This window comes from Pelobates fuscus, chromosome 6, assembly GCF_036172605.1.
Source record: "Pelobates fuscus isolate aPelFus1 chromosome 6, aPelFus1.pri, whole genome shotgun sequence".
In the NCBI taxonomy this organism is placed as follows: domain Eukaryota; kingdom Metazoa; phylum Chordata; class Amphibia; order Anura; family Pelobatidae; genus Pelobates; species Pelobates fuscus.
This window is the reverse complement of record NC_086322.1, coordinates 87,311,406-87,588,407: the sequence shown is the minus strand read 5'-3', so window position 1 is coordinate 87,588,407 and position 277,002 is coordinate 87,311,406. Positions and strand designations below refer to the sequence as shown.

The window sequence follows — 277,002 nt, the reverse complement described above, 5'->3', positions numbered from 1 at the left end:
TTTCACACATTTTTTTTTTCTTTTTTGTTTTTTTGTATATACATCAATTTTTGCAAGGACTGGATCCATCAGGACTTTAAACAAATAGATTGCTATGCATAGCCTAAGATGTGTGGATAGATTTGTCAAACAAATGAATTTTTTCAAGGACTGACTTTTATGCAGTATCTGTATGATTAGTGATTTATTATTCAGTGTATTTGATGAATTTTCATGTATTGAATGAGATCATCAGACCTTTATGTGTAGATATATGAATTTTGATTCCAAGAATATATTCTATTAAACTATATATTTTTTTGCATATTGGATAGAATCTTATTCATCAATTTGCTTTACATATAACAATAACTTTGAGTGCGGTATTTTATTTATTTATTTATTTTGATTGATTTACCTACCACTTAGTCAGTATTCATCTGCTATTAGTGGCAACGGGTACAAACTTAGCAATTGTGGCTAGAGAAAGTATCTAACCGTACAAGTTCTAAGTTCATTAGCTTGTCACAAAGCCGTTCCCCTTTGTGCAATTGAGCGCTATCTAGATACATTTTGTTAACTTTACAAATATTTGAATAACATACTATCCAGTTCTTAGCCATTCCGTTATTTATTTGACTTTATATTATGCTTTCATTTCCACTCACCCCACTAAGGTGACTAGAATCTCAGAGAATCAAGAGTGTGTCATTTTTCTATGATATCATTATGTCCACTTCTATCTGAGGACTTAGACACCACGGGATCTAGGTAATTCTCTAGGTATTTATTGGTATTTATCCATACATATAGCTCAAATACGTCTCAGACATGGACCATACCGGATTGCATTAAAGTCCAGAGTTTGAGAACAGTAGATGTACCACTAGAGACCTCAGGGTAGGAGGTTAGCGACTTGGCTTGATTTATTTTCTATCCATTTATGACCATTTACTTTGGGACTTGTTTTACCCAAACCGCTTCATTTACTCATCATTTATTATTTCTTATGTAACTTTTTTTCCAGCAGATACTCTTGAATCTGGATCTCCTATCCAGTAGTTTGAGGATCTTTTTGTAGTTCTTATTTATTAGGGTATTTGGTTTATTTATTTGCAAATATGATCATCTGAAGTACATGGCTTTAAAGGAATATTGAAGGATGCTAGAGTGTCCAGCCCCCTTTTTTTCCCCAGCAGTATAACCATGTTCCTATGGTTAAACCCCAAAGGTGGTCTTCTGGCATGCAACATAGTTGCCTGGTGCTTCCATTGTCTCTGCCCCTGCAGTGTAATGAATGTTTTGCCGGACAGCCAGTAATAAGCTAATGTGTTAGCACAATGTACAGACAGTTTTCAGCACTAGAAAACTAGTCTTTGTTGTTTTCCTTGTGACAGTTTCCATTCAATGATGCTCAACAGGTTGAAGTTTATTAAACTTATTTTTAATAAATCAGATACCCCTTCCACCACTGGGTGACATGTACATAAGAAGAGAAAGGGCGTGTAAATGATAAAAGTTACATCATAGATTACTTACCTCCCCCAGAAGGGGCCATGTCAGTCCAACGAGCCAGTTTTCCCCAGGGATGCATATGGGAAGTGCACTACTGAAATGCTCTTGCATTTAAAAATGTTACTATTGCAACCAAGCTGCTCTCGTCTTACTTCACATTTTGGGAAATTGGATTTGGGACAACAGACTCCAAAGCAGAAGATGACCTCAGAATCATGACAGTTTGCAGGTATGAAATTATGAAGAAATTCCATTTAAAAAAAAAATGCATAGACTTAAAAATAAAAAAAAGACCTAAAAATATTCCCTATCTGAATACTATCTTTTGCTGCAGATCTTCAAGGACTACAGAGACCAGGAAGTGTCTATGTTCCCCCTATGGTCTGCAAAGACCATGACGTGTACAGCAGTGGTTTAAGGGATATGAAGTTTAGCAGTCACAGGTAATTTCATTCATGGATGTAACTACTTAAAGGAACACTATAGTCACCTAAATTACTTTAGCTAAATAAACCAGTTTTAGTGTATAGATCATTCCCCTGCAATTTCACTGCTCAATTCACTGTCATTTAGGAGTTAAATCACTTTGTTTCTGTTTATGCGGCCCTAGCCACACCTCCCCTGGCTATGATTGACCTGCATGAAAAAAAAAAAACTGGTTTCACTTTCAAACAGATGTAATTTACCTTAAATAATTGTATCTCAATCTCTAAATTGAACTTTAATCACATACAGGAGGCTCTTGCAGGGTCTAGCAAGCTATTAACATAGCAGGGGATAAGAAAATCTTAATTAAACAGAACTTGCAATAAAGAAAGCCGCTCTCTTTACAGGAAGTGTTTATGGAAGGCTGTGCAAGTCACATGCAGGGAGGTGTGACTAGGGTTCATAAACAAAGGGATTTAACTCCTAAATGCAGAGGATTGAGCAGTGAGGCTGCAGGGGCATGTTCTATACACCAAAACTGCTTCATTACGCTAAAGTTGTTCAGGTGACTATAGTGTCCCTTTAAGCAAATGTATCGAGCTGTGGTAGTTGGGTTTACTTGCAAGACCTAGTACAAGTCATGGGGAAGCTCCTATATATCATATTATATCTGCAAAGATCACAAATTGGTTCACCTTTATTAGGAAGGAGATACACAGGTCACCTGCCCATCTGTATTTATGGTGACTAGATGGTTCCTTTAAATGTTTATTTGATCAAACTAACTTGACATGCTCTTACCATGGGTCAAGCTACAATAGACAGTGAAGGCTAGGTTGTTTGTCTCCCTATAATTGCTTACACAGATTAAATCTCTAACAAACTGCCATGTTGTTAAAGGGACACTCCCTCCTAGGAACACAGTCCACTCATTTTTGTGGCACGTTTAGATGGTTGCATCTTAGCAATGAATGATCTATAATGGAACCTTTCTTACATTAACTAGGATTTAACAGTACTTATTACAGAAGGTTTGTAGTCCTTTGTTCAGCAGTAGTAACAGTAGGTTTTGTGTCATAGGGGTCCAAGTGTGTCCCACCTATATTACGCTAAATAAAGACTATTCAGTGAAAGTATTATGATCATAGAGATAAAAGCTAGTATGTGATGCAATTGTTCACACATGTTTAGACTTACATTAAAGGAACTGTCCTTTGTAATGTCAAATTTTTCATGTCTCTGTGGTTCAAGTACAATTATTTTCTTGTAAAACACTAATGATTGGCATTACTGAACAATGGGATTACAGACAGATCAGATTGATTGAAAGGAAACTTAAACAAAATATTATACATGTTATTTACTTAATGAAACACACCCGCTCCCATAACAACTTCTACTCATTGAAGTTGTTATACAGGCAGGTGTGTCCAGAGGGCACTCTTAATTTCATTAAAGAAAACTGTTTAACGCCAAAGTTAGGACTACAACACCCAACACAGCCCCCCCCCCCACCCCCCCACCCTTCCTTCCTTCGTCCGTCTTTGCCATATGAGATAGGTTGAACAAGGCAGTCAGTATTAGGCTCAGCATGTCAACATGACTGCCCATTGAGAAAAAATGTATATTATTGTGGTATTTGATCTAGTATTGTATCAGAATTTAATAGAAAGTAAGACGCCATGATTCACACACGTAGGGGTTTAATATAGTTAATTGTGCCGTCCTTACATTTGCTGGGCCTAGGAGAGGTAAATTTGCAGGGCCCTCTCACCTGTCAGCCTGCTGCAAACATACATAGATGAATGCACATGCAATGACACATAAAAACTTGCACAGAAACTTACACACACACACACATACACAGCAAAATACTAGTACATACACAGATGATCATACACAGAGAAACCCACACACCACCACTCACAGACACACACAGAGAAACACACACACACACAAATGGATTCTCACATGCACTAACTCTTACTTAGACATAACAAATATGCACTCACATACATATTTCCTCTCCTTACCTTTTTGCAGGATAAATATAAAGAAGCTTTGTTTTGTCTCTGGTGTCTAGAGTTTGGCAACAGGCAGCAAAGCCTTTCCTGCTAATTTCCTTCCGGCATGCAGCTAAAAATTAGATGTGCAGCGGCCCCAGGATATAACATCATGTTCTTGCATTTGCTGCATGACTCAATGTTACTACGCAGCATTCAGACTCACTTACAGTATATTATTTTATTTATTATATTTCTGTCAGCAGAAACATTGTAGCATTGAGGACTCTAAAACGTATTGTATGCTAGATGTCCCCAAAAAGTATGTCCCAAGATATGATGGAGAATCACTAGTAGGAATAAGTAGGAGAATAGTGTACCTGACACTGGGAGAGAACAGCGTATGCCTGTACTACATAATAGCCAGAAGGTATATGAAGATAAGAGGCACGAGTAAAAAGACCAAAAGGTCAAAAAACAAAAAAGAATGTATTGTATACTAAATAGTATCATAAAAATAATAACAATAACCCAAAAGTGCAAAATCAAAAAGTGCTAGATCAAAGAAATCGCTAAAAACAGAAAAAGATACAATGTTGATTTAACTTGAATAGACTCTAATGTCTTGAATGATATAGGAGTAATAAGCGACAGCACACGTCTGTGCTGCTTGGGAAAGACGTTTAGCTAGTAATAGCCTTAATAGTGGGAGAGTGATGGAATGTAAAAGAATGGTCTAAGTGTCACGATTCGGGGAACCCAACACGCTAACACACACACACAGAAAAGGTGCAGTACCGGACCTTAGAGTGGCCGGGCTAACCACACAAAGAATAGTCAGGAGACAAGCCGAGTAAGGGGAACCAAAAGACAGAATAACGAGAAACAAGCCAAGGTCAAAGGGTAGGAGAAAGTCACAAGTTAATCAGAATCAGAATTAACAATCACACGTGGGAGATATCTAAACCTCCCACTGTGATTGAGGCACTGTGCCTTTAACGCCGGGTCAGGTGACTGACCCTGGCGTGTCATAGATTGGGCGGTCTCCCAGCGTGCAGCGTCATGCATGCTGCCGCTGGGGGACGTGGAAGACGCGGGCGGCATCCGAGGCTGGAGGGATGCCGCTCGCCGAGCCCACGTGGAGGAGGGGACCGCGGACGGCTGGAGGGTGAGTACTGCGAGCGGAGTGCAGCCTCCCTTCGCAGCCGCCCGCGGGATCCCGACATTACCCCCCCTTGAAGACCGCCCGGAGGGCGGGAAGCAGAAGGCTTCAAAGGAAACCGGGCATGAAAGGAGCGGACCAAAGAGGGAGCGTGCAGATCAGAGCTCGAAACCCAAGACCGCTCCTCAGGACCGTACCCCTTCCAATCCACCAGATATTGCAGCCAATAACCCCTAACACGAGAGTCGAGAAGGGCAGCCACCTCGTACACGTCACTAGAGACAGCACGAAGGGAAATGGGCTGCCCGAGGGGACGAGAGAACCGGTTACACAGCAAGGGCTTCAAAAGCGAGACGTGAAACGTGTTCGGAATACGCACGGAAGGAGGCAGGTTAAGGGAGTAGGAAACGGGGTTAACCCTACGTAACACCTTGTAGGGACCAAGAAATCTGGAAGCAAATTTCATCAAGGGAACCTTGAGACGGAGGTTCCTGGAGGACAACCATACCCTATCACCCAGAACATAAGAAGGGGCCGCAACCCTACGGCGATCAGCAAACTTCTTCTGAGCAGCTGCTGAACGAGACAGCGCAACATGGACCTGATCCCACATCTTCCGCAAAGAGGCGAGGTGCTGGTCCAAGGCGACAGAGAACGCACCGGGAAGGACAGAAGGCCGAAACCCAAAAGCAACCTCAAAAGGACTTAAGCCAGTAGACGAATGAGACACCGTATTCCTGGCAAATTCAGCCCACGGAAGGAGGCGGGACCAGTCGTCTTGGTGCGCATTAGTGAAGCAGCGCAAATATAATTCCACAGACTGATTAGCACGTTCGGACGCACAATTAGATTGCGGGTGATAGGAGGAAGTGAACGACAAGGAGACCCCTATCTCAGCACAAAAGACCCTCCAAAACCGAGAGATGAATTGAGGGCCCCTGTCAGATACGATATCCTGAGGTACCCCATTCAAGCGGAACACTTCTTTGGGAAACACCTGAGCTAGCTGAACCGCAGAAGGCAGTTTCTTAAGCGGAATAAAGTGCACCATTTTAGAGAACCTATCCGTCACAGTCAATATCACTGTCTGACCATCAGAAAGAGGAAGGCCTACAATGAAATCCATGGATAAGTGGGTCCACGGTTTCTTGGGTATAGATAGGGGCATCAGTAGACCCTGGGGTCTCACATTAGGGGACTTACACTGTGTACAGACCCGACAAACCTGTACAAAATCCACTACGTCTCGCTTAAGTGAAGGCCACCAGAACTGTTGAAGGAGGCCCTTATAGGTTTTGGTAACCCCCGGATGGCCAGCAGTTTTGGCGGTGTGAAATAAAGTTAACAACTTTTTTCTGTCATTTGCTTTAATGTATAGTTTACCAACCGGTGTCTCAGGGGGTGCTTGGGTTTGGTATGTCTTAATGCTATCTAGGAAAGGAGACGAAACAACCAAACGGGTAGCAGCTATTATCTGAGACGCAGGTACAATAGGTACAGGAGTCGGGTTAACAGATTCTAACGGTTCATGCTGTCGAGAGATAGCGTCAGCTTTGGCATTACGGCAACCAGGGCAACCAGGTCTATAGGTAATAACGTATTGGAAGCGTGAAAGAAATAGAGACCATCTAGCCTGCCGGGCAGATAACCTTCTAGCATCAGCTATATAGGAGAGGTTCTTATGATCTGTTAAAACCATAATTTTGTGTCTAGAACCCTCTAATAAGTACCTCCATTCCTTAAAAGCTAACACAATAGCTAATAGTTCCCTGTTTCCAACATCGAAATTCTTTTCTGGATCAGACAACCTCTTAGAAAAGTAACAACAGGGATGGAGCGGTTTGTCATACGACAACCTCTGTGACAGTACTGCTTCCACACCCGACTCAGAAGCGTCTACTTCCATAACAAAGGGAAGGAAAGAGAAGGATTAGGGTGGTGCAGCACTGGAGCAGAGGCAAATGCCTTCTTGAGAGTTTCGAAGGCCTTAAGGGCTTCAGGAGTCCAAACCCTAGGGTGTAGACCTTTTTTTGTCAGCTTTGTTATAGGAGAGATAAGTGGTGAAAAGTTTTTTATACATTTCCTATAATAGTTGGCAAATCCTATAAAACGCTGGATAGCCTTCAGTCCTTGGGGAAGTGGCCAGGACAGTATGGCTTCCAATTTAGCAGGATCCATACTGAAACTCTGTTCAGTAATTATATATCCAAGGAATTGCACAGAGGTCTGATCGAATAAACATTTTTCTAACTTACAACAGAGTCCGTTCTGTAATAACTTTTTGAGCACCATCCTAACATGGTTATGGTGTGACTTCAAATCAGAAGAATACACAAGTATGTCGTCAAGGTACACCACGGCACAGACAATCCCTAAGGACATCATTTATGAGGTCCTGAAACACAGCAGCATTACACAGTCCAAAAGGCATGACCAGATATTCGTAATGCCCACTGCGCGTATTGAACGTTGTCTTCCACTCGTCATTCTCCTTTATACGGACAAGGTTATAAGCCCCCCTGAGGTCTAACTTGGTGAAGTACTTAGAACCTTTAACACGATCAAACAACTCAGTGATGAGGGGGTAGGGTAGGCGTTTTTAATCGTTATTTTGTTCAGACCCCTGTAGTCTATACATGGCCTCAAATCGCCCTCCTTCTTTGCCACAAAGAAGAAACCAGCACCAGCAGGGGAGGAGGACCTTCTAATAAAACCTTTACTTAGGGATTCCCGCATGTACTCCTCCATGATCTGGTTTTCTTTCTCAGAAAGAGGGTAGACCTTGCCCCTAGGAGGCATAGTACCCGGTAACAGGTTTATGGCACAGTCATATTCACGATGTGGAGGTAGCTTATCTGCCTCCCTTTTTTCAAAAACCAATGCAAGGTCTGCATATACAGAAGGGACAGAAACCGAAAGTGGTTTAGCCGTGGGCATAGGCGTGCGCAGCCTATTGCATTAGGGTGTGCACCCTAAAGCACAAACACACGCCGCATGTATATGTGTATATATATATATATATACACACACACACACTGCTGTGTGTGTGTGTGTGTGCTGTGTGCAAGGGTGCTGCTGTGTGTGTGTGTATGTGTGAGGGTGCTGTTAGTGTGATGTGTGTGTGAGGGTGCTGGTAGTGTGCTATGTGGGTGAGGGTGTTTGTGAGGGTGCTGTTTGGGTGTGAGGGTGTGTGTGTTTGTTAGGGTCCTGTTAGTGTGCTGTGTGTGTGTGAGGGTGCTGTTTGTGTGATGTGTGTGTGATGGTGCTGTTTGTGTGATGTGTGTGGGTGTCGTGTATTTGTGAGGGTGCTGTTAGTGTGCTGTGTGTGAGGGTGTTGTGTGTTTGTGAGAGTGTGGTTAGTGTACTGTGTGTGAGCGTGCTGTGTGTGGGTGCTGTATATGTACTGTATGTGTGTGGGTGCTGTGTGTGTGCCGTTTGTGTGAGGGTGCTGTATTTCTGTAGGTGCTGTTTGTGTGTGGGTGCTGTATATGTGTGTATTCTGTATGTTTGGAGGGATTGTGGAGGTGGGGGCAGATTAGTAAATATCCCCCCTCCCTTCGTACCTTATGTAGGGAGGGGGGATCCTTGCTGCCATGTGCCATCCCTGGTGGTCCAGTGGAGAGTTAACTCTAGCCTGTGGGGCTAGAGTTAACTCTCGCGAGATCTGAGCGTTGCCACGGCAACGCTAAGATTTCGCGAGAGGAACCTGGCGGAGCTGCTGTCTGGAGTTCCCCGGGTCCTCTCCTGCCTCCCTCCATGCTGCTGTGGGCCGGTGAGGTAGATCTTTGATCTCCCCGCCGGCCCATGGAGGCTTAGAGCAGAGCTGGCACTCAGATATCGCCGGTTCTGTGTGAGCCGACAGGGGAGAATAAAGTCCTGGGGAATAAAGTGTGGGAACTCTCCCAAGATTCTCCCCCCCCCAAAAAAATAATATACACTCCAATGTGTGTGTGTGTGTATATATATATACACACACACACACACACACACACACACACACACTGACACGCATACTCAGACACACACACATTCAGACACACACACACTCATACATTCACAAACAAACATACACACACACACACATTCACATACACTGACACACACTCATACATTCACAGACACCCATACATACATTCACAGACACCCATACATACATTCACAGACACCCATACATACATTCACAGACACACAGACACACACACTGATACATATACACACACATTCACAGACACACAAATTATTATTTTTTAATTAAAAAATGTCCACCCAGCCTCCCTACCTGGAGTGCTGGCGTGGACTTGTCCCTGGGGTCCAGTGGGTAGAGCAGGTAACACCCGTGTATCCAGCCGTCTTTGACTACGCCTCTCTCTAATACGGTTATCAATAAGAATCATATAGTCTATAACATCATCTAGAAGAACAGGTAATTCCCTGGATGCTATTTCATCCAGTATATAAGCGGCCAAACCCTCCTGAAAGGCTGTTACGAGGGCGTCATTATTCCAAACCACTTCAGCTCCTAGAGTGCGGAATTCGATAGTGTAATCCGCTACAGATCTGTTACCCTGTCGGACCCTAAGCAGAGCTTTGCCAGCAGAAGCAACCCTACCGGGTTGATCGAAAGGTGCATTTGAAAGCTGTCAGAAAATCTGCAAAGGACATAGGTGACGTATTCTCCCACATGGGGTTGGCCCATGCTAAAGCTCTCCCGGACAAGTGGTTTCTGTCAGTGGGATAGGAACGTGGATTCATCACCAAATGGATGTCAATTTGGTTGAGGAAACCACGACACAATGCTGGGTCAACGCTGTAGCGCTGTGGCGGCGTCATATGAACTACATGAGCAGGAACGGGTACTGGAGTGGGAATGGGTTCGGGCACAGCAGCAACAGCCTCCTGAACGGCAGGCTGCAAGTGTGCAGTACGAGCCAGTATGGTTTGCAAAGCTTGAGCAAACTGATCCATACGGTGGTCCAAGCCATCCATTCTCGCCTCCTGATTAACTAGGAGCTGTGGTATGTCAGCAGGTTCCATTATGGCCCTGTTGTAATGTCACGATTCGGGGAACCCAACACGCTAACACACACACACACAGAAAAGGTGCAGTACCGGACCTTAGAGTGGCCGGGCTAACCACACAAAGAATAGTCAGGAGACAAGCCGAGTAAGGGGAACCAAAAGACAGAATAACGAGAAACAAGCCAAGGTCAACGGGTAGGAGAAAGTCACAAAGTCAGATTAACAAGCCAGAGAGTACGTAACCAGAAACACAAGTTCAGTAGCAATACTAGCAAGCAAAGACCACAACAGGGCAGGGAGGAACAGGAAATGTAAGTATTTAAACCATAAGGTTAATTCTGATTGGATAATTTCCAATCAGAATTAACAATCACACGTGGGAGATATCTAAACCTCCCACTGTGATTGAGGCACTGTGCCTTTAACGCCAGGTCAGGTGACTGACCCCGGCGTGTCATATATTGGGCGGTCTCCCAGGGTGCAGCGTCATGCATGCTGCCGCTGGGGGACGTGGAAGACGCGGTCGGCATCCGAGGCTGGAGGGATGCCGCTCGCCGAGCCCACGTGGAGGAGGGGACCGCGGATGGCTGGAGGGTGAGTACTGCGAGCGGAGTGCAGCGAGTATACTGAACGAATGGCTCAAAGAACTGTCTGCAATTGTCAGTTGTTTGCTCGGCTAGGTGGGCGAAACGCGCGTGTCAGGGTATTCACACATGCCGTCTTTTTATTAGATGATGACAGCAACTCTAATCGTCTTTTTTTCTGCACAGTTTACTCTCTAGCCGGGTTAGACTTAGGTGCCCTTGAAGGCACGGGGGATGTATTGGCAGCGACAGTGCAGTCAGCAATCCATAATATTCTCTACATTTTCGTTTCTCTATTCTCTACATCATCATTTTGACAGCAGAGACCAGTTACTATTTTAGTACTCTTGTAGGTACAGAGGCTAGTTACTAGCGTGTTGCTTATTCCTATCAGCACCATACTCTCTGTTTTACTATGCTCTTACTATTTGATACCAGTTAACTAGTTAGGTCCTGTCTTATCTGTGTAACTCCTCTCTTTTTGGTGCTTTCTATTATAATTACAGCACACCATTAGACCATTCATTATCAGTGGTACAGATTAAGATCTGCTATTCTATCATTGCAGCGTTTTTTACAGTATTTGGCATGGTTATCACATACTGAAATTTCCAACAGTATAGAGCATGGTTCGTCAACCTGGTCCCTACCGCCCACTAGTGGGCGTTTCAGGATTCCAGGTGGGCGGTAGGGATTTCCAGGTTGATCGGGCGGGCGGGTGCGAGCCGGCGGTACCCGTGCGACTGGGTACCGCTGTGACCATTTGCGGCTCCGGCCCGCCCGGTAAACCGCCGGGGCCGCCTTCCAAAGTGTCCATCGGGTGGCCCATGCTGTCAGGGCCACCCGATGGATGCGGATTGTAAGGGGGCCCGGTCAGCGCTGGGCGCTTTAACAGCGCGACCGGGCCCCCTGTGATGACATCAGAGCTGGGAGGAAGGGATTCCCCGGTCACTCCTCCCAGCTAAAACTGAGAGCCGCGCGGGAGGAACACCAGGGAGTCAGAGTGGGAACTCTGACTCCCATCCACCTGAGCCACCACTGGACCCCAGGGAAAGTCACCCTCCTGCACCTTAAAGGTAGGAAACAGGAGGGTGACTTAAATATAATGTGTGTGTCTGTCTGTATGTGTCTTTGTATGTATGTCGTGTGTGTGTGTGTATGTGTCTGTCTGTGTATATATGTGTGTGTGTGTCTGTCTGTATGTATGTGTGTCTTGTCTTTGTATGTATGTGTCATTGTATTTGTGTCTTGTGTGTGTGTCTATGTATGTCTGCATGTGTGTGTGCATGTCTGTGTGTGTCTGTTTGTATGTGTGCCTGTCTGTTTGTATGTATGTGTCTTGTGTGTATGTGTGCCTGTCTGTGTCTTTGTGTGTGTATGTATGTGTGCCTGTCTGTGTCTGTATGTATGTCTTGTGTGTGTCTTGTATGTCTGTGTGTGTGTCGTATGTGTGTCTTGTGTGTGTGTGTCTGTGTCTGTATGTATATATATGTGTGTGTGTGTGTCTGTATGTATGTATGTATGTCTTGTCTTTGTATGTATGTGTCATTGTATGTGTGTCTGCATGTCTGTGTGTCTATGTATGTCGCATGTGTGTGTGCATGTCTGTGTGTATGTGTGCCTGTCTGTTATAGTGGACTATAGTAAGTGGGCTACCTAGCTCAGCCTTCCTACTGGGCATTGCTATAAGGACGGTTAAAAAATAGAAAAAAGGGGAAAAAAAGGTGGGGAGGGGAATTGAGGAGGGAGAGGAGATGAGCTGACGCACAAATGAGAAATCATATTATGCGCAAACAGAGAAGTCGTCTGAATATCACTGAAAGAGACCTTCGTTTGTTCCTTACGAAAATCGAACCAGATATCAAATATTTAGTGTCGCAGCATCAACCTCAAGGATCTCATTAATCACTAGTAAAGGTAATTTCAATTTACTTTATTGTTTTCTCATTAAACGTTATAAAGTTAAAAACCTTATAAACCTGCATTAAGTAGAAATAAAAAGATAAATGTACGTACATTTATTTTTAAAAAACACCCTCCTTTCTTAAAAATATTCCACATTTGCGCGAAAACTGGTGGGCGGTAAGGACATTTTTTCAACCAAAAAGATGCATTAGTGGGCGGTAGGTAGAAAAAGGTTGACTACCACTGGTATAGAGCATTCTTATGCTTGCAGGCTTTACTGGTATATTTGTACCTGCGATCTAAATTCCGAAAAATCACAGACAGCTCTTTGAGCCAATCGTCTAGTATACTAGTCAATATAGCCTCTGTCATACTCTTTGTTACTGTTTCGCATTAGTATTACAGCACGCCACTAGATCCTCTATCACTAGTGGCACTGATTAAGAGCCGCTACTATTATCATTTCAGCACTCTTTATCATATCTGGCTTTGACTTTTAACAGTATACAGCATTTGTACACTTGCAGGCTCCATTATCATACATGTAGAACTGTGTTATTATCATTAGGCATTACACACATCATGCTTATCTAACAATTATATGTTAGGACCTGCGGTCTCCTGTTTGACAATCGCAGACAGTTCTTTGAGCCATTCGTTCAGTATACTCTCTGCACTTAGACCATTCTTTTACATTCCATCACTCTCCCACTATTAAGGCTATTACTAGCTAAATGTCTTTCCCAAGCAGCACAGACGTGTGCTGTAGCTTATCATTTATCATTCAAGACATTAGAGTCTATTCAAGTTAAATCAACATTGTATCTTTTTTTGTTTTTAGCGATTTCTTTGATCTAGCAGTTTTTGATTTTGCACTTTTGGGTTATTGTTATTATTTTTATGATACTATTTAGTATACAATACATTTTTTTTTTGTTTTTTGACCTTTTGGTCTTTTTACTCGTGCCTCTTATCTTCATATACCTTCTGGCTATTATGTAGTACAGGCATACGCTGTTCTCTCCCAGTGTCAGGTACACTAATCTCCTACTTATTGCTTATTTCCACTAGGGGTTACCCCCCTGTACTTAGTGTATCTTATTTGGCTGTATCCAATTTGGCTTTAAAATCACTAGTAGGATGTTTGAATATGAAAAATAATAGGAATTTATTCAAGAAGTAAAATTAGCTGTAAGATGTAGCTCAAAATAGTTAATTTAGGAAAATAAATTCAGTAGCCCACTTGATTTAGTTTAGCAACACAAAACACCATGAAGGTTCTGGGTTTAAAAAAATAAATCAAAAAGTTTATAGTTGTATCTAAAGTTATATGTGACACCAATGTGAAGGGTTTAGTTATGAGCGGGTCAGCGTGATGGTCTTCTTTGGAACCAGAGGAACTCTGCCTCCCTCCCTTGAAATACCTGTCTACCTCATTAACTTTGACAATATTAATATTATTACAGGCCTACAGCAAAACAATTACAATTTTATTATACTCATTGTTATTAACAATGATTTGCAAATCCACTGTAAACCAATGCCCTATCACAAAGTTCAACTATGTAGATGGAATCTAGACAGGCAATAATAAGAACAGAGCTAAGGCTTTGCACAGAGAGAGTTTTTAGTGTAATTTTATATAATAAAATATTAGCATTATTTTAGAAAAAAAAATTAAGTGAGGCCTGGTAATCCAAACTGCTATTGATGGTGATGTGTATTGTGCTGGACTGCATACACAGTTGGTTGATTTGAGACTAGGTAAGGCAAAATGCAATTAATCTCCGCTACATCAAAAGATTCCAAACAAGAGACTTAGACACTGGCTGGTTCCCAAACAAATACAAACAGGTGCAAACTAATTGACTCTATTCAATTCTCTTGTGACGGCAGCTATAGAATACTCAGTCAGCAGGGATTATGCTATATACACACAAGCAAACATGAAACCTTTACAAGTTCAGACAGGCATTTATAACTGCATTTAAAATAAATCTATCATGTATATGATATGTAGTGCATTCAGATTTAGAACAGAGTCATGTAGTGTAGGTTTATAACAAATTAAAGTCAGATTTAATTTTTAAACTTTGCGTCATTGGGATTTTGTTTGCTCTAGTCTTGTGACAATACAATTTGAGGTCCTCTAAAGGGAACTAACTTCTCTGGAAATCACATACTTTAATTAAATATTGAAAATTACCTATCATTTTTTTTTTTTCCATGTAATGCTCCGCAGGGCTGATGCAAGACAATATGCTGCCTAGGTCCCATGATTAAATTCTGTCCCCCACCTTAACCCCACCCTAACATGAAGCATTCCCCTCACAGTTTACAAGATTAGATTAAGAATTCCCAATACCTATGTTCATATACAAATACTGCAAAACTTGTACAGAATAATGCCAATTTCTTTGGTAGAGAAGTAAGGAAACATTTGATTTTTACTGAGTTGCTACAAATACTTGCTACAAATACTTGCTAAAAAAACTACACATTTTGTTCGTTAACACTGATTTTCCTCGTTCAGTAGCTAAAACTACTGAAGGAGGAGGTGCTGGGGTAAAAGGAGCGGGTCTTGGTGTTGGTGGTGCGGTTTTCACCTGGCATGAGAACCTGGCTCAAGTTCCACGACGCCAGAAGTGGTGGTACGATAGGGACACCCGAGATACAGCCCTAGAAATAGGACAGAAGGTTCTGGCTCTGAAGCAGTCTAATAAAGACAAACTTCAGTCCTCCTGGCAGGGACCTTTCCAGGTAGTGGAGTGCATAAGCGACACTACCTACATCGTAGGCAAATGTTCAGATGAAAGGATCAGGAGATCCTTCCATGTGAACATGCTCAAGCCCTACTTTGAGCGGATAGAGGACATCGCAGCAGTATGTGCCCCTTCATTTGAGGATAGTGAGGGTCTTCCCGTACCGGACTTTCTCACCCCTTCCTATGATAGAACAAGTCAGGCTAGGCGAAAAATTAAATCACATAGAGAAGGCCAAGGCCTCTCAGCTGCTCCAGAGATACAGGGAAACGTTTTCCGCCTTGCCAGGGTACACCTCCACTGCGGTGCATTGTGTTGAGACCCAGGAAAAAAAACCCTACGGCAACAACCGTACCGTATTCCTGAGGCTCTCACCGTGACATCCAGCCAGATGAGGTTGCCCCAGAAGTGCCCAACATTTGATTTGAACCTGGGTGCTTTATGGTTCTAAGCCTGTGTTCCTGCCTCTGAGCCACTGCAGTTCTTGTTTTAGCCTGAAGCTTATTCTTGCCATGTCTCCAGCACTGGGGTTGGACTTAACCTGTGATTGCACCTGTCAATCATGGTCCACCTGTAGATTATCTCTAATTAGCCAGGTATAAGACACTGCATCTCCCTGAGGGCAGTGTCAGTTCATAGACTTTGGTTCTGCTGTTTGGTTCCTGTTTTTGTATCCTGATCCAGTGTTCTTCAGACTGATTCTGGCTTTCGACCTTGACTTGTTTCTTCGATTTTTCTGACCTCTGGCTTCCCCTGACTTCAGCTTTCCACGATTACTATTCTGCTTGTGCCCTCCTGTTCTGCGACTTGGAGTATACACAGACTTACAGGCCAGGTGAATTCTTACCTGACTACCTTGGTCTGTGTTTATTTGCAAGGGCGAGCATATATCTCTGCATACCGGACTCCACATCAGGTAAGACCCTGACAACGACTCGCTTCTGTATCGACTACCGGAAGCTTAATGACAGGACAGTAACCGACGCCTACCCCATGCCCAGGATAGACTAGTTACTCAGGGATGTATTTACCACAAGGCAAACAAGGCATTTGCCTAGGGCGGCACTTTCAGGGGGGGCGCCAAAAAATGCCACCCCAAGCTCCCAGACAAATGCCTTGTTTGCCTCGTGTTCTGGGGCTGTCCACCTTACTGTGAGTGAGTGTAGCTGTCAGTGTGTGTCTGTGAGTGAGAATGGGTGTGCCTGTGAGTGTGTGTGTCAGTGTGTGTATGTCATTTTGTGTGTATCTGAGAGTGTATGCCTGTCAGTGAGTGGGTGTGTCAGTGTGTGTCTGTCAGTGAAAGTGTGTGTTGGTTAAAAAGTGTGTGCCAATGACTGTATTTGTCAGTGAGTGTATATCAGTGCATGTATCAATGAGGGCATGTGTCTGTCAGTCAAAAAAATGGCCTTGGAGGGGCAAATTTAGATTTTGGGGGTGCCCAAATTTAGTCGTGCCTAGGGCAGCACAAATCCAAAATACACCACTGTAGTTACTAGATCGTATTGCTGGGGGAAATTACTTGTCTACCCTAGATTGGTGCAAAGGTGTGACAAACTCCCCTTCCCATGTGAAATTGCCACGAGCTCCTAGAGGAGCTTGCTTGCCAGCCTCCTGCCCACAGACTATGGGCCCTGCAGGGAAACCTGTAAAAGACTAGTTAACTGGCTTGGTTAAGGAGCTTGTTAAGCCTAATTGACCATTTGTAACACGTTCCACTGTAGTGTTCTAATTGTTCATCTGGGTGGTCGCAATTCGTATGAACGACCACAAGGTGGCGGCCATCTTGTTCGCATGAACGCAGGCAGCGGTGTTTGGTTGTCGAATTCATGGAACTAAAATCGAACACACAGAAACTCCCGAACACTGCTGGACTTTCATCATCGCTTGTGTTTGGGTCTATACGACGTAGAAGGGCACTGTTCGGTGGAAACGTTCCCACAAACAAGGTGAACAAGCTCCAGGGTGGAACTATGGATTCCGATCGGTAGTTTGTTCATTTTTAACCTACCGTACTTGACCGACCGTTGGCACTGATTTCATGGAACTGTTTTGGGTATAAGACCATATGAACGGTTAGTCAAAATTATGACTTCTAGGGAAATTCCGAACCCCTGAACCGACCTGGGTGATTTTTGGATATGTTGGTTGGATGTAACGTGTGGGGGATTTGTGTGTTTTAATGGTATTTTTAGGGTTTTGTAATATTGTATGTTTTTCTGTGCCTGGAGATAATAGAGATAGTTCCGCTCCTGACTCAATTCTCTCAGGCACAGAGGAGGAGTTTATAACTTGTCCCCTCTCAGGTCCAGGAGAGGGATTATCCTGTTTGTGTGGGAGTGTCAGGGGCATGTTTGACAGTGTCTGAAATTGTATAAATGCAGGCCATCTGGCCAGATTAAAACATTCCAGCTTGTACTCCCAGAACTATGTGTCGTCTGGTTACTGGGAGGGGAAAGGGCTAATCACTAGTCACTGTTCCAGTGTGGAGGATTCAACGGGGAAAGTCTTTGTAAGGACTAGAACTCCCATGACAGAGTGTCTAGTCCTTGGGGGTGGATAGAGCGAGTTCCCCATTCGGCTCCAGGAGGGAGTGGTTCCAGTATCCCAGTCAAGCCATGGCGACTGTGGGCAGAAGTGTTGTGGTTTGTCCCCTGTTCCAGCTAGGAAGCGGTCCTTGGCGTAGGTACCCAGTCAGGGGTACAGGGAGCTCCGTTACAAAAGGCTATTGCAAATCCCTCTGGAGCCGACAGCCATTCCTAAGTCTGCATTCATTACCCCATTTGGGCTATACCAGTTTAAGGTTATGCCCTTTGGGATGAAGAATGCCCAGGCTACATTTCAGAGGATGGCCGATAGGCTCCTAGAGAGACTTCAGGACTTTACATGTGCATACTTGGATGATATTTCCATCTACAGCCGCACATGGGAGGACCATCTGGAACTCCTATCTAGGGTACTGAAGCAAGTTCAGGAAGCAGGGCTCACTCAGAAGCCTGACAAGTGCCATGTCGGTATGGCCGAGGTACAGTATCTCAGCCATAGGGTGGTTTCAGGCAAACAGCGACCCAAACCTGCCAAGGTGGAGGCTATTGCCAACTGGCCACAACCACGTACTAAGACCCAGGTATTAGCGTTCCTAGGAACCGCAGGCTACTACCGCAAGTTTGTTCTAGAGTACAGTGCCCTGACCAAACCCCTCACAGATCTAACCAAGAAGTCGATAAACATGGAGGAACTGCCACACTACCTTAGGAGGCTTGGTGCAGCACAAATGCCATCCAAGCAGGCAAAAAACATAAACAGATGGTATGTTCCGAATTCTGAAGCCCCCGACTTCCCCAGCGACCGCCATGGCTGACCTAATCGTTCGCTTCCAATCCACTCAAGACAGGGCCCTGTTCCTCACGGCGATAAGGAGGAAAACACAGCTCCAGTTCGAAGTCTCACTCCTCTACGTCTTCCCCGACCTGACAAAGAACACCTTGTCATGGCGCAAGTTGCTGCAACTGAAGCAAACTTCACGGACTGAGCCTTATCGCGAGGTCTGTAACCACAGATACATGCTTAACCAACCTGGATCCCTAAAAAATCCCAATATTTACCCCTAGACTACCCAAGGCAGTAGAAACAGGAATGCCCAATTCAGGGGCCGTCTACAGCCCATATTACATGGCGATGCTAGCGTTACTTTTATTTTTCAGTTTTACATTATGACCTTCTGGGTTGCAACTCAGAACTCCAAAAATGGACACTCTCCAGTCAGTAACCTACCCAGGTTCCCTTGCAGCCACAACACACTGGCGATAGGTAACTGCCCCACGTAGTCCGCTAGACATGTCTTATTCAATGGCTTCAACTCAATAAAAAGAAACAAAAACCCGCTCTCCACCAGTTTAACTATGTGAGATTGTACTGATTAAGATATTATTGTTTCATGCTCTTGAATATGTTAACCGTGTTTTCATACTCCCTGGTGCGGGGAGCAATGAATAAAGAATTCAAAACAAAACTGTTTAGCAATTCTTCAGACATTTACTGAAAAGAAAACATTCTAGCCTTGAGGCTAAAAAGTGTTGCCATATTTAATCTGAAAGCTAAAATGCTTTGCTTGTGAATGCCACTCTGACTCTGCATTGCAGTTTATCCCCAGTACTTTTTTATAAGCTTGTCAAAGCAGCAGTCCATGTGCATTGTTTCTGCTCACGTCATTTAATTTTTTCAGGTAAAAATTTCCCCAAATTCAATCTTGAATTGAGTCTAATGTTATGTTTGAAACCTTAATTGAAATGCCTCCTTTTGATAATGTAGATAGAAAATGCTTTCGTCACCTCCCAGAACATTGAAACCAGCCATCAAAGTGGCTAATTTAAATGGGAGTGATCACTTCTCTGGAATATAAAGCACTAAAAAATACGTTGAAAATCATCTATAACTTTTATTAACCTTTTTCCAGGAGATATGCAATTTTCTTTTAAATATACATTGAAGATTTTTTCTTTTTTTTTTTTTTAAAGTGACATAAAAATCCTGTTCAGGTAAGGTAAAGCCATAGCAAATATTGTTAGTAAAAAGGAGAAATATTTTTCATCCCATGTGTTCTCTATTAAGGGTTAATAAGTATATAGGGGTGTATATAAAAAAAAATACCCCTCTCTGTCTCATTAGAGAGATCTTTGCCAGAAGCTCAAGGAAGCAAGGTAAAAGGTACCCACCTGTGGGGAGGTCGGCCTTGACGTTGGCAGACGGGCATTCCCTCCAATGGCCATTGGAGTAACTAAATTACCTCCATTTGTTTAAATATACATAAGGATTCAGGAGAGAGCGCAGGGAACTTTTTCTTTGGTTTTTACTGTATGTATTGGGGCTGATGTGTACTGTGGTCGTTGCTGCCACCCAGGAGTGATGGGAGTGAGTGCAGGAATTATCTTTTTGTATTCACTTTTTGTATCACACAGCTAGGTTTTCACTTACACATCTGGATTACCCTTTACACTTAAAACCAGCTTGAGATCTGAGCGGGGACTTACCGAAGGGTATTGTAATTGAGCTGTGTCCCGTTCTCACCTCTCTTGCTACCTATTTGTCTCTCTTTAAAGGTAAAGGGTAATCCAGACGTGGCCCCCTTGCTCACTGTGCCTAGAGGAATATTGGCTATACCTCACTGATGATACCTTACAAGTTTGAAATGATTGTCTGGGGTTGCCATATCTCTCGTGCAGAGGGAACTTGCTGGCATTTCGGATCTGGACTGCCTGTATGCGTGGGACCAGTCTGATATGTTTCAGAGATGTTCTCTCTGTAATGGCACAAGTTGAGCTAAAACCAGCTTGAAATCTGAGCGGGACCCACCGAAGGGCAGGCTAATTGAGCTGTTGCCTGTTCTCACCTCTCTTGCTACCTATTTGTATGCCAGAAAGCAGGAACACTATAGTAACATATTTGGTTACTAAGGGACCATGGATTGCCTGATCTGAGCAATTTACTGTAATCTGTCTCCTATACGCCAATGTCTCCGCATTTATGTTGAGTGGAGGTGGGATTTCTCCATTAAATAATTATAGCCTTCTTGCTATCAAAAAAGAAGATCTATAAGTAGTGGTCACTGTTGAACTAGTTAGTAAAACTCTCCGCACAATTATAAAAATGCTAACAATGCTTGCAAAAGGACAATTAGATGGGCTAAACTAGAAAATTAAAACTGATAGCCAACTAGGCAACAAAGTGCAATGTCAGCAGTTGCTAAGGCCAGTAAGCTATTGCAATGCGTAAAAAGCAGTATTAATTCACAGGATGAAAATAGAAGTTTGCCTCTTTATAAATACATGGTAAAATCCCACCTTGAATAGGAAATATTATTTTGGGCAGCTGTTTTAAGGTGTAAATGGCACTTCTCTGGACCTACCCCATCGAATAAAACATTAAGTCACCTATAACTTGTGTTACCCTTCTTTTCATGGAATGCTCTATTTTGATTTCAACGTATGTTAAAGACTTAGAAAATGTTATCATAATCCAGTTCAGACAAGGCAAACATTATTGAGGAAGAAACATTGTTCCATTTCTCCTCTTCGCTGTATACCGTACTTTCTCTATTCTCACCTTACAAATTTATATTTGTTAAATATTTTGAGAATAAAAAAAATGAAATATTAATTAACAGGTGATGTGACAGTTCCATATTAAAGAATTATATAATGGAACCAGAAAACGCAAAAAATTAATAAGGGGTATGGAAGGTTTTAGTTATAAAGAAAGGCAAAACAATCTTGAACTTGTTTACTTTACATAAAATGGCATCTGAAGGGATATGATATTATACACACACATATATACAGGGCCAGTACAAAATAGCTTTCTTGTAATTTGTTCATTAATAGGACTGTCCAATGGATGTCACCCATTTAGATTTAAGAGAAGAGGATTTTATGTACAGCAGAGAAAACACGTGGTCTATGAATGAATGGATACATGTTTCTCTACTGACAAGTTCCATGGTAACATATCTTGGGAAGACTTACTGTAAACACACTGACATTGCACAAGGTTTTTGGTTATAAACTTGAGAGCTCATTCAGCTAATATTAGCACTATTGTACAATGATCTGTTAACACTGTTAAATGTCTTGGGCACTGAACATGCTGTTTATTTACCCTGCGGTGTAATTTACAGCTGACATTTGTTTCTCATACATAAGAGCTCTCCTAGGGGATAAAGGGCAGAAACCTTAATGAGAAACTGCTTATTGTTTACCGCAATTATTCACAATATTTTACAGGATAGGTATAAAGATTTGGGCTGCACCCAAAAACCCATCCGCTGTATGGCAGCTCAATTAAAAACATGTGCACCGCACGGAACAAAATGAAATGGGTTTATGTTGTGCAGCCAAGAATGCCATAGATGTAATGTGTTTAATGAAAGAGAGAGTTGATATATGAGCTATTCACAGCTGAATGATTTTTGCTAAAAATTATTAAATGTGATTCTTATTTTAAACATGGTTAAATAGCTATCACATAAACCTAGGACAAAAATCAAGGTTTTATAAATAAAAATTGCATACTTCTAAAAAAATATATATTTTTTATGTCCCGACAATCTATTTACCATACACTTCAGAAATTGAGAGGGCAGATCTAAACAAAATAAACTATTCCAAAAACGCAATCACAGTGTAACAATGATTTCTGTATGCAGACACAACAATTGTGTTGCTAAATCCAGAAATCTGTAAAATATTTCATGTTGAAACCTACCAGCAAGCCAAACTCTATGCACAAAGTCCTACCTCGTACTCTTCTCACTGGCTTCTCAAATGCAACACTATAGCTGTCATGGTTCTGGTCAGGTCAGACAAGACACTTATACCGGGGTTAAATTTAGGTTCTTTATTGGAATTCTTTGTATTATTTCCATTTCCCTTTTAAGTCTTACTTCACTTATTATTTCAAGTCAAAAACATGTCAGACAAAGCGGAAAGCAGAACCTATAAATGGGATTACAGGAGGTAAGTATAATGGAAGATAACAGAAATGGTGGTTTAAAGCCCCAGACAGGTTATTTTATAAATGAGATTATAGACAGAAGGTAGATGGAGAACCTATAAGGGGAATTATAGGTTAGAGGGAAGATGGAGAACCTATAAGCGGAATTATAGGTTCGGAAGGAAGGAGAACCTATAAACAGAATTATAGGTAAAAGGAAAGGACAGAAATAAGAGTTAAGCAATTTGCCCCAAGCAAGTTATCAGGTAATCGGTAAATCAAGAGAGGGAAAACCTATGAGAGAAATTATAGGTTACTGGCAAACATAATATAATAAAGACAGAAATAAACAACATATGAAGGTTTAACAAATTCAGGTAGTTAGACTTTTAGTGAATCAGTATATTTTGGTTGGAGGCTGTAATGCAATAATCAGATAGTTGCAGTAGGATTAATCAGGATAGATGCAAATAATAAGGAAAATATTGTATTCAGGTTGCTGGTGTTGAATCCGGTAGTTGTAAGGTAGGTTTGCAACAAAGTAGAAAGGTAATAGAGTCCAATATTAAATAAAACAGGTTGGTATTGATGACTAGGTTTAGTTACCATGCTTCTTGTGAAAGAGCAGACTGGAAACAATGCAGGTTGGTTAGATAATTCAGGAAGGTTCAAAGTTCTCAGTATGAGCCAGGACCAGAAGTTATGTCAGGTTCAGAACAACAACTTCTATCATTGCGAAGGCAACTTGTGCAGCAGGGTGTGGCCTCTTAAAGCAGATTTTGGATGATCATGCTATGCAGGTGAGAAAAAAACCTTTGATAGACTAGTGGCTAGGGAGGCCCCTAGTGGTGAAAAACTGGTATATATGGAAATAAAAACAGAAGTAAAGAAACAATATTTGGGTTGTAAGGTTAGAATCCTGACAATCTCTTTTGAGCCTTTCGGGCTAATGTATAGTTACAGGCGAGAGGAGGGGGAAGGGGGCAATGAAAAGTTTGCCTGCATTATGCAATGGACTCACTAGAGACACAGTGGAGAAATTTCAACAGTGGAATGCTGGGCAACAAGGCAAGGCAAGCGGTGGTTACTATAATACACTTAGCCAGTGTACACAGGTGGTAAGCATACCACATCAGGAGGACACCAGTAGATGGATACAAGTGGGATGCAGCTTGGACAAAGAGATGGGCTTTCAGAAAATCTTCATTCCAGATAGACTGCCAATAACTCTGGTCATTTCCAGTCACAGAAGCACATGCATAGATTGCTGTTAAAGCACCCATATACAAGGGCTGGCTACACTCAGTGAAGTATACGCAAAGTGAGGGCTTGTAATGATTTGTTCACACTGTGCTTTACAGAAACCAAAACTGGGATGGTGGAGCAGGACCTAGAATTTAGGACAGGTTTGATGTTAAGGCTTAGAAAGCTAGGGGTTAAAATATATTCTGTAAAATTCATCAAATGTATATAGAATGTAAATTATTTGACAATATGCACTCATATTGGGATGAGTTAATTTTAGTGAATACCTGTGGTGTAATTCTTAGGTGTTCCTCAGAGGTGATTTTACCTCTCATGTTCTTGTAAGTAAATTCACAACAAAGTGGCTTCAGTAATTTTCTTCTGAGCTGTGCACCAAGAAGGCAGTAGGTGAAAACCAGAACGGATTTTGTTTTCTCAATCAGAGAGTTAAAATTCCTGAGAGCTGGGCAGTGGAAGCTTTGACATTGTGTGGGAAACTCATCCAGAATTGGGCAGCCTGTCCATGGCATCTGGAGTTATCATTTATCCCTGTTAGGCCCGAAGGGAAATTCATTATCAGTAGGATCTCGTCAACCCTTGGGGAGTTAGTTCAAGTTAGTACCTTTAAATTGGGTAATAGTAACATCCCCAGGACATACTTGGAGACTAGAGTAATCTGAATGTACCCTTACTGGTTAAACACTTTGTTATCTATAACAGTAAAGGTGGAGGGTATATTAAACAAAGGAAAACTACAACAACAAATGGAAAGTCATAATTTTAAAAGATTTAAAAATAATATCAGGAAGTATTGCTTTACTGAGAGGGTAGTGGATGCATGCAATAGCCTTCCAGCTTAAGTGGTAGAAGTTAACACAGTGAGGGAGTTTAAGCATGCATGGGATAGGCATAAGGCTACCGTATATATAAGAAACTAATGAAAGTATTTAGAAAATTGGGCAGACAAGATGGGCCGAATGGCTCTTATCTGTCGTCACATTCTATGTTTCTATGTGCTTGGCCAGAACAGGGGACTTGGAACTAAAAGCAATAAATAGCCAAAGAAATTGAGCACTTCCACGGTTCAAGGTTACCACAGCAACACTATGTATGCCAGAGCTTGTAAGATAAATGTACACTGCCTGCACCCAGAAAAAGTGCAGAGCAGAAACACTGAAACACCAGGGAAAGTTATCCAAAGGCTGGGATTACCAATAATGTGTGTGCGTGTGTGTAACAGATGATATGTGTAATAGTGTGTGAATCTGTAAGTATTTGTAACAGTTTGTGTATATCTGAGTATTTATATGTGTTATCTTGTGTTTATGTGTTACAGTGTGTGTATGTGAGTATGCAAAACAGTTTGTAAGTGTTTGAATGTGTTTTTTTAATTTTTAATTCTTTATTTATGAATGACATGCAATAAACAATGACAGGAATGGTAAAGCGTTTTACTTTCACATAAAGTATTCAATCGACATAATGGTAAGGCAATTGACCGATGATATAACACATGGAGTACCAATAGGGTGCATCGCATCAACCATTACATATGAAGTTTGACAATTTGTGGTGGTAATTATCCCCCAAGACATAGGGGAGAGAAAGAGAACAGAGAGAGTTTAAGAAAGTATAGAGTGAGAAGGGTAAGGTGGGGGATGTACGGTTTCAAGGTCCATCTTTTATGTGAGACACATGTATGGGGTGGGGGTGAGATGTCATTAGGAAGCGAGTGTCAGCAGACACCAGGATCCTCCAGGATCACATTTGTCATCATTCATTTCCAAAAGGACTGTTTTCCATTGGTTCCCAGACCTTCTGCAATGCCTTTGTGCCCCCTCTCACCCTAGCCGTCAGGTCATCCATCAGGTGTATCTCTCTGACCCTGTTTATAACCCCAGTAATGATGGGGATACCCTGTTTTAGCCAGGCAAAAGCTACAGCCCTTCGTGCAGCCAGGATTATTTTGTGAATACGTTTTTGTTTGTTCCTGGTCCACTCTTCAGTAGACCTATTTAACAGATATACCCAAGGGTCTTGGTCTGGGGCTCTTGAGAAAACTTGGATTAACAATTCCTTAATTAAATTCCAGAACCGTATCAATGGGCACTCCCATCACATATGTATGTACCCACGATATGGGTTTGTCAGTCCACTTTTCCATATCCCTGATCCGTAGTTTTATCATGGGCACATAATTATGGTTGTATAGTTTCTCTGGGTCTGCTGTTAGTTGGATCCCCAGGTTCTTAAGTGAGTGTTGTTCTATGCATATGTTATATGTATCCCATATTAGTGCCACGTCCGCTGCAGACATTCCGATCGGGAGAGCGCTAGATTTAGACATGTTTGCCTTGCATCCCGAGATTATCCCATATTGATGGAGGACATCATGTAAAGCTACCATTGAGTCCACTGGGCTCGAGAGTGTTAAAAGCACATCATCCACGTATGCCGACATTAGGAAGTCTCTAGCTCCCACTTCGACCCCTTGTATGCTTCGGTGTCGCCTTAGCACCTGAAGGAGGGGTTCTAGCGAAAGCACGAATAGAAGAGGGTATAGTGGACATCCCTGTCTAGTGCTGTTATAAAGCCAGAAAGGGCAGAAGGTGGCTCCCCCAAGATTTGTACTTGTGCTTGTACGTTACTATACATAGCTTTTATCAGGGTGATATATGGCTCTGGGAAGCCTAAGTGGGACAGCAAGGTGAACAGGTACGGCCACTTGACCCTATCAAAGACCTTTTCAGTGTCAATAGAAACGGCCAATGTAGATCGGCATCTATCAGGGCCGTTAAGAATGGTCTAACTATCTGCTTGAATCTTTGCAAGGATCTTCATATCGTGGTTTATGAGCAAAACAGGTCTATAGTTTTCGGGGAGTAATGGTCTTTGTCTGGCTTTGGTAGTAGTACTATGGTAGCTAAAGACATATGGTCCAGTGTGCCCCTTCTCTGAATCTTTTAACAGCGTCACTAAATTAGGTAAGATTTCCTCTCGGAAAATCTTATAATAACTCCCATCAAACCCATACGGTTCAGGAGCCTTATTCCCTTTCAATCCAGAAATGGCCTGATCAATTTCCTCGGGTGTAATTTCGGAAGCTAGTTTAGCTATCGCCTCTTGTGGCAGTTTGTGCAATCCTATTTGAATCAAAAATCTGTGCGTTAAGTGCTCTTCCTGGTGTTTGAGTGTGTTTATGTTTAAGAGTGTGTGTCCCACTAAGTATGTGAAATAGTTTGTAAGTATCGGTAAGCGTTGTGTGTACATTTGTAATAGTACATGCAGCAATGTGTCTGTGTGTGTGTGTATGCGTATGTATGAACTGAAGAGACCCACAATTTGCATTTTGAGTAATTTTATACAATGTTGATATTATCTTTATTGTTCTGATTACATTTTATGTAAAATTGTTCATGAGTTGCAGGGCATATGATATCATGGAAAATATGTGCACTCTGTATTTCTGTTGCAGTTTGTGAAATTCTATCACAAGCCCCTGATCCCAATGTACAAAGACTTGCTTGACAGACAAATTCTTTTATTGTGAAGTAATTGTAATTCGCAAGCAGTTTGGAATGTTTGTTGTAATACTTCCATAAATCACATATGCCACCTAGTGGAAGAATAATATTCTTGTTTTATGAAAAACAATAGTTTGTATGAAGAGAAAATGTAAAGTTTTACTCTAAGCATCATAACCACTACAGCCCACTGGCCCCATTTCCCAGCGCAAGAGTTTGCCCTCTTACCTGGTCAGTCACTGAATGTCCCCGCTTGCTGTTTGTGACTTGCACGTGGACTTGCAGAGTGACCGCTCTCAGCCAATTAATGCAACTTTGTCTATTGAAATATGCGCAGAATTGACATTAACCATTCAGGAATTAATTGAAAACATAGAAAACACTAATTCTCCAACACAGACACCCAAATATGTGTTGTGCCAGGAAAAAGAAGTACAACCCTGTAGAAATGTACTAATAAATCAAAAAGTTATTTACAACATTATTTATTAATAAAGCTAAAAATCATAGCCTACTTACTAATAGGTACACTAGGTAGGTAGGTACTATAGCCTAAAGCCAAATATAGGGCAACTATCAGGGATAGGGCAAGAATAGAAACTACAATGGGGGTATATAACCTACACTAAATGAGGTTAGCAGAATATCCAGAGAACCGTATAATATGTATCAGACAGACATAAAACTCTCCATCCATATTTAGTACACCAGTAAGGGATCCAGAATCTCTCTACCTACTCCCCCATTCTAAAGACTTAATGCTACCTAAAATCTATCCCTGTTACCTCGGCATAGCATAAAGCTAATGCCTACCAAAACCACTGATCCTATAGTAGAGCTAAATAGACAAAAAAGTGCTAACACACATAACCCAAGTGCATGGTGAAAAGAATAGAATAAAATAAAAAACGCCCGACGCGCGTTTCGGCGTATCAAGACGCCGTCGTCAGGGGCAAAAGCTAACAAACTAGCCATGTCTCCAACTCCCTTAAATACCCAATATGCAATTAGCCATTTGGTATCAGCCGGTTCCCATAAAGAATCCTCACATACCGTCGGTCCAGCCGAAAAAAGCCCGACCCACTGGCATACGGCAGCTCCCAGTTCAACCCACATTACCTCCGTGTATCCTACGTATCACGTACGTCACCACAAGGGGCGGCATCAGCCGCTACTACCACACACCCCTCTCCGCCGACACGAGTGAGTCATCACGACGTCACCAAATGGGCGGAGTTACCGCACCATGTGAATACAGTACACGAAATAAGGGATTTAAAACGGAGCATACATGCCGCTGCAAATCATCACTCATCAGACCCACCGAAACAATGGGTGTATGGGTGTCCAGATATTAACCTTTATTCACTGATACTTAGTGCCAGCTTATATTGATACCGGAGAAACTGACGGAAGCCAAGCACAGAGAGATGGACACAGGTTTCTTCAGGAAGGAAGAGATTCTTTATTGGATCACCGATCGGGACTTAGAGGGACTAATGTCACCAAAATACAGCAAGTTCTGAGCCCCGGACAATAGTGCAGGCTCCTTATATAGGCACATAACTCCTCCCATATTAAGCTCCACCCGCACATTCTCTTGACCAATCAATACAAATAAGAATTAACTTCCTGCTTGACCGCATGGCCTGTCCAGCACAATGGAGGAGGGGAATACTACATCCTGTATTCTTGCACATGCTCCGTACACTACTGATCGTATCTTGCCTCGTGCAACCAACTGATCGATACGTCAGCATATGCACGTACACATGCCACGTGGTAATCTCGGCCTACTAAATTTATTTTTACCGAGATTCCACCACATTCCCCCCTTTGATGCCTCTTGATATTTCACAATTACTTGAGGCATCACTTAACCTTAGTTTGCATACACCGCAAGTTACCTTGAACCAGACCAGACTTATCTTATGATGTGAATCTTCAACACTCATCTTCCTGCATTGATTCTCCCTGATCTAGAGCCTTATATTTATAAATTGCCATTATCTGTGCAGCAGCCTTCCTCTCGGCTATATTTTCTATCAGGCTTTGCACAGACCTAACTACTAAGGGTATAAGACACGGCAGGAGTAGACACAACATTAAAATCAGTAGGACTCCACCTACCACTGCCTTAAGCCCTCCAAACCACTCATACCAGCTACCAAACCAACTACTTGGATTATACCCTTTCCATACCTGAGTAGGCACATGCCCTAGTTTAACCATATGGCTAGTAAGCTCAGCTATTGCTTGCCCTTCGTCATCTATTTGAAGACAGCAATTGCTCAGGTTAAACTTCACACATACACCTCCCTCTACTGCCAAAAGGTAATCCAAGGCTAATCTATTTTGGTAGACTGCTGTCCTCATCCTGGTATTATGCTTCGCTAGAAGATTGAGCGCTTGTGATGTCTCGTTAGTAATAATCTCAACCACTGCCTGTAATCTTATAATACGGTTGAGCATATAAATAGGGGTTCTATAACCAAAGGTACCATCTTCTGCCCACGTGGCTGGCCCATAATAATCTATAATACGCTGGGGAGGCCATTCATTATCTTCCCAGGCGCCTATTTCTATGGGTCCCCTTTTCTTCCTATGATTCACATCATACACTTTAACACCTAAAGTCTCACCTGTTTCAATAGGTAACAAGAAGAAGGATGGCTTGAGCATACCCAACACACATGCCCCTTCCCAGTCCTGTGGCAACTCCGAATAGGCTTTCTTACCACAGATCCAGTACAAATTTGCTGGGGCTCTCCAGGTAGATGTGATAGATAGGTCAAACCACACATCCTTTAAATTGGCGTATCTAGCAAACGGGTTAGATGGTTCTGAGACATTTGAAGCCGACCACCAAGTTGTATTCTTTGTATCATCATCATAAGCTTTTTGCCCTAGACAAGTTAATTCTCCTACAGAAGTATTATACATCATTCCTTTCCTCGCTATGCAAACATAACCTATGATGGAGGTCTTTAATCTCCACTCAGATTTACCTCTAACACTCATATGATAATCGGCTTGTGTAGATATTAATTGGTCAATTGCCTCAGAACCGGACATTACCTCCTTTGCTTCCCAAGGCCATTGGTCTCCCATGTTAGTACCTCCACACACATAGCAGTTGGTAACATTAAGACTACCGGCAATACTTTCGGCTGAATCAATGAACAGGTTTTTAGCATTATGGGGGATCTTATTATCTATGCTCATCTCTTCATAAAAAGAATGGTATACTTGATGAGTTTGGGAGGATACCGTATCAGTCTCTATCCCTATAAACAATACTGTCCCAGGATCTAAACCCGTCCCATATATTTGAAACCCAAATAAATTACCATACTTGTCTAAGAACTTGTCGGGGTTATTTATAAGTATATGGACTGGATTGCATTCCATAGACTTACAATATGGGCTGGTAGGCAACTTAGTCACTATCATGTCCTTGTCTACTGTCTGTCCCCAAGTTGCCCACCCCACACAAGACCAATATGGGCAAAAGTTATAATCTCTATTTGGGCATCTAGGACTCACATATTTATTTTTACTACTGGGACAAATATATTTATCCTCTCCCATCTAAGATCCCCACATACATTCCACGGCTTTCTACCACTTGATATCGCCTTACACGCATCAAATAGCAGAACACCCGAAGAATGTACGGATTCTAACACCGTCTTATTAATTAGGGTCCCCTGAGGATCTCCATTCCTGAGAGTCAACCAAATTGTACGAGGTTGATACTCCGGACTGAAGCACCTAGGTTCTCCTACTCCTAAATGGCACACACTATATTCTATATTTAGGTATCTACATCTTGATACATCTCCTTTACACTCGTATTGTGAATGCCAAATTAGGGTTTGGGAAATATGGTTACCTGTTCTTGTAGTCTTAATGCATACCTCACAGCTAGGAGTGTCGGTACCTCTACCTTCCTGAATATAAAAATACACATAAATAAACATTATCATAAACACATCTTTCGTCGTCATCCTCAGTCTTCGTCCGTGCGAAGGCACCTCAGCTTCCAGGATGTAAGGGCTGCAGGGAATGGAGTTCGTCTTCACAGGAGTCCCTTCGAGACTTTTCCTGGCTTATATACTATACGTCGGTGAGCGGACAGGCTTTATTATGGCCTTCTCACTCACTTACCAAATCTCCGAAACAATAAAATTTGTAATCCACAAGGTTCCTCGTGACTCCGACTGAGTCGTGCGCTTTAACCGGATCTTGCAGGGATTCTCTGGATCTGCTGTAACTTGCCAAGAATCGACTGCTGCTGGTTTAACCCTGGAGTGATGCATCCACGGAGTCACTTCGGCTACTTTTATCGCTGTAGGGGTAGACAAAAGAACAACATAAGGACCTCTCCACTTGGGCCCTAACGGTACATTATTCCACTCTTTAATCCACACTTGGTCTCCTGGGTGGTAACTATGAACTGGGGGATAAATATTCACAGGTAATCTATCTTGTACCCATTTCTGTACCTCCTCCATAGTCTTACCCAACTCTACAACCTGCTGCCGGGTAATTCCTTCTCCCAACTGACTCAAATCCCCCCTTAAGTTACCAAGTACGGGAGGTGGTCGCCCATACATGATTTCAAAAGGAGAGAGGCCCATCCTTCTGGTAGGTGTACTGCGGATTCGCAATAGAGCTATGGGTAAGAGAACGTTCCACTTAAGTTGGGTTTCCTGACACATTTTAGCCAACTGATTCTTAATAGTTCTATTCATTCTCTCTACCTTACCAGAACTCTGAGGTCTATATGCCGTATGAAGCCTCCACTTTATACCAAGCATATGAGTCAGTTGTTGTAGGCACTGGTGAACAAAAGCTGGACCATTGTCCGATCCTATAGAGCAGGGAGTCCATATCGGGGTATTATTTCTCGTAGCAGGAATCTCACAACTTCTCCTGCTTTCTCTGTACGAGTAGGACATGCTTCTACCCAGCCTGAATAGGTGCACACAATTACCAGCAGGTAACGATGTCCACCCGATTTAGGCATCACTGTATAGTCAATTTGTAAATCGGACATGGGGAGTCCCCCCATAAACTGGACTCCTGGTGGCTTTACTGGTCCTTGCCTTGCACAATGCCTTGGACAATCTTGGTATGTAGAAATGTTTTCTGAGAGATTCTTCTGTGCTGTCTCTCCCAGAATGTGTCCCGTTGTGATAGTTTTGGACAATTTCTACCGCTAGTGATGCTGGAATGACTATTCTTCCATCTTCTAACTGATACCATTTGTTCTCCAAATACTTTCCAGGTTCAGTCTTTAACCACTCCTCTTCTTGAGCTGTATAAACTGGAGTCCATTGAGACAGTGGAGTTGGTATAAGAGCAGCTATATGCCCCACATACTCCTGTCTTCCTGATTCAGCGGCACGCTTAGCTGTACTGTCTGCCATCCGATTTCCTTTAGTTACATCACCATCTCCTCTCAGATGCGCTCGACAATGAATAATTCCGACTTCTTTCGGCTCCCACACTGCTTCCAATAGTTGTAGGATTTCAGCTGCATACTTGATTTCTTTGCCTTCTGAATTCAATAGTCCTCTTTCTTTATACAAAGCTCCGTGGGCATGAGTGGTTAAAAACGCATATTTGGAGTCCGTGTAGATGTTCACTCTTAAACCTTCAGCCAATTGTAACGCTCGTGTCAGTGCTATCAATTCTGCCTTTTGTGCTGATGTTCCTTTCGCCAGTGGCCGAGCTTCTATCACCTTGTCTATTGTTGTTACTGCATATCCTGCATAGCGGATCCCTTCTTTCACATAACTACTGCCGTCGGTGTAATATTGAACATCGGGGTTCTGGATGGGAAAATCACGAAGATCTGGTCTACTTGAAAATACTTCATCCATTACTTCCAAACAATCATGTTGACTTTCAGTAGGTTGTGGCAAAAGGGTAGCTGGATTTAAGGTGTTTACAGTCTCTAAATGCACTCTTGGGTTTTCACACAACATTGCTTGATACTTGGTCATACGGCTGTTACTAAACCAATGATTTCCTTTGTAATCCAACAACGTCTGTACTGCATGTGGGACTTGTACATAAAGTTCTTGACCCAGAGTGAGTTTATCGGCTTCAGCTACTAGCAGGGCGGCTGCAGCTACGGCTCTTAGACAAGGTGGAAGTCCGCTGGCCACTGCATCCAGTTGCTTAGACATGTAGGCGACAGGTCTTTGCCATGATCCCAAGTACTGTGTCAATACTCCCACAGCCATTCTTCTTTGCTCATGTACATACAGGTAGAATGGTCGTGTGTGATCAGGTAGACCTAATGCTGGGGCACTCATCAAAGCCTTCTTCACATCTTCAAATGCCGTTTGCTGTTCTTGAGTCCATAAGAAGGGGTCGTGCTCTGTACCTTTGATAGCTGCATACAGAGGTTTTGCCAGTATCGCGTAGCTGGGAATCCATATCCTACAGAAGCCTGCTGCCCCCAAGAATTCTCGCACTTGTCTTCTATTCTTGGGTATCGGTATTTGGCACACAGCTTCTTTTCTCTCTGGCCCCATAATTCTTTGACCTTCAGAGATATGGAATCCCAGATATTTGACAGTTGGCAAACACAACTGAGCCTTCTTTCCAGACACCTTGTATCCTGCCTTCCAGAGAATGTGTAGTAGATCGTGCGTTGCTTGCTGACATATTTCCTTTGTAACTGCTGCTATCAACAAGTCATCTACATATTGTAACAATACACACTCTCCTGGAATGGACTCGAAATCCAATAAATCTTGACTTAGAGCTGAACCAAATAGGGTAGGTGAATTTTTAAACCCTTGGGGCAGTCTTGTCCAGGTCATTTGGCGTTTTGAGCCCGTTACAGCGTTTTCCCATTGGAAAGCGAAGATACATTGACTTTCTGCGGCAATTCGGAGGCAAAAGAAGGCATCTTTGAGGTCTAAGACTGTAAAGTAAGTAGCCCCGCCCGGAATTAAAGCAAGCAGGTTATATGGATTGGGTACAACTGGATGTATACTAACAACCGCATCATTGACTGCTCTCAAGTCCTGCACAGGTCGATACTCATCTGTACCGGGCTTTTGAACAGGCAGCAATGGGGTGTTCCAGGGGGAAGTACAGAATTTTAGGATACCATACCGTATGAACTTATCCAGATAAGATTGGATGTTCTTCTTAGCCTTCTGCGGGATGTGATATTGTCTTAGGCTCACTGGATAAACCCCAAGTTTTAGTTCGATTTTAATAGGTGGAATATTGCGGGCCAGTCCTGGTGGGTTGTTCTCTGCCCAAACTCCTGGTATGTTAAATAAGGACTCATCACTCCTAGGGTTTTGGCTAGTCACCGCTGTATAAAGTCGCCACTCTTCTTCCTTTGGTACGGATAATGTCATAATACCTGAAGGTCCATTAAACTTTAAGGATGTTGTTCCATTTGGTAGGAACGTAATCTGCGCTTGTAATTTAGATAGCATATCACGTCCCAGCAATTGGACTGGACATTCAGGCATATAAAGGAATTGATGTTTTACTACGTGGCCTCCCAATGTACAGAGTCGACTTTTAAGAACCGGTTTTTCAGCACTTCTTCCAGTTGCTCCTATTACAGTAATAGTTCTTCCAGATGGAGGAGCAACTAGATCAGTCACCACTGAATGTTCAGCACCAGTGTCGATCATGAACGCACTCCTTTTTCCCCCTATTGATACATCGACCATAGGCTCCGCTCGACCAAGGGGGATGGAGCCCGGTCGGTATCAATAGTCCTCCATGACCGTGTCAGCCAATCCTACAAAGTCCCTACCTTCTCTATCGCGGGACATTTGCGCTGCTGGAAAATACCTATCTTCCCTAACACTTCCTCTGTTCCCATTGCTCCCTCTATTACCATTACTCCCTCCGGGGCCTCCTCTACCTCTCGCTCTACCTCTAAAGTTTCCATAACCTGTCCTAGGTCTGTCTCTCTCATACTGTTCTCTTCGCGGACACTCATTTCTCCAATGCCCTTCTTCCCTACAGTATGCGCACTGATTTCTACTTAGAGGTTCCTCATTCCACTTACTATCGCCTCTATCTGGGCCCCGTCTATCTACGCCTGCGATCGCTACCGCTAACATATCTGCCTTTCTACGCATCTTACGCTCTTCCTCTTTCTTAGTCTCTGTTTCCCTGTTCATGTATACTTTATTCGCTACCTCCATTAGTTGGGTAATAGACATACCTGCAAACCCTTCTAACTTTTGTAGCTTGCGCTTAATATCTCCGTAAGCTTGGCTGACAAAGGCGGAGTTCACCATTCGGGAATTATCTGCGTCTTCCGGATTAAAGGGGGTATACAAGCGGTATGCCTCCAATAATCGGTCATAAAAGACACTGGGCGCTTCATCACTTTTCTGAATCACCTCAACTGTCTTCGACATATTAATGGCTTTCTTTCCTCCGGCTTTCATGCCAGCAATTATAGCGTCTCTATAGGCTCTGAGTTGAACCATATCAGCACCATTTACATTCCAGTCGGGATCGGTGTTAGGATAATGTGTTGCGGCCCATGCTGCTGGATTGGCTTGATTCAAAGCACGGGCTCTATCCTCTAGCGCTTTAATGGCCGCTTGGTTAATCCTTGTCCTTTCCTCATTATTGAACAAAGTCATTAATAACTGCTGGCAATCAGCCCATGTCGGGTTATGTGTCTGAACTATCGAGGTGAACAGATCGGTCATAGCTTGTGGTTTCTCAGTGTACGAGGAATTGTGGGTCTTCCAATTTAAGAGATCGGTAGTCGTGAACGGGACATATACGAAGACTGGGTCAGCATGTGCCATTTGACCTGCGGCATCGATATAGGCTGACCCGGGATTCAGCCGAAGAGGCATCTGATAATGTTTTAATTGTTGGGTACCGGTCAGTTGTCGGGTTAGTATGGGGCTACGTAGAGGGGCGTCAGTTAGAGGTTCCGGTCAGGGGGTAATAAAGCATGAGGATGTGGGAGCTTGGTTTTGGGAAAAGTTAGTAAATAGAACACTTCGAGCCGAGCTAGAAGAAGCTTGACCGGAAGTCTGAAGTGGCGCCAAATCAGGATATTCAGATCTAATGGGGGTTGGTTCTGGTTCCGGAAGGGGAGATTTAGTACGAGAGGGGTGGATTCTGTACTGGAGGAGGAAGCGGAAGTGGATGGGGGCAATGGGGGAAGGGGTGCAGGACTTCCTGCATTCGCGTCACTTCCTCTTAAAGGAAAGTAAGGGGGCGGCAAAGGGATCTCGGACTCAGGGGGTGTGTCCAAAATGGGCCTAACACCAGTCCTAGTGGACAAACAAGTCCTAGCCACCATGAGGCGACATTGCTCCTCGTGGCATGTCTGAATCCATTTTGGCGAGTCATTTACGGCCTGTCTCCAACAATCAATATAAGGAAACTGCCCGTAAAGTTCAGGCCTACCCGATACAGCCACGTGTAAGCGCTGTACCAGAGTTGGATCCAAACTGCCACGTGGCGGCCATGCCGCAACCAAAGTAGGCCACTCCCTAGTACACAAAGTGACCAAACGTACAGGAGACATTTTAACCCCAAAATCACATGTTTTGAATCCCTTTTTAAAATTCTTCACCATACAACCTAAGGGATCCGGAATCGTTGACTGCGACGCGCCCATACTTATCAATGGAACGTCGTTGACAACGAATACTATGCACGCGTACTATTCAACAGTCACACCCGTTTCCTCTGGCAACGGCACCACGTGGTACAGTTACCAAGTGAAACGTACACAATAACACAATAAACACTCAGGGAATTCCCAAACACAAACAGCTGTTACACCAGTCACTAGATAATCAATATTATGCCCTTTGGCGAAACTATACAGTCACCCACGCTATAATTCTCTATATATGAATTACCCGTCTATAACACACCCCAGTAACATCGTCTTTTACAAATAGCGGTTACAGTACGGTTAGCATAGGTCAAAGCACAATTTAAGGTCACAATACAATTATTTAGTGGTTATGGTGTTAAACATGCAATGGACGACAGTGATTAGTACTTATATACAGTGTCAGTAAATATACAGGGTTATGGTACCGTGCATTATAATACAGCAACACACTAATAACACTCTCGCTAGACGGCTGAGCTCGCACTATCTAACAAGATATACACTTTACTAAACAATCTTTATCACATTTACAATTCCCAACTAAACTATTGGCCAGTACCTTGAATGGACTACCTAAAACTATCTACATCCGTTTTGGTTAGCCACACTGCCCAAGCACCACATATAGCGAGCTAGAGGACCGAATTTACACAGACGCCTCTTAGTCGATTACTATCAAAAATCTAGTGGGTTCCAAATTTACACGCCTTCCCACTTAGCCAAGATAGGTTGAGAGCTAGCGAACCGAATTTACACAGACGCCGCTTAGTCTCCCGGTCCCTCCGACCTAGCGAACAAAATATACACCCTAGAACGCTAGTCTAGACAAGACACCGGTGTCCGGCTAGGGCTATTTACACCAGAACCCCGCCTGACTAACAAAATCAAACGGTCTGACTAAAGAGCGTTCGATCGAGCGGTGTGCCTTCGCTCCTTCCCTCCGACAGAGGGGGCAGATTCCATACACAAATAACCCCTTATGGGCCTTCAGCACAATCGGTATACCCCTAGTGGGTCTGCCGTCTGAAACAGCAGTTGTCTTACCTCCTCGTTCCTGAACCTGAGTTCACACTCATCGACGGGGACACCCCAGCACTTCTTACGTAGAGGCCGATGATCTCCTGGACAACAGACCAGTGGCGCCGAGACGAAGGGAGGTCCATGCAGAAGTTCAGGGGTGCAGCCGTAGAGAACGTGGGCAAAGATAGACCGTCTCACGCCTCTGCCTCTCAGCTACCGTTGAACGATGAGCTTCCCGGCCAATGCACCAAATGATACCGGAGAAACTGACGGAAGCCAAGCACAGAGAGATGGACACAGGTTTCTTCAGGAAGGAAGAGATTCTTTATTGGATCACCGATCGGGACTCAGAGGGACTAATGTCACCAAAATACAGCAAGTTCTGAGCCCCGGACAATAGTGCAGGCTCCTTATATAGGCACATAACTCCTCCCATATTAAGCTCCACCCGCACATTCTCTTGACCAATCAATACAAATAAGAATTAACTTCCTGCTTGACCGCATGGCCTGTCCAGCACAATGGAGGAGGGGAATACTACATCCTGTATTCTTGCACATGCTCCGTACACTACTGATCGTATCTTGCCGGTGCAACCAACTGATCGATACGTCAGCATATGCACGTACACATGCCACGTGGTAATCTCGGCCTACTAAATTTATTTTTACCGAGATTCCACCACAATATCACATAATACTTATTCACAACTCACAAATGTGGGATCCATCAATAAGTAATAAAATAACCTCTTGCACAATGTATAAATATGGGTATATTAAGGTCCATGACACTAATATTCACCCATCCCTTAGGGTAACTAGAGGCAGTGCCAAAGGATAGACGCAAGGGTGCTGCTGGTTAACCCTTACCTAGCCATAACACTCACTACTTATGAGTTGGAAAAAGTTTAATGAAATCACAAAGTATATAGTGAGGATAAAGCATAAAAAGCAGTAATGAGTCCCATACTGTAACTGTCAGGTGACTGACAATAACCCATATGGCATCGCTGGAGTTATATATGAAGACATCAACGTGACTTAGTACTCCAAAAATAATAAGCACTAAACAAAAAATAGTGAATAAATAATAGCTTAAAAATAATAATTAAATAATGAAAATTGACTTTAATTTACATTTAAAAAAGCCCACATAGTTACCAAATAACGATCACCAGTTAAATAAAGGGGTATAAGAAAACCCCTCATTCAATCCTTGTGGCGACAAGGTTTGAAGTTTAAAGATTTAATATGCCTCCCTCTGGCAGAGTTTAGTATCCCAACCACCTTTCCGTGGGGGCTGAGGGATATGTTCTATCCCCATAAAGCGTATACCCACTGAGGAATGGTTATGGCAATGATGTAAATGTCTCGATATAGGGGTTTCCAAGCGTTTCCTCACTGAATTTACATGTTCCCTGATCCTAAATTTGAATGGGCGAAAAGTCTTACCCACATACATAAGACCACATGAGCAGGTAAGTAGATAAAGGACCCCAACCGTGCGGCAATTAAAGAAAGAACGAGGACTAAATGTTTCTGAATTGGAACTATTTGTGCAAACCTTAGAGTTCCTATTAATATAGGGGCATGCGCTACAATGGCCACATTGATACGTGCCAATAGGTAAATAGTTCTTAAAGGGCCATAGTGCTGACAATGTGGAGAGGTGACTAGGGACAAGTAAGTCTCTTAGGTTCCTCCCCCTACGTGCTGTAATGGAGGGGTATGTTGTCACTACATCCTTAAGATGCTTGTCCGAGGATATAATGGACCAGTATTTCTTGAAAATCCCCATCATCTTCTCCCAGCCAGCATCAAAGGTCCCTATACACCTTATTGTATGACCCGCCTGTTTGACAGTGTTATCATCAATGAGTACTTGCCGTTCAGTTGAGAGGGCCCTAACATAGGCTCTCTTCAACACCCTGTTAGGATACCCCTTTTCCCTGAATGAACATCTCAGAGTCCTTGCCTTAAACTTAAAATCATCCAGGGACAAGCAATTTCGACGTAACCTAAGGTACTGCCCGATAGGGATTCCTGCTTTTAATGGAGTGGGGTGATGGCTAGACCAATCCAGGAGGCTATTCGTTGCTGTCTCCTTCCTGAAGAGGGTGGTATGCACTCTGTGCTCTTGCCCTAATTCCAATGATACGTCCAAAAAACATAGATTAGAACCTCCCATTTCACTAGTGAACAGCAAGTTAAGGGTATTTGAATTAAGGGCTTCTACGAAGTCCCTAAAACTTTCAGAGGTACCAAGCCAGACGACAAAAATGTTGTCTATGTACCTCTTCCAGTACAGGACTTGGTCCATATACTGTTTCAGTTTGGGGTCCTCCCTGATGGTTCTCTCCCACCAGCCTAGATGTAGATTTGCATATGATGGTGCACACGGCGTCTCCATGGCTGTTCCCCTAACCTACTGGTATAATCTACCATTAAAGAGGAATATATTATGTGTCAGAACAAACTTCAACAAATCTGATATAAATTCAATGTACATCTCAGGTAGTTTAGGGTTAAGGGAGAGAAACATTCTGCAATGCTCAATTCCAAGATCATGAGGGATTGAGCTATACAATGCCTCTACATCCAGGCTACATTGTTTGGCATGGTTGGGAATCTCAGCCTGGGTTACAAACCCAAGTAGCTGTTTCGTGTCTCTAAGATATGAGGATAGTTTTTGTACCATTGGGGACAGAATCCTGTCAAGAAATACACTTATATTCTGAGTGAGATTACCGCAACCCTATACTATTGGTCTACCAGTTGGATCAGACATAGACTTATGTATCTTTGGTAGACAGTAAAAGGTTGACAGGATAGGTTCTTTGGGGTTCATGAACTCGAATTCATTCTTTGAGATGAGCTCTGTGTCAACAGCCCCAGTCAATAGAGTACATAACTCAACCAAGAATAGTGGAGTTGGATCCTTTTGAATGATACGATATGTATTTTCATCCAATAACAGTTGTTATGCCATCCTAATGTAATGATCCCTGTCCATGACGACCACATTGCCCCCCTTATCAGATGGTTTAATAATCAGGTCCGTATTGGTCTGGAGCTGACTAATGGCCATCCTCTCTTGTTTAGGGAGGTTACCCCCACTCCGTAGTTGTAAGTCATCCATTGTCAAGGAATCAATTTCCCTACATACCATATCTAGGAATACTTCCAAGTTCCTATAATCTTTGAACGGTGGAGTGAATCTACCCTTGGGTCTCAGATTGGTTTGGGGAACAGTGTTCCTAATGGAACCATCACCAGATTCAAGTAATTCAATGAGTGTTTGAAGACACTCTAAATCCTTAGGTGATAGTCCCAAACTCTGAGCTTTAGTCTCATTACGTAACTCATGGTACTTATGCAAAGCTAACTTCCGCACAAATAAATGGACATCCTTCGTCCACAAAAATTTACTGAAGGTGGACGTAGGGACATAAGATAATCCTTTAGATAATACACCCATTTGTGCATCAGTGAGGGTAGTCTTAGACAGGTTAATGATTTGTAAGGATGGTTTAGGCTCTATCTTCGGTGTCTCTGGCCTCGGCCCCTGTTCCTGTATCTGTGGACTCATACTCTGACGTGCTCGCATAATCAGAGTCCACCCTATTCCTCCGTTTAAAGGGGTGATAGACCCTTTCCCCTCTCAAAATCTGAGATATCCCGAAGGTATTTCTGATGCTTCCTTACTTTGACCTGGTGCGAAAATTTATCAAGATTGGTATTTAACTTTACTTCTAATGTCCCAAATTGAGGGTCAGTTTTTAACTGTTGAACTTCCTCTATGTGCTTGTCTAATTCCTGTTGTACGGTCTCATAGACTCGTACTTACAAATTATGTTCATAAACGTGTTTGAACAATTTGTAGCTGCCTCTTCCCACTCTTTATAAAATTCTTCCAGTGCCATTTGTCTAGCCGGGGGTACTTGGACCCGTAGCCCCCTTGGTATGATGTTTTTAGAGAGATATTTCTGTAATGTAGATATCCCCTAACTCATTCTAATTTGTTGTCTAAATAGTTTATTCAGTTTATTGAAGTGACTATGAATGTTAGGAGGTGATGTATTCTGCATAGTGAGATCATTACTAAAAACTGACTCCACATCAACATTTTTAGCTTTATTAATAAATAATGTTGTAAATAACTTTTTGATTTATTAGTACATTTCTACAGGGTTGTACTTCTTTTTCCTGGCACAACACCTATTTGGGTGTCTGTGTTGGAGAATTAGTGTTTTCTATGTTTTCAATTACTATTAGGGTTACCACCTGTATATTAGTACAAGCCGGTGACTTTCTTTTCCCTTGACTAGGGTTTTCTTGGGGGGACAACTGCTTTTCTTAGCCCAAGTCTGGGGCTGGAGGGCAGTGCCCAACCGGACCTGAAGTCAACCTTTAGACATTCAGGAATTCATGTTCCTGGTTGGCAAATAATGACCCAATCTACCAGAGAAAGAATTAAACCTCTGAAAGCAAAGGGGTTAAAATCTGTTAGCCTAAGCTTTTAACTTTAACGCCAACAAGAAATTTTACTATTTAGGAGTCTTTATTGCTAGATATATCTTTATACTTCTAATTTTACACCAAGACAGAAGTATTCATATTTCAATAATCCTTCTTTATTGACACCTGCAGCAACAAAGAAACAGTTAACATATACGTCAATAAAACAACTACGGTAATCACTTCCTCTTTCTTTGCTGCTGCCTCTCTGGTTTGGAGTGCTCTCCTTTATACTTGCTTGTGTTGTGATTATTCAGTATTTTATTTCTTGTTTACCTAATTTGTACCTTCAGAGCTGTAGCTGAGCTGTCCCTAGGGTTTGCTGCTCTTTGCTTGAAGCCAAGTCCAGACATCAGAAAAGAGCAGAGCAGATCATGACACCCTCCACTGTGTCTTTCTGAGGCTTCTCCTACTTGCCCTGCTGCCTTTTTGGCCTGAAATCGCATTAACACGATAAACCACGGTCATTTCTTTCTCTCTCTTTTTTTTTTTTATTCTTTATTTTTGATGTGCATGTTTATATCCATAAGAATGGTATAGACATAGTGAAGTTAGCACAATTAGTAGATAATTCCGTTAGTAGATGTGTACATGTGAAAACTGCACATTTTCTATAAATTAGAACAATAGAGATATACAAGAGTGAGTTGCTAAGTAATTAGCTTATGTAATGAATAGCGGCCATTTCGTTCACGCGTGTGTGCTTCTACACATGTTTTTGTACATGTATAGTGCACATGTACTAAAGTATGTCCATTCTGGAATGAAATCTTTCGGATATCAGAGATAATTCTGTCACCCAATCTTCTTACCATTATTGAACGGCAACCAGTTAAACGCTTACGTTCTACTACATTGTTCTTTTGTCATAAATTCTGCAATGCTAGAAGACTATGAATCGCAAAGAGATGGAAGGAAAGGATGCCAACAACTGATACATTGATGAGAAAAGTAAACTTTATTCAAGATATGGAAGAAATGTCGGCTAAACTTAGAGGGAATCGAGCCTCACACAATGATGTGGGATTATTAAAAATCTTTATTGTACTTGTATTGAATTATTGTACTAACTCCATTTTAACCTGACTTCTTCAAATCCTCCATTTTGTCCTCCTAACCTGACTTCTTCAAATCCTCCATTTTGTCCTCATGACTTAACTTGTTCATTTTAAAACTACCTTACGTGACTGAATTTCCCAACCCAATTAGTATAGTAGACAAAGACTGTATTTCCTGCAAAGACACAGGAGTTGCTGGCTACTCCTTAGAACTTGTAAGATAGTATAGTTTGAAGGCCACAGAACACAGTAGTAATGAAATGTTCTATTCATAAGAGACCTTGCACCTGGACATGAAGCCTGATATCATTGACCGTGTAAAATGACGCTTAGGACCCCCTTATCCCCACCCGTGTCCAGAATAATCCCACCTCTGGTGGGTGGACACGGGACTAACCTCTTAATTTTTTGAACCAATAGGTAAGACACTAACACCGACACTTAACAATTAATCCAATTGATGATGTTTATTTGCTGATATTCTAATAATCAATGATGACGCAAAATGCCTCTTAAAAGGGCCTGCGCGCCCGCTTTTACTTCACTTGCCAATAAACTTTCTCGAAGTTATTTTAACCTGAACCTTGTGTGTCAGACTTAATTACTTCAGCGTATATACGCAATTTAATTTTATTGATTTGGACAGGAACAGATAGACATTTGAACATTTTGGTTTACTTTCAAAAAGTACCATAACAACTTGGCGCCCAACGTGGGGCATCGGGCTATGGCCTCTGGCCGGTGAGCCGTCCTAAGGAAGACGCTGGTGGACGGGGGAATCCTGGGGGTAGGAAAGGAGATTGATCACCTCCAGGTACACGGTAGAGACTTCTGCAGAGCCACCGGTATGTTCCGGCCCCTTTGATTGACCCGTCCACGTGTCTGTGACTGCTTCCCGGGAGGACATCAAAGACAGGTAATATCTTGCCCGGTGTCTCGTTACTCACTTGTTTACCTGCATTTTAGTCTATCTGTTGCCTGGGTGTGTTTGAATTGTTTGCCTGTTTCCCCATTTTGAGACAAAGGGGGGTGGACCTGCAGGGGATTTGCCTGGGGTTCTCTGTTTTGCTTGTTTTCCCCTTTTTGGGATAAAGGGGGGTGGACCTGCAGGGGATTTGCCTGGGGTTCTCTGTTTTGCTTGTTTTCCCCTTTTTGGGATAAAGGGGGGTGGACCTGAGGGGATTTGCCTGGGTCTTCAGTCTGTCTATCTGTTTGTATTTTACCCCTTTTGGGATAAAGGGGGGTTGACCTGTGGATGCGTTCCTGGGGGTCTTCTGTTGCCTGTTTTACTCCTTTTAGGAACCACGGTGCTGTGGTTGTAGGGAAAAAGGGGGGTTGACCTGTGGATGTGTTCCTGGGGGTCTTCTTTGCCTGTTTACTTCTTTTAGGAGCCTCGTGGCTGTGGCTGTATGGAAAAAGAAGTTTGTGGAACTGTGGGATCTGTGTAGAATCATAGTTTCCTGTGATCCAATTTTGTGTCACTTTGATAGCCTAGCTAGCTTCACTGTGCGCTTTCGGACCATCCAGCTCTAGTTGAGTTGGGGACGTCCTGACCCGGACCATCCAGCTCTAGTTGAGTTGGGGACGTCCTGACCCGGACCATCCAGCTCTAGTTGAGTTGGGGACGTCCTGACCCGGACCCTTCGGCTCTAGTTGAGTTGAAGGTCCACTGATTATTTAATTGTGGTAGGAGACTTAGCCTTGTGGCAGGGGACTCAGTTTCCTGGGGGGATTCAGGCAGGCATTGCTTGTTTTCCGCATCACGTGGTAGTGAGACTTATAAAGTGGGTTTTATAGGGGCACTACGGGAGTGAGGGTGGCGCGGCCACTTTAAGTGGACTGCTGTAACGAGGGAGGCTAGAAAGGATTTCGGACCGGTTTTAGCTGTTATCCTTGGCCGCTGGTAGTGAGACTTGAGGAAGTCATTCTCCGAGCGGGGACACTACGAGGTTGAGAAAGGTGACTTTGGAGTAAGCACATGATTAAAGGAAAGGAATTACTGTTGATTTCATTTGAACTGTGATGCATGCACTGTATTTCAACTGTACTGTTGTCTTGTTTGTTTAATGTGGAGTCATTTAAACTCCTGTGTCTGTCCCTAAGGATTTTTCCTTACTCTTTACCTTTTCTATACTTCCTATATTATTATTCTATCCTCTCCTATTTCTATTGTGAGAGAAGTGATTGGTCACACACTTCTCACCTCCAATTAGTGACTAGTCTACGTTTTGGGAAGACGCACTGGGGGGGGACCCACCCCTCTCGAGTGTCAGTCCACCATTGTAGACACTGTTTAAAACCTTTTCCCCCTATATCTGGGACGCCTGTATAGGAGGGGAATGGAACAGGGTTAGAAAAGCCCAATAAGGGCTGGCTAGCGCGTGTGATATAGTTGAAGATAGAGATTGCTAAAGTGTGTAAAATTGCTGTGCCTTCATGTGGTAGATTACTGACAGAGAAGAAAGCAAGCTTACTGGTACAGAGTAGCAATGCTATTCAGCAGGAAGGTAGGGTTGAGGAAGAACTAGATCACAAAGGGTTAAGAATGTATGTATATTATAATAATTGTTTTTGTATTTTGTGTTAGCCGTTACCCTGGTAGAGGGTGGGGGTTTTGTATTGAGTTCCACTGAGAGTATTACAATATTGGGATTGACCTGACTGGATCAGGGATTATTTCAATTATTACTATAAGTATGGGTACCCTAGGTGTACTGTCTAAATGTTGTGGGTTTTTTTTGTGTCTCTTTGCTTGCAATAATTGTAACGTAACTGTCCTTCCAGCGCTGACATGGTTAAAAAACTTCATGCTGGCTCTCTCCTCACCCCTCCCTCCTTGCCTTCTGTGAGACGCGAGGGGGGAGAGGGAGGGGTGACATTCCTGGTTTTTCAGTTCTGCGTTCAGTAAAATTATTCAGAAACTAATGATAAGATTTAGCAATGGAACAAAGTATTTTCTCCAAGACTGTTGTATAAGATAAGGAGTCAGGGATGTAGCTCAGTGTTTATTACGAAGGTTAGGAAAGTGAATCTGATGCAGGAATAGAGAATTATTTGGACGAGTTAAAAATGTAAAGGCAAGTGTGATTTGTTGCATTACTATGCAATGTGGATAGAGGGAATATGCAAAGTTGTTAAGCTAGATTGTGAAGAGGAAAAGTGATTAATGGCTGTAGGTATATTGTTTGCATTCCGTGAGTTTATTTATTTATTTTATTTATTTATTTATTTATTTTGTTTTTTTTTTTGCACCATGTTATTTCAAAGCTTCACGGGCTGTTACATGTATAATGCTTTCATTTGTCAGCTGAAATGCCCTAAAAGAAAATGGCCCCTAGAACAAAAGAAGGTTGTCCTTAGTACCCACGCCTCCTCCTGCCCTCACTCTGCCCTTAGTGAGGTCATATCCGCCCGTGTATTGTGTCATGCTCATCCTATCTTAAAGACATGCTGTCTTCCTTAATTCCCATATATTATGAACAAAAAGGTTACGGTTACTAGGATTATCCTGCTATTAGTTTCCCTGTGTCAGGAAGGTGTCTGTGACAAGTATTGGTTAATATGTAGATAGAATATATATGTCTATCGTTTCACGTATAAGTAACAAGTGTGTTTTAGCTTTGTGTACAAAGATTGATAACATGCTGAAAGAAGGGTTATCTTAAAGAACATTTACTAAAAGAAAGTTCTAATAAACCAAGATTTCTTGAACAAATGAATAAGCCAAGTTTAAAGACTGACTAACATAATTTTTGTTGTAAGCCCAGATATTTTATTATTGCATATGCGTAGGAATTGAGACTTTGGGCATTATAGTGTATTAATTCTAGATCTGTTACTAGCAGCAAGTGCCTATCCCACGCATGCTTAAAACACTTCTACTGAGTTAACCTCTACCACTCCAGTTGGAAGGCTATTCCATGCATCCACTACCCTCTCAGTAATGTAATACTTCCTGATATTATTTTTAAACCTTGGTCCCTCTATTTTTGAGACTATGTCCTCTTGTTATGGTAGTTTTCCTTCTTTTAAATATAGTCTCCACTTTTACTGTGTTGTTTTCCCTTTATGTATTTAAAATGCTTTTATCATATTTCCCCTGTCTCGTCCTTTCACCTAGCTATACCGGTTAAGATTCTTTAACCTTTCCTGGTGAATTTTATCCTGCAATCCATGAACCAGTTTAATAGCCCTTCTTTGAACTCTCTCTAAGGTATCCATATCCTTCTGAAGATATGGTCTCCAGTACTGTATCCAGTACTCCAAGTGAGGTCCCACCAGTGTTCTGTACAATGGCATGAGCATTTCCCTCTTCCTACTGCTAATACCTCTCCCAATGCAACCAAGCATTCTGCTAGCATTCCCTGCTGCTCTATTACATTGTACATTGTCATTAACAGCCAGAAACTGGAGTACAAGAAATGTGAATTAATGTATAGCCATTTATAAGCTTAACAAACTCTCCATTATCTTTTCCATTTATTTTCCGGAAGGCAATGTTATTTGTCTATTTTGTATGTTTTAAAAATACATTATCAGTAAAGAGTAGAATAAATTTTATCCCATTTACGAGACATAAAATTGTGATAATGTATATTTGTGATATAAATAGGAATTACATTTTGAGATGTTAGATATAAATTATTAAATTAAGAACGAGAGTCAGGGATAGCGTCTGTCTCCGCGGGCACAAGACCCCGTGTGGAGAAGTGGTGGGCAAGCCATCATGGGCCACCCATGGGAGTGAAACGTTCGAGGCTTGTGGAGACAAGATGAGCATGTTAGCCTTTTATTATTTTTCTCTAGGGAAAGCATAGGGCCAGTTAATAGTTGTTGTACATGGGCTATTTGCAGCCTCCATTGCATTTCTACCTAGTCTTGATTTCTGATGTATCCTCCATTGCTACATCACCTGTCTGCTCCCTTACCTGCCCACCCCCGCTTATTCCTCCCACCGATCCCTCCCCTTCATCTGCAGTCCCCCCACTTTCCCCTACTGCCCCTCCCTCTACTCCACTTTCTCCTCCTACTCCTTCCTCTACTCCACCTTCTCCTCTCTCCTCCCACTTCTCCTCTTCTCCTCCTCCTACTCCTCCCTCTACTCCACCTTCTCCTCTCTCCTCCTACTTCTCCTCTACTCCTCCTCCTACTCCTCCCTCTACTCCACCTTCTCCTCCTCCTACTCCTTCTTCCTGCTCTTACTCCTCCTTCTTCTTCCTACTCCTCCCTCTACTCCACTTTCTCCTCCTACTCCTCCCTCTACTCCACCTTCTCCTCTCTCCTCCTACTTCCCCTCTACTCCTCCTTCTTCTTCCTACTCCTCCCTCTACTCCACTTTCTCCTCCTACTCCTCCCTCTACTCCACCTTCTCCTCTCTCCTCCTACTTCCCCTCTACTCCTCCTCCTACTCCTCCCTCTACTCCACTTTCTCCTTCCACTCCACCTTCTCCTCTCTCCTCCTACTTCTCCTCTACTCCTCCTTCTCCTCCTCCTACTCCACCTTCTTCCCTCTCACTCTATCCGCTACTCATTCTTCCATCTCCCCACCACCATATCTATATCCTTTATATGCTTCCTCCCTTCTTATTCCTTACCAATTTCCTCCGCTCATAGACAACTCTGCCTCTACCTGACAACATTATATTTTGAAGAAAAGTTGCTCTGGCCACTCTTCCGCCACTTCCCAGGGGGGAATACCACACTGAAAGAACTGTTTTGGGCACTCTCAAGGAAATAGTGCGGCCCTGACCCAGATTCCCATGGAAGTAAGGGAGGTGGCTGAGAACAAAACATGAACATTCAATTTACAAATCTCTACAGAGGGGGGTCAGCAAGAGAACTGTGAATAGAAAGACAAATACCCCCCAATCTCACACAGAAATAGGTGAGGAAACCTCTTCTACTGCTCCTCATGGTTGCTTTGAACAGATGAAAGAAGAAACAAGACACCTTTCAACAGAGCATGCAGTAGCTTTACCAGATCCTGACTCCACTCTGTTTGCGGATAAAGAGGAAAGGTACCATACTGGATTTGCTGTTGCTACAGAAGATCAGGTACGTCAAGCATCTTCACTTTCCTCATTCACATCTGCTCAAGACGCTGAATTGACAGCCTTCTCAGTGGCATACAAAATGCCTGAAGGAAGACATGCCAATATCTACACTGACTCAAGATATGCCCTGGGTGCAGCACATTATTTTGGATCAATCTGGTAGATAAGAAGCACCACTCAGCTGCCCAAAAGCTGCCAACCAAGCCACAAGTGCACCAAGGGAAGTGGACAGAAGGGTGTCCGCTAAAGAAACTTCTATACTCACCATGTAGATCCTACCTACAGATCTCAAGCTTCTGAAAGAATGACAAGCAGCTACTGACCCTGAAGAAATACAAAGCTGGAAAAACAGAAAGGGGCAACCCTTGAAGACGGGCTGTACTCCAACGCTCTCAAGCTCTGTTTACCCAAAAACATGTACTGGGCAGTGAGCCCATGGAACTTTATACCTATCCAAGACCCTCATGAACTCTTTGATCTCTAAAATACTCCTAAGCACCTAGCTAACTCTCAATATCCCTTTCAAGAATCCAGGTGACAAAGAGCTACTGGGTCAAATATGCACTAGTTATAATAGACATTTTGTCAGGATGGCCAGAAGCCTAGCCGGTCATCAATGTGACAACCAAGACCATATACCCAATAGTGCATTGTGAAAGTTGCAGAGATCACTCAGTGGATTCATTGTTCCAGATTCAAGACTCTCTCTCTCTCTGCAACATGAGAAGTGACATTTGTTGATTTTGACACACTTTTGACTCTAAAGAAAAAATGACTTGTTAAATAAAAAGATACCAGCAAGTAGGTGTTTGATGGCCATAATAATGCCTGACCACCTGCCATCGATGGAAAGCCGAGGACCCCAAAAGGAGACCTCGTGAAGCTAAAGAGATCCAAACGCCAAGCTCCCTCAGGATTATTTGCCCATCGTGAGTTTGTGGTGATATTAATATTGACTAAATGATCCGAGTCCACCTACGCTGATGTAGCGTGGGACAGGTTTAATACTACAATGCATAAGCAAATGCGCCCTAGCCAAGGTTATTATGTCCATACACATAATACATGACAAGGTACTCTTGACACACCACATTCATGCTTCAGAACATAAAGAGGAGCACCCCTCTAAAGGGAAAGTTTGATTGATATATATATATTGATGCCATAGGTGTGCCAAGGGGGGTACCAGATGATTTTGCAGTAAAAGGAAAGTTTGAGTCCATTTTCCCAACCGTCACTGCTAATAATAATAATATTTTGATTTGCATTTATTATATCTATTGCAACCAACAACGTTTACCTGTCACCATGACTACTTGTGCCTATATTCCAGATAACACAAGTCCATATGGTAATGTAAGCTTGTCTATTTATGATGTCCCTCTGAAGAACTAAGAAGACTTTGAGAACCGTTACTCCAGTCATTTCTGTGCCTTGGGTTAACACGTCTTCCTGATACTAACTTAATAAAGTTTTTATCTCTTAGAATTTAACATTTCATAGGGGGGACTGATGTGGGATTATTAAAAATCTTTATTGTACTTGTATTGAATTATTGTACTAACTCCATTTTAACCTGACTTCTTCAAATCCTCCATTTTGTCCTCCTAACCTGACTTCTTCAAATCCTCCATTTTGTCCTCATGACTTAACTTGTTCATTTTAAAACTACCTTACGTGACTGAATTTCCCAACCCAATTAGTATAGTAGACAAAGACTGTATTTCCTGCAAAGACACAGGAGTTGCTGGCTACTCCTTAGAACTTGTAAGATAGTATAGTTTGAAGGCCACAGAACACAGTAGTAATGAAATGTTCTATTCATAAGAGACCTTGCACCTGGACATGAAGCCTGATATCATTGACCGTGTAAAATGACGCTTAGGACCCCCTTATCCCCACCCGTGTCCAGAATAATCCCACCTCTGGTGGGTGGACACGGGACTAACCTCTTAATTTTTTGAACCAATAGGTAAGACACTAACACCGACACTTAACAATTAATCCAATTGATGATGTTTATTTGCTGATATTCTAATAATCAATGATGACGCAAAATGCCTCTTAAAAGGGCCTGCGCGCCCGCTTTTACTTCACTTGCCAATAAACTTTCTCGAAGTTATTTTAACCTGAACCTTGTGTGTCAGACTTAATTACTTCAGCGTATATACGCAATTTAATTTTATTGATTTGGACAGGAACAGATAGACATTTGAACATTTTGGTTTACTTTCAAAAAGTACCATAACACACAATAGAACCTGGCGTAGATGAATACAATATAAAATTAGAAACATGATGTAAACATAATGTTCCTTATATTTACCTTATCTCAACCTGCCCTCCTCCCTCCTTTTATTTTTTTCTCTCGCATTCTAGCTTTCGAAATACTATTTGATAATGTCTATTCATTTAACATCTTTACTTTATAAAATCTTGTACAACCTTCTATTATCGACACCCTGTTCCAAATTATTATGCAAATTCTATTTAAGTGTCACAAAGATTAAATATTTAGTTTTTCAGTTTAACTCATGGATGGCATTGTGGCTCTTTTGATCACTGAAAACAATCTCCGACACCTGTGATAATTAGATTGCCAGGTGAGCTCAATTTAAGGAAAAACTACTAAAGGAGGGTGTTCCACATTATTAAGCAGAGCACCATTTTCATGCAATATGGGGAAGAAAAAGGATCTCTCTGCTGCCGAAAAGAGTGAAATAGTTCAATGCCTTGGACGAGGTATTAAAACATTAGATATTTCACGAAAACGTAAGCGTGATCATCGCACTATTAAGAGATTTGTGGCTGATTCAGAGCACAGACGGGTTTGGGAGATAAAGGCACATTGAGGAAGACTTCTGCTAGATCCATGCATCGGATCAAAAGAGCAGCTGCTAAAATACCATTAAATAGCAGCAAACAGATATTTGAAGCTGCTGGTGCCTCTGGAGTCCCACAGATATCAAGGTGTAGAGTCCTCTAGAGTCTTTCAACTGTGCATAAAGCTTCTATTTGGCCACCACTAACCAATGCTCACAAGCAGAAATGGCTGCATTGGGCAGAAAAATACATGAAGACTAATTTTCAACCCGCCTGTTCACTGATGAGTGCCGTGCAACCCTGGATGGTCCAGATGGATGGAGTAATGGATGGTTGGTGGACGGCCACCCTGTTCCAACAAGGCTTCGACGTCAGCAAGGCAGTGGTGGAGTCATGTTTTGGGACGGAATCATGGGAAGAGAGCTGGTTGGCCCCCTTAGGGTCCCCGAAGGTGTAAAGATGACCTCTGCAAAGTATGTGGAGTTTCTGACTGACCACTTTCTTCCCTGGTACAGAAGGAAGAACTATGCTTTCCGTAATAAAATCATCCTCATGCATGACAATGCACCATCTCATGCTGCAAAGAATACCTCTGCATCATTGGCTGCTATGGGGATAAAAGGAGAGAAAGTCATGGTGTGGCTTCCATCCTCCCCTGACCTCAATCCTATTGAGAAACTTTGGAGCATCCTCAAGCAAAAGATCTATGATGGTGGGAGGCAGTTTACATCAAAACAGCAGCTCTGGAAGGCTATTCTGACATCTTGCAAACAAATTCAAGCAGAAACTGTCCAAAAACTCACAAGTTCAATGGATGCAAGACTTGTGAAGCTGCTATCAAATAAGGAGTCCTATGTTAAAATGTAACGTGACCTGTTAAAATGTTTAAAAAGTTTAAATGTTGTTATAAGTTTGATTGAAATAGCTTCTGATTTCAGTAAATATGCTGCAAACACAACAAATGTCAATTTTCAGTTCTTTACAACCTATAAAGTGTTTTGAAACTTACTGTGCGTAATAATTTGGAACAGTGCCTTGTAAGTTTTTTATGTTTAAAAAAAAAATATACTGTTATCATTAGGAGGTTTGTTCAATAAAATTTGTATTGTACTCTTAATAGTTGATAACATGAAAATTATGCTGACTGTTATTTACATCAATTATTTAGGTAAATTAGAAAAATATCATTTGCATAATAATTTGGAACAGTGTGTAGATGATTACAAATGACCTGCTATTGTTAATACACATGCAATGCAATGCAATATTTCTAATGTCATATAAATGTCTGCAATATTGTAAATGAATATTTGATGCTATATCACATCTCTTTTCAATAAAAAAATATTTAAAATAAAATAAAAATCTGCACCTACAAACTCCAGGCACTATGACCAATTTAAATAACTTGTGCTTGGAGTGACCAAACAATAGGCACAATCGAACCATCTAATTTTAAATACATTGTATAAATAAAAGGCAGACAGAACGCTCCTTCACCAGCGCCTCTCATTCTGGTCAACGGAGTCTGATCTTTTCATGTAAAGCCATGTCCAAAATAGGTTTATCAGATAAATAGTGTACCATAGCATAGGATGCGTGAAAAAGCTCTATCAAGCGATAGTAGCTATAAATGCAGCTTTGCTCACTTTACAAACAGCCTGCTACACAGTTGTGTGAATTGTGCTTGTATCCAGCAATTGCATGAGCCAGAAACCATGTTTGTGTGTGGCTATGGTCAATTATCTCCAGCATGGAAAAAAAGAGGCCCTGCTTACTGGAACACGCTAGGTACGAAAATAAGAGGCAGCTGAAGAAACAGAGCCAATGGGCAGACTGCTACTGATACGCGTGCATATGACAAACCTTCCCTAGTATTACTTGAGACAGCTGTGAGTGTTTAATGTGTGTTTAAGTTTAATGTGTGTTTGAGCACTAGAAGCAAGGACAGGAAGAACAAAAACAGGATGGCAGGACTTCGGCCAATGGTCAAAACAATGTAGCTAAATTAATGACTGCTGGCAAGAATATAATCTGTTTCCTGGGTACAAGGAAAGGTGAAATCACACATCTAATTCATGATGCCTAATCATTGCTATTTACCTTATGGTTACTATACCTCAACTGACCTAAAGAAGGAGCCACCATCACACACATCACTAGCTAAATTATTATTACCATTTATATAGCGCCAACAGATTCCGTAGCGCTTTACAATATTATAAGAGGGGGGATATAACTATAAATAGGACAATTCCAAGAAAACTTACAGGAATAGGTTGAAGAGTGCCCTGCTCAAACGAGCTTACAGTCTATAGGAGGTGGGGTGTAAAACAGGAATATCAATCAAATAAGGTGGGAATCCTGTTTGTGCAAGTTCTGTTGAATAATAACATGGATCCTGTATATTAAAAAAAAGTAAATCTGTAACCTTTACATAGTTACACATAGAAACTTCCCACACACAAAACAACTTTATCCTGGAACCAGGGTGAGTTTATAAGGATATCTACAACTGTGAAGAAAGGTCACACTACCCCTCTTATATGATTTAATTCATTCATACATGCATATTAGCCAACAATTCCCAACTAATCACTTCATGCTAGTACTCACATACGTATCACTGTTTTTATCCCACTAGAGCCCTTAAAAATAAAAAAACTGATGTTAAAGGGGCGCTATGGGCATCTAGATTGCTTCATCTTATTGAAGTGGTTTGGCTGCAGTGCCAATGTCTGTTTAACCCTGTAATGTAAAGCATTTTCTGATTTATTTTTTATTTTTTTATTAATCTAGACCGAAATTTTACAAATCCAAGTTACTTGGTCTCTTGCACTATTAGCAAACAGCTGTGTGAGGGTTAAGTGTGTGGCAGCTAGCTGTTCTTTCTCTAGCAGTCCCAAAAACAGGAAGAACAAAAATACAATAATTAAATACTACATGAATTAAGCCTAACCACCATATTACGATCTGGAGAATTTATTCCTCACTTAAACCCCACACAACAGCATCTGCTCTACCACTAACACTCTAGCGTTATTAATAAATAAATGCAAACCTTTGGCCTATTTTGGCCACTTCTGCGGAGTACCACAGTGGTTTCCTTTTTTTTGCTCTTACCAACAAGCCCAATGCAATTTTCTTTTGCCTTCAGTAGTGCACTTTTTAAATAATCCCATTTCTCTTGGACTCCATTTAAAACATTTCCAGTCTGATAATGACTCCTTTACACATATTCTAATTTTAGAAAAGTCTGATTTTCTAAAAATCTAAATAGTTTGTTTTTGTGTGGTGTGACCAAGTCACTGTTCTTATATTAAACCACACTGACTGATGGATCCTAAACGTTCACCTACAGTAATATCCAATACCAAATCTCCATTTGTTAACACTAAATCTAGTATGGCATCTTTAGGAGTTGGCTCCTCAACGACTTGTTTTAGAGACAAGTAGGGATTTCAGAGTATGTGTGCTCCTGGCACAAGCAGCTATTTTGGTTTTCCAATTTACATCCAGAAGATTAAAGTCACCCATGATGATAACTTCCCCCTGTCAGGTTCCCTGCCTCTGCGCTGCTCGCGCCGACCTTGCCATGTTAACCATGTTACAGAGAGAGATCTTCGATGAAGAGTAAGCACCTTTGTGTCAGGATCGGGACAGGGATCCAACACGCAGAGTACAAACAGTAGCCAGATACGTATACCGGACCTTAGAATGGCCGGACTAACGTAAGTAGTACCGTATAGAATGGTCAAAGACAAGCCGAGGTCGAGGGTAACAGAAGACAGGTAAGCGAGAGACAAGCCGAATCAAGGGTAACAGAGATAAGCAGAGTAAGGTAAACAAGCCGGGTCAAAACCAAAAGGGATAATAGAATACACAAGCACTGAGTGACTAGAACAAGCTAGAACCACGACAGGGCAATGAGCTAATGAAGGAAGCTCTGTTAAATACCCTGTTCAGAGCAGTAACCACACCTCCGAGACGTCCTGATTGGTCCTGCAGCAATTGATTGACAGGTCGATCCGGGGGAGTGTCCTGATGATGACTTCCTGCCTAGATGGTGTAAAAGGCAGTCACTCCCTCGCGGCCGGCCTTGCATGACCGGATAGACCGCGGGGAAGGGAGTCATCAGACCGTCTGAATGGTGGAACAGCTAAGTCTCTACCTCTTTTGGAGGTAGAGACCACAGGTACCCTGACAGTACCCCCCCTCTCAGATAAGCCCACCGGGCGGAATGAACCGGGACGAGATGGGAAGCGAGAGTGATACGCCCTGCGGAGACGGGAAGCATGAACATCCTCCTGAGGTACCCAACTCCTCTCCTCAGGACCATATCCCTTCCAATCAACCAGATATTGTACTCTCCCCCGGGAGATTCGAGAATCAATAATAGAGTTGACCTCATACTCCTCCTGACCCTCCACCTGAACGGAGCGAGGAGGGGCTATTGTGGAGGGAAATCTGTTACATATGAGTGGTTTCAGCAATGAAACGTGAAACGAGTTCGGAATGCGTAAGGTATTAGGAAGAGCTAAACGATACGCAACCGGATTGATACGGGTCAGCACCCTGTAGGGTCCAATATACCGAGGAGCGAACTTCATGGAGGGCACTTTTAAACGGATGTTCCTCGTGCTCAGCCATACCCTATCACCTGGAACAAAGACCGGAGCCGCCCTTCTACGTTTATCAGCGTGTTTCTTGACCAACATAGAGTTGTGCACAAGGATTTGTCGAGTTTGATCCCACAACTTCCTCAAATTGGCAACATGAACATCAACCGACAGCACCCCCTGGGAAGGAGAATCCGAAGGAAGAATAGATGGATGAAAACCATAATTCATGAAGAAGGGGCTTGAATGAGTAGAATCGCAAACGAGATTGTTGTGTGCAAACTCCGCCCAAGGAATCAAACCGACCCAATCATCCTGGTGTTCAGAAACAAAGCATCGTAAATATTGTTCAATTTTCTGGTTGGTACGTTCAGCAGCTCCGTTAGACTGAGGATGATAGGAGAAGAAAAGTTTAATTTAATACCAAGTTGAGAGCAGAAGGACCTCCAAAAGCGGGAAACAAATTGGGAGCCTCTGTCCGATACAATTTGAGAGGGTATCCCATGTAGGCGAAAAATCTCCTTGGCGAATATCTCTGCCAATTCGGGAGAAGACGGAAGTTTAGGCAGGGGAATGAAGTGTGCCATCCTAGTAAACCTGTCAACCACGGTGAGGATAACAGTCTGTCTTTTAGAGATAGGTAGATCGACAATAAAGTCAATGGCCAAACAGGACCATGGTTTCTCTGGAACTTCCAAGGGTTGCAGGAGTCCACATGGAAGCGTATGGGGTTGTTTGGTTTTAGTACAAACTTCACATGCAGCGATGAACTCCTCAACATCCCTCCGTAAAGTAGACCACCAGAAGTCCTTAGAGATCAAGGCGTAAGTTTTGCGAATACCAGGATGTCCCGCCATCTTGCTATTATGTAAACACTGTAAAAGTTCCAGTTGAAAAGCAGGAGGAACGAAATGACGACCCGCAGGGGTCTGTTTAGGTGCGAGATGTTGCAACTTAATGATCTCGGCCAGTAATGGAGAATGAATCCTGAGATTCGTATTAGCAATGATATTGCACTTCGGAACTATAGAAGAAAGAACTGGTTCAGGTACAGCAGAAGGTTCATATTGGCGAGATAATGCATCAGCTTTAGAGTTTTTAGAACCAGGTCTGTAAGTCAGTACATAATTGAAGTGAGTCAGGAATAAGGACCAACGAGCTTGTCTAGAGGATAAGCGCTTAGCCTCCCCAATATATGACAAGTTTTTGTGGTCTGTCAAAATCGTAATAGGGTGTAGGGTCCCCTCCAACAAATGTCTCCACTCCTTTAAGGCTTTAATGACTGCTAACAGTTCCCTGTCTCCGATGTCATATCTGCTCTCAGCCCCAGAAAGTTTCCTGGAAAAAAAACCACACGGGTGTAATGGTTTATCTACCGCTAATCTTTGTGACAGAACCGCACCTACTCCTGTCTCAGAGGCATCGACCTCGAGTAGAAACGGCAAAGTCGTATCAGGATGGACTAATATTGGAGCAGAAGCAAAAAGTTATTTGAGCCTCTTGAAAGCAGCGAGAGCTTCAGGAGACCACGTCTTAGTTTCTGCCCCCTGTTTGGTCATATTGGTAATGGGCGCAATAATAGACGAGTAACCCTTAATGAAGCGCCTATAATAATTGGAGAAACCAATAAACCTCTGAATAGCCTTAAGTCCCTTAGGTAATGGCCAATCTAAAATAGACTGGAGTTTGTCAGGGTCCATCTTAAAACCTTCCCCAGAAATCACGTAACCAAGAAAATCTATCTGAGACTGATCAAAGCTGCATTTTTCCAATTTACAGTATAGACCATGTTGCAGAAGTTTCTGTAATACCGCTCTGACCTGTCTATGGTGAGTTTCAATCTCCTTAGAGTGTATCAGTATGTCGTCTAGGTAGACAATGACACAATCATGTTGAAACTCCCTAAGTACCTCATTAATCAGATCCTGAAATACTGCAGGTGCATTGCAAAGTCCAAACGGCATAACTGTGTATTCATAGCGACCGTACCGAGTATTGAACGCCGTCATCCACTCGTGTCCCTGCTGGACTCTCACCAAATTATATGCCCCTCTGAGATCTAACTTGGTGAAGATTTTGGAGCCCTAAAGACGATCAAATAACTTGGTAATAAGTGGAATAGGATAGGCATTTCTGACAGTTATTTTATTCAAGCCTCGGTAATCGATACAAGGTCTCAGCGTGCCATCCTTTTTCTTAACGAAAAAGAACCCAGCCCCGGCCGGGGAAGAAGACCTCCTAATGAATCCCTTTTCTAAGTTCTCCCGAATATACTCCTCTAGAACCAAGTTTTCCTGAACAGACAAAGGATATACATGGCCCCTCGGAGGCATAGTCCCAGGTAGGAGCTTAATTTTACAATCAAATGGCCTGTGTGGCGGCAAAGAATTGGCATTCTTCTTGTCAAATACTGCCTTTAAGTCTAGGTAAAGGTCTGGTATCTGTCTTTCTGTGGACTGAATAGGAGTCTCAGGTATGTTAACATTAGCTAATGGAGAAACCTTGCATAAACACCTATCCTGGCAACCCTGGCCCCACGAGAGTATCTCCCCTAACTCCCAATCGATAATAGGGTTATGTTTCTTCAACCATGGGTACCCCAGAACTATGGGAACGGAAGGGGATGAAATGAGCAAAAGAGATAAATTCTCCACGTGTAGGATACCAACATTTAAACTAATGGGTATGGTTTCACGAAAGATAACAGGGTCTAGTAGTGGTCTACCATCTATGGCCTCAACGGCCAAGGGTGTCTCCCTTAGCTGGGATGGGAAATTGTTCTTAATAGCAAAGGCTTGGTCGATAAAATTCTCAGCAGCACCGGAATCTATCAATGCCATAGCCCTTACTACTTCCTTCTCCCAAGTTAAGGAAACTGGTAGCAGAAGCCTGTGATCTTTATAATTAGGAGTAGAGGACAAAATAGAAACACCCAAGGCTTGTCCTCTAGAGAGACTTAGGTGCGAGCGTTTCCCGGACGGTTAGGACAGTTCGAGAGTAAATGACCCTTGGCTCCACAATACATACACAAACCCTCTCTTCTCCTGTACTGTCTTTCCTCCTCAGAGAGGCAGGTATAACCTATCTGCATAGGTTCAGGAAGCAAAGATACCGTGGAGTCAGGACTTGGAAAAGCGGGGGCTAACCTAAAAGAAGGTCTCCGGTTCCTCTCTCGAGTGTTCTGTCTCTCTCTTAAACGTTCATCTATACGAGAGATGAACGAAATTAAATCTTCTAAATTCTCAGGGAGTTCTCTGGTAGCAACCTCATCAAGGATTACTTCAGATAGGCCATTCAAAAATACATCCATATACGCCTGCTCATTCCACTTGACTTCTGACGCCAGAGACCTGAACTCTAGTGCATAATCCAGCAGTGTTCGGTTCTCCTGTCTCAGGCGCAACAGTAATCTGGCTGCATTAACCTTTCTACCTGGAGGATCAAATGTTCTTCTAAAAGCAGCTACAAATGAGTTATAGTTATACACTAATGGGTTATCGTTCACCCATAGTGGGTTGGCCCATCTCAGAGCTTTCTCAATAAGTAGGGTGATAATAAATCCTACCTTTGCCCTATCTGTAGGATAAGAGCGGGGTTGCAATTCAAAGTGGATACTAATTTGGTTTAAAAAACCACGACACTTCTCAGGAGCCCCACCATAGCGTACTGGGGGGGTAATGCGAGAAGAAGCACCCACTGTGGCTACCTCTAGACCTAAACTGACAGGAGAAACAGGGGTATTACGTATCTCCTCTGGTGGGTTATTGGCATGAGATAATAGAGCCTGTAGCGCAAGCGCCATCTGATCCATTCTGTGATCCATGGCTTCAAACCTAGGATCAGGAGAAGCCAGCTGACTGTTTGTACTTGCAGGATCCATTGGCCCTGTCGTAATGTCAGGATCGGGACAGGGATCCAACACGCAGAGTACAAACAGTAGCCAGATACGTATACCGGACCTTAGAATGGCCGGACTAACGTAAGTAGTACCGTATAGAATGGTCAAAGACAAGCCGAGGTCGAGGGTAACAGAAGACAGGTAAGCGAGAGACAAGCCGAATCAAGGGTAACAGAGATAAGCAGAGTAAGGTAAACAAGCTGGGTCAAAACCAAAAGGGATAATAGAATACACAAGCACTGAGTGACTAGAACAAGCTAGAACCACGACAGGGCAATGAGCTAATGAAGGAAGCTCTGTTAAATACCCTGTTCAGAGCAGTAACCACACCTCCGAGACGTCCTGATTGGTCCTGCAGCAATTGACTGACAGGTCGATCCGGGGGAGTGTCCTGATGATGACTTCCTGCCTAGATGGTGTAAAAGGCAGTCACTCCCTCGCGGCCGGCCTTGCATGACCGGATAGACCGCGGGGAAGGGAGTCATCAGACCGTCTGAATGGTGGAACAGCTAAGTCTCTACCTCTTTTGGAGGTAGAGACCACAGGTACCCTGACACTTTGTCCAGAAAGTCAGGGGAGCAGAATGGTCCTTTGTCTACTGTTCTATTATATACATGACTATAATGACCTCAGAAGTTGTAGATAAAACTCTGGCCTTATAAGGACACATATGAAGACCCTCAATCTTCTTATTAAACACCCACATTCCAGACTGCTCATGGTAAAGAATAGCAAATTACCATCTGTTCTTTTAAACGCGTTAGATATCCAGACCTGATCTGAACAAGTCTACTGATGTGTTCATGCTGTGTTTGTTATGGACAATGTTATGGTGTTCCCAGATAATAACTAGTGAATAGACCCAGGACAGTCCCACCAAATCTAGGACTATGTATTGGCAGGCAGCATTGGATAACATGCATCACTCAAGCCATGACCAAATTGGCCTGAAGAAAAGGTGTGACCTAAAGTCGTAGCTTGTTTGTTGTGAATTTTGTGAAGAGTTGTGGAAGGCTTAAATACCATAGGTATTCTCCTAGAGATGTATATGTCTCCTTACAAGATTGCTTTGGTTGGGATACAGTAATGGCCAATGACTCAACGTAGATACACGTCTTGATTTAGGCCAATATGGATGTGTACGAATTTTGTCACCATTTGTTCACAGGGTTTTGTGGGAAAGTATAGATTCAAATCCCATTTTCTACTTAAAATCATTTTCAGATGTCCATTTAAATAAACACCTGCAATAGCAAGAAAAGGACTTGCAATTTTAAAAATAACACACATATATGAAAGTGTTTCATTACTACAAGTGGTTTATTTGTCTTCCACTTAGCTTTTTCTTATATTGACTCAGCAGGTCTGAGCACCTGTATGCCCCGGAAGAGGTTTGGATGTCTTTCACTGCTGGTTTTTATTATATTGTCATAGTACTGTTTATATGTTTTATTAATCATTTATCAATCCTAAATGTACACAATATTTATTTCTGTATTTTTCATTCATGTGTTTATCCCCTTAACCCCTTAAGGACAGATGACGGATATATTCCGTCATGATTCCCTTTTATTCCAGAAGTTGTGTCATTAAGGGGTTAAGGACCAAACTTCTGGAATAAAAGGGAATCATGACATGTCACATATGTCATGTGTCCTTAAGGGATTATAGAAATATTGGGGAGATGATTTTAGATTGTATTCTGTAACTCCAATCCCGATTGTTCTGCTTTCAAGGGACATTTCTGATTTTGGGGTGCTGTCCCTCTGTAACAATTTACTTCCCTGGTGTCCCACATCACCAGATCATTAGATGCACTCACACTTTGCAGGTGGGTACTAGGATTATGCAGAGAGTGCTTCAGTAGCATTCCCTGCAAAGTTCTGTTAGTTGGCGACCAGATGGGAATCTGTCTATCAGTCTTGACGCCAGATTGACATGTCCCCCCAGTGGGGATGCAAGCCATTCTTGGTGTCACTAGCAATGCGACCTTTTCTCTGAAAAGGCAGTGCTTACACTGCCGAGGTTACAGGGACTGCGTTTTGTCCCAGAGCCACAACATTAAGCTGATAAGATCAAGGTGCATATCATCTTTCCTGTCAGATACTGTCCCAGACACAAACATACACATGCTCACATAAACATTTACATACTCTGTCAGACACATACACAGGCAGACAATGCCATACACACTCAGAAATACACCAAGCAAGATAAATACACATTGTGACTGTATGTCTGTATTAGTCAATATTTGTGTAACGGAGTTCCCTGTACCCCTGGCTGGGTACCTCAGCCAAGGACCACTTCCTAACTGAAACAGGGTACAAACTGCAGCACTTCTGCCCACAGTCGCCGTTGCTTGACTAGGGTCCTGGAACCACTCCCTCCTGGAGGCGAATGGGGAACTCGCTCTATCCACCCCCAGGCACTGGACGACACTCAGTCCAGGGACCTCTAGGCCTTACAAGGACTTTCCCCGTTGAATCCTCCACACTGAGCCTTACAAGGACTTTCCCCGTTGAATCCTCCACACACAGTAACCAGACGACACATAGTTCTGGGAGTACAAGCTGGAATGTTTTAATATGGCCAGATGGCCTGCTTTTATACAATTTCAGACAGTTAAGCACGCCCCTGACACTCCCACACAAACAGGATAATCCTTCTCCTGGACCTGAGAGGGGACTAGTTACAAACTCCTCCTCTGTGCATTAGAGAATTGAGTCAGGAACTGAACTAACTCAATTATCTCCAGGCACAGAAAAGCATACCATATAACAAAACCCTCGAAATACCTTTAAAACACATAACAACCCCACAAGTTACATCCCCTGATAGCCCCGATCTGGATGACCAACATATCCACAAATCACCCAGATCGGTTCAGGAGTTCTAAATTTCCCTTGAAGTCATAATTTTGACTGACCGTGCACATGGTCCTATGCCCAAAACAGTTCCATGAAAACGGTTGGTCAAGTACACTAGTTTAAAAACGAACAAACTACCGAACGGAATCAATAGTTCTACCCTGGAGCTTGTTCACCTTGTTCATGGGAACATTTCCACCGAACTGTGCCCTTCTAAGTCGTATAGAACCGAATGCAGGCGATAATGGAAGTCCAGCGGTTTTCGGAAGTTTGTGTCCGATTTTGTGTTCCATGAACTCGATGACCAAACACCTCTGCCTGCATTCATGCGAACAAGATGGCCGCCACCTTGTGGTCGTTCATACAAACTGCGACCATCCAGACAAACAATTAGAACACTGCGGTGGAACTAGTAACAAGGTGTCAATTGGGCTTAACAAGTTCCAGAGTGGTCTCTGCTTTGTGCGGTTGTTCGGTTCCCGAACAACATAATCCTAAATCACATGAGCAGAGTAGTTTGACAAGTATTTTGTGTAGCCCATAATCCTGGGGCAGGAGGCTGGCTAGCAGGCTCCTCCAGAAGCTTGTGGCAAACAACCAGACCACAGGGTGTTTGTCACAATTTGTGTCTCTGTGCATCGGTGTGGTGTGTGTGGGAATGAACATGTATCATTGTATTTGTGTATTAGTGTTTATATGTGTGCATGTATTAGTATGTCTGCAATGTGAGGGTGGTATGGTATGGGCAACGCAAAGGTAAAGTTGCAAGCAACATATATATTATATGCATAAATACATATACAATACATGGGAAAACACATGATAAAATATGTAAAGGATTATAGAAAATGTGGGGGAAATGTCTATGACCATAGGCGTGCGCACGGGGTGTGCCGGGTGTGCCTGGGCACACCCTAATCCCCGTGGCACGCCTATGTATATTGAGACCGGCAGGGGAGATCTCAGGATCCCCCCTGTCGGCTCATGCACAGCCGGCGCTATCCGAGCGCCGGCTCTGCTCTCAGCCTCCCTCCTCACTGACCCACATGCAGGGAGGGAGGCAGGAGAGGACCCGGCGGAGCTATTGCCGGCAGCTCCGCCGGGTTCCTCTCGCGAGATATGAGCGTTGCCACGGCAACGCTCAAATCTCGCGAGAGTGAACTCTAGCCCCAGAGGGGCTAGAGTTCACTCTCCACTGGACCACCAGGGAAGGAATCAGCAGCAACAGGATCCCCCCTCCCTACAAAAGGTAAGAAGGGAGGGGGGATAGCAAGTAATGTACCCCCACCTCCACCCCCACAATCACCCACACACATACAGCACACACTAACATACAAGACCCACAGACATACACAGCACCCAGAGACATACAGCACCCAGAGACATACAGCACCCACACACATACAGCACCCACACACATACAGCACCCACACACATACACAGCACCCACACACATACACAGCACCCACACACATACACAGCACCCACACACATACATCACCCACACACATACAGCACCCACACACATACAGCACCCACACACATACAGCACCCACACACATACAGCACACACACATATACAGCACCCACAGACATACACAGCACCCACACACATACATCACCCACACACATACAGCACCCACAGACATACAGCACCCACACACATACAGCACCCACAGACATACAGCACCCACAGACATACACAGCACCTACACACATACAGCACCCACAGACATACAGCACCCACAGACATACAGCACCCACACACATACAGCACCCACACACATACAGCACACACACATATACAGCACCCACAGACATACACAGCACCCACACACATACATCACCCACACACATACAGCACCCACAGACATACAGCACCCACACACATACAGCACCCACAGACATACAGCACCCACAGACATACACAGCACCTACACACATACAGCACCCACAGACATACAGCACCCACAGACATACAGCACCTACACACATACAGCACCCACAGACATACAGCACCCACAGACATACAGCACCCACACACATACAGCACCCACAGACATACAGCACCCACACACATACAGCACCCACACACATACAGCACCCACAGACATACAGCACCCACACACATACAGCACCCACAGACATACAGCACCCACAGACATACAGCACCCACACACATACAGCACACACACACATACACAGCACCCACACACATACAGCACCCACACACATACAGCACCCACACACATACAGCACCCACACACATACAGCACCCACACACATACAGCACCCACAGACATACAGCACCCACAGACATACAGCACCCACACACATACAGCACCCACAGACATACACAGCACCCACACACATACAGCACCCACACACATACAGCACCCACAGACATACACAGCACCCACACACAGCACCCTCACACACAGCACACTAACAGCACCCTCACACACACACAGCACACTAACAGTACCCTCACAAACACAAACTGGACCCTAACAAACACACACACAGCACACTACCAGTACCCTCACACACAGTACATTAACAGCACCCTCACAAGCGCACACACACACACAAACAGCACCCTCACACACAGTACATTAACAGCACCCTCACAAGCGCGCACACACAAACACCCTCACCCACATAGCACACTACCAGCACGTCACACACACATCACACTAACAGCACCCTCACACAGCACACACACACAGCACAGCACAGTGTGTGTATGTGTGTGTGTATATATATATATGTATATATATATATATATATATATATACACATATACATACATACATACATACATACATACATACATACATACATACATACATACATATATATATGCGGCGTGTGCTTGTGCTTTAGGGTGCACACCCTAATGCAATAGGCTGCGCACGCCTATGTCTATGACATTGTTTTGTTATCTGTAACTTTATTATTTGATAAATAATTTTTTAAAAGCCCAAGTAAAATGTTCATTTTTGTTTCTAATAACCCCTTCACACTGGCACTTATGTATACACCAGTGGCGTACTAAGGGGGGGGGGGCGGCCCGCCCCGGGTGCCACTGACTAGGGGGGTGCCATGACGTCCAGTGTCATGTGTCACCCCCCATCATTACGCTGCGGCGGCTGCGCACAGCCGCAGCACCTTTGCGGCCCGGCAGGACTTACTTCCAGGATGAGAAGGGGGAGGAGTGTTGCGGGCCGCGGCGTCGCGCAACGTGATGATGTCGTGCGCAGCGCCGTCAGCCCGCCTTCACGGAAGGATCCAGCGGAAGGATCCAATATCCGGGCGGTGAGGCACCCAGTCGGTCAAGGCATCATCAAAATGTGAGTAGTCATTTTATGTGATGGGGCTAAATTAATTAAAGGGGGGGTGGATAATGGGGAGAATTAAAGGGGAGGGAGGTTTAATTAAAGGGGTGAGGATTAATTAAGGGGGTGTATTAAGGGGGGTGTGGATTAATTAAGGGGGCTGTATTAATTAAGGGGGAGTGAGGATTAATTAAGGGGGGTGTATTAATTAAGGGGAGTGTATTAATTAAGGCAGTGAGGATTAATTAAGGGGGTGTTTTAAGGGTGGTGTGGATTAATTAAGGGGGTGTGGATTAATTAAGGGGGCTGTATTAATTAAGGGGGAGTGAGGATTAATTAAGGGGGTGTATTAATTAAGGGGGGTGTGGATTAATTAAGGGGGTGTTTTAATTAAGGGGGATGTGGATTAATTAAGGGGGTGTATTAATTAAGGGGTGTGTGGATTAATTAAGGGGGGTGTATTAATTAAGGGGGGTGTATTAATTAAGGGGGGTGTGGATTAATTAAGGGGGGTGTATTAATTAAGGGGGGAGTGAGGATTAATTAAGGGGGTGTATTAATTAAGGGGGGTGTGGATTAATTAAGGGGGTGTTTTAATTAAGGGGGATGTGGATTAATTAAGGGGGTGTATTAATTAAGGGGGGTGTATTAATTAAGGGGGTGTGGATTAATTAAGGGGAGTGTATTAATTAAGGGGGAGTGAGGATTAATTAAGGGGGTGTATTAATTAAGGGGGGTGTGGATTAATTAAGGGGGTGTTTTAATTAAGGGGGATGTGGATTAATTAAGGGGGTGTATTAATTAAGGGGTGTGTGGATTAATTAAGGGGGGTGTATTAATTAAGGGGGGTGTGGATTAATTAAGGGGGGTGTATTAATTAAGGGGGGAGTGAGGATTAATTAAGGGGGTGTATTAATTAAGGGGGGTGTGGATTAATTAAGGGGGCTGTATTAATTAAGGGGGGAGTGAGGATTAATTAAGGGGGGTGTAATAATTACGGGGGTGTAACGGATCAACTGGCACCCCGACTGGGTACCTCCGTTGAAAGATGCTCCTAGCGCTTCCAGAGGACTCCAAGCACTCCACCAGACACCATAAGCACTGCAGGCTGCAGCTATCTCCCTTCAGAACGAAGCAGGAACAAGCTCTTACAAGAGCTCAGTGATTATAGCAAGGGAATATGCCTAGCATAGCAATCCCTTGTAGCAGATTCCCCCAATAAGAGACAGGACTCAAGTTGAGGGTAAAAATAGAACTCTCTGGCTGCTAGCTTGCAGCCCTTTTTATTAGGTGCTCCCATGAAGGGGAGGGACACACAGTAACGTACATTAACCAATCACACAATAGTTACATCCCACACATAGCCCTCCCCTCTACCTGTAAACTAATTATCTGTACACACAGGAAATACAATTATCCTAGGTAGGGAAAATACCGTTTTTACACAACATTCATAACTCCCAAAATATACATCACATTCGCATAAAAATACATATACACAATCAATCCATTCGGGGGAACAACATACTCAAAAATCATACGAATTGGACCAGGGGTTCAAAAGTTAGTACAAATGTGCATTTGACCTTCTGGAAGCATGGTTTTTAGAAGCTCAAACTAGTTCCCCAGAATCCTCTATCCTGGAGACAATGGAGAAGCTGATTTAATTATATCCAGGGACAAACACAGCCTCCATTAAGCACATGTTACCAGCAACCACCAAAAGACATAAAAATACATAACTCCTGTTATACTAAACAGAACCCCCACATTCAACCCATCCCCAGATGGCTTGGATCTGAGCGCTCAACATATCCAAACAGCGTTTAGATGCCACAAACACAGTTCAAACGCCATGGGGTTTAAGTTTCGTATGGGCTGATGAGAGGGCCCATAATCCTGGGGCAGCCCAATAACCCACAGTATGCCCAAATACCGTGCATAAAGGGCCAAATCGCCCAGGGACCGTAGTCACAGGGTAAGAGGCGGGCAAGCAGCCCCCTCCAAACCACAGTGGCGAAGTGGCTTTCGCTACATATCTTCCCATTCGGGGGTAGACTAACCAGGTACCTGACCTTCTGCCAGTCAGTACCTAGATTAGTCGGGCAGCCCACCCATAAAACAAAATTAGCAGAGTAGACCACCCACAAAACAAATTTAGCAGTGTAGCCCCCCCACAATAAAGAATTCACAGAATGGCCCACCCACGGTACATAGTTCACAGAGGGTCTAACCCACAAAACAAATTTAGCAGTGTAGCCCCCCCACAATAAAGAATTCACAGAATAGCCCCCCAACAATAAGTCATACTGGCCTGTAGGTCCCAAGTTGTGGGGTGAAACTGTGGCAAACTCGGCCTTGCTGGGCAAATGGCTGTGAGTACTTGGGGGCCAGATGCCCGATGTGCTCTGCTCCGGGGTCAGAGCTGGGGTAGTCTCAGGGTAAGGAAAAAAGGAAGGACAGAGGCCAGCGGCGCTCTGCCCAGTTGCCAGCTCTTCCGCTGAGGCAGCCTGTAGAAAGTCAGGCTTAGGGGAAGTAAACAAGGGAGGACAGAGGCCAGCGGCGCTCTGCCCAGTTGCCAGCTCTTCTGCTGGGGGGTCAGGGAACAAAGGAGTTGACTGGGGAGGAGAAATATCACTTACCTCCCCCTGGTACTCCGGCTGCTGCTGGGGGGGGAGGTCGATGCTCTCCACTTTCTGTAACTCCAGCTCTAGTTGGGGATCTGGGCCGGTTGCCCAGCATCCCTGTAGGGCCGGTGGAGAGATCTCGGTCCCATCTCCACCTGCCTGCAGGGGGTCCTCCCAGGACCAGTCTATGAGGTCCTCTACCTCGGGTACCTCTGGTTGCTGTTGGGGAGGGAGACCGGTTGTCTCTTCCTCCAATAACACATTCTGCCGCTGGGGAGTGAGACCGACTGTCTCCCCTCCCTGTAAAACATACTGCCGCTGGGGATCTGGGCCGGGTGCCCAGCATCCCTGTAGGGCCGGTAGAGAGACCTCGGTCCCATCTCCACCGGCCACCTCGGTTTCTTCCTCGTCCCACTCTACCTGTGGCTGGAGTTTCTCCCAACGTGCCCACTGGCCTTCCCTCAACGCCCTGTGTTGTAGGTTCCGGGTCACCATGTCCCACACGAACCGCACGTATTTCTCCTCTGGATTGGGTCCGTAAAACTTCAGGCGCAACCCTACCATCGTGCCAAACTCTAGTACGGAGTAGCTATACGCCATGCTTGCTGTAGCCACTGCTGGTTCCATTATGTTGCTGAAGATAGGGACGCTGCACAACTCCACACGTTACCGGTGTCTCTGAGCTGCTTCTCCTCGCACTAGGACGCCATCCCACCGCTTGCCACCAATGTAACGGATCAACTGGCACCCCGACTGGGTACCTCCGTTGAAAGATGCTCCTAGCGCTTCCAGAGGACTCCAAGCACTCCACCAGACACCATAAGCACTGCAGGCTGCAGCTATCTCCTTTCAGAACGAAGCAGGAACAAGCTCTTACAAGAGCTCAGTGATTATAGCAAGGGAATATGCCTAGCATAGCAATCCCTTGTAGCAGATTCCCCCAATAAGAGACAGGACTCAAGTTGAGGGTAAAAATAGAACTCTCTGGCTGCTAGCTTGCAGCCCTTTTTATTAGGTGCTCCCATGAAGGGGAGGGACACACAGTAACGTACATTAACCAATCACACAATAGTTACATCCCACACATAGCCCTCCCCTCTACCTGTAAACTAATTATCTGTACACACAGGAAATACAATTATCCTAGGTAGGGAAAATACAGTTTTTACACAACATTCATAACTCCCAAAATATACATCACATTCGCATAAAAATACATATACACAATCAATCCATTCGGGGGAACAACATACTCAAAAATCATACGAATTGGACCAGGGGTTCAAAAGTTAGTACAAATGTGCATTTGACCTTCTGGAAGCATGGTTTTTAGAAGCTCAAACTAGTTCCCCAGAATCCTCTATCCTGGAGACAATGGAGAAGCTGATTTAATTATATCCAGGGACAAACACAGCCTCCATTAAGCACATGTTACCAGCAACCACCAAAAGACATAAAAATACATAACTCCTGTTATACTAAACAGAACCCCCACATTCAACCCATCCCCAGATGGCTTGGATCTGAGCGCTCAACATATCCAAACAGCGTTTAGATGCCACAAACACAGTTCAAACGCCATGGGGTTTAAGTTTCGTATGGGCTGATGAGAGGGCCCATAATCCTGGGGCAGCCCAATAACCCACAGTATGCCCAAATACCGTGCATAAAGGGCCAAATCGCCCAGGGACCGTAGTCACAGGGTAAGAGGCGGGCAAGCAGCCCCCTCCAAACCACAGTGGCGAAGTGGCTTTCGCTACAGGGGGGTGAGGATTAATTAAGGGGGTGTTTTAAGGGGGGTGTGAATTAATTAAGGGGGCTGTATTAATTAAGGGGGGAGTGAGGATTAATTAAGGGGGTGTATTAATTAAGGGGGGTGTGGATTAATTGAGGGGGCTGTATTAATTAAGGGGGGGAGTGAGGATTAATTAAGGGGGGTGTATTAATTTAGGGGGGAGGATTAATTAAGGGTGAGTGAGGATTAATTAAGGGGGTGTATTAATTAAGGGGTGTGTGGATTAATTAAGGGGGTGTATTAATTAAGGGGGGAGTGAGGATTAATTAAGGGGGGTGTATTAATTAAGGGGTGTGTGGATTAATTAAGGGGGTGTATTAATTAAGGGGTGTGTGGATTAATTAAGGGGGGTGTATTAATTAAGGGGGGGTGTGGATTAATTAAGGGGGTGTATTAATTAAGGGGGGAGTGAGGATTAATTAAGGGGGTGTATTAATTAAGGGGTGTGTGGATTAATTAAGGGGGGTGTATTAATTAAGGGGGGTGAATTAATTAAGGGGGGTGTATTAATTAAGGGGGGAGTGAGGATTAATTAAGGGGGTGTATTAATAGAGGGGGTTGTGGATTAATTAAGGGTGCTGTATTAATTAAGGGGGGAGTGAGGATTAATTAAGGGGGGTGTAATAATTAAGGGGGGTGAGGATTAATTAAGGGGGTGTTTTAAGGGGGTGTGGATTAATTAAGGGGGCTGTATTAATTAAGGGGGGAGTGAGGATTAATTAAGGGGGTGTATTAATTAAGGGGGAGTGGGGATTAATTAAGGGGGTTTATTAATTAAGGGGTGTGTGGATTAATTAAGGGGGCTGTGTTAATTAAGGGGGGAGTGAGGATTAATTAAGGGGGGTGTATTAATTTAGGGGGGAGGATTAATTAAGGGTGAGTGAGGATTAATTAAGGGGGTGTATTAATTAAGGGGGGTGTGGATTAATTAAGGGGGTGTATTAATTAAGGGGGAGTGAGGATTAATTAAGGGGGGTGTATTAATTAAGGGGGGTGTGGATTAATTAAGGGGGTGTATTAATTACGGGGGAGTGAGGATTAATTAAGGGGGGTGTATTTATTAAGGGGGTGAGGATTAATTAAGGGGGTGTATTAATCAAGGGGGTGTGGATTAATTAAGGGGGGTGTATTATTTAAGGGGTGTGTGGATTAATTAAGGGGGTGTATTAATTAAGAGGGAGTGAGAATTAATTAAGGGGGTGTATTAATTAAGGGGGAGTGAGGATTAATTAAGGGGGTGTATTAATTAAGGGGAGTGAGGATTAATTAAGGGGGTGTATTAATCAAGGGGGTGTATTAATTAAGGGGGTGTATTAATTAAGGAGGAGTGAGGATTAATTAAGGGGTGTGTGGATTAATTGAGGGGGTGTATTAATTAAGGGGGGTGTATTAATTAAGGGGCAGTGAGGATTTATTAAGGGGGGTGTATTAATTAAGGGGGGTGTATTAAGGGGTGTGTGGATTAATTAATGGGGGTGTATTAATTAAGGGGGTTGTGGATTAATTAAGGGGGGTGTATTAATTAAGGGGGGTGTGGATTAATTAAAGGGGGCTGTGGATTAAAGAATTAAAGGGGGAGGTTTAAATAATGGGGCTGCAGGGTTTTTTTGATTAAGGGGGTTGCAGTATTCTATTTATTAAGGGAGGATGTGCACTGCAGATTTTTGTTTTTTGTTAAGGGGGTGTGCAGGGTTTTTATAAGGGGGGGTGCAGGTTTTTTGTTATTAAGAGGGGTTGTGCACGTTTTTGTTTTTTATTAAGGGGGTGTGCAGGGTTTTTTATTAAGGGGGTGTGCAGGATTTTTATGTGTAGGGAGTGAATGAAATTTATGTGATCGGGGTGCAGGGTTTTTATGTGTAGGGAGTGTATGAAATTTATGTGATCGGGGTGCAGGGTTTTTATATGAAGGGCGAGACAAGGGGCTTTGTAGAAAGGAGCAGGGCAGGAGTTTTCTAGAAGGTTCTCACCAGCCCCTTTCTACAAAAGCACTGGTCTTTCCCCTTCTACAAAACTGGCGCATCTTACAAATGTTACAAGCAGTTTACAAATTTGTGCAATAAATATTATTGAAAACATTAAAAAAAAATGTGGGTGTTTTCTTACATTTTTATTATGGGGGGGGGGGGGGTGTGCCACACTCAGGGTCCGCCCCGGGTGCTAAATGCTCTAGGTACGCCCCTGGTATACACGACTGCCAGGCTATACAACCATACCCAGCAATCGTGTATAAATGATTAGCAACATTGCACATTAAATGTTTTTATTGCAAATTATGCCATACCTACAGTCTGACAGCTCACAACGCAGCATCATAGTGAGCCGCGACAATGCAAGCCTCTGAAGATGAATACAGAGACTATCTCTCTGTATCCAATGCTGCAAGCTCATCATTCAATATACCTACAGCTCCTTATAAACACACAAGGCAACCCCTATTTTGTTCACTAATGGTGTTAGTGGGGGCCTCATTTTTGAGTTTCGCCTAAGGCCTCTGAAAGGCTAGAGCCGCCCCCTACTTATACCCTTTGTGTCACTATACACCACTCCCTCTAGCATGTAACATAGTTGAGAAGGGCCCTCAACCCCTCTGTTCCTGTGCGTCCATTTGTCTGGTTACAATTACGTGTCTGTTAGTCCACCCATTGTACAGAGCTACGGAATTTGCTGGCGTTATATAAATAATATAATAATAATCAGGATGGGTGGTAGGTTCTGAGAAACTGAAGGCATTCAATGTCTGGATGACCACCTTGCAGCTTTCAATAGAATAGAAAGGGGAAGGCCCTTTGCTGCTGCTTTAGTAGCAGAGGCACCTCTGACAGAGTGACCTTTAAAAACAGAAATGTCAATACCAGCCAATGATGTAGCAGAAAGGATTTATCCTCTAATTGTATTAACTTTAGAAAAACAAGTTACCTGCGCTCTCTCCTTAATCCCTATGTATTTTTAAACAAATGGAGGTTTTTTAGTTACCTCCAATGGCCATGAGAGGAAGAGCCCACCTGCCAACGCCAAGGCAGACCCCCCTAGGTGGGTCCTAACTCTAACCATTCACCTTGCTTCCTTGAGCCTCTGGCAAAAATCTGGCATGAAACAGAAAGGGGTATTTTTTATAAACACCCCTATATATTAACCCTTAATAGGGAACTGTCGCGGTTGCCGGCCTGCCACGTGGCACGGCTGTGCCCGACCGGCACAGCCTCGCCGACAGCACAAGCTTACCCGCTCATCGGCGAGCCGACATCCGCTTCCCCGCATCCTCCGGCCTTCGTGCCCGGATCCAAAATGGCGCTGACCGCATGGTCGCGCCTAAACACGTTTTGGGGTAAGAGGTCGCCCTCTGATCAATCAGACCTTAGAGAGGGATATTTAAATCCCTAGCTCACCCCAGTACCTTGCCCTGTCGTGGTTTCCTGTTCCTGGTTTCCTGAGAGTGCTTTATCTTTGTGAATCTGATTTCCTGGTATCCTGATCTTTGCTTTTCCCTGGTTATTCTGAATTCTGGTTTCCCTGACTTGGCTTGTGTAAACGGTATTGTGTATTTTCTGGCTTCCTTGACCTCGGCTTTCCCTTTGACCATTCTCTGTCTCTAGCGTATTAGTCCGGCCATTCTAATGTCCGGTTTACGCTCTGTCCTTTTATTTTCCTTTTCTTGTCTATGTATATGTTTACATAGTTTCTGCGTGCTGGACCACACTAGTAGTCGCGACATTACGACAGGGCCATGGATCCTGCAGAACTATGCAAACATATGATTGCCTGTGAGAATAGGGTGGAGGATATGGACCACAGGTTAGATCAACCTGTGGCTTCCGTGCCACATAAACCACCGTCCATAACCCTTTCACCTCCCCCTCGTTATGGAGGCGATTCTAAAGAACTTCGAGTTTTTTTAAACCAAATTGAGTACCACTTCGAAGCTTCCCCCGGTTCATTCCCTACAGATAGATCGCAAATTGGCTATCTGATGAACCAATTAACAGGAAAGGCTTTAACCTGGGCTAACCCCTTATGGGAGAGTGGAAACGCCGTAGCTCATGATTACAGTGTCTTCCTAACAGCATTTAAGGCTACTTTTGAACCTAAAGGCTGAGAAAAGAACGCTGCCAAAGCCCTAATGAGGATAAAACAAGGCACTCGCTCTGTAGCCGATTACGCCATAGAGTTCAGAACATTGGCGTCCAAGGTTGACTGGACCAATAGTGGTTTGGGTGGCTGCTTACTCAGAAGGTTTAGCTGAGAGTATACAGGACGAGACCGCAGCTAGAGACCTTCCGGTTAACCGAAATGACTTTATTGCTTATATGATAGATGTCGATAACAGGCTCAGAGAAAGAGAGAAAAACAAACAACGTAATAGACGTCTTAACTTGTCCATAGCCCCTCGTTTCTCTAACCCAGTGGTGATTTGCCAAGCTCCACCTCCAGAACCTGAACTCATGCTATTGGGTATTGCTAAACTCACTGAGGCAGAGAGACAACACAGATGTAATGAAGGGTTATGTATGTATTGCGGCAAGAAGGGACATCAAAGATTTTCATGTCCAGTTCGGCCAGTTCGGGGACCGACCTTAGGTGTGATGTATATGTCCCCTAAATTGACTAAGAACCGTTTCCTTGTCAGAGTTACCTTGTCTTTTAAGAAAACCGCTGTACAGTGTGAGGCTATGATTGACTCTGGGGCAGCGGAGAATTTCCTAGACAAAGAATTCTCTGCAAAGTATCTCCTGCCCTTAAGACAGAAGAAGAGACACATAGCAGTAGAGGCTATTGATGGAAGGCCTCTTACCCAGCCTCTCATCACACACGAAACTCTGCCAATCACTGTCTCAGTGGGTATTCTTCACTCTGAAGAGATGGTTTTTCAAATCATATCTTCACCTACATGTCCGATAATACTCGGTTTCCCTTAGCTCCAGAAACACAATCCACGTTTAGATTGGGTTGAAGGAGAGATTGTGAGTTGGGGTGAGAGATGCAGAGGTGTTTGCTTAAAGCAGATGCCACAACCAATTGGTACCATCAATGTTCCCATTGCACCTACCCTGACCACACAAATACCACCGCAGTATTTGGACTTAAAGGAGGTGTTCAACAACGCCCAGTCGGAGGGGTTGCCACCACATAGACCCTATGACTGTGCCATAAATTTATTACCAGGTACTATGCCTCCAAAGGGAGGAGTGTATGCTATATCCCCCCAAGAAAACGTTTGTTTAGAGGAGTATATAAAGGATGCTCTCAGAAAGGGTCATATCCGTAGGTCCTCCTCACCCGCCGGGGCTGGGTTCTTCTTTGTCTTTAAAAAAGAAGAAGACCTACGCCCCTGTATAGACTATAGGGGTTTAAATAAGATTACGATAAAAAATGCCTATCCTATTCCCCTTATATCAGAGTTATTCGACAGGTTGAAAGGAGCTCGAGTCTTCACTAAGCTCGATCTCAGAAGTGCGTACAATCTAGTCAGGATTAAGGACGGTCACGAGTGGATGACCGCATTTAATACTAGAATGGGACATTACGAATACCTGGTTATGCTGTTTGGATTATGCAACGCTCCAGCGGTATTCCAGGATTTTATTAACGATGTCCTAAGAGAGTACCTCCACATGTTCGTTTTAGTGTACCTAGACGACATTCTCATCTATTCCCCAGACCTAGAGACACATCACGAACATGTGAGAATAGTACTCAAAACCCTGTTAAAGAACGGTCTCTACTGTAAGCTGGAGAAATGCCAGTTTGACCAAACGGAGATACAATTTCTTGGATATGTTATATCTCCGTCCGGTTTCCAGATGGACCCCCGCAAGCTGGAGGCAGTCTTACAGTGGCCGTTGCCCAAGGGCCTTAAAGCTACACAACGCTTTATAGGTTTTGCAAATTACTACCGCAAATTTATTAAAGGGTTTTCTTCTGTAATTTCTCCTATAACCAACCTAACCAAAAAAGGAGCAAATTGCAAATCATGGCCCAAATAAGCAAGAGAGGTATTTGAACAGTTAAAATCTTTATTTTCCTCAGCTCCTGTCCTGACCCATCCTGATCCAACCAAGCCATTTATTCTAGAAGTGGATGCGTCAGAAACAGGAGTAGGAGCCATTCTGTCTCAGAGAGAAAGTCCTGATGCGCCTTTACATCCCTGTGGATTTTTCTTTCGCAAACTCACACCTGCAGAGAAGAACTATGACATAGGGAATAGGGAACTTTTGGCCATTGTACTTGCCCTTAAGGAATGGAGGCATCTCTTGGAAGGTTCCAAAGAGCCACTTTTGATCTTTACCGATCATAAGAATTTGACTTATATTGGGGACGCAAAGAGATTGTCCTCTCGTCAGGCTAGATGGTCATTGTTCCTCTCCCGATTCAATTTCGTAATTACTTATAGACCTGGGACCAAGAACACAAAGGCAGATGCACTGTCTAGACAGTTTGAGACAGATGACGCTCCTGAACAGGAGATATTTCCTATCATACCTCCAGAATGCCTCATTGCCACCACAGTTTCCGAAGTGTCTTCTCCACTTTTCTGTGCCATAATAGCAGATCAAACTCAGGCACGCATGGGAAAACCTCCGGATAAACTGTATGTGTCACCTCCATTAAGAAAAAAGATACTTGATTTATTCCATGATAATCTCACAGCAGGTCATCCTGGAGTCCATAAAACCCTCTCTGCTATCTCCAGGAGGTTTTGGTGGTCTACTCTTAGGAACGATATCAAAGATTATGTGGGGGCATGTCAAATATGTGCCATTTCTAAAGTACCTCCTAAATCACCTCCTGGACTGTTACAACCTCTGCCTATATCTAATGCTCCATGGACCCATTTAGCCATGGATTTTATTGTGGATCTACCCAGTTCAAACTGGTTTAATACAATCCTTATGGTCATCGATAAATTCTCAAAGATGGCACATTTTATTCCTCTTAAAAAATTACCATCTGCTCAAGATCTCATTCAGATATTCTTGAGAGAGATCTTTCGGTTGCACGGAGTGCCCAAAAACATAGTGTCTGACAGAGGTACCCAATTTATTTCTAGGTTTTGGCGTTCCTTTTGTAAACAGTTGGGTATCGAACTCTCCTTTTCGTCAGCATATCATCCTCAAACAAATGGAGCAGCAGAGAGAGACAATCAGTCTTTAGAATCCTATTTACGTTGTTTTATCAATGCCAATCAGTCTAACTGGTATGAGCTCTTACCCATGGCTGAGTTCGCCAGGAAAAACGCGACTCATGAATCTTCAAATCATAGTAAATTTTTTGTAAATCAGGGTTATCACCCCACAGTTTTCCCTTCTGAATTCTCAGACACGGACATTCCCACTTTAAACACCCATTTAGAATCTATTCATGATACTTGGGATTCCGTTCATTCAGCTCTGCAAAAGGCTTCGATATGTGCGAAAGTCTAAGCTGACAAGAAACGGGGTGCCAATCCTGTCTATCATCCAGGTGACAAAGTGTGGTTATCCACACACCATATCAAACTTAAGGTTCCTTCCATGAAATTTGCCCCCCCCCCTGTTAAACCCATCAATACTATTAATGTGCCTACAGCCACACCTTAGTCCTAAGGTATGTATGGTGGCAAGGATTCTATTAAACACCTCTTTAACAGACACGTATTGGGAAGATTAATAGTATTGATGGGTTTAAAAGGTTGTATATACCTTTATCTGCATATACTTACCACTGAAACTAATCAATATTGTGTAAAGAAAACAAAGGGAAACCTAAGACAACAGGACAGGAAAGTGAGGATATAACCTGGAAAACAATAGATTCCTTATTCAAAACATCTATGGATAGATTAATGGAACATGTTTCCTGGGTAATCAAAGGATTCCTCAGGGACCCACCATCTATGGCCTCAACGGCCAAAGGTATTGTTCTGCTTCTTAGTGGTACTTTATACAAGTGAGTATATTCAGCATCAATAAAATTTTTGGCAACTCCAGAATCTATAAGAGCTTTGGTGGTAAACACAGTACCACCCCAAGATAGAGAGATAGGAAGCAGGAATCTATTATGAGGCGTAGTAGGTGCGTACGTTTTCCGGACAGATGGGGTATGATAAACGTAGATGACTTTGTTTGCCACAATACAGACACAATCCCTCACCTCTCCTGTATTGCTTCTCAGCCTCTGATAGTTTAGTTACTCCTAACTGCATGGGTTCAGGATCATGTTGGGAAGTAGCATGAGAATAAGAAAAATGAGGAGCCAAGGTAATAGAGAAGCACTTAGGTTTGCTTTTAGTCTTTTCCATTTCCCTCAGCCTATTCTCTATGTGCATCATGTTTGCGATATACTTGTTTAACTCCTCAGGTAAGTCTTTAGCGGCTGTTTCGTCTAATAAGGTTTCAGACAGTCCCTCTGCAAATGCTGTAACCAAGCCACTGTTGGTCCAGTTGACATTGTGAGCCAATGTACGGAATTCTATGGCATAATCTGATACTGAACGATTACCCTGCTTTATGCGCATCAAGGCTTTAGCAGCGGATTTCTCCTTCCCAAAGGGTTCAAAAGCTAGCTTAAACCCTTGTAGTTATAAATTCCTTGTAGTTATAAGCTATAGAACGCTCGCTTTCCCATTAAGGGTTGGCCCATGCCAAAGCCTTGTCAGTCAACTGACTCATGAAATAACCTATCTTGGCTGGGTCTGAAGGAAAAGACCTAGGCGAAGCCTCAAAGTGGTACTCTGATTTTAAAACCCATGACATTATTGGGGGTCACCACTAACGATAGGGGGAAGTATCAGGTTAATGGAAGGGTTTTTTCATAGTAGGAGACCTCAGGCACTGCAGTTTGTTAAGTCATAACAGTCTGAAGTGCTTGAGCGATCCTGTATGTAAATGCACATACTTCCATTCAGCCTACTAAGTGTGCTGCTGAGTTCTGAAGTGACAATGAATAGTTTGTACATTGATTGTTGCTGTCACAGACCTCTAACAGGGGCTCTAGGGACCAGGCCTATAGTCTGTAGGAAAGAGACTGGCCTTCAAGCCTCTCCAAAAAGGCCCTGGCATGGGAGCTTCTGTCAAAGATGTGCATTGCAAGTGACATGTAACATGCCATCTCAGACCACGATGTTTAACACTGGCTGGTATAATTGTATAAATTACTCTTTTATCTGCATGAGCTAGAAAGTGCCTATGGGCTGATTTATAAAACCACAGATAACATCAAATATTTACCACGGAAATATTTCAGTATTACTGAATATTAATATAGTAGCCATAGTGTGTCCAAGACTGATATAAGATGTGGGTGACTATAAAGCTAATTAACCGATAGTAAGAATTGAGTAAACAAGTTAAAGACCCGGGTTATAGGTAAAGGTGAGGTCTATGAAGGTGGTTAGCTCACCATGAACACAACCGTTCGACCAATATCAGGCAGCAGCCAAAGTTAGTGAATGTCACAGCTTACCTGAGGTGGAAGTCTGAAGCGCAGAGATATTCACTCACCCTTGCAAATAAACACAGTCCAAGGTGACCAGGTAAGAAGCCACCTGGACTGTGAATCTGTGCACGGGGGCTTTGCAGGAATAGTGTTTCAAGTCGCAGTACAGGCAAGGACAAGCTGAAGAATAGTTGAGGAATAGCCGTAGTCAGAGGATGCCAGATATCAGAGGAAACAAAGAAATAAACCAAGGTCAGAAGCCAGAAGCAGTCTGGAGAATACTGGATCAAGATACACAATAACCGGAACCAAATAACAAAACCAGAGTCAATAAACTGACACTGCCCTCAGGGCAAATAGACATCTGCTTCAGGTGGACTGAGATTGACAGGAGCTGCCACAGGTAAATTCCAGCCCCCTGGTGCTGGAGATAAAGCAAGATTGGACTTCAGGCTAATACATGAGCTGAATTGTGGCTCAGAGGTAAGACCACAGGATTAGGCCACAGTTCAAATCCCCTGTCTGGCACCTGTGGGGCAGCCACACCTGGCCATCTGGATGGCACGGTGTGAACCGTGAGAGTGAATGATTAAATAGGAACCGGAACTGGAACCTCAGCAGAAACTAGACATATGCAATTAGTTTCATTCCACATGTACATTTGTACGAATTTCATGCCATTCGGATGCTTACAAGGTTCCGAAGCGACAAAGTTCGGTAGTTTGGAAGTGCCGAAGCTCCAAAGTGGTTCGGAAATTGGCAAAATAAGAGAGAGGGAGGTAAAATTACGTGAATGAAGACCGGAATCTTGACCAATAAGCTAATTCCTTTTGTGCAATGTAATACTTGCTTGCCCAATCCGGTTTCACTATTCCCTTTCCACATTTTTGTGATTGACGTTATTAATTGTGATTTTGTCACTGACATTTGGCCAATGAAGGCACACAGAGTCATTGAGGTGGGATAGTATATAAATCAGGCTGTCAGAGTGTTGGCTTGCATTCATGTGACTAGACTACTTGTGATAGCACAAGAGACTGAGAGAGATAAATTGCATTACATTTATTGTACTTTACTTGTTGCAAACTTGGGGAGCCACATTGCTTTTCAGTGTGTGTTACAGGGAGGGAGAGAGAGAGTTTTGCCTTTTTTTTTTCTTCTGCATTTTGTTTCTTTTTTTTTATGGGGGGAGGGGGGAGGGAATTAGAGAGTGTGTGACTGTGCAAGCCACGTATTAAAAGTAAAGAGGTGGGTTGCACTCAATCACAGACATCAACACAGGGTGCACTAAGCATGGTTCAGCATACCCCTTATAATCCACATAAAAGAAAAAATCTCAGGCACTCACTGTGATATGTTCAAGGCAGTTTTATTGGATCCGCAACGTTTCGACCTGTACCCAGGTCCAGGGCCGCTATCAGGGGGTGACAACCATAATGGTTGTCACGGGCCCGGCAGCCCTAGGGGGCCCGGCCGCCCGGGCCCCACGTGAAGCGGCAAAACTGGGCCCATCAGGTGGCCCAAGCATTTAGGGCCACCCGATGGGCCCTATATCTTCAGGGGCCCGGTCAGCGCTGCAGCCGAGTAATTGTGCGACCGGGCCCCTTTAAAAAAAAATAAAAAATTGCGGCCAAACCGCAAGGGCTGCTGGGAGGAAGTCACTTCCTCCCAGCTTACTCCGCGCGGGGGGAGAGGCAGAGCAGAAAGAGAGCGGAGGAGAGCACACCAGAGGGCAGAGGCATCCACTCCCATCATCCCCAGCCACCCTACTGCAACTTAAAGGTAAGAGGAGGGTGGCTGATAAATGAGGTATGTCTGTCTGTGTGTCAGTATGTCAGTATGTATGTCTGTCTGTGTGTCAGTATGTCAGTATGTATGTCTGTGTGTCAGTATGTCAGTATGTCTGTCTGTGTGTGTGTCAGTATGTATGTCTGTCTGTGTGTCAGTATGTATGTATGTCTGTCTGTGTGTGTGTCAGTATGTATGTCTGTCTGTGTATGTCAGTATGTATGTCTCTTTGTGTGTCAGTATGTCAGTATGTATGTCTGTCTGTGTGTGTCAGTATGTATGTCTGTCTGTGTATGTATATATGTCTGTCTGTGTATGTATGTCTGTGTGTGTGTCAGTATGTATGTCTCTCTGTGTGTGTGTCAGTATGTATGTCTGTCTGTGTATGTATATATGTCTGTGTATGTATGTCTGTGTGTGTCAGTATGTATGTCTCTCTGTGTATGTCAGTATGTATGTCTGTGTGTGTATGTATGTCTGTCTGTGTCTGGCTGTGTGTGTGTCAGTATGTATATGTCTGTGTGTATTTCAGTATGTATGTCTGTGTATGTCAGTATGTATGTCTGTGTGTGTGTATGTATGTTTGTCAGTATGCATGTATGTCAGTGTATGTCAGTATGTCTGTATGTATGTGTATGTGTCTATCTGTACGTGTGTGTCAGTATGTATATATGTCTGTATGTATGTCTGTTTGTCAGTGTGTATGTGTCTGCAAGTATGTATGTATGTCTGTGTGTGTGTATGTCAGTATGTATGTCTGTGTGTGTGTCAGTATGTATGTATGCATGTATGTCTGTCTGTGTGTATGTCAGTATGTCTGTGTGTGTGTGTGTGTGTGTTTGTCAGTATGTATATATGTCTGTGTATGTATATATATGTCTGTGTGTATGTCAGTATGTCTGTATGTATCTGTGTATGTATATATCTGTGTGTCTGTATGTATGTATATCAGTATGTATGTGTATGTATGCCATTATGTATGTATGTCAGTATGTATTTATGTGTATGTATGTCTGTATGTCAGTTTGTATGTATGTCTGTTTGTCAATATGTATGTATGTCTGTATGTGAGTATGTATGTACGTCAGTGTGTGTGTGTGTGTATCTGTGTATGTCTGTGTCAGTATTTGTGTCTGTTAGTATGTGTGTATCTTTCTGTGTGTGTGTCTGTGCCTTTTGTGTCTGTGTGTGTGTATTCCTGTGGGCGGGATTTGGAGGCGGGGCTTGGAGGCGGGCACAAGGGGGCCCAGACCTTGAGCTGCGTTAGGGGCCCCACAATTTCTGATGGAGGCCCTGCCCAGGTCTTTATCAAGCTAACAACACAGTAACAAGAGAACATTTATATACACACATAATCAATAAATGTGAAATTACAAAATTAACCCCTTGAGGACGCTAGACGGTTCAGGACCATCATCTGCATTTTTCCCTTGCCGACCGACGACGGTCCTGAACCGTCCTAAATTTAAAATGTACTTACCCGATCGCCGTCGTTCCCCCGGCGGCGATCGGTGGTGCTCCCGTTGTGGGGAGACTGCCTGCAGCCCAGACAGTCTCCCCATGGCGGATTAGGACCCCTGGGGCCATGTGATCGCCCAACAGGGCGACCACATGGTCACAATAGGTGTCCATGTGTCTGCCTGCAGGGGGACTGTCTGTGCTGACAGGCAGTCTCCCTGCATGTGTAAAATCCTAAAAATAAAATAAAGTTAATGTTAATAAAAAAAAAAATATTATTATATATGTGTATATATATGATATATAGACATATATTATACCTATATAATATATGTCTATATATCATATATATAATGTCATGCTAAGTGTATTTTTATATTAATATGTACATATATTAATATAAAAATACACTTATAATTAAATTACACACGTATATATATAATATATATAATAACTATATATATTGTATATATATATTATTATAAAATACAAATAATAAGTAATTTAAATTAAATTAAACATGTAAAAATAATAATAAAATTTCAAAAAAAATTATATATCTATCCGAAATGTTATTCTAACTGTATTTTGATATTAATATATATATATATTTATATCAAAATACACTTAGAATGAAATTGTATATATATATATATATATGTATATATAAATAAATAAAAAGAATACGAACTATTCATATGTCCATATACAAAATTACATAAATAATTATATAAATATACACGTAGACTTCAAATATATAAATATGCATATATATTTAAATTCTACGTGCGTATTTATGTAATATTTTTACATAATTAAGTTATTTTATTGATTGCAATTTAAGGGACCTGCCTGCCATCCCAGGCCGAAAGACCAGAGAATTTAATTTGCTAGCACTGTATTTTACCCTGTAACGTTCTACGACACCCTAAAACCTGTACATGGGGGGTACTGTTTTACTCGGGAGACTTTGCTGAACACAAATATTAGTGATTCAAAACAGTAAAACCTATCACAGCGATGATATTGTCAGTGAAAGTGACTTTTTTTGCATTTTTCACACACAAACAGCACGTTTACTGGTGATATAATTGTTGTGATACATTTTCCAGTTTTGAAACACTAATATTTGTGTTCAGCAAAGTCTCCTGAGTATAACAGTACCCCCCATGTACAGGTTTTATAGCGTTTTTGAAAGTTACAAGGTCAAATATATGGGTCAAATATTTTTAAATTGAAAATGGCCAGGTTGGTTATGTTGCCTTTGAGAGCGTATGGTAGCCCAGGAATGAGAATTACCCCCATGATGGCATACCATTTGCGAAAGAAAACAACCCAAGGTATTGCAAATGGGGTATGTCCAGTCTTTTTTAGTAGCCACTTAGTCACAAACACTGGCCAAAATTAGCGTTCAATTTAGTTTTTTACTTTTTTCACACACAAACAAATATGAACGCTAACTTTGGCCAGTGTTTGCGACTAAATGGCTACTAAAAAAGTCTGGACATACCCCATATTGAATACCCTGGGTTGTCTACTTTAAAAAAAATATGTACATGTGGGGTGTTATTCAGCGATTTATGACAGATAATAGTGTTACAATGTCACTGTTGATACATTTTAAAAATGTATGTTTTGAAACCGCAATATCCTACTTGTACTTATAGCCCTATAACATGCAAAAAAAATAGCAAAAAGCATGTAAACACTGGGTATTTTTAAACTCAGGACAAAATTTTGAATCTATTTAGCAGTTTTTTTCATTCGCTTTTGTAGATGAGTAAAAGATTTTTCACATAAAAGTAAAAAAACATGTATTTTTTAAAATTTTTCATCATATTTTTTCATTTTTTAAAAATTAAATTACATGAGATTATATAAATAATGGTATGTAAAGAAAGCCCCTTTTGTCCTGAAAAAAACAATATATAATTTGTATGGGAACAGTAAATGAGAGAGCGGAAAATTACAGCTAAACACAAACACCACAAAAGTGTAAAAAGATGCCTGGTGGCAAATGTACAACATCGCAAAAACAGTCCAGTCCTTAAGGGGTTAATTAGCATAAACAGTGATAAAAAAAGGTCAGTTAATTTGGTTAATGCACTTATTAATTCAATATACAAGTTCCTTAGGAGACATGGAAAAAAGAGAAAGTACATGGCAAATACAAGAAACCAAAAGTGAGAAATAAAAAGTGTCCACATATTAAAGCAGACAGAAAGGGTCATTATAATTTGAACACACCTTCCTCGTGATAGGAGGACACAAACTAATGGCTCAATAGAGCCAAGTCGGGCAAAACGCGCGCGTCAGGGGCTTTTCTAACCAGGGAATGACAGCAACTCTATCTGTCCTCCTTCTATTTAGATTATACCCTAGCATGGGAAGACTTAGGTGCCCTTGAAGGCACGGGGAAGAGTAGTTAGTGTGGAGTTGATTTAGCCCTCTCTAGTACCTTTTATATCACAATTCATCAGACTGTATTTGCATTGGATTACTTTAGGTGCCCTTGAAGGCACGGGGGTGAGCTGTTAGTGCGGAGTTCACCGTACTAGCATTTCCATCATTTCTATCTTTCCTGCTATAACTACTTCCACTGCTATAATTTTGTGTGTTGGCTACAGGTCCTATCAGTTAACTACAAACTGCACCTGCCATTTCACAATTAAGATCGTTCCATTAGAATTTCAGTACGCTATTAGATTGCCTAGTATCAACATTATCAATAATTACGGCACAAACCATCAGACGCCGTTACTATTATGTCAGCCTCTAATAGTATTTAGCATTCATACGCTTGTAGTCCTGCCGGTTTTATATGCAGTGGTATCTAGCATTCAATGCTTGCAAGTTCTGACTGCCATATATGCAGAACTACATTACCACCGATAGGTATCACCTTCACTACACCTAACCACCTATATGTTAGGACTCACAGTCTTTATACTGATAGCTACTGACAATTGTCTTTAGCTAGAAGTATTTATACGCTTGTAGCTTATACGGTCATACTAAGCAGGATTGGCTTAACTGACTATACATATATGCTTAGACCTGTAGTCTCCACATCGCTATTTCAGCTTCAACAGTGAAATTCTTTGTGATCTTTGACAAGTATCTAGCAATCATATGCTTGCACTATTTGCCACCCTGACATTTTCCTGCACTCCATCTACTCCCCTTTCATCACATTAGCCTAGGTCTTCCCATTAGCACAGACGTGTGCTGGTATTTATTACCCTTATATTTTCAGCACAGTAGAGTTAATTTTGCAGATTACTATACTGCTTTAATATTAGATTCATTTATTGATACATTCATCTCATTACTCTGAGACACATTGATACATGTATCTTTTATCATTCTGTCATATTGAAACTGAACTGAAGCATGCATCTTTAGTAAATCAGTTGTGTGTCTCACTGATACACGTATCAATAGAACATTTTGTATTTATTTATTATTATTTATTATTATTCTTTTTGGTTTTTCTCCCACTGTACTTTGGTTGAGTACTTTTGGAATTATTGTAATTTTCTTTTTACTATTTAGTATTCAATAAATTCTTTTTTGTTTTCTCACCTTTGGTCTTTTTAACTCGTGCTTCAGACTTTCATAAAAAAATTTTGTGTGGTTATTATGTAGCACAGGCACTAGTTGCTTTCTCCCAATACTCTCTTGGTACACTATTTCTCAAACTCTTTGTCCATTTCTATTAGGGGATACCCCCCTGTTTTCAGTGTACCTTATTTGACGGTATTTAGTTAGTTTCTAATAGCTCAATAAGCTCATCTATAAATCTATAAATAGAGCTTGGTTGCTTCATCTAAGTGTTGCTTCTTGGGTTTTAGCCATCACCTTACTCACGATTTGAGCACCTTGCACGGATGATCTTACACTAATTTAACCTTTTGGACCCTAACTATTGCTAGTTTGAGCTGAGATTAGAACACCCTCGAAGGTGTTTCTTAGGAGCATAGGGTTTAGCACAGAGAGTGATCGGTTGCTGGGAGTTTGCAAGTGGGGGGGAGAGGTTTATATCTTATGGTTGTTTTATATATACCTATCGGCCTATACAATTACCTCTCTCCTTTATTTCTCCCCTTCTCTCTTACTGCCTTTAATATACCCTAAGCCTAAGCACCAGTTAGTTAATCTCCTTTCTGGTTTAGAAAGGTAGCATTTTCTCTAGTAGGCTATTATTTTAGCCACTGCCTATTTTGTGCTTGGTCTCTCCACTGTTTCTCTAGCTTTGAGCTAAGATTAGAACACCCTCGAAGGTGTTTTCTTAGGAGCATAGGGTTTAGCACAGAGAGTGATCGGTAACTGGGAGTTGGCAAGTGGGGGGAGAGGCATATATGTCTCATGGTTGTTTTGTATACGTTACCTATTTGCCTTTATAATTACCTCTCTCCTTTATTTCTCCCCTCCTCTCTCACTGCTTTTATATACCCTCAGCCCAAGCACCAGTTAATATATCTCCTTTCTTGTTTTGAAAGGGAGCATTTTTCTTTAGTAGGCTACTATTCTAGCCACTTTCTGTATTGTGCTTGGTCTCTCCACAGTTCTCTCTGGCTCTCACTATTGAGATTGGTTACCATTAGTTTTTACTTTTTAGTTTTTGTGTGTTTTTTCTATTATAGATAGAGTCTGGATTAATATACCCTTGTGGGTGTTTCCCAGGAGTAACTCCAGCATCATTTAGTATTTTCCCTTCTGGTTAGAAGGAATATATATACATAGTAGGCTACTTTTTAGCCACTTTTCCTATTTCTGATGGTGGGCAATTCTCTATCTATTTAGATTTGTATTTTATGTATACATTTTACTATATTTCTCAATAAAGTTATTTATTATTTTCCTTACAAACATTTACGGAATTGGACTGGGTTCTCTTCCTTATGGTTGTCCCTTAGTTAGACAACCTAAGGATGTTTCTTCTTTAATTTTGTTGCTTCTAAGTGTGTGTGTGGTTGGAGATATTCTGGAGAGTTTTACAGAATCTTCAACTGTCTAAGAGTTGTGCTAAGAGTTTTCTTTTTTACTGTTACAGGTAAGATTCATCTGTAGGAAAAGGTTACTGATTGCACAAGGTTTGATTTCCTGTTGGTAATTATAAGGCATTTGATTTGATTAGGTAGCTACTTGCTATTGATTGCTGTGTAAATTAGCTATTGTTTGCTAATAAGCAGAGGCCTGCCCAGGTGTTAAACATTCCTAGTGGGAGGTGATTTGAGGAGTATATAGGGCTGTTGTCATGAGCTTGGTTGCTTCATCTAAGTGTGTGTGTGTGTGTGGTTGGAGATATTCTGGAGAGTTTTACAGAAGCTTCAACTGTCTAAGAGTTGTGCTAAGAGTTTTCTTTTTTACTGTTACAGGTAAGATTCATCTGTAGGCATGGGCGTAGGAACCCAAAAAAATCTGGGGGGGATAGCATTTTTACTCGCCGGGTATATTCTTATTCTGTAAACTAGGAGTTGTTTATCCCATTGTACAGCGCTACGGAATTTGCAGTCGCTATATAAATGATTAAATAATAACATTAAAGGGTCACTACAAGGAAGGGGTTTTACTTACCCGTATACAGCGCCGGGATCCTCCTGATTAGAACCACCCCTACCCTTCCCATGAATATTAGAACCACCCATACCCCTTCCATGCACAAAAGAACCCCACCTACCCCTTCCACGCATTTTAACCCCCTACCCCTTCCATGCATATTAGTACCCCATAACCACTTCCATGCATATTAGTACCCCCTAACCCCTTCCATGCATATTATAACCCACCCTACCTCTTCCATTCATATTAGTACTCCCCTAACCCCTTCCAATAATTTTTCTACCTCCCCCCTCCTCCCATCCATATTAGTAGCCCCCTAAACCCTTCCAATTATTTTTCTACCTACCCCTCTCCCCCTATCCTTATTAGTAGCCCCCCTAACCCTTTCCAATTATTTTTCTGCCATGTTAACTAACGCCAGTGCTGGAGTGCCGCCGTGTTTACATTAAAAGGTCTGCAGGGACAGGCTATAGACACCAGAACCACTACATTAAGCTGCAGTGGTTCTGGGGACTATAGTGTTTCTTTAATGTGAGGTAAATTAGAGATTAGTGCCACGAATAATATGATAGATTTCCTACTTACAACCAGATGAGGATGATGATGGACTCTAGCTGCAGTCTGGCTCAACTGGTCTGGTGTAGAATAGGCTCTCTGGAGGCTGTTTGTAACTGTGGTCCCAAAAATCAATGTTCTGTGAGAACGGGAATCAGCTCCATTTTTTGGGGGCCCTTTACACAGCTCAAGGTCTGGGTCCCAGGGTCCACCTTCACGTTCCACCAATGAGTTTGTTCACAGGGGGTGGAGTGTGTAGGGGATGTCCTGATATGTGTGTAAGGAATGCATTGTGTGAATCTGTGTTTGTATGTGTAAGGGCTGCAAGGTGTGATTCTGTGTATGTACGGGATGCAGTGTGTGCGTCTGTAAGGGGTGCATTGAGTGTGTGTACGGGGTGCATTGAGTGTGTGTAAGGAATGCATTGTGTGTTTCTGTGTGTGTAAGGATTTCATGATTGTGTGTGTGTGCACGGGGTGCATTGAGTGTGTGTAAGGATGAATTGTGTGTTTCTGTGTGTGTAAGGGTGGCATGATTGTGTGATTGTGTGTGTGTGTGTGTGATGGATGTCAATCTCTCTCCCTCGTCACTCTCTTTCTTCCCCTCCCTCCCTCGTCACTCTCTTTCTCCCCCTCCCTTGTCACTCTCTCTCTCTCCCCCTCCCTTGTCACTCTCTCTCCCCCTCCCTTGTCACTCTCTCCCCCCTCCCTTGTCACTCTCTCCCCCTCCCTTGTCACTCTCTCTCCCCCTCCCTTTTCACTCTCTCCCCCTCCCTTGTCACTCTCTCTCCCCCTCCCTTGTCACTCTCTCTCCCCCTCCCTTGTCACTCTCTCTCCCCCTCCCTTGTCACTCTCTCTCCCCCTCCCTTGTCACTCTTTCTCCCCCTCTCTCCCTCCGTCCCCCCCTTGTCACTCACTTTCTCCCCCCCGTTTCTTTCTTTCTCCCCCCCTCCCTCCCTGTCCCCCTACCTGTTTCTCTCCCCCTCCCTCCCTGTTTCTTTCTCCCCCCCTCCCTCCCTGTTTCTTTCTGCCCCCCTCCCTGTTTCTTTCTCCCCCTCCCTGTTTCTTTCTCCCCCTCCCTGTTTCTGTCTCCCCCCTCCCTCCCTGTTTCTTTATCCCCCCTCCCTGTTTCTTTCTCCCCCCTCCCTGTTTCTGTCTCCCCCTGTTTCTTTCTCCCCCCTACTCCCTCCCTGTTTCTTTCTCCCCCCTACTCCCTCCCTGTTTCTTTCTCCCCCTACTCCCTCCCTGTTTCTTTCTCCCCCCTACTCCCTCCCTGTTTCTTTCTCCGCCCCTCCCTCCCTGTTTCTTTCCCCCCCTCCCTCCGTTTCTTTCTCCCCCTACTCCCTCCCTGTTTCTTTCTCCCCCCTACTCCCTCCCTGTTTCTTTCTCCGCCCCTCCCTCCCTGTTTCTTTCCCCCCCTCCCTCCGTTTCTTTCTCCCCCCCTCTGTTTCTTTCTCCCCCCCTCCTCCCTGTTTCTTTCTCCCCCCTCTCCCTCCCTGTTTCTTTCTCCCCCCTCTCCCTCCCTGTTTCTTTCTCCCTCCTCTCCCTCCCTGTTTCTTTCTCCCCCCTCTCCCTCCCTGTTTCTTTCTCCCCCTCTCTCCCTCTGTCCCCCCCTTGTCACTCACTTTCTCCCCCCCGTTTCTTTCTTTCTCCCCCCCTCCCTCCCTGTCCCCCCTCCCTGTTTCTTTCTCCCCCTCCCTCCCTGTTTATTTCTCCCCCTCCCTGTTTCTTTCTCCCCCCTCCCTCCCTGTTTCTTTCTCCCCCCTCCCTCCCTGTTTCTTTCTCCCCCCTCCCTGTTTCTTTCTCCCCCCTCCCTGTTTCTGTCTCCCCCCTGTTTCTTTCTCCCCCCTACTCCCTCCCTGTTTCTTTCTCCCCCCTACTCCCTCCCTGTTTCTTTCTCCCCCTACTCCCTCCCTGTTTCTTTCTCCGCCCCTCCCTGTTTCTTTATCCCCCCTCCCTGTTTCTTTATCCCCCCCCTGTTTCTTTATCCCCCCTCCCTGTTTCTTTATCCCCCTGTTTCTTTATCCCCCCCTGTTTCTTATCCCCCCCCTGTTTCTTTATCCCCCCTCCCTGTTTCTTTATCCCCCCTCCCTTCCTGTTTCTTTATCCCCCCTCCCTCCCTGTTTCTTTATCCCCCCCTCCCTCCCTGTTTCTTTATCCCCCCTCCCTCCGTTTCTTTATCCCCCCCTCCCTCCCTGTTTCTTTATCCCCCCTCCCTCCCTGTTTCTTTATCCCCCTCCCTGTTTCTTTATCCCCCTCCCTGTTTCTTTCTCCCCCCCTCCCTCCCTGTTTCTTTCTCCCCCCTACTCCCTCCCTGTTTCTTTCTCCCCCCTACTCCCTCCCTGTTTCTTTATCCCCCCTACTCCCTCCCTGTTTCTTTATCCCCCCTCCCTGTTTCTTTACCCCCCCTGTTTCTTTATCCCCCCCTGTTTCTTTATCCCCCCTCCCTGTTTCTTTATCCCCCCCTCCCTCCCTGTTTCTTTATCCCCCCTCCCTCCCTGTTTCTTTATCCCCCCTCCCTCCCTGTTTCTTTATCCCCCCTCCCTCCCTGTTTCTTTATCCCCCCTCCCTCCCTGTTTCTTTATCCCCCCCCTCCCTGTTTCTTTATCCCTCCTCCCTCCCTGTTTCTTTATCCCCCATCCCTCCCTGTTTCTTTATCCCCCCTCCCTGTTTCTTTATCCCCTCCCTCCCTGTTTCTTTATCCCCCCTCCCTCCCTGTTTCTTTCTTCCCCCCTCCCTCCCTGTTTCTTTCTTCCCCCCTCCCTCCCTGTTTCTTTCTTCCCCCCTCCCCTACCTGTGTTGTAGCGTGGCCGAGCTGTGTACTGTCCGCGGGTACAGGGAGCTTTTGTTTCCTGTATCCGGCGGACTAACAGGAAGTGCACACTCAGTGTTCACTTCCTTTTAGTCCGGCCGGGTACAGGAGACAGATGCTCCCTGTACCGGCGGACTATGCAGGGCTCGGCCACGCTACATTGAGGGAGTGACAGGAGGGAGCGCTGAGCGCTTCCCTCCTGTCAGCCCCTCTCCTCTGGCTGCGCCCGGGCAGAGCTGCAGCCGCCTGAGGCTCTCTGCAGAGCGCTCGGGCGGCTGCAGCAAAAGGGGGGCCGGCGGAGCTGGGGGGGATTTCCCCATTACCTGTCCCCCCCGTATGATTTGCTGGGGGGGATGCGTCCCCCCCATCCCCCCCGGTTCCTACGCCCATGTCTGTAGGAAAAGGTTACTGATTGCACAAGGTTTGATTTCCTGTTGGTAATTATAAGGCATTTGATTTGATTAGGTAGCTACTTGCTATTGATTGCTGTGTAAATTAGCTATTGTTTGCTAATAAGCAGAGGCCTGCCCAGGTGTTAAACATTCCTAGTGGGAGGTGATTTGAGGAGTATATAAGGGCTGTTGTCATTAGCTTGGCTAATAGAGCTTGGTTGCTTCATCTAAGTGTTGCTTCTAAGTGTGTGTGTGGTTGGAGATATTCTGGAGAGTTTTACAGAAGCTTCAACTGTCTAAGAGTTGTGCTAAGAGTTTTCTTTTTTACTGTTACAGGTAAGATTCATCTGTAGGAAAAGGTTACTGATTGCACAAGGTTTGATTTCCTGTTGGTAATTATAAGGCATTTGATTTGATTAGGTAGCTACTTGCTATTGATTGCTGTGTAAATTAGCTATTGTTTGCTAATAAGCAGAGGCCTGCCCAGGTGTTAAACATTCCTAGTGGGAGGTGATTTGAGGAGTATATAAGGGCTGTTGTCATTAGCTTGGCTAATAGAGCTTGGTTGCTTCATCTAAGTGTTGCTTCTAAGTGTGTGTGTGGTTGAAGATATTCTGGAGAGTTTTACAGAAGCTTCAACTGTCTAAGAGTTGTGCTAAGAGTTTTCTTTTTTACTGTTACAGGTAAGATTCATCTGTAGGAAAAGGTTACTGATTGCACAAGGTTTGATTTCCTGTTGGTAATTATAAGGCATTTGATTTGATTAGGTAGCTACTTGCTATTGATTGCTGTGTAAATTAGCTATTGTTTGCTAATAAGCAGAGGCCTGCCCAGGTGTTAAACATTCCTAGTGGGAGGTGATTTGAGGAGTATATAAGGGCTGTTGTCATTAGCTTGGCTAATAGAGCTTGGTTGCTTCATCTAAGTGTTGCTTCTAAGTGTGTGTGTGGTTGGAGATATTCTGGAGAGTGTTGCTTCTAAGTGTGTGTGTGGTTGGAGATATTCTGGAGAGTGTTGCTTCTAAGTGTGTGTGTGGTTGGAGATATTCTGGAGATAACCTGGAGGTAATCTGAGGTATTCAGGAGGATAAATAAAAAAAAAAGGTAAAATTTGTTTGATTTAAATTATTCACCTCATTGGAATGGCAGACTTAGTTCAGTGTAATAGTTGCTTTGCATTTGTTTCACGTTCCACTTTTTGGAGGTTTGGTTGTTGTCTAATCTGTAGACAGTTCTCTATCTTGCGGCAGGAGATTGTATTTTTGAAGTCTGAGATTTGTAAATTATCTGGTAAACAAATTCAGGCTGGAACTGCTGCAAAGCCATTGCCGCAGAGACATACTAGGAATGGCAGATGGATTACTGTAGGATCTGGTAGACTTGGAGTTGTGGATAAAAGGCATATTGCACAGTCTGTTGTTCTACATAATTCATTTTCTGCACTTTCAGAGTGTAGTGGTGTCCTGGAGATAGGCACTGAGGCTAGTGGTGTTGTGCAGAGACGCACTGAGGCTAGTGGTGTTGTGCAGAGAGGCACTGAGGCTAGTGGTGTTGTGCAGAGAGGCACTGAGGCTAGTGGTGTTGTGCAGAGAGGCACTGAGGCTAGTGGTGTTGTGCAGAGAGGCACTGAGGCTAGTGGTGTTGTGCAGAGAGGCACTGAGGCTAGTGGTGTTGTGCAGAGAGGCACTGAGGCTAGTGGTGTTGTGCAGAGAGGCACTGAGGCTAGTGGTGTTGTGCAGAGAGGCACTGAGGCTAGTGGTGTTGGGCAGAGAGGCACTGAGGCTATTGGTGTTGTGCAGAGAGGCACTGAGGCTAGTGGTGTTGTGCAGAGAGGCACTGAGGCTAGTGGTGTTGTGCAGAGAGGCTTGAAGACTATGGTGAGGCCTAATAGAAAGCAGTTGTTGTTGGGGGATTCCATCATAAGAGGTGTGGAGATGGACAATGGTGGTCTTGTGAGGTGTCTTCCCGGAGCTACTGCTCACAGAGACAGGAGACGTATCTGTAATATTGTTAAGCAAGCAAAGCAGGAAGGGGAATTGGATGTACTTGTCCATTTAGGGATAAATGACTTGGCTTGCAATGAGGTTTCAGAGGTTAAGGAAGTTTTTAGTGTTTTTGCCAATGATATACGGCAGGTTGCTTCCACACTGTCATTCTCTGAAGTTCTGCCTGTGCATAACACTCAGAACGATGGGCGGATGCGTATTAGGGACTTTAACTTGTGGCTTGGTGAATGGTGTCGGGAGCAAGGATTTGGCTTTATTGCTCATGGTAGCTCTGTTTGGAATGGAAATAAACTGTACAAAAAAGATGGTCTGCATCTTTCTCAAAAGGGAACAAATGTTCTCAGTGAGCCGTTCAGAGGTTTTGCTAGGATGTTTTTAAACTAGGAGGGGGGGGCAAAAGGGTGATAAAACATCAATCCAATTGTCCCCCAAAACAAGGACAGAAGGTGCCTGTAGCAAGTGTGTTAAAAAATGATAAGCTTAGAGTCATGTCTACAAATGCTCGCAGTTTAGGGAATAAGATCCATGAACTTGTGGCAATAATGGCAACTGATAGTGTAGATTTAGTCGCTGTTACTGAGACATGGTATAATGAGAAAAATGACTGGGACATAGCAATACCAGGGTACTCTTTATATAGAAAAGACAGGGAATGCAAGAAAGGGGGAGGGGTGGCCCTGTATGTAAAGGATAGCATAAAATCTAGCCTAATAAAGGTTAGTGAGGCGAACATAGAGTCCGTTTGGGTTACGTTAGAATTTGGTAATCACACAGTAACTCGTGTAGGTGTGATTTATAGGCCCCCAGGACAAATTGAAGAGTTAGATAATCTACTAGTTGAAGAAATAGCTAAAATGACAATGAAGGGGGAAGTTATCATCATGGGTGACTTTAATCTTCCTGATGTGAACTGGAAAACAAAAATAGCTACTTGTGCCAGGAGCACACATATTCTAAACTCCCTACTGGGATTGTCTCTAAAACAAGTCGTTGAGGAGCCAACTCGTAAAGAGGCCATACTAGATTTAGTGTTAACAAATGGAGATTTGGTATCAGATATTACTGTAGGTGAAAGTTTAGGATCCAGTGATCATCAGTCAGTGTGGTTTAATATAAGAACAATGACTGAGTCACACCACACAAAAACAAAAGTTTTAGACTTTAGAAAAACAGACTTTTCTAAAATTAGAATATGTGTAAAGGAGTCATTATCAGACTGGAGCAATTTATATGGAATCCAAAAGAAATGGGATTATTTAAAAGTTGCACTACTGAAGGCAACAGAAAATTGCATTAGGCTTGTCAGTGAAAGCAAAAAATTCAAGAAACCACTGTGGTACTCCGCAGATGTGGCCAAAATAGTAAAAAACTAAAAGTTAGCATTTAGTAATTATAAAAAAAACCCAGAGTGAGGAAGACAGAATGACCTATAAGATTAGGCAGAAAGAGGCTAAGCAAGTTATAAGAGCTTCCAAATCCCACACAGAAGAGAAAATAGCACAGTCAGTAAAAAAGGGGGACAAAACTTTTTTTAGATACATAAATGAGAAAAGAAAAGTAAAACAAGGATTAGTTAGATTAAAAACAAAAGAAGGAAGGTATGTAGATGAGGATAAAGGTCTAGCTGACTGCCTCAATGAATATTTTTGTTCGGTATTTACAGATGAAAATGAAGGAAAGGGACCTCAGTTAAGAAAAAGGATAAATGAGTCATTTATTACACGTGAGTTTACAGAGGAAGAGGTTCTATTTCAACTGTCAAAAGTAAAGACAAATAAGTCAATGGGACCTGATGGAATACACCCAAAGCTATTAAAAGAGCTTAGTGGTGTACTAGCAAAACCATTAACAGATTTATTTAACCAATCATTGATAACAGGAGTAGTCCCAGAAGATTGGAAGTTATCGAATGTTGTGCCCATTCACAAGAAAGGTAATAGGGAGGAGTCGGGCAACTATAGGCCAGTAAGCCTTACTTCAGTAGTGGGGAAAGTGATGGAAACCATGTTAAAGGATAGGATTGTTGAACATCTAAAAACACATGGATTTCAAGACCAGAGACAACATGGGTTTACTTCAGGGAGATCATGCCAAACTAATCTTATTGATTTTTTTGATTGGGTAACCAAAATTATAGATCAGGGTGGTGCAGTAGACATTGCTTACCTAGATTTCAGTAAGGCTTTTGACACTGTTGCACATAGAAGGCTTATCAATAAACTACAATCTTTGAGTTTGGATTCCAATATTGTTGAATGGGTAAGGCAGTGGCTGAGTGACAGGCAACAGAGGGTTGTAGTCAATGGAGTATATTCGAAGCTTGGGCTTGTCACCAGTGGGGTACCTCAGGGATCTGTACTTGGACCCATTCTCTTTAATATTTTTATTAGTGATATTGCAGAAGGTCTTGATGGTAAGGTGTGTCTTTTTGCGGATGATACTAAGATATGTAACAGGGTTGATGTTCCAGGAGGGATAAGCCAAATGGAAAATGATTTAGGTAAACTAGAAAAATGGTCAGAGTTGTGGCAACTGACATTTAATGTGGATAAGTGCAAGATAATGCATCTTGGACGTAAAAACCCAAGGGTAGAGTACAAAATATTTGATAGAGTCCTAACCTCAACATCTGAGGAAAGGGATTTAGGGGTGATTATTTCTGATGACTTAAAGGTAGGCAGACAATGTAATAGAGCAGCAGGAAATGCTAGCAGAATGCTTGGTTGTATAGGGAGAGGTATTAGCAGTAGAAAGAGGGAAGTGCTCATGCCATTGTACAGAACACTGGTGAGACCTCACTTGGAGTACTGTACACAGTACTGGAGACCCTATCTTCAGAAGGATATTGATACCTTAGAGAGAGTTCAAAGAAGGGCTACTAAACTGGTTCATGGATTGCAGGATAAAACTTACCAGGAAAGGTTAAAGGATCTTAACATGTATAGCTTGGAGGAAAGACGAGACAGGGGGGATATGATAGAAACATTTAAATACATAAAGGGAATCAACACAGTAAAGGAGGAGACTATATTTAAAAGAAGAAAAACTACCACAACAAGAGGACATAGTCTTAAATTAGAGGGACAAAGGTTTAAAAATAATATCAGGAAGTATTACTTTACTGAGAGGGTAGTGGATGCATGGAATAGCCTTCCAGCTGAAGTGGTAGAGGTTAACACAGTAAAGGAGTTTAAGCATGCGTGGGATAGGCATAAGGCTATCCTAACTATAAGATAAGGCCAGGGACTAATGAAAGTATTTAGAAAACTGGGCAGACTAGATGGGCCGAATGGTTCTTATCTGCCGTCACATTCTATGTTTCTATGTTTCTATAATAAATAATCACTAAAGGAGATTCAACGGTCAAAGTCAAACCTTTGTGTGCTTCTGTCCAAAGGGACTGAGAACAGTCAGGTCCAGTTGTTCCTGGCTTAAGCACACAAATATCCCAAGGGATCCAATTTGAAAGATGTTCCATTTGGCCTTTAGGGTGCCCATACTGTGGGTAAAGGCTTCATTATTAGTGGAAGGTATTCAGTGGGCTGTTCTTAAATCTGTGACCGTTTCTTGCAGATCAGCAGTTCATGGCCAAGGTTTTTGGGTTTGACACCTGTTGCAGTTATAACTATTTCAGATGCCAGGTAGTTTTACTAATCAGTTATTATCTTTATCAGAGTAGCTTTATCTGCCTTAGATACTAAGGAGTCAGAGGGATCATGCATGGCCAGACAAGACATTGAGGAACATAGAGGCATATGGTGCTGAAGCTTGGAAAGAGGAACCACGGCTGGGTCCAGGATATGGTTTCTCCTTTGATAATTCCGAATTTTTCCGCAATGTGTGAATAAAACTTTTGTTTTATAGAATGTACGTTTAATTTAGAGTATTTTATTGAAATACTTATACACTATATATACATTGTTTCTTTTTTTTTTTAAACACTGAATTGTAGAGAATTGCAAAATGTAACTAAAACATGCTTATGTGAAAAAATACATCCGGCTCAGCTGTAGTCAGAGCTTGTCTGTTTTACCTTAAATTGTACAATTTGGTTTTAAATATAATAAATAGACTACAATCCGGTATTAAGTAACCCTCATGTTGGTTTTGTGAAATATTTTCTGTATAGATAAATAACAAACAGCCACTCAGCACCCAGATTCCTTTACATGTTATCTGTGTGTGTTTTTGTTTCTTAGTATTTTAGTCATACTTGTGAGGCAGACATCCTCAGTCAGTTGATTTTTTGCGCAATCTATTGATGGAATGTGGTGGTAAAAGGTTGAAGACAAATATAGCACTTATCAACCCAATCAGAGGCAATCGAGGTAAGTCTGTTTTTGCTCTTCTCGTTTAGGTCACAGTAAAAATAAACCAACAAGTAAACGTGCGCCATTTCTTATATCCGGTAGAGGGCGCAATTGTTGTACATTCGTCATCACTAGTACTAATAAAATAGATTCTGATTGCTATGCATTCATTGCTGACTTCATAAAACTTCTCCTTGTAAGGGATGTGCATCCCATCAGCAAATTTGGACTAGAGCTTCAATCGTGGTAAGTCATTTATACTGGCTGAGGCTGAGCGTCATGAGTGTCATAGTGCAGACTTATAGTCTTTCCCTGATCCTATGAGACCACACATTTTAATAGAATGTAAGTGTTCCCCATCATCCACCCCAAAGACACTGGTTACCTCTGGGCTATCATGCTATAACAACACCCCCCCCCCTCTCCCCCCACCCCAAAATAAAAAGGGGGGGCTGGGGGGAGAGGGAGTTCTGTTCAATGTTCAACCTGTGTTCTGTGTTCTGCTTGCTTTGATCTTAGAGGGTGTGAGTCACGCATGGTGTCGTCACTCATTGTTCTGTTTCTGTTTTTAACACTCACACTTCCGCAGTGGTGACAGTGTCTGAGTGTGAGTAGGGGATTCTGCACTCGGGCTCACAGCTTTCCAGGAGCACAGGCTAAGGTACAGTGAGATCCCTGGCAGTGCAGGGTTTGTACTTAGTGTGTGTGTGTGATTGCACTTGTTATGGCTGAATACAAACAGAGGAAGAGATGCATGTTTCCTGCGGTGTGTGTGTGAGTTCTTGTTTATTTGACAGACCGGTTTCACAAGGTTCCATCTCCTTTGGAGTAGTAGAGCCCCAAACATTACTATCCAGTTACCTGTTGCTGGGGTGAGTCAAACACTAGAGTCACTGAGGCTTATTTAGTCTGCCAACCTGCTACATAGTGTGTGAGAGCAGAGGAGGGTGATGTCTGCTTCTGTTTTGACCCTTTGAGATATTTAATAGAGGAATTAACTAAGATGTGACTTGCAAAGACTAGATTCCCTTTCCTGATATTCACTTATCTCTTGTAATTGAATATCAGTTATCACATTAACTTCTGTGGGGAAATTGCTATTCAATAACAAGATTATCTCCTCTAACAGAATCTAGAATACAAACTTTACTTCAACAATTTAACATAAACAGCAAACTGTTGAGAACATTATTATTATTATTATATCTGCTGGTTTTCATTTTGTCTTGTATCACATTTATAGCCCCTGATGTAGAATGCTTGTATTGTGTTTATGGTGAGTGGTGTACACTATATCCTTTAGAAGTGTGACATTGTGCAGGACCTTATTTTATCAAATGTTTATCTAATTTGGCTTGAAATTATTATATAAATGGGATAAAAAAAAATTGTACACGTATATCATAAAGAATATTACCCTCTGGGCTTTTGATGCCAAATCATTTGAGCGCCTGATGTCATTTATAAGCAATGCAGAAAAACCTGTTGCACTCTATTGAGGAGATTGAATATCATGGGAAATGTAGTACATAATAGGTGTCTCTAGGGGTAACCAACAATACCCTGTGTGGACTGAATACCCTAACAAGGAAGCACACTTCATACTTAAATTATAGAGATTTGTGTTATTTGTCCATTGTCTGATTGATTTGTTAAATTTTTGTATTTATTACTGGCATTTATAAAGCTCCAACATATTCTGCAGCGCTGTACAATTGGGAAAAAGACGAACATAATAAGAACAGACTGATGCAACAGGTAGAGGACCCTGCCCGTATGAATCCATTGCATGTTGGAAATAATAATACTGTGTGTATGTATGTATGTATGTATATATATATATACACACACACAATGATCATGACTCCTGTGGGTAGTTAGCAATTTACTTTTGAAAAAAAGTTTAAAAATCCCTGGTATTTAGCCCACAGAAGTTGGTTGATTTGTTGTTTTAGGTAGCCTGGCCAGGTGTTACAGCTATTCTGTATTCTTACTGATACACAAGGATACAAATTTTCATTTTTTGAAAGGTTCTATAAGACTTCTCCCATCAGTGGAACCTTCTACCGGAAAATGGCCGTCATGTCAGCACTGATTGATACACTATGTCAAAGGGTTCCATGGGAAAAATGAATTCGGAATCCCTTAGTAAAAGTTTACATAAAGAAATACTATGAAGTTAGTTAGCAATTAAGTTACAAAGTTTAAATCATAATAGTGGAGACAAAGACAAATTTCAACTCTTTTTTTGCCTCCTCTAGTAAATATTAGATTCACTGAAACTGGACAGGGTGCTGCCCCTTTCAGTAAATATTCTCACACTTCTTCTGCGAGCTGGAGTTCTCTACCAATTACTTTAGTACATTTGCTGTCTGTTCTAAATATTTTTTGGAAAATCATACACATGTTGATTGCAAGCTGTGTAGCAAATACATGCTAATACAAATAGATCTGTGTTGGTAAACCATATCAGCTCCTACGTCATGGGGACCACACCACAGCACCATTCATTTGGAATATCTACTGTAATGATATCCTCCACTATGTATTTAGTATACACATCTCTAGGAAAAAGTCTGTTTTAAAAACAGTCTGATGCCAACTACATTCCTGTTTGGAGGATTTAGCATTCTGTCCTTATAAAAATAAATAAATAATAGAATTAATTTTTAACTTAAAATTTTGGTGATGCAATGGTCTCCTAGCTATTTTTTCTGAACCTTTGCTCACTGTATGCAAATCAAAGCTGTTTCCCAATAATTTATTGCATATTTGGCTTGTTAATCATTACTCAACATAAAATACTCCGGAACATAGTTGCATTTTATTGTCTAACCGGACCTTAAAAGTTGCTCATGTTTGCAAGCTTGAGGAGCTCATTTCACACTCAACATGGTTGATTTTCTACTCGTTAAGGCTCAGTTTTACACTTCCCAATGGCTAGTGGCGAGCATTTTTTGTTTTTGTTTAATTATTTATTTTTTTAACCTGATTTTATTTTTGGAGAGAGCGGGAGAGAACCAAATGAAGACAACACTTACCCAGGTTGTTATCATGAATCTAATGCCACTTTATTGAATCAGAATCAGGGTAAATTTACAGTAGGATCAATGTTTCAAGAATCTTAATAAAAGTCCATTGTGGGACTGAAACGTCGATTCTGTTGTAAATGTACACTTAGTCCGCTTCAATAAAGAAGCATTATATTCAAGACAAACACCTGTGTTGTGCTCTTTTCACTTGGTTCTCTAAATTGTTTGGCCGGAGCTTAAACACCCATGCAAGGAATATACAGCAGAGATGTTGAGTGCCTTGCTCAAGTTAATATATATAATATGTGTGTGTAGATATACAGTCAGGTCCATAAATATTGGGACAGCGACAAAATTCTAATCTTTTTGGCTCTATACACCAAAACAATGGGTTTGAAATGAAACAAACGAGATGTGCTTTAACTGCAGACTTTCAGCTTTAATTTGAGGATATTTACATCCAAATCAGGTGAACAGTGTAGGAATTACAACAGTTTGTATATGTGCCTCCCACTTTTTAAGGGACCAAAAGTAATGGGACAGATTAAAGGGACACTATAGTCACCTGAACAACTTTAGCTTAATGAAGCAGTTTTGGTGTATAGAACATGCCCCTGCAGCCTCACTGCTCAATCCTCTGCCATTTAGGAGTTAAATCCCTTTGTTTATGAACCCTAGTCACACCTCCCTGCATGTGACTTGCACAGCCTTCCATAAACACTTCCTGTAAAGATAGCCCTATTTAGGCTTTCTTTATTTCAAGTTCTGTTTAATTAAGATTTTCTTATCCCCTGCTATGTTAATAGCTTGCTATACCCTGCAAGAGCATCCTGTATGTGATTAAAGTTCAATTTAGAGATTGAGATACAATTATTTAAGGTAAATTACATCTGTTTGTAAGTGAAACCAGTTTTGTTTTCATGCAGGCTCTGTCAATCATAGCCGGGGGAGGTGTGGCTAGGGCTGCATAAACAGAAACAAAGTTATTTAACTCCTAAATGACAGTGAATTGAGCAGTGAAATTGCAGGGGAATGATCTATACACTATAATGGCAATAATAATAATAATAATAATAATAATAATAATAACTGCTTTATGAAGCTAAAGTAATTTAGGTGACTATAGTGTTCCTTTAAGAGTCATAAATCAAACTTTTACTTTTTAATACATGGTTGCAAATCCTTTGCAGTCAATTACAGCCCGAAGTCTGGAACGCATAGACATCACCAGACGCTGGGTTTCATCCCTGGTGATGCTCTGCCAGGCCTCTACTGCAACTGTATTCAGTTCCTGCTTGTTCTTTGGGCATTTTCCGTTCAGTTTTGTCTTCATCAAGTGAAATGCATGCTCAATCGGATTCAGGTCAGGTGATTGACTTGGCCATTGCATAACATTCCACTTCTTTCCCTTAAACAACTCTTTGGTTGCTTTTGCAGTCTGCTTCGGGTCATTGTCCTTCTGCACTGTGAAGCGCTGTCCAATGAGTTCTGAAGCATTTGGCTGAATATGAGCAGATAATATTGCCCGAAACACTTCAGAATTCATCCTGCTGCTTTTGTCAGCAGTCACATCATCAATAAATACAAGAGAACCAGTTCCATTGGCAGCCATATATGCCCACGCCATGTCACTACCACCACCATGCTTCACTGATGAGGTGGGATGCTTTGGATCATGAGCAGTTCCTTTCCTTCTCCATACTCTTCTCTTCCCATCACTCTGGTACAAGTTGATCTTGGTCTCATCTGTCCATAGGATGTTGTTTCAGAACTGTGAAGGCTTTTTTTAGATGTTTCTTGGCAAACTCTAATCTGGCCTTCCTGTTTTTGAGGCTCACCAATGGTTTACATCTTGTGGTGAACCCTCTGTATTCACTCTGGTGAAGTCTTCTCTTGATTGTTGACTTTGACACACATACACCTACCTCCTGGAGAGTGTTCTTGATCTGGCCAACTGTTGCGAAGGGTGTTTTCTTCACCAGGGAAAGAATTCTTCGGTCATCCACCACAGTTGTTTTCCGTGGTCTTCCGGGTCTTTTGGTGTTGCTGAGCTTACCGGTGCGTTGTTTCTTTTTAAGTATGTTCCAAACAGTTGATTTGGCCACAGCTAATGTGTTTGCTGTCTCTCTGATGGGTTTGTTTTGTTTTTTCAGCCTAATGATGGCTTGCTTCACTGATAGTGACAGCTCTTTGGATCTCATATTGAGAGTTGACAGCAACAGATTCCAAATGCAAATAGCACACTTGAAATTAATTCTGGACCTTTTATCTGCTCCTTGTAAATAGGATAATGAGGGAATAACACACACCTGGCCATGGAACAGCTGAGCAGCCAATTGTCCCATTACTTTTGGTCCTTTGAAAAGTGGGAGGCACATATACAAACTGTTGTAATTCCTACACCGTTCACCTGATTTGGATGTAAATACCCTCAAATTAAAGCTGAAAGTCTGCAGTTAAAGCACATCTTGTTCATTTCATTTCAAACCCATTGTGTTGGTGTATAGAGCCAAAAAGATTAGAATTGTGTGGATGTCCCAATATTTATGGACCTGACTGTATGCTCAAGGTTAATATATATATTTGAAGGAAGAAGGGTGCACTCTCCAGGTCTTATCAATGTGATTTATTAAAATTATTGCATAAATTTTGTCCCGGGTCAAATTTGAATAAATCACATTGAAAAAACCTGAAGAGTGTACCCTTCTTCCTTCAACTATACTTAAATGCAGGTTGCACCAAGGCAAGCTTTCTAAATGATATGTTACAAGGGGTGAGTGCCAAGTATACTTTGAAATAAATATGTATGTATGTGCAGATATAAATACCATAGGCAAATGAATGTTTTTCCTAAATCCTTTGCTGTTTTACTGCAGACAGTTGTGTAGACATTACATTTAACACAGCATTTCCTGTATAATCTGCACTCGTTTGTAATGTATGATGCAACATTTTTTGTAGACAGTGCAACTGACAGTAAATACCTATTGCAGGCAAGTAATACACTGCGTGCAGAATTATTAGGCAAATGAGTATTTTGACCACATCATCCTCTTTATGCATGTTGTCTTACTCCAAGCTGTATAGGCTCGAAAGCCTACTACCAATTAAGCATATTAGGTGATGTGCATCTCTGTAATGAGAAGGGGTGTGGTCTAATGACATCAACACCCTATATCAGGGGTGCATAATTATTAGGCAACCTCCTTTCCTTTGGCAAAATGGGTCAAAAGAAGGACTTGACAGGCTCAGAAAAGTTAAAAATAGTGAGATATCTTGCAGAGGGATGCAGCACTCTTAAAATTGCAAAGCTTCTGAAGCGTGATCATCGAACAATCAAGCGTTTCATTCAAAATAGTCAACAGGGTCGCAAGAAGCGTGTGGAGAAACCAAGGCGCAAAATAACTGCCCATGAACTGAGAAAAGTCAAGCGTGCAGCTGCCAAGATGCCACTTGCCACCAGTCTGGCCATATTTCAGAGCTGCAATATCACTAGAGTGCCCGAAAGCACAAGGTGTGCAATACTCAGAGACATGGTCAAGGTAAGAAAGGCTGAAAGACGACCACCATTGAACAAGACACACAAGCTGAAACGTCAAGACTGGGCCAAGAAATATCTCAAGACTGATTTTTCTAAGGTTTTATGGACTGATGAAATGAGAGTGAGTCTTGATGGGCCAGATGGATGGATTGGTAAAGGGCAGAGAGCTCCAGTCTGACTCAGACGCCAGCAAGGTGGAGGTGGAGTACTGGTTTGGGCTGGTATCATCAAAGATGAGCTTGTGGGGCCTTTTCGGGTTGAGGATGGAGTCAAGCTCAACTCCCAGTTTCTGGAAGACACCTTCTTCAAGCAGTGGTACAGGAAGAAGTCTGCATCCTTCAAGAAAAACAGCAATTTTACTTACCGTAAATTCCTTTTTTCTTTGTATAGTGGCAGTACTCACAGTTGGGGATGTTCCTTCCTATCTGGGACAAGAAGCTCCCCCTTCTTCCGGTTTTTATGCCTGTGCTCCGCCTGCTGCCTCCATAAATCCTGTATGCCCTGTACACTCGCCAGTAATAAAAAAGAACCCAAACGGAGACAGAATCATGCAAAATTCATTTAATCTATACAAAAAGTGGAGGGAAAGCCAGTACTGCCACTATACAAAGAAAAAAGGAATTTACGGTAAGTAAAATTGCTGTTTTTCCCTTCGTATAGTGGCAGTACTCACAGTTGGGATATATCAAGATCCCCGTAAAAAAGAAAGGGTGGGAACTCAGCAGGCCACAGCTTGCAACACCTTACGCCCAAATTCAGCCTCAGATGAAGAGAATATGTCCAGCCTATAATGCTTGATAAAGGTATGCAATGAAGACCAGGTAGCCGCTTTGCAGATGTCTTCAGGCGAAGCCGCAGCTCTTTCAGCCCATGAGGTAGCCATAGCCCTAGTCGAATGAGCCCTCAATGGAAATTTTAGGGGAATCCCTTTGGAGCGATAGGCCAACCTGATGGTATTGGTCAGCCATCTAGCTAATGAGGGTCCAGAGACAGCATTACCCACACCTATGCCTTGAAAGTAGATGAAAAGATGATCTGAGGATCTAAACTCCCGAGTTTTATGAAGGTAACATTTCAGGGATCTCCTAACATCAAGGAAATGCAATTTCTCTTCCAGCTTAGACGTGGGCGATTGACAAAAGGCTGGCAGAACAATAGGCTGGTTGATTGCAGCACTTGAAATAACCTTAGGCAGAAAAGAAGGTCTGGGATGTAGAACTACTTTTTCTCGATGAAATATGGTGAATTCCGGCGAAGAAGATAGAGCTCGGATCTCACCAATTCTCCTAGCGGAGGTAATTGCCACCAGGAAGGCCGTCTTGAGGGTAAGGAATTTGATGGAGACTTGAAACAAAGGTTCAAAAGGAGGTTCACAAAGGGCTTGAAGAACCAGAGACAAGTCCCACGTAGGAAAGGAAACCAGCCTGGGAGGCCTCTTCAACCGTATGGACTTAATAAACCTTCGAACCAGAGGGTTAGAAGCAATATCCTGAACCAGGAAGTGACTAAGCGCAGAAATCTGGCCCTTGAGTGTGGATACCCCTAGGCCGGCTTCAAACCCATCTTGCAAAAAAGAAAGAATTTCCGGAACTGAGGCATTGGCCGGATCAGAATTCCGGGGACGACACCAGGTTCTGAACTTCATCCAAACCCTGAAATAGATTCTTGAAGTAGACGAGCGGACAGATGACAGCAAAACGTCACATAGACGGTCAGAAAGACCCTGACCTTGGAGTATCATCCTTGCAGCAACCATGCCGTCAGGTGAAACATTGACAGAGTTTCTTCTGGAAGCTTCACGTTCTCTAAAATGTGAGAAGAGACCGGGAGGTGCCAATGAGAGATGGCCATGTTTTCTACTTCCGAAAACCAACTTCTGTTCGGCCAGAAGGGCAGGACTGCCAGAATTCTTGCCTTCTCCCATCTTATTTTCTGAACAATTCTTGGGATAAGGGCTATAGGCGGGAAGACATAAGCCAGATCGAAAATCCAAGGGAACGATAGACCGTCTAGGACATCTGGGTAATCTTCTGAATGAAGTGACGCAAATCTCCGCACCTTTCTGTTCCTCCTTGTTGCCAACAAGTCCATCTCTGGCCTGCCGAAGCGTGCAACCAGCTCCAGAAAAACTTCGTTTGATAGAGCCCAGTCTGCTTGAGACCAATGTCTTCTGCTGAGGTCGTCTGCAATCACGTTTAGAGACCCTTTGATATGGGTAGCTGATATTGCGCGAAGATTCGCTTGGGCCCAAGACATTATGTGGTAGCAAAGATCTTGAAGAGCTTTGATCTTTGTGCCCCCTTGGTGATTCAAGTAGGCCACCGTAGTGGCGTTGTCCGACTGAATCCTCACCGACTGATTGGCGATGAGAGAACGGAAGGCAATTAGGGCTTCCCAGACCGCTTTTAACTCCCTGAAATTCGAGGAAGCGCATGCCTCTTCTTTGTTCCAAAGCCCTTGATGGAAATGAGAGCCTAGATGAGCGCCCCAACCCTTCTGGGAGGCATCTGTGGTTATTGTAATCCATCGTTTCAGAGCGAACGACAGGCCCTTTGAAATGTTGTCTCTTACTTTCCACCAGTTCAGCTGTCTTTTTACCGTGTCGGATAGACGGAATGGGGCGTCCAGATCTTCCTGTTTTCGCGTCCACTGGGACAGAATGTCCCACTGTAATGGTTTGGATTCCGCCTTTGCCCAGGCGACGGCCGGTATTGAAGACGTTAGGAGGCCTAGCAACCTCATAGCATCTCTGATTGAGCTTAGGTTTCTTTGCAGCTTTGATACTGCTTTGAAAATCCCCACCTGTTTCTTTTTTGGAAGAAAAAGAGATAGGGACTGGGAATCTATCCGAAGCCCCAGGAATACTAAACTCTGGGACGGGGTTAATTCGGACTTTTCCAGGTTCAGGATCCAACCGTGATCTTTTAAAACCTTCATTGCAATCTCTAGATGAAGTTCCAGCAGTTGCCTTGACTGTGCCTTCAGGAACCAATCGTCCAGGTATGGAACGATTGCAATACCTTTCAGACGCAAAACTGCTGCCACGGGTGCCAGAATTTTTGTAAAAACTCGAGGAGCCGAAGATAGGCCAAAGGGAAGCGCCTTGAACTGCAAATGGAGAATCCTTCGCCTTCTCGTTAGAACTGCAAATCTGAGAAACTTCCTGGAAGGTTCTGCCACTGGAATATGCAGATAGGCGTCTTTTAAATCCAACTTTGCCATGAAATCTCCCTTTTGTAATATGTGTGTTACAGACAGAATGCTCTCCATACGGAACTTCTGGTATGGTATGCAGGTGTTGACTTGCTTTAGGTCTAGGATCGGACGAAAGGATCCATCTGGTTTTTGCACCAGGAAAAGACGTGAGTAGACTCCTTGAAGTTCCCAACCTTTGGGTACCTTCTCCACTACATTTTTTCTTAAAAGGATGAGTGCTTCCGTAAGCAGGGCCTCTGATTTTACCTTTGAAGGATAGCTTGACAGAAGGAAGGATGGTCGAGGACTTGAAGAAAACTTTATCCTGTAACCTTCTGAAACGGTTCTTAAAATCCACCCATTTGAAGAACTTTTTCTCCATTCGTGGGAGAAGAACCGAAGGCGTCCTCCCACTTTTTTGGCGTCAAAACTTCCTCTTTTTATCTTGTTTGTTGAATTCATGCCTAGACCACTGGCTGTTATTGCCACCCTGTTTGTGGAACCTGCGAAACCGCCCTTGGTAACGAAAGGACCGCTGGTTCTTGTACTGGAATCTCTTATATCCCTGGGCTCTTGGTTCCAGCGGAAGGGCTTTCTTCGTATCTGACATTTGTTTAATAATGTCTTCCAAAGGGGTACCAAACAGCTTGTTCCTCTCGAAGGGTAATTCACATAACGCTGCCTTCGATGCTGAATCAGCTGTCCATGTACGAAGCCAAAGGGCCCTCCTGGCTACTGATGATAACCCCATAATTCTTGCTGAGAAACGAAGACACTCTTCAGCAGTATCCGAAAGGAATTCATTGGATAGCTTCAGCAGGAACATGAGATGGGAAGGGTCCATATCGGATTTTCCCATAAGGGAATCTTCCAGTGCGTGAAGCCAAACACTCTGGGCTCTGAGCACTGCCGAACCCGCAATTTCAGCTCTGCACTGAAAGCCTGCGGCCTGGTATATTCGTCTACATGAAGTTTCGGCTCTTTTGTCCATAGGATCCTTGAGGCCAGAGACTTCGCCAATAGGTATAGTGGTCTTTTTAGATAGTTGGGCAATTTGAATATCTACCTTAGGAAGATCTTCCCACTTTTCCTCAGACTGTAGCTTGAACAGTAGTTTAAAATGTTTTGAAATGAACGCCCGCCTTTCAGGATTCTTCCATTCCCTGTGAAGGAGATCCAATATTTTTGGAGACATAGGGAAACCTTTAACCTTCACATTGGTAGGTTCCGTCTCTTGAAAAGCCGCACTCACTTCTTTAATGAATCTTTTCAATTCTTCTGGTGGAAAACCCTCCTCCACACTAGAAGTCAGGCTGGAAATATCCGAAGGGGAAGAAAGGGAACATTCTCCAGAAGAGACGTCCGACTCAGAAGGGGATCTATTCCTCCTACGTTTTTTAGGCAATTTCTCTTGAATTGCAGGGTCTTTCTTCATGGTATCCTTAAAGGACTCAAATGTCTGGGACAAATTTTCCTGAAACCAGCTCAGGAAGGATGTCATATCCGATTGTTTTGTTTTTTCAAGTAATTCAGAAGCGCACTGATTACACGTCTTTTTACGACATCCGTCAGGTAGAGGAACAGCACATTCCAGACAACTTAAGTGCTTAGACTTGCTTGTGGCTTTTTTGGGCACAGAAGTAGACATCTTGTCCTTATCTGCCTTGTCCGGAGCTATAGGGCTGGACATATCTGTAAACCAGAATAAGGAAGCAATTAATAAAAATTTAAAATTTAAAATTTACGCATGCAATTTAATAGGTATTGATAAAGAGGAGAGTTTAAAAAGTTAAACCTCACCTTTATCCACCTGAGATCCGTGCAGGAGGGCTGGTGACACGGAGAAACCGAACTGTACACCCACCTTTGGGGCCAGAAGGGTTTAGCACAGCTTATATACCGATTTTGAATTTCGCGCCAAAAACTCCGGATCGCGCATGCGCAGTAGCGCGATACCGGGTCTGGTGGAACGCAACGCCACCCGGGCGTGCGTTCCACTGCTGTGCGCATGCGCAAGTCCCACGAGGAGGACCGCCCGGGAACTCCAAAGGGGAAGCCACATAAAAAGTCCTACCTGGTCTGGTTCCGTAACGCCAGACCGGAAACCTCTCAGCCACTCAGCTCCCACCCGGGGAGCTATCGGGCGCACACCTCCTCGATCAGCAGCCTGTGCTGATCGCACCATCTCCACCAGCTGGGGAACCTGTCCGTCCCGTTATCGGGACAAGAAGAACTGGCGAGTGTACAGGGCATACAGGATTTATGGAGGCAGCAGGCGGAGCACAGGCATAAAAACCGGAAGAAGGGGGAGCTTCTTGTCCCAGATAGGAAGGAACATCCCCAACTGTGAGTACTGCCACTATACGAAGGGAAAAACATGATTTTCATGCAGGACAATGCTCCATCACACGCGTCCAAGTACTCCACAGCGTGGCTGGCAAGAAAGGGTATAAAAGAAGAAAATCTAATGACATGGCCTCCTTGTTCACCTGATCTGAACCCCATTGAGAACCTGTGGTCCATCATCAAATGTGAGATTTACAAGGAGGGAAAACAGTACACCTCTCTGAACAGTGTCTGGGAGGCTGTGGTTGCTGCTGCACGCAATGTTGATGGTGAACAGATCAAAACACTGACAGAATCCATGGATGGCAGGCTTTTGAGTGTCCTTGCAAAGAAAGGTGGCTATATTGGTCACTGATTTGTTTTTGTTATGTTTTTGAATGTCAGAAATGTATATTTGTGAATGTTGAGATGTTATATTGGTTTCACTGGTAAAAATAAATAATTGAAATGGGTATATATTTGTTTTTTGTTAAGTTGCCTAATAATTATGCACAGTAATAGTCACCTGCACACACAGATATCCCCCTAAAATAGCTATAACTAAAAACAAACTAAAAACTACTTCCAAAAATATTCAGCTTTGATATTAATGAGTTTTTTGGGTTCATTGAGAACATGGTTGTTGTTCAATAATAAAATTAATCCTCAAAAATACAACTTGCCTAATAATTCTGCACTCCCTGTATAACTGTTACCTATTATTGTAATAGACTGTGCAGGTGCAGACCTTCCAGACTGGTAGAATGCTCTGGCTACCTAAAGCCCACCCCTTTGACTTGGCACATGTATTGAAGTTCCACCTGTATCCTCTGCTCCTGATATCCAATGTGTGTTTATCAGTTTAGCTCTATTATTATTTTATTTCATTTCTGACTGGAACTTATTGTTTATTTTGTTTTTTTTTAACTTCCAGCGTTAGTCTCTCCTATTAGTCCGGCCATCATAAGGCCATGTAATATGTCTGACTATCCTTTCCTACTGTGCCTTTGATAATGTTAAAGCTTTGCCTTTGTGAGGATCCCTTTTAATTGTGACAAAGGGTATCTCCAAGCACAATGATCACATCAGTGATTTGAAGTGTTCATTGTGCCTGGGGTCTGAATATGAAGCTACGCAGAAGCTGGTTTGTCCTGTTACATAGAAATTGGGCCAAGGTACTCCTAGCATTATAATATGTGAATATAACCTTTCAGAGGCATAGCAAGGTCATGTGGTGCCAGGGGCAACTCCAAAAGGTGAGCCCCCATCACTCCCCCATCAAAATAGGTTTATCTTCCACTCACAGGTTAACCACACCTGGTTCCATACACACACTTACTGGTACACACTAACACACATGCACACACTGCCACAGAGATACTGTCTCATACACACTGTGACACATACAAACACACATTGTTAACTACAAAACACCCAGAATTAGGCATACCCCTCCCACCCCCATGGTGGTACATACCTTATCGGAGAGCCGGCCGGGGTCATTAGCTCAAGCGGCTTGAGCACTCCCGCCTTCACACGAGCCGAACGGCTCGATCACTTCTGAGCAGGCCACTTGCGCTGACCGTAGCAAATGGTCACGCGGCCCGCCTCGCACGAAGAACGCGGCTTAGCCTTCCTGTGAAATTCATCAATTTTTTATTTGCAATTTAGGTATTGAAGATCAATAATAGAAACCAGGTACTCTTCTTAATGATGGTTGCTTTATATTATTATTAAATTAAAATTATTTGTCTGTTCCAATCATTTGGTTTTATTTTAGGCAATGCCATTTAACATTCAACATCTCATCTTTGCCCTAAATATTGATTTATTTATTTTGTGTAAACCTTGTGGCTCTCTGGGTTCAATACTATTTCAAATACCTCTTACTTTTACGTAGTGATGTGTTTAGGCACCCAGTTTTTTTTTTAAGATTTTTGATAATAGAATATATGATTGGGTTGTGATTTGTACTTTCTTCCTTTATCTTTGATTACTATTTTTTGTTTATTGTCATTTTTATACTTTCATGGCTAATCTCTCATGAGACTAGGGATATTTAGTAGAAAGCTTATTATTTGGTTTAATATTGCGATAATAGATGTTCTCGAAGGCACAGACAGATGTTCTAATGCTGTTCAAATATCATTGTTACTTTAGTCATTTTTAAAAAGATTTTCTTTTTTTATGCACTACATTCTTTTGATTTACTTTTTTTCCACCTTTTTTGATGCTTAGTTTATCTACTGTGCTCTCTATAATAAGCACAGCAACAATTCCTCCTTGACTTTCATTTAGTTAGCAACTATATCTTAGGTAGTTGCTACTATAGCTTTTAATTTTGATACTTTGTTGCAAGAGGTTATCACTCAATTTGTAATAGCTGTGTGTGTGCTATTCATATGGAAATTGTAGTTTTTATTTTTTTATTTTATCTGCTGCTTACTATTTTACGATCGAACTAATAAAAGTTGTTTTCATTTTCCAAGTAACACTTCTTTGTTTTTGCTACACAACACACACACTGTTACACAGAAATGTAAATCCATATTATTACACACCGTTAAAAACTGACACAGAGACTCATGCAATTAAAGAGCAGTGGCAGTTTCTCTTTAAAATGGACCTAACTTGCCAGTATCTTATGCAATGACATAATTTATTATAAAGATACATTTTACACTTGGTTACTTTGGGAGCTGTTTATAGGATTTGTTAATGTTACATTACCTGTTGGAGAGTAGCACTGTAATGACTGTTGGAGGGTTCTCCTGCACTTCCCTGTCACTCAGTTTGCCAGCTCTACCCTGTTACAATTCTTCAAGCATACAGAGATCTCTGCTGATGATAGATTGACAGATGAGTAAACACCACATTATTAAAGAGCATTAAATTAAAAATATATATTTGTTGGCATTTCTGCTTGCACAACGTGTAGAATTTGTAAAATGTTTTTTGGGTAGTGTGGACCCCCCCCCTGTACTGTAAACTTATTTGTAATCCAACGTGGGGACACACTTCCCACTGCAGTCTGATCCACATGGAGTATATGCAGCAATCTCCTGCGATTCGCCAATCTAATGCTTTTTCATGAGATAAACTAAATCCATTGGACTCATACAGCATCAGTGATCAACACACTTTACTGAAGACCGTGTTGGTTGGCTGGTAGCCATCAGTAGACATGGAAACTTGAAAATATAAACCGTGTTTTTTTTTTTTCAAAAATGACACTGTTTACAGCAACAACTCTGCAGTGGGTGTAATTATGCTCACAAATCTCTTTATTAAGATAAAGTCATATTAGTGATTAGAGTGTCCCTTTAAAGAATACAAGGTATAGAATGGAAAAGCAAAAAAATGGGGAAGTGGGGAGAAATACCATAAAACAAACACAATGTATATTGTTTTGGGTTTTTGAAGAGTAGACTGTTTTTCTTTTGACCTTTTACTGTGAGAATGTATTTATTTATGCAAATATGGACCTTTTAGACTGGAAAATAGCACCTCCACCACAAATCTAAGTAAGTTCTTGTTGATTCTAGCAAAGTAATAGATGAAGCATGCCCTTCCTTATCTCTGTTATAAACAATTATTACTAACGCATACCTGATTTTCTTTAAGTTTGGCCTTACATTTAAAATTAACGTTGAATGCACCTTGAATTCTCACTTTAAGGAAAACAGTGAAAGTTTAAATTAGTGCACCATTTTACATTCACATTGGAGACCTCAGCGGTTTTACTCCAGAAAACAGATCTCCATCTTCCTTACAGGGTTATTCGAGTGAGAACTGAAAGTAAAGATCAAATATAAGACTGAGAAGAGGAACTGGATGCTTAGAATGTTTAGAATACGTCTATTTTGACCTTAAATTTGAATTTCACATTGAATAACTCTGTTACTTTTAAACTCTTTGAACTTTGTATTTTATTGTAATGATTTGTAGACCCAGGACATACTTGAAAACAAGAGAAATCTCAATGTATCTTTCCTGGTAAAATATTTTATAAATAAATAAATAATCACATATTCAGAGAAGCATATAATTTATCATCTCTGTAAAGAACTACACCATTTCCTGAAAGTCATCTCACCAAAACTACCTTTTCTGTCTCACCTTATCATTTTCCACACTAGCATCTGCTGCATAGATAAGTCTGATGTGTATCTTATCTCTCATATCTCCAGTTAATTCTCTCCCCTCTCCTCCCCAGTTAGAATTCTCCCTTGCATTCAGTCCACACTCCTTCTGTGATGGTTAATGTCTCATCTGAATCCCCGGAGAAGGGAGATACTCAACCTCCCATACAGTGCAAACAAACAAGCTTTGGAGTAAGATGGCCTCATGAAAGTCATCTGAAACACAGACCAACTAACAGCTGGGAAACAGTACTACATTAATGCATTCAATGTTAGATAGCTGACGTGTCTGAGCTTTTGGGAGTGAGTGAAGATCTTATGTGGTCAGGTCCAGCATGTAGGTTAGGACAGCTGGCAAAATATTAAGGCCCGACATGCAATGTAGGGGTCAGATATGGTGCTCAATCGCAGGCACAGGAAAGGCAGGATATTGTCATAGGAATGGTAGAAACTATGCATAGAGAGCTCAAAGATCCATGTTGATGTTGAAAAATGCAAAGTTATGCACTTCGGCGTAAAGAATACACAAGCAACGTATACCCTTAATGGAAGTGAATTAGGGATAACAACACACGAAAAGGACTTGGGAATTGTTATAGACAACAAACTATGCAACAATGTGCAATGTCAATCAGCAGTGGCCAAGGCCAGTAAGGTATTGTCATGCATGAAAAAGGGCATTCATTCTCGGGACGAGAATATCATTTTGCCTCTCTATAAATCACTGGTAAGACCACATATTGAATATGCTGTGCAATTTTGGGCACCTGTTCTAAAGAAGGATATCATGGCACTAGAAAAAGTGCAGAGGCGGGCTACAAAATTAATAAAAGGAATGGAACATATCAGCTATGAAGAAAGGTTAACAAATTTAAACCAATTTAGTTTAGAAAAACGTCGCCTGAGAGGGGATATGATAACATTATACAAATATATTCGGGCCAATACAAACCATTGTGTGGAAATCTATTCACAAACCGGACTTTACATAGGACACGAGGCCATGCGTTTAGACTAGAAGAAAGAAGATTTCGTCTATGGCAAAGGAAAGGTTTTTTTTACTGTAAGAACAATCAGGATGTGGAATTCTCTGCCTGAAGAAGTGGTTTTATCAGAGTCCATACATATGTTCAAACAGCTACTAGATGCATACTTGCAAAGACAGAATATTCAAGGATATAATCTTTCAATGTAGGGTAATATGTGCTTGATTCAAGGATAAATCTGACTGCCATTCTGGGGTCAAGAAGGATTTTTTTTGTCCTAGCTTGTTGCAAAATTGTGCTTCAAACTGGGTTTTTTTTTTTTTGTTTTTTTTTTGCCTTTTGGATCAACAGCAAAAAACAGGTGTGAGGAAGGTTGAACTTGATGGACGCAAGTCTCTTTTCAGCTATGTAACTATGTAACTATGTAACTATGTTTAGGGCATATGGGACAAGTGGTTAACCCTTAGTGCAATTACAACTAAATGGTGGAAGGATCTAAAGAGGCACCATACAAGTTGACTGCATTATTATGGTCTTCATAAAGTGCGTGTGTCGCACAAAATGCTTAGATTATGCTATTAGCATGAGGATATTAACTTTTTTTTTCACTTTAGGGTGTTCTATTACTATTTTAAATTTTGCTAATAAAAGTTTGAGTTTTTAAGAACTTAAATGATCTATTTTTTCCAATTGGAGCCAAAACTTCAGGTTCAGAGGTAGATAGCCAAGAAACTGTTTGTAGCTTGCAAGTAGCATTTTATGGAAAAACGGAAGCCTTTCAAAGTAGTACTCTGAGTATGCCAGCATCGTTTCTGCATGTGTGGATCAATGATGCATGATGTTGATTTGGATTTTTTTATTTTTTGGGATCTGAGCACACCAGTAAATTTTATGGTTTTATTGCTTGTCTGTCTGTTTCTGCCTGCTGTAATTGACTAGATACACCCTGTCAACCTGCTGGTTTAGTACTCACCGTCCCATTTATTGCTGTTATTGGCTGTACTTTTAATTATTACCACTGCAGTTTCCCTCACCTCCCCATTATAATGACCCTCTGCAGCTAGGGAGAGTAAAAAAAAAAAAAAAAAAAAGCATAACCGGATTTATGGTCTTTTGCCCAAAAATCTGATTGATTCGTACGAGAAATTGTGTAAATCACCCTCATTGGCTATCAAATACCATCTTTTATTTCAATATTTCCTTTTTCGGCAGTAATTAATCTGCCCTAAAAGACAAGCCTGCCTAGTGGGCTTTCATAAAGTTTTAGCACCAGGCAGTGGAGTTGGACAAACTCCACTTCCCCCGTTGCAGCCCCCATTTTGACTCCATGTCTGCCCCTTTTAGCTCATTGAAATTGTGATTGAGCAGAAGGTTCTTGGCGATGACTTACTTACAGTGATTAAATTATTTTGCAATGATTAAACCCCCAAAGTTGTAGTTCAGCCTACACCAGCCACCCTGCTAATCCCTTGTGGGGATATTTATGGGATAATAATAGTAAACAGTTGAGAATTGCCCACTATTTCAATTCTCAGATCCCAAAGATCGTTATCGTGTAAGTGAAATGTATTCCATATAAATAAAATCACAATTTGTTATAAAAATAGATACAATTTATTGTGACAATTTAAATAATAATAATATGTAACATGCGTGACAATAATCAATGAATATTCAGTATAACATGGTATGCAATTAATGGCAATACATTCCACTGGCTAACATAGCAATTGTCAAAACAATGATTTATGATGGGCTTCACAGAGAAACGAAAGTTTCGCACAGAGAAAGCTTCCAGCGAATAGCCATAAAGACTGTAGCTGAAAGTTAGAATAACCCTTTCAATGCTGGCTAGACCTCCTAGGTAATTAAGACCTATTCTCATGTGATTTTAAATAAAATAACATTTAAACCAGCTCATTAGTCATTTTCTGGAACCATCCAATTAGAGTAATCTACCTTTTTCTATAAGCAGAATTTTAACTTGCCTAAACAGATATTTTATCTTATTTTAGAGCAAATCAATACACCTGGATAAATATCACGATATACTAACATGTGATATGTCACATTAATACATATTTATTCTTTTCTATCTGCAGAATAGAATGCTTAATTATGTACTTCTTATTTAACTAAGATTTCTAAATATCGAAATCTGATCGTGATTTATCCAGTCATATATCATGCTATTAGAAAATTTTAATTAATTTAGATTAATTAAATGAAGCCAGTATAATTACCAGTTGAGTAGATATTTTCATCAGATTAGTAGGTATTCTCAGGAATTTGAATGTCATGGGTCTCTTTCTCTGTCTCCTGACTTAGCCTGCTTCCAACTCTTTGCCCCCGACTGCTCACTCTCTTGCTTCCTTGCTTTGCTTTGCTTTCTCTGCATTCTCTGCATACCTCTCTCTTCCATTTGTCTTAACTTTTAAAGGAAAAATTCACTAGGTGATAGACCAATAGAAACACTGGGGGTGTGGTTACCTTCCAGATAACAATTTAAGTATTTGGTCTATAGAGGGCAGTCTCGTCCTACTAAACATACCTATCCAGGAAAGAGTTAACTTTTCCTGGTGGCTATTTTGACGTCATTTACCTTATCTTTATGGTTGTCTATAACTTACGTTTTCTGTCAGTTCAAAGAGATTCATTGGGCTTTCTTCAGACTATGTGTCTGGCAAATTCTGCTATAATTTATAATATGACAGTTATAACTAAGTATGACCCCTAAACTTACAATGGGACATTATACAATATCGAAAGTAAAATTAAATTATTTAATCTTCTCTGTCACAAATGTCTGGGTTTAGAATTGATTATATTCCATTAGCATTTAGACACATTTCTTATCACTTGATTTGTTTATACTATGCATTCCTTTAGCTCTGGCAAAGTGGTTAGTTTTACCGAAAGGATAGAAATTTCGTGTCTCTTTGTTAACTTGAAAATAACAAAATGGAGTCTGGTCTGTTCAGAGTGACTCAGAATATACACTTTTAATTTCTATCATAGCACAAAATGTCTGCCGATATAAATACCCTGACACCCTTTCTCATACTGTTATGGGTTAAGGGTAAGTTCAAGGGAAAAACATTTTACAACAAAGGTAACACAATGCCTGGACATTTCTGCCCTAATAACAAATTTAACGAGCTGCAATTGTTATGGGGTGTGAGTTTTCTTTTAATGTTCCTCACTGTTGGAGATCCTTAGCGTTTCTTACATTGGCCAGCCTTCACTGGACATTTTTAACAATGACTATAAGGTATAGAAAATATACACAAAATATATTGTGTGTGTGGAGGGGAGGTGGGTGTGGGGGGGGGGGGGGGGGTCAGACATTAATTCACACTATTGACTGCAACAAGAAAATGTCAAAAAGATTCTCTCTCCTTGAGATGTGAGGTTGTTAGAACAGAAAGAATGCAGGGTTTCATGGAAAACCTGTTAGTCCAGTTTGTAGCTGTCTCTTGTCGGGTTATAGTATCCTATAAACACAGAAAAAAACCAAGACACATGGCATTTTTAATTTTACTTTCAAACAACTGTCAGACTACGCCAGAGACAGCAAGGTTCAAAGGCACAGCAAGCCAAATTTATCTGGGACCAGAAGAAAATGAATGGTTTTTTACCATGGAACTTCAAAACAAGGTCAGGAATTGTGTGTGAGATGTACAGGGGTGCAAAGAGTTCTGATATTTCTATTTAAACAGTGCTTTGAATATTAAAATAGGTTATTTGTAATTATCTTTCTTAACTCGCAATATTTAATATGCGGCCTTTTGCACATAGATTTATTTTAAATTAAAGCCTTAAAAATTAATTCTTCGGCATGGAGATGTCCTTATGTAAAGAATTGTAAACAGTATTCCGATTTGAACCTTTAGTATTATTTTATTTCCATTATAAAGCACCTCTAAAGCAATCTAGAATGCAACATAGGCTCGTGTGCAAGATAGAGAAAGCAAAAGTTAGAAAAAACGATAGGTGCTCTTGCCAAATTGAAGTAAATGTTGCTATTTTTTTAAAACTGTCCTGAGTGAATGATGAACTATACAGATTTCCTCTAAAGTAGCTGCCAATTAACCCCTTAAGGACCGGACTGTTTTTGCGATGTTGTACATTAGCAACCAGGCATCTTTTTACACTTTTGTGGTGTTTGTGTTTAGCTGTAATTTTCCGCTCTCTCATTTACTGTTCCCATACAAATTATATATTGGTTTTTTTCAGGACAAAATGGGCTTTCTTTACATACCATTATTTATATAATCTCATGTAATTTAAATAAAAAAATAATAAAAAATATGATGAAAAATTGAAAAAAAATACATGTTTTTTTACTTTAATGTGAAAAATCTTTTACTCATCTACAAAAGCGAATGAAAGAAACTGCTAAATAGATTCAAAATGTTGTCCTGAGTTTAAAAATACCCAGTGTTTACATGCTTTTTTTTGCAAGTTATAGGGCTATAGGTACAAGTAGGATATTGCGGTTTCAAAACATTTTTTTCAAATTTATCAATAGTGACATTGTAACACTATTATCTGTCAGAAATCTCTGAATAACACCCCACATGTACATATTTTTTTTTTTGAGTAGACAACCCACGGTATTCAATATGGAGTATGTCCAGACTTTTTTAGTAGCCACTTAGTCGCAAACACTGGCCAAAGTTAGCGTTCATATTTGTTTGTGTGTGAAAAAAGTAAAAAACTAAATTGAACGCAAATTTTGGCCAGTGTTTGTGGCAATATGGGGGTAATTCTCATTCCTGGGCTACCATACGCTCTCAAAGGCAACGTAACCAACCTGGCCATATTCAATGTAAAAAGATTTGACCCTGTAACTTTCAAAAACGCTATAAAACCTGTACATGGGAGGTACTGTTATACTCAAGAGACTTTGCTGAACACAAATATTAGTGTTTCAAAACTGGAAAATGTATCACAACAATTATATCATCAGTAAAAGTGCTGTTTGTGTGTGAAAAATGCAAAAAAAGTCACTTTCACTGACAATATCATCGCTTTGATATGTTTTACTGTTTTGAATCACTAATATTTGTGTTCAGTGAAGTCTCCCGAGTAAAACAGTACCCCCCATGTACAGGTTTTTGGGTGTCGTAGAACGTTACAGGGTAAAATACAGTGCTAGCCAATTAAATTCTCTGGACTTTCGACCTGGGTTGGCAGGCAGGTCTCTCAAATTGCAATCAATAAAATTACTTAATTATGTAAAAATATTACATAAATACGCACGTAGAATTTTAAATATATATGCATATTTATATATTTGAAGTCTACGTGTATTTTGTAGATGGACATATGTATAGTTCGTATTCTTTTTATTTATTTATATATACATAGATATATATACAATTTCATTCTAAGTGTATTTTGATATAAATATATATATATATTAATATCAAAATACAGTTAGAATAAAATTTGATATAGATATAGAATTGTTTTAAACATTTTATTTTTAAATTTTTTAATTTAATTTAAATTACTTATTATTTGTATTTTATAATATATATATATATATATATATATATATATATATATATAGTTATTATATATATAAGTGTGTAATTTAATTATAAGTGTATTTTTATATTAATATATGTACATATTAATATAAAATACACTTAGTATGACATTATATATATATGATATATAGACATATTATATATAATGTCATACTAAGTGTATTTTATATTAATATGTACATATTAATATGTACATATAAAATTAAAGTTAAAGTTAATAAAAAAAATAATTATATATGTGTATATATATATATATATGCTATATAGACATATATTATATCTATATAATATATGTCTATATATCATATATATATATATATATATACACATATATAATTATTTTTTTTTATTAACTTTAACTTTAATTTTTTAAATGATTTTACACTAGCAGGGAGACTGCCTGTCAGCACAGACAGTCCCCCTGCAGGCAGACACATGGATACCTATTGTGACCATGTGATTGCTCTGTTGAGCGATCACATGGCCACAGGGGTCCTAATCCGCCATGGGGAGACTGTCTGGGCTGCAGGCAGTCTCCCCACACCGGGACCAACGCCGATCGCCGCCGGGGGAACGACGGCGATCGGGTAAGTAACTAAGACCGTTAGGACGGTTCAGGACCGTCAGCGGTCGGCAATGCAAAAATGCCGATGACGATCCTGAACCATCCTCGGTCCTTAAAGGGTTAAAGTCAAAACAATAACAACAACAAAAAAAACCCCACAAGAATAAAACAAGAAAATTATATATTTGCAGGAACTCAGGTACTCAGCAGGGGAAAAACAGTAAAAATATGTAATAATACCCAATATGTCTATATACATATATTGGAAAAGGGACTCCCTTAAAGGGACACAATTGTGACCTGGACAACTACAGCTTAATTAAGTTGTTCTGGTGAGCAGTTCCTGCAGGCATTTTCATGTAAACACTGCATTTTCACTCAGATGGCTCACCCTTCACTCACCCTGCATGGAAACACTGAACTTTCCCCATAGATATGAATTGATTCAGTCTATCTCTATGAGGAGATGCTGATTGACTAGAGCAGCCCACCTCCTTGACTGAGATCAGAATTGCTGATCTCAGCCAATCCAACGCTTTCCTATATCTAGATCTCAAGTTCAGATCCTATAGAAAAGCATTCAATTGGCTGAAATTGTCAATTCTGATGATCTCAGCCAAGGAGGCTGATCAGTGTGGGCTAGCTCTGGTGTACCCATGCAGCGCTGTAATAAAGGTGAGTAAAATACCTATTTAACCCCTTAAGGACCAAACTTCTGGAATAAAAGGGAATCATGACGTGTCACACACGTCATGTGTCCTTAAGGGGTTAAAGGGAGGCCCAGAGACTAGATAGTGCTTTTAACACTATAGGACGAGGAATACATGTTTGTTTTACAGACCCTATAGTGTTCATTTACTGAAGTGGAAGTGTGAGTGTGTGTATATATATATATATATATATATATATATATATATATATATATATGGTAAAAGTGGTGTACTCTGGAAAAAACGGTAGACATACGCGTACAATCTCTCACTAGATACATACTCCGTGCTTTTATAGTTAAAACTCATGAAGGACAAATTCTCAGTTCCATTAGTTCACACCACTAATGTTAACATTGAGGTTGAGCATGTCTTTAGTCAGTTGACCACTGTACCCTTTATTTTTATTATATATTCTTTATCTGTACTCATTCCACATACAGAGAAAATAAATGTTTAGCTAGTTGGGAAAAAAAGCAAGGGAGTATATACAGAATGAAGATTTTATGTTATGGCAATGAATAAAAAAAGAAACTTGCAGGTTGGAAATTGTTTTAAAGTAATGTGCACAGTAAAGCTATGAAACCAACCATAAATGCTTCCACTCATTGTAAATATAAACATACTTGTTTTCCTGGCTCTATAGGGTCCTTGGGTCCCCCTCACCCTCTGGGTCCCCCTCCCGCCAGGCTCTAGGGTGAGGAAAGGTTTAAATTCCTACCTTTTTCCAGCGCTGGGCTCCGTCGGCGCTGGGGAATCTCCTCCTTTTTCTGCCGTCATCGGCTGAATGCGCATGCGCGGCAAGAGCCGCGCGCGCATTCAGCCAGTCTCATAGGAAAGTATTCTCAATGCTTTCCTATGGACGCTGGCGTCTTCTCACTGTGAAAATCACAGTGAGAAGCGAGGAGCGCCTCTAGCGGCTGTGAATGAGACAGCCACTCGAGGCTGGATTAACCCATTTGTAAACATAGCAGTTTCTCTGAAACTGTTATGTTTACAGCAGGCAGGGTTAACCCTAGATGGACCTGACACCCAGACCACTTAATTAAGCTGAAGTGCTCTTGGTGCCTATAGTGGTCATTTAAGAAGAGAGCAACCCCTGGAGGTTTAATAAATTAAACTATGGCCTCTAGACAAAAACAACAACAACAAAAAACAAATGTGTGAAAGCATGATATACTGAACAAAGAGGCAAGTGCACACCCTGTCTCATTTTCTAGATAAACAGTAGTATTATTTAAGGTGTTGGGCTGGGAATAAAAAATGAACATTCTGAGCCATTGCTCCTTCGACGATTCAAGTAACTGAGGCTGACGTGGAGCCTGGTCACTGGGAATAAATAGTTCGATCCTGCTGTGGTCCGATATTTGTGTCAGTGTTTGATTCATGGTTTATGATTAGTTGGTGTATGAAGAAGTTCAAATAGAGAGTTCATCTCTGACAGCTACTGAACTTGGACAATCGTTTCAGGGTGCTCAACTAGGATTTTAACTGGTCTAACTGGACAGAGGGACTTGTCCAGCTTTTTTATGAAACACTGTTTTTGGTTAGAACAACCTTTGCACTGCTTTTCTGTCCCCCCTCCCCCTTTAAAAAAAAAAAAAAAAAAAAAAAATCAATTATTCACCTTACATTTCAGTTTCAGTTCTTCCTCAGCCCAATTTACTGCACTGATGTCAGTCGCTCTCACCTGAAGGGGAGGAATGTCAAGGAGGGAGGGCTGAGGGGAGGAGCTAAATACTGCACATACAGAATCCACGTACCCTGACCACTTCAAATCAGTGTAATGGTCATGGTGCTTGGAGTAACCCTTTAACATTCTTCCACCTCCATCTATCTTCTATACGGTTTACAAAGTTTAATGAATTATCTGCTGAGTGCAGCTAATCACTTGTATTAAATATACCTGTTCGCTGCAGTCTTCTCACAATTCTCAAAATTCAATCAGTGTGAAAAATGTAAGGGCCTGGAAGAGTTTTCTTAGTACCTTAAGTCTCTGTTCAGTTCCTTGTTCACTGTTAAAAGTGTGCCTCCTACACTCCGAAATAATAAACAAAGCAGAGGAAAACAGTGACCGATCTAAATAATAAAATCTATAGTTTGCAATTTATTCCCCACGTATAGGCATTAAAACACATGTAAGGCGGCTTGAAGCAGCAATCAGAGACTTGCACTTCCGATCAGCAATCAATCTAAACGATTCGTACAACGTACTTTGACTAGACTGAATAATGGAACACTCCTGAAGGCAGGCAAAGCACCACTCTAACTTTTAATAAAGACATGTCCCGCAGCTGATAGTGTTTTGTTCCTTAGACTTTTATTATTAGATTTCCTTGTGATTGTTTTACTCATTGATTTTTCTCTGAATTAATATACTCTTGAGGAAATCCAAAGAAGAAATACTTTGAGCCGGCATCAACAGAGTTTGTGATATGTTGCTGTTTGGCCAGAAAGTATTGCCTTTCGGTGTTTTTCAGACCATACTCGGTTTCCTGTGTGTTTATTATGCATAATTGTTTGATTGCTGCCTCTATGGGCTTCCCAGAGTTTCTAATGATTTTTTATAGTAGTATGTGAGTGTGTGCAATTTGTATTTTTCTCCTTTTTAATTTTTTAATTTTTTATTTGTGGCTGATAGATCAGATGAGCATTGCTACTTTTTATATAGAGGTAGAAATTTGAGAAACTCTAATTTTAAAACTGTGCTGTTTCTCATTTGTGTTTTCTGGTGAGTACTTATCTAGTCATATGTTTTTTTTCGAATCACACTGCGTGAAGCTTGACTGGACTTTAATGGCGTTTCTTTTACATGAGAAAGAAACTGCACTCAGCCAAACAGTTTTCTTCAGAGCCAGGGTGCAGCTAGACCAGGACCCAGCACCCAGATCCCAATAATATAGTAAAAAAACGAAAAGGTCCAGGCACTTCCAAGGTTCTTTTAGTGGCAATTGTACTATCAGGTCCAAACGTTGTTCTGTGTTACTGGTTTCCAATAAAAATTGCCACTAAAAAGGACCTTGGAAGTGCCTGGAACTTTTTGTTTTTTCCTATTTAAATGGCGTTTTTGAACATTTTAGCTTTTTATAGAGATGAGTGATATAAAAAATCCCGTTTTGTTTTCTTGCATCAGCATTGATCTCAACATTGAGGTTATCGATTTCTATTATTTGATCTGTGAAAATGTGCCGTTACGTAGGTAGTTTATACTCCAATATGGGCCATAAAGCCAGATAAGGGAAATTATACAAAATAAAAACTTTATCTTTAATTATGTTTGATGTTTTACAACACCATTTTGTTACTGCAGAATTTGTGATATTTAAAATATATATTTAAATATAGTGACGATATTCTCGACCTTCCTAAAGCTGTATGGATTGCAAGCAAAGTTAGCGAAGATGTTTGTTGTGCAGTAAAGGCTAATGGTATTATGACATTCACAGTTAAAATGCCATGCAGAACTTGGAAAATACAATTTCTTAATTTTCAAATTTTTTTTTTTTCATATTAGCAGATGTGCTATAAAGGAAGGCACATGCAGGGGAGGTGTAACTAGGGCTGTATAAGCTAAGTGATTTAACTCCTAAATGGCAGAGAATTGAGCAGTGAGACTGCAGCGGCATGATCTATACCCCAAAACTGCTTCATTAAGCTAAAGTTGTTTTGGTGCCTATAGTGTCCCTTTAAAAACGATGGCATGATAGGCTTGTAAATATCGTCAGGGATAATTTCACACCTATTTTCGTGTGTAGTATTCCATTAAATAAGAAGTGACATATTACATGTAATTGCGTTTGTTCAGTTGCTGCACTAAATTTTCTTCTATTTTGTTCCTGAGAGATCTGCTGCACTTGCTTTCTGTTTTTTTTTTTTTTTTTAGATGTCCTTATCTTTCCGTGCCAGCATCTCTTTAGTCCCATGAAAGATGTAAAACTCAATTGAGTGAGGGACATATACATACACACAGACATACACACAGACATACACACACACAAAAGACAGACATACATACAAAGACACATACATATACATGCAGACTGACTGACAGACACACATACAGACAGGCACACAGACACATACACATACATACAAACACAGACACATATACAAAATGTTTAAGTCACCCTCCTGTTTCCTACCTTTTAGGTGCAGGGGGGTGACCTTCCTTAGGGTCCAGTGGTGGCTCAGGTTGATGGGAGTCAGAGTTCCCACTGCGACCCCTATATGTACGCCACTGTCTGGGGTTTACCCACTTGCTCCACATGCTCATTCCCCATTGGTCTCAATATGCCTAGATTTGAGTGATAATGAAGCTCACATTCCATTGTTGGTGATGGGAAAGAGAAGATAGCAGTTAGAAGTTAGATGTTAATGTAAAGGTTAAAATAGTTGGGAACTACTTCCGGAAGGTATAAGAAATCCCAGACGGAATTCTATGTATATCTTTTATACTGTTTTCCTTTTATATAAAACATTATTCATGCATATTATTATATGGCCATAAACCAACTTTTATTCCAAATGTAAGACATTCCATATCTAATATGGTATTTGAGCATCAGAATGTATTTTCTGAATGGATATTATAACTTTTTTTTTTTTTTTTTTTCTTTATTGGCAACCGTGTGGTAATCTCTTTGTCCTCAGGTGTTTCACATCTATTTAAATATACACTATTAGGCGTGGGCAGCTCGATACTGCTATGTGAGCAGGGGAGCTCTGTGTTTTTATAGCCGACAATGTACTGCCAGTAGAATTACTGGAACAAGAGAAAGGAACTTGTGTCGTTTTGTACTTAAGCCGTTTATCTCAGAATAAATATGAAGAGGAAATCCTTTACTGTTATCAGAGTCTGCACTCTGTCTTTTGGGTGCAAATTCATCCTTGAAATTATTTTTGAATAATATTGGCCCACGTCAGTTTACACAGAATTTTATGCAATGTACTTAAGGGTGATGCTTTTGTTAAATGGAATTGGAAAATGAATTGTTCAGAAGTATTTTGAAAGAAAGGGGAAGTAACCTTATGACTAAAACATTTCATAGAGCAGTCTTTGTTCTCCCCCTCCTACTATTGAAAAGTGTATTACATGTAATAGGGGTTATGGGAGCTGTGTGTCTCATGACATTTCCATTGTACGGTTGCATTGTGGAAATTTGTGTCTGGGGAGATATTTGTCAGTGACAGTTGCACTACATAGCCAGCAACTGCAACGAAGCAAACCACAAAAAACAAAAAAACCTTAAAGTTGCAATTTTTTTTCCAGGTTTCTTTCTTTATGCTCCTTGTATCTTAATTATTATACTTCTCTCTCTGTCACTTGCCATTATACTTGCTATCTTTTCTTCCTTGCACCTGATTGTAATAACTGTGCGCCGCCATTTTGTTCTCCTCTGTCCTTGAGGTCTGCAATTTGCCCTACTATTGTGTTCTCATGACTGAAGGATTTTGTTTAAGTTAGCTTGGCAACTAAAAGGGATGCTTAAGGCCCACTCATTGCCAAAATTTGCCAAAGCCCACGCTCCCAGGCTGCTTATGTCTAACTAAAAAAAACTTACTGATATTAAAAAAATAAATTAAAAAAACAGAGAAAAAGAGGGACAAACAAGGATTAAAGGGACACTATAGTCACCAGAACAACTACAGCTTATTGAATTTGTTCTGGTGAGTAGAATCATTACCTTTAGGCTTTTTGCTGTAAACACTGTCTTTTCAGAGAAAATGCAGTGTTTACATTACAGCCTAGTGATAACTTCACTGGCCACTCCTCAGATGGCTGTTAGAGATCCTTCCTGGGTCATGGCTGCCTAAAATGCATCCAAAAATTCAGTATCTCCTACCTCTGCATGCAGACACTGAACTTTCCTCATAGGGATTCATTGATTCAATTCATCTCTTTGAGGAGATGCTGATTGGCCAGGGCTGTGTTTGAATCATGCTGGCTCTGCCCCTGATCTGCCTCTTTGTCAGTCTCAGCCAATCCTATGGGGAAGCACTGTGATTGGATGAGGCCACCACTTCTGATGATGTCAGCAGACTGCATGCTGTTTGCCTGAAAAAAAAACCCCAAAACAAGCAGAGTTACAGCTTCTGGCTTGAATACAGTAAGATTTTGCTATATTTATTGAGGCATGAGGGGCCCAGGGGAGCTAGATGGTGGTGTTAACACTATAGGGTCAGGAATATATGTTTGTGTTCCTGACGCTATAGTGATCCTTTAATATGACAGCAAAGCCTGCAAAGTGACAAAGTTGCTTCAATAATTTCCCCAGTGGCATTTTTTAGTTACTTTATATTTGTTATAAACTCCAGAAAAATAATACACAGTCATCTGTCTGGTTTTCTAACTATAACGTAACCGTTACCAAAAGCACTTACATGAATTTTGTCAGCAGATTCTTGTTTTATTACGCAGTTGTGTGTGTGTGTGTGTGTGTCTAAAACTTGTACATGTGAATAGAAATTGCACAAGGGTTTGTATGACCTATTTAATTGGACCATAAAAATTCAACGGTTCAGGAGCATAATTGTCTGCAGTTGGTAGGCAGTGGCTTAACTACCTCAGCTGCGACCGGGCTGTTACTCCAGGGGGTCCGGCCACACTGTCGACCCCTGCAACCGATACACATAGAGGGACTAGGGGGTATAATGAGACACATGGTAGGGCTGGGGGGGATGAGACACATGAAGGAGGTGGGGGGATAATGAGACACATGGAGGGGCTGGGGGGAGAATTAGACAATTGGAGGGGCTGGAAGAGATGAAGAGACACATGGAGGGGATGGGGGGAGAATGAGATGGAGGATGATGAAACATGAAGGGGTGGGAGGGTGCAGAATATTTTTTTGCATAGGGGGTGTTGGTTTTTAGTTATGCCTCTGATGGTGGGTCTGCAGTCTGGAGTCAGGCAAGAAGCAAGTTACAGGTAAATTTCAAAGCTTGATGAGCAGCATTTTTAGACACCTTAACTTGAAATGGTTGATTAATGTTATAATGTGTAAGAAGAGTAGTAAAAATGAAAAAGAGTTCTGAAACATGTGCGGGCAGTGTAAAAAATCATAGTGAACAAACAAAAGACTTATTATAATTGAAGTTTATGAGAATTAAAGGACCACTATAGTGCCATTCCTTGCTAGAGCGTCGCTGGACGTCCTCACGCTGTGTGAGGACCTCCAGCGTCGCTCATTTCCCCATAGGAAAGCATTGAAATTCCTTTTCAATGCTTTCCTATGGGGAGACCTAATGCGCATTAGGTCTCCTCGGCCGGTGGGCAGGATCAGTCTCACCCACTGGCAGACGGAATCAGAAGGAGGAGCGGCGCGGAGGAGGAGACAGCAACGTGTCCCTTTAAGTGTGCAGTGTAAATTCCTATTTACTCCTATAAGTCGTATTGACCTTGATTTGATATTGTTGCATTAATTTTCTATATGATTTTATATTTTTTAGACAAACTTTAAAATACATTTTTTTCCCCCCAAGCTTTTCAAAGTATTTTTTTCAAAATATTAAGCTATCAAAAAGATATATTGTATATAAAGATACAATATATAAAACAATTAAAATCTAACTATTTCAAAATGTAAATATTTTTCATAATTTTAAATAATTACAAAAATGTATCGAAAAATAATAAATCATTTGGAAAGCTTATCAAACAATATTAAAGTGAGGCCATAATGTTTCAATGCATTCAATATTTACTTTAAATATTATACACTTCACTTTGCCCTTGTACATACTTGCCATCAGTACCAATATCAACAGAACCGTTCAGAGTTTGGACCCGTCCTGTCATCCAGAGTTTTTGTCTAGTGCCCTTCTTCTGGGGGTACCAGGGCAAATTCTGCCTTCTCTCGATTCCATGGACATTTATGGTTTAATGAAGATCACTGTCATTTGTTTTGCGAGAAAGGCAGTCTCTGATAAATTGGTTCAATGGCATCCAATTTGCAGAACTGACACCCTATATCTCATTGGTCTAATCTCCCTGAAGAAACTAATTTAAATGTACTTATTTAACCCCTTAAGGACCAAACTTCTGGAATAAAAGGGAATCATGACATGTCACACATGTCATGTGTCCTTAAGGGGTTAAAAGGACACTCCAGGCACCAAAATAACTTTTTTAACCCCTTAAGGACAGACGACGGATATATTCCGTCAGGATTCCCTTTTATTCCAGAAGTTGTGTCATTAAGGGGTTAAATGCAGTTGTTATGGTACCAGTAGGCCCATGGAGGCACTTTTACCTCAAGGAATTTTTTTTTTTTTTTTTGTAAATCTTTATTTTACAGGGAGTGCAGAATTATTAGGCAAGTTGTATTTTTGAGGATTAATTTTATTATTGAACAACAACCATGTTCTCAATGAACCCAAAAAACTCATTAATATCAAAGCTGAATATTTTTGGAAGTAGTTTTTAGTTTGTTTTTAGTTATAGCTATTTTAGGGGGATATCTGTGTGTGCAGGTGACTATTACTGTGCATAATTATTAGGCAACTTAACAAAAAACAAATATATACCCATTTCAATTATTTATTTTTACCAGTGAAACCAATATAACATCTCCACATTCACAAATATACATTTCTGACATTCAAAAACATAAAAAAACAAATCAGTGACCAATATAGCCACCTTTCTTTGCAAGGACACTCAAAAGCCTGCCATCCATGGATTCTGTCAGTGTTTTGATCTGTTCACCATCAACATTGCGTGCAGCAGCAACCACAGCCTACCAGACACTGTTCAGAGAGGTGTACTGTTTTCCCTCCTTGTAAATCTCACATTTGATGATGGACCACAGGTTCTCAATGGGGTTCAGATCAGGTGAACAAGGAGGCCATGTCATTAGATTTTCTTCTTTTATACCCTTTCTTGCCAGCCACGCTGTGGAGTACTTGGACGCGTGTGATGGAGCATTGTCCTGCATGAAAATCATGTTTTTCTTGAAGGATGCAGACTTCTTCCTGTACCACTGCTTGAAGAAGGTGTCTTCCAGAAACTGGCAGTAGGACTGGGAGTTGAGCTTGACTCCATCCTCAACCCGAAAAGGCCCCACAAGCTCATCTTTGATGATACCAGCCCAAACCAGTACTCCACCTCCACCTTGCTGGCGTCTGAGTCGGACTGGAGCTCTCTGCCCTTTACCAATCCATCCATCTGGCCCATCAAGACTCACTCTCATTTCATCAGTCCATAAAACCTTAGAAAAATCAGTCTTGAGATATTTCTTGGCCCAGTCTTGACGTTTCCGCTTGTGTGTCTTGTTCAGTGGTGGTCGTCTTTCAGCCTTTCTTACCTTGGCCATGTCTCTGAGTATTGCACACCTTGTGCTTTTGGGCACTCCAGTGATGTTGCAGCTCTGAAATATGGCCAGACTGGTGGCAAGTGGCATCTTGGCAGCTGCACGCTTGACTTTTCTCAGTTCATGGGCAGTTATTTTGCGCCTTGGTTTCTCCACACGCTTCTTGCGACCCTGTTGACTATTTTGAATGAAACGCTTGATTGTTCGATGATCACGCTTCAGAAGCTTTGCAATTTTAAGAGTGCTGCATCCCTCTGCAAGATATCTCACTATTTTTGACTTTTCTGAGCCTGTCAAGTCCTTCTTTTGACCCATTTTGCCAAAGGAAAGGAAGTTGCCTAATAATTATGCACACCTGATATAGGGTGTTGATGTCATTAGACCACACCCCTTCTCATTACAGAGATGCACATCACCTAATATGCTTAATTGGTAGTAGGCTTTCGAGCCTATACAGCTTGGAGTAAGACAACATGCATAAAGAGGATGATGTGGTCAAAATACTCATTTGCCTAATAATTCTGCACTCCCTGTATTTGTGCATAGAGAGAACAAACATGTTTGCACTGCCACAATAGCTAGTGCAAGCAAATATATAGACATAGCTTAACATTTGTATGGCAGTTAGAGACTTTGCACATTTTTTGTTTTAAGAGTCAGAATATGAAACGAGTTTTAAACAGTAAAGGTGACCAGTGAAGTAAGCCATGCTTGTATGCTAGCGACCTAGTTAACGTGCAGTATACTCTTCCACAGGTTAGGTCCACACTCAGGGTAGTTCTTGGCAAGAATAATTACAGATTGGTATGGTTACAGGCTTAAACGTGCAGCTATGGTTAAACACAGGCTAGGTTGTGGCTGAAGGTAAGGCTGCATTAATTGAAAACAATGCAACATGACATGTCTTGTCACTGGTTGCAAATATAGAGATATCACTGGTTGCCAATATAAAGCGTATGTAGGTTATCACTGGGTTCCAATTTAAAACATTGTAAGATATCGCTGGTTGCCGATATAACATATAAAGGATATCACTGGTTGCCGATATAACACATATAAAAGATATCACTGGTTGCCATTATAAAACATTTGGAAGAGATCCCTAGTTGTCTGTATAAAACATATGCAAGAAATCACTGTTTGCCAATATTAGACATGTTAAGGATATCACTGGTTGCCAACGTAGAACATAGGAAAGATACCACTGTTTGATAAGGGTCTAGTCCCGTGTGGCTGGCATAGCTTTAACTTTAGCTTAACAATATCATCTGGCTGGGTATCAATGGGTTGGTATATAACAGTAAGTCCTGAGGGGGGAACGGGTACCTCGCTCGGGGGCATGTGGCACTCTTAGCCGATGCCTCGGCTTGGTAGGTCCGTACCGTCCCTGGGATTCATCAGATGCTGGCTTCGCTGCCTTGCCGTGCAGAGTCCCGCTTGTCTGGTGTGGATAGAGACATCTAGGCAGTCACTTAGGGCTGTCATGGTGATGAGGGAGTTCATCCCTCGAGCTTGTGCCAGAATGGTAGTCCGATCGCTGCAGGCCCGGTGACCTCCGGTTGTCTGCTGCCATCCAGGTTTGGGCCTCACGCTTGAGTTCCGTCTCATCTGGGTAGTGCCACGGTGTCTCGGATGCGGGAATCCCCTCTTGCCCCGGAGCTGTAGGAGAGCTGGCGCTCGTAGGCCACGAGCCTGGAAACCTTCGTGGTCCAGGATTGGCCCTTTCGGGTTGTTGCGGGGAGGTAGATCAGGTCGCTTGGGGTTTCGTCTTGCCCCTCTCCGCTTGTGTGGCCAGATCCTCTGGGGTACTCCCCATCTTGCTCTCAGCCCAGGAGGGCTTAGGATGTGGGGGATTGATGCGGGGGTCTTAGAGTTGCCCTGAGGAGGACTCCCATTCTCCCATCCGCCATCGGCTATTACGCTAGTGGGTAATGTTTGGCTGGGCGTTGCAGGCTGTATGCGTGCCCGTAGTTTGGCCCAGAAGCGGTTGAAGATTAGTGTGATGGGCTCTTTTACGCAGTCCCCGGTGTCCACTGCATCCGGTGGTCGCTGTCGCTTGTCTGCCATCTTGGCCGCTCCCGTCCCCTCGTCTCTTATGGCGGTCTGTGTGCTTGTCTGTTGGTGTAGGGTTCGGGGCAGCCCGCCAGGCGGGGAGCGGGATATCCCCCGCCGGTCCATAGGGGGGGGGGGGCATGTTTTGCACTCGCTTGTCAGAGTTGGGATCCGGCGGGAAGGCGGACGTCCTTCCCCCCCCTGTTTCCACTAGGCCTCAATTTGCTGCCACGGTTCTCGGTCGAGTCGGGCCTCAAGTTTGGTACCGGCATATTCGTGGTTGCTTCCCCCAGCCTACTGGTAGGTTTGTAGGGGAATCGTAGCAGTCAATCTCCAGATATCTGCAGAATTTGAGCCTATACTGCAGGAGCTCATGCAATGTGCATCTATTCAGCTTGCCTGTTTAGCTCCCAGGAACGTTTCTTAAAAGGGGAGTCAGTGGTTGGCTTGGAGCATCAGCTGTTCGTTCTCAGTCAATCAGCAGCGTACCTACCTGGCGGCACTCTGCGCTTCCTGAATCTGAAAGTTCTGAAGCTGAAAGCCGCCGGGGGTGAGTGGACATAGCTGCTGGAGGAAACCATTCGTAAATGGTTTAATCCTTTGAGGTAAAAGTGGCTCCTGGCACCATAACAACTTCATTTAGATGTCTCTTTAAGTCTTATTTAGAGGTCAGGTATATATTTTGTGTAACGTTTCTGGGTGTTTTGGAAAATGAATGGAAGTAAAATGCTGTTAACCTTTGATCAACAGCATAAATAATTGCTGATTAAGAATAACTATTCATATTGTGATTAAATGCAATATTGATTCTCTTTCAGTTTCCAGGATTTATTATTCAATGGCAGGGAAACAAGTGACCAGGAAGAGGAAATGAATTCAGAAATTATCCTTGAACAGATTCTTATAAAAAGGTCACAGCAGAAAAAGAGGACTTCTCCCCTCAACTACAAGGAAAGAAATTTTGTGCTAACAAAGTCAAGGCTTACCTACTACGAAGGACGCCCTGAGGTATGGGATATTTACATGTGTTTTTCTGTAATAATATGGACAGTACGAAATCTATTTGGGTTATTGATTATTATGACTTCAATTTAATATAAATATAAATTCCCCAGGATCCAATGTAGTCAGGGGAGAGCTGACAAATGTTTCCTCTCTCCCACCCCATTAAATATACCAGATATATGTCATATAAGTAACTGTTTGTTTTCTCCACTCCTGAGACATTGACATGGAGGTAATTTATTGTCAGGATAGGACTTTACCCCACCAAGCAGAACGTAGGGCACACCTACTAAGGCAAGAAAGAATAGTCAGAGCGTGTTGCCAGTCTTTAGGATTGGCAGGGCTCAACATAGAGTGACAGATAGATCTAGGCTTACAGACACACAAGGTCAAGAAGCTAGCCAAGGTTTAGGATTATAGAATTACACAAGGTTAGGAAACTAGTCAAGGTCAAAATGTCAGAAAATTAGACAAAACAAGAACACGCTATCGTGTATTAAAAAGAAACTATAACAGGGTAAGTATGGCTCATGTGAGTGTGCAAAATTGACGCTGGGGTTAGAGACACCATAAAATTATGCTGGGAAGAAGCACCTCGGATGAAGTCAAGGTAAAAAAAATGGCCAAGGGGAGGGGCAGCTAAACCAGGTACCTTTATGTTAACATAATACAATTCTGAGTTCCCCCCTCCCCTCCGTTGTTCATGCAGACAACATGACAAATAAGTGACCGCCTAACAGTATTATACACAGAGCCGGATTACCCGTAAGGCAGCATAGGTTGCTCTCTAGACCCTGGAGCTCTGGCACTGACTATGAGGGGGCCCTTCTTGAGCCGGCAGGGAGAACAGAAGCTATCCCTACTTGGCCCTGTGTTTCCTCAACTGCTCGAGGAAGCTTTATGGTCTGCACCTCTATTGGGTGCAGGGAGCTCTTACAGTGATGTTTCCCCAGTCAACCACCAGGGAAGGTGCTACACTGGACCAACAGGCATCTTTTAAAACAAATGGCCTCTACTGGAACACAGATTATACCCCCTCCTGTAAAATGGTGTACTCAGGAGAGGGCATTGGTAAATCCTGCCTGCACACACATTCAGACACTACATCCATCATCCACACACACAAGTCAGCCACCACACACAGGACAGAGCCCAGGTCTCTCGGAGGGGACCTCAGTCTTGTAACCTGTCTTGAGGATCTGGCAGCTGTAATCTGGCTTTGGTCATACAGGGGGCCCAGTTGTCTGGTCACATAAAGTTTTTGATCTCTGAAAGATTAACAGTATCTTATTGCCATGCTTTTTCCAAAACATACAAATCTTTAAGCAAATTTGCAAAAATAAATAACTCTCTTGGTTGTTCATATTGAGAAAAAAAGGAACAAAAAAACATTTTTTTACTGCTAAATATTTTTGACAAGGACCATTGCTTTCCCATCTAAAGGTTAATGAAAATGAAAGCTTGATGGATTGATGCAACAATCAATGTTCCCCCTCTGGTGCAAAGAAAGTCTGTAGATCATTTTTTTTTTTTTTTTTACCATTTCTCAACTGGGTGCATTGCAACTGTGTTTCAGTTCTCATCCACTCGCTATGTTTATACTCCATTGCCAGGCTCACAGATTTAACACCAACAATTCTACAGTGATTATTATTTCATCATAGTAGCGAGGGTTATCGCCACAGACAACATGTCAATGTTAATTTGATTTTTCTTCCTGTGTTCTAATTTTGATCTTCAAGCAAAAATTTCATGTAACTTAATGTCATTTTTGCACAAAATATGAAACAAATGAGAAGAAAAAGACACAAGAAAGAACAAAAAACAACAACAAAAAAAAACCATGGTAGCTTTTCTCTTATTTAAATATGTAAATACATATAAGCAGTGTAATAACTACTGAGGCTGGGAATGGGACTAAAATAGATTAGGAAGACGCTCTGTCAGATGGCAGGTGCCAGCAGTTGATTAAGACTGAATTGATTGCTGTATTTCTTCTCTTAAGTTATTTTATTTTTTGTTTTGTTTAGTTAAGCATGGGAAACAGTCAAGCTCCCTGTAAGTACTCACAAAAGAAACAAACAAAAAATAAAAATCCCCAAAATACAACCCCACCCTTCATTAAATCCAAAGTGCATACTAACACCAGGAAGCACGAACACCACTATTAGTGTAAGGGGTGACAAACATGAAAAACATTGTCATTATTAATCCATGCTGGGGAATCGGTATGGACATACATCACACACCTAATTTATGGTATGGAATATAATGTACTAACTGAAGTGAGGAATTATGGAATGGGAGAGAACGGGAGCCCTATAGAATTACTACAAAAAGTATAGACTATATATTACATTTCTTCTATACATCTAATAGGATAATTATTCATATTTGTTTTAGCTGTGCTAATCTTTAACTCATATGATGGAGGCGCATGGTCATTTTCCCATTTTCTGCTGATTGCAAGCAAAAAAAATACTATTTTTTTAAATTTATTTTTTAAGCGTATAGATATTAAATATGCATTATTTTATTACAACCTATTGGTGCCTGGCATTTGGCAAACCCTCAATCTAGATTATGCTGATCTGGGTATAATTCCTTTTTTATTTTATCTTGTTGTTAAGTAACCACTTATTTCAAATCATAGTTAAAACAGTGAACGCCAAAGAAACTGAATATTAGTGGTGGGAAAAGGGAAATGGAGGACGTGTAATACAAAGTGGAGAGGTGGAAAAGAATCGGGGAATAAAAGAAAATAATTAGTTAACTAAATACGGTCTACCGATAAGGAATTCAGCTGAAACAGGTGAACTCATTGTACACTTAGTAAAGAGTTTAATGGTTGCTAGAGATTTCACAGCTCTGTCCCCAAGTCAAATACAGACATTACCACGGAATTGAGTAACAACCTTCAGGATATGTGCTGCGGGTTCTGCAATGTTAGTAAACTGGTGTGGTGACAGGTTTACAACCTCTAATTAAATTGAGCAGTGGAACTGAATGTTATACTAGACTTGAGACTTCTTCAGTTGAACTTATTAGGCTTCTTTTTATCTCCTTATCTGATGAGATCATGCAGCTCTATTATAAGAGCCCCACATTTGAACAGCTTTTATATCTGTGATATTAAATCATATAAAAAAAAAATGCATTTATAGAGGTTGATTATATATAATGCACAATTGTATTTGTTTTTATACTTTATGGCTATGATTAAAACTGAAACATACATGTACGTTTTCTTGCTGAGCTAGCTCCCGTGCCCTGTTGTGCAATTTGTCATAGGAAAAGCAACAATCAGCATTTATATATATTTTTTTTTAAAAAAATCAAGTTGCTTTCTAGTGCTTAGTCTGTAAAGCTTAAGTTTTGCCACATTGGCTAAAATTGTGCACGTTCTATGAATTGTGCAATGCTGCACTTAAAGGCACACTGTGGTGAAACTCCAAACCCCAGAACAACACTATCTCTGTTAAGTCCTTATGGGAGCTGGAGTTTCTGGCCAAGTATTTACCTTACAGGGTGAAAGTGTTTAACACCAAAGTTGTTCCCCCAGTGCCTGTCTGCACTGCCTGCTCTGCCCTTCCTGCTTGCTGCCGCACCTATGTGGAAGGTCAGCTCTCAGCCTATCAGTGGCTGTCATTTGTGAGTAACCGTATATACTTCATTTAGATGATGTTGAAATGGGTGTGGAGTGGTCTATTGCTGGCATCCATTGATGTCCGCACGTTCACTACACCCACCATATGTATTGTTTATACCTGTGTCAAAGGCATCAAAACAACATACAGAAAAAAAAAGAATAAGAAAAAAATAACACGAGACATGGATTATTACCTTCAAGTAGCAATTACATTAAATATCTATGCTTACAAGAAAAAAAAAGTACCTGACATTTCATAACAAACTATCTTAAATTGCAAGTAGTATGTTCCGTAAACATTTAGCTAGATAAGTCTAAAAGGGACATTTCAGAACCCTAAGGCACTTTAGCTTGCTGAAAAGCTTTTTGTATGGAGCTAAACTCACGAGGCAGCAATTGCCCAGAGCACCTGCATTGCACAGATTCTCATTGAGCTGCATTGGGAGTCTGTGATAAAATGGCGGGGTGATAAAATGCATAATTAAATACATACATGTTTTCATTGTAGGTATATCTACTAAGCAGTGATTTTTATGTATTTGTATTTGGGCAGTGGAGCGTCCCTTTAAGATAAAAAATAAAGAAATTGTATCTAAAGAACAGAGAATGGAAAAAGGATTGTGGTGGAAGAGGAAAAAAGGTTAGAAGCACAGGGCACACAGAGGAAAACATTTTTTTTTGTAGCAGAAATAGAAATAGTACAATATCATAAATTTCATATTTTATGATCTATACACCAAAACTGCTTGTAGCAGAGCTCCAATACCCCAACTGGTATCTCTGCTGCATTCTCCTCGTAGCTGGAAGAAGTGCTGATCAGTGATTATAACCCTTTCCCTAGTTCTGGGAGTACAACTGTTTTTATTGAGCCGAATGCAGACTTTTCTGCACAGACCCCCAGCATGGGGTCTCCATTCAACACTTACAATGCCCGCTCATGCGCCTCTGTGTCTGGGAGATAATTGAGTTGCTGCTCTCTAAACTAATTGTCTACCGGGTACAGAGTGCCCAGCACAAAAACACCCCCAAAACATAATAAAGACACACAGGAACCCCACATATTATACATTCCCGGATAGCTTTGTCCTAAGCGCCCACCTTGACAAAATATTGCCCGGATCCATAAAGAGATGACAAATCGCCAACGTGGTAAAGTTTTAACCGGGCGCACACGTGGTCTATGCCCAAAATAGTTCCAGCGCAATTAGGGCTTTCGTTGGTCAAATATCGTGAGCTCCTGCGGCCAAACGATAGGGGCCTTTCCCTGGCTCTCCTGGAGTATTTAGTCTTTTCTGCCCATAGTATCTCCCCCAAATAGCGCTCTCCTGTCAGGTTGGATGATAGGGCGAAACATCGGTGTAAGTAAACCAGATGTTGGGTCAGGATATGGCTGAGCCAGAGTTCCACGTATGTTGGTGCTCGGTCCCACTGGGGATCATTCGGTTTTTAGGACCCGAACGAGTGCCAAAGTAGAGGCTATATATATATATGTGTAGTCCAGGCCCGGCGGTCCTGGGGGGCCCGGACTACTCTGGCAGTCCGAGCCCCATATTCTATATATATATATATATATATATATATATATATATATAAAAAAATCGTGATCTTGATAAAGACCCAGCAGGGTCGAAACGTTGATTTGTTTGTATACCACAGCGATGTATTCTTTGGAATGCAGTAAATAATTTTCTATTTTTCTTAAGACCTAGTGTGCTCCCTTCATTACTTTTCTCTTTCTCTCTCTCTCTCTCTCTCTCTCTATATATATATATATATATATATATATATAATGTGTGTGTGTGTGTGTGTGTGTGTGTGTGCACACTGCGGCTCCCCTGCTACCTGTACATTGGAGAGGGGGGCCCAGCAGCACACTCTGTCTTCTCTTTCCAGGCTGCTCTCTGTAACTTTCCGGCACCCTGCGGCTGCCATGGCAACGCTCCGCACAGCACGCCGTTCTCGCGAGAGTTCTTCAGAGAGGAGCTGGAAAGGAAAACAGTGTGCTGCTGGCCCCCCCGTCTGCAATGTACCGCTGCTGGCTCCCTCCACCATGCGATCTCCCCCCTCCCTGGCACGGTAAGAAGCAGGGAGGGGGGAATAAAATTTAAATACACACAAATAAATAAAAAAATAAATCCCCTCCCCCCTATTTTACACACACACACTGCATCCTTACAAGCACACACTTTGCATTACACACACTACATTCACTAAACACACTGTGCATTACACACACACACACACACTACATTCACTAAACAAACTCTGAATTACACACACTACATTCACTAAACAACCTCTGCATTACACACACACACACTACATTCACCAAACACACTCTGCATTACACACACTACATTCACTAAACACACTTTGCCCTACACACACACACTACATTCACTATACACACGCTGCACTCACTACAAACACACTACATTTACTAAACACACTTTGCACTCACTACAAACACTGCATTCACTATACACACATTCTGCATTCACCACAATCACACTACATTCACTATACACATTTTGCACACACTACATTCACCAAACACACTCTGCATTACACACACTACATTCACTAAACACACTTTGCCCTACACACACACTACATGAACTATACACACTTTGCACTAACTACAATCACTATACATACTTTGCACTCGCTGCAAACACACTACATTCACTATACACATTTTGCATTCACTACAAACACACTGCATGAACTATACACACTTTGCACTAACTACAATCACTATACATATTTTGCACTCGCTGCAAACACACTACATTCACTATACACATTTTGTTTTGAATATTTTTATTGTGTTCACAATATAAATACATGAATCAAACTGATTTGTAAAACAACAAAGCAAGTGATTGCCCACACAGGGGCTTAAGCATTGGTGTAAAACAGTGTAAACATTTGGTTGCCTGCGCAGAGGGCTGTTCAGCGTAACATTTTTGTTCACATTTCGTTGCTTTGTGTCCTATACTCTTAGTTGTTAAATTTGGTCAATGGATTCCTAACATATTACATTGCAAACGTAGTGTTCGAAAAGTGGGTCAGTGCCTGCGCAGAGGCCTGGTCATATTTGCATGAACGGATCCACAGGTTGTGGCCTGCGCAGAGGCTCTTTGACCCTGTCAGAAATTAACATAGTAACATTTTCGGGCGTACATCCTCTAGGTGCTAGTAGGCCGTTAAGAAGTAGGCAGGTAGATTAGGGCAAATAAACTATGCATCGTCACTATTAAACAGAGCTATGTACAGGCATCATCACTAACATTTTTTACATCATAAACATTGTGGGTGTAATCAACTTATTGTTTCTAGCTGGTGCTTTACGGCTATTGCATGGCTCAGTTGTGTGTTACGTAACAGCTTTTAAATAATCGATGTGCTGGTATATCGTGGAGAGAGGCGTAGTGGTGAAGTATCACTGGTAAGAGACATGGTAGTACGGGTGCAGGTCTGTAGCGATCCTTAAGGTGTTTCTCTGTATGTGTCTGCCTATGCCTATATTAGTGTCGGGCGTAGTCTTTCGCTACGTCGCAAGGAGAAATGCGTCTTTTTGGGGTGGGTTAGTTACCGTAGTCGCTGTAATTTGTGGTGGTTCTATGGCTTTGTTCACATGAGTTGGGCCATTGGTAGTGTCTCCTCCGGTGCTTGCGTGTCACATGTGTGGTGGGTGTTGTGTGGTTTTCGTGTAGTACTGTGTTGGCTATGTCTTCCCGCCCTCTCCGGCGTAAGTGTCTATCGTCATGGTTCTGTGTCGCGTGGTGCACCTACCGGTTGTCTACTCCGTTATGCTCTGGTACCAGGGTATAATTTCTCCACTGTCATATGTGATGTCGTGTATACGGCCCTCATTGGTGCCCGGTGATGTGAAGCGGTCCGTTGGTGTGGTCTGCGTGTATGAGGTTTGTGGTCCCTCGTGTCTGCGTGGGTGCGTCGTGCTTGTATGGTCGTGTGTTCCTCTGAGTGCTTTGTCCGACACCTTCGGCGCCTATGTCATCGTGACTCCTTTACCAGGTCGGTCACCTGTTTTTGTGTATTCTGTGTCTTATGTGTCCAGGGGTTGGGCACGGTACGGTGTTGGGCCTAGTGTGCACTATACACATTTTGCATTCACTACAAACACACTACATGCACTATACACACTACATCTACTACAAACACACACTCTGCATGCACTGTACACACACTACATCCACTACAAAAACACACACTCTGCATTCACTATACACACCTACATTCACTACACACACACTCTGCATCTAATGCATGCATACAAACATTACATACATTACACAAAATGTACAATCTGCATCCACTACACATACTGCATCCATGGCACACATACCACATCCACTACACACATTCTACATCCACTATACACACTGCATCCATGACACACATTCTACATCCACTATACACACACACACTTCATCCTTGTGGGCGGACTCGGGGCTGGCCCCGGGTGCCCAGATCTTGAGCTGTGTCAGGGGCCCTAACATTTCTGATGGCAGCTCTGATTGTTGTGGTTAGACACAATTTTGAATATGTAGAATATTTTAAAGAGGAGTAACTCCCCTCACCTTACTTGGTAATGATGATACTATATTATCCAGGCCAGGTCATTCAGCAAGTGCAATACTGGCTAGTTTGGGAATTAAGGTCAAGTTGATACTCTTCTGAGAAGAAGCGAATGTCCTTGTAGTCTGTCCTTAAAGTCGTTCTGTAACCAAATGGGGTCTTTGCATGATTTGCAAAATCCCCAATGGTGGCTGCTTTGTTGGGCGTCTGGAAGCCATAAGAAGGTGAATTTTACTTCACTGAACATATCCCTTAATGTAGCCACCATGCTTTCATCTGCCAGGAGCCCACTTCTCTGGTGTACTCTTGTGCACTCTCAAAACTGTGGGATTCTCCGGAGACAAAACCTTTTTACCTACAGGGAAATTACAAAACTTGATGGTGGTAGTTTCGTCAAACATAGGAAAAATACTAAGACAAAGTAGGGCTTTGTATTTTTCCTACACTTGACAAAACTTGACATAGCTTTTTAGCATTTGAATTTTACTGAAGTTCCAACACAGTGAATGTGAGTATTTCATACTAACAGAGTCACTTTAAGGTTTCTATCCCAAGCCATGTCCTCTAGATCCTATTTTGGGATATATTTTAACCCATTAAAAGGTGTTCTCCTTAAACGGTGTAGATTTGTTCTCATTGAAAGACATTTGTTCTGTGGTCTTTTGCAAGTGAAATAGCTAAACAAAATATACCTTCTGGAGCACTTCTAGTCATTCCTGTAAAAAGTTAGTTACAATGGCCTTCAACGACTGCAAAACATCTGTCACGGCTAACATCAACTGTCTGGAAATCAATTCTAATTTTACTATTTACCGGGGAAATATAAAGTGGCTGAATGTGAGAGTGATTACTAATATTTGGCTGTTGTGAAACAATGCAAATTTGGTGTGACCGATAGCTTGACATTTCTCCATCAGAATTTCCACAATTTAATTAGCAGTCAAGCTATGAGTTTCGAATATTCTATAGATAAGTGGTCAACAACATGTAGCACTCCAATATGTGTGGAACTATAGCTTTTGTGTTTTGCTCAGCCAGCAAACGTATAACTGCTTTTTTTTCTGATGATTTCTGACCATCAAAGGACTTGTAGATCCATCACAGGTAATGAGGTAACTACTGACTATTATACATCTACAAGCCAATTTCTTTGTCCATTCTTTCTGACTAGTGGCATAACTAGTAGTGGAAGAGACATATTGAATGGTGTTGTTTCACAACTATCACAGTCACATTTTTTTTTAACCTGTGAATGTGCACAAGGTAATTAGAACAGGTGTGAACTGAAGCAGTGTTTAATTGGTTGGACTAAAGCTCCCAAGAGTTTCTACCTGTCAAAGGCTTACAGGACATTATTATATTTTTTGTTATTGTTCTACTCAAACAACATCTGGGGGACACAGAAAAAGGAAAAAAACAATCATTAAAATCACGTAGCACAGGGAGCACTTGTGTGGGAGTCATTGCATGTGTATGTTGCTTTACTGTGGTTATTGATAAATGTAAGTGTTTAGATGTTTTGTTTTTCTTTTATTTAAAAATTGTACATTTCCAAGTTTCCCACAACTGAACATCCTTGGCCTTCTACTCCCTGGAATTGATTGTTGACTTGCTTCCATGACCTTTCCATTGTCAGGTTTGTCTCAAGTTGGAAAGTTAATTCTTGGAAGCCCACAATTCTTATTCGATATCCATGTTCCCCTAAAGGGAAAAAAAGTAACTGAATCAAATCAAGATTCTGGGCTCGTTTACAATGTTGTTGCTTTTTTTTTTTTGATTGGCCATCTGCTACTTGCTAATAATGACTGTGGCTACTGTTAGCTAGTAGAGCAGGAGTCGGCATCCTTCGGCACTTGAGATGTTGTGGAGAACATCTCCCATAATGCTTTAACAGTCATAATGCTGGGAAAGCATCAGGTGAGATGTAGTCCACAACATCTGGATTACCGAAGGTTGCCTACCCATGTAGTAGAGCTAGGTAGCAAGTTACTGACTACAATATTTTAAAAGTAGACACAGGGAGTTACTGACAGCCACTAGGCCTGCTACTGAAAAACAGTCGTTAAGCAGCTGCTAATGAATTCCATTCTTTTCTAATAATAATAATAATAATAATAATCGCTACTTAGCGACTTCTTCCAAACTGGTTTCATACCCTGCAGCTACCTGCTACTGGCCTGTTGGAAAGAGGTTAACAACTGTTAAATCCTCATACATTCTATTAAAACAAGAATCCTGGTCCAAACCGGTCACTAAGCCATGTTAGGTGAAGTGCGTGTACTCAGGTGTTTGTTTCTGTGCATTACCAGCAAGCCATTAGTATACGAATGGCTAGTGTTTACAATGGCAGCAGCTATTAGAAATAGGCTACAAACATTTAGCATTAAGGTTGTAAATCTGGACTTAATCTGTAGCCGCTACAAGCTACTCTAGCTGTTGTTAATAAAGAATGCTTGCGGAAGCTTTTTTTTTTTTTTACCAACACAGTAGGTATTGTAGATGCCTGCTATCATTAACAAGGGTACCACGCATATGTATACTTGACATTTGCCATGGCTTATTAAAACCCGGTCTCATTGCATTGTCCATATAATCTGTTGCTTAAGTAGTGTATATCTTCCCTATTCTGTATATCCTGTGTAGTCAAATCTACTGTATGGGCAGCAGAGCATGAAGGACATTTTTTATTTTTTATGTAAATGACTATGAAGACCACTGGTGACATCTGGAGAGCTGTCATGTGCTTTACTGATCAATTTTAAGAATCAATATAGTCAAACCATAGCAAGCACGTTTGGAAAATTTCCAAATCACATGCTCAATGTTGCTGTGAAACTGTTCTATAAATAATGCAGAAATAAACCTCTTTGACAACATGTAGATCAAATGAGAAAACTGTCTAAATATATTTTTTTTAACTTATAAGATAAAGTAAATCTGTGCATGGATATCTCAGAAGGTTGTGTCAAAGTATACTCCCAATATTGATCTATTTATCATCTTTTCTGAATTAAAAAAAACACGTTAAGCTATTGTTATTAAAGGACCACTATAGTGCCAGGAAAACAAACTTGTTTTCCTGGCTCCGTAGGGTCTTTGGGTCCCCCACACCCTCTGGGTCCCACTCCCGCCGGGCTGAAGGGGGAGGAAGGGGTTAAATTCTTACCTGTCACGTATTCATCCGCTTATAGAAATGTGGTTAATGACATTTACTGTCCACACAGGAAAAGTTGTGCCGAGCAGCAACCTAATCCACAAAGGGGTTAATGCTGAGCAGCAATTATGAAGCCTGGTAACGGACTTTGGGGTCAAAGACCGGTTACAGCCTATCAGAACTAAAGGAGGGGTATTTAGGCCCAGTTCTCATCCTGCTCAGTGCCCTGTCGTGGTTTCCCTTGTGGTTGTCCGAGAGCGCGTTCCTGTTATTAGTTTTCTACCTGGTTTTTTACTTTGGCTTTGTTTATTGACTTCTCTATAATCTGGTATCCTGACTCCTGGCTTTCCTCATCGCTGCGTCCCTTTCTGTGTTCCCTGACCTCGGCTAGTATTCTGACTATTCTATGTACGTTAAATCCGGACATTCTAAGGACCGGTAATACTTATTTGTCATCCGTGCTATACAGTTCTACGTGCTGGATCAAACAGTAATCTTGACATTACCTCCCTCGGCGCAGGGGACTTTCCTCCCTCTTCTGACGTCATACGCAGAATGCGCATGTGCGGCAAGAGCCGCGTGCGCATTCAATTAGTCCCTAGGAAAGCATTTCTCAATGCTTTCCTATGGAAGTTGGCGCCTTCTTACTGTGAAAATCACATTGAGAAGCGCCTCTAGCGGCTGTCAATGAGACAGCCACGAGAGGCTGGATTAACCCTAATGTAAACATAGCAGTTTCTCTGAAACTGTTATGTTTACAGCTGCAGGGTTAACCCTAGATGGACCTGGCACCCAGACCACTTAATTGAGCTGAGTGGTCTGGGTGCCTATAGTGGTCCTTTAAGTTAGCAGTAAGTTATAGCAGAGCAAACTGTTAACACTAATACTTGAGTCCATTTATCAGTGAAGATGACACTGAGGTTGGCATTTAGATCCACGTGATCAGATTCTTGAATCCAATACTGAAATGCTGGCTGTGTCTATTCCCACCATGTATTTAATATTATGAGTAGCCCCACAGGCTAGTAGTGCAGCTTATGCAAGGTAAACGTTTAAGACGTGGTGAATATTTGGGCAAATTTTAGTAAATGCATATTTTTTGCAAAGAATAATTATACGCATTGAAAAGTTTGCACATATATTATCTCTTTAAGGTATTACATGAACACTTTCTTTTCTAGAATAATCTGCAGTGTTACAGAGCTCATTAGCCGGCCCATAACTCAGATAATCTGGGGATGCACTAGTTCTTTAATAACATGGACCCAAACATGTCCATTGTTGCAGTACAATCTCAGGCTACTTTTCCCAAATCACTCTAGTGTGGACCAGGAGGGCCTCCAATCCCCTTTAACTAGGATTTATTAAAATCTGAAGATAATGTGGAAGTTGTCTGCAAATTGTTGACCACTGTAAAGGAGCCCAGTCCACATCATGCTTGACTTGTCCTCTGGTCTGTTCTCATGAGTAATAAAGATGAAAGACTAGTGAAGAAGGACATACTGATCTCAGGAACTAGTTTTTCACCTTTTCTGGAATAGTGCAATGTGGATCTGTGAGTATACCTCTACCTCTCTCTTTGGAATAGAAGACACATTTGAATGTCTGATACTACAGCATGGATTTAGATTTTAATTTTTGCCTCCATTATGGAGATGCAGCTGAGAATTATGGATGGGCATGGAGATAGCCAGTGGAAGGCTGATAATCTATAGCAAGGATATTTTAATTCCAGGGTTGAATTTGCCCCCTTACTCTGCAGTACTGCAGCAGAGTGCCTCACATACTATCTATTCAACAGAAGAATACACCATAGACAGCAGCCCCTCAAATAGCACACAGGTGGTGGATAGATACCACCAACTCATTGGCCAAATTTGTACACAGGAAACTCTACTTCATGTTGACTAGCGTTCCTTGTTCTTTCCCCAATAAGCAAGAAACAGCGTGATGAGAATAGCTTGAGCTGGTGGACCAAACACTTTCTCGTAATACATGAAGAGGCAACACTTAAGCTTTCCTCGACCTTCTTCCAGTCAGGATCTTACCTGGTGTGGAGTCCGACGTGCAGAGTTATACGCTCACCCTTGCAAATAATCACAGACCACGGTGACCTGGCAAGAAGCCACCTGGGCTGTGAGCCTGTGCATGGGGGCTGTGCAGGAATAGTGCTCCAAGTCGCAGTACAGGCAAGGATTACCAGAAGAGTAGTTATGGAAAGCCAAAGTCAGGGGAAGCCAGAGGTTAGAGTAATCAAGGAAATAAGTCAAGGTCAGAAGCCGGTATCAGTCTGAGAGAATACTGGATCAAGATACGTAATAACAGGAACCAAACAGCAGAACCAGAGTTAATGAACTGACAAAGTTCCCAGGGCGAAGCAGTGCTTATATATCCAGCTAATAATGATCTGCTTCAGGTGTGCTAGATAGACATGAGCAGCCACGAGTAAAGTTCAGCCCCCAGTGCTGGAGATAAGGCAAGGCTGGACATAGGCAAACACATGAATAGATGAGTGGCTCAGAGGAAAGAGAGCAGGACCAAATAAGTATTTGCTGCAAAAAAAAAAGGAAAATGCTTATTCAGTCAGTAATTATGCTAAAACAGGAACCAAATACCAGAGTTATATCCAAATAATGAAGTTAAAACAGATGTTTGGCAAAGACCTCATCCTTAAAGATACACTTTAGTCTATAGGTCTTATTCCTATCACTATAGGAACATTCTGACCCCCCGTAGCTTGCGGCAATATAAAGCGATAAAAAAAACAAAACACTTTTTTTACTTACCTGATTCTAGCGCTCAATAATTGCAGCGCTGATTCCAGACTGCATGAAATTGTAGGAAGTACCTCTCGTGACTGTCTGGTAGATAGCCACTAGAGGCAGTCTAACCCCCTACAATAAAACTGTTGCAGTTTCTTCATGGAACAGGGACAGTGCATTGCAGGGTCAAGGAGCAGGGACAATGCACCCAGACCACTTCAATGAGATGAAGTGGTGTGGGTGCCTGTAGTGTCACTTTAACCTGTGTATTGAAAGCACCTTCCCAGTTGCAAGGTATAGTGGCTCAAGTGGAGAAGTCGTCTCAGGACCAGAAGAAGATGCCTTGAGATGGCAGAAAGTGGTATTGTATGAAGGATTCCATACTACTTCTCTGAAAGAAGAAAAGTCAGCAGCAAAAACAAGCATCAATGATCTCCATAATTCACATGCATGAAAAAAATAAAGAATAAAAAAAAAAAAAAAAAAACAACAACAACTGTTCTTTAACATTTGAACAGACTGCAGAAGAGTATCACCAGAAGATCCTGCATCAATAAAGGCTAACCTTAATATTAAAATCATATATATATATAAAAAAAACTTGCAAAAGCTGCCATTCTTCTGACTACAGTTTTTGCAAGCGCTTCTCTTCTTACCTGAAAGAAACCTTCAGTCTCTTCTCGCACACTGCAACAGCATCCAGGAAGAACACTGATGTGCAGTCAGTGAGGAGGAATTGGGCGCACCTGCCTCTTCCGTTGGCTCAGAGGACGAAGATCGCTAACCTCCTTGGCTGTCTGACAGCAAAGGAGATATTTCATAACGTAATTATAAAAGTGCTGATTTCCTATAGAAATCAGCACTTTTAGAAACTGGAATTAAAATAGGACATTCACTCATAAAACACTTTAGTAATAAGTACTTTATTGTTGTGAAGTGTTCCTATATCCTTGAAGTGTTTTTGGTTTTTTTTTTTAAAGGGACACTATAGTCACCAGAACAACTACAGCGTATTGAATTTGTTCTGGTGAGTAGAATCATTACCTTCAGGCTTTTTGCTGTAAACACTTTTCAGAGAAAATCATTGTTTACATTACAGCCTAGTGATAACTTCACTGGCCACTCCTCAGATGGCTGTTAGAGATCCTTCCTGGGTCATGGCTGCCTAAAATGCATCCAAACATTCAGTATCTCCTCCCTCTGCATGCAGACACTGAACTTTCCTCATAGAGATTCATTGATTCAATTCATCTCTATGAGGAGATGCTGATTGGCCAGGGCTGTGTTTGAATCATGCTGGCTCTGCCTCTGATCTGCCTCTTTGTCAGTCTCAGCCAATCCTATTGGGAAGCACTGTGATTGGATCAGGCTACCACTTCTGTTGGGCAGGTCTGAAGGAAACAGGGACAAAGGGGCTGCAGACTTGAATACAAGTAAGATTTTTACTATATCTAGGGAGGATTGAGGGGCTCAGGGGGGCTAGATGGTGGTTTTAACCCTAGAGGGTCAGGAATACATGTTTGTGTTCCGGACCCTATAGTGCTCCTTTAATGGTTATTACATTTTACAAGGCCAAATGTGAAAATGGTTAACAGGGAGTAACTAAGTACCTTTTTATTTTTACTATATGAGAATGCGACTTTTTATTTTATATTCTTTATTTTTGTTTGTGCGAGATTTACATCTTGCTTGGAGAGCCACAACAGTTAGGGCAAGCACATTTGTAACATGTATAACATCTGTATGTCATTTATAATTACTGCAAATTTTTTAAGTGGTTATGGTCAAACAAAGTAAAACATCAGCTTGTAAGTTTATAAGGCCGCAACAGCTTGGACAAGCGCATCTGTAACCTGTATAACATCTGTATGTCATTTATAATTACTGCACATTTTTTAAGTGGTTATGGTCAAACAAAATAAAACATCAGCTTGTAAACTTATGAGGCCACAACAGCTTGGACAAGCGCATTAGTATGGCATTTGTAATTACTGCATATTGATTAAACAATAGATTCCACACAACTAAACAATATATAAGTGTGAGACTTGCTTGAATCTGATCATGGGTACTCTCATCACAGAGACATAGTTAATAGACTACTAGTAATACCCCCCCTGTGAACCCCCATGCGAGCAGTCCATAAAACAGAGAGGAAAAGCAGACGATCGTGGGAGTCCATTTGGAGCAGAAGAACCCGAGTGACAGTGAGCCTGATAGTAAGTCCTAGTCCCCTCAGTGTCAGCCGATGCTTTTTAGGGGTTGAGTGTGTGCCTCCTGTGTTGGTCGGTGCAGTAGTGGTGTGGGCCGCAGTCCCCTCGGTCCGGCGGTGCATGGATAGGGTGTCTCAGCGTGGGCAGGCATCTGTGTTGGTAAGTATAATGTAGCTCCGGTAGTGGGTCCTACCTGTCCGTGTGGTCGTAGACTGTAGCTGTACAAATGGCATTGTGCTGTCACGGTCTCCGTTGTAGGCCTTGTGGTCCGCCGTTTGTTGGTGTGTGTGAGGTGGCCAGTACCTCTCTTAGGCTGTGTCACTGCCGGGCGACGAGGCCGCTTCCTGTGCTGCTGCTGTACGGGGGTGCCATCGGTATGCTTGGCCTCGGTCTGGCTGTGGTTGCCTTTAGTGAGGCTCCGGGTCTTTGCTAGCGGGTTGGTATTTCGTGGGAGCCCATAGGGCCCGGGAAGGGAGCTTGCGGTGCGTGCCGGGCCTCTCGCTGGAGCCTCTCGTACTGGGCCTTGTGGCTGGGTCCCAGGCTCCGAGGGCCAGGCAAGTTTTTCCAGCCACTCCCAGAAGGAGTCGAATATGCGGGTGAGCCGGAGTTCCTGGCCTCGTAAAGGGCTAATGCGTGTGTGCCGTCCGCCATTTTGTCGGCCATGTCAGCGGCGTCCATACCGCGCGGTTGTTTCGTCTGCTTATCTCCTTTCAAGGGGATCGTTAGGGGGTGGACCGGGATGACCCCCACCGGTCCGGGGGGGGGGGGGGGAAACGAGGGCCCGGAGGCCGGCACCTGGCTGGTACAGGCTGCATGAAAGTGTCCGTCTTCCCTGTGCCCGCCATGCTGGTAGGCCTCGCCATGAGTTCGGGTGTGCCTGGGTGGCATCGTCGCTTGGGTGGTGTCTGCGTGTGCGCCCCATTATCGTCTGTCGCTTGGTGGCCTTTAGGTAGTATTTTAATGCCGTTTTGACGTTTGAAATCTGCTTTATTTGCCCTAGGTTACAGGAGCTGGTGAGACATGCTTCCTCACAGTTCAGTGGTCAGGCCCCGCCCCCCGAGAATGCGACTTTTTAACCTGCAGTTTTATATAATATTAAATGATCCATGATACCATTAGCAGGTGTTACATTTGAATTGTCTTGCCGTTTTTTTTTCAGTCGTTTTTTTAATTCTTGCTAGTTGAAAACAACTGTGCAATCATAAACACTTAGTTTACATAATACATATTTTAAGTGTATTACTTGTTTTTAATTTTGTTTACGTGAATATCTTATTGTGCCTTTTTTGCAAACATTCTCTGTTGAAATAAATAAATGTAAAGAGATTCTCCAAACAAGCACCAAGAAAAACTCTTTGCTTATGCTTAAGCCAAAGCTTGGTCTGGCATTGATTGCAACTTACTCGAAGCTGCTAACATTCTCGCTCCACATGCACATGCAAAACCTACTCAACACTCCACAGCCAATTAAAGGGACTTGCACAAATTGAATGAAACAAGAAATCTCTGGTTTTACCAATCAGAAATGTATGGCGTTCCATCTCTGGTACAAATAATACGTTTGCCACCCCAGCAATAGCTGTTTATTCTTTGGGTGTTTTATAATAAAATGCAGATAGCCTACAGTTTCACTTTAATTATCCACTATTCTTGTTTTAGTGTATTTTAACTCTATACGCTTCAGTGAGTATCTTCTACCCCATGCATAGATTTTTGCTGGTTTAACTGAATTTCAGTGAAGTAGACCTTTCTGTGGAACAAAAGAAAGTATTGTATTTTGCGAGTAACATTATGTTAAGCCATATTATCTAAAAAAAAAAAAATAAGTGGTAATAGAAGGGCTTTAATGTGGAATGTCAAAAGACAGGAACTAGTAGAAAATAGATAGTGAAAGAGGAAGCCATTTTCTTGCAAAAGATTTTATATTCTTTGTCATATTCCCTGTTAAAAGTAAGGCTTTTCAGTCTTGTTACATAGTTGTTTTTTTTCTCAGTAAATATACATTGTATAAAATATTACCTAAAAAATAAAAAATAAACTTCTTTTTCCTTTTAAAAAAACATCCTAATTAAAACGGTATGTTCTTAATGTCAAAAATAGATACTGCAAAAAGCCCTACACCTTAATGGGGTTATTCCAACTTCAAATTATGTTTGTATCATGTAAAAAGGCAGAGTTTGAGCACTTCCTGCTGTGCCCACATACCCAGTTCTTCAGGAAGTGCTTGAGAAAATAGAATGTGTCCTTTTTTTTTTTTTAAATGTGTCAATGGCAGCTTTGCTTCCAATATCTAAAATAACATCAGATAACACAGAGTTACAAATCAGGCAGTAAATGTTATCAAATGCTATTTCATCTAGAAAGCTTTTTTTTTTAAGTTTAAGTTCAGATAGTAGAGAAACTAACTTCTACTGGAAAACTTAACACGACTGCTGATCCATAACAATAAACATAAACCATCCTTAAACTACAACCCCATCTATCCAGCCTTATAACCGGCCTACTCCATAACTTCCAATAAAAAGACAGACTACTTCCTACTTTTTAAGATAGGGCATCAATCATTCTTCCTGCTGCCGTCTGGTTAATCCCACCCAGTAAAACCTTTATTTGCCCACCACTGTTTGCAACAATGTAACAAACGTTTGCCTCACTATCCAGTTCCTGGAAGCTAGGATTCATGCCCCCTCCAAAGATGTCCAGAGTGATACGCATGGGCGTCCGCAGAAATTTTTCCATGGGGGGGGGGGAGGGGGGGCATAATTGTAATGACATCCATGCTTGGCCCCTTTTTGACAGTGTCATGAAAGGGAAGGGCATAGTCATTTTCACATAAAGCCAGGGTGAATAGCTTTTTTACAACTATGATGTCAGGAATATATGTTTGTATTCCTGACACTATAGTGTTCCTTTAATCAAATTAAAGGAACATTCTGGTCACCATAACAACTAAATGAAAATGCTATGATGCAAGGAGGCCCCTGGGCGCTCTCTTTCCTTTAAGGGGTGAAACCACTCTCAAATGGTTTACCCCCAAAGGCTTCCTCCAGCTCCACATCTCCAGGTCACTCAGTGGTATTCAGCTTCTTAAACGGAGTGTCAGGAAGTGCAGATTGATGTCAGGCATGGGTGCAGCTGATTGGCTAGAATGGTCAGCTGACGCTCTAAGCCAATCGCTAGTTCCCGAAATTCATAAACATTTTTACGTTTTCATGAATGGGGAGCTACTGATTGGCTTAGAGTGCTAGCTGACCCTCTAGCCAAACAGCGGCACCCCTACCCAGTGGCCCTCTGTGTTTCCTGACACTCAGTAAATTAAAGTGAACACATTAACCCTGATATTTTTTTTTTACCTGGGGAGATGAGAAGGTCCAAAGTTTCCCTGCCAGGCCCAGGTACCAAAGCCTTATGATGTGCTGTCCAGAATGAAGTGCTCCAATCTCATTTTCTTCTCCTTCATTTGACACAGTCTTCTTTTTCTTCTGAGGCTCCTTCTGCAGAGGCGGCTCTAGACTTTATGAGGCCTTAGGCGAAACTCAAACATGAGGCCCCACTAACAAAAAAGTGAAAAAAATAGAGTTGCAATACATGCACACTGTCACATATACACACTGATGCACGGTTTACCTGTGTATGTGCCTGAGAGTAGTATCCGTGTGTGTGTGTGTGTGTGTGTGAATGTATGTCTCTGTGAGCATGTTTGCATTTTTGTCTGGTACCCTATGTGTATGGGGTAGCTGCTTGAAGTGTGTTGTGTGATGGTGGGAGGGAGAGGGGGGTGAGAGGGGGTGAGAGGGGGGGTGAGAGGGAGAGGGAGAGGGGGGTGAGAGGGAGAGGGGGGTGATGGTGAGAGGCGGGTGATGGTGAGAGGCGGGTGATGGTGGGGGAGGTGATGCCGTAACCATTGCTTATAGGGATGATTCTATTAAAAGTGACGAGGCTCATGTTAAGATTTTTACATTACACTTTGAAATCAAGCTATTAAACCTTCAGTCTAACACCCCTGTATTCCCTGTAACTGGTAATTATTGAGCTCTGTATGTTACTGACTGCTGGCAGTATGACCGCACTGACCAGTGCTGACCACTCATGTGTTAAACCAAGTGGAACCAGTTCCTCTCTCAACTAAGCATAGCTATTTCTTCCTGCCTGATTTCACTACACGTACAAAAACTTCCTTATTTAGTGCTATACATATGCCTATATATACACTGGTACCTTATAAAAATAAATGAGTCTTTAAATAAAATTGAATCTTTGGAAATCTGACGTATATGGCACCATAGAGACTGCTTCCTAAATGCTTCCCCCTTTTCCTCCGCTGGTTCTATTAAAGGGACTGTCTTCTCTCTAAACAACTTCATCTTTATAAAGGTATTTTGAGGTGAGGAGTCCATGGCCATTGCCTGACTACAAGCAAGTGTGTTTGAGTCCTTCCAGACAGAGGGCAGGATTTCTTGCAAAACATGAACCTTGAGGGAAATGGAAGATATATCATCCTCCTCACCACTGTCTGGGAGGTATAACATAGGAACACGGATGGGTGGGCATGTTAGTTGTGCCAAGCCTTTATAGGTAACAGAGCTTTTTCATGATGTGCTCAGTCCATGGCAATTTTGTTGTTTTCAGAGCCTTCGTAAGCTCCTATACAGTCATTATATATACATATATGTATATATTTTTAAAGGTATAATATAAGAGCAGGATGCTGAAAATAAGATTGTATCTTTAATGGATATGAAAAGGGCTCTATAGGTGATTTAGTGACGTCACGTCTAATTATATGTTGGCTGGTAAGAGCAGTGCACTTGGACAAGACAACTAACGATATATAACCACCCTACCTCAAATCCTCACAGATTGTAAGCTTGTTTGAGGCGGGCCTTCTATTCCTCTAAATATCCCATTTCTGTAATTGTAAAGTGCTGTGAAATATGTTGGCACTATAAAAATGCAAAAGATAACAACAAAAGAACAAAGTCATTAGCTTTTCTCAAATCGAATGTTTCGTTTAGTATAGCCACAGCAAGGTACTTGGCAAATTGACATTTAAGACAGGCTGTGAACTTTATTCCTTCTTTTTATTAGGATTTGATATAGGTTAAAGGAACACACTAGAGATCGTAATACAAAAGTGTAACGCTATAGTGTCCATCTGCCTCGGCATATCCCCCCACCCCCGGTGAATAGACTGTTACAAAAACATTTTTCACTAACCTCTTTCCAGGGCTGAGGTGCCTTAGCGCTGAATTAGTCTATTCTTCCTGCAATGTCATTCTTATGGGGAAACCTAAGTGGTCTGAGCACCTATAGTGTCTCTTTAATAAAAGCAATATTTTGTTTAAAACTTTGCCTGATGAATGATACATTTTGTGAAAAACTACACTAGAGCAATAAGCTGTTGGTAAAGAAGAGCGAACAGGGTAATTCAGAGCAGAGATACCTCTGTGAGGGAATGAGTTAATTTTCCATGCAAATTCATTTGTATACAAATAATTACGTTTATTCACTAAACACCCAATAGTAGTGAATTAGAAACTGAATTGGAAAATTTAGGCAAAAATGTAGTTGATATTGAAATTTTCTCCATCACAGCTATAGTCACTTCATGACTAATTCAGTCTAAATTTAGTAATTCTGTTTTCAATTTATTAAATTCATAAAATGTCAGCCATCTATCAGTAACTGCTAACATCTTTAACAGTACGGCTGTTATGGACTCTCTTCTCGTATTAGTTTTGTTTTTTTGTTTTATTTGCAGAAGAAAAACAAGAAAGGATCAGTTGACATTACAAAAGTCAGGTGTGTGGAAATTGTAAAGAATGGAACGGACTCTGTCCCTTGCCAAAACAAATATGCATTCCAGGTAAGCAACGGTAACATTTATGGCTGACACCCAAAATCGTAGTTAATTCACTTATTGATGGAAATTCACAATTCTAGGATTTGTTTGTAGATTGGTAGAAATAGCGTAGAATGTTTATGTGCCACCATAACTCAATTTGAGTATTTATGGTGTATTTAGAAGAAGATGTTAACACACATTATTTTTATATATTGTCTTTTAATTAGTTACTTCCATGAGAAATGCTATATCGCCTCTGGTGTCTATACCATGTCCTATAAAGTTATTTCTGTGGGAGGGCCCAATTCTAAAAGTTACATACAGAGTGAATACATTGAAAGCATGTCTACGCATACTTCGGATGCTGGTGACTGGTGTTTTTGATTTGTACTTTCCCTGACTATATTTGCGCAGTCTGTTTCAGTCACTTGCTAATTTTATTTATTCACTATATTAGGCAAACAGCCGGCAAATCTATAGATAGCAGATACATAAAAATTACCACACATCTTCCTGGAAGCAACTTCATGAATGCTCCATGAATGCATACTTTCTGACTTTCACAGGACAGTCCTGTTTGTTTGTTTTTTACCTCCTGTCTCACTCTATTGTTGACCTGGAACTCTGTCCCGCATTTAAAAAATGACCTTTAACCCCTTAAGGACACATGACATGTGTGACATGTCATGATTCCCTTTTATTCCAGAAGTTTGGTCCTTAAGGGGTTAAAGTACTTGAGGAACTAATGCACAGCTTGTTTAATCTGTCGTCGTAAGTGCAATTAAATATGGTTTCTCTGTATAACAATGGTGCTGTGTTGTGAAGGAAACTTTCCTACTCCGAGGATGTGCAGTTTGTAGATTTAAGTTATATTATTATATATTGGTAAAGCTATAATTTATATGGCTCGTGTCACATAGTGGAGGCATAGTGAGTTTAGCTTTTGAAACTAATAGGTACGTAAAAACCTGTATGCAAACTGCATGCTTGATTGCTCTGCTGCAAAGTGTCCATGGACATTTTTGTAAATTTTAATAGATATATATATATATATATATATGTTGCACCTCACCCAGTGTTTAGCAGTGTGTTCTAAATGCTTTGCTTTCAAGACAGATTACAGAAGAACATTACAGACAGAACTTTTGTTTTACTAAATAGCAGTCGATCTCTGAAATCGGAAATGAAGCCATTATATTTTTCAAATACTGCTAATCTATAACATACCCCCCCATCCTCCTAACTTATGTGTCCATGACCCAAGGAGTGGGTCAGGAGATGGACCTGACAGGAGGGTTGTGCAAATAGCAACGGAGGTGTGCCAGCTTGGCTTGTATAAATGTTAAGCAAATAAGCAGGTTAGCAGTTTTCCAGCCAACCAGGGGGTTGTATAACAGCAGAACAATGACCGCATGTGGGGGCAATTATATACAATAACGCACTTTGTAATTTTGTGTATTGGATGAGCTTAGCAGGACAACAGTGAAGCGACACAGAGTGCTAAAGGCTATGGTCAATATATGAACAAACTGTGAAGCAATCCCAGTATACAGAAAAATAGCTGATTAAAGTGGATAGTATAGGCTGTAGTTAGAGCACGGGTTAATAGGGACTATAGTGAATATAGGGGATAATAGGGGCAGTACTGCGTGTTAGGGGGGAGTGGCTACAGTGAGCACATTGGAGACAGGGTCTCTAGGAGGTGCAAGGGAGATATGGGGTAAGTGGGGCTGTAATAGGAGGTAATAAACACTTTCCTACTCTGTTAGACTCTAATCCAGTCTCAGTTCCTTCAAAAGATCATTAAAAACTCACTTCTTTAGGAAAGCATATCAATTAAACTATTAATATATTTCCCTTTCTGCACCTTGGTAACCCACCCAGCTTCCTCTCCTGCAACTGTATCATCAGGGGTTAAGTCCTGGGGGGGGGAAAGTGTGGGAACTCACCCAAGATCCACCCCCAACCAAAAGCATCTTCACCTGTGTACCTCTTAACCTGCCTTTTGTTTCTTATCCATTTTTTTTAAATGTTTTACCCCCTTTAGTGTATCTTATCCCTTATTTTTCCCCATTGTGCGTCTTATACCTCCTTTGTGTATCTCTTACAACCCCCCTTTGTGTGTCTTACTTCCCCTAGCCCCTTTGTGTGTCTCCTTCTCTCCCAGCCCCTATGTGTCTTTTACTCTTACCAGCTCCTTTATGTGTTTCTCTTTTACCACCAGCCCGTCTATCTCCCCCTTTAGCCCCTCTGTGTCTCTTTTTCCTCTTCTCCAGCCCCTCTATGTCTCTTTCACACCCAGCCCCTTTGTATTTCCACCCCCAGGCCCTTCTGTGTGTCGCTTTCATCTCCAGCCCCTCTGTGAACTTTCTCACCCCCAGGCCCATCTGTGTGTCTTTCTCCCTCCTCATGTCCCTCTGTGTATCTTTCTCCCCACTCAGGCCACCCTGTTTGCCACTCTCCCCCTATTGTTCCTCTCTCCTCCCCTCTATGTCCATTAGTGTTCCTCTCCCCCCCCCTTACCTGACTCTTAGTGCCCCCCATTCACCTTAATGTTCTTCTCCCTTCTCTTTTAGTAGTCCCATTCTACCCCAGTGTTCCTTTTCCGTTCCCTCCCCTGTACCCTATGGCCCCTCTTTAATGTCCACCCCCCCCATCCCACAATGTTCTTTCCCGTTTCCCTTCCTCTCCTGTCCCATAGTGTTCTTTTCCCTCCAATGTTCATAGTGTTCTTTCCCCCCTCACTTGTCACATAGTGTTCTTTCCCCCCGACACACTTGTCACATAGTGTTCCTTTCCCCCTCCCCTGTCCCATATTATTCTCCCCCCTCCCCTTGCCCATAGTGTTATTTCCCCCCTCTCCCCTAACCCATAGTGTTATTTCCCCCTCTCCATTGTCCCATAGTGTTCTTCCACCCCCTCCCGTCCCATAGGGTTCTCCTTACCACCCCTCTCCCCTGTTCCATAGTGTTCTCCCCCCTCTCCATAGTGTTCTTTCACCACCCCCATCTCATTGTGTTCCTTACCATCCCCCCTGTCCCATAGTGTTCCTTACCATGCCCCCTCCCTTGTCCCGTAGTGTTCCTTACCACCCCCCTCCCCTGTTCCATAGTGTTCTCCCCTGTCCCATGGTGCTCTTCCACCCCCTCCTTTCCCATGGTGTTCTTCCACCCCCTCCTTTCCCATGGTGTTCTTCCACCCCCTCCTGTCCCATAGTGTTCTTCCACCCACTCCCTGTAACAGATCACCTGGCACCCCGACTGGATACCTCCGTTGAAGGATGCTTCTAGCGCTTCCTGAGGGCTCCAAGCACTCCAGCAGACACCATAACCAACGTAGACTACTTCAGAGAGCAAGGCAGGAACAAGCTCTTACAAGTGATTTAGTAAGGGAGTATGACAAGCATAGCAATCCGTTGTAGCAGATTCCCCCAATAAGAGACGGCATTCCAAAATGAGGGTGAAGTAGAACTCAAGCTTTTAGTCAAACACTCTGCTTTTATGCACATTTTACACGCATAGTACTGCCCACAGGGTTTTGAAGAACAACCAATCAATACGTACAATACCCACAGACCTCCCACACAAAATCCTCCCCTCTGCCTGTGATACAATTACCTTACACAATGGGTTAATGTAATTATCACAGGCAGAGAAATACAGTTTACACATGTACTGTAACTTTAAAAATATGCATTCAATCTTCATAAAAATTACATATTATTATTCAGCACACTTTAATTATAAACATAGTCAGCCAATTCCATCCAGGGGTTAAAAAGTTAGCTGGAAGTTCTTTTATGACCGACCGCAAGCACATTTTCATGCCCAAAACAGTTCCATAGATTTGGGCTGTGCGGTCGGTCTATTTCACACTGGAAAAATGACGTGCGTTCAAATTGCCGAACGGGAGTTAGTCTCTGCAGCTAAAAATTAAGTGTAGGAGAAGGTAAGGGTCAGTGGTGTTAGTGGAACTGTGTAGCCGATTTCAGTTCCACCGCTGACCACATTTGAATGAAAAAAGATGGCGCCGCCACGTGTTCGTTTGTGCGAAAGGTGGCCACCCAGCGGTCGGCAATTTACCTACAGCAGGCTCCCTTAGTGCCCCTCTCTCCCTCTCCCCCCCGGTCCCTACCTCTCTTTGTAGCATGGGCGAGCAGAGCAGACCATGGTACAGGAGATTCACAGAGTGCTGTGCACCCACCTCCTGATGGTCACTCTGATCTAGCACTTCCCCCAGGCCGGTGTGCCCTAAGGCGGTCGCTTGTGCCGCCTTATGGATGCCCCGGCCCTGCCTGCAGGACTACTTATGGGAACTGCGTTCCTGATGTGGAAAAAGTGCAGGAACGCCATTTCCACGCGGGACTCAAGCCCTGTGTATCATCCAAAAAAACTAACCCTTCATCGTAAACTATTCTAGTTAACCTACCTTTCCTGTACATGAAATACATCCCGCCCTTACCTCCTGTGCCACTTTGCTCCATTCCCTGTTACATAGACTATTACTGATTACAACTCCATTTTAAGGTTTATTCATAGCAAAGCACAAAGAAGCACATGCTAAATAAACCACCAACTAAGCCAAGCTTAATTTTGTGTTCAACAATGTGGCAGTTGTGACCTATATCTTGCAATGCATTTTTCAACTTCCCACACCGTAATGGAGGGGTTGGTAAGTTGTGGCACAGCATGCGGTCTGACTTTGTGTGTCATGCAGTCAGGGCCGGTGCAAGGATTTTTGACTATACAGGCGTAGATTGCATTTTGCGTCTCCCCCCCCAAAAAAAACGTATCTGCACCTGTGTGTTCTGTAACCACCTTTTGAATTTCTTACCCCTTTAGTGTTTTATATCCCATTTTTTGAATGTCTCCCTTTTCCCCTTTGTGTGTCTTACTCACCTCTGCTGTATTTTATCCCTCTTGTGTCTCTTACAACCCCTCTTGTGTATCTTTTACTTCCCCCAGCGCCTTTGTCTGTCTCTTTCTTTCCCCCAGCTCTTTTGTGTGTCTTTTGTCCCCTTGCCCCTTTCTGTGTCTCTTCCCCCCGATCTCCTTTTTGTGACTCTTTCTCGCCAACTCATTTGTGCGTCTATTTACCTCTGCACCTTTGCGCATCTCTTTCTCCCCCTCAGCCCCATTGTGCTTCTTATTCCCCACAGCCCCTTTGTGCATCTCTTCCTCCCCCACCAGCCACTCTGTATGTCTTTGTCCCCCTCAGTACCTCTGTCTGTATCTTTGTGCCCCTTGCCCCTCTGTATGTCTTTGTGCCCCCCAGTCCACCTGCCTTTCAATATTGTTTTCATTGTTTCCACTCCTGTACCTTTTATTTCCTCCTTTTCTTTCTCTCCTCAACCTTTCATAGTCCCCCCTCTCCTCCCTTGTGTCTTTAATGTCCCCCTCCCCTCCTGTACCTTTTATTGTCCCTCTCCCCTCCTGTACCTTTTATTGTCCTCCTGTCCCTTTCATTGTCCTCCCCTTCCCTCCTGTTTATTTCATAGTCCCCCCTCCCCTCCTGTGCCTATTATTATTGTCCCTCTCCCCTCCTATACCTATTATTGTTCCCCCATACCCTCCTGTACCTATTATTGTTCCCCCATACCTTCCGGTACTTAACATTGTTCCCCATTCTCCCCTCCTGTACCTATTATTGTTCCCCTATACCCTCCTGTACCTATTATTGTTCCCCCTTCTCCCCTCCTGTATCTCTCCTTGTCCTCCCCTCCTGTACCTTTCCTTGTCTTTCCCTCCTCTTCTGTATCTTTCATAGTCCCTCCTCCCCTCCTGTACCTTTCCTTGTCCTGTCCTTCCTGTATCTTTCATAGTCCCACCTCCCCTCCTGTACCTTTTCTTGTCCTTCCCTCCTCTCCTGTATGTTTCATAGTCCCACCTCCCCTCCTGTAGCTACTATTGCTCCCTCTCCCCTTCTGTGCCTTTTATTGCCCCCTCTCTCCTCTTGTACCTTTTTATTGTTCCCCTCCCATACTTTTTATTGGCGTTCCTCGCACCTCTTAATGGTCCTACCCCGCCCCTTTATCCATGTGGCTGAGTTGGCGGTTTGTGGCAAAGGATCCGGATTCCTGTCCCGGTCTGACAGGAAGCAGTTTGTTACATTTCCTGTTGGACCGGGAAGTTCATGGACTGCCCACTCGGCCACGCTAATGCAGTGACCGACAGGAGGAGAGTGCTGCGAAGGGCATTCTCATCCTGACGGTCACCTGGAAATCATGCACCCAGGAGGCTGCCTTATGGTAGTGCCGGCCCTGCACGCAGTGCTGCCAGAACCAGACTGAAGCACACATATATAAGTGCAAGGGAGCTTGTGATCTCCACGAGCTACTTTTTACTTCTAAACTGTTTCTCATGTTGTCTTTCATTCACACCTTTTTTAAGCTTGCTATAGTTAGGATATAATACATGTATGTGTAAAGCTTTAAATAACTTATGTGACTTCCTGCTCAGCAACTAATTACAATAACTACATTGGAATTGGTAAATTGATATATGATATGTTGAATGCTATATATATATATATAGTCAGTTACTGTATTCTAAGTTATATTCTATCAATGGAGATTTGTTGCAGAGTTGTACATTAATGCGCTTATTTACTAAACCGTGAGTTACAGGGAATTGAAATTGGAATATTTAGGATCAATTCTGGGTTTGATCAATTCTCCAATTTGGCTAAACTTCGCAATTCAGGTTGCAGCCTACCACAATTCTCTGTTTAGTCAATAAACTCCTAATATTGATAACAATATTACCTCTGTGGGATACATTGCCAAGGCAAAAAGAGGACGTTTTCTTGGTCTCAATCTCAAACATATTCAGGCCCCCTGGCAACTCGTTGGTCTGCTAACAACCCTCCATACAGATAGTATGGGCAAGTTAAAAAGGGAAGTATTATTTTTTAGATTACATAATAGATTGCGTGGTCCTTAAGACATACTTAAGGAACTAAAATGGAGCCTGGGATGTCTAAAATAGAATCACATTCATCCTAAATATGTTGACTCATGGGTATTCAACCATTATTCTGTGTTGACTTCAGATATGGAGATCCAACATTTTACTAACCTATAATACCGATAGGTATGCAGCTGGGGAATACGCAAGCTCACAGGTGTATTGTACACTGCCTTTTATGTATCATATTAATATCAAAATTCAAATGAAAATGATTGTGTAAAGACCGTAATTTGCCTTATTAAAGTGCAAACAGTGAACATTAAAGTACATGCAGGATTGTCCTTTTTTGGCATTACTCTATTGCAACTTACATGATACCATCTTTATCTTATCTCTCAATGTAGTATTAAAATGAGGAGAACCTACGAGAGGGAAAAAAAAAACAATGTATAGTGTGATATTGATATGTACAATATTAGTGCTATGGTAATAAAAATTTCCACTCACAAATATAGAGCAGATGAGTCTGCTCTAACTGTAACAGCTCCAAAATAAAGTGCAGGTGTCAGGCTATGTAGATGCAAAAATAGCCTTTAACCCCTTAAGGACACATGACGTGTGTGACACGTCATGATTCCCTTTTATTCCAGAAGCTTGGTCCTTAAGGGGTTAAGTCAGGAACCTCTTTTGTATTCCTCCAGTAAGACTCTCCCCCTCAAGTTCACAAGCATGCCTCCCGGAAAGAACTGTTCGCAATTGGAACCCCAGACCTAGTTTTGTGGGCAAAACCGAGAGCCTTACCGGAGGAATTCTAAAGAGGGTCCTGACTTGACACCTGATTTTAAAAGTTATCAATAAAGACTCATCTGCTCTATATTTGTGAGTGGAAACTTTTATTACCATAGCACTAATATTGTGCATATCAATATCACACTATACATTGTTTTTTTTCCCCCTCTCGTAGGTTCTCCTCATTTTAATACTACATTGAGAGATAAGATAAAGATGGTATCATGTAAGTTGCAATAGAGTAATGCCAAAAAAGGACAATCCTGCATGTACTTGAATGTTCACTGTATACATAAAAAATAAAGTTAGTGCTCACTGTTTAACAGTTAAATTGAGTCAATTTGCAAATAGCCAACTGGCACAGAACAAGCAGATATAGTGTACTTCAATATCAGATATTACTGTAGGTGAAAGTTTAGGATCCAGTGATCATCAGTCAGTGTGGTTTAATTTAAGAACAGTGACTGAGTCACACCACACAAAAACAAAAGTTTTAGACTTTAGAAAAACAGACTTTTCTAAAATTAGAATATGCGTAAAGGAATCCTTGTCAGACTGGAGCAGTTTAAATGGAGTCCAGGAGAAATGGGATTCTTTAAAAGTTGCACTGCTGAATGAAACATAAAATTGCATTAGGCTTGTCAGTAAAAGCAAAAAGAAATTAAGAAACCACTGTGGTACGCCGCAGATGTGGCCAAAATAGTTAAAAACAGGAAGTTAGCATTTAGTAATTATAAAAAAAGCCAGAGTGGGGAAGATAGACCGATCTATAAGATTAGGCAGAAAGAGGCTAAGCAAGTTATAAGAGCCTCCAAAGTACACACAGAAGAGAAAATGGCACAGTCAGTAAAAAAGGGGGATAAAATATTTTTAGACACATAAATGAGAAAAGGAAAGTAAAATAAGGATTAGTTAGATTAAAAACAAAAGAAGGAATGTATGTATGTAGAAGGTAAAGGTCTAGCTGTTTGCCTCAATGAATATTTTTGTTCAGTATTTACAGATGAAAATGAAGGAAAGGGGCCTCAGTTAGGAAAAAGGACAAATTAGTAATTTGTTACATGTGAGTTTACAGAGGAAGAGGTTCTATTTCAACTGTCAAAAGTAAAGTTAAATAAGTCGATGGAGCCTGATGCGATACACCCAAAGTTATTAAAAGAACTTAGTGGTGTACTAGCAAAACTATTAACATATTTATTTAACCAATCATTGTTAATAGGAGCAGTCCCAGAATATTGGAAATTAGCAAATGTTGTACCCATTCACAAGAAAGGTAGTAGAGAGGAGTCAGGCAACTATAGGTCAGTAAGCCTTACTTCAGTAGTTGGGAAAGTGATGGAAACCATGTTAAAGGATAGGATTGTTGAACATCTAAAATCACATGGATTTCAAGATCAGAGACAACATGGGTTTACTTCAGGGAGATCATGCCAAGCTAAGCTAATTGATTTTTTTTGATTGGGTAACTAAAATAATAGATCATGTTGGTGCAGTAGACATTGCTTACCTAGATTTCAGTAAGACTTTTGACACTGCTCCACATAGAAGACTAATCAATAAACTGCAATCTTTAAGTTTGGATTCCAATATTGTTGAATGGGTTAGGCAGTGGCTGAATGACAGGCAACAGAGAGTTGTAGTCAACTAAGTATATTCGAAGCAAGGTCTAGTTACCAGTGGGGTACCTCAGGCATCTGTACTTGGACCCATTCTCTTTAATATTTTTATTATTGTAAAACACTCTGCATTCATTATATACACACAAACACACACACACACTTTGCATTCATTATATATACACACTACACAAACACACACACACTGTAAATAAATATTCAATTAATGTAATTTTATTGGGGATCTAATTTTATCTAGAAATTTACCAGTAGCTGCTGCTGCTTTCCCCACCCTAGGCTTATACTTGAGTCAATAAGTTTTCCCAGTTTGTTGTGCTAAAATTAGGTGCCTCGGCTTATATTCGGGTCGACTTATACTCGAGTATATACGATATGTCTTTTTGCTGATGATACTAAAATTTGCAACAGGGTTGATATTCCAGGAGGGATAAGCCAAATGGCACATGATTTAGAAAAAATAGAAAAATGGTCAGAGCTGTGGCAACTGACATTTAATGTGGATAAGTGCAAGACACCTTGGACGTAAAAACCCAAGGGCAGAGTATAGGATATTTGATACCCTACTAACCTCAACATCTGAGGAAAGGGATTTAGGGGTGATTATTTCAGATGACTTAAAGGTAGGAAGACAATGTAATAGAGCAGCAAGAAATGCTAGCAGAATGCTTGGCTGTATAAGGAGCGGTATTAGCAGTAGAAAGAGGGAAGTGCTCATGCCATTGTACAGAACACTGGTGAGACCTCACTTGGAGTATTGTATGCAGTACTGGAGACCGTATCTTCAGAAGGATATTCATACCTTAGAGAGAGTTCAGAGAAGGGCTACTAAACTGGTTCATGGATTGCAGGAAAATACTTACCAAGAAAGGTTAAAGGAACTTAACATGTATAGCTTGGAGGAAAGACGAGACAGGGGGGGGATATGATAGAAACATTTAAATACATAAAGGGAATCAACACAGTAAAGGAGGAGACTATATTTAAAAGAAGAAAAACTACCACAACAAGAGGACAGTCTTAAATTAGAGGGGCAAAGGTTTAAAAATAATATCAGGAAGTATTACTTTACTGAGAGGGTAGTGGATGCATGGAATAGGCTTCCAGCTGAAGTGGTAAAGGTTAGCCATGACCACGACAGTCAGCTGCAGTGGTTATGGTGCTTTGATTGTTCCTTTAACAGTAATATTTCATAATACTTTCAGTGCCAATTGAATTTCACTTTTTTCCTCTCATTTCTATGGATTACAAATGTTTAGATAGAGAATATATTGTTTTCTGTTTCTTTTCTCTTATGACATAATTCTATCACTCGTTCTCCAGGTTGTCTATGATAACAGCACACTATACGTTTTTGCACCAACAGCCGAAATCAGGCAACAGTGGGTGAAAGTTCTAAAAGAAGGTAATGTATGACATAAATTGTATGTGTAATGTGCCATGGCTTTCTGCACTCTCAGTTATTGTAATTTCAAGGAAGGGAGAAATGTAGGATTATTCACTTAAGTAATAGTTCAAAGTAAATTTTCAAATTTAAGGCCAAAGTAGCCGAATTGGAAGCATAGCTAATGTGGAGAATTATTCCAGTTTTGCTAGTCTTACCTTAAATTTGAAATTCACTTAAAATTGACTTTGAATTCTCACTTTTGACACTGCACGGAAGGCTTAGAGCCTAGGGAAAGCTAACTGAAAGAAACCTTAGATTGTGGGTAACTAAGGGGAAGATGGGAGGAGGGGGAAGAGGGAAGATGGTTTCAATGTTCTTTATAGCTGTGTGAAAGAGACTATGTGCAGTGGTGGGATTCAGCCGGTTCGCACAAGCCTGTTACTAAGATATAAGAAGTTGTCGAACCCTCGCGAAGCCGGCCCCCTGCTGCAGCGAAAAAATCCCTTGTCATTCTGACAGCTGATTTTTGTGCTCCCCTGACGGTATTTTTATCCATCAGCATTAGCAATGAGTGACCCATGGCTAACCGAGCAGTCAGCTGTCTGTGGAGAGTGCTGATGCCCTTAATGGATCACTATAGTGTCAGGAAAACAAAGCGGTTTTCCTGACACTATAGTGCCCTGAGGGTGCCCCAACCCTCAGGGTCCCCCTCCCGTGGCACTGAAGGGGTTAAAACCCCTTCAGCAGCTTACCTTAATCCAGAGCCGAGCTCCCTCGGCGCTGGTGAACTCTCCTCCTCGTCCAACGTCAGTTCCCCCGTCCGATGTCAGTGGCGCCGAATGCGCATGCGCAGCAAGTGCCGCGTGCGCATTCAAAGTGTCCATAAGAAAGCATTTCTCAATGCTTTCCTATAGACGCTCTGCATGATGGATGCGAAATTTGAGGTGTGTACAAGTTGGAATGCATTATAATCATAGCCCATAATAATGCTGCTCCATAACAGGCTCTTATGAGTGGTAGCCCCAGGCCACCCTTTTTGACAGGTTTTTTTTTTGTAACAGATTAGTGGCCACCCTAGGTTTTTTTTTACTCTGCCAAATGAAGGACAGAAGAACTTTCTGAAGTTGGAAAACTGGGATTTGCAGATTCTTAAACAAGTATTGAAGGTTAGGAGGACTATTTTTATGGTGGCATCCCACCCTGTCCAAGGCAGAAACTGCCCCTTTTACAATTTGAGAATGGGTATTATTGAATTCTCACTTTAGTGAATAACCCTCATAGTCTGGAAATTATGTTTCCGAATGTGCGCACAAATAAAACATTTTTCCAGCTCTGAATATTTCAGTTTAATTGTCAATTATATGTAACGCACTGGTGAATTAATAATATTATTATTGCATTAAAACCAATGTCCATTGCTTAATCTGTTGAAATGGCAAAAATTCTTGAGGCTAATGCTTTGTCTCAGTGTCCGATGAGAGTGATGTAAAATGAGTTGGGACTGAAAAATACGATTGAGTTTGAAATGATCTTGTATATAAAAAAATTAGAACCTTGGTAAAAACAGTTTTACAATAAAACTACTGGGTTGTTGTAAATATTAGTTGTACTTCTACATTTGTACAATATCCTTCAATTTAAATTTTTTCCCTTTCTTTTTATCTCTTTTCTTTTTTTTTTTTTTTTTTAGAAATAAAGAACAACACCTACATTTTAGCAAAATATCACCCTCAATTCTGGGCAGATGGGGTTTATCAGTGTTGTAGGCAAACAGACAAATTAGCTCCAGGATGTGAAGAATATAATCTTTTTGGAGATAGTAAGTTGATGTTTTTTTAATACAGCTTTTAATGAAAATATCTGTATGAACTCAATGTAACCTCCCTACTATAGGGATACATTATACTAGACATGTGCAATTTGTTTCGTTCCGAATGTACATGCAGATGAATTTCGTGCAATTCGGATATTCGGATGCTTATGAATGTCTGAAGTTCCAAATTGCCAAAGTCACGGATTGCCGAAGTTCCATAGTACTTTGGATTTCTGAAAAGTGGCAAGACTAGGGGTTAGGGTCCGAATTGCTGAAGTTCCGAAGTGCCGAACCTACATTATACTGCTTCTCTACTACCAACAGAGATACCACTCCATCTTTGACCCACATTAGGTCCATATAGAAAATAAAAATAAAAAATTGAATTGCCGGATCTTCTCCATATGGCAGAAGGAAGATGCTTTAATCCAAAGATCAGAATAAATTATCTTTATTCAAATGAAAAGGACATGTGACTAAGACAGTGATGGCTAACCTTGACACCATAAATTGTTTCTGGACTACATCTCCCATGATGCTTAGATAGCTTTTAGAGTTTAAAAGCTGAGCACCATGGGAAATGTAGTCCAGAAACAATTTATGGTGTCAATGTTAGCCATCACTGGACTAAGACATCCAGGGGGAGTAAAAGGACCACTTATGATGCATTTTGTGCATACCTCAGATGAGTGCCAGTAGGCACAAAACGCATTAGCAGTGGTTCTTTTGCAATGTCAGGAAATATAAAGCCTCAGTGTTTCTTGAGATTCAGTGCATAACAGCAAGAACACTGAATATATATATACAGTTGCAAGAAAAAGTATGTGAACCCTTTGAAATTATATGGATTTCTGCACAATTGGTCATAAAATGTGATTTGATCATCATCTAAGTCACAACAATAGACAATCACAGTCTGCTTAAGCTAATAACACACAAATAATGAAATGTTGCCATGTTTATATTGAACACACCATGTAAACATTCACAGTGCAGGTGGAAAAAGTATGTGAACCCTTGGATTTAATAACTGGTTGAACCTCCTTTGGCAGCAATAACTTCAACCAAACATTTCCTGTAGTTGCAGATCAGACGTGCACAACGGTCAGGAGTAATTCTTGACCATTCCTCTTTACAGAACTGTTTCAGTTCAGCAATATTCTTGGGATGTCTGGTGTGAATCGCCTCAGCATCTCAATCGGGTTGAGGTCAGGACTCTGACTGGGCCACTTCAGAAGGCGCATTTTCTTCTGTTTAAGCCATTCTGTTGTTGATTTACTTCTATGCTTTGGTTCATTGTCCTGTTGCAACACCCATCTTCTGTTGAGCTTCAGCTGGTAGACAGATGGCCTTAAATTCTCCTGCAAAATGTCTTGATAAACTTGGGAATTCATTTTTCCTTCGATGATAGCAATCTGTCCAGGCCCTGACGCAGCAAAGCAGCCCCAAACCATGATGCCCCCACCACCATACTTCACAGTTGGGGTGAGGTTTTGATGTTGGTGTGCTGTGCCTCATGTATTTTTAGTGGCATTAGTTGTGTAAAAATTGTGTAAAAAGTCAAAGGTGGAGGAAAGATAACATAAGCAAAACTTTGAATATATATATATATATTTTAATGTGTTCCCCGACTTTAACAATGTATTCATGTTTAATGTTGTGTGACGTATACATATATGGTGTGAGACGTAAATCCTATCTGCCCTTTAATTATTTTTAATTAGTAATTAACATATAGCAAAAATACCTAAAAAGATTCAGTAAAAAAATTACAGATTACAGAGAAGCCTTGGTCACAAAAAAATTTAATAAAGGCATTCATTTACATTTTCTCCCTTTTTTTCTAGTTACAAGAAAGCCTCTGCCTCCAACTCCAGATGCAATCATGGTGAGAACAAGTATTATGTTTTATTTTATCATAGAAAAATATAGCTCAGAATTCCCTAGTATTTCACTTTTGAGGACTATTTATGTTTTTGGTAAGTGAAGGTCTTTGGAAATAGAAGGTCTTTGGACTAGAGCTCCTCGCTAAACCCCCTGTGCCAAAAGCTTACATCGGCGATAAACAGGATAAAACTGAAAAAAAACCTTACCTCCCTCCTCCTAACCCGCCATGGACAAGCGCCTGCCGAGAAAACCGGGCAAAAAAAACACGGACACTACCGCCACGGTACCCGATCTGTTTGCGGCCTCTCGCACGCCGCGCCAAGACACCCAAGATGGCGGCGGATCCAGCCCCCGAGCCCAAGTCTCACCAACAAACTCGAGCACACCTCAGCCTCACGGCCCGGCAACATCAGACATGGCCCACATACTGACCGAACTGGCGGCGGTAAAGAGCTACCTAGCCCGGGAGATAGACAGAACATCGAAGGCAGTGATGTCTGAAATCCACAAGCTGGGTGAGCGAACAGCAGACCTTGAGCACCGCGTGGAAACAACCACGGTGGCTCACAACACGATGTCCGCCCATGTTAACACGCTCACCGCCCGACTGGAAGCCTCAGAGACAGCGCTAGAGGACCTGGCGAATAGGTCGCGCCGCAACCACATCCGCGTGCGCGGCCTGCCGGAGCAACATGATGAAGGCCCAATTCCGGCCTTGCTCCTCACAATCCTGCGCCCTCTCTTGCCAGAGATACCCGATGAACATTGGCACATTGATAGAGCCCATAGGGCCTTGCGTGCCCGAAGAGACGACAACACAAGGCCCAGAGACATAATTGTCCGCTTTCTTCACTTTCAGACAAAGGAAGCAGTGCTGAGGAAGGCCAGGGACAACCCCATAAAATACCAGGGCAAAGAAATCTCCCTTTTTCAGGACTTGGCCCCCATCACCCTCCAACGCAGAAGAGAGTGGAGGCCGATTACAGAGCTGCTTAGGGCCAACACAATCAGGTACGCTTGGGGGCACCCGTTTAAATTAATGGTCTTTAAGCAAGGCAGACCTCACATCCTCATGCCAGGCACTGACCCAGCACCCTTCTTTCGAGAATTGGGCATCACATTGCCAGAGGGCTTCTCGGTGCCGAACACCACTCTCCCAGCCTTACAACCCTTACCACGCGACTGGTACACCACCGGAGAATAAAAAGGCGGCAGACAGACATCAATAAGGCATACCCAACCTCCCAGGAGCGAGCACACCTGACCCCTTTCAACAACGGCATAGCGCCACTCCCACCCTTCCCTATCCACCAGAAGCAGATCAGCAGGCTACTATACGCCGAGAGAGACGCCCTACCCGCTGGTCGGAATGAATCTGTGACACTTAAGGCTCTTTTCTGTGATGGACCCCAACATCTCAGCCACACGCAGCAGCCAACGAACTTTTCTTTTCCTCGGCTGCCACGGACACCCACTACTCCAGCTTCCTAGACCCTGTCTACCCACACGACACCTGTCGCGGCGACAGCTCCAAGTATACTGTACTATGAGACTATCTATGGACTATTGCAGACATATTGGCACCGAAAAGAGACTTTGGTACAAGCTGTCACAACCCCGACACCACATGGAAGTGTAATGTATACCAACAACACCGGTGGGAAGTACTAGGTCAGCTAGCCAGGACACACACACCACTATAGGCGTAACACACTACTCCAGACACCAACCCACCACACAGCCATACTATATGTGGACGGGGGTCAGTGGCGGGGGTCTCTTGGGGGGGTGGTGGGGTGGGATGGTGGGTGGTGGGTGGGCAGGGGGGACGTGGGGGGCTAGGGCAGGTTGCAGAGCACACGATTCTCGGGACACAGAGTCTACTCAAGGAGAGCAATATAACGTAAAGGGATGAGATTGCGGGGTTGACATGTTCCTGCTTTGTCATGCTTAGTTGTGAAATGTATTGTCATGTAATGTTTTATGCAGCTGCCACGGGCCGGTCCTCGTCCTCCTCCCCCTCCCTCTCCCTCTCCCTCCCTCCCCCCTCCCCCGCCCCCGGGCATCTGTCCACTAGACGGACCGACCACGGACTCTGGCAGTAGGACCCTCTCCCTCCCATCCCTCAATTTCCACCCAAAAAAAAAAAAAAAAAAAAAAAATAATAATATAAAATAATAAAAAGAGAGAAATGCAAAATATGAAATCCCCGGCGCTATTGTGCTCACTACTGGGAGGACCGACACGACTCATACGAGGTGACCCTATAGGACTCACCCACAAAGGCTTATGCCTCCTCCCCTCCCCTCTTTCCCCCCTCTCCCCCATCCCTTAAATCTTAGAAGCTCCCCGCCCCATATCCGCGTTGTAGCCACATAGCACCTGAGAACCAGAGGCGGTGGAGCCGAACAATGCACTAGGTTTATCGGAAAGCCCATGGCACACTTAAGTTACAGTAGGCAAACGTTTTATGGTATCAGGGGGCCGCACCGGCTGATAGGTTCATGACCCACCACTCCCAGACTGGAACAGTCGTTACGGAGATGAGGGTGCATGCACCCCCCCACAGTCTGGCAAGGTATAAGACCAGACACGTACGGCAATACGTACCTTCCCCTTCCCCTCCCCTCCTCACCCCCGACTCTTCCTCCTCCACCTAAACACCCCCTAAACACAATTAGAGGCGCAACTAACACACTCACAATCCCAGTCCCAACATAGATCTCAAAGGAACAGAGGTGGGAGTGCAACCCACCACCCTCTAAACACATACGCCATTCGACCCATAAGGCAACACCGAAGCCCCCCGAATATCCATCGGGTCCAAAAGCACCCACCAAAACCTCAAGATTATGGCTCTTAAAATATCCTCGCTTAATGTTAAAGGCCTTAACGCCCCCCGCAAACGAAGAACATTGTATAGGGAACTTCGCAGGCTAAATCCAGATATTGTATTCCTTCAGGAGACACACCTGCCTCGGTCCGCCCAGGTCTCCCTCCGCGACTCCACATACCGCTTGGCCGCCGAGGCACGCTCCTTTCGTAAACACAACGGAGTAGCGATTCTCACACACAAACGATGCCCGATTCACATAACTAAAGTGACTCCAGACCCAGACGGCAGATACGTCTTAGCAACCGGCCGGATCCACTCGCAACCCATCCACCTAATCAATGTATACGCCCCCAATACACACACACCCCAATTCTGGAACCATATGTCAGATATGGTCCTCGCCCTCCCCCCCGGGATAACCCTCCTGGGTGGAGACTTAAACGCAACACCCGCTCCAGCCATTGACAGAAGTTCACGCCCAGGACTACTTAGGTCCCACGGCATGGGCGCTCAAGACAAACAATTACACCATTTTATTCGTAAAACAGGCCTCATAGATGCTTGGAGGGCGCAACACCCCTCTGATAAAGACTACACTTATTACTCGCCGCCCCACGACACATACTCGCGCATAGACATGTTCTTGACCAACCATACAGGCTACACAAAAACGCAAAAAACAGACATAGGTTCCATCGCATGGTCCGACCATGCAGACATCGCAATCTACCTTACCGGCCTCCAATGCCCTATCCCATGGACGTGGAGACTGAACACATCCCTCCTTAAGGACCCCCTAGTAGTTGAGGACATACAGAAACAACTAACCTCATACTTTACGGAAAACCTAACCCCAGACATCCCAATGACCACGGTGTGGGCGGCCCACAAAGCAGTAATCCGAGGCTCCCTAATCAAAATAGCTACCCACAAAAAAACCCAAAAAACTCAGAAACTCACGCAACTGCTAGACACCCTCCACACAGCGGAGCAACGCCACAAAACCGACCCGACTCCCCAAACACTACAACTTCTCCAGAACACCCGCATTACGATTAGGCAACTGCTCATAGACGACACAGCCAGAGCACTCACCTGGACAAGAAGAACGTATTATGACAAGTCCAATAAAATGGACACTCTTCTGGCCCGCACACTGCGCCCCAGAACGCAACACCCACATATCACCAAGATAAGAGCCCCTGACGGTACCATGAAAACTTCCCCGGCCGAAATAGCCAGAACTTTCACAACCTTCTACACAGCGCTATACAACCACTCCCCACAAGACGACACAACAAATGCAATAGAGAAACAGAAAATAGTCGACTTCCTCACCCACTTAAATTTGCCAAAACTGCATAATACAGCCATAATGGAACTAGCAGCACCGATTACTAAAGAAGAAATCGACTCAGCCATCTCCTCTCTTAAAAGTAATAAAGCCCCCGGCCCTGACGGTTTTGAGGGCAGCTATTATAAAACCTTCAGAGAAACCCTCGTCCCACATCTAGAATCCTTATTCAGGGACCTAATGACGGGAACTCCACCAGACGGGGACATGACTCGGGCAAACATTATTCTGCTACCGAAACCAGGCAAAGACCACACACAGCCAGAAGCATACCGACCTATCTCACTCATAAATCATGATAGCAAACTTTTCGCCAAGATCTTAGCGGGTAGGCTGAACCCATACTTGACAAGCCTAGTCCACGCAGACCAAGTGGGGTTCATACCTGGACGCCAGTTGTTCGAAAACACAAGACGCAACATCGACTTGATAGGGATGCTAGCTGACACAAAAACACCATCCTTAGCGCTTTCTCTCGACGCGGAGAAAGCTTTCGACCGTGTTAAATGGCCCTACATGTTCACCCTATTGGAACACCTAAACATGCCCCATACATACATAACAGCCATCCGTGCATTATACACCTCCGTTTCAGCGCAAATAAAGATTACTGGGACGGCCTGCCCATCCTTTACAATTACCAATGGCACCCGACAGGGATGCCCCCTATCCCCTCTACTCTTTGTGCTGACACTCGAACCACTTCTCCAAGCCATTCGGGAACACCCACGAATTAAAGGGGTCAAAGTAGACGATCAGGAATTCCTGGTTTCAGGATACGCAGATGATATCCTGACCATTACCGAACCCACCCCCACGCTACAGGCCCTACTACCACTCCTGGGTGAGTACGGGACGATCTCGGGATACAAAGTAAATGTAGAAAAATCAAGCGCACTCCCAATTAACCTCACGCAGACGGACATAAACAAAATCACCTCAGACCACCACATAAGTGTTAAACCAACGTACCTTACATATCTGGGCATCAAATTACCAGCAGACACCACAGCACTCCATAGACTAAACTACACACCCATGATAGAAAAACTCATCTCGGACATGGAGACCTGGGCGGACAAACCCATATCCTGGATAGGGAGAATACATTCAATCAAGATGAATGTCCTACCCCGAATTTTATTCCTTTTTCAAGCTCTACCCATCCCCATCGCGAAACATAACCTCATTCCCTTACAACGAGCAATAGATAGATTTATATGGCAAGATAAGAGGCACAGGGTAGCCTGTAACATACTGTATCGCCCTAGATTGAGAGGAGGTCTGGGGTTGCCCCACCTACACTTTTATTACATAGCCACACAGATGGCACAAATAGCCCTATGGCACACCCCCCCAGAGACTAGAAGATGGGTAGACCTGGAATCAGCACTAATGAGATCTGATCTCCCACAATTCTATATCTGGACACCGAAGGAGCACAGAGCGCTCCCGAGAACGGCGTGCCCAGCTATTACTAACTCAATCCATTTATGGGACACCTACGCCATCAAACACGGACTCACCACCACTTCCTCCCCCCTCACCCCAATATATCGTAATAAGGCATTCACACCAGGCATGAGACCCTGGGACTTTAAGGGCCTAGAGCATGCCGGATTGCAGAGGGTTTACCAACTTTACAAAGGGGACACAATAGTCACCTTCCCAGACCTACAAGCCAAAGCAACCTTGAAGCCAGCCGACTTCTTTAGATACCTACAACTTAAACATTACGCGACCCAAGCGACGGTGAAAACGGCCGCCAAAACCAATCCAACCTTCTTTGAGCGCATCTGCCTCACAGAACAATATCAGAGAGGCCTAATCACCCAATTGTACTCCCACCTCTGTTCCACCACACGGGAATGGGGGACCCTACATTACACAGAGAAATGGTAAACAGACTTGGGGAAAACCCTAGAGGGTATAGACTGGCAGGATATTTGGGAAGCCAATTCCAAAACCTCCATCTGTGTAACGATGCAAGAACAGGCATATAAGACGATGCTCAGGTGGTATATTACCCCGGTCCAACTTTATCATATGAAGAAATAACCCACAGATCTCTGTTGGCATAACTGCGGAGAAAAAGGGACTTACGCACACATGTGGTGGTACTGTCCCACAATCAAAATTTTCTGGGAAAGTATCCAGCAGCTTATATCAGAGATTCTACATAGACCGATAGACCTAAACCCCTGGACCTTCCTCCTGACCAGACCCCTGGACGATTTGTCCAGACCAGAACAACAATTGCTCAACAAGATTGCCCTAGCTGCTAGAAAGGCACTAGCCCAAACTTGGTTGCAGCCTATCCCCCCCATTGTCCACAGTGCTCAACAAGATCAAAGAGTGTCATCTCATGGACAAACTAACGGCCCAAATGAGAGGCACTATGAAAGCATTCACGAAGGTGTGGGAACCATGGGATAACTACACCGACGACTAATTAGCCGCAAGTAACGTCCAGGACCATTCCCTCCTCCTCCCTCCCTACCCATCCCCCTCCCCCACCCCCCCCCACCCCCTCCTTTCCACAACCAATTTTCCACTACCTCTTTCCTCATTTTTAGGCCGAGCTTACCGGTAACCCGGCCTATAAGTTCGACACACTAAAACCACTGCAACAAAACGTCAACTGTGTTATTTGGTCAAAAGTTACAAGTTAAGTTGTGTATGTTCCTAAGTGTTGTTCTTATCATATTATTGGAAAAACAATGACAGACAGATGTTTAATACAATGGATGTAAATGGCTTGTCATGTAAATCACGAATACATTACTGAGGCTTCTGCGCAAGCCACGTAACTGCATAATTCATTTATGTCTGTCATTGAATGTCTGTAATTCATTTTTGTCTGTCAAAAAAAGAAATAGAATAATGAGCTCAGATTAAAAAAATAAATTAAATTTTAAAAAAATGAAAATAAATCTATATCTATATATGTGGCGGGACCGCTGCCTGTCCGTGAATTGCCTTTTTTTTTATATCATGTGTGTTTTCCCCATCTTTTTGCATATTGTGCCCGCTCCCCGTTTGGGAGTGCCTCCACGAAGGGAATTAATTCGCCTCCCGAACAGGGGACCACCCCGATACCCCCATTTAGAAAGTTGGTTTAAAACCTCGCAACATACCGTATATACTCGAGTATAAGCTGACCCGAATATAAGCCGAGGCCCCTAATTTTACCCCAAAAAACTGGGAAAATTTATTGACTCGAGTATAAGACTAGGGTGGGAAATGCAGTAGTCCAGTGGCATTGGCAGTTCAGTGGGGGGGAGGGGGACTGGCAGAGCTGTTACTTACCTCTCTTGCATCTCCTGTCAGCTCCCTTCTCCTCCACGCCGGTCCGTGCAGCTCCTCTCTCAGCTCACAGTGTAAGTCTCGCGGCTGCACTATGACCCAGCAGCTCTCGCGAGACTTACACTGGGAGCTGACCGAGGTGCTGAACGGACCGGCGCGGAGGAGGAGAGAGCTGACAGGAGCTGCAGGAGAGGTAAGTAAACGCTCTGCAGCCCCCACAGACCCCTGTCTGTATTATGGCAATGCAATTTGCCATAATACAGACACTGACTCGAGTATAAGCCGAGTTGTGGTTTTTCAGCACAAAAAATGTGCTGAAAAACTCGGCTTATACTCGAGTATATACGGTAAGTATCAAACTGCAAGGGAAGCAATTAATGGGCACTCCCCTGGGCGGACGCCATTCATACAGATGAACACCAGACAGGGGGAGCGTTCATGGATTGTTTCCCGACTCGTTAGTTTCCCGAATGAGGACCTCCCCAGTGTCCCATTAGAACGTTTGCACCAATTAATCAGAATGTTCTCACTTGCAATCTCAGTGTGAAACCGCAAGGGATGTAATTAATGAGTGCTCCCCTGGGTGGCTGCCATTTCGTACATATATACGAACGCCATCCTGGGGGGCATTCATACCCTTAAAGGAGACGCTTCCAACCAGGACCTCGGGAAATATATATATATATATATATATATATATGTACACATATGCACTCAGGGGTAGGCAACATATATACACCCAGGGGTAGGCAACATTCGGCACTCCAGTTGTTGTGGACTTCATCTCCCATAATGCTTTTACAACCAAATAACTGACAGCATTATGGGAGGTGTAGTCCAAAACATCTGGAGTGCCGAAGGTTGCCAGAAGATCTAGATCAGGCCTGCCACCCAGATGTTGCTGAACTACAACTCCCTGTGATTCTTTCAATAAAATAGCCTGGGAATCATGGAAATTGTAGTTTAGCAAAATCTGGAGGACGCCAGGTTGAACAGCTCTGATCTAGATGTTCTCTACACACTGCTAGATGTTTAAATGGGGGCACTTTGTTAACCCACCGATTTATGCTGACACAAGTCCTCACCATGATGAATCAAGCATAACACTTAATAGCAGGTTTGGTAGTTACATTGTAGGTACCTTATAAACTCTCAAACTAATGTACACACATTGTTTTATAATATTAAATGCCAAACCTTGAGTTAATGCTCACTGTCTTTAGATGATCTTTAGATCTAAAGATTTATCCAATGCATACAATGACTCAGTTTAGAATTCTCTGTACAGATATCCTTACCTGCCACTTTCATTACTACCCGGTGTAAAAATGCATAATTAAATCCACGCATGTTTTCATTTGGGCTATATCTACTAAACAGTGATTTTTATTTATTTTGTATTTGGGCAGTAGAGTGTCCCTTTAAGTATTTTAGAATGTGTTTTGTTATGGAAGAAACGCCTTTACAGTTTTATTAGTTAATTTATAATATATATAACATATATAATGTGTATTATATTCGTTATGTTCTATTGTTTTCAGTTCTATATAATGTTAGTAAGGGGGAAACATCGATAAATGTAGCTAATTTTAAATGTAATCATAATAAAATGCTGACTGACTATCATTTGTGTTTTTACTGGCCAAACTGACAAATAACGGAGTTATAAAGACGTTTTCATAGCATGAATGAAAATATTGAATTGTGCCTTAAAAATCTTGTTTTATTTTATCTAGTCACGGCCTCCACCCCCTCTCCCTCCAGAAGAAAAAACAGATGGAGAAAAGGGAGAGAGAGACGAAATGGTTATCGCAATGTTTGATTTCTTTCCAGCTGAATCACACGATCTCGCTCTGGTCACTGGAGAAGAATATGTCATAGTCGAAAAAAAGGATGCCCATTGGTGGAAAGCAAGGGATAAATATGGGTGGGTATGAGAACACATCGGGCAATTTTCTGGAATGTATGCAAATTGTTAGATGATCTTCAAAGAACCAGAACAAACTCTAATGACTGAAGTTGGTTTCCCATTGCAACTAAAACCACATTAATCACAAATAACGATATTCTCAGTGGTATGCTCCTATTAATACAAAAAGGATCTGTCTTGGCTATCTTACCTAATACAGACTTCAAAGTCTCCCTCAGAAGATAAAAAAATGAATAACACTGTTCTGAGTATACCATACCACATATACATTATTAAAGGGTTGCTGAATTCACTTTAGGCATACTTTTTTAAGTATCTTTAATTAAACCATCAAACAACTTACCTGGAATCCAGTGCTGGGCCAAGTTCTCCGCCATCACTTCCATGCCTCTTCTTTCCTAAAGCTGCATTATCTTCTTCCTTGTTAAGGTCCAAGCATTTGCTTCTCATAGAGAAGCATTGATGGACATGCAGTGCATGCGCGGCGAGAAATGCAAATACGACAATCATCTTCTTCACATAGAAAAGCATTGAATCCGATGCTTTGTTTCCTGAAATATTGGAACCCATCTGGGCATGCAAATGAGTGGACAAGGGGAGGGAAGTCAGTTTATTACTGGCTCACACTGGTGACACTGGAAGGAGGGTGTAACCTATCGGTAAGGGCAGTCACTGTTGCAGGAAAGTGCACATATCTCTGTATATGCAGTGTTTCAAGCTGAAATGCTGCACACACACAGATTGCTTGCTCCATTACCACTTCTAAAAGCAGAAGAAGTCGAGGAGGTTGGAGAAACCTTAGAGAAACATTGCATTGTCAGTGTGCCGTACTCGGTGCTTGCAGGCGCTGTATTTTTCAGAGTAGACATGAATAAATGGTTGCCAACTTAAAAAATAACTTTTGACATGCTATAGAGTATTTTCTATATTTTCAAAGTGTACCATATTTGTACTTACACACTCTGCGATTGTTGGATCTACCTGAATATTTAAACATTGCTACAGAGACAAGGCGACTGTTGGAATGCTGTTCACCAGCATATTAAAGATATTTTCTTTTGTTTGTCGTTCCTAGGAAAGAGGGATACATTCCAAGCAATTATGTCACAGAGAAGAAATTAGACAATCTAGACCAGTATGAGTAAGTATTAATACAAGGGTCTGGTGGGAGCCAAACACCCATCTATAATAATTCAGTTTAACTGTGTGTTAACTAAATGACAAACATGTAACCATTGTCTGGCTGTTTTTATTTTATGCACAAACTTAAGTCTTCTTTACTTAATCAGTAACATTAGAAATATAGGGGTGCAATCAACGATTGCTATATCATTTGTTAGGACCAATGAAACTTAAGCTTCTAAACTTTTTTTTCCAGTGTTGTATTTTTTTTTTTTTTCTTGTGGTCGCTACATAAAAAAAAAAAAAGTTGTCAGCAAGAATCAAGTAGTGATGTGATTAACCAAGTTTCCTTTCCATAGGTGGTATAGCAAAAGTATGAACCGAAGTAAAGCAGAACAGCTCCTTAAAAATGCAGTAAGTAGTGCATTTCCGTAAAAAGTAAAAAAAAAATTAAAAAAAATGCAGTAAGTATTATGAATGTAGAACATGGACATTGGCCTATTATTTCCTCTAATATATTTTTATTTTAGTCCTTAAGTCCGTGCCAGTTTTTGACAACCCTAAACCACCCTATGTCTATGGCTTTTTTTCTATGCAGCTGAACTGTCACATTAATTCCCACCCATTTCTAATCTGAATAGTGTTTCTACTTTATATTGTGCAGAAATTTGTGTTTAAAATTAAATGTGCAACCTGCGCCCTCACACAGCCTCCTTGTGAATCCGTCCGAAATACAAAGTAAATTAGAGAGGATGCTGGGTGAAGAACAGTCGTGTAGTGTCTCTTTGAGGCTGGTAACAAATCTAAGCAGTGGTTTTTATACGTGTCATACTGTCCTGTAGGATCTGTAACCGCACGGCACAGAACCAATTTTTTATCCTTTCCACAATGTTGTTTCTGAGAAGGGCCATAGGTAGGTTACTATTTTGGGGCTCTTATCTCCATTATTCACACAGGGATGGCCAAGTAAATTCATGGTTCCAGGGCCCCTGTCTAACCCCTGGGCCACAGGCGGGTGTCAAAGGTCACTTTATGGTTAATGCGTCTCTGTTTTTATTAATTATAAATGGTCAATTTGTTTTGCAGTGCTGTGGACAATGAGATACAAAGCCATATGTTCTCACTATTTTATGCATTGATATATTGAAAACATGTTAAAGAAAAAAATAAATGTGCTTTTTTAATATGTCAATACTTTGGAATTGAATGCGAAATGTTGGGTTTGCCATGTATTTGACTACAAAATGCCATAAACTATATTGTGTAAATAGCTTAATTTACTGTGTGTGAAACACCTCTATTGACATATTTAGCATTATCATGTACCTGTTGTGTCGTTTTTAGGATAAAGAAGGAGGTTTTATCGTTAGGAATTCAAGCCAAGCTGGCTTATACACTGTGTCACTTTATACTAAATATGGAGGGTAAGTTCGTACATTCTAATTTACAAATCATTCTCCTACTGTGTAGACAAGCAATTTGTTATCTACAGCATCATGTGTAAAGTGTCTTAACACCTTGTAAAGTGTACCTGACCTGTACATGTAGTTTGCTGGGTAATGGGTTTTCTTTTAGCCAAATATTTTCGAAAAAGGAAGAAATATAAGATTTAAGCTTATATTTTTAGGGCCTTTGGTGTACAGATGTAGAATAAGGTTCTAATTTAGTCTCCAGGGTCTGGAGCTTTGGAGGTACTTTCGCAGGTCTTTACCCATCAATGCCCTGCACCCCCAGGGTCTTGTGGCCGATGGAAACAGAATTTAGTAATAGCTAGTAGTGATGTACCGAACTGTTCGCCGGCGAATAGTTCCCGGCGAACATAGCATGTTCGCGTCCGCCACCGCGGGCGAACACATGCGGTGTTCGGTCCGCCCCCTATTCGTCATCATTGAGTAAACTTTGACCCTGTACCTCACAGTCAGCAGACACATTACAGCCAATCAGCAGCACACCCTCCCTAGCAGACCCTCCCACCTACTGGACAGCATCCATTTTAGATTAATTCGGAAGCTGCAACCATTTTTTATTTTTTTTTCAATTTATTATTTTTTTTTTTTAGTGCATATAAATGTTACAAGTAGATACTACCCCCAGACACTCTGTGTTACTGCAGATACTCCCTCCAGACACCCTGTGTTACTGCAGATACTCCCCCCAGGCACTCTGTGTTACTGCAGATACTCCCTCCAGACACTGACACAGAGCAGAATAGGGACTGTTCCCCCTACATAGGGTCACTTGGCAGATATGGATTGACACCTATCCTAAGGATCCCTGATAAACACTGACACGGAGCCCTCCATGGGTGAAGATGGATTAATTTTTTTTTGTGCTCGGGTTTTTTATTTTATTTTTAAGTTCGACGGGTATGATGGCTTTTTATTTGGCCTTTTTTGGGGCTAAAAAAATGAAGATTTTAGAAGAAGAAGACGTTGAATAGTAAGTTGAATTTTACTTTACAGGGTAGTAATTTTATTCCCCCTTCACTATTTTTTAGGGTGAGGGGGGTAGGTAGGGGCTTTTTTATTTGGTTGTGTGACTAGGGGCTTGGGGACACACACTGCATACACACTATACACACACTGCACACACTATACACACACTACACACAATATACACACACTATACACACAATATACACACACTGTACACACTATACACACACTGTACACACTATGCACACACACACTACACACACTGCATACACACACTACACACACTGCATACACACTGCACACACTATACACACTGCACACACTATACACACTGCACACACTATACACACACTGCACACACTATACACACACTGCACACACTATACACACTATACACACACTACACACACTACACACACACACACACTGTACACACTATGCACACACTGCATACACTATGCACACACTATACACACACACTACATACACACTGCACACATTATACACACACTACACACACTATACACACACACTGTACACACTATGCACACACTGCATACACTATGCACACACTATACACACACACACTACACACACTGCATACACACACTATACACACTCTATACACACACTGCACACACTATACACACACACTATACACACAATATACACACACTGTACACACTATACACACTCACTATACACACAATATACACACACTTTACACACTATACACACACTGCATAAACATACATTTAAAAAAAAAATGCAGCTGTTTTTTACATTTCAAAGTTGGGGAGGGGGGTGCCAAATAAAGGATCCGCCCCGGTTGCCAAATGCTCCAGGTACGCCCCTGTATAGAGGGGAGCCATGTTACTCTGTATATAGAGAGGAGCCATGTTTACACTGTATATAGAGGGGAGCCATGTTACTCTGTATATAGAGGGGAGCCATGTTACTCTGTATATAGAGGGGAGCCATGTTTACACTGTATATAGAGGGGAGCCATGTTACTCTGTATATAGAGGGGAGCCATGTTACTCTGTATATAGAGAGGAGCCATGTTTACACTGTATATAGAGGGGTGCCATGTTACTCTGTATATAGAGAGGAGCCATGTTTACACTGTATATAGAGGGGAGACATGTTACTCTGTATATAGAGGGGAGCCATGTTACACTGTATATAGAGGGAGCCATGTTACTCTGTATATAGAGGGAGCCATGTTACTCTGTATATAGAGGTAGCCATGTTTACACTGTATATAGAGGGGAGCCATGTTTACACAGTATACAGAGGGAGCCATGTTACTCTGTATATAGAGGGAGCCATGTTTACTCTGTATATAGAGGACTGTTTGCGGTGCGTTAAACGGGGAGTTTGGTCTTTCACTGTGAAGCGGGCGTAACCCTTACACTACCTGATCGATACAACATCATACCTGATGTTTTAAAGCACGTTATTCCAAACAATTTAGGAATGTTAGGTGATTTCTGCCCTTTATGGATTAAAACCAGACTCTGCATCAACTATGTAATTTTCCATGGGAGTTTTGCCATGGATCCCCCTCCGGCATGCCACAGTCCAGGTGTTAGTCCCCTTGAAACAACTTTTCCATCACTATTGTGGCCAGAAAGAGTCCCTGTGTGTTTTAAAATTCGCCTGTCCATTGAAGTCTATGGCGGTTCGCACGGTTCGCCCGTTCGCGAACATTTGCGGAAGTTCGCGTTCGCCGTTCGCGAACCGAAAATTTCGGGTTCGCGACAACACTAATAGCTAGTTTCAGGTGCCTATGGATCCACGTAACTAACAGTGAATCAGTTAGTCTGGTAATAAATATCAGGAACAGAGTACAAATAGATAAGATAGGAACGTAGGTGTGCAAGGACTAAGGCATAAAATGACACTTCAGGGACCAATAAAACTTGGGTATAGGTATACACTGAGTACGTACTCAGCTCAGTGTGGGGCGAGCTGCTGACATCACTCAACATTGCTCCCAGCACTGTACTCCTATTATGTGCTGCTATTGTTCCTTTAAACAATACATTTGGGGTTCTGCTTCTTAATGACACTCTTGCAGCAAAATCCCAGAATATATGAGTAGGATTCTGAGGTTGAACTACAAACATTTTGGGATATGCAAAAATTACCCTAATAGTACAAGCTTCAAGGCAATTAAGCTATACAATAACACCTATATTAGTAAAACAATGAAGATTAGGCTACTTAAAATAGCCATGTAAATAGTTAACCTGCCACTGTGACAGTGCTCCCTAGTGTTTTTAGAAAAGTTTACTAAATGATACAGCTCTGAGACCTTATTCCTCCCTTCATGTGACTCTTACTGGGAATCTCTTGCAGATTATGGTGCAATAATGATAAATAGAGTAAAGCTAGGAATTATATGGCTCTTTTTGATATGATTAAATGGTAATTGTACTTCACCGTTTCATCTAAGTGTTTTATATAGCCTTATTAGCTCGTATCTGTTGTTTGATTGTTTTATGGAGCATTCAAATGTCCAATTAGAGTATACATTTATGAACAAAAGACCAGAACGAAATAAAAACCTTCAGGAAATTCTGTAGAAGTTATATTTTTTTAGAATGTGTGATATGTTCTGTAACCTTTTCACTACATTCTGTACGTAACATCAATCTGTACTGACAGCGGTATTTCTAAAACTTTCGTTTCAGGGAAGGCACCTCATCAATAAGGCACTACCACATTAAAGAGACTGCATTTCCAAAGCAGTACTACCTTGCAGAGAAACACATCTTCAGTGCAATCCCAGAAATGATTGAGTATCACAAACACAATGCAGCTGGTAAATACATCACATCTCACAGTTATAAACTATGGGTTAACACAGCTGCTAGTCAGGTTTCTTGGAAACCGACAGATTAGAATCCGATCGCACAGAAAGCCAAGTAGGATGTAGAAAAGAGCAGCTACAAAGGTATAACTCATACAATCAAGAATGCATGTCTCTCAGGAAGAGGCACAACTTGACAGTTCAGCAAAAGGATTGGTATGATCTTCTAGAACAACCTTCAGCACTCCAGATTTTGGGGACTTCATCTTCCATCATGCTTGGCCAGCATCATGTATGTAAGAGCATTATGGGAGATGTAGTCCGCAACATCTGGAGCGCCGAACGTTGTTCTAGAAACAACTGCTGCAACAGCCCTATAAATTAGGATGATAAGCACCCAACTCAGAGCAAGCAGGTGGAAAGGCTTGTATAAAGAACAACAGGGAAGGAACATCAGATAAGCCTCAGTAATTCAGCTCAATATAGCCTTGTACTAAATCAGGTAATTTTAGATAACAAAAAGTGTCAGGTCCTCTTTTTAAAATGTAATAGACAAACAGATTTACCAACACGTTTAAGCTGGGGATATTCTGTGACACAGTGCCAAATTCAAAGCAATTTATATTTTAGTCTTGTGCATTAGGAACATGATTGAAATTTAGCAGTTTCACTGCCTTGGTAAATGTGACCAATTTTCCATAAAATGTCAAAAAGGCTGAAATTAAGAATTAATATGATTCTAGCAAATGTTCCTGTATTCCCAGTCTGTCCCTGTATTCCCTGTTTGTCTCTATTCACTGTTTGGCAGTTTTTAAAGGACATCTTACAGTCTTCAAAAACATGTTCTATTGTGGTGTTGCGCTATAGTGTTCCATTAGCTGTCAGTAATTTTTAACAGAATAATATTTTGCATGGTAAAATGCCTTTTTTTTTGAAGAATCACTGTCGCGAACATGTCCATTGTTTATGGGGCATGGTAGCTCATTGCATCAAAAAGAACTGCCTCTCAATATAATCTTGTTTGTTTAATTTTCTAGGCCTCGTTACCAGACTGCGATATCCTGTATGCTCCAAAACAAAGTCGGCTCCCACGACAGCGGGTTTCAGTTATGGTATGATTGCTCACTAGTATGATGCATGTAAAGTGGCAGAAATTCTCATCTGTCATGTCTCCTAAACAAAGCATTGCTTGGTGCTAAACCTGGCCTCTGATCCAAATTCAACAGTTCTATAGGTTTGCTTTCAATAACTTGCTTTCTGTCGGAGCTGTTGACATTTTTTAGAGATCATCAATGAATTTTATCTTAATGCTAGAGTGTTCCTTATTTGGCATTCATGCCTCTGAGTTCAATACTACTCTGTGAGAAGCATTGTGACTCTGAATGTGAAGACTCAGTTTTTGAAAGTATTCACTGGGTACTGCCTGTAAAGTCGGTCTGATAGTCCCTGGAGACATCCTGATTGAAAAAGGTCAACTTTGCGGTATTTCGCAAAGAGCAATGCTTACATATACCAGACTGCAGAAATAGGAAGTAAGCTGTAAAAATGTAAGAAGCTCATTTAGATAATGTAATATTTTGTCTACCTAATGAATCATGAGAACAAAGCATTTATTTACTGTCCTAATGTGTTTTACACCCCACCTCCTGTAGACTATAAGCTCGTTTGAGCAGGGTCCTCTTCAACCTATCGTTCGTGTAAGTTTTAGTGTAATTGTCCTATTTATAGTTAAATCTCCCCCTCTCATAATATTGTAAAGCGCTACGGAATCTGTTGGCGCTATATAAATGGCAACAATAATAATAATTTAATCTAAATTCACATCCACTCCTTTAGTGTCCATCCCATCAAATTATGCTTACAGATTTTATAATTGCCATTCTGTCGGGATGAGTGAAACCATACACATGTAAAACTTTTAGTTTCTAAAGATTTCAAGATATTTTGTATATTTGCATAAAGAGATGTATTTTTATTACTTTTAGATAAATGGGAAATAAATCCGTCAGAGCTTACGTTTATGAAAGAATTGGGAAGTGGTGTATTTGGTGTGGTACGTCTAGGCAAATGGCGAGCCCAATACAAAGTTGCCATTAAAGCAATTCGAGAAGGGGCAATGTCTGAAGAAGATTTCATAGAGGAAGCTAAAGTTATGATGTGAGTTTAAACAACAATGAAGTCATTTAAAGATACTTTCTCTGACGCCTATTACAGTGTTTTTGGATATCACAGGATTTGCCTTACCCCTTGTCCTGATGAGGTTAACCAGCTTTATATAAATAATATAAGAGTATTAAATTACACGTGTTAAATTATTTACTTCATATATATTTATATTTTTCTATAGGAAATTTACACACCCCAAGCTAGTTCAATTGTACGGTGTTTGTACACAGCATCGGCCGATCTATATTGTAACTGAATTTATGGAACAGGGTTGCCTCCTGAATTACCTCCGACAAAAGAATGGCCAGTTCTCCAGAGACCTTTTACTGAGCATGTGTCAGGATGTGTGTGAAGGAATGACATACCTAGAGGAGAACAATTTCATACATCGTGACCTGGTAATAAATACAAACCGTCTTTATCGGGCTTTCTCTTAATGAACATAACTAACCGGGTTAACTACCGAGTACTTTGATAGAAAAAATATTAGCATAACATATATTAGAAGCAAGGGAAGCATAGCTGGCATATAAACGTATCATAACACAAATGTTTTATGTATAAATTGCTTGGCAGGCAAACAAACATTTTAATTATGTAAATTTACAGATTTTTTTTTTTCCACTTATTTGTTCATCCTTTATAATAAATATTTGGGAAATGAAAAGGTTTAGACAGTATACTGTGTCCTTTATCTTTTTCCTCACATACACTAGGTGTGATCAAAATAAATTTGCCAAATCCCTTGCTAACAGATATTACAGTGGATCACTAGCAGCACAGCATCCTAAAAATTACAACAGAATTTAAAAAGAATGTCTGCATTTGAGCATAACGCCCACATGCAGTGAATACAGTTAAATCATAATTTCTAAAATAAAGCTATTTAAAACTGCTGTAGCAATATTTGTTAATCTATGGAATGCTAATGTAATGCGCACACTGACTGTAGGAATGATATGACCCATATAAACTTGCTTTACTGTTTGGAAGTAGAAGGTGAGCTTACATTTTCAGTAAATGTACAGTCATTATTTAATTGACTTGGCCTTGGCAAAGAAATCCATTCCTCTACAGGCTGGTAATCATACCTAGAGTATAAACGAGGGTGAGTGAGGCTTTACGGACTAAATTTCTTACAGCAAAATACATAAAACCGTTTATACTCGATTTGGGTATTGAAGGGGCTAAAAGGTGATAAAGTTCTTTAAAAACATCTAGGCCACTCAAAACACATTTGAAGCTGTTCACTAAGATATTACATTTGCAAAGGCAATTTGTCTGAAAATCATTTGGGCAAAAAAGAGGTGATTAGGGTGGGTTGGAGTCAACATCTCAGAAGTGGTTTACTCCATTTACCACCTTTCCAAATTCACCAAACTCTTTCCTGATTTTCCAAATGCCTTTAAAAGAATATTGAACGTTTCAAGGATTGCTTGGGAATGACTTGTCAAATGAGACATGAATTATGCAATGCCTGCTAACTGATCAAACATCCAGCAGGCCGGTAGGTAAAACATGGCATGCTCCCCTGAGCTGGATAAAAAAAATCTTTAAATTAGCTGGAGCAGAGGGGAAAGCAAGTGAAGGTAAAGGGTTAAAAGGAATTCAGTGCTTTCATAATGTTTCACAACATAACACATGACAAGTGCTCCCCGGTGCCTTGATACATTTAGAATGTATTTAAATGACTTCCTTTTTCTGCCGTAAAAAGAAAATTCTGAAATAGCCACTGATATGAGAAATTATTTGAGATGTGAGGCTCACTCTCTAAGCCAGGAGTTGGGAGGAATTGACATAGTAATAAGTCTAAATAACTGAATTAGAAACATTTTAAATTCATAACTGTAATTCGGTAGCAAATATCTACTATTTTTATTTTAGTGAATAATGTGTTTTATTGATCTATTCTATTCTCTTTCATTGAATGTTACCTGGTTAACTGTATAGAAAGCTTACTAATAACCTGGACTAAAAGCAAACATTTTATATACAAATTATAATGGTTAGCAACCTGGTTTCATAGCAGCAAACATGTTTCCTGGACCAGATATATATATAATATAATATATAATATATAATATATATATAATATAAATAAAATCCCTTAGGGCAATACAATACTAGTGTAAATGGCCAAATATTCCCTTGGGGAAAGTCTGTGCCTACAGACTAATTAGCTTAACGCAGTACGCCAACTACAATATCTTTGGAAAAATAAAGGTGACGTGAATTGAGATATTGAAAGTCATGTATTCAAATTGTCACATTCATCTTTCTTTCAATTTTGTGCACAGGTGCCGTTCTCTTATGTATAAAACTATTACATCTTTTTGCTCTTTTTTCGTGACTGTGTAATCCTTAATTAAATTCAGAAACTAGAAATGAAAAATATTAGTAGGGAAAAAAAGACACATTTACAATTTCAAGGAGTTTTTATTCCTTTAACCAAAAGAAAGTTTGTAAAAAAAAAAGAAGAAAAGAAAGTCTGTGTTTACATGTCACTTTTACATTTGATAAAAAAAAAAAAAACCATTGGGGAAAAAAGGCACACTTTTGCATCTCTTTATTTTTTGCACTGGAAGCAACAAATTTATGAACCAATAAAAGAACCAAAATTTAACAGGAAAATTAAAATGGCAAAAAAGATACAGTAGGAAATATTTTGGTGCAAATAGGGAGAGTGCCAGAAAAACGTAAAAAGTGAACCCAAGGTATTTTAGAGAGCTCACATGGTTATTCAATAAAACCATGAATTATACATACTTGGCCAGGGAATTTAGGCCAAAGTAGGCTACAGGTGAGAATTGTCATGAATTCAAAGTGAGATCAAATTGAATTCAAAATGTATGTCCAAAATAGCCGAACAGTAATCATTCTCAGTCAGTCAGCTATGTTTCCAGTTCTGCTACTATGTCCTTAAGTTTGAAATTTACCTTGAATTCACTTTAAATTCCTGTCATTTCACACTTTAGTGAACAATCCTGTGAGTCGGAAATATTCTCAAGCTTAGCTATTTTAAAAAAAACAAAATTCTAAATTTTTGCCTTTTTATTTGTAATTGCTGGGCTAGTTCCCGATGATCCACTGAACACTTGCCTTAAAAGGATACCATGGCAATTCTAAACGTTCTACATCATTTTTTTGTTTTCAGGCTACCAGGAACTGTTTGGTAAATGATGGAGTAGTAAAGGTGTCTGATTTTGGAATGACGCGGTAAGAATTTAATTGTAACATTTGTGAATTTCCAAGTTTTGGTGTAATGTAAATGTGACCGTGAATCTCTTATTTAAATTGCTAGTTCCACAAAGCACAAGAACAAAGCGTTGGACAGCAAATTTCACATGGATTTTACTTGGCATGTTCAGAAATTGGCAGATTTTAAATGCACAATGTTACAATGAAAAAAATGATATAAGAACAACATGCCTTTTTATTACGTAAAAAACTATTATTCCTCTTTTGTACATTGGTGACTTTTCTTTCTGTACTATGCCCAGCACCGACCCATGTGTTAAAGGGACACTCTAAGCAGCAAAACCACTAAGTCTTAATGTAGTAGTTATGGTGCAAAGAGACTATCGTAGTATCGTTAATTAGCACAATACCTTCGCTTAGAAAGGGCTCTGCATACACTGCTTTCAACAGAAACTGCCTTTCGTGTCACTTAGACAACCATTAGAGATGCTTCCTGTTGCCGTCCTGCATTAAGATGAAGATCGCATCCCATAGAGTTGCATTGAGCTATTGTATCTTTGTGATATTGTATCAATGGGAGTGCGGTGGGGTCCACTGTGAGACCAACACACTATGGAACATAAGAGGAGTAGAAATATATATTTTTTTTAAGTTTTACAAGAGGACCTAATAATCTAACTAAACAGGAAAACATGCTAACTCTATAGATAAGTCTCTAACGTTAGTGTTCCTCTCAGTGTCCATGAGAGTTTTTGACTGCCAGTTTATATCCCCCAAAAAAGGATCCCCAGATGTCAAAGGTAGCTGGACAGAAGAATGAATTCAACTTCCAACACACATTAACTAGAGGTGTGCCCATATAGAGAGGTATATAGCTCAATTATCATGATTTATACCGTGTTGAGAAGAAAATAAAAAAACTTTATTAAAGAAATACGTAAAACCAACAGAAAAACAGGGACAGACAGTGCTACCCTCTAAGGGTCTAGGTCGTAGATGGAGTCTAAATATTGCAAATATATATGGGGAAACTTAGGGTCAATGCCTGGTGTCAGTTAGTTATCACGATAGGTATAGGAGATAATAGGGACAGTAAGCAATGTCTACCTATGAAGAGTGTACATCTGATATAAGCAGGTGCTACTAATGGTAGGAGCAACCCTGAAGTCATATATGAGTAACGATGCACATTCCTCTTAATATAGAGGTAATCTTGAGCCTATAATCTAAGCTGTTTGCTTGTAAGCAATAGTCTGTATAGTAGAATCAGGTAAAGAAGACAACCCCAGATCGATAGATATGTTAATGAACAAATTAACTCTCAAAAACTGAAGTGTCAAATATCTTATACCTGAGGTACGTATATCTGTGGCCACCGTAGCAATTGATCTAAAGATAGTGAGAAAACTCTGTTTAGTTTGTTGACTTTAGACCATATGCTAGAATCAGGTAAAGGAGGCAACTCCAGGTAGATAGGATGTTAATAGTGGAATTAACTCTCAATTTAGAAGTGCCAAATATCTTATACCTGAGAAAAAGATAATAATAAATTATATATAGTAGCCACAGTGACAAACTGAATTACAGCTTAGGAGGACCTAATTTCGGTAGTTATAGGCAAGTAGACTTGTTAGAAGTCCCTAAATCTCCTGTCTCATAAACATTGTAAAGTACTGTTAGGGCAATAGACCACCCTAAAACCCTAAATCACCTATCTAAAGATCCGAAAATGCTGAACCTTACTAGATACCAGTATCCCAACATAAGAGCTGACTAAACAGTCCAACACGACCCACAACCCGTGAAACAAAACCCAATGACGCGCGTTTTGGCGCTATGTGGCGCCTTTGTCAGAAGCCCTGCTTCTGACAAAGGCGCCACATAGCGCCGAAACGCGCGTCATTGGGTTTTGTTTCACCTATCTAAAGATCCGAAAATGCTGAACCTTACTAGATACCAGTATCCCAACATAAGAGCTGACTAAACAGTCCAACACGACCCACAACCCGTGAAACAAAACCCAATGACGCGCGTTTCGGCGCTATGTGGCGCCTTTGTCAGAAGCCCTGCTTCTGACAAAGGCGCCACATAGCGCCGAAATGCGCGTCATTGGGTTTTGTTTCACGGGTTGTGGGTCGTGTTGGACTGTTTAGTCAGCTCTTATGTTGGGATACTGGTATCTAGTAAGGTTCAGCATTTTCGGATCTTTAGATAGGTGATTTAGGGTTTTAGGGTGGTCTATTGCCCTAACAGTACTTTACAATGTTTATGAGACAGGAGATTTAGGGACTTCTAACAAGTCTACTTGCCTATAACTACCGAAATTAGGTCCTCCTAAGCTGTAATTCAGTTTGTCACTGTGGCTACTATATATGATTTATTATTATCTTTTTCTCAGGTATAAGATATTTGGCACTTCTAAATTGAGAGTTAATTCCACTATTAACATCCTATCTACCTGGAGTTGCCTCCTTTACCTGATTCTAGCATATGGTCTAAAGTCAACAAACTAAACAGAGTTTTCTCACTATCTTTAGATCAATTGCTACGGTGGCCACAGATATACGTACCTCAGGTATAAGACATTTGACACTTCAGTTTTTGAGAGTTAATTTGTTCATTAACATATCTATCGATCTGGGGTTGTCTTCTTTACCTGATTCTACTATACAGACTATCGCTTACAAGCAAACAGCTTAGATTATAGGCTCAAGATTACCTCTATATTAAGAGGAATGTGCATCGTTACTCATATATGACTTCAGGGTTGCTCCTACCATTAGTAGCACCTGCTTATATCAGATGTACACTCTTCATAGGTAGACATTGCTTACTGTTCCTATTATCTCCTATACCTATCGTGATAACTAACTGACACCAGGCATTGACCCTAAGTTTCCCCATATATATTTGCAATATTTAGACTCCATCTACGACCTAGACCCTTAGAGGGTAGCACTGTCTGTCCCTGTTTTTCTGTTGGTTTTACGTATTTCTTTAATAAAGTTTTTTTATTTTCTTCTCAACACGGTATAAATCATGATAATTGAGCTATATACCTCTCTATATGGGCACACCTCTAGTTAATGTGTGTTGGAAGTTGAATTCATTCTTCTGTCCAGCTACCTTTGACATCTGGGGATCCTTTTTTGATTCATTACTCTGGGTTATGCCCATTCTGTTGCCCATTTAGTCCTATTTTGACTTTAGGGCTGGACTCCGTCTAACCCTTTAGGCATTTTTTTCTATATCTCCAGTTTATATCCCCTTGTCTTTTTTTACCCACAACTCCATATGTAATTTAAGGAGGAACTGTCACTTCCTCAATTTCAACACTACCTAATAGCTAACTAAATGTTAGCTATTGCTTCTGCAAAAAGATTTTTATATATAATTTATTTATCGACTTATATTTTCATTGATATGCTTTCTTGGGAAAAGCCTGGACAGGTATGTAAATGAGTTAATTCTTGCAGTGCCATACACATGTGACGCATGCATGTGTAAGACACGGCTGTAGAAAATGGGAGCATTGCAAGGGTGCAACTTAATTTCCCCATTGGATGACTGAGAGCGCACATACCCACTCAAGGCATCATGGGAGGGCAAAGCTGCCATAATGCTGAACTGTGAAAACATAACTGATTAGCAATTAAACTGACCATTGGTTGGTATTTATGAAAGGTACTTTCAGGTGGGATAAGGTTAACACAAGGAAACCTGTAAAAAAAAAAAAGACTCATGGCTGTATAAAAAATATAATTGTGATGCTATGATAATTTAAAGTATCAGTGACTCCTGAAAGTTTATTTCCAGAAATATTTTTGAAAAAATAATTCAAATAAGTTAATATTATTTTATTCTGTCCAAGCTATAGTTAGTTCAGCTGGGATCATCCCTTCATTGTAGAGGTGACTATTTTGGAATTACATCATAATTTTCAAGCCCTCATCGAACATTATTGATAAAAATAAACAAAACAAGTCTGGAGAAAACATGCGCCACTCAGAGACTGGGATTTGCAGAGTAACTCACATCTTTGCACTTCACAGGAAACAGGAAATGGCTGTTTGTACTCTGCGAATTGTCCTTGGTTACTGGTTATTTGTTAAAAAAAAAACTGCAAACTAATCTGTCAATTTAAATATTATGGGCAAAGTGATTAAACTTCAATTTATGTGTGTGATTGCATTTTCGCTTGCATCATTTAATTCATGGAAATATGAATCGAAGATTTTTTTTCTAACAGTTATGTACTGGATGATCAGTATACGAGTTCCTGCGGAGCTAAATTTCCAGTAAAATGGTCTCCACCTGAAGTTTTCAATTACAGCAAGTTCAGCAGTAAATCAGATGTCTGGTCATTTGGTAAGACTGTTTTTATTATTATAATAAAACAATTATTAGCATTTTAATAATAAAAAAAAGATTATGGATCATCTGGATAAATAATGGATTGTTGGTTATTGTTTTTAATTAAAATAATATTTTTCACTAAACACTGAATTGCAGTGCCCTGAAACCCTCCCTCCAACTAATTGTAAATTCAGTTTAAATAGCATTAGGCTAGCATTAGGACTGAGAAAAGTTTGTGAATTTTTCCAAATCCGTTATTCTGACCTATTTAACTCTCTACAGTTTAGCTTTTCATGTATATGCCATTGTACAGCCAATCAAGTTAAAGGGTTACTCCATTCCTCATAAGCACTACAGCCTTTATTCGTGTGCCATACAATAATTTTTCAATAGTTTGCCACTTAACCGGAGTGCTGCGGGGCTAAGACTAAGCCTCTAAGAATGGCAGCTAAACTGCTGAAGCTGGATGCCAATACTGGCTGCCAATGATCTCACCCATTGCATGAGTGCCTGTGCATAAAACATGCACAGAATTATAGGAACATTCCAAGTACCATAACCACTAAAGGTTATAGTGCCAGGTACACTATATTATATCTAATAAAATAAGTCAGAGAAGCAACATTCTGTTCAGCAAAATGAAATACTAAACTATAAACAAACCTGGCAGGTTAAATAAGACAGTTGAGAACATTATGCATTTAACAGCCCGTAAAGCTGTCTCTAGAAACATGTACTTTAAAATAACATGATGCAAAATAAACTCACGGAATTCAACCAATTTACCTTATCATCCAAAAGCCATTAATCAACACGGAGCTAAACTCCCACTCTCTGCCTTATCACAAAACACAATATATATATATATATATATATAAAGCGCTACGGAATCTGTTGGCGTCATATAAGTGGCAACAACAATAACAATATACAAACCCTAGAAACCTCTTATACGACACATCACTCCTTAACCATCCTATCAACTTCTATGTAAATAACAAAATACACAATTAGAATATCTTCTAGCAAAAATCCGATTTCTAACTCTTATCAGTAGCTCTGAATAATTTCACTGAACACAGACCCGCCACATTCTCGCTGAAGGCAGACATGTCCCTCCTCCGCTAAAGAGAGGTAGGGGGGAAGAGAAATTGAGACAGAGTGCAAACAGGGGAGAGAGAGAAACGAGAGAAACTGCAGGCATGAAAGTTAACCATGTCACTGCTGTACAGTAACAAGACAGAAGGATAGTTACATTACAATTATTGCGAGCAAAGAGACACAAAAAACACAACATTTAGACAATACACCTAGGGTACCCATACTATAGCAACAATTGAAATAATCCCTGATCCAGTCAGGTCAATACATAAATAATCTCAGTGAAACTCAATACAAAACCCCAACCCTCTATCAGGGTGGTAACCGGCTCCTAAATCGGCCAACAAACAATACAAAAACCCCACAGCATTTAAGATTGGGGTAGGGTGGGGACCAGGGATGGTGACCGTGGTCAGCTACATTTTGGTCATTACTGACGGGATGTTCGGCGTGGTCACCTCCTGGACATAATAATGTAATAATAGGGCGCTGGCTGGGAGAACTTCCCAGTAACACAATTATTATAATAAACATACAATCTTAAACCTTTGTGATCAACCTCTTCCTCAATCCATCCTTCTTGCTGAATAGCTTTTGCAACTTGGTACCAAGCTTCTGCTGTACGGACTAAATCATGGTCCAACAGCTTCCCTTTCTTTTCTGTCAGTAACTTACGCCAGCTCTCTGGCTGCAATCTACCGCACGGAGGTACGGCAATTCCACATACTTTAGTAATTTTATCAACTTTCTTAACCATCTCTTCTCCTTCTCTATCTTCTACCAAATCACATGCTAACCAACCCTTATTGGGTTTATCTAACTTCTGTCCCATCCTCCCTATACAAGGCGTCCCAGATATAGAGAAAGAAAAAGGAACAGAATGTCTACAGTGCTCGACTGCTACGTAAGAGTGGGTTCCTACGTACGTCTTCCCAAAACGTAGACTAGGTAGCCGCGGATTGGAGCGTGGCAAGAAGTGTGTGACCGATCACTTCTCTCAACAAAGAGAAATAGGAGGGGAAAGTGTAAATAGTACAGAGAGTAAGATAAAAGTAAGCACAGGAATCTGTGTGACAGACAATTAAGACAACATTTCAGTGTAAATACAGTGCATGCATCACAGTTCAAATAAGTTCACAGTTCAAATAAGTTCAACAGTAATCCCTTTCCTTTACTCGTGTGGCCGAAGCCACCTCCCTCAACCTCGTAGTGTCCCTGTTGCAGACTTATCTGCAAGTCTCACTACCTCACGGTGATGGAAACAGCAATACCTGCCCGAATCCAATCCCACCATCAACCAGCCAATGTCCGTTCACACGGGCATTGAAAGGTTACACAAAGGAAATACAATAATACCTTTCCTTTACTCTTGTGGCCCAAGCCACCTCCCTCAACCTCGTAGTGTCCCTGTTGCAGACTTATCTGCAAGTCTCACTACCACGTGGTGATGGAGACAGCAATGCCTGCCCGAATCCACACGCCACAAAAGTTAAACCGGAACACTCCCAGCGTCAGCGCTCGAGGCTGCAGTGTTCCACCTCTCTGCAAACAGCAAGCAGAGTAAAGTGGTGTCCAATGAGGCTAGCTAAGCTGTCAAAGCGACACTATGGGAAACCCCCAGGAAGCAGTGAGTCTACACCGACCTCCAGAGATTCCCCCCTCCTCTTTTTCCTTACTGCCGTAGCTACTCGGCACCTAAAAGAGGTAAACAGGTAATAGAGGACCCCCAGGAAAACTTCCACAGATCCACCCCCCTTTTTCCTTACGGCCACAGCCACGTGGCTCCTAAAAGGGGTAAACAGGCAATCACTCTACCCGGGTACTAAGCTAAGGACAAACCAATACAAACACACCCAGGCAACAGATAGTCAACATGCAGGTAAAATAGGTATCAAATTAAAAATACAAGGTCTCTGGGCAAGTCATTACCTGACTTTGATGTCCCCTCGGAAGCAGTCTCAGACACTGGGACAGGTAAATCACAGGGGGCAGGAACATACCGGCTAGGTGCTGCAGCAATCTCTACTGTGTATTTCAGAGGTGATCAGTCTCCTTCCGTCCCCCAGGATTCATCCACCCAGCGTCTTCTTGGACGGCTGTCCGGGCGGGCATAACCCAGAGCCCCACGTTGATGCGCCAAATTGTAATAGATTATTTTATGCAAACCAATAAGTTTGAATGGCTATCTGTTCCTGTCCAAATTAGAAATAATAAAGTTGCGTGCACGCAGAAGTAAATTCAAACTGAGACACAAGGTTCAGGTTAATGAAAGAACTTCAGGAAATTCAATGGCAAGAGCACAGAAAATGGGTGCGCAGACCCTTATAAAGGCATTATTACATCACTACAGAATTCAAGATAACATAGAATTATAAATCAGTAATTGGTTAAGTGTTAAGTGGTTCATTCAAATGCCCTCCCTACTGGGTGTGCCATCTTATGTCATTACTGTCGTCATGAAGTTCTCCTCCAGATTCCAGCACCATCTTGTTAGCACAAGGAGTTCACTCGATGGGAGGGGGCTTTGGCAGCCATTTTGAGTAGTTGGCACGTTAGTCTCAAGGTTAGTTCTCAAGGCTTTTAGTAACTTCACATTTTATTAAGACTAGCTGCTACAATGTTTCACTCAACAGGAACCTAACATTTCCGCTGACACACAATTTCTATGAACAAAGCATTCTTGTAAGACTTAAACTATGAGGCCCAAGGCAGACATTTAAGGGTAGAGATTTAAAGGGGCCTAATAATTCTACAACACTGGTACTACACCAATTGTAGGGAGTCAAAACTATTTATGAACCATTTAACTTTGGGTGCCACTTCTCACCTCAACTACCATCTTCTGACAGTAGGAAGTCTCTCAGCAGGAACCTTTGTTACCTCATTCCTTGAAAGAGATCATTTGGCACTGTCAGCCTGCATTGCAGGACTTTTCATGGGAGCCAATGGAGATGGTAGTGCAGGCAGGGAGAGGCAGCTGGAAGAAATCAGTAATAAGAACTATTGAAAGCTGACGGAGGGGGAGTATGTAAAAGATTTTTGCCCCATGACTACTTCAAAATTCTGAAGTGGTCATGGTGCTTGGAGTAACCCTTTAAAGTAATGCTCCAATAATAAAAATAATAAAACATATCTTTAACATTGGGAGTGTTCATTTATTTATTCTAGATTTTGGGCCCCCCACATTAATAAAAAAATACAAAAACATTCAACTCTCATTTTTCCCAGCTTTGAGACAGTGTCCACTCTCCAGCCCACTCCTCAGTACTGCTACTCTGTGTCCACTCCTGTGCTTTTTACAGAGAAGCATTGGAGGCTGTATGGCCCATCCAAAGCCACATTCTCTATGAGAAGCAGTCACTTCCACTTTGAACAGTAGTTCACAGCTGTCTGGTTGACAGTAATTTATAAGAATGGCAATTTCTCATCTTGAATCAGCAGTTTTATAACTTATGTCTTTAGAGGACTTGCGTATCTCTTTAAATGTTCAGATACTTCAGTAGTATATATTTGTGTCTTCTATTAGCCAAGTTGGATCTCTAAGAAGGAATTTGTAAGTATGTGAGCAAGAGACACTCCACAATAACAGACAAAATGTTTTTCATTTCAGGCGTATTAATGTGGGAAGTATTCACAGAGGGGAAGATGCCCTTTGAGACATATTCAAACGTTGAAGTGGTGGATATGGTGACAAGAGGAGAGAGACTGTATCGACCGAAGTTGGCAACAAAAAGAATATTTACGGTTATGATGGCTTGTTGGCATGAGGTATAGTAAACCTGATGAACATTACCAATAGATTTTCATTTTATGACTACAGCAAACTCATCCAAATATAGCCCATTTGACCAATCATGTGCTTGAGTACCTTTCATGGCAAAGCATTTTGGATTCTTACGGTGTCCAAAGTTGGAAACATTTTTGTCTCTCTCCAGTCACAATATATTGTTTGGCACTTTTATTAGAGTTATACATTGTAGCGTCCAGGGTGAAGACAATCATGCTATTTAAATAACCCATCATATGTAGAGATTACCACAGTACATACATCATTGATTAAGATGCTGGCAGTAAAGCTGGGGAGATATTTACTTTACCACTAACAGTAGCATTGCTCATTAAATTCCTTGTGGTTTTATTCCCATGTTGTTCAGATTGGAAGTATATGTATAAAGTATGTTTTTAGTTGAATGGTAAGAATATTGTTTTTGACATTTTGTATCTTGTTTAGCACAATGGCATTGATTTTCTATGAATTAAATAAAATATTTTTCATGTACCCACGCTGATTGGATCATTTAGTGAGCACTACACTTGCACTTTGATTGTGCAAATGATTCCTCTGTTTCTTTGAAATTGTGCCACTACCATCATTGACTCTACATGCACCACCATCAGGATGTTTGCTTTTTGCAGTGTAGTGATGGGTTTTGATGCATATTGGTACTTATTTATGCAGTGCCCTGGGTGCTGCTATTAAAGTGGCAGTGCATTCTTATGTGGTTACACACCGTAGAATTGTGACACTGATTCATGCACAATGCATATAAAGAGATTATGCCACAAATCCTAAAACATCAAACATCAAATGTGATTTTTTTTATATTTAGTAGTTTACCAGATAGAAAAATAAAATACTTAAAGCATGTCTAATAACAATGTTAACACTAAAAATCAAAGATAATATTGATGTTTAATTTTTATGCAATTCTAGAAACCAGAAGGAAGACCCAGATTTTGTGATCTGATGCTTGCCATCGGTCAGATACTAGAAGAAGACTTTTAGGATGCTTCTGTGACAACCATCCACATCGACGAGGAAGATACATTTTGTGGAGAGTGTTTATGTAATCAGAAGGATTTAAATATTCAAAACATCCGTTTTATTTTGATGGACAGAGTATGCATTTTTTATTTTCTTTTAATTTGTCACACTAAGGAGAAATTGCTGATAGTTGCCCAACGCACATAATGTTGATTAAAAATGGTATGAAGTTTTTTGATAATTTTATCACTGTATTTTCTTTTTGTACATGTAAACCTGTGATCCTACTGATCCTGATCAATTCTTTTTAACTGTTGTGATTTACTTTGCTGATGTGTACCTAACAAGTTTGAGCTGTACAGTGTACATATTTAAATATATATTTATATTAAATAACAGGTTTTACTCCATGTTATTTTCTACCGAAAAACTGTGAGAAGGAGGTCTATGCATTTGGAAATCAGCATTTGGTGTGTTTGAAATAATGAATGTTCCTTACAAAACATACTATTTATTTTTCTTTACAGTGGTCCAGACAGGACACAGTACTAATTAAGTATTTTATCTTTGATATGTAATGGCCAGGGGACCCCACCATTTACATACAGTTAATAGCTGGTATTAAAATCAACAGATTCTACTCTACTAAGCTTTTAGAAGCGCTCCAATTTTTGGACAAACATGAGATGTACTGATTAAAGCAACCAGCTTTAACATGGATTCTGGCTCAAGCCTTAGTCCAGTGTGTGACCATGTACATCTATTATTTGTCCTGTATTATTTATTCACAGTAATAGTAGATGAGTATTGAGCAGTATATTTGAATGATACATTAACTTTGAACTATGGAACTCCTGTATACATGAATCCATAGACCGTCAGCACTCAATTGTCTCTTCTGCTAATACTTAGATTTTATTTCAATGTCAACATTTCAGTTTAAAATCATAAACTTTCATCAGGACCATAAATGTACATATACATATATATCTGAAAAACATTTTTCAAATTTTTTCTTAATTTAACATCTCTACATGTATGGCAGCCATTCCATCCCGGTGTCTGTTTAATTTCAACTACTTCTTGAGGGATTGATTAGGTGATCGCCGGAGCCAAATCTTAATTAATGAGGAAAAGGATAAAAACCATTGCAGTGGTCAGCACTATCCTCTTGCAATAAGACCAGCTCGATGGCAAAAACAGTGCTAGTAGTACCCCTTAAAAGTAACTAGCTAGAAGACGCCGGCCACAAAACCGATCTGGGGCTGGAGAGGTGCCCGGCTACATGCCTGAACTACTGCTATTCCCAACACTCCTAGGAAGCGCAACACGTATATTCCTGATCAAGGCATCATCTTAACTGATGCTTGCAACTGAGGACTGACCTCTGGATTACATGCTTGCCATGTACCTTGCCGATACCTCAGAGATCTTTATAATTTGTGTACCATTTATTTGCATTTCTCCCTTATTTTATTTTTGTTCTCCTTGCCTTAATAAGGGTTTGTACCAATGAAGAGAAGTCTGACCCAGTGGTTCCCTGAGTAAATATTCCTCATACCTATCCATCTATCTATCCATCCATCTATTATACATTAGGTTGCATATACACCCTGGATACTCCTCTTTACTATCACTCTCATACTATCAGTTAGAGTTCTTAGAGCATGTTTATCGTGTTCTCTCTTCACTATATACCTAAAAAAACAATTGTGGCGATATCTCCCTTGACACACTGTTCAGACTCTAATATATATTTTATCGATCTTTCTTCTGCTATTGGGGGAAAGCAGACTTGTTTGTTACCTGTGCACAACACAAATAAAGATCTAAAAATAAAAAGAAACTGGACTCAAAATAATAATGATTGACCATACCAAAAGAGTTGAACAGAGGTTTTGAGTGAGGAAATGAAGAGTTAAATTCTGACTTTAATAAAAGAGGGATATAGTGGGCGTCTGATTGGCACAGGGTGAAAACGACTCTAGACTGACCAGGATAACCACCTGACAACAAGCCTGATAACAAGCATGGCCTATGATGGCATCAAGTGAGTTACAAAAAGAATGGCTAATGGCAGCTGGGGGGAAGTGCATGGCAAGGATGGCTGGAAAAAGGCTCCTAGGGGCAGTGCTGAAGTAGTGCAAAGCTAAAAAAAAAAAAAATACCTTCATCATTGAGAAGCAATGTATAGTCATGCTGATGTCTGCAAAAGACCATAGGGATTGTACCATAGATGACTGGAGTAAGGTTGTTCTCTGATGAGTCCAACACCTGGTCATCTGATGGTTAGATAGAGACCTGGAGAGGCCTACAGTCCAGTGTCTTGTACCCACTGTGAAATTAGGTGGAGGATCAGTGATGAACTGGGTTGCTTCAGCGAGGCTGAATTGGGCAGATGCATCTTTCTGAAGGACACATGAATCAAGCCACAAACATGGTTATCTTTGAAGAAAACCTGGTTCCTCCTGATCTGACAATGTTCCCCAACTCTGAGGATTGTTTTTTCCCCCCAACAGGACAATGCTTCACACCACACAGCCAGGGGTCAATCAATGTGTGGATGGCGGACTTCAATATTATTATTATTATTATGCTATTTATATAGCGCCATCAAATTCCGCAGCGCTTTACAATGGGTGGACGAACAGACATGTAGTTGTAACCAGACAAGTTGGACACACAGGAAGAGAGGGGTTGAGGGCCCTGCTCAATGAGCTTACATGCTAGAGGGAATGGGGCAAAATGACACAAAAAGGTAAGGATAGTATTAGACTTGTGACAGTTGCAGAAGAGGAATCAGTCAGGAGCTATTAACAGTTTAATTGATATGCTTTTATGAAGAAGTGGGTTTTTAACAATTTTTTGAAGGAGTGGAGACTGGGTGAGCATCTAACGGAGGAGGGAAGAGAGTTCCACAGGAACGGTGCAGCCCTCGAGAAATCAGAGGTGTGAGTACAGACAGAAGATAGATGTAAGTCTTCAGCGGATCGTAAGGGCCTAGACGGGACATACTTGTGTATAAGGGAGGATAAATAGGTGGGAGCAGCATTATGTAGAGATTTGAAAGCAAGAACCAGAATTTTAAATTGAGCTCTATATTTTAAAGGCAGCCAATGTAGGGACTGACAGAAGGGTTAGGCATGGGAGGTGCGGGCGGACAGGAAGATGAGACTTGTCATGACCAGTGCAATATCCAGACCTGAACCCCATTGAAAACCTCTAGAGTGTGATCAAGAAGGTAGATGGATGGTCACAAGTCATCAATTAAAGCTGAGCTGTGTGGTTTCTTGTACCAAGAGTGGCACAAAGTCACCCAACAGCTATGTGAAAGACGGCGGTTAGGATGCCAAGACGCATAAAAACTGTGATTGGAAATCCGAGTTGCTCCACCAAATATAAACTTATTTTCCTTGCATTATTTTGACTAATTTTGATTTTCTGCAATAAATTGCTTAAAGTGACAATATTTGCATTTGGAATTTGGGAGAAATGTTGTCAGTAGTTCATAGAGTAAAACATTCTACTCAAACACATACCTATAAATAGTAAAACCAGAGAAACCGATTTCTGACTATTTTTCAGTGGTCTCTTTTTCCAGAGCTGTATTATATGTATGTTGCAGAACCCCTAGTATTGAGTGATGCATATGAAAGTAACAGATTCACAGTAATGTAATTTGTATTGTATCACACATCTCAAAATAATGTGCAGTGCGCATGAGTGCATTGCAGAGATCCACCATCATATGCTCTGTGTATAAATATAAATTAGAAAGGAGCACACTAAAGTGTAATATACACGATTAAATTACAAAGCCACATATAAATGTGTGGTGTGTCTGAGTGTAATACAGAGGTCCACAGTAATGTACTATGTATCTTCGTGTATCACAGATCACTAGAGCATTGAACACCAACCTAATATGTTGGGAGTAATTCTTGAGTAAAATGTTCGCTCAGTGTGACAGACAAGTAAAGTAATCATCCGTTGCCTAGGAAACAATGTAGCTTATCTGGGTACTGCAATTCTGTCCTTCTGGAGAACACAAGCGAGATACACAAAGCATTTGCTGTAACCAAAGCCTGTTGTTTACATCCTATAACAACATGTCTGCTTACCTTGGGAGGATGAAAATAAAGACACTGTAGATAGGCTGTGGTTAACAAAGAGTAGTTATGGTAGGATCACATAAGAGGGTGGCTATCTGGCCTTTGTCTTCTCAAGTTCTAAGGCCAGGTGCTGAGTGCATTGCTAATTGCTCTACATTGTACAAATTGCCCACTACACAGATTGTACTCACTTAGATAATTTATCAACTTACATAGATGTAAACAGGGCCGTCATCAAGGGGGTAAAGCCAATACAGTCTGGTCCTTATACTCTCAATGTGTGTGTATATATGTAATGCACCCATGGGTAACTGCTAGCTTCTATATTAAAGAAGAAAATCAAGATTTTATCTCCGACAGGCCCTCTTGCAAGCCCCGGCTGTCAGAGGGTTGCTGTGGTAACTCCGACGTGACACAATGACGGGGCTAGAGAGAGAAAGGGACAGGGCCTACTGCCCTCTGGAAATGTATGATGGAGTCTCCTGGCTCCCTTCTTCACAATATAAGCCAGCATGGTGCCTATCCTGTGCCACCAGACCACCAAGGAATGTGGTGTCCCCACTCCATGGCCACAAGTAAGAGGCAGTGAGGAGGGAATAAACTTAATTATACAAAAAAACTGCTTAACCCCACACAGCCCTATTCAACCCTACAAACTTACACACACACACACTGCTTCCACTATACACATTGCATCCACCACACACACTGCATCGACTAAACTCACACACATATACTTTACACACAAACACACAAACGCGCCCACATTCTGCTTCCACAATACACACACACTGCATCCACTAGACACACACACTGTGCCCACTCTACACACACACACACACACACTGTGCCCACTCTATACATACACACACACTCTCAGGCCCGGACTGGCCATCGGGCATACCGGGCAAATGCCCGGTGGGCCGCGATGGCCGTGGGGCCGAGGCCGGCAGGGGAGATCACAGAATCTCCCCTGCCAGCCCCTGCAGGGCCAGCGCTATCAGTGTGCCGGCCCTGCATAGTGCCTCCATGGGGGCCCGGTGGGGAGATCAAAGATCTCCCTAACCGGCCCAGAGACACTCAGATGCGGCCGCTGACGTGGGAGGGAGGAGAGGACCGGCGGAGCTCTAACCAGCAGCTCCGCCGGGTCCTCTCGCGAGGTCTGAGCGTTGCCGCGGTTACCGCGGCAACGCTCAGATCTCGCGAGAGTGAACTCTAGCCTAGAGTTCACTCTCACCACTGGACCACCAGGGAAGGAAGCATGGCAGCACGGCACCCCCCCCATGGCAGCATGGCACCCCCCCCCCATGGCAGCACGGCACCCCCCCCCCCCCCCCATGGCAGCACGGCACCCCCCTCCCAGGCTAAAGGTAAGAAGGGAGGGGGGGGGAATATAACTTTTTTTTTTTTTTACAATAAAAAAATATATTTAAATTTAAATAAATACATTCACACTCACACACACAGCACCCAGACACACACAGCACCCCCAGACACACACAGCACCCCCAGACACACACGGCACCCCCAGACACACACGGCACCCCAGACACACACGGCACCCTCAGACACACACGGCACCCTCAGACACACACAGCACCCTCAGACACACACAGCACCCTCAAACACACACAGCACCCTCAAATACACACAGCACCCAGACCCACACAGCACCCCCAGACACACACAGCACCCCCAGACACACACAGCACCCTCAGACACACACAGCACCCTCAGACACACACAGCACCCCCAGACACACACAGCACCCTCAGACCCACACAGCACCCTCAGACCCACACAGCACCCAGACCCACACAGCACCCAGACCCACACAGCACCCAGACACAGAGCGCACCCTCACTCACACACAGTACCCTCAGACAGACAGCACCCTCGCTCACACACACAGCACACACACACACACACACACACACATATATATATATATATATACACATATATATATATATATAATATATAAAATAACCCTCAGTGAGTTAAAAGACGAAGAAAATTAGAAACCTAGAATGTGACGGCAGATAAAAACACCCTCACACACAGCACCCCTCTTACATACACACACACTGCGCCCCTCACACATACAATACTTCCATATAAATATATATATATTTATATATATATATATGTATATATATAAATATATATATACACACACTACAGCACCCCTCACACAGCACAACTACATAAATTACACTCCAGATACACACTAGATCCCTTACCCTATATGCACTCTTAATCCTACACACACACACACACACACACACACAATCTCCTATACACACTCTGGGTCCTTTACACACTAGATCTTCTACACACACACACACTGCACCACCTAAACACACACTACATTCCTTGTCAGCAAACACATACTACATTCTCTAAACACACCCTCTCTACAACCCCTACACACACTACGTCACCTATACACACACACTACAGCCCATATGCACACACTCGCTACATCCCCTATAACACTATGCCCCATATACACACACTCTGTACAGCCCCTAGCCACACATATTACACCACAAACACAAATGAAATTGACCTATTTACACAATACCACCCCACACTCTACACACACGCAATCCCACAAGCAGGCTCCAAACACATGCACCATACACTTTCCTGGCCCTTTTGTCCTCTAGTATCCCACTTGTGGAGACACCAGAGACAATTTAAAAGCCAACTCAGTGCAAGCATGTTATTAAATTTGCTTGCGCTGCGCAGACCAAATTCAGGGCCTTTTTGTAATGCTAGAGCTCTTTAGCGGGGCTCTGCGCATTGAACCAACATGCTCACTTTGAGGGGGCGTGCTTGTCATTAGTGATGACAAAACACACCCTCTCTGGCCCGCCCCCTTCTTAGGGGGCCGCTCTGATTGAAAAATGCCCGGGCCTAATTTTTTACCAGTCCGGCCCTGCACACTCTGCATCGACTAAATACACACACTGCATCCACTATATACACACTCTGTTCACTTTACACACACTGCATCCATTTTACACACATACTCTCTCTCTCTCTCTCAACTTAATCTTTGTGAGCTCCCCAATTCCATTTGAGATGGCAGCCCTGTATGTAATGCAATCTACATGACAGGTGCATTGTCGCCATATGGGCTGGAGGAGCTGACCATTACCTTTTTCCCAACCCACACCAATGAAACACTGACACTTTAGGGTATGGGTCAATATGTCCACAGCTTTGATTCATAATATATAATAATAATAATAACGATAATATATAAATAACATAAAAGTCATTGCCCACCCCCACATCCTCAGCCATCCATCATTATAATTTTCCACATATCAATTCGCAAGGCAATGACCCATCATATATAACATAACATAACATTGTATAGCAATCCATAAGTATAACAAAACAAGATCCAACATTTTCCACACGATCCTGGCAGGGGTATACCTTGATACCCCTACACCACCTGGGTTCTGAGCTACCACCACGCTCGAAACCATCAACATCTTACCAACAGATAACCAGTCCATATTGAAACTGCCAACTCACTACTCTTGCTCTGAATGCTTCCTTAAGCAGGCCCGTTACCCCCTTAACTTTCCTTCCACTAGCGCGCCACAAGCTCAGACCTTGTCAGGATATTTATATTGGCAGACATTTTGTGCTATGATAGAAATTAAAAGTGTATATTGCCAGAGTCACTCAGAACAGAGCAGACTCCATTTTGGATTTCAGGTTAACAAAGAGACACGAAATTTCTATCCTTTCTGTAACACTAACCACTTAGCCGAAGCTAAGGAATGTATTATATAAACAAACCAAGTGATACAATGAGTCTAACAGAGAAGGGAGATGGAATACTCTTCTTAATGTTAGCTTCACACAAGAAAGCCAGACACCAGTGACCAGATAAGACTCAGTAACTTAATTTTACTTTCTAGATTTTACAAGGTTCCCATTGTAAGTGAAAGGTGAGACTGAGTTTACAACTGTCATTTTAGAAATTACAGCAGGAATTGTCGACACACTGTCTGGACAAAACCCAAAGAAACTCTTTGAACTGACAAGTAAACTTAAGTTATGGCAGCCACATAGATAAGCCAAATTACGTCAAAATCGTCATCAGGAAAAGTTAACTCTTTCCTGGATAGGAAAGTTTAGTGAGGCGATACTGCCCTCTATGGACCAAATACCTAAATTGCTATATGCAGGGTGACCCCACCTTCAATTTCCTATTGGCTTATCAAGTAATGACGAACAGAAAGTCTGGACCTTTAAAAATCAGGATCACAGGCTAAGTGGAGAAGTAAGCAAAAGGAGTCAGAGAGAAGCAAGGAGTCAGAGAAGAGTCAGTTGGAGTTTGGGCTTCCAGATTCGTACATGCAGAGAGAGGCCTATGACAGACATTCACTCTGAGGCTAACGCTCAAGCAACACTCGCATACTTCCATGCAATCACTCATACAACCAATCCTGGGACTACCTATTCATCTGATGAGAACATCTACTTAACTGGTAATTATGCTGGTTTTATTTAATTAATCTAAATTAATTAAAAATCTAATAGCATGATATATGACTGGATAAGAAATATTTAGAAATCTTAGTTAACTAAAGAATATATAGTTATAAATATTCCATTCTGCAGGTGTAATTAACAATAATTATATATATTAGTGTGATATTATCACATGTTAGCATACCGTTGTTTTTATCCAGGTGTATTGATTTGCTCTAAAATAAGATAAGATATCTTTTTAGGCAAATTAAAATTCGGCTTATAGAACATGGTAGATTACTCTTATTGGATGGTTCCAGGAAATGATTAATGAGCGGGTTTAAATGTTATTTTAATTAAAATTATGCCTAGGAGGATCTAGCCAGCATTGAAAGGGTTATTAGTTAACTGTTAGTCAAAGTTGTATGGCCTTTCGCTGTGCTGTGTGAAAGACTTTCTTTCTCTGTGAAGCCCCTCATAAATCTTGTCTTGACAATTGACTGTGTTAACCATTGTAATGTGAATTGCCATTGTATTGCATACCATGTTATACTAAATATTCATTGATTATTATCACGCATGTTACATATTATTATTATTTAATTTGTCACAATAAATTGTATCTATTTTTATAACAAATTGTGATTTTATTTTTATGGAATACATTTCACTTGCATGATAACGATCTTTGAGATCTAGAGAGTTGAAATAGTGGGCAATTCTCAACTGTTTACTATTATCATCCCATAAATATCCCCCCTTAAGCCGTCTGAGCTCCGCCACCCAGAAGAAATAGAGCCTTGGCCAGACCCTCCTGCAGCCCCAAGTTAAATAAATCGATCCCCACCTCCGAGAGGTGCACCCCATCATCTCTGAAGTACCCTGGTAGCATTTCCTCTAGTTCCCTGTGCCGAACTACCACCCCGCCCAGCTTCCTCACAAAACTGGCCATCAACCCATTAACCTTCCCTCGGCAGCGCCCTATAGCTGCCAAAACCCATGCATGCCGCCAACGGAGCCGGGGAACTATCTCAGACAATACCAACTGAACACCCGGGACCCAGGCCCTGATCCTGTTCACATCCTGCTTCATCCTTTTTACTAAAAGCCGTTGCGGGATAAGCCCAAGATCATTACCGGCTGCATGCAGCACGAGCCCATCTGGCCGCCTACCCCTCGTTACCATACTAAGGACCTCGCTACACACTTCCTGCCAACCATAACCCCTGTAACCAAACCATTGTAGCTTAATCCGGTCCTCAGGGAAGCCCAGCTGCTGACCCCGAAAACAAACTGCAGCTCTCCTCTTGGCCCAGAATATAAAAGAATGACCCACAATCCACGCCACTCGACCTAGGGAAGAAAATAAATATGTCAGCCGGGGATCCCACAAGGGCGTCCCCCAAAGCAACTGTTCACACCATCTTATCTAACCGAACGTAGGACTGGAACCTCACCGATTCCCACCGCCCAATTTTCTTGACCATTTCATCGCCCAAGCCTAGCCAAGTTGCCTCGATGGCTGCCCCTATGCGAAATGAATGCGTCCGAAACTGGTCCGGCCCCACCCTCAAATCCTGAAGTCCTCGCCTAAAGACCTTGAGAAACTAAAAACGGGAAAGCGAGGTACCGTCCTCGTGCATCAGAAAGGACCCCAGCCCCAGCGGGTGTCGTCCCAGGTATCGAGCCACACTAGCCACCAGGCATAAGGGTGACCCGGGAAAGTTATGCAGTACCACGTCCATCCCCCGACATCTAGTATCCGTTTTTGACCGGCAGAGATGTACCACCACCTTGTCCGCTGCCCACCTAACCTCCGAGAGCTGGACGCCCCCGCCCCCGTCCCGATTTGGGCTAACTAGTTCCCCGATACGAAACTCCCCGAAGAAGGCCAATAGGAACGCCACTTCAAACAAGCCCGCCTCATACCTGTTGAAGCAAAGCCCCGGCAGGCTGTGCACCAGCCCCCCGAGTATGTCGAGTGAGACTGGCTTCCTTGAGTCAGGGACCTTGCGCCCCCTCCGAAAACCCTTCAGGGATTGACGGATGACAAAGTGCTTTGTGTGGTCCTCCCACCCCCGAAGCTTAAACCAGAACGCGATCGCTGACATCTGTCGATCCACCACCGCCGGGGACAGGCCTTTTGCCAATAGCCAGAAAATATACCATAGCAGCGTATCCAGCCCGGAACCTCGGACTATCGCCAGGTCCAATCCTCCCAGAGACTGCTCCCAGGCATCCCAGACCTTACTGTAAGCCGTCCATGTACTGGGGGCCACTGACGACCTCACGAGTCCTCCAAGCATGCCGTCCCTAGCTGCCACATCTCCCCAGGGCATTCCTGACCTTCCTCCATCGCCTCCGGCGCTTCCTTCCGGAATCGAGACCACTGAAACGAGACAGTGCATCAGCCACGACATTCAAATACCCCGGGACATGTCGCGCGCAGAATACTAAATTGAGCGACATACACAGTAACGCGAAGCGGCGCAAGAGGCGTACCACCGGGCCCGAAGCGGCCGAGAGGTCATTAACCGCGTGCACTACGGACATGTTGTCCGTGTAAAACACCACCTTCCGATCCCGGAGGAGATCTCCCCAGAGTGATAGTGCCACTAACAGAGGGAAAAGCTTGAGAAAGGCCAAGTTCCGCATCAGTGGGTTACCTACCCATGTTACCGGCCAAACCTCTGCACACCACCTCCCCTTGAAATAAGCCCCGAAGCCTACGCTGCCCGAGACGTCTGTGTACAGTTCCAAGTCAGCCGCCGCCACCGCCGGTTTGCGAAAGAACACCGTCCCATTAACGCTCCAAGAAGGTGCCCCACCCCTCAAGGTCAGCCCGCATCGGCTTGGATACCCTTATGAATTGGTGCACCAACCGCACCCCCGCAGTCACCTGAGAGAGGCTGCGACTGAAAATCCACCCCAGTGGGATGACCCTACATGCGAAGTTGAGCTTACCTATCAGCGACTGTAGCTGCTTCAGCGTAACATGCGAGCCTGGTGGACGTCCGCCACCGCCTCACGCAGCCCCAGCAGTTTGTACTGGGGCAAGCGACATTCCCCCCGCAGGGAGTTGATTTCCAGCCCCAGGAAGCAGAGGCACTCTGTGGGGCCTTCAGTCTTGCCCGCCGCTAGCGGTACCCCAAACACACCTGCCACCCATTCAACTGTCCGCAGCAGGTAGCCACATACCCGAGAACCAGCCGGGCCCACACCGACCGATGCCCGGATTCCTCCCTAACCACCCATTCCAGGAAGGTGCTGAACTTCTCGAAGTATGAGCACGATATTGAGCAGCCCATCGGGAGGCAAAGGTCCATGAAGTAGTGGCCCTCGAAAAAACACCCCAGAAAGTGGTGGCATACCGGATGCACAGGTAGCAACTGGAATGCCGCCTCGATGTCCCCCTTGGCCATCAGCGCCCCCTGCCCGGCCTTCTTAACCAGCTCGACCGCGTGGTTGAATGATGCGTACGAGACCGAGCATAGCTCCCTTTCTTTTTTTTCTTTTTTTTAAATACTTTTTATTCAGAAATTTTTGTTTTTAAATTACAAAACAATTCAGAGAATACATGCATACAATCATACACAATACATCCGATTGATATAAATAAGTCATTCTGTATAAGAAGAATAAATTCATTGAAATATAACAATCAGTCAACCGGATATACAAAAAAAAAAAAGAAAGATGACATAAAACAGGAAGTCATTAGTATATCATGGACAGAAATCTGTAAGAAAATAGTAGGGTGTATTTCAGTGGAAGTTAACACAAATTAAGATACATGTAGTCCATGGGATAGATATCAGTAACCAAATAAAATTACAACTTCCGTAACCCCTTCCCCTGTGTAATTTATATATAAGTATAGAACAGTTTTTTAACCAAATTGAATACCAATCTCTTTTTTTTGAGACCACTGACCAATTTTTAACGGTCATTTTCCATTGTCAGTTGGAATTTAATTTGATTGATTAAGCATAGCTCCCTTTCAATATCATCATTCACCGACGCCCCTTTCGAGTGCGACAGGTGATGTATGAGCCGATACTTCCCCGCTTCCTTCTTGGGGACCACCCCTAACGGGGACAACCTCAATCCCGGTACCGGGGGTGCCAGAGCGGCCCTGCCATGCGCCCCAACTGAACCTCTTTGGAAAGTTTCACTCGGAACAACCCTGGGAATTCCCCTACCGACTTCAAGTTACGAAAACTCGAAGCAAACTCCCTGTCCCGGAACGGGATAACGAACCCCTCTGTGAAACCCCCCCGCAATAGTTCCGCGCCTCCTGTATTACTGTAACGGCTTAGCCACGGTAACATTGCGTCTATTCTCACACGTAGGCCAACCACATCAGTACCTACATTCAAATATAAACATATTGTAAATAGTACAGATTATGCTAAAGAGTATAGTCAAATTTATTAGAGACTGATGTGCAATATAATAGGAGATATGGAATAGGCAGGATACTGACGAGAAGGTTGTAACCAGAGGCACATTATACATTGTGGTATCTAGGCCTGCATAAGCAGACTCCTTCCAAACTGCTGTGAAGGACAGGAAAAAAGACTGCCTGATGGGAAGGGGATCAATCTATTTATACCAATTTCAGAGTTCTATTTCCTGTCCTTTCTGCTGTGAGGGGAGGAGCTAACCCATGAGTAAATGCTGCCATGAATAATTATCAGGAAAAGAAATTAACCCAAAATTACAAGTGATAAATTCAACTCTCACTATCATTTAGAAGCAATGTGAATAAACACAAAGTCTCATATTCTGCATTGATACTAGAAAGACAGTTATGGAAGTAAGTGTGAACATTTTTGCTATTTGTAAATATATACCCCCTATATTTTGGGATTGGTACTTTCGTTTTCATTATTTCTACACGTTGAGGTGATAGAGAATGAGCAGATATTTGCATACGTGAATGCTAATGTAAGTTTAAAGATACAGAAACCAGCAGAAGCCCAAACCACAATGGCTATAGCCTGTCAGCCTTTAAGACAAGCATGCCCAAAAGGTAGAACCACAGATGTTGTAGAACTACAACACCCATGATGCTTTGCATGCCTTTAGAATGACAAAGCATCATGGAAGCTGTAGTTTTAAAACATCTGGCGATCCACCTATTGGGCACCCCTGCTTTAAGAGAACCTGGGATCTACAGATCACGGGGATGACAAGTTTGCCTTCAGGTAAGTATGCATATAATCTATACTTTGTACCGGTAAAATGCACCAATGCAAAATTCAGAATGGTGTTAGAGTGGATGGTGTGAGTGCATGCTGGGAATTGGGATGGGATTGTTATTTGCACCCAATAGATATATAGTCTTTCTTATCCCTATACTGACATCATGTGGTGAGATGAGAAGTACAACAGGCCTGGAACTAACACTTTAGCTATAGACTTGCTAACAGTTTGGCTAGTATAATGTACATGCGTAATTGACATCAATTCCTATTAGCTGTGACAGGTACACTCTAAATTAACTTCATAGCATCAGTTTAAACTGATGTTAACGCAGAATGTAATGAGTGCATGATTGAATGAAAGAAAACATAATGTTTTAGGCGTTAATATTTTAATATACTCCCACAGATGACACCTGACACAGACCAGGGTTACTTTCTACCAACTACTATGGGAAGGAGTATATCATTCCATCCAAAAATTCCTGTGTAACTATTCATTCACGCCATCTAAAGCTAGACATGTACTGTTTGTGCCCTTGTGTTGGTGGATTATTGTTTGGGATTTTTTACTACAAAAATATTGACATTTTGCTAAAAATTTAAATACCAGTTCTCCTGTATAAATACTGTTTTAGATGATTATATTAGATATTATGTCTAAAGCACTGTTGCTATTTTGTACAAAATTGTATAAAACTGTCTACCAAACACAGTAATATTATTTTGACAAGCTTTTATTGTAGGCTATTATGAAATTGTAGCACAATTTCAGAAGCCTCTGGAAGGGATACTGATAAACTGCTACAGAAAGCTTGCGATGTTAGCAGCTAAACCGAATTAGTAACTTGCTGAATAGTTAAAATAACGTAAAAATAAACAAAATATATGAGAATAAGCAAAAATTTTATATTTTGCAATTCAGGTATTCTCCACTCAGGTCTCAACAAATTTTTGTTCATATATAATATTACAGAGAGAACCTAGACCAGGGATAGGCAACCTTCGGCACTCCAAATGTTTGGACTACACCAGCCATGATGCTTTGTCAGCATTATGGGAGTAAGAGCATTATGGGGGATGTAGTCCACAACATCTGGAGTGCTGAAGGTTGCCTATCCCTGAGCTAAACTTGGGCTTAGACCATATAAGACTGATCGCACCAACAAAGTGATAATTCAAAGTTAATTTCAAAACGAAGACCAGAGTAGCAGAATGGAAAGTACAGTTGACATAGTGATTTTTTTCCCCCAGTGCAGTTATAGAAATATATAAATATATAAAAAAATTTAACTTCTCCTTTTTCTCCTCCCAGTTGAGAATGTATTTGCCATTTTGAAAACCTTTTTTTCTCAATCAGTGCTGTGCATTGAATTATTATATTTTCTTTCTAGAAAGGTTCTATTAATTACAATTTTACAAATAAATGAGAGTTTCAGATCATTTATGAAGTCTATGGACAGCACTAAATAACAGACTCAGAACATTTTCTCTTTTAATATGATACATTAAATCCTGGTTCACATAAACAACTATCACTGAGAGCCATGTAAATTCCATGAAATATTAAATTGACAAAAAGATAGAATGAAGTCATTGCTGTTAATATTGTGTAATGTGTTAGTTGTAAGATTGTTTGTACAGGACCCTCTTCACCTACTGCTCTAGTATGTCAACCAAGTTTTTTTTAGTAATAGATGTTTGTAGCTTAATGTCTTTAATCTATAATTTTGTCATTCCGTCATTTCGTTTCCTTCATTTTATTTGATATCAATTGGAATATTTTTGTGTTTTGAGATTGCATCAAATTTAATTCAGCTGATTAGTTATCAATATTGAACACTAGGTGGTGTTGGTATTCTATGTTATAAAAGTTTATCTTGGTGCTGTGGGGTAATGCCTTATTAAATATTTAGCATTGGATTAATAAGGTGTGTACCAGTTTAGCATACATCAAGTGAGCAAACACTGTATGTATCATAACCACTAACCTGCTTAGGCCCAGTCTCAATGTCAACAGCAATGAAATGGTCTTAAAGCAACTGCCACTGTGACAGGATAAGAGGTATTAATGCAACAGGGTGAGTGTGGCAGGGTTGGAGGAGGGAGTGTGACAGGAAGAGGAATGGGGAGCCTGACAGTGAGAGAAAAGGTGATTGTAACAGGATTGGGGGGAGTGTGGCAGAGCGAGGGGAGGTGAGTGCGGTTTGAGTGGAGGGGGTAAGTGTGACAGGATCAGGAGGGGTTGAAGTGAGTGTGGCAGGGTTAAAGGGGTGATGGTGTGTGTGGGAGTCAGGGGAGGGCTGGCAGCCTTAGGCCTGGGGGGCAAAACCAGTCAAGTGGCCCATTGCGCCACCAAATCAGTTCACCATCCATGCGCACCTTTTTCTGGTTTTATAACGGATATTGATGTTATGCTAATCAGTAGCTCTTTGCCATACCCGCTCCTTCACGGCTCTGACTTTCAATGTTGTCAGAGCACAGGCTGAGAATCTCTGAGCCTGTGCTCTGACTCACTAACTGAGCGCCGGAACCACGAGGGAGAGGATATGATCTGACTGCACCTACTGCTGGTGCGCACCAGTGGACCACCAGCGAATCGTTTAAATTAAATATGCTGGTGTACCCAACTTGTGAGCTGTGTTGGCCGCCGGGCGCCTCTGTTGTCATGGCACCCTGCGTGACTGCACAGCTTGCCCACCCCAACGGCTGGCCCTGCTGACACACACTGACGTTACTACTTAGACATCCCTCAATATTAATACAGAGATGAGAGTAAACACCAATAAACTGTGGAAACAGAGCTGTTCCCCCCCAAATTTATAAAGGTTTGCTTAGTGGATTTATTCAAGATTAAATCATGCCTCCTCCTCTCTCTCCCCCATGCGCTGCTCTGTAGGCTGGGAGGAAGTGAAAAGTAATCACCCAGCACAACGCCACCTGTGGATGCATGGGGAACAGCTGTTTAATGTAATGCTTGCAGGACGGCCAGCTGCCGCAGAACCTCTTTGTTTCCGTCTCTGCAAAGGGCTCCAGGCACTGCTTGTTGTGAGTGTGAGCCACTGTAAATTAGGGGCAGAGGGCACTTGCACTGCGGTCAAGACGGGTCTGGGCAGGAGGAGAGTGCAGTGCAATCAGTGCACTCCCTTCCTGTGGGTCACCAGTAGACTGGTGCACCTGCCCAGGATCAGAGCCGGTGCAAGGATTTTTGCCGCCCTAGACAAAATATAAATTTGCCGCCCCCCCATGTGACATCACAATGCCCCACCCATATGATCTGCCATATGAACTAACGCCAGTGCTGCACACAGTGTGTGTGTTTACATTAAAAAGCCTGCAGGGACCAGCTATAGACACCACAACCACTTCATTAAGCTATAGTGTCCCTTTAATGTGAGGTAAATTATAGATTAGTGTCACTAATAATATACTAGATTGCCTACTTACAATTAGATGAGGATGATGATGGGCTGCAGTTTGGCTCCACTGGTCTGGTGTAGAACAGGACCTCTGGAGGCTGTTTGCAACTGTGGTCACAAAATTCAACGTTCTGGGAGAATTGGAAGAAGCTCCATTTTTGGGGGGCCTCTTACACAGCTCAAGGTCTGGGCCCCAGTCCCTGACGGTGAGTATGCCCATAAGGCCCACTCATAAGTCCACTTATATGTTCCACCCACCCATGAGTTCGCTCACAGGGAGTGGAGTGTGTAGGGGATGTGTTATGTGTTATTGTAGAGGATCTAATATGTGTGCTTATGGTATGTAGTGTATAGGGATACCAGTTTGTGCAGGTGATGCAGTGTGTTTGTGTGTAGTGGAAGCAGTGTGTATTTGTGTATAAGGGATGTATTATGTGTTTCTGGTTGTGTGTAAGGGATGCATTGTGTGAATCTGTGTTTGTATGCATAAGGGATGCAAGGTGTGTGTCTGTATGTGTGTGCATTGAGTGTAAGAGATGCATTGTGTTTCTGTGTGTATGTAAGAAAAACAGTGTGTGTTTGCATGTGTGTGTAAGGGTTTGCATTGTATGTTTCTGTGTACGTGTGCAAATGATGCATTGTCTTTGTGTGTAAGGGTTGCAATGTGTGTGTGTGTAATGGATGCATTGTGTGTTTCTCTGTGTGTAAGGGAAGCATGTTGTGTTTCTGTGTATGTATAGGGATGCATTGTGTGTGTGTGTGTGTGTGCGCGTAGTGTGAAAGAGCTCCCTGTCTTGCCCCCTGTCCTATAGAGCTGTCCCTTCTGTCCCTTAGAGCTCTCCCCTGCCCCTTAGTGGTCTCTCCTCTCCCCCACCCTCCCCTAGCGGTCTCTTCTCACACTCACCCACCCTCCCTGTGCTCTTCTCATCCCCCCTCCACCCTCCCTGTGTTTTTCTCACTCCTCCCTCTGTGTGTTCTCCTCACCCCCCTGAGTTCTTCTTACCCCCCTCCTCCCTGTGTTCTTCTTACTTCCCCCCCTTGTTCTTCTTATTACTCACCCCTTCTTCTTACCCCCCTTCTTCTCATCCCCCTTTTCTTCTTCTTACTCCCCCTTCTTCTTCTTAACCCTCCTACTTCTTCTTACCCCCCCCTTCTTCTTCTTACCCCCTTCTTCTTCCTACCCCCTCTTCTTCTTCTTACCCCCTCTTCTTCTTCTTACCCCCACTTCTTCTTCTTAACCCCTTCTTCTTCTTACCCCCCCTTATTCTTCTTACCCCCTTCATTCTTCTTACCCCCTTCTTCTTCTTACTCCCCCCTCTTCTTCTTACTCCCCCCTCTTCTTCTTACCCCCTTCTAATAATTACTCCCCACTCTTGTTCTTCTTACTCCCCACTCTTGTTCTTCTTACTCCCCCCTCCCCTCTTCTTACCCCCTCCCTTTTTCCTATTCCCCCCTCCCCTCTTCTTACTCTCCCCCCTCCCCTCTTCTTACTCTACCCCCTCCCCTCTTCTTACTCTCCCCCTCCCCTCTTCTTACTCTCCCCCTCCCTTCTTCTTACTCTCCCCCCCTCCCCTCTTCTTACTCTCCCCCCTCCCCTCTTCTTACTCTCCCCCCTCCCCTCTTCTTACTCTCCCCCTCCCCTCTTCTTACTCTCCCCCTCCCCTCTTCTTACTCTCCCCCCTCCCCTCTTCTTACTCTCCCCCCTTCCCTCTTCTTACTCTCCCCCCTTCCCCTCTTCTTACTCTCCCCCTCCCTCTTCTTACTCTCCCCCCTTCCCTCTTCTTACTCTTTCCCCCCTCCCCTCTTCTTACTCTTTCCCCCCTCCCCTCTTCTTACTCTCCCCCCCCCTCCCCTCTTCTTACTCTCCCCCCCTTCTTCTTACCCCCTCCCCTGTAGCGTGGGCCCGAGCTGGTCTCCGGTCCGCGGTCCCGGCCGGAGTGATAGGAAGGTGCACGCTCAGTGTGCACTTCCTGTCAGTCCGGCCGGTTACAGGAAACAGAAACTCAGCGCGGAACACTCCGGCCGGGACTGCGGACCGGAGACCAGCTCGGTCACGCTACAGAGGAGGGGAGGGAAAAGCAGCTGCAGCCGTCTGAATGCTCTTTACAGAGCGCTCGGCGGCTGCAGCATTTAAAGGGCCGGCCCGCCGCGGCCGGTCCTAAAATAATTTCGGACGGCCTGGGGGGCAATTGCCTCCCTGCCCCCCGGCCCAGCCCGCCCCTGGTGGGAGTGTGGTGACAGGGTGTGTCGAGGGAGGTGACTTTGTGTGTGTGAGTAGAGGGGATGACAGAGTGTGAAAGGGGGTGACAGAGTGTGAAAGGGAAGGATAGGGTGGCAGAGTGACGGGGTGACAGGTGGCAGAGTGAGGGGATGACAGGGGACAGTGTCAGGGAGGTAGGAGGTGACAGGGGGCTTAGTTAAGGGGTGACAGGAAGCAGAGTGAGGGGGTGACAAGGGCCAGAGTGAGGGGGTGACAGGGGGCTGTGGGAAGGGGTGACAGGGGGCAGTGTCAGGGAGGAAGTAAAAGGGGTGAGTGATGGGGGCAGAGTGAGGGGGTGACAGACGGCAGAGTGAGGGGGTAACCCACTGAAACACTCTGATTTGCTGGAGATCGCAAGACACTTCAGTCGGCACCGGCACCAGACAGAGCTGCAGACTGAAGGCTGGCTTTCTGGGCAGACTGGAGGGGCCTTGCACCCGGCGGCATAAAGGGCAAGCTGCTGGGACCCTCCTGATGTCAGGTCCTCTGTCACTGACCGAGGACCTGACACAGTCTGCCATAAGGCGATTTAGGCGGCCGCGAGGGCCCAGCCCAGTCTCTTAATTAGAGAGCCGCCTCTGATGCCATTAATTCAGCTATATTAACACTATCCAAACAGAAATGGAGAAGGTTATTTTTAAAATGAAACACATAGAAAGGTGCTCCAAATCTGTGGTTTCAGATGTTTATGTAAATTGAGGTTTATCTCAATTATGAGGTCTTCTTCAGACCAAAACACTTTATGTCACATTCATTATTACACAGCTTGCTGGTGTACTTAGAGGCTCCAGTAGTGCAGTTAATCTCACTCACGGCCGCCATCATCGAGTGACAAGTTTGACGTTTGTCAGGGGCACGGCAGTCCTGAATGCAGGGCACGTACAGTGTTGGCTTCTACAATGCAGGTGTACTTTGTGTGTAGTGTTGGTGTTTGTATATAATTTTAGTGTTTTAATACAGGGGTGTGTTTGTATGTAATGTTTGCGTTTAAGTCAAGGGGTATGCTTGCATGTAGTGCTTCCTTTTAAATGCGGTGTACACTTGTGTGCAGTATTGATGTTTGAATGAATGGGTGTGTTTGTATATAATGTTGGAGTTTGAATGCAGGGGTGTGTTTGTGTGTAATGTTTGTGTTTGATTGCAGGGGTGTGTTTGCTTGTTGTGTTGGTGTTTGATTACTGAGATGTATGCGCATATACACATATATATACATACACAGATATACATACACAATAACACATATACACACACTGATACACACATTCACACAAATTCAAATACACACATCTTGACACACAGATATACACATTGTCACATACATACACCTTGACACCTGGATACACTCACTGAAACACACATAGATACACATACACACAAACAGATACAATGACACATAAATGCACACTTAGATAAAAACACTGACACACAGAGGCGGCTCTAGACTGTATGAGGCCTTAGGCGAAACCCAAACATGAGGCCCCACTAACACCAAAGTGAAAAAAATAGAGTTGCAATATATGCACACAGTGGCGTACACGCAAACCATGGGGCCCCGGTGCGAAAATGATCAGTGGCCCCCCCATCCCTGCCCCGATAGACACACACACACACACATATACATAGAGAGACACACACATAGACACATACATACAAACAGACAGGCACACATATATACATACAGACAGACACACACACACACATACATACAGACTGACACACAGACAGACACATACAAACAGACAGGCACACATACAGACACACACACACACACACACATACAGACAGACAGGCACACACACATACAAAGACACATACATAAAAAAACAGACAGGCACACATACACACAGGCAGACACATACAGCCAGACAGACATACACACAGATACACACACATACAAACAGACACACACAAGACGCACATACATACAAACAGACAAGCACACACACAAACAGACAGGTACACACATACATACATACAGACAGGCACACACACACAAGATGCACATACATACATACAAACAGACAAGCACACACACAAACACACACACACATACATACAGACAGGCACACATACAGACACACACACACACACACACACAAAGACACATACATAAAAAACAGAAAGGCACACATACACACAGGAAGACACATACAGCCAGACAGACAGACAGACACACACACACACACACAGACATACATACATACAAACAGACACACACACACACAAGGCGCACATACAGACAGACACACATATAGATACATACAGACACACATACATACAAACACACAAAATGTTTAAGTCACCCTCCTGTTCCTACCTTTAAGGTGCAGGATGGTGACTTTCCCTGGGGTCCAGTGGTGGCTCAGATGGATGGGAGTCAGAGTTCCCACTCTGACTCCCTGGTCTTCCTCCCGCGCGGTCTGTGTGTTAGCTGGGATGAGTGACATGCGGTCACTTCCTCCCAGCTCGGTGTGATGTAATCACAGGGGGCCCAGTCGCGCTGTTAATGCGCCCAGCGCTGACCGGGCCCCTGGCAATCACATGCTGTCAGGGCCACCCGATGGACCCCTTGGATGGCGGCCCCGGCGGATTGCCGCATGGGCCGGGGCCGCAGAAGATGATGGCGGCAGATACCTGGTCACAGGGGTCCGCAGGGCGGCCGGGCCCCCTGGAGTGGCGGGCCAGGTCGCAGCTGCAACCCCTGCGACCGCAGTATGTATGCCACTGGCACACATATACACTGATGCACTGTCTACCTGTGTATGTGCCTGAGTGTGTGTCTGACAGAGAGTATCCTTGTGTGTGTGAATGTATGTCTCTGTGAGCATGTTTGTGTTTTTGTCTGGAACCGTATATGTATGGGGTAGCTGCTTGAAGTGTGTTGTGTGTATGGGGATTTGTGCATTGTGTTTATGGCAAAGCTGTTTCCTGACTGTGTGTGTATGATGAATGTCTTCAGCTGGGGACTGTAAAAAGGTGAGTTAAGGGGTATCACTGGCATGGAGAGAGTGACAGGGCAAAGGGGGTAAATGGGACAGGGTTGGGGGGTTGTGAGAGAGAATGAGGGAGAGGGAGTATGACATGGTTTGATGAGGGAGTGTGACAGGGTGAGAACATAGTAATATTCTACACAGTGCGAGTGGAGGTAAGTGTGTCAGGGCAATTGTGGCATGGTAGGAGGGATGAGTGTGACAGGATTAAGGGGGGTTAATGTGACAAGATGAGTGGCAGAGTTTACAGGATTAGAGGCAATATTGTGACAGGATAAGTGTGGTAGGGTTGGGTGGAGAGTGTGACAGAGTGAGAGAAGGTGAGTGTGACAGAATTAGGGAAGTTAATTTAACAGTGTGAGTGTGGCAGAGTGAGGGCAGGTGAGTTTGCATGGGATGAGATTAACAGGATTAGGAGTGGTTAAAGTGAGAGAGGATGCATGAAGAGGCTGACAGTGTGTGTGTGGGGGGGTGACAGTGTAGGGAGGGGTGACAAGGTATGGGGAGGTGACAGTTTGAGGGGGTGCTAACAGTGTGTCTGGGGAGACTGACAGTGTGTGGGAGTATGGTGACACAACATTGACACACATGACAGTGTGTGTGTGTGAAGGGGTGACAGTGTGTATGAGGGAGGGTGACAGTGTGTGTGAGAGGGGAAATACTGTGCGTAGGAGGGCGTGACATTGTGTGTGTGTGTTTGTGGGGGGGGGGATGATCCTGTGTGTGAGAGAGGTAATACTGTGTGTGTGTGTGTGTGGGGGGGGGGGTGATTCTGTATGGTAGGGGGTGATTCTGTATGGGAGGGGGATGATCCTGTATGGGAGGGGAGTGATACTGTATAGGAGGAGGGTAATATTGTGTAGGATAGTGGGGTGATATTGTGAGAGAGGGTCTGACAGTGTAGGGGTGATTACAGTGTGGAGAGGAGTAACAGTGTAGGGGTGATGACAGTGTGGGGAGGGGTGACAATGTGTGGGGAGGTGACAGTGTGAGGGGATGCTAACAGTGTGTATAGGGAGACTGACAGTGTGTGGGAGTGATACTACGTAGTTGTGGGTGACATCTAGTTGCTGGCCAGTGTGTGTGGGGCATGACAGTGTGTGTGTGAGGGGGTGACAGTGTGTGTGTGAGGGGGTGACAGTGTGTATGAAGGAGGGTGACAGTGTGTGTGAGGTGGGTTATTCTGTGTGTGGGGGGGTACTGTGTGTGGGAGAGGGGTGACATTGTGTGTGGGGGGTGATTCTGTACAGGAGGAGGGTGATACTACGAGGGCAGGGGGTGATACTATGTGGGACAGTGGGGTAATACTGTAAAGGGAGGGGGGTGATGGTGTGTGGGAGGGGGATGATGGGTAGCTATACCACCTGCTACAATTAGGGGCCTTATAGAGAACTATTACAAAAGACTGCACGCTGCATTGATGCTAAAGGGGGCAATACACAGTATTAAGAACTAAGGGTATGCTGACTTTTGATCAGGGGTCATTTCATTATTTTCTTTGTTGCCATGTTTTGTTTTATGATTGTGCCTTTCTGTTATAACCTACAGTTGAATATGAATCCCATAAGAAATAAAAGAAATGTGTTTTGCTTGCTCACTCACGTTTTCTTTAAAGGGTATGCAAACTTTTGAGCACACTTTTTTTTTGTCCACTAACTGCTAATGCTCTCAGTAGGCAAATAGTTCTTGAAAAATTATAAATTATTGCAAAAAGCAAGGGAATGATAATTTGTGGACTTGCATCCTGCCAGTTGGATTCGGTTTATCATGGGCTGCCATCCAGTCATTGACAAATATCCGATTCTGCTGCTGTAAATTGGTTCAGATGCAAAAATCACTGATTTCTGAACTCATTCGAATAAATGTGACAGAATCAGTTGGACCAGAATTTGATCATTTTCACTGGATTAAATCCATATTTCAGTTGATTCTTTATTTTTTAAGATTTCATCTTATTCCTTTGGATTTTTAATAAAATCCTTGTTTACTTTATTTGGATTACCTTTGGTGCTTTCCTTATCCTGTAAGTCTGAGAAAAAGGGTAAGTAGTCTTTGTTTTAATATTGTTTGACAAATTGAAAAGTTTAAAAACATTGAGCAACAGTGAGCATATCTACATTTCTGGGGGCTCGACACATTCTCTATACAATGTTTTGAAAAATGTACCCAATCATGTTGGTTAAAAAAACAAGGTAAGTATGTACTGTATTGTATTTGCATCAATGTTGTTTTAAGGCTGACGTATGTGTATAAGAGAATGCTGTAATGTTTTGCATATGCAGGTCAAAAATAGATCGGGAAGAAAGAAAAGAAAATGCCTGAGTATTTGAATGCTGCTGGGCAAAGGGATGCACCTGATGTTTACGCACTTTTGCCCTGACACTACTGAGTATAGACATAGGTTTCCTTTGACACATTTCCTTTCAGATTTTTACCCAAATATTTATTATGTGTCGGGTGAGTTTAGGGAACCTTTTTCTTACATCTCACAATTGAAGTAGTTAAATTGAGTTTGACTGAAAATACAGTTCAACTGATTTTATACATATCATAGGTTGTACGCTTGTTAACTGAATAAAATTTGACTTTGGAGTTGTGTGGATGTTTACTTTGTCTTGATATTATTATTATTATTATTTATAAAGCGCCAACAAATTCCGTAGTGCGGTACAATGGGTTGACTAACAGACACCTATTTGTAACCAGATGAGTTGGACGCACAGGAACAGAAGGATTGCGGGCCCTGCTCAATGAGCTTACATGCTAGAGGGAGTTGGGTAAAGTGACACAAAAGGTAAGGGTAGGGTAGAAAAGTAGGTTGCTATGATAGTATTCATTGAGGGCTTAGTGTTTTGTTTTGATGACAGTTGCAGGAGAGGGTGTGGGGAGAGAAAGCTGTTGACCGTTTAATTGACATGCTTTCCTAAAGAAGTAAGTTTTCAAAACATTTTGAAGGCGTGGAGACAGAAAGTCAAACAGAGAGGGAAATGGCATTCCATAGAAATGGAACCCTAGAGAAGTCTTTAAGGTGACCATCATAGGTAGGAGTACGAACAGAGGTTAGACATAGGTCTCCGCCGTAGGGGCCTAGACGGGGCATATTTGTGTATTAGTGAGGATAGGTAGGTCAGAGCTGCATTGTGTAGAAATTTTTAAGCAAGTATCAGCATCTTAAAAAGGGGGGACGCGGGGGAGGTGCGGGCAGACAGGAAGATGAGCCTTGCCGCCGCATTAATTATAGACTGTAACAGGCCAGTTGGGAACACGTAAAACCACTGAGAAGCGGATTACAGTAGTCAAGGCGAGAAAGGATAGCAGCATGGACTTTAGCCGTATCAGGCGTTAAAGATATGTACTTACTTCAAATGTACTTGCCTTGCTATTGTAAAAAGGAAGGATGATGTTCGGGCTTCCATACTGATCAGATGGATGTACTTTTTTTGTCATGAAAGGGGAAGAGATAAGATTTTGTGGATTTAAATTAAATATGCTATTGTGGATTATTGTCCAACTATAAAATCTATAGAGTCACTAAGTAAAATAAATGGGGCTCATGCCTTCAAGAGATTTCTCTCTTGGCTATTGCAAAAGCAAGTAGTGGTTCATAAGGCACTATTTAAAATTACTTTAAGGGTGAACATGTTGCCTGCTAGTTTTATGCTGCAGCCTGTGGTACATCATGATACCTGGCAATGCATAATGGCTGCTGGGTGAATTAGTTTAACGGAACTATGTAGTGATAGATATGAATTTGTTGCATGGTAGGCTAGCAATGAAAAGGCCTTAAAAAAACTGGAAAAGTATACACTATTTATGGGTTCTGCATATATTGTCTTAGTACAGTGCTGTTGAAATGAAAGAAAGTGAATTGGGTTATGGTACAGTGAGCTATTTTGGTGGTAAGCTACATGCTTTCAGCATCAACTTCTTTGAAGTGGGTTTTTCCTGTCCGATATGGAGATGTGTAGTGAGTGGCGGTTGAGATGATCAATGTGTAGATCAATATTTGCTGTGTATTATTATTTTTGTTATTGGTGATAAGGCACAGACATATTGTAAAAAGTTACACAATGTGGACATACAAATAGTTGCAGCAAGACAAGTTGGACCTACTGTGAGGGCCCTACTCAAACAAGTTTATATTCTCATACATAGAAAATGTTACAAGTAGAGTTTACAATAAAGTGTATCTTAATTGTTAGATGACACAGGAGTAGAAGAGGATGTGAAGCAGGATAGTCAGTTGTGGGGAGGAAAGGAAAATATGATAACAGAAGAAACACCTTCCTGAATAAGTAAGCTTTACTTCAAGTTGTGGAGACTGAAGGAGAGTTTGAGTGGAGAAGAGGGTTCCACAGGAACAATGCAGTGCTAGACAAGTCTTGAAGTTGATAGTCACTGGTGAGAGTTAGAGTAGGTACAGGCTTCTGGCAGAGTGAAGGGTCTGCATGGGACTTACATTATGGTGTCAATCTGCATCTGAGTAGGAAGGATTAAATGGGATTCTCTGAGAAAAATAACCAATACAGTTCTGTAGCGGTTATTTTATGTTATCATGAATTTCACTGTGCCATCATTTACTGTCATGTCAAAACATGTAAATGTGGTTTGGGTGCACTGGGCTCTCCACAGCATTCAGATACTGACCCTCTTCGACCTCATTGATAATGTGGAATTAACACATCTCCATTTTCAGTGTCGGTTTTATCCAACCTGGACTGCAGTGATTGGGTAAAAAAATACTAGGCTCAGCCACCCGAAACATGTTGATTAGAGCAGCGGTCCCCAAATAATGTGATGCCACAATGGGCACACAGGGGCGCCACAAAATGTTTCCCGGTTACTATTATTACAGCACCGGGAACCGTGGAAAAATATTAAAATATTAAGGGTGCCTTGCACCTAAAAAGTTTGGAAACCACTGGATAAGAGCATCACTTTAAGTATGGTCTCAATTATATTATATTTGGTTTGCTATTAAAAATGAAAAAAAAAAACACAAGAGAAATCATGCAGGTTTTATCCAAATAATGTTTATTGTACTTGCATAGTAAAATTATACCAGCACGTTTGTTTCTTGTATATTTTTAAATGATAGAAGGCACTGCTATGAATAATTTTACAGGAAGGCAATGATAGCAGCAATTTGGCCATTTCACAGTCTGATTATTCACTATGGACTCTTTGTATATAAAACATTGCATATTCCCAGAAGAGTTTCATTAATCAATGCAAGGCTGGCATTGCTGGTTGCAGGGATACTTTGTTCTCATCAAAGGAAATACAAAAATAAATGTAAAAAAAAAACTGTACAATAATACACAATTTAAAGAAATCTATAGTGTAAACGGTTTCCTGTTTTGGCACTGGAATATTTTCTAAATTAAAAATGAAAAAGCATTCTACTAAGAAAATAATTTACAAACACATCATTGGATCAAGGTAGTGGTGGCCGATGTTCTAAATATATTGCAATATCCTTTATTACCAGCCTATCCTGTCCTCCCAAAACAACTTCAGGTGATCTATTTTAAAGGGAACATCGTCATAGAGCTTTTTTCCACTTGTGAGTCATAATAGCTTGCCTTAGTCAGTCTAAACAAGTATGGACTAGTGACAGAGCAGGTTGAGAGCTATCTGACAATGGCAAAACAATAGTTGAATTTCAAAGCAATGATTTTAAACAATGTCAAAATGTGTAAAATCAGTTATGAACGTATACATATTTGTTACAATATGATGTATATTGCAAGCAATCCTTCATTTTCGGCGATAACCTTTTATTGCCAGCGATAATAAAAGATGACAGCTTTCCATTAACAATTAAAATAGACAATACTAATGATTTTTCATCTTTTGCCACTGTCCTCCATCGACATCTTCCAAATCTGCTCTCTAAGAGATAATTATATGAAACATTGTCGCTATCTGTACCACAGACAAACTACTATCAACAGAAAACAAAGTAAAAGTCTGTATCAATTTCTCAGTGTTTTGTCCAAACAATTAACCTATAAAAAAAAAAAAAAAATCCACTACAATAACGGTCGGTCACAATTAATAGCAAAGAAATCAATACAATCCATTAACAACAATTAGTTGCGCATTCGTTATTTTTAATATATAAAAAAATTTAAGAAGAGTCATGATTTGTTTTTATTCACAAAATTCCTGCTAAATTTCCCTACAAATAAAAAAGTAACAAAAATGTGTCATACAGAAAAAAATAATGTTCAAATACACCAATGGGCTCGGTGTCTCTGAGGTAGATATTTAGACATGATAAAATGAATTGGAGGCAAAGCAATGACCCCAGCCTCTTAGTAATGTGTTGTGTTTTTTTTTTGTTTTATTAATGCTAGCTGTAAATCAAACACCCCTTTCAAACTTGTTCCTATGGGGTATGTGAGACAAAAGTAAAAAAAAAAAATTCCCATCACATTAAGTATGAGAAAAGTAAAATGTTTATCACAAAGCTCCACACCGATAAAACTCAGTGATATGCAGAGTAAATTAGCGTATCACAGAGCTCCTCTGTATTTTGAGTGTTATATGTATGAGATAAGTGCATTTAGCTGAATGTGTAGGAGTTGATGAGTGTGATGTGCTTGCTTCGTATGATACCTATATAAAATGATTAAGTAAAATACACAGTCGATTAACATCCCTTAATCCATTCTTTGCCACCTTGGATCTCGGTAATTTAAACTCAAATTACACTCAAGGAAGCCCTGATTTGCTGGTCATGGAGCAAAATGCACAGCTTACCCTGGTTTTGTTAATTTTACCCACCTCCTCTAAAGTCAACAGAGATTCAAAAAAAAAAAAAAAACATGAAAAAGGTTAGCGGTGGCAAAAAATGACAAAAGGTGAGAATGAGTGTGTCAGACTTTACCTAGAAACTAAGGGTGTGGTCCTTTATGTCATATCTGCTAATATCTACACGTAGCTTTTGAGACATGTCTGTGTTAGCCTTGGGGTGTGTCATTAAATGGTTATGCTGTCAGAAAAAACTTTAGTGAACAAATTCAGAATGTGGAGGACATGACAATAACCACTTAATTTTGTTAAATCCACAATCTGTACACTCACACCTTTTGCCCTCTATAAATTTAGCAGACGTTCCTTTCCTTAAAGGCCAGTTAAAACAATGCAGTTCCAGAACATTATGTTAATTAGTCAAAATGACAACATTTCCAAGCTGGATAGTATTCACCTGTGTAACAAAGCTTCCCCTTAGAGCAGGGATAGGCAACCTTCGGCTCTCCAGATGTTGTGGACTACATCCCCCATAATGCTCTTACACACATAATGCTGGCAAAGCATCATGGGAGGTGTAGTCCAAAACATCTGCAGAGCCGAAGGTTGCCTATGCCTGCTTAGAGTGAATCGTGTTCAGGTAAAGTAAAGGTAAAGTGCACAATTACATATATGCCACACATGGAAAATGACACTATAAAGGTAAATACTCATCAGAAAATGCCACAAACCTGGTTTCTCATCCAATGACACAAATAAAAGTACGGATTTAGAGTTTCCTGAGTAATCATGAGAGAGGTGCATATTACTCAATGTAAAGGATCAATTAATAAATATTACAGTTATACAAAACAATTCACAGAAAAGAGTTTTACGAGATGAATAAAAATGCATTGCTGTGGTAATCGCCTTGGTACCTTTTATACCAGAGATGTGATTGGCAAAAAAAAAAATTATATTAATATCAATGATATGATATGTATGAGATATACTGTATGTATATGGAAACTGTTGGTGCTGTATAAATAATTGTTGTATTATATATACGGTATATTACAACTATTTATAAAGTGCCATATATACTGCATATATGTATTGCTGCCAGAAGCTTAATGGACCACTCCAAATACCTAAAACTAAAGCACTTTGGTTCACTGAAGTGCTTTAGGGGTTAACTATTACTTCATAATAGTGGTTTATTTCAAGAAAAATCAGTACATCCTCCTGCCTCTTGGACAACTGGAAGGGGCTGTTTTGAGCGCTCAAAGCAATGTGTGACTTCTCAAAAAGTAGCTCTGTATTCAATGCTTCTGTATGAGAAGCATTGGTAGAGGATGGAACCAATTGCCTTTCATGTTCCCCGTCTACCAATTCAATGGATTGGCTGGGAAATCATCACTAGTAATTATGTCCATGTAAGTAACAGATTTATTTTACAGTAAAGGTGGGGAGAAGGGGGGGTGGGAGGTGGGCTCAGTAATCAGAAATAGTTCACAACACAACAGCCCTATAAATACATGTATTTATAATGCTGAAGTGTTCCCTTTAAGATGGTAGATCCCCTGCTTAAATAGCCCCTCCCCCCCCCCCACACACACACACATACATCATGCATAATCTGCTTTAATTAGCCACCAACGCCATAATTAGCAAATGCAAACAAACCTTTAAAATCGCACACAAACAACTACCATTGCTCTACTTTGTTGGCCTGAGGAGTAAATTGGGAAATCTGTTGCTTAGCGGAGCTGCAGTAGAGCTTTGCACTAGAAAGGACAGATCTCTCTCCTACATCGGGTCAAACTCTACTTTCACAGGCCTGGGCAGCAGGCGCATGACATCACGTGCTGGGCCCTGCTGTCTGTGACACCACTGAAAGTCGATCTGTGCAAGAAAGAGATCTGTGCATGGGTCTCTAGGTACAATTTTGACACTTTTTTTTGGTAAAAACGGCAGCAGTGATTCAAGTCTGAAACAGGTTTTAGCACTTGTACAAGATGCGTGTTTTTCAATCATTGTTGGATTGCTTTTATCTATTTAGCTTAATATTAAGAGTCTTTGATTAAGCTTTGCAATCACAATACTGATAATGGTGCCTTATCATATACATTAAGATATAAATATGGATTCGATCTCTATAAATCCCAAATAGCGTGCACTGCCAGACTCATTGTGCTTCATTTGCAGCTGGTTTTTCATTTGACCACTACCAATATGGTAGAACTATGAAAATAATCTATAAATATTGTAACCACAAAGCAACAAATATATGAATCCAACTCTGTGGTTTAAAGAACCCATAAAAATCTCTAGAAAGCAATGAAAGATCTGGTAGCCTATAGGACGTCCTCAATAAAGCTAAATTATATTATGAATAGGTTACCTAATGAGAATGGGAATAAGGTGCAGTGAAAATGATTATTAAAGCAAAAAAGACATACATAGCTTTGCAGATTTTCTCAAAAATAATAAATACTTTCATTTCTCTTTTGTCTATGCACAACAAACATCGGTCACTCGTTAGGACAGATCACTTGTTGCAGTATTAACAAATTTGTCTGGTCAGCTACCCAGATTGATATGTACATGTAATATGCTAGCAATGGCAGCTCTGTACTCATCAATGGGTCCTTTATACATTTACAATATTTGATAATGTTACCCAGAACTGCAACACCTCTCAACGTGTACACAGAACGAAGTGCGTCCACAAAATATGATGAAACTATTGACTTACCCATTTATATTACTATATACAATATTTATATACATTGATAAACATTTTAACTGGTTGAAGTCCAATACTCTGTGCAGGAACCAAATAAAGCACAAACAGGCAAGAGATGAGGACACTTCCTGGCATTTAGCTATATCCTGGATTAGTAGTGTTCATCTTGTCTTTCATCTTCAAACGCCAATAGTGAACTTTCTGAGCTCCCGAGCAAGCTGTGCTGATCTTCATGCTCATCAGCAAGCTTTTGCTTTTCTTTCCTTACATTGGACGTGATCTGGCTCCAAGTGATGTTGGTGTTCTTAAAAGCATGTAGCAAGAAAATACCAATAATAATGGTGAGGAATCCACTTAGTGTTCCGATGATATCACTGGCATTCATACTGTTCCATTCTTTAAATAATATCACAGAACAGGTGACCACCATGGTGGTAAAGAAGACATAGTAAATTGGGGTCACAATAGATGTATTGAAGACATCTAGTGCTTTGTTGAGATAATTTATCTGTGTGCTCACAGAGATCACTAGAATGATCAATAAGATGTAGAACAGGGGGTCCTTGTAGACAGGTTTCCTTTCTATGAATTCCGTAATTGCTATTCCAATTCCCTTCACAGATGACACAGAGAATGCTCCTATGATAGAACATATGGCGATGTATACCAAAATGTTGGTTTGTCCATTCTTTGGGGCAACTATAAATATAAGCACCAAGGATGCCACAACTGCAAGTGTAGCAAATGTGATGAACCCTGTTGGAAGAGAAGGTAGAATTTCATGTGTTAGGAATTAGGAAAAAATTAACTTATAAATTCATTCTTGTTTCAAGTGTTTACTGGCTACACAAAAAGACAACTGTTCAGATAAAATATGACGACAGGACAGCACTGTTGAGACATAAAACATGGTTTGAACCTCTGCTATTGTAATGGACTTACTTCATAATTTAAGATAAGCTTTCAAATGATTTCATATTTTTGGATAACTGTTTAAAATTATTTTTTCAAAATAATAACATATAATATACATATAAAAATACATCAATATATAACAAATATTAAACTATTTGAAAAGCTTATGCAAAAATATTAATCATGGACAATGTGTTTCTACAAAGCGTTTACACTAAATCCTTCTTTTACCATTGCAGGGTTAAGGGGACTGAGACAGTGCACTGAGATCACTTCAATGGTCTGGGTGTCTATAGTGTTCCTTTAAACTCATGGCTACCTAGAACCAAAAATAATCCAGCACAAACCTCTCAAATGATATTTTCCTATATTAGGTGCCATAAAAAAAGCCTTATTGCCTGTTCTGTATGGGCACCTAATAAACATTTAATTTGAGAGGTTTGTGATGGACCATTTTTTTTTCTTCTATTGTATTACTAGTTTAGGTGGGACCATGTACCATCTATTAGCTTCTTCACCCATTTTTATATTTTGTAAATGGCTGCCTTGTCATATTTAAAGACCTTTATGGTCAAAACAAAGGATGTGGCAAAGTAATACAGAAAAGTTTCAGATGATAACTTCTGCTAATATATCTAAAGGTTTCTAAATTTTCACTATTTAAGTGGAAAGCTGCACATTAGAAAACTCACCGCACTTAACACGATTTGAAAAGAAGCTTAATGTAAGAGGAGCTGCAGCCACCAGGAGTTGGCTTACTCCAAGGTATCATTCTTTCAAAACGAGAACAGGTAATGAGCTCCGGGCCCTTCAGATAAATCTAAATAAAAGCTTTTAATACATTATTCTTATTTTATTCACATCAGAACAATTCTATGCTGGATTGACTCTGCCATTTTGAAAAGTGAGCCAGTGAAACCATGGCTGGTGCTCTAACTATCTGAGATACTTCCTCAGCTATTTCCCCTCTCAGAACCACTTCTCCTCCCCCCCCCCCCCCCCCCCATTACCAATGGTACCCAATTTGTGACTGTAATTGATCTATATAGAGCATCAAAAGACAGTGTACACATTACATATTATTGCATCTACCAATGGAATCTTTCTTTAAAGTAACTCATTTATTTAGTACTCAGTATTCTTAAAATTACTAACCTGGATCTCTTAATTTAATTTCCATTTCATGCAAGGAAGTAACTTCTTCTTCTTGAGGTGCATGAATGACCATCATTGTAGAGCCCAGAATGCACAGGAAGCAGCCCAGCTTTCCATGAATGTTCAGTGTCTCGTTCAGATAATATGACGACAGGACAGCACTGTTAAGACATAAAACATGGTTTGATCCTCTGATGTGGTAATGGACTTACTTCATATTTTAAGATAACCTTTAAATGATTTCATATTTTTGGATAACTGTTTAAAATTATTTTTTTCAAAATAATAACATAAAATATATAAAAAATATAAAAATATTAAACCATTTGAAAAGCTTGTGCAAAAATATTAATCATTAACAGAGCGTTTACACTAAATCCTTTTTTCTTGGGAAAACTGCAATAATTACCATTGCAGGGTTAAAGGGACTGAGACAGTGCACCCAGACCACCTAAATTGGGCTAAAGTGGTCTGGGTGCCTATAGTGTTCCTTTAAACTCAATAAATGTGTTTAGGAATCAGTCTGCTTTAACAAGATACATTGCTAATGTTCTAAATGTTCTAAATGTTCTAAATTTTAGCTGCATAAATCCATTCACACCCCTAAAATGAAAGTGTCCCTCTTCGTCCATTTGACTTGTTGGGAGATATGCATTTTGGTGTGGACATTGTAATATCATTTATATAAGGCTGGCTATTTCAGGATTTGCAGTCTGTGATACTTTGACAATACAGTACTACACGGGGACCATAATCACATGAACCTTTCATTGTATGTTTTAGTTTTGCGTTTTTTCATATTATAAATATTAGATTATGTTGTTGCACAGAATTTTTTTTGTTGTTGCACATTATTCAAGTTTGTATATCTTACATACCATATAAGGACACTCAGTGCACCAAGTGGCGTCACCAACGTTGCTGGGGCAAATGCATACGCAGCAAAGTTTGCACCTTCTCCTGCAGCCACTGTAAAAAAATAAAATAATTGCACATAAATTCCAAAAAACATATTAAATGTAATAGTTCAACTGAAAAATAAAACAAAAACAACAATATGAGTATTTTTCAGTGATTGAATGGATTCACAATTTGTAAGCAATGGAGATGAAGCCATTTCGGTTATTTGTGTCAATTGGGGTGGTCACGCTGCTGACATAAGGGATGGTTATAAAAAATATCTGGGCTGCAGCTGGGTAAATTAAGATAGCATACTAGCATTTGATTTATGGTATGAATTATGCAATTTTATTTGTCTCCCTATAGTTGGAAGCTTTTGTTGCTTTCTGTAGGACATGTTATTTTACTTACAGCAAGGTGATCACACAGCTGATATGACCCAAGTCACACAGACAGATAAAATGGCAGCATACGGCAAAGAATCAACAACATTAAAGTTTAGGTTTCTATAACCAACAAGCAAATGTACTCATTATTTAAAATGATGGAATGTTGATTATATGCTTTCAAAGGTTCCCATTCTGACACTTGCACGCACTGACTCAGAGCAGGCTTGTCTAGACCCATGGGGAGAAGACATTAAGTAGTGTTGCACAGGCTAACCAAAAGCATACCTCCCAAGTGTCCCTGTTTAGGAGGAACAGTCCCTGTCTTGTGTCCAAATGCCTCTGCCCCTCTTTTCTATCCAAATGCCCAAGAGCCCAATATTCTCAGTATGTGTTAATTTATTATAATAGAGCTCAACAGCAATAATACTCCCAGTAATTTGTCTTTAAACTACAATAACTGTGTTTAGAAATCAGTCTGTGTAAACAAGATTTGCTGTCCTTGTTCTAAATTAAGCTTTTGTTGCATAAATTGTTATTAGTAAGTCACCTAAAATTTCTCAAAAAGCCCAATATTTTGCGCCAGTACTATATATATGTAGAGGAGTCCGATGACATTACATGACCCTTTCTGATGTAGTGCCAATGTTGTCAACTAACAATTTTAGACAAATTTTAGTTGTCTATTTTTGAGATTTAGTCGACTAAAACTAGACTAAAACTAAAATGGCATTCTAGTCAAAAGACTATGACTAAAACTAAATTGAAATTAGCCGCCAAAATTAACACTGCACAAAGGGGCTGAGGAAGGGGCAAAAGACACATACCGGGACTTGGGGAAAGACTTTCAGAAGGGCTTGGGGGATACAAAGAGACACAGAGGGGCGGGTGAAAGGTCAAAAGAGACAGGTAGAGGCTTTAACTAAACCCATTAGGTTTTAGTTGTGTCGACTAAAATCTGCTGGAGATTTAATCAAATAAAACTAGACTAAAACTAAAACAATTCAGATGACTAAATTAGGACTAAAACTAAAATGTATTTTTAGTCAAAAGACTATGACTGAAACTGAATGGAAATTTGCCGCCAAAATTAACACTGCTTTGATGGCCTCTACACAGCATGGGATGGTTGAGTACCGTATTTTGGTGCCATGCTTTAAATCCTGTTTGTTATAGCAAACTGTGAACATAAAGCACACACATGTGTACTGTTGGTGTGTCAATCCCAATCAATATAATAATAAAGCTAAAAAAAATCTCTCTGAAATGTCACATTAACATTTATTTTTATTCTGAAATGAGCTCACTGTAGAAAGTCCTGCCCATTGACATACAAAAGTAAGATTTGCAGAGTTATTTGCACTGATAAGACTTCTTTTCTTTCTACATTCAGGCCTGGGGTGCGTCCAGAGTGGACGGGGAGAGTGTTAATTATTTCTGAAATGTTCATTACAGTTACTAAGTAACCAAGGAGTGTTGGTGTGCCCTGCCATGTCCATCCGTACTGTAACTATAGTGATCAATACAGTCCCCATAATAACGTATGCTGTCCCAATCCCTCCAAGTGGGAAGATTGCATTCAATTAAATCCCTGCTGGTACCAAGACCCCCAAATATCATTTGTTAGTTAGTGGTTAGTGAGTGTTAGGGCTAGGGTTATATTCATGTCATAATTTCCTTAATTTTACCTCCCTCTCAAGTTTTGCCACTTTTCAGAAATCCAACGCACTTTGGCACTTCAGCAATTCGGTTCGGTTTCGGCACTTTGGCAATTCGGGACTTCCGAAATTCGTAAATTCAGCACTTTGGCAATTTGGACATTCGGAAGCATCCAAATGTCCGAATTGCCGAAATTCATCCGAATATAAATTCAGACCGAAACGATTTGCACATGTCTAGAAGTTAGTTCACCTTTGTTGGCAGACTAATACAAAGGTATAAACTTCTACTTTAACATAACAGTTCAGATCACAAGTGCTATAGGGGCCCGACAGAGCCAGCTAAATGGCACACCATTCATAACTGGTGCTACAGCTTATCATGGGATGGTGCCTGGAAACACTTGACAACATAACTACTACAACATTTTAAAGTGGTTATGGTGCTTAGCCAATACCTGTCAAGCAGGACCAGGACAGTTACCCAGATCCAGCGTAGAATGGTGTGAATTTTAATATTTAATTACATTTTTCATACTTTACAACCACATATGCTAAGAATTGCTGACAAGTAACCATAACATTAAAAATCTTGAGAAATAACAGTTTAAGACTGCTATGAATGTCACACAGATACAATATTTATGATTATTTTAGAATATTTCATTTGTCACAGCTCACGATACAGGGCATGAACATGATTAATGAGACGAAAAGGAAAGAATGCTACTTGTTATATCCTTAGAACACGGGGGTAGATTGGCATTTAACAGACAATCTTTGGTGACTTAACTTTTACAATGAACAATGGCCATTATTAATGACAGCTCAGCATATAGCATGCCAGCATACTTTAAATAGTTGCCATCTCTGTAACAACAGCAATAAAAATTCGGTAATGAAACTCAATTACGCAAACAATCTGTTATAAACTTACTTGAAATGAGTCCAGCCCACCAAAGCCATTCCTTTAGGTAAGAGAATCCACCCTGTCCTGTAAAACAAAAGTTTTCTTGTTACATAAAACAAACGTTTAACCAACCCAGTAACAATGCGCCCCAGCCAGTGTCTATTGTACATGTAGCATGAAAATATTAGAATAATTGAACAGAATATTAGAACAATAATGTAAGAAAAACTGTGGATTAGAATCTCATGATATGCCAGTTATGTTATACTGCACAATATCAGGGTTATTCACTAGAGTGAATCGTCAGACATTCAAAATAAAGTTAAAATGTATGGCTAAAAATTGGCACCCCTCCTTTAAATTCTCTCTATCGAGCCACTAGCTGCATATATCAGACAAACTCATAATGTAACTGGGGTGCCTTTAGGCGACCAAAAACAAAAAATAACTAAGTTCACAGACGACATAATTATGACATTAACATATCCAGAGGTCTCTATACCAGTCACACTACAATGTATAGAAGAATATAGTAGATTTTCCAATTATAAAATCAATATGCAAAAAAAGGTTCTACATTGTAATCCCTCATGCCCTCAAGTAGGAACTCTGAACAATGACCATAAATTTAACCGGTCTTCAAATTGCATTTGTTACTTGGGAATAATTATTCATTTTAATATTGATGTGTGGATCACTGACAACTATAATGCACTTCTTAAAGAATTTAGAAATACTCTCTCAAAATGGTCCAAACGACAAATTTCATGGCTGGGAAGAAAAGATATTATTAGAACATATTTACTTCCACAATCGGAATATCTTTTTCGCACAATTCCCCCTAGAGTTCCAAAGAAGAGACTCCATTTATTCCATTGCTTATTTATATCATATGTTTAGGGCGGTAAGAAACCACGGATTGCGTTTAAAGTAATATCGACCAGATTAGCAAATGGAGGATTATCTTTCCCGAATATATTTTATACTCATGATACTGTGAGGTTTTCCCATTTTTTGGAATGGGGAAACAGAAATTCAACAATGAAACCATGGTATATAAATGAAAAAAAAAATATGTGGTACTTTTGACCCTTTTGTTTTTTTTTGGGCAGATAAGAAATTATTCAAAAACTTGAATATTGACAACTTACTTATTTCTCACGTTTTCCAATCTATAGAGCCGATAAAGAAATATTTCCAAAATCAAATCTCTACAAATGCTCCTTTAGAAGGCTTGAACATTTTTATCCAGGATTTTAATTTGTCTGGTTGGTTAGAAATAGAGTTGGTAACAATTCAAGACTTATATGGTACCTCTGGGATTAGTACATTTTCATACCAACCGGAAAGATCAGGTCTATCGCGTAAAGAATATTTTACTTTTCTAAGAATAATAGATTTCCTACATAAAACATATATAATTAGGGTCTCACCTTTTGATAAGATTCTCTATGGGGAGGGCACTAATAATCCTTCAAGAATTAGAAGGGTCTTGGATACACTTAATCAAGAAGTTAAATTGAATACTGTCATTAAGTGGAAAATCGATCTGGATAAGTCCTTCTCCTGTCAAGCCTGGTCAAATTCATTTGAGTTAATAAGGAAAACGATTCATTGTATAAATATACAAGAAACTTTCCTTAAGCTTATTCACAGATGGTATATGGTTCCCATTAAACTATGTACATTTCAAATAAATTCCTCCAATTACTGCTGGAAATGTAATAGAGAACTTGGTTCACTTAAACATATCTGGTGGGACTGCGTTGGCTTGGATATTCTTAAATTGGGAGTATATAAACTTCTTACTGATCAAAAATTAAATATCACTTTGACCCCCGAAAGATTCATATTTCACCGAGATATGCCCAAAATGGCTAAACCATCTTTATATTTAACCATTCATGTTTTAATGGCTGTCAAATTATGTATTGCTATGAACTGGATAAAAAATGAACCTCCCACCTTAATAGATCTCAAAGCCCAAATCCAATATCAAAGTATGATGGAAAAGGCTGTTTATTTTAAAAACAGCAATATTGATACCCATAACAAAATATGGCAAACTGGTTTAAATACTATAAATAATAGGATTGCTTTCTCCAAATTAATAAAACCCTGGCATAGACGCATCTACTTGGTAATATACTGACAATCTTATCCCCAAGGTGGCACTATGTGGATCTAATATTATTAAAAGGGCATTACTGGAATTGTCCCTATAGATGTCCTCATTTTTTATTTGTGTTATTTGTTGTGTAATGTTTGTTGTGTAAGCCTAGAATTTGGCAGGGGAGGAGTGTGGGCAGACCCTAAACCACCGCCGTGGTGGTATCAGGTAAGTGACTGAAGGGGCTTTCACCCCTTCAGCAACACGGGATGGGGGTGGGAGGGAGAGGGGACCTGCAGTGCCAGGAAAACTATTTGCTCGCACCAAACCTTTAGGACATTTTATGCCGTGTTAAAGACCAGACCAGTCTGTGAAAGACGGCATGGAATGTCCTACCAGCCCTAAGGGGTTAATTTCTAAAGGTGTGTCTTACTTGGAATTTTACATTTTATATGAATGGGAGTAACTGGAACATGTACAGCCTCATGGTGAAATTATCTCAATCAAACATCTTGCTTAACAATGATGCAAATTATAAACTATGTGGAAGACAAAATGCAATTATACATCTCTCTCTATATATAGATATTCACCAAATCCATCATGTCTACATTTATTCTCAGATCAGTGTATTCTGGTTACACAACCGTTGAATGACAGATCAGTGTACCGATATATAAATTCAGGTTTAGTTTCTGCACACCTACATTGGGTTGCAGAAACTTACTTATTTGAGATGTCTGCTTTAAAAATGTACACAAACAAGGTTATTCACTGAAAAGAAAAATACTGGAAATTAAAAGTGAATCTAAAATATAAGGCCAAAACAGTCAAACTGAAAAAAGAACTGACTTGGAGAAATATTCTAATTTTTTTGATTCCCCCCCCCCCTACATTTGGAAATTCCCATTGAATTCCAAAAATTGAAATTCTAGCTTTAGTGAATATCTCTGAAAGTGTTTTTAATTTATTATTTTAAATTATGTGTCATGCCTCAGTGCTGGCAGATGTCTACAATGTAGTCTGCCACATTCCGCTTTGTACATTAGAGTGTCCATCAGTGTGTTTCACTTTGGCAGTCAATGAAGCTTAAGATCCTCAGTCAGATCCAATAGGATATCTGTGCGTACCTGGCCAAAGTCTGTGACAAAGGCACTCGGCATTTAAAGGACACAAGAGATCACACAAAAAGAGAATCCCAAACAGAAATCTAGGAGCGTGGGCTTCTTGCAGTGTGTGGCCTGGAGCTTCAACACCAACAGCCCCTACATTAGGTTGACTCTCATGCCAACAGAGATTTTTTTTTATTGAACTCTTATTTTAACCTTTGTTTAACAAACACGGTTTTGCATGTTGAACTTAGTGAAACACGTGGGTTTATGCAGATAGGTATCATTTTACGACTGCTGTTTAGTGCCACCTTGCAGTACATAGGCTGGAGGCACACACTTAAAGCATCAGCATGCAGCTCTGCAAATGGGCAGCAGAGAATGGAGTCACTGCTACTGCAATAAAAAATGTAATCTGTATAAAAACTAGATACAGGCAGTATGTGGTATGGTTTGGGAGCAGTATGGATTACAGGAGAGCTGCAGTATGTGGTATGGTTTGGGAGCAGTATGTATTACAGGAGGGCTGCAGTATGTGGTATGGTTTGGGAGCAGTATGGATTACAGGAGAGCTGCAGTATGTGGTATGGTTTGGGATGCAGTATAGATTATAGGAGAGCTGCAGTATGTGGTATGGTTTGGAAGCAGTATATATTACAGGAGAGCTGCAGTATGTGGTATGGTTTGGGAGCAGTATGGATTACAGGGGAGCTGCAGTATGTGGTATGGTTTGGAAGCAGTATATATTACAGGAGAGCTGCAGTATGTGGTATGGTTTGGGAGCAGTATGGATTACAGGAGAGCTGCAGTAGGTATGGTTTGGGAGCAGTATATATCACAGGAGAGCTACAGTGTGTGGTATGGTTTGGGAGCAGTATGGATTACAGGAGAGCTGCAGTATGTGGTATGGTTTGAGAGCAGTATATATTAGAGGGGAGCTGCAGCTTGCGGTATGGTTTGGGAGCAGTATATATCACAGGAGAGCTACAGTGTGTGGTACGGTTTGGGAGCAGTATGGATTACAGGAGAGCTGCAGTATGTGGTATGGTTTGGGAGCAGTATGGATTACAGGAGAGCTGCAGTATGTGGTATGGGTTGGGAGCAGTATATATCACAGGAGAGCTACAGTGTGTGGTATGGTTTGGGAGCAGTATGGATTACAGGAGAGCTGCAGTATGTGGTATGGTTTGAGAGCAGTATATATTAGAGGGGAGCTGCAGCTTGCGGTATGGTTTGGGAGCAGTATATATCACAGGAGAGCTACAGTGTGTGGTACGGTTTGGGAGCAGTATGGATTACAGGAGAGCTGCAGTATGTGGTATGGTTTGGGAGCAGTATGGATTACAGGAGAGCTGCAGTATGTGGTATGGGTTGGGAGCAGTATATATCACAGGAGAGCTACAGTGTGTGGTATGGTTTGGGAGCAGTATGGATTACAGGAGAGCTGCAGTATGTGGTATGGTTTGAGAGCAGTATATATTAGAGGGGAGCTGCAGCATGTGGTATGGTTTGGGAGCAGTATATATCACAGGAGAGCTACAGTGTGTGGTATGGTTTGGGAGCAGCATGGATTACAGGAGAGCTGCAGTATGTGGTATGGTTTGGGAGCAGTATGTATTACAGGAGAGCTGCAGTATGTGGTATGGTTTGAGAGCAGTATATATTAGAGGGGAGCTGCAGCATGTGGTATGGTTTGGGAGCAGTATATATTACAGGAGAGCTACAGTGTGTGGTATGGTTTGGGAGCAGTATATATCACAGGAGAGCTACAGTGTGTGGTATGGTTTGGGAGCAGTATGGATTACAGGCAGTGGTGTATCCTGGTTTTGTGCTGCCCTAGGCAGCACAAAACTCAGGCGCCCCCCGCGCGCCACCCCCACCCAACCTTTACCCCGCCCCGCATTCTAAATACACACACACACATTCACTGACAGATACGCATACACTAGCTAACAGAAACACACACTCGCTAACAGAAACACACACACTAACAGACAAACTCACACTCAGTAACAGACAAACACACACTCAGTAACAGACAAACACACACACTAACAGACACACACTAACAGACACACACTCACTCACTAGCAGACACAAACTAGCAGACACACACACTCACTAACATACACACACACACACTCACAGGCAAACACACACACTAACAGACACACACAGTCAGACACACACTAAAAGACACACACAGTCAGACACACACACTCACAGGCAAACACACTAACAGACACCCACACTAACAGACACACACACGCACACACACACTAACAGACACACACACACACACTAACAGACACACACACACTAACAGACACACACACACACACTAACAGACACACACACTAACAAACACACACACACACTAATTTTGGTCACCTGTTCTAAAGAAGGACATCATGGCACTAGAAAAAGTGCAGAGGCGGGCTACAAAATTAATAAAAGGAATGGAACATATCAGCTATGAAGAAAGGTTAACAAATTTAAACCTATTTAGTTTAGAAAAACGTCGCCTGAGAGGGGATATGATAACATTATACAAATATATTCGGGGCCAATACAAACCATTGTGTGGAAATCTATTCACAAACCGGACTTTACATAGGACACGAGGCCATGCGTTTAGACTGGAAGAAAGAAGATTTCGTCTAAGGCAAAGGAAAGGTTTTTTTACTGTAAGAACAATCAGGATGTGGAATTCTCTGCCTGAAGAAGTGGTTTTATCAGAGTCCATACAGATGTTCAAACAGCTACTAGATGCATACTTGCAAAGACAGAATATTCAAGGATATAATCTTTCAATGTAGGGTAATAACTGCTTGATTCAAGGATAAATCTGACTGCCATTCTGGGGTCAAGAAGGAATTTTTTGTCCTAGCTTGTTGCAAAATTGTGCTTCAAACTGGGTTTTTTTTTTTTTTTTTTTTTTTGCCTTTTGGATCAACAGCAAAAAACAGGTGTGAGGAAGGCTGAACTTGATGGACGCAAGTCTCTTTTCAGCTATCTAACTATGTAACTATGTAACTAACAGACACACACACACACTCACTAAGACACACACTCACTAACAGACACACACACACTCACTAACAGACACACACACACTCACACTCACTAACAGACACACTCACACTCACTAACAGACACACACACACACTCACTAACAGTCACTCACATTAACACTTTTCTTTTTTTTCCACTTTAACCCCCCCAGCCTCCTTACCTTTGGGAAGGAGCAGTATATATTACGGGAGAGCTACAGTGTGTGGTATGGTTTGGGAGCAGTATGGATTACAGGAGCGTTGAGAACTGTGAGGTGGTATGGATTAATAGGGATTAAAAGAGAGCTGCAGTTTAGCATGAGAGCAATGCATTTAAGGTACACTCAAGACTCCAGCTTGCTGAAGAACTTTATGTGTGTAGAGTGTTTTCATTTTACAAATGTGTGATTTAAATAGAAATGTTCTTTTATATAAATCTACCTTTTTACACTCTCCTGGCTGTCAATCAGACAACTGGTCGCTTACTACCTGGTTTGGTTATCTCAATGGAGCTAAACTCAAGAGGCAGCAATTGCTCGGGCATCTGCCTTGCAAAGATTTCTCATTGAGCTGCATTAGGAAGCCTGTGATTGGACAGCCACAGAGAGTCTGGGCGGGGTTAGAAAAGGAAGGCTTGCAAAGGCTGCAGATAAGATCTGCAGCTTTAGCAAGTAGTTTTTAGATATACCCTAATGAAAAAAAATATATTTGAATGAAGGTATGTTTAGTATAGCTACTAAACAGTGTTTTAATTTAATTTTATTTTAATTTGGGCAGTGAAGTGTCCTTTTGATGATAAAAAAGTGATACAGTATCTGGGATGGTATGTAGTGGTATGAATTGAGCAGATCAGCCTGTGACAAAATCCTGTGATGCGCAGGGATGGCATAGGAACGAGTATTGCATTAAGTGCAGGAGTGGTATGCTATATAGAAGTGCCCTATTAAATATCACTGTGTGCCCCTGATAAACAAGGGTTCCAAATTAAGTCTGGCCAAAGAGAGTTTTTCATACCTATTGTCCATGTTCTATGTGGTCAGATGCCTATATGTCGAATTTTTACAAGATTATTCTGAAACCAAACAAAATTAAATGCATGTAACAGCTATATTAATAGGTTCTTCTAGCTGGTTTACAACTAATGTCATTGTAAGTACAAAAAAAAACAAAATTACTCAACCTACTATTATGTGAGTTTGTAATAAAAACAAATTAATATTTGTAATATTAAATAAAGTTTGGGATGTTTACGACTAGCAGTGAATTGCATTCAATATGTAAAAAAAAAAGGGCTTGTAACAGAGACAGAACAATGTGAAACTTGTCACCCCAAAGACATGACTACTCCAGCAATTCTCAAACAGAAAGACACATTTATTATACCTTGCAACATTTAAAGGGAGCTGAACATAACTCTCTTGGAAATACTAACCGGTGAACTTTAGAAAAAGTGAACATTGGTCTAGGTAAAATCTGCTTTTAATTCATAAAATGGTCAGTGTAAGCACAGACACAGAAACGTTTTACAGTGTCTGGAAAAAGGATTAACTTATATGCAGCAAAACTGATCTAACTGTAACCTAATTTATCTAATGCATCTAATATTTGGGTGCTGGACGTTACCCTTCAAACAGTACAAAAATCCCACCTTTGGGTTATACCGTCACTGCAGGTTCCAATACACATCCTAGTAACGTTTCCTGGTGTAAATAAATACTTTACTGCAAAATAAATCCAATATCACATACAGTTCAAGGCTGGTAGTCCCGCAGCCTACCAGATGTTAGGTAAATAGGAACCTGATTGGGTTAATATTGCAGTACAAAGCAGAATCACCTGAAATATGTTGATTACCTCTCCCATCATTCCCAGACAAATGATCCATTATCACGTGCTGTGATCAATAAAGCTTAAAGGAAATCTCGAAATTCTCATTCATTGAGTATATCAGCATTTATAGCCTTTGATTTGTAGCTCAATGCCCACATAAAAATAGAAATATAATTACTGTATTAGTGTCACCTTTCTCTTGCACAAGAGTGAATGGCTCAAACGTTTCTTATCTTATCATGAACAAACATGTTTTTCTGCTCACCTGCTCTGGTGATCCCTTTTTCAGCCAATCGCAAAAGGCCTTTTTTTTTCATTATGAAACTGGAGCCAATGAACAGACTGGAACTGATTCCCAATAAAAGCCCTATGTAGATATTGTATTTATTTCCAAAGGATTCTGCAAGATCCAAACTTGTTTCATTTGTTGTTTGGGTTGAATTCCTCAAAGTGAACGAAGACAGATCCTGTGAGTCGTTCATCATCTGGCACCATGCTGGACTAATGCTGGACAGGCAAAGTAATGAAATGACAGTCCCTGCAGAGGGAATAAAAACAGATATTTATAATGATAAACTTACACACAGACACCCACTCACATACTACAACTTTAGCTTAATGAAGCTGTTTCGGTGTATAGATCATGCCCCTGCAGTGTCACTGCTCAATTCTCTGCCTTTTAGCAGTTAAAGCGGCAGTGTCACCCAATGGTGACATAGCCACTTGTGGTCTGGAGACTGAAGGGGGAGCAGGGAAAGGTATGATTTACTTACTGTAACCTATCCCTCATGGGCACCGCTATGTTCTTCTGGCAGGTCCTCGATTGCATCACTGCTGCTGTACCCTTGCGCATGCATTAAGGTCTATACAGACACAGCTACTATCTCTGCAGCTGTCCCTAGTGACGGCTGGTAGATTGCACTTCTAGACAGTGGAGGCTCCGCCCAGTGTCTAGAAATGTCAGACATAGGAAATATACTGAGATATAAAGTATATTATACAGAATCTTTTGATTTAGTTAAAATTTCAGTGAAATGCTAACACAGTTAGTATGAGTATTTCAGAAAGATTATATCTTTATGAAATACTATATTTGCAGGAGGGGTGGGAGTGACAGTGCAGCTGTAAATTGGTTTGTTTATACAATCTTAGACACATCTCCAAACTCACACAGACCCTGCTGTCAAGGTTTGGTGTACTCTCAGTCTGGTGCAGTACCTCATAGTGCCATTACCTGTCTGCGGTGCTATTTCAGTCTGCTGCACCCAGACTAAGATCTCATTCTGTTCCCAGCTGACATTACTTTGTAATTCTCTTCTCCCTGTTTAGTTGAGCCTCGCCCCTTCTTGTTTGCAGTTCATTAATGCTAATAATGTTGTTGATCTGGTCCTTTTGTTCTGTATATCTGAGCTAGATGCCTGCGTTCCTGTGCTAGCTGCTTGCCTATCCCGTGTTCCTGTGCTAGCTTCCTCGCCTATCCTGCATTCCTGTGCTGGCTGCCCCGCCTATCCCGCATTCCTGTGATAGCTGCCTCGCCTATCCCGCGTTCCTGTGATAGCTGCCTTGCCTATCCCGCGTTCCTGTGATAGCTGCCTCGCCTATCCCGCGTTCCTGTGTTAGCTGCCTCGCCTATCTTGCGTTCCTGTGATAGCTGCCTCGCCTATCCCGCGTTCCTGTGATAGCTGCCTCGCCTATCCCGCGTTCCTGTGATAGCTGCCTCGCCTATCCCGCGTTCCTGTGTTAGCTGCCTCGCCTATCTTGCGTTCCTGTGATAGCTGCCTGTCTATCCTGCGTTCCTGTGATAGCTGCCTCGTCTATCCTGCGTTCCTGTGATAGCTGCCTGTCTATCCTGCGTTCCTGTGATAGCTGCCTCGCCTATCCTGCGTTCCTGTGATAGCTGCCTGTCTATCCTGCGTTCCTGTGATAGCTGCCTGTCTATCCTGCGTTCCTGTGATAGCTGCCTCACCTATCCCGCGTTCCTGTGATAGCTGCCTCGCCTATCCTGCGTTCCTGTGCTGGCTGCCCCGCCTATCATGTGTTCCTGTGATAGCTGCCCCGCCTATGCTTCCCTGTATCCAGAGACCTTTCTCTTACATTCAGTTATGTGTTCTTATATTTGATTTTATTGTCTTCCTTGTAAATATAAATACACTTGGTTTTTACCTAAATTTGTGTGTATATGGGTTTATTTGCATTCTAGGTTCCACCCTATAGAGATTGCTGCACTGGTCAGCACCCCTTCCTGACCAGACCCCTGACACCTACATGCCAACTAAAAAAGTAAAATGTAAATCTTCCCTCATTGCACAGTGTGTTTAATTTAGAAATTCTGATGTTAATGGTCTACAACAGCCTCAGATATGCAATACGCTTTCAATTAACAGAGCAGGAAAAAATAACTATTGTAAATACACCGTAAGATCTGATTGCAAATCAAACTTTTTTTTCCATCTAAACCAGGGGTAGTCAACTTTTTTAATACCTACCACCCACTTGTGTGTCTTTTTTCATGGTAACGTTTCCTTACCACCCACCAGTGCCACATTACCTAAAACATTTTAGCGCAAGTTTGAAAAATTTGTAGAAAGGAGAGTTATTTAAAATATATGTGCATAAATGTATCTTTTTATTTCTTCTTTATGCATGTTTATACATATATAATTCGCCTACTAGTGTGGGAGCTGCTTAAATTGAAGAAAAAGATAAAGTTAAATGTGAAAACTTGATTTATTTTCCTTTTTTTCTATTTTTCCCCTCCTTTTTTTCGTATATTGTTTACATTTTCTTCTTTTCTTTATTCTACTCTTTTCTCCTTCCTTATTGTAATCACCAGCAGGAAGGTAGCCCACTTTATTATTAGCAAACAACAACAACAACAAAAAGAAAAAAAGTAATAAAAGTAATTTTTTTTTTAATTCCTTTTTTTTGGAGTACATACAAATATAACAAGAGGGCTCGTCATGCCTCAACAGCATTGGCAAGTATATAACCAGGCATATGCTAACAGTTGATCAGCATGTGGAAAGATCAGCACAATTTTTACATAACGACATAAACAGAGTTAGCGTTCCTGTCTCGCCGATCAATGCTTAACATGCTTGTTGGCAGGAACTTTTCTAGACATGCTGGGTGAAATATTGCGATCTAATAGAGAGTGAGTGATTATTACAGAAAAGGTAGGTTAGTTAGTGTGAGATGCCTCTTTACGTATAATATCTATTGAGAAATACTAAAATAATAGAAATAGTTAAATAATAGAAAATTAAACAAGCTTAAATCATGTAGCTAGTGTCTGCTGAGCAAAGGACAGTAACTTGTAACATGAGAGATTCCTAAGCAAATTCGCCACTTCGTTATGACAGAGCATATTAAGCAGGCTAGGTGTACCTGTACAGTGTATGTCGAAACACAAGATATCATGCTGGGTGTTCTCGGGTGTGTGGCAAGGCTGGTACAGGCTGTACAGCAAGTATCACAGGCTAGGTTTGTGTGGGTGCGTGTTTATTGTGTATATATATCACGGCAATGTGGTAGGCCCAAGAAGCCACGGTCTCCACCCCTCAACCTATGGTGGTATGTCACATGGGACAGGCCCAGTTTCCCCAGTGCAGCCATGGCTGTGGGTGTGTGAGTGTGTGTGTATCCCGCTGAGCTGGTATACGTCTATGTCAGATGTATGCCTTGTGTATGCGTTTTCAAAGTGACTTGTAATCTCTGGCTACAGACAATTCACGTGTTGGCTAGCTGCCAATTCAGTGCCCATCCTTAACAAACATCCATATTTATACTATTTAACTAGTGGGCATGGGTAATACTCAAGTCTCCAAGATCTTGGTGTCAAAGTTCTCCGGGAGCGGAATCATGCGCAGGGGTGGAGTATGGGCAGGCATGCTGCTTGTAGGGAAGTAGTCCAACGTGCGGGCATTTTCGCCGGCTGTCTGCACTTTTGAATTGCAAAGTTCTGGTTCAGCCTATGCTCTGGCTCGGTTTCAGGCTTAGGGGGTGGTGCATGGACAGGAGGCAGATTTCAAGCAATTCCTCCCCATAGCCCCGGGCCGTCGTGAAGGCCTGCACTTCTTGGCTTCGTACCTGGTCACTCACGTGGGAGGCTGAGGTCTTCCCCTGCAGGGGCCTGCTTTGGATCCCGGTGGGTGATCGCCGCCTGCGGCGTCGGATCTTCAGCGGTGGTGGCCGGTGGTCTGGGAGTGCGTCCCTGGTGGCCTTCAGCCCGGGTGGGCCCATCATGTGGGGTTGTCGTGTTGTCGTGGGAAGAGCGCCCAGGAGGGTCTTGATCATCTCCTGCTCCTTTTCCAACCATTTATTCCCCGCAGTCGGTGCTTTAGATGCTTCTAGGTGGGTAAAGAGCTTGTTCCAGAGGCTGTTGCATGCCTTTGCCATGCGTTGTTGCTCACACTGATTCTGCTCCGTCTCCGCACCATAGTGTGCATGAGGCAGTTGGTAGGCAGCCATCTTGGGGTACATCTCCCAGCCCATGATTCTCGGCAGGACAGGTGTTAAATCCCAGCCGTGTGTAGTGGTGGTCGGCCGTGGGGACCGGGACGACCCCCGCCGGTCCAGGGGGGAAGGGGCAAAGCGCCGGTCGGAGAACTGGGGGGAGTGGCCGTCTCACCCCAGCTCCAGCTTTCCTAGGCCTCAGGCCTCAATCGGGTTTGTATCTTGGAGGATATCTCCGTGTTCACCGTCTGCTGGTGAGTATTGTGAGCGCCGATTTAGGGCTGTATCTGCTTGCGGCTCGCAGTTAGCTCCGATATTCTGGTCCAGGTGCAGGAGCTCAGACGAAGCACGTCTGATCTGATCGGCGGTCAGGCCCCGCCCCCAAAAGGAATATCTTTATCAGCGGTCTCTGTTTTCCTATCTTTTTATTCTCTCCTACCCTCTTTTATGTTAAGTAAACCAAGTCAACAGAAAATAACACTACTTGCTTGCCAAAGTTTAATATCAGCGACTCTAAACGTCACATTTCTTTCAGTGCCTGCTACTACATTGAGTGCATCAGCTCCTCTCCTCTTCCGGCGTGTTACATCGTCCTGATCAAGAATGCAGTCGCACGAGCGCTACCTTTTTAGCCATCGAGAGAGATTTATCAAATAGAGGCGTTCACGCAAAGCGTGTTTGTCATTTTTATGAGGTCTCTCTCGATGTCTGGGCGCACATTTTCGGGGACCATGTGGTTGTGCTGGGCAACCAAGGGTAGCGGATAAAACCAACCTCCACCACTCACCATGAAAGCTTGAAATGCCCACTAGTGGGCGGTAGGGACCAGGTTGACTTCCACTGATCTAAACTGTGTGAAATCACAGCCATGGTAGGTAACTTTAGTGGCATAAACAGAAACAAAAGTAATTTAACTCCTGAATGGCAGAGGATTGAGCAGTGAGACTTCAGAAGCATGATCTATACACCAAAACTACTTTATTAAACTAAGGTTGTTTTGGTAATTAGAGTATCCCTTTACTACCATGGTGTGTTGTCCACAAGTATTATAGTAGTCAGAGCCTCTTTTAGTAAACCTATGACATGGCAAGTGTCACACACAATCTTCAGATTTGGAAATCAAGGGCTGCTGGGCCTCTGGTTCAAATCTCCTTATTTTCCTGGTGTGAGGGTGAAGCATGTACCTCCACCCACTACATGTCTGTCTGTCCACTCTGAAAATATGTCTTTTGGGCCTAAATAAATAAAAATATTATAATATATCCAATTCTCAAATAAGATCTGTTGTTTATGATGGGGAAATATTTTGTACATATATATATATTTGAATCAGACATTATATGCCCTATTTCCAGGGCCCAAATGAATGCACCATTTATTGGAAACTCTATGTGTGTTTGTGGTATTTTATACATACTATGTAATCACCACCTGCAATGAAAAACGATAGAGTAAAAAAAATGGACTCATGTGTTTGAATTATTCCACATGGTGTACTATCTCTCTTAATGCACGTTTCCGAATGATAAACTTTGATCCAATGTCTGCACAGATTTCCATTACCTTTGATGTCTTACACGTCGACCTTGCTTTACAACCTCACATGACTTTGATCTCACAATCCAATAATTCACCTGATTGTGTCAAAGTGGACTTGTGTTCTTAAAACTATAATGCTGAATGTAAATGAGATCATAAGTGATTACGACTTTCAGAAGGTATTTCTTGAAATTGCAAAGGGACATCTCCCATTGATGGTAACATTTTATTAGATTCAACACACGGCCTCCTGGGTAATCCCTAGTTTATCCCTGACAAAACACAGATATACACTTCATGCTAGTTATCTCACCAGTGGAAGTTCCAGTCATTTATCCCTCCCTTCTACAAAACCTTTAAAAGGCATAGCTAATACATTGAAAACACTGCTTTACAGAAACCACAAAGACAAACACGGAGTAAATATTAGGGACGAAATATATAAGATCGCTGCTTACGCAGACAACATCCTCTTGACAATTACAAACCCACTGAACTCTCTCCCATCCCTGTTCACGGCGCTAACAGAACACGCCAATATTTCCGGTTACAAACTTAATTTAGAAAAAAACGAAGCCCTCCCGATCCAGGTAGACCAACCCACCCTCCAAACCCTCCAAGCATGACACCCGTACAAGTACCAGACCTCCGCCATCAAATACCTGGGCACCACTCTCCCAGCAGACCTAACACAAACCTACAGCCTCAACTACGCACCCCTACTTAACACGGCCTCACAGGACCTAGAGAAATGGAAGGACATTTCAATCTCTTGGATAGGTCGAATGACCTTGATAAAAATGAACCTCCTCCCGAGGCTCTTATACCTTTTCCAAACCCTCCCAATTCCGATACTCACGTCCGACTTTAAAAAACTGCAGACAAAAATATACAAGTTTATATGGGCTGGTAAAAGAGCTCGTATCGCCCGCCAAACACTTTATATACCAAACAGATTGGGTGGACTAGGACTGCCCAATTTCACCCAATAGTTTCACGCAGCACAAATAGCGCAAACAATCCAACTTCACGCCGTCCCCGGCCTTAAGCGATGGGTCGACTTGGAACACAATATATTTGGAAGTGATTTCCCATCCCTATACATCTGGCTCCCGAAGGACGCCAGACCCCCGGTCCCTCCAACCTCCCCAGCAGTCCTCACCACGATCAAAATATGGGATAAAATTACTGAAAAACATGATCTCATTTCCCATCCCTCCCCACTAATGCCCATCCTCCGAAACACAAAATATATGCCGGGTATGTCCCCAAAGGACTTCATCCACTATGAAGATAATGATCTGACCCGCATTCACCAATTCTATAAGAAACAACAAATCATACCTTTCGCGGAACTCCCCCAACAGACCCCCCTCACAACCCGAGACTTCTTTCGATACATACAAATACGCAGCTTCATTGACAAACCTGCCCTAAAGAAAGCAAGCACCACCTCCCTCATCCCATTAGAAAAAGCGTGTAGCAAACACCCACTCCACAAAGGACAAATCTCAGCAATATATTCCCTACTAAGCAGAAACACACGGGAAGGCTCCATGTCCTATATGGCAGCCTGGGAGAGGGACCTGGGCCCCATAGGAGATCAAGGCGACTGGGCAGCCATCTGGAAAGCCACAGCAACTATTTTGATTTGTGTAAATCACAAAGAGCAAGCATACAAGACACTCCTCAGATGGTACCTTACCCCCCTACGCCTGAAACAAATGAAACAAACAGACAACGATCTCTGCTGGAAGGGGTGTGGGAATAGGGGAACATTCATCCACATGTGGTGGGAGTGCCCACAGGTAGCCATACTCTGGCAACAGATAGCACAACTAGCATCGCAGGCCCTACACATCACCATTCCGATGGACCCATGGCTATGGCTCCTCTCTAGACCCCTTAGGGACACCCCCAGGGCACAAAACAAGTTGATAGCTAAACTAGCGCTAGCCACCAGGCGAGCAATTGCAGAGAAATGGGGGAGCCCAGATACCCCACCCATAACTCTCATAAAATGCAAAATCAATGAAGCAATGACAATGGATAAACTTTCCGCCCTTGTACACGATACCATCAAGCACTTTGACAAAATATGGGAACCATGGATCTTCGAATTCCCAACCCTACCGAGCAACCCCCTACGCAGAACAGACTAGGCGGGAGGGCGTACCTTTGGAGAAAAACCTCAGAGGACCACCCCCGTCCCCACACCTTACCATCCTTGTTGCCTCCCTCTCTTTACCCCCCCACAATCCCTAACCAAGCCACCTCAACAGCTAACCTCTGCCTCACTGGACCGAAACACTTACCCTACTCCATACACACTCCAACACACACACACCCTCCTACCGCAATGGAAACAGCGACCTCCACAGGACACACCAACTCTACAACCAAAGACCAAAGGCACCAATCACACAGAGACACGCAAGGAACTCAAACAACACGTTTGCTTGACCTAACCCGAGCTGACACAATCTAGACCATTACACCACCAGGGACATAGGCACACCTACTGCAGAAACCGCAAAACAGGGGTATAACAAACGAGACCTAAACACACAACGTCCTTGACATGGGCAGCGACTCTAGAATTAGGGAGCCACATCCCACCCACAACGGAGACAAAACTGACAGACCACTACCCACAACACAATGAACACGAACCACCCAACATTGCCTTAACCAAAATGCCCTCACTTACATGGCAACCCAATCAAGGACACGCATGAAGACCCCATCAAAGGTGACATACAACATCAATACAACACCAACAAACCCCGAAGGAACAGACACATGGAGTGCCCACAACCTGGCATAAAACCCCACACAATGAAAGGTCATCACACATTGCAAATGAACCTTCACACCCACTTGATTCCCCCCCTTCCTCTGCTTCCCGTTTCCACCTCCCCAGACACCCCAAACTCCTCCCAAAAGGAGTACCACAAACATATGCTGAGTAACACTCAGGAAAACTGATACAAACTGGGCACAACAACGCAATACATAAGCCAATACTTGACTTCTTAATACTGTTACAAACTGTAATATATTAAACCAACGTTTCATCCCAATCTCTTCTTTCTGTAACCCATCCCCCATAAAGTCCCACTCCAAGTCTGTACTCAACCCGTAGACCTAGCACAACAACAAATGTAAGGGACAGAGTTATAGCGTATTAGCAAACGATCGCTACTGTAACGAAAGAAGAACTGTTATAAAAATGCTCTATATGTACGATTGTTACAAACATCATAACTAAGTTCTACAAGCTTTGTAACACTAACATCACTCCCAGGTTTTCTTCTGTACCCTAACTCCGATATAAATGAAAAATTCAAAAATAAAGAATTTATAAAAAAAAAAAGAAAAAAATCTGCTTTACATGAATTCTCTGTTTTATGATTAAACCCAAGTCATACATTTACTGCTAGATGTCCATTAGTGGTGGATCTGGGGCGGAGGGGAAGGTCAAATCACCAAACCTTTCTGGACATTCACTTTCTGTACCCCTCTGGAAATTAGACTCTGGATCCTGAGTTTGACATTCTAAAATCTCTTTTCTCCATACAGGTGCTGTTTTTGGAAGACTTTGGTTTGACTCTGAATCGCTCATAGATGATCAGTTAGACCGCAAGCTTCCCCAAACTCTGGCCCTCCAGATGTTGCTGAACTAAAACTCCCTTGATTCTCAGCCTATCTGTTTCATTCAAAGAATTATGGGAGTTGTAGTTCAGCAACATTTGGAGGGCCGGAGTTTGGGAAAGCCTGAGTTAGAGGCATTTAACCTTAGAGGCATTTAACCTAGTCAGCAATAACTACCGGAGACGTGTGATATGCTTGTTTTATATAAACAAAGTATATTGTCTAATGATTTAAAGGGAAACTCCAGTGCCAGGAAAACAATCCGTTTTCCTGGCACTGCAGGTCCCCTCTCCCTCCCACCCCCCAATCCCCGGTTGCTGATGGGGTGAAAACCCCTTCAGTAACTTACCTGAGGCAGCGACAATGTCCCACGTCGCTGCTTCTTTCTCCTCGCCATTCCTCCCAATGATTGCGTCGGCAGGTGGGCGAGACTGATCCCGCCCACCGGCCGGGGAGACCTAATGTGCATGCACGGCAATGCCGCACATGCGCATTAGAGCTCCCTATAGGAAAGCATTGAAAATGCATTTCAATGCTTTCCAATGGGGAAATGAGCGACGCTGGAGGTCCTCACATAGCGTGAGGACGTCCAGCGACGCTCTAGCACAGGTTTTCTGTGCTGTGGACAAGTAAGTGCCCTCTAGTGGCTGTCTACTAGACAGCCACTAGAGGTGGAGTTAACCCTGCAATGTAATTATTGCAGTTTATAAAAGACTGCAATAATTACAGTTGCAGGGTTAAGAGTAGTGGGAGTTGGCACCCAGACCACTCAAATGGGCAGAAGTGGTCTGGGTGCCTGGAGTGTCCCTTTAAAGGACACAAATAATTGAGCTATTATATTTGAAGGTCACTTGTATATATCTGAGTTGGTCTGATTTATCATACCACAAATGCAACTGGTTTATGTAAATTACATTTAATTTCTTGGAAATCAAAAAACATATAGGGGATAAACAAACTTAAAGGGACACTCCAGGCACCCAGACCACTTCTGCCCATTGGAGTGGTCTGGGTGCCAACTCCCACTACTCCTAACCCTGCAACTGTAATTACTACTACTAGACAGCCACTAGAGGGAACTTCCTGATTTCTAGCAAAGATTTTCTTTGCTAGAGCGTCGCTGGACGTCCTCCAGCGTCGCTTATTTCCCCACAGGAAAGCATTGAAAATCAAAGATTCTATGGAATCAAATGGAATCACAATATTATACTGAAATCTTCAGCCTTAGAATGTACACAAGCCAAATACAACTATGAAAAAGTAACAAGTTGGAAACTAGCAGTTGAACTATATTATATAATAACATTGTATTCATGTGCATTTCTTAACTAAAATAGGAACACTAATGCAAAGTATATATGAGCACTCACTAATATAACAAGTGAACATGAAATGAATACTTTGGTAAACAATATTAAGTTATGTGCTTATGGTGTCGAGTTTTCCCCCCAACTTATATAACTACAATGAACAATACTATAAAAGCAACACTTTTGGTTTTGACCCCATTTTTCATGAGCTGAACTCATGAGCTGATCTAAGACTTTTTCTATGTACACAAAAGGCCTATTTCTCTCAAATATTGTTCACAAATCTGTCTAAATCTGTGTTAGTGAGCACTTCTCCTTTGCCGAGATAATCCATCCAGAGTGGCCTTTTATTGTGGCCAGCCTAAGGCACACCTGTGCAATAATCATACTGTCTAATCAGCATCTTGATATGCCACACCTGTGAGGTGGAATCTACCCATGAACAGCCTGCTGGATCTCAATGTAAGCCTAGTCTGAAACAAACACATGCTGCACAGCGAGGTGTTCAACCCAATCCCACAATGTTACCTAACCTAACTAATCTAAGAGCATGATGCAAAGTTCCGTTATCCAGCACCCCCTGCTTACATTGGTGGGAAGCAAGTAGTCTGACAGAGCATTATGCTACTGATCTTTCTTTTTTAATAGATTGCTGCTTTGAAAAGCAACTGCCTAATGTAAAGTTAAAAAAAACCCCAAAAACTAAAACTAGTAAATAGTTGAATTAGTTCTTCAAAGAGCCTCTTCTGACATTTCTCTCATGGGATTGTGGGGTAAATTAGTTCCATGGAGCCTCTCCTCATACCTTGGAGGACTAGATATAGAAAGGATATAGATTTTAAAGCATGTATTGGGTGAAAATAGTGCTATCCCAAGATTCTGGAGACATTCATAAAAGAACACTCCAACCACCTCATCCACTACAGTTGGGAGTTTAAGGGGTCCGCAAGCACTGTTACCTGCCACTTCCCTTCCGATACTGTGAACAGGAGGTTCTTGCAGGTCATGGCCAGTGGTGGATGGGGGAGGGGGGGGAGGGGCCAGAGAAAACACTGCAATCCTCACACACACACACACTGCAACTTTGACATTCATATACTGACCCACACATACACTGCCCCCCAACACACACACTGCACCCCTGACACTGACACCCTCACTCACACACTGCAACCTTCACACACATACACTGCTCACACACACACACACACACACTTCACCCCGCACACATTGCACCACTCACACACACCACTGATCCTATGCCCTACTACAGCCCCATTTCCCAGCAGACCTCAGGTAAGTTGTCAAACTGTTCTTAAACGGTTTGACTACTTACTTTGGGGGGGGGGGGGGTCCCTGCACTATTGGCACCATAACCACTACGCTGAGCTGTAGTGGTTATTGTGTCTGGATTATTTCTTCAAATAATCTACAAGTGCCCCTCCCGAGATCAGGCTCTGGATCCGCCCCTTGTCATGGCCAGCTGATTGGCAGAGCATAAGCCGGATGGTGCAGGATTTAGTTAAGATTTGAGAGCTCCCAGCTCTCACTCTCAATAAGGCAGGGAACAGTTCCTGGTGTACCTCAGGTAAGAAGTCAAACTGCAAAGGGTTTGACTACATTGAGGGCACCAGTGCACTGTAGTGGTTATGGTGCTCTAAGAGTCCCTTTAATCTTCAGTCTCATGGTTTATTATCATAATCCTATCCTATCTATTGATGCATAAATATAAAACATCTTGTCATCTTGTTTGTTGCTAAAATGTGTCATTAAAACCCCTAAAATACTGTTTTCCAGTGGCCATAGCACAACTGACAAGAGTTAACGTATCTATTAGATTTATGCATTCTGTTTTGGCTGAATTGCAATTCACCCAAATTTAATTCGATCAGCGGTCCAGCGGAATTTCGTATCTCCAAAGCACCACAAGGACATATAACTGAGTTAATGGCTAGGTCGATGGATGAGCATATTCTTTTGCTTTGGAATATCAGAGTTGCATCCATGGCACTAAAAGGAGAGATGATTGATGGGAAGAGAGATGATTGATGGTTAGGAGACCGCCACAAAATGGATTTTATTTAAAGATCAAGAGAGGTGACCAGAAGAGGGAAAGAAAAAGAGCAACAGAAAAGTCATTTTATATATTATATATTTAAGAAATATGGAGTAAATATAAATATAGATTTTTTTTGACTGCTCCTCCTCTTTCTTGTACTTTTTCCTCTACTCTTTCTAACTTGATCTGTAAAGCAAATGGCTGGAAAATGTGCATATCGGGGTACTGCTAAATATATAGATAGTCTTAACAGGGTTATTTATTTAAATGAGAATTCAAAGTGAATTGAACGTGAATTTCAAATTTTCTATCTATTCGCCTGTTTTGCCTTAAAGGAACACTATAGGGTAAGGAACACAAACATGTATTCCTGACCCTATAGTGTTAAAACACAATCTAGTCCCCTGGTCCCCCTTGCCCACCTAAATATAGTACAAATCTTACCTTTATTCCAGTCTGCTGCTGATGGCTCTGCCATTGATCTGCCTGCTTGCCTGATATCATCAGAAGTGTTCATCAAAGCCAATTACAGTGCTTTCCCATAGGAAAGCAGAGGATTGGCTGAATATGTCTTGGAGGCAGAGCAGGAGCAGAGCCAGCACAAACCAAACATAGCCTTGGCCAATCAGCATCTCCAATAGTTTTTAATAGTGTTTAAAAATGTTAGCTCCCCCCCCCCCAGACCACCCTTGCCCCCTTAAAAAGGTAATAAACATTTCCAGCGCCGCTCTGTTCTGCCAGCATTTGTCACCCCCCTCCCCCCCCCCCGTTCCACCTCCTTGGTTGAGATCCTTTAGGAAAGCATTGGATTGGCTGAGATCAGCATTTCTGATTAGTCAACCAAGAACAAGGGGCAAAGGCGAGGCCAAATGCCCCAATCAGCATCTCTTCATAGAGATGCATTGAAGCAATGCATCAGTATAGGGAAAGTACAGCGCCTCTATGAGGAGCATGGGGACATTAACCATCAGTGTTGATGTTGTCCAGCACTGACCCAGGAAGCACCTCTCGTGGCAGTCTGAGTGACTGCCACTGGAGGTGTCCCTAGGCAGCAATGTAAGCATTGTCTTTTCTCAGAAAATGCAGTGTTTACAGCAAAAAGCCTGCAAGGACACACTATACTCACCAGAACAACTACATTAAGCTGTAGCTGTTCTGGAAACTATAATGTCACTTTAAATTTGAAATTTACACTTAAGTTAATAATCGTGTACTTATATATTTTGCAGAACAGCTGAATGTCAAATTTCCAAAGAATGTTTGGTTTGTCTGAAATGTTTTTCTGAGTATTGCTGATAGTCGATATTTGGATGAGCCAGACCACCAAATGAATGAATGTCAGAGGCCCCAAATGAATTTCAGTTTCGGACAAATTGTTCAGCTGAACCAAAATGTTCTACTATGCACAAGTCTTGCATTAGTAGTATATTCACAAATGAAAAATGCATCTGGTTAATCAAGTGTGTAATTAGCCACACCTTACAGCACACGGAAGGAACTAGCAATTCCTAAATAGGGTTGTGACCATTAAAGTTTTACATAATGTTCAATAAGCCCTTTCCCACCCATTTACACTCAGGGCTTAGAGTCATTTCCAGAATAAAAACAAAAGCAATTTTGAAATCTACTGTAAATATGCCTGCTTTGCTCCTAATGTCCTTTTATAAGGAATCTAGTGCCAAGCGCACATATACGACTACAGACAAACATTAAGAAAGCATAACATTTGCTTATTGACTTACAGCTAGTGGTGGGTAGCTACGTGTACTGATGTGTGTTGATTCAGTGTTGAGTGTGTGGTGGCTGAATTTTTTTTGTGGTGGAGTTTTTCTCCCCTCCTACTTACCTTTTGGCAAGAAGAGGTCCAGTGGAGAGCACCCTTGTGGTTTGGTGGAAGGAGAGCCAAGGAGCATGATCCCTGGAAGTCTGGTGGGGAGAGCAGGACTTGCTTGCACCAATATTTTTTATTAACTCCCTTGTGGCTTTGGTGATTGAGTGCTCTGGCTGAGGTGCTCCAAATCATTGAGATGTGCCGATATTGTTGCAGACCACAAGATTTCCTCAAGCAAGTTAGAGGAGCTCAAAAGACCTACCTGCCTGCTGAGGAGGCCCCCTTCCCAATTAGAGGTCCAGGCCCAGATAGACACCTATGTGTATTCAGAACACCCACCCTTTAGGTATTCAGGCTCTGAATGACATATATGTGTTAAATGAGGGGCCCATTAGACACTCTTGTCCACGTCCCTACAAACAGTAAGGGCATCCTAGCTGCTGAGGTTCAAGGTTGTTTGAAAGTTATTATTCAAATACATTCTATATTACTATTGACAAGTTCATTGTGTTCTTTGTTTACTTTCTGTAAAATACAATCCTTTAATTGTGTTTGAACAAGAAAGTCTTGCTTATTGTCCCTTATTGAATACCCTGTATATAAAAAAAAAAAAAAAAGCTGTTACTTACCTTGACTCCAATGTCGTGAGGGTCTCCTCACTGCTGCTCTGCCTTAACCCCGGGAGATCTTCACTAGTGAGGATCTTTCCGGCCATTCCAATGTAATTGCGTGCTACGGTGCATGGGCAGCGATTATCACTCTGTCAATAGCTCATAGGTTCCCCTTTGAGTGTTGATACAATGTACATTATTTAGAATTGTGCTGAGTTATCTTGAAATTAAACTTTTAAGGGAACAACTCAACAAAGAAATCGACAAAGCTTTCTCAACAGTCTATTGTACATTTTGTCCAAAAAAGGGAACCGAACATGTGAAAATATATCAACAGGATTATTTATTAAATTGTCGATTTTTAAGAAATTTAGACAGAACTATTTACTAAAGTGAGAAATCAAAGTAATTTTGAAATTTGAAGCCAGAGAAGCCAAACTGGAAGCGTAGCTGATTTAGAGTTTTTTTTTTTTTTTACCAGTTTGACAAGTATGACGTTAAATTTGCATAATCTAAAAAAAGTTTTAAGCATTAGCTGAACTAAATACATAGCAGACTTTTTAACATGTAAAATTCACTTTGATTTACCAACAACCCATATTTTACTAAATAACCACATGGTTACATACTCTTTATTACCATCTAATATAGGAAATTATAAAACTCATGAAAATATTATCCAGTTGTGCAGAAACATTTACAAAAGACCAAGGGCATAACTATCCACAGAGCACCTGTGCAAACATCAATTAGGGGTACTCCCTGCACCCAGTAAGGATCCTCTACCATGATAGGCCCCAAAACGGTTTAGGGGAGCCCTATGCAGCAGTGTGTGGCTATAGTTCTGTAGCCTCCCCTGCTCCCTGGCCTGCCCCCGACAAAGCGATTCACCCTTGAGGCACACCATGAACTTGTTAGTCCCTGAGCACCAGAGTGCAGCTATATTTCCACAGCTGCCCCTGGTCTCTCTGAGCCCTTCTTTTGACATGCAGAACTTCAGGGCTTTGTCAAAGTCTCAACCAGTGTGACCCTGGTAGTTCTGCCACTGCAAAAGATCCCAAGCCAAGAATACAACAAACAAAGAAGAGACACAGTTTCAGAATGTACAAGCACGAGCCACACAACCACACATTACAAAATGAGGACAATTACAAAGATATCTAGCTATAATAATGATATGGTTACAGCACGCTGTAGTGGTTATGGTGTTTAGAGTGTTCTGTCAACATGGAAAACGTTAGATGATTTATTTATTTAATCAAAATTAAGTTGATATGTTGCCAGGAGTCCCCCGGGGGTAATCCTTCTTTAAGGGGGTAAATCATTCTAAGATGGTTTAACCTCTAAATTCCCCCAAGCGGTGATCTCCACTCCCACCCAGGCGGCATCCGGCTTCTTAAATCAATGACCCCCCCCCCCCATTCAACAAAAATGGCTTGTTTTGTGAATGGGGAGTCACTGATTGGTTTAGAATATCAGCTGACCGCTCTCAGCCAATCAGCAACGCCCCTGCCTGGCAGTAATCCTCGCTTTCTGTAAGTGAAATTTAAAAAGCTGTAAGCCGCTGAGGGGAATGGACACTGCTGGAGGCAACTAAGGGGTTAAACCATTCCAGAACAGTTTAGCCCCTTGAAGTAAGAGTGCCTCTAGGGGCCTCCTGACACCATAACAACTTAATTTAGACAAAGTTATTTTGGTGTCTAAAGTGTCGCTTTACTCATCGGATTCAGTATTGTCTATAAGAGCCTATAAATGCTAAATAAGTCCCTATACAGTACCATAAAGATAAAACCAAGCACCAGAGTTTTTGCACCTGGTATTCGGAATAGAGAAAGCAAACAGAGAATTGGAGAAATGAAACAATATTTCTATTTTGCCTCTTTTTTTGCATTGCTTCCATTTTCTTAGCTGGATTACTATGTTGATGGCTACATTTTAAATATACATTTTTAACTTAAAAAACAGTGCATCTCATGAAGACAGTGTTACCGGGAGTTAAAGGTTATTTAATAGTTCTATTTAATAGTGTAACTTTACATTCAGAATCTTAGCGTTTCTGCTAGCAGACTTAACAAGGAGACCCTTTCTAGACCAGGAAGAGGCTCCACCAATCAGTGGCTTCTTATTCTACTACTCTGGTCTTCTATATGTTGTTTTTTTCTGTTGTCTTTGCAATGTTCAACAGATGGAAATGTTTGGAAGATAGAAGTTTATATAATCTACCTGCTGGTACCAGGTTATATACTGTGGCATGCCATGTACATTATTTTAGGGTGATTGGCTGAATGGAAAGCCACTGGCAGACATTCATTTCTGGACTTCATATTGGAGTAGGCAGACATGCATCTCCAGGTAATTATACATTTTAATATGTACATCACCCAGCTGAAATGCTGCTAGTAAATCACACAAAAATCTACTGATATCATCAATCATATCATAAAATAATGCAAAATGCAAGCACTTCAGTTATTTGGAATTTTTTTTATTTTTTTCAGTAAAGTAAAATCAATTATATTAAGGTGTCACTCAACATGAACCTCCTCTGGTTCTCAGAGGATTCTGGGAGGCATACTACAGATTATATACTGTAACCTGTCATTTCCATAAAACTGCTCTAACCACTTTCAGTGAATCACCTGGATGTGCCCGACCTTTAGCAGCACTGTGTACACACGGTGCACATATGCATAGCCAGTTTGTTGACAAATGATGTCAAAGTTTCTGTGTGCAAGTGACACCACCTCTCCCTAGTCATTCTACCTGTCCTGACTCATAGCATGAGATCACCTGTTACTACCCAGTAACCACACACCATGTAAACGCGTTCTATTCTTACATCAATTAATATAAATCTATGTCACACAATACGTGTGTGTCACAGTCACCCTGTATGCGCCTTACTGAATTAAATCTCACTGCACATCTCATTACTCCCAGCCAACACCGGGTGCTTCATTCCCACAACCTCAGCCACCCTATATGTGTCTTATGACGACGATATCTAATGCTATTAGTGCAAAACAGTTGAGCAAGGATTAAGGCAGCCTCTTACTGCACATCTCATTACTCCCAGCCATCATCTGGTACTCCATTCCCACCATCACCCTAAGCCAATCTAAATGTGTCTTATGACTAGAATTTCTAATGATATTAGTGCTAAACAGGTGAGCAAGGATTAAGGCAGCCTCTTACTGTACATCTCATTACTCCCAGCCATCATCTGGTACTCCATTCCCACCATCACCCTAAACCAATCTAAATGTGTCTTATGACTAGAATTTCTAATGCTATTAGTGCAAAACAGTTGAGCAAGGATTAAGGCAGCCTCTTACTGTACATCTCATTACTCCCAGCCATCATCTGGTACTCCATTCCCACCATCACCCTAAGCCAATCTAAATGTGTCTTATGACTAGAATTTCTAATGATATTAGTGCTAAACAGGTGAGCAAGGATTAAGGCAGCCTCTTACTGTACATCTCATTACTCCCAGCCATCATCTGGTACTCCATTCCCACCATCACCCTAAGCCAATCTAAATGTGTCTTATGACTAGAATTTCTAATGATATTAGTGCTAAACAGGTGAGCAAGGATTAAGGCAGCCTCTTACTGTACATCTCATTACTCCCAGCCATCATCTGGTACTCCATTCCTCCCATCACCCTCAGACAACCTAAATGTGTCTTATGACTAGAATTTCTTATGATATTAGTGCTAAACAGGTGAGCAAGGATTAAGGCAGCCTCTTACTGCACATCTCATTACTCCCAGCCATCATCTGGTACTCCATTCCCCCCATCGCCCTCAGACAACCTAAATGTGTTTTATGACTACAATTTCCAATGCTATTAGTGCAAAACAGTTGAGCAAGGATTAAGGCAGCCTCTTACTGCACATCTCATTACTCCCAGCCATCATCTGGTACTCCATTCCCCCCATCGCCCTCAGACAACCTAAATGTGTCTTATGACTACAATTTCCAATGCTATTAGTGCAAAACAGTTGAGCAAGGACTGATAAGCGATGTGTAAAAGACTCCCATTAATACAGCCAGTACAATACACAGATCTTACACAGCAAGTCCCTTCAAATCGTGTATTAGGTTGACGACTGCATGTCCAGCAGACAGAGTTGTCTTCCCCGAATATTAAATGGTCACCCAGGTAACACACACCTATCATTCCCCCATAGGCTACAAATACAGGTGAACGTTGATAAAGCAAACACACAAACAAACACCAGCAGCTCAAAGTAAGTAAGAACTAAACATATACAAAACATGCCATTGAAGAAGGGGAGGTGATAGATTTAAACCACACGTTGTAAAACTAAAGTAAAGCATTATATAATAGCACCGTTCTATTGTTTTAAAGCTGACTATTAACTCTTATTACACACCAGTGCTGTAGACAGTTCTTGCAGATACTATGACAGCCTGATCGTCTCCCATACTTCAATCCAGGAATTGGTCTCCGGGGTAAGTGCTCAGTGTATGAAGCAAAAGATCTCCTGATACTTTGTTGTCACTGACAGTCTGCTTAGTGTTCTAGCCCTGCCCACTCTATGGCTAATGTTGGCTATTGAATACTTAAAGGTACAGTAAGAATGTGAGCTGAACGTCAATGCAAAGCTGAGGTTTATTCATTAAGCAGAGAATCCCATTGTACAGCGCTACAGGATCTGATGGCGCTATTAAAATAATAATAATAATTGGGGTAAACTGAAATAAAAAATAAAAAAATACTTCCTTAATATACATATATATGTAGTTCAATTATAACGATTATTCAGCAAAGCTGGATTCTCAATTTTAAGAGAGGTTCCAAAAACAGAATCAACTGTTTAAATAATAATCCCCAGGAATCATGTCTAGAGAGAGATTTTTTTTTTTTTTTTACATCTTGCATGATAAAAAGATCAGGGAATATGAAACAAATTCTTGGGATAAATTAATAAATAGTGACAAACATAAAAACGACAAACTAAAACAGGGTGCAGGAAAAAAAAAACTAAATAAATAAATATATCTGAAAATATAGACTAATGGCTAATATAAAAAAATGTTCTCAAATGCAACAAAAAATGAACATTTACATAATTACTCCTTAACGAATAGATCAGTGATAATTTAGTCAACTTACATTTTTTAGGTTTAGTTCATTAAAACTAGGCTAAAACTAAAACAATTCAGATGACTAAAATACGACTAATACTAAAATGTCTTTTTAGTCAAAAGACTATAACCAAAACTGAATTGAAATTTGCCACCAAAACGAATTGTGCCCTAGAGAGGACTCATGGATCCCCCATGTTATTATAGTGTATATGATTGTGTGCCAACTGGCATAGCCTATTCATCAGACCCTCACTGCCTACAGAAATTAAAGTGGTTAAATAAGTAAAATGTTTGCCCACTTTTAATGTAAAATAAATAATATGTAAAAAAAATTATAATAATAAATAAAAAACACATACCGGTACACAATATTAATATAATAATAGTAATAATGAAAATACTTTACAATTTGGTGATATATATTTTTTAAAATGTACCTTGTTTGCCTGTCTTTAACTGAGATATCGATAGGTAAGTATAAAACTTTTTTTACAGTGCTTTTTTTAGACTCTTTGGCCAACAGATGGGACATCTCCTGGCTCCCTCAAAGGCATCTTAGTAGGAGTAAGAGACAGTCCATTTACCAGACCCATGTCATTACCTTTCATCATGCAACACATAGGGTGAAGGTAGGGTAAGTAGAGGAGAGCACTGTGTACACTAGAGGGATCCTTTGCATGCTGTGCTCTCTATTAATCCCAATATGTTTCAAATATTCTTATTTTTCTTAAAAATAAATAATGTGTTAGTAAAGGGGTAAATATTATTTATGTTTCTTTTATTGACCGGTCAGCTGACGCTCTAAGCCATCAGTGATTCCCATTCACAAAACTGGCTTGAAAAGAAACATATCTTTTTCATGCCAGTTTTGTGAATGGGGAGTTACTGGTTGGCTGAGAGCGTCAGTTGACCGCTCTCAACCGATCAGCGGCACCCATACCCGGCGGTACACAGCGTATCCTGAAATTGAGATTTCAGAAGCCAGATGCTGCCTGGAAGACCTCAGGATTGGCACTGGAGGCTTACATTGGGGGTAAACTGTTTGAGAATGGTTTAACTCCCTTAAGGTGCGCCTAGGGGCCTCCTGGCATTTAGATGTAGTTATGCTGATAAACTGTCCCTTTAACCCCTTAAGGACACATGACATGTGTGACATGTCATGATTCCCTTTTATTCCAGAAGTTTGGTCCTTAAAGGGTTAAGCTTCCAGCATTGCAAGTGCCTGAGCGAGCTTTGGGTTCAATGGACTTGGCTTTCACTATGTCAATGTTGAAGTACAGAAGATTTATACTGATCATTGGTAAGGTCCACTTTTGCTTGCCCTGTGTCATTAGACATGCACATATGAGTGTAGGAAACAAATACAATCTGGGGGGGTTGGGGGGGGAGGAGAGGGAAAACAGCCCACGGTAATCCCAAATCTAAGCCCCACTGAGGGATTACTATGCAATTTTCTGCAGTTCTTCACAAAAAAGTCTATACGATGATTAGGGAGCATACTAGTACAATAGGATAACCAACTCTTTCTGTTTTTCTGAAACACTGAAAGATATGATTTTATGCATCCATGAAGATGTCTCTGTGTAAATGAACCATGGACATGTGCTGAAGCAGGCGCATTGTTAACTTACCAGGTGTATAATTTACTTACCTACCTGTGCTAAAGTATGCATGTCAGAATATGTTGCCCTGGTTGGTCTCGAGGTCATTTTAAAGGGCATTCTCTGAGCAATCTTTCATTACTGAAGGTTCTGAACAAGTTGATTTGTTACATTAGCTGACATATCAATATCATCTGATAGCAGTATCAGTAATGACAGCACAGGGTGTACGCTCAGAGAATTACCCCCCTGAGCGTTACTAAAAATATGCAAATTTCAAAATGTATTTTTTCCTTTAGTGAAAATTATATTTATATAGAGGTAGTGTTTATGCTTTTTTTCTCCAAAAACATTACAAGCTAATCAAAACTCAAAATGATGCAACAGTGCCATTGAGTACTAATTGATCCTCATTAGGGCATACCTGGGCACACCGGACACATGCCTTGTGAAACGCCTATTATTTTATATCTAGATGAGGCACATCTGATTCTAAACCTAGATAATTACAAACAACTACACTCTAGTTACACAATGATCTATGTGAATTAGCTCTATCCTTAGTACCTGTAATCTTCTTTCACTGTTCTGTACTTACATACACCCCTTTTACTAGCTTATTTAAACACAGGCATCTTATCTATCAACCTCTCCATCCCTCTGACATGATGTTATTCATCTTGTGTGCCTATACCTTATAGAGTGTAAGCTCATTTGAGCAGGGATTTCTTCACCTCTTGTACTTTTTGTCAATTATTCCAGTGCTGCTGAATACATTGGTGCCATATAAATAATATTATTATTATTATTATTATTAATAATAATAATAATATACAGTGAGGGAAAGAGGTATTTGATCCCCTGCTGATTTTTGAAAGTTTGCCCACTGACAAAGAAATGATCAGTCTATAATTTTAATGGTAGGTGTATTTTAACAAAGAGAGAGAGAATAAGCCCCCAAAAATCCAGAAAAAGGCATGTCAAAAAAGTTATAAATTGATTTGCATGTCAATGAGTGAAATAAGTATTTGGCCCATTCGACTTAGTACTTGGTGGCAAAACCCTTGTTGGCAATCACAGAGGTCAGAAGTTTCTTGTAGTTAGCCACCAGGTTTGCACACATCTCAGGAGAGATTTTGTCCCACTCCTCTTTACAGATAATCTCCAAGTCAATAAGGTTTCGAGGCTGACGTTTGGTAACTCGAACCTTCAGCTCCCTCCACAGATTTTCTATGGGATTAAGGTCTGGAGACTGGCTGGGCCACTCCAGGACCTTAATGTGTTTCTTCTTGAGCCACTCCTTTGTTACCTTGGCTGTGTGTTTTGGATCATTGTAATGCTGGAATACCCGTCCACGACCCATTTTCAATGCCCTGGCTGAGGGAAGGAGGTTCTCACCCAAGATTTGACTTTGATGCGGTGCAGTTTTCTTGTCCGCTTAGCAGAAAAACACCCTCAAAGCATAATGTTTCCACCTCCATGTTTGATGGTGGGGATGGTGTTCTTGGGGTCATAGGCAGCATTCTCCTCCTCCAAACACAGTTGATAGTTGAGTTGATGTCAAAGAGCTCGATTTTGGTCTCATCTGACTACAACACTTTCACCCTGTTCTTCTCTGAATTAGTCAGATGTTCATTGGCAAACTTCAGATGGGCCTGCACATGAGCTTTCTTGAGCAGGGGTGTCAGGATCGGGACAGGGATCCAACACGCAGAGTACAAACAGTAGCCAGATACGTATACCGGACCTTAGAATGGCCGGACTAACGTAAGTAGTACAGTATAGAATGGTCAAAGACAAGCCGAGGTCGAGGGTAACAGAAGACAGGTAAGCGAGAGACAAGCCGAATCAAGGGTAACAGAGGTAAGCAGAGTAAGGTAAACAAGCCGGGTCAAAACCAAAAGGGATAATAGAATACACAAGCACTGAGTGACTAGAACAAGCTAGAACCACGACAGGGCAATGAGCTAATGAAAGAAGCTCTGTTAAATACCCTGTTCAGAGCAGTAACCACGCCTCCGAGGCTTCCTGATTGGTCCTGCAGCAATTGAGTGACAGGTCGTTCCGGAGGAGTGTCCTGATGACAACTTCCTGCCTAGATGCTGTAAAAGGCAGTCACTCCCTCGCGGCCGGCCTTGCATGACCGGATAGACCGTGGGGAAGGGAGCCATCAGGCCGTCTGGATGGAGGAACAGCTAAGTCTCTACCTCTTTCAGAGGTAGAGACCACAGGTACCCTGACAGTACCCCCCCTCTCAGATACGCCCACCGGGCGGAATACACCAGGGCGAGAAGGGAATCGAGAATGAAACGCCCTGCGGAGACGGGGAGCATGCACCTCCTCCTGAGGTACCCAACTTCTCTCCTCAGGACCATAACCCTTCCAATCGACCAGATATTGCAGTCTCCCCCGGGAGATTCGAGAATCAACGATGGAATTGACCTCATACTCCTCCTGACCCTCCACCTGAACTGAGCGGGGAGGGGCGATCGTGGAGGAGAACCTGTTACATATTAATGGTTTCAGCAAGGAAACATGAAATGAATTAGGAATGCGTAAGGCATTAGGCAACGCTAAACGATACGCAACTGGGTTAATTTGAGACAGTACCCTGTAAGGTCCAATATATCGCGGAGCAAACTTCATGGACGGCACTTTTAACCGAATGTTTCTAGTACTTAACCATACTCTATCGCCTGGAAGAAACACCGGTGCTGCCCTTCTATGTTTGTCAGCGTGTTTTTTAACCAGCGTAGAATTGTGCAGAAGGATTTGTCGAGTTTGATCCCACAACTCTCTTAAATTGGCAACATGAACATCCACCGACGGTATCCCTTGAGAAGAAGACTCCGAAGGAAGGATGGAAGGATGAAAGCCATAATTCAAGAAAAAAGGGCTAGAATGCGTAGAATCACAAATGAGATTGTTATGTGCAAACTCCGCCCAAGGAATCAAACCGACCCAATCGTCCTGGTGTTCTGAAACGAAACAACGTAAATATTGTTCAACTTTTTGGTTAGTGCGTTCAGCAGCTCCATTGGACTGAGGATGATAGGCAGAGGAGAAATTCAATTTGATGCCTAGTTGGGAGCAGAATGATCTCCAAAAACGGGAAACAAATTGGGAGCCTCTGTCAGAGACAATCTGGGAAGGTATCCCATGCAAACGGAAAATCTCCCTGGCGAATATCTCCGCTAATTCGGGCGAAGATGGGAGTTTAGGTAAGGGAATGAAGTGAGCCATTTTAGTAAATCTGTCTACCACAGTGAGGATGACAGTCTGCTTTTTAGAGATAGGCAAATCAACAATGAAGTCCATTGCCAGGCAGGACCAAGGCTTTTCAGGAACCTCTAAAGGGTGTAGAAATCCGCATGGAAGCGAATGGGGTAGCTTGGTCTTGGTACAAACTTCACATGCCCCGATGAATTCTTTAATATCCTTGCGTAAGTCAGGCCACCAAAAATCTTTAGAGACCAGCGCATAAGTCTTGCGGATGCCAGGACGCCCAGCCACCTTACTGTTATGGAGACAGCGTAGCACCTCCAGTTGGAGAGCGGCAGGAACGAAGTGTCGATTCCCAGGGGTCTGTTTGGGTGCCAAATGCTGAAACTTCATGATCTCAGAAAGCAATGGAGAGTGAATCCTGAGATTCGTGTTCGCGATGATATTCCCCTTAGGAACTATGGAGGACAGAAGTGGTTCAGTTATAGTGGATGGTTCATATTGACGAGACAATGCATCGGCTTTAGAGTTCTTAGAACCAGGTCTATACGTAAGTACATAATTAAAGTGAGTGAGGAACAAGGCCCAGCGAGCCTGCCTGGCGGACAAGCGCTTCGCCTCCCCAATATAAGACAAGTTCTTATGATCCGTTAGAATAGTAACAGGGTGTAGTGTCCCTTCCAGTAAATGTCTCCACTCCTTTAAAGCCTTAATGACCGCTAACAATTCCCTCTCCCCGATGTCATATCTGCTCTCAGGCCCAGAATTTTTTTTAGAGAAGAAACCACAAGGGTGTAACGGTTTATCCACCCCTAACCTTTGAGACAGAACAGCCCCAACTCCTGTCTCAGAAGCATCGACCTCGAGCAAGAAAGGCAGAGTCGTATCAGGATGAACTAGAATGGGAGCTGAGGCAAAAAGTTCCTTGAGAGTCTTAAAAGCACCAAGAGCTTCCTCAGA

The 277,002-nt window shown here is 41.9% G+C and overlaps 2 protein-coding genes across 4 annotated transcripts; one reads left to right on the top strand and one right to left on the bottom strand.

Moving 5' to 3' along the window:
- Positions 1-100,376: 100,376 nt before the first annotated feature.
- TEC (tec protein tyrosine kinase) lies at positions 100,377-205,015 on the top strand. 3 transcript variants are annotated; one of them, XM_063457931.1, is made up of 18 exons: positions 100,377-100,426; positions 136,416-136,605; positions 158,747-158,851; positions 169,485-169,566; positions 171,239-171,367; positions 173,209-173,249; positions 182,481-182,671; positions 183,750-183,815; positions 184,156-184,210; positions 185,141-185,220; positions 188,931-189,061; positions 190,087-190,161; positions 191,035-191,206; positions 191,397-191,613; positions 194,370-194,431; positions 198,663-198,781; positions 203,481-203,638; positions 204,585-205,015. In XM_063457931.1, exons 2-18 carry the CDS (start codon positions 136,468-136,470, stop codon positions 204,654-204,656), a joined length of 1,893 nt encoding a protein of 630 aa, XP_063314001.1. In that variant the 5' UTR covers positions 100,377-100,426; positions 136,416-136,467; the 3' UTR covers positions 204,657-205,015. The 3 variants fall into 3 exon arrangements, with proteins under 3 accessions (XP_063314001.1, XP_063314000.1, XP_063313999.1); XM_063457930.1 differs by lacking the exon at positions 100,377-100,426 and adding an exon at positions 100,755-100,841; XM_063457929.1 differs by lacking the exon at positions 100,377-100,426 and adding an exon at positions 120,941-121,058.
- Positions 205,016-235,549: 30,534 nt separating this feature from the next.
- On the bottom strand, positions 235,550-270,619 carry NIPAL1 (NIPA like domain containing 1). Its single transcript, XM_063459931.1, has 6 exons — positions 270,502-270,619; positions 250,905-251,177; positions 242,565-242,621; positions 239,562-239,652; positions 238,684-238,844; positions 235,550-237,369 (listed from the first exon to the last, which is right to left on the bottom strand). The coding sequence occupies exons 1-6, from the start codon at positions 270,551-270,553 to the stop codon at positions 236,765-236,767; spliced, it is 1,239 nt and encodes a 412-aa protein (XP_063316001.1). The 5' UTR covers positions 270,554-270,619; the 3' UTR covers positions 235,550-236,764.
- Positions 270,620-277,002: the final 6,383 nt, after the last annotated feature.

Excerpts from the sequence above, each read along its gene's own strand:
- TEC (XM_063457929.1), top strand. The coding sequence starts at position 121,024 with ATGAATGGTTTTTTACCATGGAACTTCAAAACAAG. Across the intron at positions 191,614-194,369 it reads ATTTCATACATCGTGACCTG|GCTACCAGGAACTGTTTGGT; the intron begins GTAATAAATACA and ends TTTTGTTTTCAG. Across the intron at positions 203,639-204,584 it reads TGATGGCTTGTTGGCATGAG|AAACCAGAAGGAAGACCCAG; the intron begins GTATAGTAAACC and ends ATGCAATTCTAG.
- NIPAL1 (XM_063459931.1), bottom strand. The coding sequence starts at position 270,553 with ATGGGAGACGATCAGGCTGTCATAGTATCTGCAAGAACTGTCTACAGC. Across the intron at positions 239,653-242,564 it reads GTGGGCTGGACTCATTTCAA|TGGCTGCAGGAGAAGGTGCA; the intron begins GTAAGTTTATAA and ends ATTTTTTTACAG. Across the intron at positions 237,370-238,683 it reads AATTAAATTAAGAGATCCAG|GGTTCATCACATTTGCTACA; the intron begins GTTAGTAATTTT and ends CTCTTCCAACAG.